A 288,358-nucleotide genomic window follows, 5' to 3' on the forward strand; every position below is an offset into this window, starting at 1 on the left:
TAAAAATATAATATATTAAAAACTACTTCTTACTCTAAACAAGAAAATAATTAATTTATTATGCCGATTTATTTGTGAAGTATTTTTCCGGCTTCCGGCTGTTCTTGCTTTTGTAAATAGCTTTACAATTCAGTGTTCATAGACTTTAAATTCAAATTCAGACAAAATTACAGAATATTATGTCGAAAATACGATGGATAATTAAAAAATATAATCTCCCAATGTTAATATCTAATAAAGTTACAAAATGAAGCTTTGGAATTTACCATTGATTCGAGTTACACGTGTATACCACACGTGTAATATATATATATATATATATAATATTACTTTGTACATTTATTTAAAGTATAGTTTGAACCAAATTTAAAATTAAGGGTATATTTCCTATTTATTATATAAAGGTAACATAATAAAACCATACAATTTTGGAATATTTTAGAACATTGTTTATGCTTAAGATTTTTCACGTTACACATTTGTATGTTATTTTGTCTCCATCTGGGTAGGTACCACAAACTCATCAGATATTCTGCTGCCAAACAGCAATACTTAGTGTTATTGTGTTCTGATTTGAAGAGTGAGCGAGCCAGCGTAACTGCAGGCACAAGGGGCACAACATCTTAATTCCCAAGGTCGCTGGCGCGGTAGCTATGTAAATAATGGTTAATATTACTTGCAGCATCAATGCCTATTGGCAAAGGTGATCACTTAACATCAGGTAGCCCATTTGTGTTTCCTCCTACGTATAACATAAAAAAGCAATATTGTAAGCGGTCTATCCGCCGGTTGGCGGTTAGGCGCTTACAATTTTATAAAAAAAAAAATACTACTTCTGTTCGAATGACGATAACGCAGTAAAAGATAGCAATTCTACTTCGGGATTAACAATTTAATCAAATGTCACCGTTTAAAAGTATGTATGTGTAGTTATTGAAATTAGTAACATATAGAAAAAAAAGTTTCTTCATTAAATATTAAACCTAAAATATTTTACTATATCGAAGATTATTTTTCGGAATTCCTTCGCAAACGACATCTCGTTTATCATCATAAACTAAAGTTTGTTACTTTTATTTTTTGTTGTTGTTTTATTTATATTACTTTGCCTTTTTGTTAACATTTTGGTTATAAATTAAATTTTATGTTATTCATAAATTTTGAATAATAATAATACAATGAATATAAATATAACAAATAAAGTGGTTTAGATACATATAAGGTAAAATTGCTTAAATAATCCTTCATAAGATAATTGTGACATCAGCCTCAGGGTCTTCTCATTTTCGTGATCAAACAAATACCATACTAAAATAAAATAAAAATCTCGCAAGGAATTTAATAAGTATTTTACAGTAATTTGTACGAGCCAACAGATACGAAGTTAGTTTTAAAATGTTGCCATCATTAATAAATTGATAATCTCTAGATCAAACGCTGAGGAAGAAATCTAATTTCAATATTTACAACTGGCAAAGTATCGAGCGAACCACCTTACTAAAACCAAGTGTAATATTTAAGCATATTTAATTGTAATATGATGATTGAGTCATTGACGTCAAATTTACTAAATGATCTTAAATAGTGATACTGATAAGATTCGATTTCAAATTATATAAAAGCACCCACGATTTAGGTGTGACAAGAAGTCTGAAACATGTTTTTCATACTATTATTGTGTTTCATAGTTTGTTTAGTGTTCGTGAGTGGTCACTCACGAAAACGTGCTCATCGCTGGGAAAAATTAAGTGAATTCCCTGGTGACACGCCTATACCGATACTAGGAAATGGTTTGCATCTAGGATTTGATGCGGACAGTGAGTTTAGAATTTAAGACAATAATATAATTAAGCGAATGTTAAGATCATTGATTATGTTAGCAAAGAATAATTATATTAAGAAAAATGCATAAGTAGTAGGTATTTAATAATTATATAATTTTTTAATTAATTAAATTTAAAATATTATTGTATTCAAAAATAACGTAATATTTAAGATTTTGTCATCTATTTAGATTCTAACAAAATAACAATATGAATAACATTTTTATTACTTTAAGACGACATTTTCTTGTAGTTTTCATCTTAAATTTCATAGAAATGTCTTATATTATTATTTAGAAAACAATATTTATTATTATTTATTATTAATTTCAATAAACAAGAGTCGCTTTAAATGTAGTAATAAATTATTAATTAAGTAAAACACGATTTAATGATCTTACAATATTAAATGAGAACTGATTTCATTAGTGTTTTAATTAACATTCATAGAATAATTAATTGAGAAAATAACTAAGCAATTATAATTCCATATAAACACGATTAAAAGTTATTTCGGTTATTTTATCTGTAGTTCCTTGTGCTTTGAGAATTATTATTTTTTTAGAGTCCGCAAATAAATTGTTGGCGATGTGGGAAAGACATGGTAAGCAGAACATTCGTTTGTCTCTTGGCTCTGAAGATTGGATCTTGCTAACAGACCCTGATGATATTGCGGTAAGATATTGATTTTGTTTTATTAAACAATAATACGTATATAGGTCTATATGCAAATGTTAGGGTATATTAGCACTGAATTAATTAGCTGAAGTGAAATGAGATAGATTAAAATTGAATTCATATAGCTTTGTATTATTTAGTATACATTTTTTATTTTGATACCATTCGTTCATAGTATTTCGGACCATTGATATTCTATGTTCATCTTAAAATGGGACATGTAAAGCGCTTTTAGATTTTATGATTATATTAATTACGCCTGTTTCAAACTAAACTATTTAAAAAAAAATCTTATTACAATTTAAATATAAAATCGAGTTTTGAAGTGAAAATATTACAATAAAAATTTAACTACTTTATTTATTTTTACAAATATAATCAACGACAGCTCATAGACAACTATATATAGCTAGATATATATATATATATATATATATATATATATATATATATATATATATACATGATGAAAAGCTGGTACATAAAACTAGATTCGATTCAGAATAAAGTGAATAAAATTCTATGTTCTTATTTTAAATTATTTTACAGACAATTCTAAATCATCCAACGGAAATTTCGAAGCCATTGGATAGAAATATGGCAATGAAACCTTTCTTTGGAAAATCCGTGTCAACCTCGGAAGGTACTTCATTCCCATATCATATACATATTTTTGTACGTACATTGTGTGTACATTTATTTGGATACCACTTTTGTATTATTATATATATAGCAACCAGTTTTGTATTGTATTAATGAATAGTATTATATAAGTAACTAGCTTAGTAACAAGTTTTAGGTACTCTTTATCGTTTTTTTACCGCTGATAATGTTTATGTAAAATTTGATGTTGATTATTTGAAACAAAATTAAGTTGAACATTTATATTTTGAACTATTTGAATCTTTATTTTTTAGGGGAGCGATGGAAATCAACCCGTAAACTGATGGCTTCAAGTTTCCACTTTAATACCTTAGAAGGAAAAGTCGACGATGTTAACAAATACTGCGACCGTCTCTTTGAAATATTTGACACTTATGATGGAAAGGGCCACGTGGAATTATATCGTTACGTTAGGCCTTTTATGTATGACATTTTATGCAGTAAGTTAAAATTAGATTGTACATTTTATTAAATATAATAATACAAACTTTGTAATTAGTCAGTACTTACGTCATTTCAGCGAGTCTTATGGGAGTCGAAACTAATTTATTGGCAGATTGTGATCATGCTTACTTAAAGGCCGGTGCAAAGTAAGTACTGCTTTAGCTTATAAAAAATACCTATTTATTTAAAGTATTTTAGAAAAACTTGGCAGCCAGTTGAACGGTAAACAAAATCAAGTGCTGCAGCGTCATTTAGCGGCATTTACAACAACGTGGATAGTATAAGACCTTCTCCTAATGAGTACGTTTCATTTGTATATTTCAGAGTTGTTAAAATAATAACCCACAATTACTTTTCTTATTGGAGGAATATTCGCTTGCTGTTTATGATGACACCACAATACAAGGAAATGATGGACACTATCAATACAATCAAACAGAATAGTACAAATGTAAGTACCAAATATCTTATGTCGATAAAATATCATTGGTTTTGAATAATAAATCATGTCTATTTATATTTGCGTAAAAAAATAATCCATATATAATTTAGCCCTCGTAAATATATTCCCAACAAAATATGCCTCTGTTAAATGAACATTTTATTTATAAAATATGGAATTAAGATTTAAAAGACATTTAACCCTTCTTAGGCTAGCTTTTTTAAGAATCGACAGCGTTTTAAAAACAATGCTACAGGAACTGCGTGTAATTTGTAGGATTTATTTTGTTATGTTTCATTTTATTAATTTATAGATAAATATATTTTACACGAGTTTATATCGCTTATAAATGTTGAATCTATCATATGTAAATACTACTGTCAACACATACGTAAGGTTAATAAAAAAAAATTGTTCGTTATAATGATTAATAGCGTTTATTTATATGTGCGTTCTACTTCCTATAGATCATTTTAGAAAGAAGAAAAATTTTAAATAACAAAATTGAAAAAGCTTTAAATAACAACAAAAATGTTGATATGGATCTGGAAAATATAATTGAAAGTAAGCTTAATAATGGTGGATGTTTGTTGGACAAATTTATATTCAGCAAATCGCCAAATGGAGAGCCAACGTCAGATGATGTCATTAATGAAGAAATTACTCTACTCTGTTTTACAGTAAGTTCATTGCACAACTATATTGTTTAACTTTAACTTACGATAACTTCTCTTAGTAAACTTTAATCATATAATAATCTGTTAAGGGTCACTACACCACAACCGCAACAATCAGTCACACACTGTATTGTCTAGCAAAATATCCGGAAATACAAAATCGAGTGCTAGAAGAGCAGAAATCTATTTTCGACAAAAAATTGCATAAAAAACCCACGACTCAGGAACTCAATCAAATGAAGTATCTAGAAGCTGTAATCAAAGAGAGCATTCGAATTTTTCCGACAGTTACAAAAATTGGAAGGCAATTACAAAACGATCTCACATTTGAAGGTCAGTTAAGTAAAGTAAAATATAATACAAAACTGTTTTTCCTCAAAAAGCCTTTATAATAACATTAAATTAATAATGATTCTTTATTTTTCTTTATTGAATTAGGACAACATTCCTTTGTTTCTAATATTTGATTTTTTAAACATCAGTTTCAAAGTTAATTCTAATTTTACGTATTATTTTAGTAATAATGAATTTAAAACTGTGTATAATTTAAGATGGCCGAGTCGCCCCCGCCGGCAGTTCTGTCCTAGTTTTCTACGATGCAGCATTTAAGAATCCAAAAGTATTTCCAGAACCAGAAAAATTCAATCCGGAACGGTTCTTGGACTCAATGCATCCATTTGCTTTTGTGCCTTTTAGTGCTGGACCTAGAAATTGCATAGGTAAAATATTATTATAAACTTACTAGTTTCCGCCCGAAGCTTTTTCTGCGTGTGAATACGAAGGACAGTTGTTAAGTACTTTATGTCCTTCTTTGTACAACGTGTATGCAAAAATAATTATGATTATTTCAATAGTTATAATATTAGTGAGGATATAATCATTACGTTTTGAATCCCAGTGGCGGAACAGTACCACTCAATAAGAGTTAAACAACAACAGCTATTCGTACTTAGTAGTAGATACCTTTTTAAAATACTTCCTTTCATCGTTATTTTTTCACAGCATATATGACATTTATTATCATTTAATTCATTTAGAAACGTTTAAGTAATACTCGTACCTATTGCTTTTATTGTTTTCATACTTTTAAACGTAGGTTGTTTTTTTAGGTTTCCGTTTTGCCTGGGTTGCAATGAAGACGACTATTTCCAATATATTAAAAAGATACGAAGTGATGCTTGGGGATGCCGGTAAAGAACCACAATTTGTCAGCCGAATATTAACAGAATCTAAAAATGGCATACGTCTTAAACTTAAAAAGAGAAATTTGTAAAGGGAGAAGTTACTTAAGATTATGAATAAGTAAAATTCTTATCGTATATATCTATTCGCTAAAAAGTGTTATGTGATAATTAAAATTGAATAAATGTATGAATGAAAAGATGATGAACATATTTATTGTAACAATTGTAATGTATTTTATTTTAGATACAATTTATTTATTTATTTTTTAATTTTGTAATTATAAAGTAATTATTAACCAAGTACAATAAAGTTAAATATAAAATTATTTCTATGTAAAATTATAATTTATAAATCATTAATGTACTTTATTGTACACCACACCACAAAGAGAAAAATACATGTGTACTGCCCAAATAAATGTACAATTATGGCGACCTTATCGCTACATAGCGATCTCTTCCAGGCAACAACAAAAAAAATGGTGTAAGTAATTACTGATACTGGTGGTGGTATGAAAAAAATAATATTAATATTTAATTAAAACAAAACCAAAAATAAATGTAAATATAAAATACACATAATATATATCAATAAATAAATTATATTATCAGTACATACAAAATTACAAGTATATGATATATATACATACTATATACAGCAACAACAAATAAAACGATAAGTCCTCAAACATAACAAAAAAGAAAAACAAATATTCATTTGTTTGTATTATTCAATACAAAAAATACTTATACAATTTTTTTTAAAATATCTATGGATTTGGCCTCCCGAATATTTAAAGGAATATTTAATGCACCTAAATATTAAATGTTTTTTCATTTCCTTTTAACCTCATATATTTTCAATCTTATTTTGTCATAGAATATTCATTACTAAAAATAAAATAAAAATTAAATTTTGTTTTTACAAAACACAATTTAAAAATTTCATTCCTTTCATTACATAATTAAACTTTGCGTTTTTTTTATAACATTCTGATAACATTTAGCAATTATAATTAAATATTTGTGTATTCGCCCGAAACTAATATTAACTGAGTGCTATTTATGAAAGAATTTTATATCATATTAAATATATTTATAGTGTGTGAATATAGGAATATAAAGTATTAATATAACCTATTATTTTAAACAAAGAGGAAAGGATGATAGTAAACCAAGCTTAATGTGATGAATTTAACCGGATTTTTGTGTTAATCAGCGCCGTGGCCAACTAAAAGTTTTGCACCTCATTATCCAAGCACGACTGTATCTCTAAGTGCTTAAGTACTAAGGTTTTGTAGTTACACAAAACCAACATCCAAAGGCGACACATAGTAAGTAAATAATCGTCTTTAAATGTTCAACTGCTGGGCTACGTCCTCCTCTTCAACAAAATGGTTCTGTAGAAGCATGGTGGTGGAAGCTCCAAGCCGTCTCCTCAAAAGTGGAGAGTGGAGAGTGGCCTTTATTGCATGTTATGTAAATCTATGTTATCATCGACTGACCACTTTTACGGAGTATTATACTGGGTTTTACCTATACGGCGCTTATATGTACATACGCATACATTTATAACAACACGCTATGAGTTAGATATGATGTACTAAATGATTATCCTCTTTCCATAAGAAAATTTAAAAATAAATTTAAGTTCAAACTACTTTTGAGATTCGCACTAAAATTAAGTATTTACAGATAGATAACTTGATTCCATTCAGCTGAAACTTTTTAGATTGATAAAGTCATCTTTAGATTCTTCTACGGACGAACACGTATTTCTGTGTTACATTGAATAAGTAAGCACACTCCGAAGATTTTCTCAGTTGAAACTAAAGCAAAACTCGCAGCTGGAGCTCAAACTGCTTACGGAGATGCATTCCCGCAAACTAGGAAGAAGTGAGTACGAAGAAATAATAATGAGATTTCCACCAACTACACATTAGCGAACGTCGTCTATATTCTTGTATGATCGAGTTAATCATTAACTAACTAGGTTAACTAAGAAACTTAGTTTTTCTACTCTTATTCTTTTAACATGTTATTTGTCGTAATGTTCACACTTTAATTATTAATTTTATATAAAGATATTACGAATAACAAAAGCATAAAATTACACAAATATACATCGGTATTTCGTAATATATTACATTATAATTATGAATTTATATGTTGATAATTAGTTTTAATTGGTTCCGCATAAGCATTCGATGCATTTACCCGATTAAAATAAATTAAATTATTCATGTTAATACTATTTTCCGAAAATGCATCACATTCAGCAATTAGCAGATAATATTTTGAAAATAATATTATACATATGTTTTTACAAAACACAGACAGTTAAAAATACTGGTGGTAGGGCTTTGTGCAAGCTCGTCTGGGTAGGTACCACCCACTCATCAGATATTCTACCGCAAAACAACAATACTTGATATTGTTGTGTTCCGGTTTGAAGGGTGAGTGAGCCAGTGTAATTACAGGCACAAGGGACATAAAATCTTAGTTCCCAAGGTTGGTGGCGCATTGGCTATGTAAACGATGGATGACATTTCTTACAACGCCAATGTCTAAGGGCGTTTGGTGACCACTTCCTATCAGGTGGCCCATATGCTCGTCCGCCTTTCTATTCTTTAAAAAAAAAAACTTCTACTAACTTATTTAATGAAACTATGTCATAAATGTGTTACTATTTTATTTCAACCATATAAACAATAATAAATAATAGAAAAAAATCGTTTTATAAGAGAGTGGCAAACTCAATGAAGGTACATTGTGAACAAAGTGACTAAAAAGCATTATTTAAAATATTTTTACTTTTTTTTCTAAACGTGAAATCTAATAATCAATTTAAATTGTTAGGTTAAAAATAACAGAAAATAGTCTTCAATGGAAATAATGGAATTGTATTAAATACTAGCCGCTTGTCTCAGCTTCGTATAATATGAGAAAGTGTGTAAACGATAAAATAGGAATTACATATATTTATTTTAAAAAATCCTGGAATCTTGGAACCTAATCGCAGCCAATCTAAGCCATCTCAAGCATACACAAAAAAATATCAAAACGGGTCACCCATTTTGGAGGAGTGACATACACACGTACAAAAGAATTGTATGTATATATATAAAGATTTGTATTATAATTTTCAATTTATTATTTATGTATAATTTCATATGAAAATGTTAAGGAAACTATTCAATTAAATGACGTCTAAATTACGAACAAGTAGCAAAATGTTTCCTGTATATTTTAGACAAAGCCGTAAACTGTATAAATATTTCACAAGGATGCATACTGCAGTCAGCTATTATAATGAATGTAAGTTAAGCTCTACAGGTTGAAATGGGGTCTCACTATTATTAAGGATATAATATTTTGGTTTTGTAGATTTTGAATAATAACTTGATTTACCAACAAAACTATGCTATAATTCGAAAAGTTTAACTTTTATTAAAAAAATATGATTAAAAAAAGACATTGTATTATAAACGCATTGCGTCGAATGTTTACAGACAAAAGCATGACCAAAAACTTAGTGAAGAACCCTCAGTGTGGAAATTTACCACATAGCAATAAGCAAGATACATCATATCTTAGATCACGTGGTCGGTGGCGCATGTGGCGCAGTGGAAATGTTTATTATTTCTTACAATGTCTATTTGCTGTGATGGTCATTTAGCAATAAATAAAAAACTTACTCGATTGCCTAGCAAGGCAGATTTTCAGCATCTACCTACTTTTATTCAGAAGATTTGTCTTTTATCTTTTATTCAATAAAATGATATGAATATGGTTAACTTTAATTTACACGCAGAACGTCTAATTGTAATTGTAATAACAATACAACATTGCTCAATCGTGTCCACCTGGCTGGAGGGCGCCCTACGCTGCGCTTGCCGATCCGCGGTCTCCACTCTAGGACTCACCTGCTCCAACGGCCATCGGTCCTACGACATACGTGACCAGCCCACTGCCAGTTCAGCCTGCTAATTTTGCAAGCTATGTCGGTGACTCCGGTTCTTTTCCGGATAATCTCATTTCTAATCTTATCCTTCAAAGATACTCCGAGCATAGCTCGCTCCATAACACGCTGAGCGACTTTGAATTTGTGGACTAGTCCCGCAGTTAGTGTCCACGTTTCGGCACCGTATGTCATGGCAGGTAAGACGCATTGGTTGAAGACTCTCGTCTTCAAACATTGCGGTATAGACGACTTGAGGACTTGACGAAGGTTACCAAATGCTGCCCATCCCAAGCGAATTCTTCGATCGGCTTCCTTCTCGAAATTGTTCCTACCGACTTGTATTATCTGTCCTAGGTAGGTATATTCACTAACAACTTCGAGAGGTTTCCCCTCGACGTATATCGGTCCCGGCACGACATGCCTATTGAACATGACCTTGGTCTTGTCCAGGTTCATACCGAGACCGACACGCCGGGAAGACTTGCTTAGGCTACGCAGCATTTCGGTAAGTTGTTCCAGTGACTCTGCTATGATGACGATATCATCGGCAAATCGAAAGTGTGAGATGTACTCGACGTTTACACACGTGGCGGATTTGTTTGGTAAAATATCATCGTGGTTAAACAACAGTAGAAATCAAGGCAACTAATTCGGTGTAGACATTACTTAAACAAAAATTAGTAACTTACTTAAGAATTGCTAATAAGAAGTAAGGTAGTGAGATAGTAGTTGTTTAAGGAAATAATTGAATACGCCAATCTTATATTTGAATCATCTTTTATTGGGTAAGTCAACCAATTATGATACGTCCTTGACATATCAATTATTGGACATGGTTTGTTTTTTTTTTATTATAAAATTCAAATTATTATGATTTTACTCAAATACTCTTTCAGGTTTCTACTTTATTATTATGAAATCTAAATTATTTTGTTTATTCAAGCAAATATTGTTATGTTATTATTCTTTAGTGTTATAAGCTTTACCTTATATTGAAACTAAATTTATAATTTAAGCCATCGGGCTAAAACAGCATAGCGTGATATTCATGACATTTTTTTTCCTAGTCGCCACTCTATTTAAGTAAAATTCCTAATTACAAATTAGACTTATCATTTTGTATAATGTTCTTTTTATAACGCAATATCTGTATGTATAAGGTTGTTGTATATCTTGTCCAAAGTTGCAAGAAGAATAAACTAAGTTTTCATTTTCAACGGAATTAAAAAACTTCTAGTCGAGCCTCTCAATCTTTTATATATGAATATTTACCTTTGCAAACTTTTTACGACCTATTTCATATTTTACTGCAGTTGTTAGAATTATTTTTTATGCATTCTTCTGAATACAAGTAATAATTAAACTAAATTAATTCTCATGACGTATATACTCGTACGTTTACTTCGTGATTGGGCTTTGTGCAAGTGCCTATCTAGGTAGGTACCACCCACTCATCATATATTCAACCGCAAAAGAGCAGTACTTATTATTGCTGTGTTCCGGTTTGAAGGGTGAGTGAGCTAGTGTAATTACACGCACAAGGGACATAACATCTTATTTCCCAAGGTTGGTGGCGCATTGGTGATGTAAGCGATGGTTAAAATTTCTTACAATGCCAATATCTATGGGAGTTGGTGACCACTTACCATCAGGTGGCCCATATGCTCGTCCGCCAACCTATACTATAAAAAAAAACATGTTCTACCACCAAACAGCAATAATTAACTGTTTTTTTTTCCTTTCTGAAGGGTAATTGAACTGGTGTAACTAAAGGCACAAGAAATACAACAGCTTAGTTCGCAAGTTTGTGGAGCATTGACCATGTAAGGAATTGTTTATATTTCATACAGCGCCAATGGTTAAGGGTGATCACAGTGAACATCCGCATCTTTAAGTTGCCACTTGTTTCTTTTTATTTCTTTTCTTGCGTGTATCTACGCTATTTGAGTGCAAAATATTCTGTCAATATCACGAAGTTTCCTCTTTAATATTAGACAAAGATAAACAAACAACACAAATCAACGACGTTAAGACACACTGTCACATTTGATACTTATGATAGGATGGGCCACGTGAATTGTATCGTTATCAAACACTTTTCATTTCCGTAACAGCCTGTGAATATCCCACTGCTGGGCTAAAGGCCTCCTCTCCTCTTTTTGAGGAGAAGGTTTGGAGCTTATTCCACCACGCCGCTCCAATGCGGGTTGGTGGAATACACATGTGGCAGAATTTCAGTGAAATTACACACATGCAGGTTTCCTCACGATGTTTTCCTTCACCGTAAAGCAAGAGATGAATTATAATCACAAATTAAGCACATGAAAATTCAGTGGTGCTTGCCCGGGCTTGAACCCACGATCATCGGTTAAGATTCACGCGTTCTTACCACTGGGCCATCTCGGCTCTTTTCATTTATGAAATGTTATTTTGTTAATTTTATATTCAACTTACGGACCCAGCAGACGTCATCCTGCCATACATTTTTTTTTCATTTGGTGACATACCGACAGCAGCGCCCGCCACTTACCAGGTCAAATTGTGTTTTCAAACTATCCAGAAACGCATTGAAATATACACTTAAAATTTCCTTAAAATCGGTTCAACCGTTAAGAAGGAAGTAGGTGATAAACACAAGTACGGAAGAATTATAAATATTAAGATATTATTAGCACATAATTTTAAAATACAGTCAGTTAATCTCTTATCCTGTATTTTATTGAGGTATAGCTTTTTATATATCACATAAGTATTAAATAAGAAAATTGTCTATCCGGGCATACTTCAAGCGAACGAACCAAAACTATAATAATTACTTACCAAAGCATTTGTTGTAAACAAAAATGCAATTTATATTAAGTAACTTAGATGAGTAGTCTTAAAATGATTTGATTTGAATCGTAATTGAGTTTTTTTATGATTGTACCTTTTATTTATCTGCCTAAATTGTTTTTTCCTTCTAGCATAAGAAGTTTTCGAAGAAATTTCTTCAAGGACGACTGCACGCATGATTTTTCTAATTAATTCTCGTAAATCATTATTTTGTGTCTGCTTTGTTTTTGTTACATATACAATTAGTTGTTAAACAAATAAACGTATCAGAAAAAAGACGTAGGTTGTGGTTAATTTGTTCATATTCATACTTTTACCTAAAATAAGATCAAAGAATTTATTTTACTCTTGCGAATTAAATAACCAAATTGAAAACACATAGCATAACAACACAATCTTTTACATCGATCTGGTAAAGATAATTGAAAGTAAACTTTACAATACCATATTGTAGAATATATCATTTAACGTATATTTATTTATACGTTAAATGGTAATATTAGAATAATAATATTTTCGGGGTCATAAACCAGGATCGTGACAGTCATCCATACGCTGAATTGTTCAGCAAGAATTACAAATCAAGTGCCAGTAGAGCAGCGATTTATTTTTAAGAAATGTGTATATACATAGTATAACCAGCGAACGAGAAAATCGATCAAGTTAATACCTGGAAACTCTGATCAAAGAGATCCGCCTTGTTTCTCACATTAATAAATGTAACACAATCAAGCTTTTTGAGAGTCGAAAAAGTAGATAACAAACTCCTTTATGAACTCTATCTACGAACTCTGTCTATGAACTATAAAAAAGTGCTACACTTTAATGACTACGTTATGTAATCTAAACATGATTTATATTTTCAAGCCAGATCAGTTTTAAAACTCAATACGTACATTTGTTATTTATAGTAATAGAGCTAACATATATGGATATTTTATAAATGTTTTTTTCTTAGTATTTAACAATAGACGCGAACAAACAATATCACCAAGCCATTGTCATATTTTGAACCAGCATTGTTTTTATTTAGGTTTTCAATTAGTCTTGGTTTCAGGTGGTTTCTGACTACAAAAATGAGTAGGTTATATTAGGTCCTTATATATGAAATTGGCGTTTTGTACGGGAGAAATATAAAGTCAATTTTTTTTAAATATATTAAATTAATCAAAGTATGCACTACATGCGTTGTTATCTATGCACTTTTACCATCTCATAGATTACAAAAAAAAATCCATGGGGACGAGAATCAAAAAACTCTTTGAAGGCGGACTGTCACATCGAAGTTGAATTTTTTTCCTTGCAAGAAGTTGTTCAAATTCCGGAAAAAATGGTAATCTGTTAGAGCAAGGTTCGGGGAGTACGGCGGATGTCGCAGTCAATCCAATTGTAGCTTATCTAACTTACTGCTTGTTTGTTGTGCAATGTGTGGTCTTGCGTTGTCGTGAAGTAGCAGTGGTCTAGAGCGATTGACCAATCTCGGTTGTTTAGCAGCTAGTTCTTCCTTCATGGTTTGCAGTTGCTTATAATAGATATCTGCCGTAATCGTTTGGCCAGATTTTAGAAAGCTGTAGTGAACGACACCGCCGCTAGTCCACCTAACACTCACAAGTAAATTTATCTGAGTCAATTTTCGTTTAGGGCAGGATTTGGCTGGATCTCCAGGATTCAGCTATTGCGACGAGCGCTTCCGATTATCGTACAAAATCCACTTTTCATCACAAGTAATGATTCGATTTAAAATCCCTTCATTATTCTGTCGGTTTAGTAAAGTAACACAGCAGTCAACGCGTGTTTGCAAGTTCGATTCACTTAATTCATGAGGGGATACCTCATGAATTGAGTGAATCGTTCAAGTTTTTTTACTTTCCCGATTTGCTTCAAGTGGAATAATACAGTTTTATCACTTACCCCGAAGCCTGCAGCTATCTCTGAAGTGCTTTGTGATAAATCCGCTTCCACAATAGCCTTTAATTCTTCATTTACCATTTTGATCTCCGGCCGTCCACGGGACTGTTTCTGAAGGTCAAAATTTCCAGAACGTAAACGTTGAAACCAAAAACGTACCGTGCTTTCTTTTGCAACACCAGCGTTGTACACATCATTAATCCTTCGAGCTGTTTATGAAGCACTGGTGCCACCGAACTCGTACTCGTAAATATACCGATATTTTATGTTTTTTTTTTTATTTATTAATGACTGTTTTCAAAACTCAAATGTATCAGCTAAATGAATTTATAAATTTGAATTTGAAATTCTTAACCAAAGAGGATTTCAAATCAAAATGGTCAGTACGACTAAACGCTAATAACATATGTAAGGACCTAATATAATAATTAATAAAACATATTCTTAATAAATATATAATAATAAATTAATTAAGCAAAATAGGTCTTAGAAATCCTAGTTTCTTTATTTCGTAGTTAAGTAACAGCCTGAGAATATCCCACTGCTGGGCTAAGGCCTCCTCTCCTTTTTTTGAGGAGAAGGTTTGGAATTTAATCCACCACGCTGCTCATTGGAGGGATGGTGGAATACATAAAAATTAAGTGTTGCTTGCCCGGGTTTGAACCCATGATCATCAGTTAAGATTCAAGCATTCTAACAAATGGACCATTTCGTAGTTAACTGTAAATAAAGTATTTTGTTTTGTTAAAATTACAATTTAAATACTGAGTTTCATTATCAAGCGGTAAAAATGCCTTCAATTCTACCGCTTATTGATTTATTGTTTTCATAATTACGTCCTGACTTTTTCTGATATTTTAAATTATATATGTACATAAAGCAAATAACGAAGATTAGAAAACAATCAAATTTTATTTTATTAATTAATTGCTAATTATTAATTATTTGCTAAGATTAATAAAATTATTTGTTTATATATATAAAAGCTATCATATTAAAAAACAAAATTTTAAAACAAAAGTAGTGTAATTAGTAAACCCCTTTAATAATTTCTTAAGCTTAAAATTTGGTAATGGCTTCAGATCTCGTAACAATAATTACTTTAAAAAATATTATAATCTTAAAAATGTCTAACTTTCTGGTTCATTACGACTAAGCCACTGAGCCGATCGTATTGAAATTAAACAATGTGCCTAGGATCTTGATAAGATTATGGGCATACAAAATACGAATTGGTAAATTACGGTAAATAAATGTTGACGTGGACGAAATCGGGAATAAGAGCCAGTATTATATTAATGTAGAACTAGGATTCGTACATCAAAAAGTCGTTACATCATTCGAATATTAAAGCCAGTTGAACAGTGGTAAATAAACCTTTGAAATATACTCGTATTAATAAATATATTGTAGTGATCGATCAACAGCAGGCGGGTCAGTCAGCCGAAATGTGCTATTGCACGATTAGATTATTAATGCACGAGAATCACTTCTAGCATATAACTTCTACCATATATCGATTAACGGATAACTGCTTACTTGATGCCAAACATCGATTTGGAAATTCAATACAATGACTATATAATGCATGATAAAGTTATATTTGAGCTAAATTACACTTAAATGCAAGTTCTTATTATGTCATAAAACAAAGAAACAAATTAAAAAAATACAGCTTAAAATATTTCACACGTTATTTAACAAATTTGCTTATTAAAACCTAAGGCCGAGCTAGCAAGAACCAAGTTCAGGAATTGCTTGTGTTTTAATATTTAAACGGAAATACGGAGGTAGATGGTTATTTTCACTAAAGATATAGCGCAGTACTACCCAGAAGACTACTAAACTTAATAACATGGCTACAAGGCACGGTTTAGTAATTTCCAGTTTATTCGGCAGGAGCTAATAGACACCGAAGGCTGTGTTTAAACGTTCAATTTCTTTTGTGTAATTAATGTAGAGGTTCATATAGGTAGGAGAACTAAAGGAGATAGCTATACGGAAGGTGAAGCTACGGGTTTGGAATTTAAGTGATCTTATTTGGTGCCAGTTACGCGATTGAGGCTCCATGTTCTCTCTGCACGTGTTGCGAATCAGCAATGTTCACCTTTGACTAATTATTACTCGGAACTTCATACGTTAGCTTTAACTTGATTATGTCTGCACTTGTTTTGTTTGTGTATTCTTAATATTAAAACATATTAAAAAATATGACTGTTCAGATTCGGAAAGGTTAAAAGTAAAATCATCGAATCGTCAATCTAGCTCCAATATGAAGATTATTTATAAAAAACTAGTTTTCGCCCGCAACTTCGTCCGCATGTTAGGTGGATGGATTTTTATATCTAACATCTGCCACCCACCTCGGGTGGCAGATGTTAGATATAAAAATAGCCTACATATGATATGAAGCAAACTTGACCCCCAAGGAAGGCCTTGGCGGTCAAGCTTGCTTCATATCAAATTTCATCTAAATCGGTTCAGTGGTCACAGACAGAGACAGAGAGTGGGACAGAGAGTCACATTCGTATTTAAAATATTACCATAGATAAATGTTAAAATGAATTTAAATTCGATTTATTTTTACTATAACAATAATACACGTTTTTAAAAATAAATTAAGTCTTCAATAATTTTAATGAGACACTTCCAATTAGCTTTTACGCAATTTACACGTTGTGCAATATTATGTTGTTATATCTTTATCGACGACGAAATGAATTTATACGTTAACATACGGAATATTTGAAAAGTTTCGCTTTTATCACATTCAAATCCAGCACATAGTTTTCAAAGTTTGGACGTTAACAGGGGTTAATGTGCGTCGACACCTCAGCATATTTTACATTACATTGCGTGACGACATGACCAGATGTATACAACGCCAAAATGCGACAACTATTATTCAACGTTTCTATGTCACCTGGTTTTAAAATTTCATAAGCTAATAAATATGAACATGAAAACTTTACTTCAAGGAAACTTTATTTCGAATGGTTTATAAATAATACAATATTTACAATTATAATGATAATACAATATTATTCGGATTCCCGTGCCTAGGGAAGCCCGTAAAGCCGTAGGTCCCGCGCCTGAAGTTTTCCCGGTCGTGTCGGATTGCTGTCCCATCGGATTATGAGAGTTAGGGAATAGAGAATGCACCTGTGTTTAAACACACACTTGGGCACTATAATATTTTGATTTTGACTTTGTCCTGCACAGTTGGCTAATAATGTCTCTTGAGATTCGCAGCCGTAGCCGAAATCGGTCTGAAGATATTCAGATTATAGTGATATGATTTCTACTGAGCAAAATAATCTATCCTAATAAGATGAAGGATTGGAAGTTGGGAGCGTATTTTGTCGCACTGTATCGATACGATTATTTAGATATAACTATTTTAGAATGTAATTTCTTATATATACTTTATTCCACATAATATGATATAAAATATATACACAGAAATACTCTTATATATAATATAAAGTCTTGACGCGATCTGAAAAGAATAACCAAATTTAATGTACAAAAGAAGAATAACAGCTCACGTATATTGATTACAGCCAAAATCGAGCACCAAAACGCCTACAGAACGCGTTAGTCGATTTTGTTTCGCCGTAGACCAAGTTTGCAAGTAAGCATCGTTATCACAGAAGTTTAGCTATCGGACTCTTTCCATTATTAAAGTTCTCTCCAACTGGGCCATGCAAGTGAACCAATTCCAATATGGGTTGTGAACTACTTTGCACTGTGTGCTAACAAGCGACTCGCTTCAGAACTGCCCGATTAACTTTTGGTAGTAACGAGCCGACATTTTTACCAGAAACTCAATCAGTAATTGAAGCTTTTATAAAATATTTTTGTGAACTTTTGCACAATAACAAATATTATCATAAGCAGTAGGTATTAATTAAATACCAGTACCTAACACTTAACGAACAACAATATACTTATTACACATACTACAAACACAAATGCATAAAATAACTTTATAATTAATATTCGTTCTATTTATACGTGTTAAATTATATTTGCTTAAACTGTCAATAAAACAGCGAATCGGCTCCACATGGCACATATTTAGGTGAGGTACATCCCGAAGTATATTATCTAAATATAGTCATTATGTACGTATGTTTATCACATAATAAATTGTGTGTACACAGCTACAGTATAATGAGTATAGCCAAGAGCCGTCTCTCTATATATCTCCAGTCATGGCGACACGTGTAATACATCTCAACCTAGCTCTACTTTTTTGTCTTTACGCATTGTTTCAAACAATATAATTCTGAAACTAAAGAATTAGACAATTAATTCCAAAATTGGAATAGATTAGTATAGTATAGCTTTCCTCATTTTCATCCACTTTAAGTTAAATTTGATGTTGCAGAGGTGTTTTACTTTATTTATTGATTACTAGCACCTTACTCACGGCTTCCCTCACGTCAGAGTTCTGAATACCTAAATAATAATTTCCATAGGTTTTCTTTAAAGATGAAGAATTTTTATACAAATTTTCGTCCCCTTTATCACTTACCGTAAAGGCCTTAATTACATATGTAAGGACCTAATATAATAATTAATAAAACTTATTCGTAATAAATATATAATAATAAATTAATTAAGCAAAATAGATCTTAGAAATCAGAAAAATAAAGAAATAAGAAATTCTTAGTAGTATATCTCCTAGTTTCTTTATTTCATAGTTAAGTAGCAGCCTGTGAATATCCCACTGCTGGGCTAAGTCCTCCTCTCCCTTTTTTGAGGAGATGGTTTGGAGCTTATTCCACCACGCTGCTTCAGTGCGGGTTGGTGGAATAAACATGTGGCAGAATTTCAGTGAAATTAGACACATGAAGGTTTCCTCACGATGTTTTTCTTCACTATAAAGCACGAGATGAATTATAATCTACTTTGTAAAAGGAACCCGTATGTAAATTTAATATATATAACAACATTAAGCAATGTGAAAAGTATTTAGGTAGGTACTGATAGTTTATACACAAAAGTACTTTATATAATAAAAGCTGGTATAAAATACTAATATATAATAGCTGGTATAAATATAAAATCAAAGATTAAAAGAGAGAGGAATCCAGACATAATCTATAAACCTAAGCGGCTATTCTGGTAGTAAGTGCCGTAGGCGTCCTAAAGTTTTGCTCATTATCAAAGCACGATTCTCCTCTCTAAGTGCTTAATTACTCGGGCTTTGTTGTGATACAACAAAACATAAAACGTAACATGAGTACACATACGGAAAATCAATATCAACTGTCGAATATTTTAAGTCAGTTATCTGGACATATTATCATTTAAACAGCTTTTTTCACCTTTTATCAATACATTATAATTAAATATTTTGCTTTACCGATAAAATAGCTTATTACTTATTAGACATATTGCTAAATTACGGTCTTACTTATAAACGTTGCTTAGCAACTTTTTTGACAAATACCGATTTCTCTATTTCTGTCATTATTGATTGACACCCAAAGAAGAAGGCACATCATTGTTTAACTAATGATAATGTCTTCCAGATAGATTTTGACCATGGCAGTCAATCTCAAGAGTAATTAGTCAACTGCACAGGACATTTTATATTGCACAAGTGTGTCCGTAAACACGGGTACACTATATTCCCTAACTCTCATAATCCGATGGGACAGCAATCTGACACGACCGGAAGGAGTTCAGGCAAAGGTCCAACGGCTTTACGTGCTTTCCGAGGCACGGGAGTGTACACACTTCCGACTTCCAGGCTATGGGTTGCGATTGAGAACTTTCGCCAGAAAAACTCAATAACTTTTTTATTGGCCCGACCTGGGACTAGAACCCAGGACCTCCGGATCTGCAGCCTTACATCTATCATTTATACTTTAATAATGTTATTAATGTTTAACATAAAAAAAATCTTCAAAACAAAGAACTTAAAAAATAACAGAAAATTCACTAAAACGTAAATAATATCTTTATTTGATGTCTGTGGAAAAAGAAATAAAATACGGCTCTACCCTTTCGTTTCGTTACGAGTTTTGTAAAAAAACACGAATACACACCCATCGAACATAATCTTCTTTAAATTTGGTTAAAAATGAATCAGATCCTACAATGTTAAATAATTTAAATAGCATATTAATTTGGTCCGAAACGTACATTTTAACATAAACATTATATAAAATTAAATTATAAACCAGTCCGGAACCAATAGCTCTTAACGGAGTTCCTCTCGAAGTTGTTCAGGAGTATGTGTACCTTGGGCAAACTTTGCAGTTGGGTCGAAACAACTTCGAGGGGGAAGCACGAAGAAGAGTACAGCTGGGCTGGGCAGCGTATAAAAAACTCGGTCAAGTCTTTTCGTCATGAATACCGCAATGCTTGAAGACAAAAGTCTTCAACGAGTGCGTCCTACCGGTTATGACCTACGGAGCTGAGACGTGGACACTGACAGGGCGTTTGGTCCACCATTTTAAGGTCGCTGAGCGAGCTATGGAGAGGGCTATGCTCGGAGTTTCTCTGAAGTATCGAATCCCAAATGTGATGATCCGACAGAGAACCAAGGTTATCGACATAGCCCAAAGGATTAGTAAGCTAAAGTGGCAGTGGGCAGGACACATATGTCGCAGAACCGAAGACCGTTGGAGTAGACGCGTTCTGGAGTGGAGACCGCGCCTTGGCAAACGTAGCGTAGGACGCCCTCCAGCTAGGTGGAGTGACGATATACGCAAGGTGGCTGGCAGCGGTTGGAGATTAAGAGCTGAAAATCGAGCTCAGTGGCGTGCCATTGGAGAGACCTATGTCCAGCAGTGGACGCGAAAAGGGTGATGATGATGATGATGATGAATCATGATTTTTAAGCCTATATGTAAATCACACATTTGTCTATTGTGTTTAGGATGTTTGTAAGAAATTTTAACCCATAATTCATTTAAGTCATTCTAACATTCATAAAAAATACTTTTGTTAAAGTTAATTTAACATAAGTATAATTCTATTCAAATCTGGCCATCACTCGATATAAATGTTTATTTCGTTTGAAAATATATTTATATCAAAGTTATTATTTTACAGAAGATCGTCATAAAACAAAACAGAAATCGATTCGAGTGTATCGTAAAATGAAACGCGGTTTGCAAATTGACGATTGCTCACTGCGCCGATTCATTGCGCCCGTTGTGTCAGGTTTCATTCGTCAGCGATCGAAAATTGAAAAAGCTTGATTGGTTGCAGTCAGTGCTGAATCAAATCGGTTGGCTAAGCTATTTTCTAGCGATTTCAAAGGAACCACCAACAAAAGGAATGCTAGCCACTCAAACGAATTTTTAGTTACTTCTCACATTTGAATTACTAAAACAAAACAAGTTTTTTAAAGCGTTATTAGTTTATATTTAAAGCTCTTAAACTTATCAATCATTATTTTTATAAATTCAAATTACATTATTTACGCATCGTTTCAGCGTAAATGCTAGCTAGCGTAGCAAATATACGAGTAAAAACAAAGTTAAAAGCTTTAAAAAGTTGTATATTGACAATAAAATCGTATTAGCCGCCGCGTGCAGGCTTCTAGGGCTGTCTGTAATCCTATTGCGGTTTCGAACCCCGCCAGTTGCTTTCAAAAGTTGAAATGCACGTAACAACAAAACGCTGCTATTGCCTCGGGACTTATTGCCGGTACGCGGAGTTTGTGTGCTGTGAAGAGGAAACCGTCTTTCTTTACCAATTCTTAACATTTAAGTCTTATTACTATGAGAAATGAGAAATAATAAATGTAATTTTTATTATTAAATCAATATAACTCCAAATCGTACTAAGTATACGTTTAGTAGCTGGAATCAGATTATTTTATATATTTGTATGTTTTTAATATATGTATATTTCTGTGTTCCTATTAGGTAGATCTTCAAGCTAACATCACCAATATTTCACAAAAGATACTTACTGACATATGTATATAGGTCGATTCATTCTTATAGTTTAATGTAGCTTAAAATGGATATTTCTGTTAGAGAAATTATTAAAAATATAAGTAGACAGACTAAATAAAATAAAGCCCAAATAAAGAATTTTAATTGAAATAAATAAACAATAAATTATTTTATGCAGTTGGAAAAATATCGCTAATTACAAATTACGTAAGATATAAGACATTATTGATTTTATGATTTATAAAATTTTCGATTTCCATTTGCCCTATAACTTCCGAACGGGAAAATAAAGTATCGATTTAAAGCCTTGCAATGTCGACGTGTGACACCTCGATGTCAGAAAATCAAATTAAAGGCCGGCAACGTATATGCAAGCTCTCGGGTGTTGCAGGTGTCCTTGGACGGTGGTATTCACTTTCTATAAGGTGAGCCTCCTGCTCGTTTACTCTCTCTTACTTGAAAAAAAGGTGTTCACCACCAACCTGTTAATATTGATAGTAGTTTGTAGTATACCATTGCTAGCACATATTACTTTTTTAACTTAAAGCATTTTTTATTCAAAAAAATCTTTACTGTTATCTGAACTGTACTTTCATGGGCTTGTTTGAATAGAGATTTGATTTTATCCTGCGCTCTTTGAGCTGTGCCCTCCAGCGATTTATTTAGGTCGTCAGCCTACCTGATCCGTTAGCGTCGTGCGTCCTTTTTTCAAGTTATGGTCTCCATCCGGTGACTTTACTTTCGCATCGGTTATCAGTCCTTCGACAAATTAACCAGCCTATTTCACTTGTGCATCCAAAAAAGTACCTACTGCGTTTCTTACCGTTTTTTCTTGGTAAAATATACATTCAGAGCCAGTGGAAATTTTACATTTTACTTGTCTTGTAAAATAGTGTTTTTAAATTTCGTAAGAGCACATGTACTTAAATATTGTATATTATTTTGATGTTGCAAATGTGTAACTGTAAAATGTCAGCCACCAAAAGAAGCTAAAAATTTTACAGGATATTGTTTTTCTTTTTATTTTAATAATATTGGGATGCTACCTGTATCAATACCTTCGCGGCCTCTCACCTGGCCCACTGGAGAGCGCAGCAGCGAGGAAGCGGGAGAAGTATGAAATTTTTAAACAAGGGGTTAAAAATTATTTATTTGTGTCGGATGCCCTTACTTTAATAAGGGAAATTGGCTGTCGCCTTAGGGAGAGGGGATTTGACAGTCGCTCCGGGTCCCACACACAAAGGTTGGCACAAAGGTTGTCCATTGCGATACAGCGCGGAAATGCGGCCTGCATTATGGGCAGCTTTGCGTCGGGTGGGAATCGGGAGGGACTATTTTAAATTTGACTAAAATAATAAAAATTAATAATGTAAATTTAAAAAATTATAATCTTTAACATTACTAATTTTACTGTATAAGCCTTTTTGCAGAAATAAAAATATTAACAAATTAATTATGAGTACACAAATTATTATTTTCTATATAATTAAATAAATATATTATTTAATGAAAAGTAAATTTATAAGAACTTTCTCTTTATATTAATATTTTTAAAAATATTTTTTTTGGTAGCTATTAATATTTTTGCTACCTAAAAATATAATTAGCTGTATGAGAGTAAAATTTGTCTAATCTACAGGCAAAGTATTCTTTTCTAAAAATAGCGAGACAAAATAACTCAAAGATGTCACTCTCACCAAAGTTCCTTTCATCTGTTCAAGGGACTACATTCATAAAACTCAAATGGTAACGTCTTTGTATAAAAATATATACCAATTATCTTTGCTATTTGCAAATGACATCGTTCTCCTCTTTGAAACAAGCAAATATTACATTTACTTGACTTTCTCCAAACTGAATTTTCATAAAAGCTTTATAATATTATCGATAAACCCGTAATATATTTCATACAAGAATACTAATTTGATAAAATATGAACGATAAAATGCAGGAAGTGTCTAGAATTTCTAAAAATTTCAGTCTCTAAGAGAAATATTTAAAGCTAATACAGATACAAATTTTAAAAGAAACATTTCAAGTGGTTTTTGCCAATCTTTATATGCAGGTTGCACACGATAAACGTTCTCTTTTAAAAATAATGATAATTGAGTACGATTTCATATTCCACTTGCTATCTGTGCTGGTCTTATGAAGAATTCAAATAAATCGAAAGAATATAATTTATATGTAAATATGATTTTTTATCATTTATTGTTTTTTCCTAAAAGATAAAATAAAACTAATACGTAAAATCAAAAGCATAATAAATTGAAATTTATAAATAATAACAAAAATAACAATAAAGATTTCAATGTATATAGTGAAGAAATTTTAAAACCGAGAAAAAACGAAAAAAGTTAAATCCTGTATGTAACAAAACGATAAATGCATTACACCAGTCAATATCAAAACTTCGATGCGCCGACACCAGTAGAATTTTTGTCACGCAAATAGTGATATAAATTCTGGTATGATTCGGCATGAGCTTAATGGTATCAAAGAGTTCTCAATTTATATTGTTGTTGTAGGTAAAAAAATAATTAATATCTTCTGTTAAATACATATATAATAAATTTTACTTAGTTAACTTAGATATATTGTAACAAAACAAGAATAGATTTTATTATGTTATCCAAATATATATACTACTAGGATAATTTTTTCAATCCTGCAATATAATATTTTTTTTATAAATACATTAGAGGTATTATACATACTTTTCAGCGGCTTTATTGAATTACAAATGACATTTTGTCACGCATCTCGCCTGAACGAAGAATACAAAAATTTAATTACGAAGATTCTAAGAATATCATATTAACAAAGAAAAAATATTACCCTTTTTTCTTCGCTGGAAAAACGCATTTACGCGTTTACTCGTCATTTACTCGCCGGAACTAAAGACGCTGGAATACCTACTAAAAAAATTAAAATAATAAATATATAAAATAAAATGTTACTCTTAAATCAACGAATAAAATACACATTAAGAAACATATACTCGTTTATGTAACATGTAATAATAACTTTAACCGAAAAATAAATGACCATAATAATTATGATTGAATAAAATATTAAAATTATACAACTCGATATTACCAAAGAGAGGTACCTTCGTGACTTTTTGACAGTTCCACACCTCTTGGCCTGAATGACGGGAAATTAAAACTTTCTACTTAAGATTACAAATCTTAACAAAACTCAGACTGACTTATTAAGCAATCATAAATTCGTCGACGCCGTAAAACAAATAGAAATTTCATAACTTAACTTAAATATAATATATTATATTGTTCAACTTGATATAATTTTAAGTTAAAAACAAGTTCTTGGTTTGAATAGGTACCACCCATTTATCACTTATTTTACCTCTAAAGCACTACTTACTCTTAGTATTGTTATATTTCGGTATGAAGGTTGAATGAGTCAGTGAATTACAGGGACTTAGTTCCCATGGTTGTCGACATATTAGAATGGTATGGTTAATATTTCTTACAGTGCCAATGTCAGTGGGTGGTAGTGACCATTCCACATCAAGCGCTTTATTTACTAACTCGCGTGGCTATTATATTATAAATTGAAAGGAAAAACAATTACAACGTTAAATTCATCAGAAATCAGACTAAATACATCATCCTATTCTTCAGACAGTCATACAAAATTTAGTCTGAAAGAAGTAAGTACTAACGCAATCAGATTCAGGTGGGACGGAACAAAGCAATTCCGGAACAAATCTATTCGCTGCCGCGAGCTCGCACGTTCTTTCAGCTTTCTTCTCTACTGACGTCCGACTAATGCACTAGGTTGTAAATTGAATGTAGTACCACCGTATATATAACGACTTACTCTTCTGCGATCAACCTAATAAAATAAAGATTAATAAAATTATTTCTAACATTTGGATTCACAAACCATTAATCAGATTGTCCATTTGGACTTAATCTATTCTAATATTATAAAGAGGTAAAATTTGTGAGTTTGTGAGGTTGTAGGGGGTAATCTCTGGATCTACTGAACCGATTTTGAAAATTCTTTTACCGATAGAAATCCATATTATTTGTAAGTGCCATAGGTTATTTATTAACTTGAAAAATGAAAAGACTTTTTCGTGGTAATCGGATTCGCAAAGTAAATAAGTAGGTAAGTCGGAGAAAAAACGGTCAAACGAAAAGGTTTCTTACGAATGCTGCCTTAACGATGAAAAATATATGATTGAGTTCTAGAAAAAAGTTGTAGAGCTTAATAATGCCTACAAAAAAGTCAACAACAGCGTATGTCCGACTTTTATATTTAAGCCAAAAAAGGAGTTTTTTATATTAAAAAATAATTTAAATCGTTAGGTCATTTTTATTGGTCATATTATCAACAATTATGAAATCTTATCAAAATAAGTAAACTTATCGTCTCAAGTGTTCAAAACAAAGGACTTTTCTCTTTTACAGCATATAATTTGAAGGAATGGTTAAAGAGATAATACGACATAGGTATGGACCGCAGGCGTGTTATAATCTATTGAATGATATTTCTATTAGACGTTTTTATATACAACATGTTATTCTACCGCAAAACAGCAATACTTGATATTGTTGTGTTCCGGTTTGAAGGGTGAGTAAGCCAGGCACAAGGGACATAAAATCTTAGTTCCCAAGGTTGGTGGCGCATTGGCTATAAGCGATGGTTGACATTTCTTACAATGCCAATGTCTAAGGGCGTTTGGTGACCACTTATCATCAGGTGGCCCATATACTCGTCCGCCTTCATATTCTATAAAAAAAAATGTCAATCTATTTAGAAAAAAATTGCTTTATCACCAAGGAAATTTTATTTAGATAACTTTCGTTATTTCATGTAAAAATACATGGTTGCATAGTTTAAGAGATAATTTAAAATATCCAATACGCAAGACAATTTTATTAATGTTCGTCCAACGCGACTTTTGGCAATCAGGAAATAAATCATAGCACTCAGTACTAACCGAACCACACTCATAATTTCATCACAAGTAAAAATATTTACCGCCCAAGAGAGTGAGATATTCTCATCAATATTCTAAAAGCTCATATCTATGTTACATGAGTATTATAACAACAACAAAATATTTCCAAAAATAAACCGGCTTGAAAAATTTAAAGGTATACTTCAAATAATTACTTGAAAATGTTTTGAACAATCCCTTGAAATTGAGATGGGACCTTGAAACTATATTGTACCCAACCATATAAAAAAAACATATACATGTTAAGAGTGAGCCTAAAACTAACAAAATTTCGGATTTCACCCGCGTGTCCTCCGTTACACACTCCTTTCAAAACGCAATGTCATTTTTATGCTTTTGCTATCAAAATCTTTGCTAAAACTTAAGAAATTGTAAAAATTAAATTAAAATGTAATTATTAAACATGTTGACATTAAGTTAGTCCTATAGTAAAAAAATATATAAATAGACATAACGCCATGTTTATTTTTACGGTGCTCAATAAACTGTGTACTTATTTGTATACTAAATCCTATATTTACTTATAAACAAATAAGTTGCTGCAATTGATTCAAAGCACATAGATTTCGACAGTAATTTCCCCCGAGACCAGACCTTCTAACACTAGGAAAGTATTTTGAATAACATGTTACAAAGAAAACACTAAGATGTATCAAAATTGATAAGCTTTTTATATTTTTTATATAAAGTCTAATTGCTTTTTTATATTATGCTTAGGTTTGATTAAAATAGCAGTAGTTATCCAAAGTAACCGCTGAGAAACCCTAGTGTTTAGTAGTCGTTGATTTTAACAGAAAATTTGATCCGTGACAACAGAGAACCGACATGGACCCCTAAATTTTGATTTTCTTAATTGGTGTTTGTACTTCATCTCGTACTAAGCGGTAAAGAAAAATAACTTATATATTAACCAATTGCAAACAAACCATTATCCAAACTGGAGGCCATTTTACCCGTACGTATAATAACTTTAGTATTTATTAATTTATTTGTATTTTTATCGAAATTTATAAATATTAAATATTCACAAATCATTACCAATAAAAGTTTCCAATAATAGACTAACACATAACGAAGTACGAGGCGTAGATGCAACGGCTATGATGATTATCAATTAATTAGAAATTAGGTTTAAAAGAGAGAGAAAGAAAATATAAATTTACACAAATACCGAAGCCGTTACTATTCTTGAAATATTATTGGAAAACCGAGAAAATACTCGATCACATATCATAGGGCAAAACATAATTTAGTCTTATCTATGAAAGTATCACACTGAAACTTAATGAATTACTTAATTTTGGTATGTTCATTAATATTGTGACAAAAATACCCAAGTTGGTAAAGTAATAAATTACTGCAATGCCGTTCAATCAGGTGACATTGATACTTCGAAAGCAGGGAGCTCGCGGCAACGTGCTCACTCAACACAAAGTTATCTTCTCAGAAACTCAAACACGACACTGTAATGAATTAAGTTAGCGACACTCAGAGCTGTTCCTCCTCATGTCACACTTACTTAAGCCTTCACTAGCTACGTATAAATTTAAGACTTCTGCAAGAGTACGAGTTTGTTATATCAGGTATTATATAATATAGTTGTATTACACGTTGTTTTTTGCTGGTTTTTTTTGGGAAACATATAATTTTTAAGTATTATATTATGTGAACTAATTTGTGTAAATAAAATGTATTTTATTGTGTTGCATTGTTAAAGTTTTTTCCTTTTTTTAATTTAAATTTCATCGATAGGACATTTAACAAAAAACAAGCTAAACGTATCTTTATATATACTGGTGGTAGAGCTTTGTGCAAGCTCGTCTGGGTATGTACCACCCACTCATCAGATATTCTACCGCAAAACAGCAGTACTTGGTATTGTTGTGTTCCGGTTTGAAGGGTGAGTGAGCCAGTGTAATTTCAGGCACAAGGGACATAACATCTTCCCAAGTTCCCAACATGTTCCCAAGGTTGGTGGCGCATTGGTGATGTAAGCGATGGTTAACATTTCTTACAATGCCAATGTCTAAGGGCGTTTGGTGACCACTTACCATCAGTGGCCCATATGCTCGTCCGCCTTCCTATTCTATAAAAATATATATATATATCTCTTCAGATATTATTTTCCAAGCGTAAACAATTTCAGTTTATTTTCTCCTATTATGTTCGTTCTATCTGAAATCTTCGTAAATATTCGTAAAATCTTCGTATATGCAATATGCATAACTAAAATAATTTAATATTATTTATGGCCTTAATTATAAACGTTGTTTAGCGACTGTTTAGTTAAACGCTGATTTGGCTGTATTTATCATTGTTGATTTGACATCAGAAAGAAAATGACACCGGGAAGGCCGTTAAAGATAAGAGAAAGAAAAACTAAGAAACTTTATTTGCAGCTTTTTTATGCTATAAGTAGGTAAACGTGCAAATGGGCCACCTGATGGTAAGTGGTCACCTATCGCTTACATCGCCAATGCGCCATCAACCTTGGGAACTAATAATGAGTTATGTCCCATTACATATCTTTACATGTTACACTGGCTCACTCACATTTCAAACAGGTTAGCAACAATACTAAGTATTGCCGTTTAGCGGTAGAATATTTTATGAGTGAGTGGTGCCTACCCAGACGTGCTTGCATAAAAGGTACGGCCACTCAGTAGCAGCTTGTATCGAATATAACTGTTGAGTTTGGTAGTAGATCTCACAAGCATCGTGTAATTACACATACTATATTTTTGTCGTAGTCGTTTATTGTCGAACATTTATAACTTTGAGTTATGATTGTGTGATGCTTTCTGGTGCAGAAGGACGAAAGGAAGTGCCATCCTATCTAAAATTGTGGATGTTTTAAAGGCTGAGGTATTTATTTTAAGCTCATCAATCAATAGAGCACGTAAACGTCTCAACTATCCGTATTGTAGTTGAGAATCAACCCCATTGCAATTATTTCCAGGGATTAGTTGACGTTAAAATGGTTTGGCGTACAACTGTGCCAAGTCTTTTTTCATGCAGCTTACACACTGCACCGACTCTAAATAAATGAGATGAGGGCACACGCATGATAAACCATTGCTAAAACTACTAACTAAAGCCACCGCTTTATCGCATGCTTAGCTTAAAGCAAAAAAATTAAAAGTTAAATTATTTAAGAAATATACGGTATCCATAAAATATCCTAATATAAGAATAATAATAAGATATTTTAATTTAATTTAACGAATATTTTAGGCAAAATTCGAAGCTTTATTTTAGGCTAACATTTCAAGAGACAATGGTACAAATCCTCTCTGAAAGGATTGCTGAGCACTAACGGAATCCAGATTCAGGTGGCGACGGAACAATACAATTCTAGAATAAATCGAGTCGTCGTCGCGCACTCGCTCGTCCCCTACACTTTCTTCACTGACGGCTGACTAATGAGGACTCGTTGAGCTGAGAATTGAATATGTGGTGCCCACATGACTACTTGGAAAATATACAATACGATCGTAAAAGTAAAATTAGAATATATACATACATTTATAGGATATTTTGTCGGTTTTTCGAATATAATATGATATTAGAGTGAAATTCTGCTAATGTTATAAACTACCCATCTCGGCTTCGTAAGCATTGAATAAGGGTCGACAAAAAACGTTTATATCGAAATATTACACACATACGAGTGACTCTCTTTGCCAATGGTTAACGTGACGCACGCCAATAAATATCCCAGTCGACGTTATTTATTCCAACATCTTCAACAATCGTCGTTTCAATTTAACAAAACATTAATGAATATACATCCACACGTTACTCATGAGTTAGTCCATTGATGAAAATCGTATAAAAATCCGTTTGATACTTTTTAAGTTTATCGCGTTTAAACAAACAAACGCGGCGGGGACACTGTTGTATAATATATAGTGATGTAAAAATGTGTATATTATTTCTATCTTTTCTTCCATAGTATAGGTAGGCGGACGAGCATATGGGCCACCTGATGGTCAGTAGTCACCAACGCCCATAGACATTGGCATTGTAAGAAATGTTAACTATCGCTTACATCACCTATTTTTCCCTTGTGCCTGTAATTTCACTGGCTTACTCAACACAACAATGCCAAGTACTGCTTGCCAACCGAGACGAGCTTGCCCAAAGCAGTGTCACCAGTAGTCGTGGGCAAAGGCTATTAATATATATGTACGAGATAACTAAATATGTCATACCTATTTTAATAATACATTATTTAAGAAAAATAAATACTTATATCGCAAAATAACCAAAATCTCTTCAATGTAACAATTTACATAAAACCAGTAAAAGTGTCTGCTAGTGCGCTGCAAACATTGTTAAATACATCGAATAATAGAAACCACATAGGTGATACACACAGACACGACCACATAAAACACTAGCCGCAACATTGACGGAATAGAACTGAATGAGAGGCAGAACAGCTGCCACACGCATATTGTAATGCTGCGAATATTTACACCAATTTTAGTTTAATTTTTACCGAGGAAATATATGTTATAATAAAACCCTGTGTGTAAATATAGTATTATATTGAATTTAACGACAAGAAATACCGACTTATTTAATTTATAAAATGATTATTTCTGTGTGTGAATAATTGTTAATAAAAATTGAATTATAATAAAAAATGCACTAAAAAGGTAAAAATAGTTCGATTGGATTTATGACATGTAATATATTTTTAATATAATAATAATATTTTAAAATAATCAGTATTGTTTGTTTATTTTTCTGAATTCACGCAAAAGTAGTAGTTTTGCGTGAATTCTGATTGATATAAACCTTTTAATTGCAAAAATGCAGTACCCGTTCGAATTAAACATGTTACGAAATATTATATAAACGCGTCAAAAATACGCGGTGCCTGTTGTATGGCGCATTAGCACAGTACGTATAAATAGATCGGTTGGCGAATATTTATTTCTCATTTGTTTATAATAGCACGGGATAAAATTATATCCGTACGAAGTCTCTCTACTTCGTACAGATAGACATTTAGGGACGATATGCGGACGAGCAGCTAATGTACTATAAAACTGTTTAAAGTCGAATTATTTTTTTGTTTTTGTATAGCAACTCGACAGTGAAATATAATAAAAAAATAAAAAAAAATAAACGAGGATTTTTTTAATCTAAAATTTAGAAATGTTCATTTTATAGTCTTTGAAAACTATCATTTCTGTCATAAATGGTTATTATTAAATAGTGTTATAATGAAACTATTTTTACAAAACGCAAACTTGATTACTCTTTTTTTTATTAAGTACTATAATTTCTTTTGAATGAAAACAATTTGTTTTTAATTTTTCGCTGCTTGAAGACAGAAATGTGCAACGCCACTATTTAAATTTTACTTGAGGGGCAATTTTGCTGCGCGTAAACAGTTCCGTTTTAATATAACTTAACAACTACACTAAAAGAATAATAATTTTTAAAATTATTCTATAAATTTTTAATTTAAATTAAATTTTTGACATACTTAATATAGATTATATTAGAACACTTCTATTAGCCTGACAAATGTTACAAAACTAAAATATTATTTATTCAAGTAGTCTCTTATATCGAGTAAGCATTTGAGTCGGTATAGGAGTAAATTGAATGTAAAGCATCGGCTCAAATGTATATTCTACAGAGAAGAACCGGTAAGAATATATTGATTCGACGTTACATTATTATTTGAAACCTTTCTTGTGGCAGTTACATTATTTATCGCGGACTGCTATATATGTCAAATCACTCCGTCTACATAATTTCGTTACGACGGCTCGATGATGATGATGCTCATCATCCCCTATAAGTAACAAAAGAGAGTATCATATAATATATACTATAGGTAACATTTACAGCGCTTTTAATAAAGCCCCCTATTTAACCAGCCAGTTCGCGCTAGTATATTTAATCAATATATATTTTTAATGGAATTAAAAGCTTATATATAAAAAATGTCCAAAACAAAGACAAAAAATATTTTGACAAACATAATCAACTATCTGCCTTAGTGAATTCTGTGCGGGCTTCTGAAATGTTCTAATCAAACACTCAATATATCGTCATCGCTAATCACAAAACCTACATTATACGTTAAACACGTCGCGAAAACGTTTTTTAATTTAACGTTTATATTTTCTGAATTTCATTTTCGAATTTTTTCATTTAATTTTCAAATTTTAACACGTTATGTTACGTCAGCATTTCTACATTTCTTATATTTAAAAGAAACTATTAAATAAAATATGTACCTTTTTGATCAAAAGCCTTTTACCATTTTCTAGTAAATCCATTTCCATATCACTGTTTTTAGCGTTTTTTGAAATCCGTATTTAAACCATTAAGAGAGTCCCGTAGAGACGAGAAAGAAATATGTATATTAGTCAAATGTGATGTGACAAGATCTGGGCTATATGGAAGATGCATTACAACTTTTCCATTAAAAATGTGTGTTTTTGGACAATGTCGTAGTAGAAATCTTTCATTTTTCATTAATTGTGCGCTTTATTTACATCACAGTTTACAGAAGGTCAACTTTCCAGGTTTAAGCAATTCCTGATACACGATTCTCTTTTAATCCTACATTGGGTAGGATAATAATCTAACGTGGCGTTAAGCTGAGCCGTGACACCGTTTGAGCAATTTCATGCGTATACTCCAGAAAAACTATTTATGTTGTTAAAAAAAAAGTAAACCATGTTAAAGTATAAGTTACCACTGGTAATCGGGTTTTATGTACGCCTGTCTGGGTACATAATAATAATAATATTCTCCAGACCGATTTCGGCCATGGTGGCCAATCTCAAGAAAGAATAGCCACCTTCGCAGGAGATATTATAGTGCACAAGTGTGTGCGCAAGCACAGGTGAGTTCTCAAATCAAATTGCTACTATTTTTGAAAGAGGTTACGGTAGTACTTACTCACCTTTACTTACCTCTTTAAAAAAATAGTAACAATTTTAAATAGTAACAATAGTAACCCATACACTTTGACAATGCGCCACCAACTTTGAGAACTAAGGTGATGTTATGTCCCTTATGCCTGTAGTAACATTGGTTCACTCACCCTTCAAACCTGAAAACATCAGTACTAAGTATCACTGTTTGGCCTTTGTCTCCAGACAAAGGCTTGCACAAAGCTCTAAAAGCTATAAAATTCTGCTTTCTATTTAAAATAATAAATAAATTAGAACGCTTTAATAATATTACAGCTAACAGCTTATATACTTCTTCCTTCAGCTCCTCTGGGACAAATGGAATGTCATCTCATTTATTAAAATAATTTATAATAATATATATCATTTAAATATATAAGTAATGAATATATTTGTTGATGACAAATCACATATCATAAACGTTAACAAGGCACATATTGATCAACCGATAATGACGTAGATATAATTCAATTAGTTAAATGCAATGCGATTGACCCATGCCGACCTTTGCACGGTTAAAATATTTTATAAAAATAATTACTGTTATATAACCGTTTAACAATGCGTTAACAATACAAATATTTTATAAATCAATTTATTCATTATTCTTTCGATTAGCACATTTATTGACATCATATAACGCAGAAGGTTTTATCTATTATTTTCAACGTCAGAAAATACTGGATCATTTAGTTCTAGATTTAAATAGTTATTGAAAGCATTCAAGACGGTATTTGTAAGACAGGAAAATAATTCTGTTCATTTTTAACATTCTAATTAGTAACTATTACATTTAAGATATTTTGTTCGTAAAAAAATGTTTGATTATGTATTGGTATGTGAAAGAATCTATAAGAAAAATATTGTGATTTGTTGTCGATTTAAGGTTTTTTCTGTAATACAAAAAAAAGCATTAAATAAGTAGTCTAAATTGCCTATATGGTCGTCAAATTGCACCTACGCTGATATTTTAAGTAAGTGAAAGTCATCAGTGCAAAAAGAACAATATTACTTGTATCGATGCAACCACCCTATTCACAAGGAAAGCAGAGCATGCTTCAAATGCGATAACGCGAATCGCTCGTGATAAGGATTTTTTACTTAAACATGGAGGTATAATATGTAAAAATAAAATGCCACGTTGTCAGAGGACCTGGAGTGAAACTGAGTCACTGTCGCAATGACGTAGATGTTAGAACACTTGAATCTTAACCAAAAATTGTGAATTCAAACCTAGGCAAAGCACTACTGAATTTCATCCACATATTTGTGTTTACACGTTTTATTTATGACTCATCTTGTTCTTAAGGTAAATAGCGTTAAGATGTGTCAGATATATGTCTGTAATGTAATAAGGTCCTCCAGACCGATTTCGGCCACGGCGGCCAATCTCAAGAGAGATTAGCCAACTGCAGCATATTATAAAACAGCAAGACATATTATAGTGTGTGCGTAAACACAAAAAAAAACCTATGTAATGTAATATGTATCCACTAATCTATGAGCTATAAAAATCAATGAATATGACCCAGTGTAATTTAGAGCACAAGGCCTGTAACCATTTTGATCCCATGGCTATGCAGTGGATTTTTAATGCAAGTAAAACCACTTACCATCACACGATTTATACTCACGTTACTTTCTAAAAAAGAGAATAAAAAAGTTTAAAAATTAAACCTAACGCTCCCCCTGGCCTTGAATAAGATTTATGACCTCCTTAACGCAATGATCCCTAATTATCCCAACAACGAAGCGAGCTACTAACTGATAATCTGTTTATTACTTTAATTATCTTAATTTACGACATTATAAACAAGCACTTTTACTAGCATTTCAACACACTTTTACACTTACTGCTACTGTGCTAACATGTATGCGACGTTATTCTTTTGTGGGTAAAACGCATAAATCTTTATCGATGATCATGGGTTCAAACCCGGGCAAGTACCGCTGAATTTTCATGTGCTTAATTTGTTTTTATAATTCATCTCGTGCTTGACGCTGAAGGAAAACATTGTGAGGAAACCTGCATGTGTCTAATTTCACTGTAACTCTGCCACATGTGTATTTCACCAATCCGCATTGGAGCGGCGTGGTGAAATAAACTCCAAACCTTCTCCTCAAAAAAGGAGAAGAGGCCTTAACCCAGCAGTGGGACATTCACAGGCTGTTACTTACGTGGGACATAGCATCTTACTTTTCATGATTTGGCAATGTTAGTAGTCTTTTAAATTGTTAATAATACCAATCGCGCTAGAGATGGCTATTTACTATCAGCTTGGATATTTGCCTTATAAATAAAAAATAGTGTATATGAAAGTCTTTAATATATAAGATGCTTGGACTGGACAAACTTCATTTTCCTAAATGTTGCGTACCAGTATTTTACGATATAATAAAACCTTATTATATATTGGATTTAAAACTACAGGAGAAATAATTATATACACATGCTAGTTGAGGAATAAATACCTTAAAATACCTCTGCATATTTACAATAAAATAAAATAAAATCAATCCCACTGAATATTTATTTCTTTAAACATGAGATGTATATAAGCACAACCCCGAAATCAATAAATAAAACATATTTTTTCAAGGAATTCAAAAAAGGATCATGAGCACAAAAAAAAATTAGAGTGAGACGTCAAAGACTAGATAGTAATATAAAGTGAATGCAAACTAATGAAACGCTGAAACGTAGCTAGGAATCTTAAAGGGCTGCGCAAAGACGATGGGTATTTCAAAATGCACTGCACGCGCCTGAACTCCAGAAAATTGAAACTTTTTATTTGAGCGCATTTTATTAGATCGAACCTGGGACCTCTAAAAGTTCTGTAGTCGAAATAAAACACAATCGAACAACTTTTAATGGATTTTTGTGTAAATCTTTTAAAAAAGGAGATACAATATGATAATATGATTTAATTTAGTTTGTATATTAGCCACAAAACAATATGAATAATATTTATGAACTGCGAATATTGTTTGTTTCCAACTTGACGACACATCAATTCAATCTTTGTGAAATCAACACAAATTTGCATACAAAAAGCGGTATCTTTTTTGCATAAATCGATTTACCTATCCTTTTTCAAAGATTTTCTCTTTCAACTTCAAAGGCAAGTAAACAAAATAAAAATTGCTCTTGGGTATTACCAAATAAAAGTTGTGTTCTCGTCTGAATATCGTTCGCTAAGAACTCGATATTGTGTAACTACATTTTGTTTGTTGATTCAAATAATATCAAATATGTGAATTTTGTCATTGAATTTTCCTTTTTTACCTAACGAAGCTTTGAACTTAAATAAAAACTAAAGAACATAATTTTAATATCTTTGCTTCATTACAAAAATGATCATAATATCGATTTATTAGCCAATAAAAGTTTTTTTACAGTAAAACTATTTGAGATAACTTTATTTAATTAATAAAATATTTTTAAGCAATAAAAGTATTCTAAGTCAGTTTAAAAATTGTTGTATGCGTGAAAATAAAAATAAAAACAATGCTTATAACAGTCGTCACACGTTAACATGTCGTCAATCAGTGTCAACGTTATATACATTGGCATCTGCGATGTTAGCAAAGCGAGCCGTTTTATTTTAATCAGATATCGTTATTTTAATCAATGTAATTGGTATAATCGATAGACATGAGAATACCAATTACAACACCAACAATTTGACACATGGAAGACTTAATAAAAAATCTTAAACATTTTTCTATCAGTTTATTCAATACTATACTAATACTACCTGCACCGCGTGGTTTCACCCGTGTTAAACTTAACTGATCTATTTCCGAGGTTCGTATCGTTGTGTTATGAATAGTCTCTAGCCTTTCTCAATAAATAAGCCATATAATACAATTTTTTTTTTTAAATCGGACTGGTAGGTCTTGATTAGAGCACACAAGCACAAGCTTATCAGCGTTATATATTAATATAGATTTATAGATAATATAATAATAATATCTTGGGACATTATTCACACACGGCCATCTGATCCCAAACTAAGCAGAGCTTGTGCTATGGAAACCAGACAACTGATATACTACATATACTATTTTTATTTTGTAAATGCATACTTATAATGATAATTACACCCCAGACTCAGGACAAACAGACATGTTCATGCACACAAATGTCTATCCTGGGCGGGAATCGAACCCACAACCTTCGGCGTGTAAAGCAAGTAACCGGCTCGTCAAAATTTAAATAATTATTATTTAATTTTTACATTACTTATCTATAATATTATATAATATTACTTATCTTTAATAGTATTTATTTAATTTGATGATATTTTTAAAATCGTAATCGATAAAAGAATGTCAATTTTATTATGATCTTATGTGTATGTAAAGATCGCATACACAAAAAATTCTCAAAAAATAAAATTTATTTTAAAAATTTATGAACGATAGATGATTTTCTCCAAAATTATTTTAATAATGAAATCTTTTTCATAATAAGATGGATGTCTCTCGTGATCATCAATTGTATGAATACCACATTTATGTTCCTTTACGCTAGCATTTCTGTTTTAATTTACTATTGCTGTTACTGTTATATAATGCTTTACAGATTTATGTTGTTATCTTACAGACGATGAAGGCATAAGGCCTCTTGTGGTTCGAAGTACAATTTCATATTACAGTAATTAATATAAGAATGAGTATATTATTATTTTTGTTTTGAGAAAATCAATTTCTGTTTATTTTATTCTTATTTTTTAATATTTCTTAAGTTTATTATTTAATTATACTGTTTATGTTTCATTTTTTACTGTAATTACTACATACTAGAATTCTTTGTCTACAATGTGTCGTTTATCAGAGGATACGTTTTTCCTTTTTTATATAAAGGAAATTTATACACGTACAAGGATTTTTTTATTTATGTGGTTGGGCAATCTAGGAAAAGTATATAGCATCTGATGATAAGTGGTCATCACCGCAAATAGTCACTGGCGCTATAACAATTATTATCAATTCCTTACACCGCCAATGTGTCACCAATCTTGAAATCTAAGACGTTATATGTCCCTTGTGTCTGCAGTTACACTGGCTCACTCATTCTTCAAACCGGATCACAATAATATTAATATTGATATTTAGCATAATCTTCAAATAGTATGGGAATAATGACTTACATCACCCACCTGGATAGATAACTATTTACAGTAACAGCCTGTTAATGTCCCACTGCTGGGCTAAGGCCTCCTCTTTCTTTTGAGAAGGGTTGGAGCTTATTCCACCACGCTGCTCCAATGCGTGTTGGTAGAATACACATGTGGCAGAATTTCAATGAAACCAGACACATGCAGGTTTCCTCACGATGTTTTCCTTCACCGTCAAGCACGAGATGAATTATAAACACAAATTAAGCACATGAAAATTCAGTGGTGCTTGCCCGGGTTTGAACCCACGATCATCGGTTAAGATGCACGCGTTCTAACCACTAGGCCATCTCGACTATTTAGAGGATTGCAATAGAATGACACTAGTAATCCAGAATAATAGTCATTATGAGGCAAAATTCACGGAGATAGACCATTTTACCAACATTTTGTATATAATTAATAAAATAACACAAAAACCTCTTTCATAACAGAAATAGGTTTAAGATTCTAAAAAAAATATATATTAAGTTCTATTAACTAACAGATTATACAACCTACCCAATATATTACAATTGCTATAATATTTGCAATTTTTAATAGAATAGCTACTGTAAAAAATATAAAGGTCACAAAAATTCGTCGACAAAAACACAAAATCAGTGCAGCGAAAATATCTCATGAGTAAATCGGACGCCATACACGATAACAGTCAACTAGGTACATATTGATCAATCGTTAATTACGCAGCAATCGTTGGAATTGGAAATCGTCAGAATGCGAAACGATTGTACTCTCCTACTCAAACGTACCGTAAATTGAATAATTGATAAAACATTTACCGAGATAAATTCATGATAACTCATAAAAAGTTTGCTTACATATAAAAGTCGAGTTAAAAAATCGGTATAATCTCTCGTAAAGCCGTTGGTCCTGCGCCTGAATTCTTTCCAGTCGTATCGGACTGCCGTCGTACGTATCGTAATCTTTAATTAAATAAAACGAATTTTATGATTTTACTACCAAATCATAGATAAAGAGTACTTATGATTACTTTTTTTTTGGCAAATTATGATTAATCATACCTTACATCACCAATACGCCATCAACGTTGGAAACAAATATCTTATATCTCTTGTGCCTGTAGTTACACTGGCAAGAAAGTTAAGTATTTTTATTTGGCGGTAGATTCTACAGTAAATAAAATAACTATATACAAAAAGAAATCATTATAAGCATATTTCAGTGGAATATTTATATAATTGCAATGAACAATAAAGTTGATGTATACACGTTTCGTTAGGAATAAAATAACATTATAATTAGAACATTTATATGCTTCGAAATGCACTTGGCTGCAGATACAGCAATTAAACACTTAAGCACTAGAGCGATGAACGAACTTAGCAAGAGTCGTACAGACACCCGTTACCCTCCCTCGTGGCACATACCATTCTGTAATCAAAACTCGCTACGAAACTAAATAGAAATGTTAACTGGAACGGTTATGGGTTCCTTATTGCTATGAAGTGTTCATATATGAGTATAATATACGAGTGAAAGGCAAGTATCTGCCTTTCACGCCGAAGGTTGTTGGTTCGATTCCCACCCAGGACAGACATTATGTGCACGAACATGTCTGTTTGTCCTGAGTCTGGATGAAATTACTATATAAGTATGTATTTACAAAAGAAAAGTAGTATGTGTAGTATGTCAGTTGTCTGGTTTCCATAGTACAAGCTCTGCTTAGTTTGGGATCAGATGGACGCGTGTGTATAATGTCCCAGGATATTACATATTACATAATATTAGGTTCATTATACATTAAGCATTAGAGTTTGTGTATTTGTAATTTTACCACTCAATTGAACGACTGGTAGGTAACATGACATGAACTTCGATATTTTCATTTATTTCATATACATATGTGCTTTATATAATGACATATCGAAACTTATATACACATATTACAAATTACAAAGCTGACCTATTAAGATAAGTAATTAATAAAATTATTAACAATAATGTATTTGTCTATGTGACTCCATGTCACATAGACAAATACATGACTTATTTATACTACAGGCGTAAAATAATGTAGTAAGTGCCTTTAGAATTTATTTATTATTATTTATCTTCTAATAACTTAGCATACTAAAACTATATTGATGCAAGCTATGTATTCTAATATTATCACAATATTTTAATATGCGTATTGTCAATTTAAAAAAAAATATAAACAAATACATTTAATTTAAAAAAACGAAGAATATTTAAATTATTCTTAATTCAAGGGGCTGTAACAGCTATTATTAAATAAATGTTATGATTTAACCTCAGTATTAATTGTACATTTTGTGTAGAAAACAAAAGTAAAATACATTTATTATTATAATCGTTAAAAAGGCAGGTTGATTAAAAACACCGGGGAACAACTGCTCTTCTGCGTCGTATTGATAAAAAACACACACATTGTTTTATAACTAAATATTTTTGAAATGCTTCAAATATTGTTTTTTGTTATACAATACCAATAAATCTGTAAACTAAGAGTTACTAGGTAGGTAAATCAAAAGTTGAAAAGAAAGGATTATCCGTACGGTGTTGTGTCATTCTGCTGATCACGACGCGTGTAGCATTACGAACATATATCCGTAGATATAATGTAATAGTTGTTTTTTAAGTAGAGAAAAAAATCGTAATAGCTTTATGAAAGTCGAAATCAACATAAAAACATATTGTTTATACCACTATAATATTATTTGTAAAAGTTAATATAATAAAATCAGAGTGCTCTTCATAAATAATATCATACTATTTTGGCATGGCATGGCAGACCAACGTTCAAATGGGCCACCTGATGGTAAGTGGTCACCACCGCCCATAGACATTGGCGAGGTCAGAAATAATAACCATTCCTTACCTCGGCAAGTCGCCACCAACCTTGGGAACTGAGATGTTATGTCCCTTGTGCCTGTAGTTACACTGGTTCACTCACCCTTCAAGCTAGACGCAACAATACTAAGTATTGTTGCTTAGCGGTAGAATATCTGATGAGTGGTTGGTACCCACTCAGGCGGGCCTGCACAAAGTCCTACCACCAGGTAAATATAAATTTAAAATAGTAATAATATTAAAAGAGAAAAATTAATTTGTTCAATGTTACAGATTAGGTCATTTAATTAGCAATTCTGTGAAAAGTCATGTCATTATTATTTTCTAAAAATTTAAAAATAAAAGCTCAAGGTCACATTCTCACTATTTGAAACGACCTTACCATGACTACTATCACCTAGCGATATATTAAGTATGAGCCTAAAGCTAGCAAAACTTCATTTTTCACCCGCGCATCTCTTACACACCTCTCGCGACGCGATCTCATTTTTAAGCTTTTCCCATCTACAACGAGCGACAGTATTGTATTTTTTTTTTTCGTGCAATTCATATTTTAAAATACTCTGTAGTTCCTCTAACTATAATATAACAATTACTTATTACAAAGTACTTTCCTTAATCATCTCAACAGCGCGGCAGCGACTGATTTAAAAAATAAATGTTTATTTGAAATAAAAGATTAACAATTTTGCTTTATTGCGTCTTAACCAAGGTAAATCTTAGAAAACATATTTTTACGAATAAGTTTACTTTGGTATGTCATACCAAAAGTAAATTGGTATGTTATAAAAGTGGCTAAAGCTTTTATTAAAGCATCTCTTTTTAAAAATATTAAAAAATAAAATGAGAAAAATGAAATCTAATTAAAGCTCCACGGTTGGGTCAAAGGACGCATAATCACCAACACGAACAGTACAAGCTAATGAGAGGCGCTATTCGATAACCATTAATTACAGTATGTTGATTGAATGATTGGTCAGAATGCTAACGTGATGTGAGACTTTAAATTAAATAACTGCTGGTAACGTTTTACGAGAACGTCCATCGTGAATTTTGATTGGAAAATTTATATATATTTTTTTCACTTTATTGATATTTCGTTGCTTAACTAATTAAAATAATACACACGAATTGATTGGACATACATAAATACCTACGATTTTACCTATAGATGTTGTTAGTTAAACAATGATGACTTACTCTTTCGAGTAGCAAATTAATGACAAAAACAGAATGAGAGAAATCTTATAAGTTAACTCGTTAATATTTGAACTAATTGCAACTAACAGATAATACTATAATAGTGTGACAGGTAGTATTTTCAATACTGATATAAATTATTTAATATGCTGTATATAATTTTTAAGCCATTGTTTATAACCATAATAAAGTCGAAGAGATAATCATCAGTAAATTATTAAGCGTAATTTAAGCTGGAAAAACTGTAACGTTTTGCATTTTTGCTATGTACATAAAATAGGACATATTATCATCAACTTTTTTTATTAAAGTCGAATGACATATGTACATACATTATAATTCTGATGTTCTAGATAAAAAATGCACACCTTCAACAGAGGGGTTGACAAACAGTAAAGGCAGTAAAGGCAGGAACAGATCTTAATAATTTGAAGTTAGAGAGGAATATTTGCGCCGTTTGTTCTCTTCATCATTATCCGATGCGGCTTCAGCCTTTATCAAAATGAGTTTAATTAATATTTCAAGGAAACGTCAATTCATACGTTACGTTAGACAAAAGCTTAAAATCGCTAGTACATTTCAAGGGTGTCTTTTATAGTTGATAGACTTTATGTGAAGTAATCCCTAACATATGTGGATATGAGTACATCGCTGTTTACTTAATAATATTTATAACTAAATTACATATCATTTTAATTTTAAGTTTTATTAATTATTCGGTATGTCAGTTTGAATTTTGAATATTAAATTAATTCAAAAATGCAATTAAATATTTACAGTAGAATGGTTTAAGCCCTGACGTACAAATTTCTTCGTTTGATTCGGTTCAAACATTTGACGTGGCTTATGTTATATAAATAAAAACTATTCCATAGATCTAAAACTTATCCAAATATAGTTTTTCATGAAATATCAATTCATTAAGAAAATTTTAAAAATGTCCTAGTCAGTGAAAATGTTCAACAAAACTGAATAATAAATTTAAAAGTTAAGTTTCAAAGTGTCACATAATATTAAATCTCTGCTCAACTTGAAATACGATATTATTGTTAAGCAAAAAAGTATTTTTATATTGTTTTAACTGAGCCTCAAAACAATTGCAAACTCTTTACGAGTCATCGCGAGGTTCCATGTTTATTTTTCAAAACATATGAACAACATGGCATTCAATTTTGATATATTTCATTTAAGAAAGTATTTTTAATATGCTACATCCTTTTTAATAACCCCCTGTTAAAAGATGAAATAACGCAACACAGCCATTGCGGTTAATTTGCAAAATGTCACAAACGACATATAGTAATTGAAAGAGCTTTGTGCATAGCTGTTTGGGAGGGTCTACCCACTCATCAATTATCTCCTGCCAAATATCAATAACCTGTACTGCTATGTTCTGGCTTAACGGGAGAATAAGACAGCGTAATTACAAACACAAAGGATGTAATTTACACCCGTTTTCACAAATACGATCAGTTTTAAAGCAATTCTAAGGCAAGGCCTATCTGCGTTGGTCTATCTGCGTTGCTATGCTCTTTTAGGTGTTAATGAGCGTATAAAATAAATATAATCGAATTTGATTAATGAATTTCTAAAATTGGAAATACTGTCTAAATAAATAATTTTTAGTGATTTCATTGTCACAGGTGAGTGAACACAGTCAATATAATTTTTCTTCGCTGCAGTAGTCCTTCTCGTTCTTACAAAAACTAAAAATACAAAGTAGAAAAAACATTTTAGCTGAACGACCCTTTAGTGATAGCATAGCATTGCTGTTGCGCAATGCTATAAGCTATGGCTGGAGTGATACTCCAATATTATTTAAGAATAAATTGCGGACCATCTGCCTTATGGCGCACTGTGTGTCCTACTATTGCTTGTAAATGTGGGCCTTATTATCCATAGCAGTTGACGGTGTAAGGAATGTTATATACAATACAATTATTTGTTTACGAACAAGACTATTTATCAGCAACTGGTCTATTTACTCGTCGAACATCTTATAATATAATCGATAAAAAAGAGATAGAAATACATTTTTTTTACAAGATTAATTGTAGATGAATGAATGACGTGAATCCTAAACGTTAATGGCAATGTAAAACTAGGCAAGTACCACTAAATGTTCATGTGCTTAATTTGTGTTTATAATTCAACTCGTGCTCGGTGGTGAAGAAAAACATTGTAAGAAAATCTGCATGTGTTGTGCAATTTCAATGAAATTCTGTATCCATAACATGTGTATCGGTCAACCCCATTGGAGCACCGTGGTCGACTACAGTGGCTTCAAGCATCAAACAGAGAGGCCTTAGCCCAGCAGTGAGACATTTAAAGGCTGTTACTTTACTTTTTAATCTTATATATTTTTCTAAATGAGAAGCCAAAAAAAATGTGTTATTTAAAATTTTAAAAATTAATGTCTTTTTAATGTTATAGTAAAATACACTCATTATTTGCAAAAAGGTCACAATAAATGGTTAATGCTGCCATTTTATTTCGTTTATACACAAAACATTGACCATGAAGTTAATATAGAGGGACACACAACTATGTTAACAATTATAGCCTTAGAGAAGTTAATCTATGTTTAAAGCTATTTACTGATATTTATAATTTAATATCAAATACCTAGTAAAGTTGTAGTTGAAAAGTGTTCACTTTTATTTTTGTTTCTTATTAAGTTTGAAAGTTACAGTAACACTGTCGAAATGAAAATGCTTTCAAAGTAAAGATAGTGTTGAAGTTCTGTTTCTAGAGACGTAGTTTCTCAAAATAAAAAACAATGTTATGTTGCCTATCTAGCGTCACGTCACTTCAATTAGATAAGCGTGATAAGGGTAACCTCATGTTACCTACGAAATAGTTAAGGTAATGAAGGGTTTTTCCACCAAGATGTTAAATTATAATAACAGTAGTAGACATAATAACTATTATACTAAGAATGTATAAATATATATAATAATATTTTTTTATTATAGATTTTTTCGCTGTATCTCTCTTTTATCAAAATCATATTGTATTGTATGTATTTAGTTCATGCGTAACATTTGTTTTGTAATTACATAAGTACTTACTACTTTATAAATAAGGGTGAAATGATAATACATAAATGTCTAATTACGTAGCTAATTTAAAACAATTTCGATACCAAATGTAATGAGAAAAGTCATATTTTATTTTATTTCGTCAGGGGATTTTCCGCTTGAAAGGTTTTAGGTTCGTCGGTAAGATAAAGTGTGCTCACATATAAAGTTTCAATTTCCCGACGTTCGAGCGACGTGCGGTTATTCGAACTGATCGCCTCATTCTGTTGTACATTTGATCATTTTATTGGCTGAAAATGTTTTAACATATTTTATTGTACGCTTTGTATTGCTTATCTTGATTCAATACTTTAATAAAAGTTTCGGCTTCATTTTTCTATCATATATGGCGTTTTTTATTTAAAAAAATAGGGTATTGTGATTTATTCAAATAGGCAGAATTATTATACACTTAAAAAATATCCCTTATTAATAAAACCCTAAAAAATAAATGTTAATATTAAATATTTAATGTCTTTACTTTTATGTAGTTATATTAAGTAACATTTTTATAACTAGAATAAGCTACTATCAAATTGATTAATGTGACTAAAAACGCGGAAATTGAGATGACAAATCGCACCGCGGCTGCACGTTCGCACGTCCCCGCTTTCTTCTTCACCGACAGCTGACTAATGCATAATCACTGAACTGTTATTTGGTGATTGATTTTATCTTGAAGATTGCATTATTTTACTTTCCTTTTTACAAAAGTAAAAAGTATCAGCCTGTCAACGTTCTACTACTGGGTTCTCCAATTGGAAATAAACTGGAAACTTATTCCGCTCATGAATATAATCTAAAATATATCTAAGTAATTAGAAGTTCATACTAACTATCTATGTCAATTTATGTATTTTGATAAAATAAATATTTTAACTGTTCATATAATTCCAAATTTCAATGATTTTTTCGGATATACGTAAATTAATTAGAGCGTGACGCAATAAATTCACTATGTTTGCTTATTATTATTTTTTGCAAATGAATACATCGTTGTCTATTGTTTTTGTTGTATGAACTAAGCACCGGGTAGTTCCGGCAAATGACAGTGAGCACCAAAACAATAAAGAGAAGACTAAATGCCGTTGAAAATAATAGAATGGTCAACTTATTATTACGGAATGCGACATTACTAATTATTGTTTTTTAGGGGCAGAATATCTAATGAGTGGGTGGTACCTACTCAGACAGGCTCGCACAAAACCCTACTACCACCAGTAAAAAATTCTCGAATATACAATTTTAAAAAATGTACCGCCTCGGTGCTTCCTTTTACGACACCACAGCATCTCTCCCTGACTTATTCAATATCAGATAAAGAAGTTCTATCATTTGTCGACGCTCTACATTTTAATGTATGAAAAAAATCGAATTTTAACATCTATTTTGACAACGCCTAGAAAAGTTTCCTGTTTACAGCTTAAAGGTTGAACGAGTCAGCCGGCAGTTAAGAAACGCAAAGAAGTGAACGCGTGGCTTCGACACGATTTATTCCAGAATAATAATGTTGACTCAACCCTTGTATCTACATTCTATCAATAGTTCTATATCCTTTTACAAGTATAATGTACCTCTATTTACATTTACAAATGCTATAAATTATGACAAAAAATCGTAGGCATAACGTTAAATTTTTTAGTTTATTTATTTCATGGCTTATAATCATTATAATATTTTGTCATTATCGAAATATTAATAACCGCAATGCTCGAACGAGTCTCATCTGACATAGTTTTTGTTTTAACATGATATGAAATGTCTGGTTTGCGTTTACGGTCATGTATGGACAAACGTCGTTGCATAAAGTTACCGCCAGAGGCACTGCTCGTTTCTTCATATTTTTCGTCTAACGTAACGTGATAGTTTCCGTTTAAATACTGCATTCACGCATTGCACAGCACAAATAAATATTAGTTATAAAATACAATTTTGGTTCTATTTAACGATAAAACTCTATTCGAGAGCAGTTAGTCTATATTGTTATCGGATATCGAATGTGCCGTTGCAGTGTGATTATTTATACCCACTAACCGACTACTGGTGAACATACATTGCGTTTATTTTCTTCAGCGAAATCAAATATATTTTAAAATAGAAAATTCAATTAAAATAATAACAAAGTAAGCCTACAAGGCTCACTTTGTCCTTCAAGATTAACATGAGACATTCTAATTCAAATTGCTTGTTCTATGACATTAGATAAGGTCTGGTAAAACAGTGTCTCATAACCTAAGATAATATAGACCAAGTCAAAGACTGATTAAGTCACACTTTAGTTGGTCTATTAATAACATCTGTACAAACCGCATAGAGTATCGTCTGCATCTCTGACGTGGTTTTGTTAACACATAGCATGTAAGTTCTACTTATTTGTGCACTCTTGCAAGTCTGTGAAGGCTAAGCCTCACTTGCACTTTGCATATTCTATTATAGAAAACCAATACGTTAATATATATATATATATATATATATATTAACATAATATATATATATAAATATATATATATATATATATATATATTAATATATATATATATATATAACGTATTGGTTATATATATATATATATATATATATATATTTACATTTTTTTAAACACTATTATTTATATATATATGCTCGGAAAAGTATATTTATAAACTGCGTCAACAGTCTAGTGATTATTTTGTACGGCTGCAGATATTAAGATACCGTGTTCAACTTGGGTTTTGCATTATAAGTTCATTTTAGTTTTTTCTCTCAAAAACACTAAAGATTCTTCAAAAATAAAGACTTCGAAAAGTTGTGCATACTAACCACGTTGTGATAACCACGCAGCTCCAGTGCGTGTTTGTGATAGAATTGCATTCGTTACATGCTAGTTTCAAATCAATGTTTTTTTCTATCACTGCCAAATACGAGATAAACAATAAACTCAAATTAAACAAATGAAAACTCTTTGGTGCCTGTCCGGATTCAAACTCGAGACTAGAGTTTAAGACGCACGTGTTCTATTCGTGGCCAGGCCCTGCAATGGTATAATATATTCAGATTATGTATTTGTTCTTAGAAAATCGGAATCGTGATACAACCGAACAAAGCCGCAAGCGTTCTTTCCACGAAGTCATGATTTGTACAGAAGCTTTTTTTAAATTATGAATTTGTAATTGAATGAATAATTTTATTTATTTTTTCTAAATGAATAAACAGATCACAGTATGTTAACCATGGATATATGTTATAGTGATGAAACATATGTTTGTTTCATCAGCCAATACCTCCTAAATTACATTAAAATTTGTTTTTTTTTTTATTTATATACAAAAAACAAACTTTCGTTTTATTTAAAATCAAATATTTATCATTCAATTTACATATTATATTCGAGATTTAGCCGCGGTCACACCTTTCTTATTATACCTACCCGAAGTTTCGACAGAGTCACTTTTTTTTCGGTTTGTGTAGTACTGTTGGCCTTACTGGCCTCTACAGCGTCACCGGGCGGGATGGGCGAGTTGAACTCAGCCGGATGTTGGGAGCCACACAGGGCTCAAGAGAGACGGACGTCCTAAGGGTGCCTCCTGTGAGGCCAGACCTTGGCTTAGGACTCCGTTGAAATCGGGAGGGAGGGACGTGTGCATTATAAGCGCCGTCATACGCCTAAGCGTTGACGGGACGTAACGTAAGAGGACAGAGTCACACATGTCTTGATCAGCTCGTGAATATAATGCATAAATAATAAATGCACATTGCAACAGTATAAAGCGTACAGCATATTTTCTATTGTATATTGTACGAAATCAATTTAAGGCGTATTACTTATTTACTGGTGGTAGGGCTTTGTTGAAGCTCGTCTGGGTAGGTACCACCCACTCATCAGATATTCTACCACACTTGGTATTGTTGTGTTCCGGTTTGAAGGGTGAGTGAGCCAGTGTAATTACAGTCCCAAGGGACATAAAATCTTAGTTCCCAAGGTTGGTGGCGCATTGGATATGTAAGCGATGGTTGACATTTCTTACAATGCCAATGTCTAAGGGCGTTGGTGACCACTTACCATCAGGTGGTCCATATGCTCGTCCACCTTTCTATTCTATAATAAAAAAATACTAACTAGTAACCGGTCGCGGCTTTGCCCGCTCGGAAGGGAGGGTGGTGTGCACGTAATAAGTAACCTTTGTCCTTTTTAGTATCCCGACAACGTCTTATTAAAATTTTATGATTATCGGTTCAGTAATTAAGATGTGAAAGCGAATAAATAAAGAAAAAAATCTCACTTTATACTTTATTTATGAACATTTTAAAACTAAACAATTCATAGTATGTTATTTGAAAGAAGAAGACAGTATAGATAGTATTTAACTATAATCATTTCCAAAGCAACATGAATACACAAAGCCGTATATTTTTGTGAACAATTATGAAAAAACTCTTTCGTTATTAACGTGATAAAAATGATCAACAGCAGTCATAATGAACGACAATAACATTCACATATCATGAATTATTCTTAAGCATGGTAATCTGAAAATTCAATCTCCGAACAATGGGATCGTATTAGCATACAAAAGGTTTCACATATTTTACGCAAATCCGTTATATTTCGAGTTATCTCCTTACAAAAAGCCAGGGTTTCTGACCTGAGAAACAAATCTCATTCGAGGCCGCAATACTCTCTTAAAATATTAAAATTTGATTGAGTGTGAAAATCAATGTTCAACAGATTCCAGAATTATTACTTGGTAACATTTTTGTAGAAGTAATTAAAGTATTATATAAAAAATACAAGATAATTATTTTTAAAATTAGAACATACGCATTGTTTATTTATATTATAAAGTTCTGTACAAAGCTTTACAGTCGATATGACAAAAATACTTAACACTTCCTGCAATTCTTCATCCATTTAATCTTAGAACAGTCGTACGTAATAGCCTGTGAATGTCCCACTGCCGGGCTAGGGCCTCCTCTCTCTTTTTTAAGGAGAAGGCTTGGAACTTCCACGTGGAGGAGAAGGTGAAATAGACATGTGGCAGAATTTCAGTGAAATTAGACACATGCAGGTTTCCTTACGATGTTTTCCTTCACCGTAATGATGCTTGCCCGGGAACCCACGATCATCGGTTAAGATTCACACGTTCTTACCACTGGGCCATTTCGCTGTCGCTGTCGTACATTACCTAAATCTGGAAGTTCATTAAAGTCAGATTTAACAAATCTGACTGAATACCAAACGCTTATTGGTTTCCTATAATGTTTTCAGCTGCCATCGACCAATGACCATTCCGAATTAAGTTATTTATTAATTAATACGAGTGAACATTAAAACATATTGCTATTAATAGTTAATATGTCAAGAAACTGTAAACATTATTGTCTACTACGTTCACTCTTTAAACTTGTCCGCTTAGCAACTCAAACAAGGCGCTGTAATGAATTAAGTTACTCAAGTCCCTGAGACGTTCAGTCGTTTATCCTTATATCTTAAAGACATAAGCAATATCACTATACCCGACCTAAAGAATTAAAGGAATATTATTATTTAATTTTATTGGATAAATAGTCAGACTGGCAAGTGCACTACCTGATGATTAGTGGGCACCACCGCTTATAGACATAGGCACTGTAAGAAATATTAACCATCTCTTACCAATTTGCCACCAACCTTGGGAAATATGACGTTATGTCCCTTGTGTCCGTGATTACACTGGCTTAGGCACCTCTCAAACCAGAACAAAACAATAGTAAGTATTACTGCCAAAGAATGTGGAAGAATATATGATGAGAGGGTGGTACCTACACAAATAGACTTGCACAAAGCACTACCATAAATAATATTAAAAGCAAATCACCTTATAAATTATAGAGATCTAAAGTTATACGTATTAGCATTATAAGAACATTTTATCGATCGATCGATACAGACTAGAGTAAAATATAATTTAAGTTGATAACTCCTTTTAAGTGCCTAAAACGGTGTCATATAATTAATGTACATATGTTTATGAGCTACCTTTACCGCCTTCAAACGGGTACGTTTAAGGATTTATGCTTATTTTACATGCAAGTAAGTAGCCTACCTAATCTTATTGAATATTATACCGCATATAACATGTTTATAATATTAGAGATATTTTCTAAATTGCTATGAAATTCATAAATATCACTTTTATTTTGGACCCACTTAAATAGTACCTGTTATAATAATGTTTTTTGTTTTTATTTTAACTCAAAGAGAAAAAACGCAATTGCGTTTGCTTTGTAATTCAGAGGTTTATTTGATGCATTATACAAAATATTTTCAGTATCGTGAGATAAAGGTGTGGCCTCGCGGGAAATTACAACCGAAATCTCGCCTTTGCCTATAGACAGTTCACTCGCCTTTGTGCTTTGAATCAATTCCCGTAACTTATCTGCATATTTTATAATGCGAGACGAAGTGACGTTGCAACGTTCGAATTCCTCTTAAGGGATTTTATTCTTGTTTGAGAACTAAGAATAGTAAATTATAAAAGCTTATTTAATTCTACCTTATCTAAATAATTTCAGTGAATAATTAATTTCAACTTAAGAAGCTAGTTTAATTGGTGTGAGCTCGTCTGGATACCCACTCGTCGAATATTTTAGCGCAAAATAGCAGTACTTAGCATTTGTTATGTTCTGGTTTGAAAGATGAGCGAGCCAGTGTGACCACAGCCGCGAGGGACACAATAATAATATAATAAAAATACATACATATATATTTATCACCTTAAGATTAGGACAAAAGTGATCTATGTATATATACATATATATATATATATATATATATATATATATATATATATATCAGATCTATGTATATATATATATATATATATATATATACATAGATCTGATAGGTGGGTTGATTTTGTGTTGCATATGACATATATGCGTTAAAAGCATATATGTCCAAGACACAAAATCAACCCACCGACAGTATATCGGTGTCCCTAGACGCAAGCAATTTGTTGTAAACGTGCATTTCAACTTTAAGAGCAACTGGCGGATCGGAAACCGCATAGAAAAGTAACCTCATTTATAACTTTTAATAGGTTTTTTGTAGGTTTTTTTACACGCATATGTCTTAAATTTCCTTTTGAAATATTTTAAAAAAAATTTACTTACTATACTTTTTTTTAAGTTATGAATTCTACTCACGACCTTATCGCAACGATCGTGGGTTTAAATCGAGCAAGCACTAGTAGCATTCATGTACTTAATTTGTGTTTATAATTTATATCGTACTCGACGCTAAAAGAAACCATCTTGAGGAAACCTAAACGTGTCCTGTGTATGAAGCAGTGAACTCCATAAACCTTTACCTTAAAAGAAGAGAAGAGTTTTGCTCACGAATGGAACATTTATGAAATTTTTTCGTTTACTGAATTTGAAAAATAAAAGTTTTTAATAGCCACCTTTTGTTTTATAAATACCTACCTATTGACTCTTTATGTAGTAACATAAGTTGTCACTATGTCAAGATACTTTACACCATTTTGTAATCTCAGTCGTAAAAATAATACAAAAATATTTTATCTCTAAGCACGACCATGTTTATTTGATTATATTATACATATATATTTAACTAATTAACGAACTAACCTTTGCAGTTTGTTAAGTCAATGTTCAACTAGGAATGTTTTTAAGCAGTTAATACAAAAAATACTTATTCATATAATAATTAATTATTATTCCCTTGTACATTCAAAGTTCTTTGTTTTTTTTTATAAATATGGGTAGCAAAATTTATAACCCATGAAACGAATAAAGGTACGAACAATAAACGTTTATGTATCAATTTAATGGTGGCCGTAAAAGGGATGGTTAGATTTACAGCGAAGTATACAACTGTTGGTATTATGTTACATTTCAACTTAATTATGGTGAAATAATTTGTATTTTGTACTATTAATAGGATATTATTATAGTATTAAATTTTTTTAAGTTTGTGTTTTGACTTTTTATTGCTTATTATTATATTGTCTTTTATCATTGTATAATTTGTGCAAGTAAATAAAAAAATCAACTCAAATTCAAATAGTTATGATATATTAGCTTATCTTTTTTTTCATTGGTATTTACTTTACATACTTACTTGTGAAACCTACACATATTAACTAACATTTAAAATAGGAACTAAGTGTATCATTCTAGAACATTAAATATTAGTAGAACCATTAATGCATACAACCATCAATTCAGACGAGATTTTACGTACTTTATCTATTCGATTAAGTGCAACAACACAACAGATATCCTCGACACCGTGCGCATGGTCTATTTCTTTTTATTTCTTTCCTAACAATTCCCCAGTTCATGGGGCTTTCATTGTTGTAAAACCATTGTTTCTCAATGTTCTTTATTTCAATTGTTTTACCTTTCAAATTTCCTTTGTTTTAAAACCCATCGATTTCCGATATTTATAGCAAGAGAACTGACACATTTGACAAATTTAAAAGACATGAAAATACACTTACGATAATAGAATTAATTCACCTATGATTTTATTTAGGAAGTGATTAAATAAACAATACTGTGTCTTGTCTTTCGAATGTCAAATCAATGATGATAGAAGAAGTTAATTTCAGTGTTTAACTAAACACCCGCTAAACAAAGTGTATAAATTAAACCGTCAGTAAAGCTAAAATTAAGCTATTCATTGTAAAAGGTACGTATAGGTATAAGGTAGGTATACATATTTTGATTATCATAAAATTTTAGATAATGCTTACTTGTAACTTACATAAATTTAGAAGTTACATTAAAACCTAAAAAAAAACAATAATTAAATATACGTAACCGCTTATAGACAAACATACAAACGTATGTTTGTTTTATTTATATCCAATTATTACAAATATATTTATAGTTCTGCTTTAATATGTCAATAGCTCGCTAATTCTATTTCTGGGTGTTATAAATATGCGAATTGAATTTTCATTACATTTTGCTACGTTAAAAAATTGCGGTGAATATTTTTAAAATAAACGTTATGACAACTCTATTCGTTTCAAAATATGATAAATTTATTTAAGTCAATTATTTTGTTTGTTTAAGACAAAGAGTGTTCAGTTGTGAAAAACTCCTTTACAGAAGTAAGGGACCTAAACTCCTTACTTCGTATTAAAGACTTTATTTTCTGTCTAATAACAATATATCAGCCTCAATCTGTTGCAATGTACTAATGTGAATTTATAAATATATATAAAATCTGAACGACTCCATACCATTTTATTTTTCAAAAACTTACACTTCACATTCAATTAAAAAGCTTTCAATGTCAAAGAGAATCTAAATGATCATCAACTGTATCTATTGATTCGACACTCAAATTATGATCTTATTGATTGTAAGTAAACACTTTTGTCATTAAGATTTCTGTCATTAGGCAATAGTCTATCCCGGCTGGATTTTTCATCAGCAACACTTAGCAATCATGTAACTTGTTCCAAATGTAATGCTTAAGATAACTACTTCAAGAAAAAAAAAATACTTCAAGAACTACGATACACTTTCCAATAGAAACTTATGTCCTTTGTTTTACTTTTTTTGTATGAATTTCTTAAATGACAGACGCACACAATTATCTTACATTTCTGTCTTACAAAATAACAACCATACAAATATTTCATTATCTATACTATACCCTCTTGTAGCTCTTTATGTGTTATATATAGTCTTATATTACTTTGTACGTATCAAAATGTTTATAAAAAATTATGTATTCTTAAGCTGTTACGTCATTTATTGTCACATTTGTTTATACAACGTTTAAGCAACAAGAAGGGCAAATGTTGATAAAATATTTCATCTAGCATGATGCAGTGACCCCATTAATTTTCAGCTCAACCTACATTTGAGAATTTAAAGCTAAATCAAAAATCTTCCCTTTGCTTTTCAAAGAAGAAAAGTATTGCGTGGTTTGCTTTGCGGTATAGTACTGAAACGCGGCCAAACTGTAATTAGTGAAGAAATTTTCTATTCAAAGTTTTTTTATCTTAAAAATATTGCATTTTTTCATATTTCGCAACAAATTCAGTAGTAAAAGTTTTTATTTGCTTTTGTTTTTAATTACGGCAAACCTCGTTATCATAAATTTAAAAAAATGTCCTAACTAGGGTGACTCTGAGATATGTTTTAAAACTGAGTTAAGACAAAATTCTCTTTGAAAACTACGTGTAATATAGTGTTTATATGTACGGATATCAGGATTATATACAATTTTAATGTAGACATGCCTTTCATATATAGCAATGGTTATACAGAAAATATAAAATTTAACAATACCAAAGTATAAAAATATATAAAATAAAAATGAATGGTTGTTTTTGCTCGTAATCGTTGCGTATGAAACTTTATACAGTTTTAGTTGAAACTAAAAAATATATTTCTTGCACAATGGTATCGATTTGGGTAAAGCGAGTTTTTTTTTAGTTAGATAAGAATCAGTCACACGTGTATCCACCCTATCTTAAAATAGAGGGAACGACTCAGCCTAGTGGTACATTTACAGATTATAACATTACTTTTTACTTTGATGCAACGCACAACGAGAATTATTGACAAGAAATTGTGAAAAAACTGCAATATGTATAATATTTAAGAATTCATTAAATCAACAAGTGTGGAGATGGACTTTTCTAATTACTGACTTTATTTATATAATTAAAGTATAAAAAAATTCAATACACAGTAGTTTACGACAAAGAGATAAATTATATTGTTTTGTTGTCAGAGCCATGTCGAATGTTGTGTTATCGTACAATTCCGTATCCCAGATGTCCGTAAATCGGGAAGTCACGTTCGTTACGGATCAGATGAATGCAGTTCTCTTTGATCCACCTCCTATAATAAACGTGAGATTACATTGTAAATAAAATACCCTGTGTCTATGTTTAATAATACCAATGATGTATGTCTCTTTATGTTCGATCTTCTCTTAAATAACATTAACAAAACATATTAAAATATAACTAAATATTAAGTAGTTATAGGTAAGTAAAGTAGGTAGGTTAAGTAGTTATATCTGCGTTCATTATGTATGTACATTAAACTTAATCATGGTGACTTGAAATTTACACACGCTCACTAAAAACGGATTTATTCAAATCCTATTCTTTTTATCCTATTGTATTTCTCATTTTTATCAACCTTAAAAAATTAAGCTTATGATATCTCAAAATCATTGTTAAACAAGTTCACTCCAATAATAAATAATCTGATGATAATAATACTTAGAACAAATTATTCCAACGTATAATGTTGCTATAATTATATATATATTGTTGTATAATGTTGCTCATAATAATACTTCTCAATTTATTTCGATAATACTCAAAGTGGAATAACAATCTCAGTAGAAGGAAGTTTACTTTTATCAATATAAAGCAATCCTTAAATTTAGACTTGGCTGTCACTACCAATCCGTAAATTTCTTTCCAAGTATTATTTTAACATAAAGTACAATTTAACCTTAAATTGCTTATTTAGGTTAATAGCGAAATATGATTTTGTGACTTATTTACATTCTTCATAGAGACAATATACTGTGTGCCTGGTATTGTGACGTAGTATTTATGCATCCACCCACAAAGCACTTAATTTCATAAGTCCAAATAAGTTGGTTCGCGTTACAGAAATTGTTACACCTAAGGCGACGCTAGTACCCAACGTTTCAGTGTACTGTTTATTGATAAAGTATTCTATACATTTATACAATTATAATCGCAATATTTATTTTTTATAGTTTTAAATTTGAATGTGCTATATATAGTAAATTCTCAGTGTAATGTTTAAATAAATTTTTAATAACCTTTCTACTGCTAAAAATCAACTTTTTTTAAATTGAATTGTAATAATCAAAACATTGCATTCAAATATTTTGATTTTGAAGTTAAAATGAGGTAATGACACGACGATAAGTTTTCTTCAAATTGTGATGTGCACACCATTAATACAAGGAACAAATGTATACTTGTTACCTCTGTTAACTAACTAAACGGGGTTACTAATTCTTTTGTCAAACAATATATACGCTTTTACAACAGTATTATACCAGAAAACTTTTAGTAGTAGCGTCCTCCAGATTATTATAGAGCTATCGAGTTTGTAGATGATACAATTACGATATCAATATACTCGATACTCGATAATTGAAAATGAAACGATGGCCTCCAGGCTAACAAATAAAATATAATTATTGTATTTTTTTTTCTTACTACTTATTAACCTAAGTAAGTGTTTTCTACATTGAATAAAGAATTTGTAATTAAAACTATATTATAATGTAACAATATTATTATCATTAGGTTTTCTAATAAAATAAAAAAGCTGTAACTTTTACATCCCTATGAACCCTAATTGTTGCCATCGTTTGCAGGTGGCGATTGTCATTAGTGATATTTCTGCGCGACCAGTCTTAAGCACGTCTTGCACGCCCTCTCGTTATAACAAATAGAGCGTTCTCAAACTAAAGCTAATAAAATCGAAATAACCTTTAAACGTACTTGGTATAAATAAAATGGATTCAAATATACGAAACGTCCTTACAATAAAATTAAAATGTATCCAGACCGTATCACATCGCTCACAAAAGACAGTAAACAAATTTTCTTTTACTTACAAAGGCATTAGGGATTTGCGTACTTCAAGTTTGAAGGTTTCATAAAAATCATAATTATTAATAAAAGCTCTGTTTAACAGTTGAATAATCCATAATATTCTACTAATCATACTGTTATAAGAAGGTTATTAAGTTGTTATGTGTGGCCGTTTTTAAACAACAAAGATCATTATTAACGACCACAATTTTTTAAATTACTTCATACACATTTATCAATTTCAAAAATGATTAGGTCTTATATCCTAATATCTTAATAAAACATTATTATATATTCGTTTCTCATTAATGTAAGTTATTACATTCATTGTTATATTTTTTATTAAGTTATTACGAGCGATGGTTGATGGTGGTTTTTCTGAATTATTTTTTCTAACATGTATAAAAATAAATTTATTAATAGCCTTAATTTTTTTTACTAACGCCCCATAATTATTATAATCGATTAATGACAAAGGAGATAAGTAGGCTTATGGTGTACAAACGCGCCGTGCTCGATCAATATGTCACTAATGAACGCGTGACGAGCCCTTCCAACACGTACGAATGTGACACTCAATTAATCAGTAAATCAGTTATATCATTTCTGTCTACACTATATTGTATTAAAAAAAGAATTTTATGCTTCAATACAAGTAATGCCATCATGAAAATAATCAACAATAATATTATATTACTAACAACATAAGGAATGAAAAAGGCCTTAAACAACTACATACTTAGCAGAAGTAAATTACAGTCTTTATTTAATAACCTCTATTCGCAATTTCATTATTTCTTTATTTTATATTGTTTATTTATGTTTTTACTATACATAAAAACTAACTTTAGTATTCTGAAATCATTATAAACATATTTCTTATTTTTCTTATTTACTCGCAAGGATTACATACATTCATTCATTTCTATATACATACATTCTTTATGCTACTTCACGTTAGTTGTTAAACAATATTTAGATCTGTTCATCCAGAAAATTTAAGCAATATACAATCGTATTTTGTCGAATAAAAATTTCGTCAAGATTTAGCGTACATTTATATGTACGCTAAATTTAAATATTTATTTAAAGACTTATTGCTTAATCTAGTAATGTAAATTACTACGAATTTTAGCAAGAACTTTAATTAGTAGATAAAATTTGTTTTCAACTTCTAACTTGTAGTTTTCGGTATGTATAGAACTTTGTTTATAGTTTCAAGGACTTAGATACGACAGTTCATATACGACGCAACGTAGAAGTTCGCGCATTTAATTAACAATCCGTTAAGTCTAACAGTAAATGACATATCCAGCCAAGAAGTCTGATAGTTCGATTCGGTGCGACGGCGACATCGCTACATTAATCAGTATCTAGCTGATGTCGCCTGCTAATTGACAAGAATACAGATAAAACGTATTCTAAATTCTCAGTAAAATTTCAACAAATTAGAATGCTGTCATTTAGTTGAGAAATACAGTATAAATGTAGGACGTTGTCTAATATTATGTTTAAATGAAACACATTTTCCAAAGGCAAATTTTAATCATGGTCCAACGTATACTGAATGAACGGACCCATTCAATGTAAAATCTTGCATTTACACTCACTTATGTTACAATATTTACAGACACATACAATACACAATAAAGATAATTGAACACTGAGGGCGGTTAGCTGTTGGCAAGAAAAGTGAATGATGCTAACGTGATGGCGAGGCGCGGGGCGAGCGCATGTCCAGCGGGACTTGCTCCGGCCGCAGCCCGAGCACGTGCGCTCCCGCCACCTTCGCCGCGGCACGCCGCACCCGCCGCACTCGCTAAGCTTCGCCCACGAACTTTAAGCGGGGATATACACAAATTTTCATTTGCAAAATCCGGTGTTAACGCTAATGGATTCGCAAGAGGATCGCGCCCACACTCACATGGCAGGTGATTACCGCGAATCACTACGTTTTCTACTTCGAGCACTATCAACTCGGGAGTCTCCAGCATGTGATTACCGGTTAATTTAAAAGTATGGACGCTATTGTTCTGTATCAGTGAAAGTTCCTCGATGCCGTCAATTTTATTATTACACATCTCCAGTGTATCGACGTGTCGCAAACCTTCAAATGCGCCCAATTTTATGATTCCTAGATCAGATTCCCTAAGCGCTAAGCGACCGACGCGAGTTAATCCGTAAAAAGTATCTGGCAAAAGTGCCGGTAGGTCCATATAAGCGAGCTCTAATATTCCGACTCCTTCTAATCCAGCAAACGCTTGTGCTTCGATGGATCTTATACCGGACGGAAACTCTATCTGTGAGACATCGTTGAGGCCAGAGAATGCGTGTGCTAAAATACGCTTAATAGGATTATTTCTTAACGAAATAAGTTTTATAAAATTAGTTCCCGCAAATGCGTAACCTTCTATCTGGGCTATCCTGTTATGCGTTAAAACAATTGAAGATATATTTTGAAGAGCGGCGAATGCAAAGGCATCGACAGTTGTTAAAGGTGTATGTTGTATATAAAGCTCGTTGAGACGAGGGAGTCCTCGGAAGGCGAAGGGCCTAATACGGGTGAGGTTACAGGCGTCGAGGGAGAGGCGACGTAGTTGCCGCAAATGAGCAAAAGCATCCGATCGTAGCACTCGCAAATCGGCGCGCGATAGTGACAACTGCATTACGCTTGAGCTCAACGCTGACGGCACTCCCCGCAACGTTGCACTGTTACACACAACCTGCAACAAATGTGTGTAATTTAATTATATGTCCACATTGTTTTATACATTACGAAATGTAAATATTACTCGTATTTCATAATTGTTTTACTAATTCCTAAACTATATAATTAACACAAATGAGTATTATTTTAATACAACTTAATTTGTACGGGTACTGTATGAGGGCCACCTGGTTATAACTTTGAGTATTGTGATTGAAATATTCTAATGTATATTTTATTTATTTATTTAACTATAGAATTTTCATTACTTAATATTTTTAAAATAGACATTAGTTTATACGGATATTACATATTCCTTTTAGTTGCTGGGTACTTTAGATAAATACATTAATTTAAATATAATAAAACCTATACAGGCAATTTATTAGATATCCATACAGCTATAGGTATGAATATAAAATTATAATACGCATAATAATATCGTAGTTAAAACATCGAATACATTATAGTAAATATGTATGTATAAAATTCACGATCAATGCCGACACAATTGAACGTTTGGTATTGTTTGCTTCGTCAATAAAATTAATCCTCTCCCGATATCCCCTTGGCGCTTATAGTCGCATGCCCATATTTTGATTGAATTGTTTCAAACTTAATCTTCACAAATAACCAATATCAATTTCATTTGCGTATTATACGATACAATTTATAATACAATCTGTACACGTTTAAAATTGAATTAATGCTGCTGATATTTTGTGGTGATCTCATAAATTGAATGTTTATTAAATTAGTTTTAAACCACATTTTACTAAAAGCTGCTATAAATTTAAAAGCTGATTAATAAATAAAAATAAATATATTACCAGCCTATAATATTGAGCAACACAAAATATTATATTTAATTAATTTAAAATTTCTTAAATGAAATCAGAAAAATCTATCAAACAGCAAGCGACATTATATATTTGCGACTTTAAAAAAGCTGTTGATTTATTTATTTCATATATATTTTATACCGAGTTTATAACTATCTATAGAAGTTAGATGGAATTGAGGATAAATAGTTCAATAAACCTAAAATTATCACATAACAAAAGCCTCAGATCTGAAGGGTCGCTTTTATTTCTATAAGCGGGCACCAGGTGCCATCGTTCATAATGCAACGAAAGTTATCCTCATAAAATATAAAAATTCCCCAAGGTAGAACGATTTTATTACCGACATGCTTATAACTTTAAATTAACATATAATAAAAGTCTATATTTATTATATTTTATTGAAACAACCTCACTTGACTGCCTCGTTGGTCTAGTGGCTATACGTAAGGCCGCAGACTCGGAGGTCCTGGATTCGATTCCCAGCTCAGGCTAATGAAAAGTTATTGGGTTTCTCTGTCAGAAAATTCTCAGTAGCAGTCTGGAAGTTGGAAGTGTGTACACTTTAGTGCCTCGGAAAGCACGTAAAGCCTAAAATTGGTCCTGCGCCTGAACTCTTTCCTATCGTGTCGTGTCGTGTGTCGGATTGCCATCCCATCGGATTATAAGAGTTAGGAAATAGAGAGTGTACCTGTGTTTGCGCACACACTTGTGCACTATAATATTTCTTGCACAGTTTGCTAATCTCTCTTGAAATTAGCCACCGCGGCAAAATCGGTCTGGAGGACATTACAAAACTACCTCAATAGCTCAAAGGGAGGCTCAGCGGCCCACTTAGCGATCTTAAAGCCACTATTCAAAGTTCAATCCTGACCACTAAGACTAAAATCGTACGCACTTCTAACATAAACTTTACGCTTATTTAGCGTATGTATGTATATACATTACATACATATGCTTCAATCAATCAATCAACAGCCAATCGTTGTCCACTGCTGAACATAGGCCTCTCCCAAGGTGCGCCAAAGCACCCTGTCCTCCGCCTTCCGCATCCAGTTGGTGCCCGCCACCTTTTTAAGGTCGTCGGTCCACCTGGCTGGAGGGTGCCCTACGCTGCGCTTGCCGATTCGCGGTCTCCACTCTAGGACTCGTCTGCTCCAACGGCCATCGGTCCTACGACATACGTGACCAGCCCTCTGCCACTTCAGCCTGCTAATTTTGCAAGCTACGTCGGTGACTCCGGTTCTTTTCCGGATAATCTCATTTCTGTTCTTATCCTTCAAAGATACTCCGAGCATAGCTCGCTCCATAGCACGCTGAGCGACTTTGAATTTGTGGACTAGTCCCGCAGTTAGTGTCCACGTTTCGGCACCGTATGTCATAGCAGGTAAGACGCATTGGAACATATATTAGTGTAATAAAAATAAGTGCTTCTTTTTAAGTTAATATGGCTATTTGCGAGTTACCAAACCCATTTGTTATTTTGACTAAGCTGCTACCGCATAATTTAAATATTTGATATCTATAATTTATGTACATTACGTGCAATTTTCGTCACAAACAGAATTCCATGCTGGCAAAGCCGGTTTTGCTAGTTTTAAAATAAAGCAATATTTTTTTAGTATGATAATAATTAATTTAGACTATTCCAGGATAGTTTATTTATATATATATATACTTTTGTTTATGTATCATCACTCACCTGTGATTGTGAGAGACAGATACACTGTGTTGGACAGGAGGGCACTAGAGTTGTACTCAAAGCCTGGACGTGTGCTTCGCAGATAACGGCCCACGCTAGGAACATAACCGCCCAGCGCACCACAAATCTGTTGATCATAAAACAATTGATCAGAATAACATAAAACTTAAGTTGATTGCCTTTCTGTCTTCTTTAATAATAACCTTTATTAATTTTATAAATAGATAGTTATTGAATGAAGAAGTGAATTATTGAATGATGAAATGAAGAAGTGAATTTACCAGATTATTGCGACCAATAAAAACGTTGAATGAATAAACCTCTGTGTAATTAATATAACTCAATTCGTAAAATTTATTCAATCAACGTTTTATATTATATTAAAATAAAAGTGCATATAAGTAATTATGTGTAAGGGATTTCTACGCGAAATTAATCAATAATCCGAAGATAACATCAGGTAAAATGAAATACATCGAAAACTCTTTTGATAATATTTAAAATGGCATACACTTTTTATAAAAAAACACGCTTTTTATCTTACAACGGTTTTACATTTTTATTATATGAAAATACTCGTATTTTTTATATAAAAAACCGTATCTGTAAGCCGAGCTAACTCGCTGGGCAGAACACTTGAATCTTAATCGAACGTCACGGGTACAAATACTAAGTTTTCGTATGCTTATAACTCTTGTCGACCAATAAGGTAAAATATCTAGAGCGAACCAGCATGAGCCAGATGAAATTCTGCCATATGTGTATTCAACAAGTCTCATTGAAGGATTGTGGTAGGTACCATCAATTTTTCTTTAAGAGAAGAGGAGTACTCTGTCCATCATTAGGACCTTTAGGGAATGTTAGTTTGATAATTTTATATATTATGATAGCTATGTGATGAATTATAAAGTTATAATTATGTTGATTTGTATAAATCTAAATAATATAAATCTATATTTACTTTCTGTAAATCTTCTAGAGCCTAATCTATATCTAATTATACAAACATTATAACTTAAAAATAAAAACAATTTTAATCAACGACGTCCGTAACCATATAATTCTTTTGTAATCTGAAACATATATGAACAAACGGAAAGGCCTCTACCACAGAACATTAACGTACATTTTTAATTCAAGCGCTTCACATTGAGTTGAGAATGAAAAAGTGGTTTATAATATAAAACTTACCTGACTTTAATGCAAAGACAAAATATATTTTTGAAATGATTTAAAGCTCTTGCTTTTAACAACTCTGAAATAGTTAACTATTATAAAAGGAACAAAAGAAAAGGAAAAAGGATTTATCAGTTTTGCATGTATTTATTTATATATTTGAATGTATTGTTCTTTTTAATATTACCTTTTTATTTCCGAAATCAAAATAACTTATCAAATGTTAGATATGAGTGGAAACTTAATCGGTACATGTGTTATTCTTAGTATTATAGATTTAAGAATAAATGTTCTGCTTGTTTCCCAAATAAAATAATACAAATAAATAAACTATTTTGAAGAAATTGCAACTTGAACCTTATTTGTAAATTCTGAATTAAATGAGTTAAAAGTAACGGGTTCGAAAATGGAAGAACAAAGAAGCGTTTATGTTAAATCATCATTGTGAAATTACTATCCAGTTGTAATAGAATTTCCTCTGACCAAATCTCGACTACGGCCGCCTTTTTTAATGATGGCTGCAGGATCATTTTGATAAAACACATTCACTGTATCTCCCGCGCTCTACTGAGCTCCACTCGTGGCTCAACAGAGCTCTTCTCAGATGGCGAAGGTGATCTCGCTCTACACAGTCATCGCTAGTGTGTATGGCAACAAGAGGCCATCCGGTTTGCCATCCTCGTCAGGGCCGTCTGAAATAGGACACGGAAGGCCCCCATTTCACGCATCTTCGCTTTTTGCAGTAATTTGCATGATTGTGTTTGGTTTCAAAATCTCGATACTTGAATATTTCGTCAATCTTGCCTATCTATAGGATTAAAATTTACAATGAAATTAACTTCTTGGATGGTCTCTAAATCGAAAACTGTCTTTTTTAACTGTAATTCCTACAGACTTGAAATATAATTGAATACCTTATATGCCTCTTAGCTTAAGCTTGCCTGACTTAAACTTTTTTTGGTAGTTGAATTTCGTGAACCCATTTTTAGCTGATGCGTCCTTAACGAAAAGACTATGCCTGGATAAATCTGTAAGTTTTGTAGATCCAGAGAACTCGTGATGAGCTGGTGCATGAAATTTCTCGTAGAATAGAATTACATACTTTGTTCAATTACAGTTACATATATTTTACAAGGACGGAACTTCAGTTATTAGTAGCTAATCCTTAAATCTTCTGTTTCTACGGTATTCGTCGGCACTATGCTATTTCAAATATCAGAAAGGTCATCTAGAAGGTTCATTATCTTCGACTGAGAGCAATAACATCTGCAATATGAATGTGTAATAACAATAACAGCTGTTTGCTACAACTCAGTTTTTTTATCGCTGTCGATATTTTCAGACAAAGTTTACATATAAAATTGCATAATGCCGAAATTCATACCACATACTAAGCTTTGTCTGTGCAAACAAATTCAAGAATCATAAGGTACATAGATATTAAATAGCTAGTTTCAATGTTGTTATACTCATAACCGTATTAACTTATTTATTCAACAAGCGAATTGCCTGAAACTTCTAATATGTTTTATCAAAAAGAGAGGAGACCTTAACCCAGTACACATTTATAAACTTCCTTCACAAATCTACACGTACTGGCTCTCGATGTCACTGCCTAACTATGACTTCAATTCCATCGCGCACGAAAAAAATTGGCAACTCTATTCTTTATCGCACCACTAAAAAATGGAATTATTTACTGATAAAGAAGTTAAATTTATAAGTTCTCTCACCTTACGCAAAATGTCGATGCCATGGGCGGGCGCAGGCTGGGCGCAACGCCCGCCTTGCGCCCTCACCTACGGACGTCCATTTGATGCTTATGCAGACCTGTCAATAATGATTAGAGAATTAATCATAAATTTTAATTAAAGAGAAATCAATTTATTTCAAAATATTCTTTATTTCATAAAATAATTTAGTACAACAGTAAAATTACTCGCAATTATGATATCTTTTTAATCTGTTATGTATTAATGTTGTAAAATGAAATGACAAATTATGGTCACATATATTAGTCACTTGGCCACGGGGTCAATCTCAATTAAGACGCGCTAACTACACCGGTAATAATATAATGCACGAGTGTGTGCCCAATAACAAATGCACTATTTAATCCCATATATATAATCCATAATTTTCATAGTCCGATATGACGCTCACCCAACAAAGTTCTGTAAATTTTTGACAGAAAAACCTACTTTTATTTACCCGATTTGATATATTAAAAGAAAAAATAAGATTAAAGAGACATTTTTGTCTGGCCTACTTTTACCGAACAAAAAATAAAGAAATCTACAAAATATGTACCTGTATTGTTCGTGCGTCATTTCGTAAATTTATTGGGTTACCCAAGTTTGGTCACGTTATTAAACTAGTAATTCATTGAATTACAATACTATATATACAACGTTAAAAAATCCTATTCAAGATTCCTTATATACGAAAAAAATATTTCATAGTGGACTTACGTACGATTACTTTATTTATTATTAGTTTTTGAATACGTGGTTGGAAAGTAGTCGATGCCTTAGTAATTATACATATACATATATATATAGGAACCATTACGCCTACATTCATAGCCCACGTTTGCATTTATAATGTATATGTACAGGCTAGCTGAATACGTTATGTTAGCGATGTTTTTGTTTAACCCTCTCTGGTGCTCATTAAACTTCCCACACAACGCTGACATTTGAACTGTCGGTAAATACCGTTTCGATTTTCTGTCATACGTATCGTTCGTTTCAATTTGAATTTACATTTTATTTTATCAAATATTCGATAATACTTTAAAACTAATATAAACGACCAATTTCTATAGTGATTGCGTTGTAGGCGCAAAGTGTAAGTTTGAACTGTTCGCCCCAAAACCATCATCTCTTCTTTAAATATAAAACAACCCTTTAACAATACCAAAGCCAAGTTAAAGTTGCAAGAGTATGTTTACGTTCGCTGTATGGAGATTCCCGGGGCTTGTTCCCCAAAGTGCCATTACATAGCTCGCCCGAGACACACGCTTTTAAACCACGCCTATATAACATAAGAAATATTACTAAATAAATAAGCACACACGAAGCTAAGTATTTACGTTATGAACAAAATGTTTGCCGTTTCTATGTTAACGCGCAATCTTATGACATCGTATATTTTTAATTGTAATAAATAATGATAGCATATAGTATCTGGGGAGCAGTTGGTACCTTACTGGACGGCCTGTATAGAGTTCTACCATGCTATCTAATTGATTTTTCCAACTATAATTTAACGTATTACTTAACACAATAATTAAAAGTACAAGTATATAATAACCGTAAACCAAATACATAGTATAGCGGTATAAAAACATTTGTTGGTCTGTGGCTAGGTATAATGCCGCAGACCCCAAGTTCCTGTGTACCCCTAATCATAAAGTTGGAAGTGTCACATTCGCGTGTATTGAAAAGCATGTATGTGTTACGCCTGAACTCCTTACGGTCATGTCATTCATCATCTCATTGTATAATGAGAGTGAGGGATTGGACAGTGCACTTGTGTTTGCGCGCACACTTGTGCACTACAGTATAATATTATAATACGTCTCGCACAGTTGGCTAGTTTCCCTTGAGACTAGCCTTCGTGGCCGAATTCGGTCAGGAGAACAGTATATAAGAAATCAAAAAAATGGGACATTCGATTGTTGGAACATTAATATTTAATGTAATATGCGGTACATTACATGAACTTCTTATTATTTACAGAAATCCAGTGAAATTGAAATAGTAGTGTGTTACAAATTCAATTATTTGTTTTTAAGACGCGCGTTTTTAAACCACGCCTCTATAACATGGTGTAGATAAGGGGTTCCCAACCGTACAATAATTATCGTACAAGTACTATAATTTTATAACTACGTCCGATGTACGATGGTACACTACTGTCGTACATAGATTCTACGATAATTTCCATTATGATGCAAAATTTGATAATTAAACAAATCAATAATAATTACAATTGTTTTTACTATCAGTGCCAGTGTTGGCAGTTACTGTCTTTCTGAATTTGATCATTACAATATTTCGCGTATATATTGCGTATTTTTTCCTCTTTTCTACTGATTTAAATAAAAATTTAAAATATTTTTTGTGTAGTGTGATCAGTTCAGAGTTCATTCCACGTGTATAACTCAATTTGTTATATCAAACTACGGTCGTCCAATTAATCTTAGAAAATTTTACGGCATCCAGTGTAGTGGACAACTTTAATTGGTTCCTGTGTGCAATCAATCATAAGAGTAGCGAGCCGTGTCAACGCGGAATGGCACCGGACTAACATTTGACCAAAACTGCGTTATCAACCGTGGTAAACTTTTACCGACCACAAACGAAAATATATTGCTCGAATTAGAGCGTCAAAGAACCCAACATTTTATGTTTAAACATTATATACGCCGTATAAAGTCTTATACTTATTCTTTGAATTTAATTTTACTCAAATAAATACTTAACACTCTCTTGGCCTCATCTTGTTTTGTGTATAGCTATGCTGAACCTTCCAACCTGTTCAATGCATAGAAAATATGCCAACAAGAATATTTATATTATTACTAATAATATTTTTGCCAATAATTCAGCTAACAAACTAAAAATAATCTCAAACTCTGGTATTTATAACAAAATTATTATAAAAGAAAATCTTGACTAATATATGTATGTAAATTTAAATATACAATTGTCTGAGAACTTCTTATAAACTTTGAAAAGTATGTGGGCGTTTCTTGTTAAATATAAGTTACATTTAGAAGTCCCTATAAAATTCCAGCTATTGGTACAGTAGCTAAATAGTACTGACACAATGTTCCCAAAACAAATAATAGCAATTACTTTACAGACAGTAAACTCCTCGTGTGCGCTTCCCTTTTGAATAAGTTAATATTAAAAGACAGATATATTTAACAAACGTATGCAATTTTCTTTATTTATGTGCCGTCTGCATGGTTGTGGCAAGTCTATAAAATAACTACTTTGCTGTCTAGCAAGACTTACTACGGGGTCTTTGCTCGAGCTAGTCTTTTTATTTTCCTCTTAGTGTAATGGAGCACCAGCAGAAATGACACGCAATTACGAGTATGAAACACATTTACATTAACTTGATTCTAACTTTCTTGTTCTTGTCAAGAAAATTGGACGAAACAAACTTGAATCGCTCTGTAGCTGTAATTAATAAAAGATTTATGTAACTGTAGATTTAACTTTATTTCTCGGGTACGATGCTGAATAATTTTCATACTAATCCGTGTAATCTTATCCGAGCTTTGTTTCAGTCAAACTACGAGTGCACTTTTATCCCGCTGAACCTTTTGTTTTCACCCCCTTCTATAATCCTTTTTGTAAATCTCCTTAAGGATCTAGGTCGCCAGCAATGTTAACATATGACTGGGATTTAATTTCAGTTTTCAAAGCTAAATCAAAATGACAAAATATATATTTGATGGAAAACATACCTTGGGAATTAAATAACATCCGCCTGGCTTTATCGGGTAAAAAATAGAATGCTATATTACTCTAAACCGAAATTGAAGTTATATCCCATCAGTGGGAATCTTTCAAATAAACTAGAGTTTTATTTCGTTGGTTCATCTCTGGTCTAATGTCCGATTCCGTGGAAGATTTTTGATATGCAAAGGGCAAGTGTAACATTTCTATGTATAATGATTTTGACATCGAGCATGACCTAAATAAAAATAAACTTTAATAAAGTAGGGTCTAACAAACAGGCTTAAATCGTTATTTTATAAGACCGCTTAATTTTTAAGTACAACGGGTAATCTCTTGCAAAAAATATTTCAGATTTTTTAAACCCAAGAACATTTTTAAGCCTTACGTAATGGTGTGAAGAAGACAGTATTCTCCTAAATTTAAATTTTCTTTAAAATAGTTGCCATTTTGAATAAAGACAAAAGTATACCTCGATTAGCAATAATGTCACAAAAATTATACTTTTTCAGAAACGGTGAAAATAGATAAGACCTTAGCGGACAAGACCTTTAATTGGAAAGCGATTGGTAAAGAAGATAAGAACATTTGGACGAAGTATTTTTTTATTTATAATTGGTAGGCGCACTAATAAATGGCCACCATCGCTAACAAACATTAGTGCTGTAAGAAATTTTAACCATCCCTTATGACAAGGAACCATCTTTAGGAACTAAGATATTAATTATGTTTTTTGTGCCTGGCATTACACTGGCTCATTAGAATTTGTATTTTTAGAAGTAAAACTGCGTTGTGATCAGGCAAGTCAATTATATACGTAATGCCTTTTAACGTGACTCAATACTTAGAAAACTAGCAATAAAATAAATTGATACTTTGAATTTGTATTTCTAAACATGGATCTCATCCGTTGTCTATAGATATTTTATTATATATATATATATATATGACTGCCTCGTTGGTCTAGTGGCTTGATGTAAGGCCTCAAGCCCGGAGGTCCTGGGTTCAATTCCTAGGTCGGGCCAATAAAAAAAGTTATTATCGTGTGTCGGATTGCCGTCCTATCGGATTACAAGAATTAGGGAATAGAGAGTGCACCTGTGTTTGCGCACACACTTGTGCACTATAATATTTCCCGCGCAGTTGGCTAATCTCTCTTTTGAGATTGGCTGCCAAAATCGGTCTGGAGGACATTATAAAATAATCTCAATAGCTAAGAGAGAGGCTCAGCGGCCCACTTAGCGATCTTAATCATTTTCATTCAATTCATTTAGTTACACACAAGAGGGCTCAGTGGCAAGAACAGCTGAATGTCTACCAAAGATTGCGTGATCAAACCCGAGCAACCACTGAGTTTTCATGTACTTAATTTGTAATTATAATTCATATAATGCTCAGGGCTGTATATCACGAGAAAACCTTTCACTTTTTGACTGTTTTCTCTACGATTATTTTAACATAAACTTAATCTAAAAAATTATATGCAACACACGTTTGAAGATAAAGACTATAGAGTCAGATTATAGTTAAAATAATTAAAAATTTACAGTTTATAACGAAGAAGCTCCAAACCTTCTCTTCAAAAAGTGAGAGGAGGCCTTAGCCCAGCAGTGGGACATTACCTATGGCACTTGGCTGCTACCAAGTAAACACCGAAAAAAATAACAATACAAACGCTTTATAATATTATTATTTAAATTATTTTCTCAATGACACCCAAAAGCTTATCGGTCCAATTTATTTCCCTAAGAGTAATCACACCACACAGTAACAGCCTATACATATCCCATGGCGTCGCAATAGCATTATCTGTTTTGAAGAAGAAGGTCTTACTATCATTCTGCTCAACTGTAGTGTGATCAATTTAAGAAAATAGTGTCTTATTTTAAAAATCAACAATACTTTACAGTCTGAAATATATATAATGTTGACTGACAATAGGACATGTTATTTGGGAGTAATTAGCTTCAAATGTCATTTGTCCAATTTTATTTTCGGCTTGGAAGTGATCTCGAGCGTCAAACAGTCCTGTGAAGTATTCGTATACATGGTCAATATATATATATATATATATAGAAATAATAATAATATTTATAGAAGTATAATATAACATATATTATACTTCTATATATAAAAATAATAATAATAATATTTAACAGATTACATTATATAAGTATCTAGACAGGGATTAGTAAACTAAACAAAGTTCGGCTGAACAAGTTAACCCGTTTTGTAATTTATGATTTTAGTTTTGCGGCCTCTTCTAGCAATAGTTTACAATCAAACATTTGCTTAGAATTATTTGATATATGTATGTCTATCCATAACGTAAGTTAACTTTAATTGTTAAATTCACGTGTCTTAAATTATTGTAAAACTAGCAGTTGCCCGCGGCTTCACTCGCACTTAAGTATAAGTAAAGGATAAATGGTTGCTTGGAATTTGAATTGGTCTGTTAGTTTGAAGTAAGAAGCATGACATGTCATTCTGGATAGAAAAAACGTATATTAAGAGTTTTTTTTTTTATTTTAGATCGATAATTATTATTTTAATAATGATCAGTTACTTACTGTGAATTCCTGTAATTTGACTGAATATATTTTATAGTGACGACTTAAGATATTTTATAGTTGACAGGCTGGTTGGCGTGGTTGGTATCTACCAACTAGCAAGTACTTGCCTTTCACCGCGAAGGTTATGGGTTTGATTCCCACCCAGGAACATGTCTGTTTGCCCTGAATCTGGATGTAAATATCTATATACGTATGTATTTACAAAAGAAAAGTAGTATATGTAGTATATCAGTTGTCTGGTTTCCATAGTAGAAACTCTGCTTAGTTTGGGATCAGATGGCCGTGTGTGAATAATATCCCAGGCATATTATTATTAGTGACAAATGGGTTGAAGAAAAATAGATTTTATACATGTCTTCCGATCTGTTGCTTAAATACCTCGATCATCCATCCACGCCGTTGGAAAAAGTTAATACTGTAAATGAGCAATTGTAAGAGTATATTTTTTTATTCTTCTTTACTCAGATTAAACAAACCTATTCAACTCAATTAAACCTTTATTAATAATGAATAATCGAAGCACCTCTTTGTAAACGGTGGTAGGACATTGTGCAAGCCCGTCTGGTAGGTACCACCAACCACTCATCAGACATTCTGCCACTAAACAGAAATACTTAGTATAGTTGCGTTCCAGTATGAAAGATGAATGAGCCAGTGTAACTATGTACACAAGCAACATTACATCGTCGTTCAGTAATTTGGTGGCGCATTGGCGATGTAAGGAATGGTTAATATTTCATACATCGCCAATGTCTATGGGCGATATTATATATATATTACTTAACATCAGGTGGTCCATTTGACCGTTTACCTACACTTAATATAAAAAACGACGTTTGCGATGTTTCCTTGTGTGGCTAAAACTACTAAGTTAATCGCAGAGCTCACTCTGAAGTAAGAGGAAACTATATACTTTGAAATTCGAATGATATATTCTAATGGATGGTATTCTTGGAATGAAAACTACCCCTTCTCGAGCACATCCTAAAATAAATCTGTAGGAATTGAGAAATGTATTTTGTATATCGTTATTGGCACCCAGAAGTATGTATATAAGGTTTTTTTTAACCAATATGTCCATACAAACGTTTTAAACCTTCAAAACAAAATTAAAAAATCTTGCCAGCTGTTTGGTTGGTATTTCTAAAAACTTTAAAATACATTGAATTAATCAAGAAACACAAATAGTAAATTTCAAGCAGATAAGACTATTTTTCTTTTCATTTTTATATTAATGTTTCCATCCCATTTCCTCCGTTAGGTTAGGTAACGACGAAATACGTATGCATTTATTTTTTCTCAGAAGCTTTAATATTAAATACCATTCTTCTTAATCACACATCACATCAAAAATGACGGAGTCCACATACTAACTTTCAACCACTATTTCAACCTCTTAGGGGGTAAGTTTTTTAAAACGCTGAAATAAATATTTATTTATTTCTAACCAGAAGCTTTTATATGAAACTTCATGCCACTAACTTTAAAAATGACGGTTTCCCATACAACCGTTCATCCCTTATTTTAACCCTTCCGGGGTGGAATTTCCAGAAATCCTTCCTTATTGATATGTTTTTAAAACTTTTGATAGACTCAACCAAATAAAGACTAAACGGAACCTTGAAATACACCTGGTAATAATTCAATTATTTAAGTTCAGTTATTTAATAAAACGCTTTAAGCGTTTTCCCCACGGGAACAGTGGCGTTCGCCGGTGTCCAAGGCGCCGAGTGCGCCCCGAATATCGGAATACCAACTAAAAAACCAGCAGTACCCTTTCCGTCTTAACGAGGAGCGCCACGGGATCGCTTTCGTATGCTGCCGTGACGCTCTGACGGCCGATTCAAAGATTAGCCTTGACAACAGACACACAAAAAAAATATTAAAATGCTTGTTTTTGTTTTGATAAATTTCAAATAGCCATATAAACTTTAAAAGACCTTGTAATTTAAAATCACAGACTAGTTTAGTTGCTCTAAAGTTAATTTAAAATGCTTAAATATGCCAGACTAAAGTATTTCTACACTGTATTACCGCAATGTATTGATCACGTCTTTGTTTTTTAATTGCATTATGTTGATGGTATGTTTGGTTTATCTAATTTTACTGGTCTGCAAAAACTATTCAGTTATTATGCAATGTCATAGTACTTACAGGGCGGACATAGGATACATAAAATAATAACTTAGGAGGCTAAGTTCTTCTTTTAACGATAAGGATTGAAGCTTATTCCAAAATGCCAGTCTAATGCGTTTAAATATTATTACGTGTTTTTATTAATTAAAATTTATTTAGCAAAAGTTCAAGACAGCGTGTCTACGATTCGTAAGAAAAAAAAACTAAACAAAAATACCTTTATAGCTTTAACTTACTTATTCCGCACAGAGTAAAAGTTCACCCGCGGCCAATCTCAACTAGGAAATATTATGGTTTACAAAATTGTGCACGAACACAGCTGCACTCTCAATTCCCTTGCTCTCATTATCCGATGGGACGGCAAACCGACATAGTCGGAGGGAGATCAGGTGCAGGACAATCGGCTTAACGTACTTTCCGTACGTGTAACACAACCAAAAAGTAATACTATAACATTTTATTGTCCCTTGACCTCGAGTTCTACAGCCTTATAATGTAGCCATTAAATCAACGAGGCCATTTGCTAGAGCTATATATATAGGACTGTATATATATAATGGAACCACTATTTACTCACACACTATCACACATACATCAGATAACTCTACGAGATGTGACTATGTCTGGAATTATAAGGCAATATATTTATCTGAAAAATTCAATGAATGATGCGATACTCATTGATATTTTACTCTAAATAAAATCCATGTATCACATCTTATCTCTATCTAAAAGGTTTATATTACTTGTCTGTCGTTTATAAATGTTACACATTTTATTACCAAACATCAGCTGTCATTTTACTTTTTTAAATAAATAAATATGATAATAATAATTTGTATGACTCTTGGAATTATGTTAATATAAAGCTAATATGAACCGCGTAAAAACAACATTGGTAAAATATACACAAATCTACTACCAACCTTACTGGTCGAACAATAAAACATTTATTCGTTTAATTTTATATTTTTTTCAAAGTCAATATGAACCAGTTAGAAATAGCAAACATAATAATGAAATTTCTTTACTTTAAAAGCTTCACTTCGCCAAATACTTTCACATGCAATCTTTTTATTAAGTTAGTTTGAAATGATATCATACTTGGATTCTCTCTACGCTGCATTTGTTTTGAAAAGTTTACCCTTCTCAGCGGATTCGACTTTATTCATATCGTGTGAGTAATATGAAAAGTAAATTATCATAAAGTATTCCATCTGAAGTCTCATAGTAACTAATGCTACCTACTTATGGCCCGATGAATTCAGAAAGTCTTTTAATGTGTATTAATTTGTTCTGTCTTTTTATATTATAGCAAAAACAGTCTTTAAATGTACCACCACTGGGCCTTTCGAGGAGAATAGGAGAGAGCTTGAAGTCTATTCCACAACGCTGCCCCAATGCATATGTACAATGCGACATAAATATTGGATTAATAAATACACTGAATATAAGGTTAGGAATTTGAAATTTTATCACATACATGGCTTATAATACTGTACATATATAATGAACTAATACGTGTTTACTGTTTATATATATTTACATATAAAAACGATGAGTGGCTTTATCTCTCTGGAAATATACGTGTATTACATCTACCGAAGTTATATTAGTACAAGTTAGTATAAACTTTGTTAGTGTTTACGCGCGCATTGGCGATGTTTGTTAGTGTACATTGGTACATTCACAAATCCTCCAAGCGAGTTAGTTACAACGTTCCGCATGAGGACCTTTACATTATAATTCATCTACGGCAAAGCTTTTAAAACATCACCCTAATTTTATTAGACCGGATATCTCGCTGAGAAATTTTAAATCTTCCAAGCGAAAATTCTACATAGAAAAGACGCGTCAAAGAGTATTTGAATGAAACTGGAATGGTACATGGAAAAGGAATTTTAATTTATTAAATGTCTGCGTAGTCGCGTGGCGTGGACAAAATTACTTAGTTGAATTGTTTTCACAGAGATTTCATTATATATTATATATTAAAGCTAACAGTCATACGATAAACATACCAAATTACTTTATTGATCTTGTTTGGCGGAAAATGCAAAATAAAAATGTCCTTGATATCGACAATAAATATAGAAAGAGAAGATTGATTGTAATTGTAATTAGATATTTTTAAATTCGCATGTCTGTTGAGCTTGTTTCCTTAATATGTTGTTTTTTCCCTTTTTCAATTTTTTTTAAAGTTTTTTGTGGAGATTAGATAGGTGTTTTTCTTATTTCTAGAATAAGAAAGACAGCTTTACTATTATTTATGTGTATTTTTTGGTAGAGAATATTTAACTGTGTGTTTTAAATTAAAGTATACAAGCAATCATCATTATTTGATCCGGCATTATATTTCCTCAATATCTTAAAAAATAAACACAAGATATAAACTTACTTTTCTCGCTATATTCTACATTTATTAATGTTCTTTCTGATATGATATGAGTATTTTAAATCAATCGAAAACTGACTGTATTATTTGCTAATTTCTTACAATACGCCTCTAGAATTTTATCATAAGACAGTTTCACATATCATTGAAACCGGTCCAGTCTTTGCTTAGATATACATAAAAAGACATGCATTTCTTGCGATATTTCACTTTTTATTTATACAACTACCATTACTTATTAAATAAAATATATTTTCGCATAATATGACCACATATGTTCAAATTATATCTTAAATATAATGTGAAATTATCAACCAGCTTATCTGTGAAAATCCACATTATAAATGAGGAAACACTGTTTATAAATTAATGCTAAATTATTATATTCATCCTGACTATAATTGTAGAATATTAAATTCTTAGAACTAAAAGCGTAAAGAAGAGAAATTGAATAGAAGCAGTCTGAACCTGTAAAGAGGCTAATAATGTTACTGGAAACGCTAAAATAATTCCAGAGAGGCATCGCAGACTCGAATTACTGATGGCCACCGTCCGGGCGACCTCTTCGCTTGATTAGCATTCAAGACTTGCGACTCTCGCTCTGTATTCTTGTAACAATACCCCGAACAAAATAAAACCTCTGCACGTACACTCGCTGAAAGACGGACTTCCTGAACTTACGTTAGCCCAGTTTTTATTTCATATCGGAGAACTGTTTTGAGATTAAGAAACACTACAGCGAAATTACATTTTAATTTTTAGCTCAGTGCCTTTCGATTAATTGTATAAATAAATAAATATTTTTACCATTGAAATTGGAAATCAAAAATCTACAGACTAATCTAAATTTAATGTTTAACGTCTGAAATGAAATTGATTGCCGAAATTTAGTTACTGATTTAAAATAAATTGCGAAAATTTTTTTTGAATAATTGCACGACGACTAATACTACTCACTTAATACTTGCACGTTTTATATCTTTTAAGTTAAAACATGGATTAGGTTTTATATAATAAATAGTGAACCGAACATGCTTGGAATGGCATGTTATTTTTACTGAAACAGCTGTGAGAAATCAATCAATACAAAAACTAGCAAATAATATAAACAAGATCACGGACGCTACGACGCACGATATTAAATAAAATATGAAAGCAAACGTATACTATAACTTTTTATGAGTGATGCTCATGGCAATATCAATAATTGTACTGTATACATTTTAGTTTACTTGACTTTCTACCGTAAAAATAACAACATTAGCTCGTGATTTCATGCAACCGATATTGAAAATTTTAAAACATAACTGCAATTTAGAAAATTCCAGTCTTTTCGTTATATTTATACGAGTAGCAAAACTCAGCTTCAACGGAATATGAACCATAACGTAATAGTGAACAGCGGAGAGCATTATTACAACTTCATTAAGAATATAAAGCGGACTTGTTGGATTTTATAATTAACAATAACTAATTGAGAGACTCTGACAGTACTCATTATTCTGTCCTGTTTATTCTTGATTAAATAACATTTGTTAGGTTCCTAAATTATAATATTTAAATAGACTATTTAAGTAAAACAATGTTTTATATAAGTATTTACGTTTTTATATTATGAAAGTTTATTATATTAGTTTAATCTACTTTTAACTTATGAACGACCATTTTAACACAAAAATGATAAATTGGACCTTATTGTTAATACATATTATAGTTCTTCTAATAGGTATTATCGACTCCGTTCAGTGCCTAGTGTCTAGAACATAGGAATCATAACCGAAAATTGAGGGTTCAAATCTAACCAATCACTACTGAATGTTTATTTATGTAAGCACATATTTGTTTTAATTAAATTGACCAATCAGCATTGAAGCAGCGTGGTATATATTAATTGCAAATCTCCGTTCAATGGGAGAAGTGTATGTGGGTCATTCAGTTTGTTTAATTACATTTTTTTACCTTTCATTAATTTCAAATATTCGAGTTATTTTTATAATATTTTTTAGCAAAGTATTCACTCTGTTTATTCTTTCGCTACTTCAGCAAAAGTTTATAAGGTTTTTTAATTGAGATTTTTTTTTTAATATACAAAATATTTTAATATTATTAACATAATTTAAAAATATCCAGTCATTTTATTTTGAAAACTTTAAAAAGGCTTGAAACAATCTTCAATAAAACGTAAAACAAAAAATTATAATCCTCCACAGCATATTAAATTTCTGAGAAAAGTTGTTTGTGAAACATGAAATATGAAAATAAAGGCAAAGCGCTCATTTTTCCTTCCTAGTATTTCAAATTTTATTGCCATCTTTGTCTTTTAAAGTCTCGACGGTAAAGCATAATTATTATTATATCTTTCCTAACATCAAGTTGGGTACAAAGCCCTAATTTGTGGTAGGGCTTCGTGCGAGCCCGTCTGTACCACCCACTCATCACTTATAGTAAAAGGGACATAACTTCTTAGTTCCCAAAGTTGGTAGCGCATTATCGAAGTAAAGAATGGTTAATATTTCATACAGCGCCTATGTCTATGGGCGGTGGTGGTCACTTATCATCAGGTGGTCATTTGCCAGTCCACTTACCTATTTTAAATTTAAAAAAACATCTCTATCGCAACAGAAATATAAGACATTTATCTTAGATACGTAATAATACATCACGCTAACTAGACTAATAAATTATGCGGTTTGTTTATTCTCATACGCTTCCTTATGAAAAAAAAAATCCATAAATAAAATTATACGAAAATTCAACAGACGTTGTATTTTCGTATTACATGTTGTTTTTTTTTCAGATCATGTTATTCTTTCTCCGCTAAAATTGCCATTAGGTTATTGTTTTACAGAGAGACAATATTAGCTCGCTTCGAAAACGCTGAAGTAGGTTCAATAAATATAAAAATAACCGAAATAGATTTATTATCCACAAAAATAACAAAAGTAAATACTGAATTTATTGCTGGTTCCCTTCGATAGATTAAGTACAAATTTCAAATCAGTGATATGTACTTCAAACTTGTAAAAAACGATAAAAAATTTTTTTTCATAATTATTACAAAAAGTATGACGAATTGAGGTATATATACCATCCATATATTTACAAAGATATTAGATTAGAGTTTTACTAAAAGGTTCAAACCTGAACATACATTGAGTTTTCGCGAATGAAATCTTCGCGAAACATATTTGTTGAATGATATTCAAGCACGTGTAAATTCCATAATCTACATCTGCCAAATCTTATTGGAAATAAAAATATAAATAAAAAAAAAAAAACAAAAACAAATCACAGGAATTTATAATGGTATATAAGAAATTGCCTTAAATAGTCAATAAATCATGAATCCTAAAACATTTCTCAATAAGAAAATAAAATTATAAATAATTCTTAATTATTAATTTCAAATATATTTAACACGTGTATAAATAATAGTAACAGCCTGTTAATATCCCACTGCTAGGCTAAGACCTCCTCTCCCATTTGAGGAGAAGGTTTTGGAGCTTATTCCACCACGCTGCTCCAATGCGGGTTGGTAGAATACACATGTGGCATAATTTCAATGAAATAAGACACATACAGGTTTCCTCATGATGTTTTCCTTCACCGTCAAGGGTAATAAATAATATAGTTTAAGTATTTTATAATATATATTAACAATTGTAAAGCTAGTACTTTTTATCAAGAGCGTATCATCAATATTATTATTGACAGTCAATTTCATATCTAGCATAAACGCATCCTTAGTCAATATACTCATATCTGATCTTGTGTTGTATAACAAGTAATTCAACTAAATTATCGTTGTATACGAAAGCATAGATCACTGGGAGCTTTATGCATATGACACGTTAAATTGGTGTAAAATTTATTGTCAGTATTTTATTACGTATATTAACGGATTAATATCGGCGACAGCTTAAATTTGTTAATTATTCAACGTCCATTATCAGAGTAATTTTCTTTTATTGATATATATATTTATATATGTATATTTCTTTAATTATACAATCGAAATTATATTACATAAATTTTTAAAATTATAATAAGACAAAATTAAATACAAATATGATTACATATCAAAATTACGTAATGAAATTTTATTATTATGTCTTATTATAATTAAGTAAGTAATTACTTGATATTTTATATGATGATAAATATACATATAATAAAAATTAATGTTTCTCCAATATAAAGGTTTTACGTAAACCCTAAACGTTTATACTAGTGCGAAGTTAGTTATAAATAATACAACAAGTCAAAGTTTGTCCCAAGACATGTTTCACAAACATATTTAATATACTCATTCCGTTATGTACTACTAAACATGATGTAGGAAATCCAAAAATAACATAATTATAATTCAAATTAGTGTAAAATTAGCCGAGATGGCCCAGTTGTTAGAACCGATTACAAGTTGCGAGTTCAAACCCGAGTACCTGAATACAAACACCTCAATATTTTCATGTGCTAATGTTTATAATTCATCTTATGCTCGGCGGTGAATTGTGAGGAAACCTGCATGCGTGGCGGAATAATCACCATCTCTTTAAAAGACATATATAATAATATTTAAATATAACATTTAAATGGTGAGTTTTTTTTTTACTTTTCTTAGTCTAAAAACGAGCATACTTAGTTTGTAATTGTTTTGCACAATATTGCACCTATAATTATAGATAAAGCATGCCGATAAAACATGACGATGGCGAGACTACACAGGGTATAAAAGAAAGGTCCGGCTATATTTTACTGTTTTCAGCAGAATTTATTTAACGCATAGTTAAAAACCTATAAAAATTCGCGTAAATCATGTCCGAGTGACCGCCCGACGGCCGTTTCTGGCGCACTCCCGTTATCCGGTATCTAAAGCCGTTTTAAATTCCATTACCGGGCTTGCACATTTGTCCCTAGGGCCAAAAGTGGACGTAATTTCCTATATGTTTTTGCTAAATGTTTTAAGCTATTTATTGAAAAGTAATACTAAATGCAAATAAAAATTCATCAGCTTTTTAATGAATAAGCTCAAATATCTGAGTCAAACATCACTACAAAAAAAATCGAATACCGACAGAGTTTAATACACTTTTTATTATATAAAGTAAAAAAAACGTATAATAAATACATTTTTTTACATTACGCATTATCATAAATTTATTTAAATAAGTTTTACAATAAAACGATTTTTAAAAGGTATATTCTATTTATTATGGATTTAAATTAGAAGTGTATATTATGCATGAGGAATAGACGGCTAGTTCTCATGTCAGATTACGCTATATGATGTAATAAAAACTTACATTTTCTTTTAAGTGTTTCCTTCCCAGCAATAAAAATGAATGCGCCATTCCTCCTTAAAGCAAATAGCTTAAATTATATTACTATAAAAGTTACTGCGAACCCTTGTAATTATAAGATACGCTCGTGGTCTCAATAAACAGAGAAAAGTTATTGTACACGTTATATTTATATAAAACTATTGGCAAATTTTACTTTTGGGATTAAGTACGCGATTAATGTGTGTCGTCCAAATGTAAATCTCTGCAAGCGCACCAAATAAATGCTTTGTAAAATGTTTTCTCTCTACGGAATACAACACCTGATAAATGATAGCTACGGGCGTTTTATGAAAATGTGATACGATAAATGTTACGTCATTACGTATACTGTACTGTATTTGCTTATGAAATACATACGAATACGAATCCGACATTGTGTAAGATTTTTTATAGCGCGAAGAAAAGAAATACACAAGTGAGGATTTTGTTTTCTTTTCGCTGACTGTTCCAGGCTGGATCACAATTTAAACTTTCTGTTTACATTTGCAAGCGAGAGAGATTTTTTGCCTAAATTTAACAAATATTTTGCGTATTTTTGCATGCGTTTATTTATTATTGTTTTCTTAGGTTCTGTTTACGGCTTTTATGTGTAAGTGGTGGCTCATCCCACATTTGCCCCAGATTATGAAAGACGTTTTGAAAAAGGGGGCTCGTTTTTAATATTAGTAAATGATCACCACCATCCATAGACTATAAAAAATATTATCCATCCATTACATCGCCAATGCGCCACCAACCTTAGGAACTAAATTGTCCCTTATGCCTGTAGTTACACAGGCCCATTCGCCCTTCAAACCGTAACACAACGATACTAATTAAATATTGCTGTTTGGCGGTAGAATATGTGATAAACATGGTATATACGAATCGAACATACGAAATCTTTACGACGGCTACTTCGCCATCGCATCGTTGGCCAGCACATTATATTTATTCTTTAAGATTTTAATTTATATTAAACATACAGTTTAATGTTCAAAGTTCGAAAGGGCACCGCGGCTGCTCAATTGTTATATGTAAAGTTTTAAATAAACAAAAAATATATATTGTGCGGTCGGGTGACCCCGTCAGGAACGAAGTTTTTTGCTATATTTATTGAAAAAATATTTTTTATAAATTTAATTTTATTTAAATTTTATAAATTTACAACAAAAAATTGCCACGCACTATATTGCCAATATAAAACACTCTATATTGCCATTAGTTGGCGATATGCGCACATATATATATATCATGTTGGTGTCTTCAAATCCAGAGTAAACAAGTTTCTTATAGGTAAGCGTGCTACATCCTAGACCGTGTCGATGCTTAACATCAGGCAAGTCAACGGTCAAACGCTGGCCTATTATTTATAAAAAAAATAATCATATATGGCATGTTTCATATTGCTGTACTTTTTCTGTTTGATTCTGCACGAATTTTCGTAGAAATTGAGTGTTTGTTTTTGGTATTTTTTTGCATTCTAAAGTTGATTTTGTTTTTTTTTTCAGAACAATGTACAGTACGTACTTTTCAAGGTTAACACTTCTCATACTCGCGTTGTTTGCAAGAATTTGAAAATAGAAAGTCACAATTACGTTTGAGAACCCCAGATTTGAACCATCGAACTCATGATCTGCAGTCGAACAGGCTAGTCACTGAATCAGAGATTATATAAGGAGGTAAGTTTATTTGTTTGATATGAAACTTTATAATAGTTTATAGTTTCAGAACGAACAGCGACGACGGACGAACGAAAGCTTATGTCTTTTATAGATATGATAAAGTAACTAAAATTTGAAAAAAAGTAAGAAAAAGTTCAGTTTATTTGCCACGCGGTATTAATTCTTATCAAATGAAATGTCATATTAACATATTGTTAATAAATATTGCTATATGAAGCAGTTTAGAGATATTTAAAAGAATGTATGAGAAAAAAAACAAGAGGAGTGTGGTTAGAGGTTTCCTCACTAGGGCCAAATAGATAGCAATAGATAGCTTAACTTTTAGTTAGGGATATTTCGGTTTAAAGACATTTATTTATTTCTCATAAAGAACACAAAAGTTCACTTATAATAAGAAATTACAATAATTTTGCCTGAGGGTACATTTAAAAGTCTGCCTTATAAATTATATACAGTGAGATAAAATGTTGCGGGTAGTTATATTACACAAACATGTTTAGGTAGGGATTACATTAACTTATAAATTATTTTGCACATATTCCATTACACGTTTTTTGAATATAGGAAAACTCTTGCTATTAATGATTAAGTCTGATAATTTATTATAAATTTGAACTCCTTCAAATAAAATGTTTTTCTTTCCATAGTTGGTTCTGGTTTTTGGAAGTTTTAGTTTATTACGTTTTCTAGTGTGGTATGTATGTGTTTTTTTATGAAAGTGTAATTGTGAATGTGTTTTATTTGTTATTATTTTTCTAATCAACATGCAGGTTTTTAAAGTGTATAATTGATTTATATTAAGAAATTTTGTTTTTTTGTATAATTCAGCGGATGGCGTCATATAATCATATTTATAAAGAACTTTAATAATTTTATTTTGTAAAGTTTGTAATGACTTTATGTTAGACTTCGCAGCAGTTCCCCATATTTCAATAAGATATTCTATATGAGGTTTTACTAAAGAATTATAAATAATAGGACGAATTTTATTAGGTATACATAAGGAAATTTTACGTAGTGCTCCTATCAAAGGGGATATTTTATTTTTAAGAATCATCTTAAAAATCAATGTGGTATTGCCAGGTTAACTTGCTATCCATTATAAGACCTAAATATTTTTCATGATCAGTTTTATTTATAGGTTCGTTAAAAATTGTTAGCTGGTCATGATTTGGTATATTTTTATTTTTAGGCGCGAAGATCATATATGATGTCTTTTTGGTATTAATAGTTAATAAATTAGACAGAAACCATTCACTTTACATTTAACATTTAAATCACGTTGAGCTACGTCAATTATATTTTTAATGTTATCACCAAAGTAAAATAAGCTTGTGTCATCCGCGTAAAGAGTTACATCTCCAGACAAATCAATTGTAGTAATGCTATTTATATAAATTAAAAATAATAGCGGTCCCAAGATAGAGCCTTGTGGTACTCCATATGTTAACGTTGCGGGCTTACTTTGAAATTTTCCGATTTTAACAATTTGCTTGCGACGATGTAAATATGATTCTAAAATTTTGATTGCCGAACCTGTTATACCTTCTTTATGTAGTTTTTGTAACAATAAATTACGGCTGACCGTGTCGAAAGCCTTTTTAAATCTATAAAGATACCTAGAACGATTTGCTTACTATCCAACGCGTTTTTAATTTTGGTGACAATATCCACAGTTGCTGAAAGTGTATTAGATTTCGGACGAAAGCCATATTGTTGACTAAAAAAGAAGTTTTGTTTATTGAGGTAATTATAAAGACGGACATATATTAATTTTTCTAAAATTTTTGACAAAACTGGTAAAACAGATATCGGCCGATAATTCCCTGGATCTGTTTTACTTCCGGATTTATAAATTGGTGTAACTTTAGCAATCTTTAGACTTTCGGGGAATTTTCCTTGTGTTATCGATGCCTTTACATGTGTTTACGTTCAATTTGTCGATTATTTCACTAACCTCTTTTTTTGTGGTGGGTGCAAATGACTGAATAGTGTTATTTTATGAACGTGAAAGACTGGAAGTAAGTTTTTGATGATATGATTGGGGTATTTTACTTGCTAAATCTGAACCAACAGTGGAAAAGAAATCATTAAAAAGTTGACAAATCTCATAAGGATCATTTACTACTATATTGGAATCTCGAACAAGATTAGGAGGTATGATATTTATCTTATTTTTGTTATTGACGAGACTGTTAATTAAATCCCACATTTTTCTTGGTTGCTTTTTACATTTTTCAAAGGCGTTGGAATAGGAGTTAATTTTAGCATTTCGTGTAGTTTTGAAAGCTTCGTACCTTTTGGTTTTTTAATTTATAGTTATAGTTATAGTTATTTAATTGATTAATTATAATTTATTTTTTAGTATGAAGTATAAAATAGGCGGTGATTAGCCTAGTTGCAATATAATTATGTAACTATAAATAGAAGGATTGCGCAAATAAAAGTTTTCGATACAACTAAACAACTTACTTACTCTTTAATTAAATATAAATACGATTCACAGACAAAAAATGTTGAGTTTGTATATATATATATACAAACTCAACATGTCTGAAATCGATACCTTTGATGAGTACACTTATTATATTTTACTGAACTAAATATTTTCTTAGTAAATTACACAACCAGACACATACAACCAGATTTTAAAAAGAATGAACTATTGTCTATTTCCTATTCAAATACAGTTATAGTGTAATCCCACCTGGTTATTAAGTTTTTTGTTAGACATATAATAACTTACTATATTCTCTTACTTAATTAAAATGCATAATTTCATAACAACAATGGTCCTTCTACCTCATAACATCCCTACTTTTTAAACTTACCTTTACTTGTACATTTATTATCATATTTATTTATACAGCGATTCAGTCATTCCGGTCTAATTTAAATAAGGTACAAGACGAGAGAAAGATCTTAAGCGTGTTTAATTTGCAACGTCCTCTAAGCAGAATAGTCAGTTAATATAAATTTCAACAACATTTTAAGAGGACAAGTATCTACCGACAAATGCAAGAAGGCAACGAAAGGGCGGATGGGGCATAAGTCACTGTCAAAACCTGCGTCCGTCGACACTTTTTTCTATTTTGAGTCTTTTGTGAGTCAAACAATGATATCAAAGTTTTTTTTTGTAAAAGAAAGATAATTTAGTGAAACATTTCGAATGAAACAAGTCAGAATTAAATTGAATTAAACTGTTCTCTTGTTGGGCTTATATAAATTGATATAAATATTTCGCCTTTACTTCAGACTATAGAAATTAACTTTATAGTATATTTTAACAAAACAGAAACTTTTTTTTGGAATTTAACTAAGTCTCGCACAAAAAGTCTTTTCTTTATTGTTAGCATTATTTCACTCGCCTCGCTATTTTTCAACATACAAAATGGTGCTCTTAAACGAATGTCTACGGTTAGTCGTAACTCAAAATGAATGTAGGGTTTATTTTTGTTGTGCCGGTAGATACATACTTACTAGGAATAAATGTTCGTTGAAATATTGTCATTAATTTACAAAATATTTCATTACACGTATAAATGACTAATACACTTATTTAGTTTAGTTTTCTATCATTATGGAAATCAGGCAAATGGAGAGCAATAACTAATCTTATTACAATATTATCGTTCTTAATATGTATTACAGACCTAGACGGAGAACGGAACGGACCTCCATTTCCCTAAAAAGCAGTTGTTTCTCCTTGCTATCTTCAGTTCTATGAAGTTCGCAGCACCAAATTAGATGCAAAAAAGTTGTCCAGGTGTTCATAGCTACTGATCAATTATCATGATAAAATGTCTCATATAATCTTTATCATTATATATCTTTATCAAAATTAGTATTACTAGTTCACAATATAGATTGTATTATACATTATAGGCGTTTCATTATTTTTAATATAAAAATATCGGTTTAGTGAATTAAGCAATAAAATACGGGTCAGTTTTTAATTTAATACTTTTCAATAGAATATGTACTGAGCAATGCACTTAATAACTAAAAAAATAATTATTTACGAACGTCCAAAACCTTTATTAAATATGAGTACTTGCTTAAAACTAAAAAAATTCCAGTCATACAACAACAATATTATTGATTTATATTTATATTCAAATTAAATAGATTTGTTAAAGTTTGCAAAAGCAATGAAGTTATAAAATAAAACCGGAAAAAATCATTAAAACATACCAAAACTTTGTATTCCTTAGGTTAATAATTTCTTTTATAGAAAGTGCAGCATTTTGTAGAACATCGTACATATTAAATTAATTTACATAACAAAGTTCACTTGAAATGTTCGAGTTAATCACTTTAGTCACAGTTTACTGGAGTTGAGCTCGCGACGCGTGTGGGAACATTACGCAGCTTACGCTCAGATTTACTGCTCACAATACCTAGTAGCGCTGGCACGAGATGTCAACTGACGAGCCTGAACCACGGCTACGCTTCATCCGATCCGCGCAGTCGCAACACTTTCAAGCTTTAATCTCCCGATGCTCCGTAAAGGACGAACACAAGCGCCATTATAAATATTTTGAACTGCATTTGTTAATAAATGAACACGTACATTATATAATATTTTGCTGTTCAGTGTTCACGTATTATATGTTCATATATTCAATGATATTCTGAACAACAATATTGTACATTCAATATGAAAATACTAGAGCAATGCCTTGTCGATACAAAAACTTATCTACACTAGTCCCTCTAAAGCAAAAAAAAGTAATAGCCGGTAAATGTCCCACTGCTGAGCTAAGATCTCCTCTCTCTTTATGGAGAAGGTTTGGAGCTTATACCCCATCGCAGCTCCAATGCGGGTTGGTGATACACATGATTAAATACATGCTGGTTTCCTCACGATGATTTCCATCGTCGCCGAGAACGAGAGAATTATAAATACAAAATAGCACAAGATAATTTAGTGGTACTTTCCTGGGTTTGAACCCGCAACCATCGCTTAAAATTCACGTGTCTTAACCACAGGGCCATCTCGCCTCAAGTTGGTCTGATCGACTAAAGAAATAGTAATTTTTGAAGTTTAGATTTGTTCTGAAAACGACAAAAATCGGAGAGGTAATTATTTTTTAGAATTTATTTATGATTTAAAAAATATATATGAAGTGCACACCTGGCAGACCTGAAATGTTCGATTAATTATTGACATTGTGAAAGACCACAGAAAAGTGGTCTGCCAGTATGTTGCCTCTGCGTTGACAATTTATGGCACTTTAAAAGTGTTTAAAAACAAGCTGTCTGTTTGCCATTTAGAGGAATATTTACATTTCTAATAAAAACGACGAGGGGAACATTCAGGCCTCTGATATTTCAAAGGCAGACGATTTGAATATTTTTTTTATAAATCATTAATGAAAATAATTGGTATAGTCAGACAGCGACCGGGGTGAGATAACAACTTGAAAAGTTGTAATGAATACTAGTTATTATAGAAGATGCCACACAGTGGCTAAAATAAAAAAAATGTCTTAAAATTATTTATTAATACGTATTAAAATTAATTGTTAATGGAACTAATTAATCTTAGGTAAAGCTTTCGTTAGGCGCGATTTCAAAAATAAATTTAAAATATTCGGGTTGTTGTCACACCATGACGAATCGAATGGACACAACTAGAACCATGAGAAAATTACTTAGTAGAGCTTATTGTTTACATTTTCTAAATTCCATTCCGCGATAATGTAGAGGCCTGGATGTCAACTTAACTGATTTTCTTTATTTCCAGGACCTTCAATTTCAGAGGCAGACATGAGAAAATACTTAAGTACCCTTTTTATTATTATAAATCTGAAGCGCTGGACTAAAACGGTTGAATTAAGCTTTAATCGTTATTGACATTATAAAACATGAGTAAATCATATACCGAAATGCTTAGCCCAGATCTCTAGGCAAATACATAAAATAGTAATACGCTGTATTTACGTGATCTTAACCGATGATTCCGACTTCAAATCCAGACGAGCAGCATTTTCATGTATGTACCTAATTTGAGTTATTATAAATCATATCGTACTCGGCGGAGAAGGAAAACATCGCGAAGAAACCTGCAAACTGCATGGAATGCCCCGTGTGGATACACGCAAACTCGAAATTCCGGTCATTTACAGTTTGTTACTTTTTTTAAGTTTATCTACTCTAAAAAAAAAAGATATAATCTTTAAAATATTAATTGTTTTGTTTTCATTGTTTTAGTGTTCATCTGTGCACACACATGTGTGTGTATAAGCTATATAAAAAGTGTAATGTAGTGTAGGCTAACGTCATTGACCAACTGAGGTGAACAGAACTCCAGACGTCTTAGACATAAGGTCATAACATAAGACGTAGTAATATGTTATATACATTTGAAAATTATTTCCGTATTGATATTTATAAATTAGTATTTTGTAGGCAAAGTGGAAAATAAATAATATTTATAGCCATTCAGTAGTTTTTGCGTTTAGAACATTTATATTAGTAGGATATGTATTGTGAAATTATGTCCTTTCGAAATAGCATTAGCAAATTATTTCATTCAGTTGAACTGAAGTAGGTTCATGACCAATTTTCATTGTAAAAACAAGGCTGACCACTAGCAGGTTTTTAGAACAACCTTCCTAGCTGCATTTGGCTTCATTCGGCGAAAAATAGCGGTTCGCTAAGAACGTAAAGTAAGTTTTTTTTTTTTATATATTCGCCGGGAGGGCAAATGACTCTACTCCACCTGATGGTAAGTGGTAGTAGAGTCCAAACGCGACGACGGCCAGTACAGACGGGAAAAGCGTTCTGCACTAGCCGCCTTCGCCTTGCCGGCCCGCAAGATGCCTCTTCACGCCTCGTTTGAAGGAACCCGGGTTGTAAGAGGAGGGGAACAAAAAAATTATAATAAATAAAAATAAAAACAAATAGATACATTTACTTAAGTGACAATTTAGATATCAGCTAAAAGGAATAGAGATAATTTTTTGCCGTATTAAATTGAAATTGCGTAAAATCTATTTTGGTATCAATTATTAATCAAAAGTAGTGTTGTGTTGTTAAATGACATTCGACTTTCAGACGGTCCACGGCACTGCCAGGTCGAGTAACGCTACACATCTTGGATTTGGTCATCTAGAGTTTAAATATCCAACTGCCTGTTGTATTGTACAATTGGACACCAAGATGACGAAATTCATCATCATCTCTCGCATATACTTAAGTAAGTTAATCTATTCTATACATATAAAAAAATGTAATGTAACTGATCGTTGTCTGTACATGGAAGGTATTTGAGTAAAACTATTACCGGGGACCTTTATCTACGCAATATAACCCAAAACAATTTTTGTAAAAAAAATTTGTCTGTCCATTTGTGCACGCTAATCTTAGAAATGGCTTAACGGATTTTGGGTGCGGTTTTCACTAATGTGTTGTGGCTTACTTCACTTAAAATTTAGTGTGTTTTATTTCAATCGGTTTATAAATAATAAAGTTATGTCAATTTAAAAAATCACGTCGAACATTTATTCGATAAAAAATGCTATAAAATAACTGTTTAGTTGAATTGGCTGGAACTTTAGCTACCTATAAATGTTAGACTGTAAAATGATCATAATTGAAAGTTTATATGAACAAAACAAAGTTACAAAATAGACAGTTTCAGAGATTTAGATACTTCCGATGTAAGTTAACCTCAGATCTATATGATCAATCATATTAAATAGGGTTCAGGTTATGCTATAGAAATATGTCTATGTCTAGATATGTCTATCTTTTAAGGTTGACTCAATATGTTGACCTATGGTAATCAATTTTGTTCTAAAATTATCCATTATTTGCAAAGTATTTTTTATAAACTTGGCATTAATTCTTATAAAAGATATCGAGATAAGACCATAGATAGTACTTAGTACTTTTTTATAATTTTGATATATTTCTAAAGGTAGTTGAGTAGTTTGCTTGAAAATACTATACTATACTATACACTATACTATACATACGTAAGTATTATTGTTTTCGATTTGAGAGTAACTTTGTATATTAAAATTTATAGGTTAGGTCGGTATTTCGTTTCGTTGCCGTATACTTTTTTTTATTCATAATATTGTTAAATGTATGCTTAGGTTAGTTTGACAAGTGAAGTAAAAGTCTTAAATATATTTTCACCTTCTTCGAGTGCCACTCAGACTAGCGAAGGTTGGTAGTCAGCTTTGAATACTCCTTCTTGTTCTTCACGAGGCGAAAGAGTTCGGCAGCACTCGCGATTCCCGAGATTCCATTATCGGATGTTGCACAATCAAGACTTTTTTCTGTGACCAACAGCTCTCTTTCTGGCAACTTTTCCCATCATAATGAGTTGCAAAAGTTCATATCTTTCATTTTCACATTTTCTTGAGTCTCCAAAAGTTGCCGTTTCTGGTTGACGCAACGCAGAACTTCCACATTCGAGACCTTTTGAGTGCAACTGTAGGTGGCAACGTACGTCTATATGCCCACATCTCGAAAGCGTCCACATCTCACGTTTCTTGAGATCTTTTTTAATTGGGCACGCCTCGCATCCGTAAAGCAGTATAGGCCAGTGGTAACAATGTAGCAGTCGTATGCACACAGGGATCTTAAGTCTGCAATTGCAGAGTACTTTTTTAAGTAACGTAAATCTTCAGTAGATGATGCTATTTGGACTTTATCGTCAGCGTATTTGATGTTGTTAATATACCGGGCATTTGTTTTGACTCCACATTCGAGGTCTGCAATTGCTTCAATTACAATACGAGTACAAATAAAATAGCGTGGTTAACAATATACAGCCCTGTCGGACTCATCTTTTTATTTTCTCATCAGTCTCCTCATCGTCAACTCGTACAGTAGCCTTCTGGTTCCAATACAGTTTCTGGATAGTCTTATTGATGTTTAATATTTTGTTCTTAATTGAATACTACTCTTCCCCCACCGTACGCATTATCACAGGTTTCTTATCTGCTGCCCACTCGTTTATTTCTTTCGCCACTTCAACTCGGATGTTAAGCTCTTTAAGTTTTCTCACATCTATTGCACGGTACTGTGTTCTCTTCTTTAGTTATTTAAATCTACATGATATTGTCGCTACAGCTGGATTATGGTCAGATCTTATATCAGCCCCAGGATACATCTTAGCACTTTTGATGCAATTACGAAAGCGATTATTGAGGATGTAATTTATCTGATTTCTAACAATTTGCCGAGGGGTATGCTTAGGTGACGTCCACATATACAACCTCCTTGGTGAAAATAATTGTTTATGATAACAAAATCACATCATCTCTCTCATTCCTTGCCCCAAGTCCGAACTTTCCGGTTACTCTTGGCACTTCTCCTTTCCCCACTTTAGCATTAAAATCGCCAATCACTAGATTTATTTCGTGATTTTTTGTCATTTAGAGCAGATCTTCTATTTTTTTATAAAAGTCTCGAACTTCGTGACCTGACCCATCTGTAGTGTGAGCATACACTTGAATAATGTTAATATTTCTTGGCTTGGCTTCTATTTGAAGTAACATGGTTCGGTTTGATTTTGGTACTAAGTTTACAGGTGTATTAACGCATTTTGTGTTTATGATTACTCCCATTAAATACTTGTTGGAGCTATCCTCAGAACCAGAGTAATATATGGTGTAGTTATTATCTATTTGGTGTTTACCTTTGCCTATCCATCTGATATCACTTAGTCTAGTTTTGCCACGCATAATCTCGGGGTAGACCGTCGTGCCGGTTGGTGACCGGTAGGTGGGGTCCCGACGGCCACTTTCGGGGGGGTTCGGGGGCCCTTCCATCCGGCGGGTCAGTGTATTTTTCCTTTTAGCAACCACTTGGGGAAACACGCCTCCACACTTTGCCCATCCCTATCGTGGCAATACATCGCTCATATACAATCAACATCAAAACATCAATACGGCAATACTATCGTGGCAGATCTCGTCAGTAGGAGTACGCGTAACCGTTGGTTCACTCGTGAATGTGCCGATGCTGTATCATCTAAGCAGGCGGCATATCGCAAGTAGATCAACGGCTGCATTAGCGGGGCATCTAACATTGACTCACTGAAAGCAAACTATAATAAAAATTCCAAGTCCTGTAGAAAGGCATACACGAGAGCGGATGCACAGCACATTGTACAGATTGGTCATGACCTTGTTTCGCATCCTAGGGGCTCCCGTAGCTTCTGGCGTCTGACCAAGTCTGTGCAAAACAATTTCTGCCAACCTTCGCTGCCACCGCTCAGAAATACGGACGGGTCGCTAGCTCACAGTCCGCAAGAGCTAGCTGATCTCCTGGCTAAACAATGGCTTTGCCGACAATTCCGTCATCGATGATTGTAGTGCGCTGCCACCTACAATACCTTCATGTGGCCATACGATGCCTGACATCAAAATCAGGCAACGTGATGTGCGTGCGGAGCTGCAATCACTTGATGTACGAAAAGCCAGCGGTCCCGATGGAGTACCAGCCATAGTGCTGAAGAAGTACGCAGCGGAGCTGTCTCCTGTGTTAACGCGCCTGTTCCAACTTTCTCTCTCTTCGGGATGTGTGCCGGAGGCTTGGAGAAGAGCTAATGTGCAAGCGGTTCCCAAAAAAGGGGATCGGTCTGACCCGGCAAATTATCGGCCAATAGCTATCACCTCAGTACTTTGTAAGGTGATGGAACGGATTTTAAACAACCAACTGATCCATTACCTAGAAGATCACTGTTTGATTAATGATCGTCAGTACGGGTTTCGACCAAAACGGTCCACAGGTGATCTTCTAGCGTACGTAACACACCTCTGGGGTGAAGCTATCGACAAGCATGGAGAATCGTTGGCTGTCAGCCTCGATATCTCCAAGGCTTTCGACAGGGTCTGGCACAGAAGTCTTCTCTCCAAGCTACCGGCATATGGTCTGCCTGCTCAGCTATGCACCTGGATTGCCAGCTTCCTACACAAGCGTAGCCTTCGTGTTTTAGTAGATGGTTGCGCTTCACAATTCTATGTAGTGAATGCTGGGGTCCCCCAGGGATCTGTGCTATCTCCTACACTCTTTCTTTTGCATATCAATGATATGCTCTCTCTTGGGCACATACATTGCTATGCAGACGATAGTACAGTGCATGGTGGATACCACGGACGCGCAGTGGCTGGGCGAGCGGAAATTGAGGAGAGGCGGAAGGATCTTGTCATTGAAATCGATAGGACGTTAGTGCTCATCGCCAAATGGGGCTCTGATAGTCTTGTTGAGTTTAATGCCAAGAAAACACAGGTATGCGCTCTCACGGCGAAAAAGTCAACATTTTCCCCTCTTCCCTCCCTCTGTGGTACTCCGCTGGTGATGCAAAGCAAAATCGCCATGCTGGGGATTGACGTTCGCTGCGACCTTAGTCCAAGGGATTACATCGAGGCTGTTATAAAAACAGCTTCACGGAAACTCGGAGTTCTGAACAAGGTGCAGCGCTTTTTCACGCCACAACAACTGTGCCTGCTGTACAAAACACAGGTACGGTCTTGCGTGGAATATTGCTCGCACCTTTGGGATGGCTCCGCTAAGTACCTACTTGAGGCCTTGGACCGGTTGCAGCGACGTGCCGTACGCATTATTGGCGACGTAAAGGTCACAAACACCCTTGAACCTTTTAAAATTGCGTCGTGAGATAGCAGCACTGAGCGCTTTCTATCGACTGTATCACGGCGAGTGCTCTGAGGAATTATTCTCTCTAATTCCTGCTTCCCCCTTCCTTCTTAAGTCCACGCGAGCTGGTTCTCGATGTCACCGCCTAACTGTGACATCAATTCCATCGCGAACAAAGAAATTTGGCAACTCCTTTCTTTGTCGCACTTCCAAAAAATAGAATTCCTTACCAGCTCACGTATTCCCCTCCTCTTACAACCCGGGTTCCTTCAAACGAGGCGTAAAGAGGCATCTTGCGGGCCGGCAAGGCGAAGGCGGCTAGTGCAGAACGTTTTTCCCGTCTGTACTGGCCGTCGTCGCCTTTGGACGACGGCCAATCACCATCAGGTGGAGTACCACTACCACATACCATCAGGTGGAGTAGAGTCATTTGCCTTCCCGGCGAATATATTTAAAAAAAAAAAAGTTTCCTAATGTTAATCTTCATTCGTTGCATTTCTTTGCAGACATTGTAGACTTTTTCAAACTTCTGACGTTCCACGTTCTATCTTCATTTGTTGTTTTTTTTTCACATGGGGATTCTTAGCACCTCTGTCCCATGTAAGGGATGACTGCAACTCAGGGCCTTTCTTGTTTAGACTTTTCCATAAAAGTAACGATAACTAGGAAAAAATATTGCAGTGGTTTCCCTTGCCTTCTGCAAAACAGTTCACGTTTTAGTTTTAAAAGGACGCAATTTACTGTGAAGGTATCGTTTGCAGTCACAAAAAATAAAGCACAGGGAAAGACATAAAAGTATGTTGGAATAGGTTTGAGGGAATGATGTTTTTCTCATGGCCAATTGTATGTTCCCCTATCTAGAGCCGAGTGTGGAAAAACCAATAAGTACGAATATCACAGGAAAATAAAACAAAGTTTTATATATACTGAAATATTATAAGTCTGCTCTAAGTGATTTCTTTAAGTTATAACTTAACCCGCGTATACGCGAGTGAAAACGCGGGCAGAGCTAGTTTAATAATATAATAATTGCAATTGAAACAACTTTTGTAACAAAAATAAAAAAATATTCGCACAATGATTCACAAGAGTCTACACAAAATAATATTAATGTCACTTCGACATTGTTGATTGTAATCAAGTGTCAAAAAACCTATAACCTACTTTTTTGACAGCCAAAGACAATGTTTTCATGTTTTTAAGTGTTTTTGTAACGATAAGTTTAGTTGATTCAAGAATCGAGTTCGCATTCGCAGTTCGCACTCGCAGTGTTCATTTAAAATCTTGGCGAACTAGTCTTCTTTGTTTGAATATTTAAATTTGTACTTAACAATATTATTTTTATAAAATGAAGGTGAAGTCAGGTCTTACAAGATTTCACGAGTGTTTTATTCTACGTAATAGTAAAATAATAAAAGAAGACTTATGGATAAGAGATGGAAAAATTGTTAACCCTGAACATGTATTTTATGTGGAACAAGTTGAAGCAGATGTAACGGTAAACTGTGAAAATTCACTTATTGTACCCGGATTTATAGACATTCAAAATAATGGTACGTTATAAACATTATTGTTTTTTTTTTCATTAGAATAATAATATCAAAGGGTCATCCTCTCTACAAAAATATAAGACTTAACTTTATTTATTTATAAGAACTTAAATAATAAACATATTTTTTTATACGAACTAATATTAGACAAAAAAATAATAATAAAACAGCTTTTTATATTCAACTTTGTTTTATCAAGGTGGTTGGGGTGTTGACTTTTCATATGATACTGAAAATGTTGAAGAAGGTGTCCAAAAAGTAGCAAAACAATTGTTAGCCCATGGTGTGACATCGTTTTGCCCAACAATGGTCACTTCAGACAAGGAAAAATATTTGAAAATTCTTCCACGAATACAAAAACAACAAGGAAGTCAACTTGGAGCAACTATTCTAGGGGTACATCTTGAAGGGCCATTCATTAGTTTAGCTAAGAAAGGTGCCCATAGGGATGAATATATTAAAAACCCTGAAAAGGTAAGATGTTTTATTTTTAAGGAACTGTTTACTAGGTCATATTATAGATTAAATAATTAATTAACTTAAATTTCATGTCACAATTTACAATACTTATATAAACAGGTCATATTGGCCATAATTTCTCATTCTGCAATATTTACTATCAGAAAACATTTATCAATAACCTACTTTTGTTTTATTGAACCAACATGTAGGATACTTAACCACTATCAAGTGACATAAATATATTTTTAATCTTCCACAACAACTTTTAAATATTGAAATTAATAACAATATAATATCATAGTATTGAGATAATTTAACATTATATGAACGAAAACAAAATTACTTTTTATTGTAGAATAGTTATAAATATTTTTACTATAATAATAGTATATATGTATATAATAATACAAATAAAAGCTAGTTAAACATTTATTTGTATGGAGGCGATCGCAAATACTAAATTGTAATCATAAAAGAAATATTCTTAATTATATATAATATTATTATTATACCATATATGAATATTATAAAAGTCAAGATGGCCCAGTGGTAAGAACGCGTCAATCTTAACCGATGAACGTGGGTTCAACCCGGGCAAGCACCTCTGAATTTTCATGTGCTTAATTTCTGTTTATAATTCGTCTCGTACTTTTCGGTGAAGGAAAACATCGTGAGGAAACCTGCATGTGTCTAATTTCATCGAAATTCTGCCACATGTGTATTCCACCAACCCGCATTAGAGCAGCATGGTGGAATAAGCTCCAAACCTTCTACTCAAAAAGGAAGAGAAGGCCTTAGCCCAGCTGTGGGACATTTACAGGCTGTGACTACTACTACTTATTATTATAAATTTATTACTACTACTAGTTACTAAACTACGCTCACACCACAATATATGTGGTGTGAGCAAGGGGGTGAAGTCCAGATAAGAAACTAACAATTTATATATTTTATCTTTTATATCAGAATAAACACTAGAATTAAAAACTGTGAACAAATTTTTACATATTTTACAATCTACTTGTAAATTTAATGTATAAGTCTTATTTAAGGGATTAGAATCAATTCAGGAGGTATATGGATCTCTTGATAATGTTATAATTGTAACAATAGCACCAGAACTACCTGGTGCTTTAGAAGCAATCAAAGGATTAACAAGTCTTGGAATCAAAGTTGCTCTTGGCCACTCGTCTGCTAGTCTCGCGCAAGGAGAAGAGGGGATTCGATGTGGTGCTAATTTAATTACTCACCTCTTTAATGCTATGTTGCCTGTAAGTATTGAATTGATATTTTTATGACTTTTAAACTATATTTTTATTTTATATTGCTGTATTAAGGGTTTTTATGTATGGGTCTTGTGTGTCGTGTGTGTATCTTCAGGAACAAGATTTTATTAAATTTTAGATTGCATTTTTTTTTATATATTAATAATTTTGTCAATCCATATGCTAATATTTGGAAAAAAGGCGTTCAACACTAATGATTCATTTGTATCGTCGGTGACTTTTGATTCTATTCATTCAGATTCTGAATTACATATTTTACTTTAATGTATGTGATGTTGTTGTGACTAGGTTTAAAAACCCGCTCTGCTTCTTCAGCCAAACTGTTGTTTTAAAAATATTTATTTTATATAATTATTAATAGCGTCTGCTTACTGCTATTCGGCAGTTGAATATCTGATGATGGATGATATCTATACCCAGACGGTCTTCCGTACGGGTACAGTTACGGTTGTTAGTTTACTGGTGGTAGAGCTTTGTGCAAGCTCGTCTGGGTAGGTACCACCCACTCATCAGATATTCTACCGCAAAACAGCAGTACTTGGTATTGTTGTGTTCCGGTTTGAAGGGTGAGTGAGCCAGTGTAATTACAGGCACAAGGGACATAACATCTTAGTTCCCAAGGTTGGTGGCGCATTGGTGATGTAATCGATGGTTAACATTTCTTACATGCCAATATCTATGGTGACCACTTACCATCAGGTGGCCCATATGCTCGTCCGCCTTCCTAATCTATAAAAAAAAAGTTGTGTGAAAAGTGTTAGCGAATGAATATATAAAGTTTCTACGCGCTTTCTCGTCCTCCTACGCTGTGCATTTCTGACTCACTGGCGCTTTCTTGACCCACCTTTATATCGATCGCCATAGTAACACTTCAGTTTACTTATCACAAGTCCAGGAAAATATTATTTCCTGTATATAGTTTTTATATCAAGATTTTGTAACAAATTACTGGTGGTAGGGCTTTGTGCAAGCTCGGCTGGGTAGGTACCACCCACTCTATAGATATTGTTGTGTTCCGGTTTGAAGGGTGAGTGAGCCAGTGTAATTACAGGCACAAGGGACATAAAATCTTAGTTCCCAAGGTTGGTGGCGCATTGGATATGTAAGCGATGGTTGACATTTCTTACAATGCCAATGTCTAAGGGCGTTGGTGACCACTTACTATCAGGTGGTCCATATGCTCGTCCGCTTTCCTATTCTATATAAAAAAAAATTGGTTTGCAAAGTTTGTATTCCCAAAATTTTACATATTTGTTTTTGATAATGATTTTTTTATTTATAGTTTCATCACCGTGATCCTGGCTTGGTAGGATTACTAGCATCAACGACTGAAAAACAAGTTTTTTATGGAATAATATCTGATGGAATACACACGCACCCTGCTGCCCTAAGAATAGCGTGTAGAACTAATCCTGACGGTAATCATTGAAAATTCTGAAGATATATTTAAACGAAGTTGTAAATTTCGAAATTTAAAAAAAGTTTAAAGTTACAACTTAATTTACAAGTTGTAAAATTTAAAGTTACAACTTGTAAATGTCCAACCACTGAGGAAAGGCCTCCTCTCTTTTTTTAAGGAGAAAGTTTTAAAGAGTTTATTCCACCACGCTGCTCCAATGCAGGTTGGTGCAATACAATTTGTGCCAGATTTGAATCCCACGCATGCAAGTGTCATCAGTATGAATTACTTTACCACCGAAGAACAAAAATTAAGCACTTAAGTACAGCAGTGCTTGCCGGAATTTGAACCCGCATTCTTCGGTTAAGATCGACATTTCACGTTTTGTAGCCAATTGGCCGTCTCGGTTGAGGAAATGTACATGAAATCTACATATAGACTAAATATATATAAATATATAGATATATAGGTGGATAACCCAAAATTATGTAATAATTATAAAAACAATTTTATAAGCGCTATCTGAATTATTGTAATGATGTTGGTTAATTAACGTAACGTATGTACAAGTAAAAAATAAAGAAGTAATATTTTCAGGATTAATACTAGTGAGTGACGCTGTCGCTGCCCAAGGCTTAGCGGACGGGAACTATCGGATTGGTCCACAATTAGTTAACGTTGAAAACGGCCATGCGTACGTCACTGGCACCAAAGTCCTCTGTGGTAGCACCACTGCGCTCGACGAATGTGTTAAAACATTGAAGGAAGCTACAGGTAAATGATCCAAGAAGATCATCCCAAATCATAAAATTTAAATTTTTTGGATGAATGAATCATATACATCTTAAAGTGTTTAAGTAATTATTAGTGGTATTATTTTAACGTACCTACATTTTTAAAATGATTAAAAACAAAGAGTTCTAGTTATTTTTTGTTATATAACTTTTTTAAATAATTTCCAATACCAATAAACAAAAAAAAAAAAATAAAGCAACTCCCAATTGTCACTCAATTTATATTAATTTCATATTTGTTTTATTTCAGATTGCTCGTTAGAATATGCTCTAGAAACTGCATCTCTCCATCCAGCTAAGGCTCTAGGTATTGATCGTACGAAAGGAAAGTTAAATTTTGGATATGATGCAGACTTTGTCATTATGCATCCTCAATCGATGAAAGTACTATCTACATGGATTGCCGGAGAATGTGTTCATAAAAGTATCTAATATGGTATAAAAAAATAGATTTAAGTTACTTGTTCATGTGATATATATACATTTTTATATACAAAATAATGTAATGCACAAAGTGCTTCTTTTTATTATACTGACACAAATTTAATGGAATAATAAAGTCTTTGTTTACATTAAGTTATTTTTTTTCTCTTATATTATAAATATAGGGGTTTTCGTTATGTTTATGGGTTAAGGTGTAAAATAAACAAAACATGTCATAGTGGCATGGAAAATCTTTATTGAAGTAAATATATTTATAAAGTCAGTACAATTTAAGTTCAATAGTTTCCAAAAATATTAAAGTGCAGGTTGCTGATCACCTGGCAATGTTAAATATGATTATTTCTTAATTAAAATACAAGCTAATATTGAGAAAACTGTAATATGTGAATAATAACATGTATATACCTAAATAAAATCATGACAAAAATATATTTTAGGCAGGCTCTGAATTACACTGCTCTGTGCTGTTGTTATCCTGGCCACAGTTCACGATACATAATAAACTTAATTCTTAAGAAACCACAAAGATCACGTGACAATTCGAACTCTAGCAATAGAACGAGTTTCGCGACCGTCCAAATTCTCACGCAAAACTCGCAGCGAATAAATTTGGTCAAAGTAAGATGATCAACTAGTCAAAAAACAAATAATACGTTTGTCCACACGAAAATATGGTGAGCCAAATAAGATGATTTCAATGTAGCGCAATCAATTCCTCCCGTACGTAGTGGACATACATAAAAACTAGTTGGGCATCTTAATTTTACAATAAAATCAAGTTACAAACTACGCAATGTATATTCATGTATACAATAATTACTAAGTGTATGAATGTATAATAATGTAAATACATTTTCATGAAAAACAAAATAATATCATGGAATATTCAAAGAGCCAAAATATTTGAGATTAACTCTACCTCGATATTATTAACTTCTAAGATCTAGGCACAATGCAGCAAAGACTCCTGTATGAATAACAATATTTTCGTTGACTGTGGGGCAAAATAATTTAGTCAACATCATCGCACAAGACGCACTGAAGACATTATCTAAGCTTCTTTATTGAAAATACGGAAAGTATGCAATCGATTAATCGATAGACGCTTTAGGAACGTTATGGACCGGTGTGAACAGAATTAATGAGGTCAGAAATGGGGTAAACCGCTTAGAAAATGATTTCAGAAACGAGTCCCATGCGTCAATGCTGCTGGCGCCCCATACAACTTGCTCTTATGGCAAGCTGCTTTCAAGGCTACTACATCTAATAAAACTTTAACTTTTACAATTTTCAAACTTTACGGAGGGTATTGTCTGTAAGATTATATACCCCATGTGGACTATTCCTAAATTTAAAATACTTTTAACAGAATAAAATTATTGAGCAATATATTCTTCTGAGAATATAATAGACATTTGCTCAGCTGCACCAACTCTACGGAAATAATCTTTAAATTCTAATATCAAATACCAATGCACACTCCACAAATGTCATTTTCATATCAAAAAAGTTAAAATAACTAATTAAATTATAAGCATTATTAGAAATCTTTGGATCAAAATAAAATATGCATTTGGAACATGCACCTTTCACACAAACACAAATTAAAATAAATTTAAATTGTAAACATAAAATGACAAGAAAATTAAAAAGTGGTAAACCTAACGTATACTTAAATCTATTAAAACACGCCATTTTAACATATTATATCTAAACCGAAATAAAAATACGGATGTTGCGTATTTTATGTGAACAAAATAAAATCATTCTCACATTACGACAAATGTAAGCAATCTAAAGTCAGCGTGCGTTGGGTGCGGTAGTTTTCTTCGAAAATGTTGCAATTTCCAGTGCATGTGCACTAAAAACCTAAAAACTTTTTTAAGCACACCATGAAAGGTAAAACAAACATTTTTGTCTACATGTGGCGTATTGTGAGAGATACAAATAGATTCATTATGATATGTTTTGTTATTTACTGAATAATTTGCGTGATGAGAATATCTAAATGGCCGTTTAAATGAAAAATTATGCTTATAGTTAATGAATCAAATGAACTAAAAAATAAGATACTACAATACGTAAATACCAAGAATTGTATATTAAAATATTTGTACTTTTACTGACTAAAGGAAAAAACATTGGCAACTGCTAATAATCCTACAATTGTAAAAAAAATAACTTGTATAATGTAGATTGAAAATGGTCTTCTCAAATTCGTTCACTCTAGATGTGGAATGCAATTAGAATTCTTTAACAATATTAAAAGGTATAATAAATTTTTATAATCAGCTCAACAATGTATATAATCTATAATAATTTAAAAGCCTAGATCCAAACTGTGATATTTATTGCACAAGCACACTGTGGCTTATAAATTCCGATCGGAATAGAGCTCACAACCTTAATTGTTGGTTTTCAAAAAAGTGGAGAGACCAAATAAGTCGGTGGTGTTAAAGGTGGGTGAAGAAATCTAAAAACATTAAACATGCTAAATATATCTTATAATATAGTGAAAATATTTTGATGACTATTACTTCGGTATATTTATATAGTAACTGTGTCGTACAGCGATAACATATTACAAACAATATTCCAACTATTCGTTCGATCACTATACTTGTTAGGCAAGCAGGTGATCAGCTTTCTGTGCCCTAACCAGACCGAAGACTATATGACGAAAAGTAAAATTGGCCAAACCCCACCCACAGTCATTTTAATACGGTCCGATAAGTGATGAGAGTACTGTTATATGCCAACTCCACCGGAACCATCGAGCTGTGCTTGGTGCCACAACATAGGCAATACGCCCACCTCCAATAGGGAGGGTAACATTAGAGCTCACCTTGTGCGCTGCGAACCCTACAAATATTACGTTCCGTAGCACTAAACTTCATAACTGTGTCATAGAGCCCACCGCATCGCATTACATCCTCCAACGATAGCGATGCGACAACTCCGACGAAGTATCCTCAATCGAGTGCCCCGTAACGCAATAACTACATCTACTGAAGTTATTTATTGCTGGATACATAGGGAATATAGATTCAAGAGAAATATATTTACCAAAAATTGCTTTAAAGTGTATATAGGTAACTTTTAAGATTCCCGAGAAAGGCTACTGTAATGTACTCTAATGATACAATTATTATCAAGTAATGTCAATGGACAATAGATACCATTTGACCTGCCATTACCCCATGACTAAGTGCTTACTTGCTACGGCAAGAATGTACAGCCAGCGGGAGAGCCAGTACAAGCCCTCGGCCGCGCCCTCTAACAAACACTAACAACACCATCCTAGGGCAAACGTCGTACTGCTCTTTGTATATCAATTGAAAAATACTAACATCTACATAAACTTCTACGCCGACGCCTACATAAGATACATGGCAAGAACAAAAGGAAACATTGTCAACGATATATCACCAAAGTAATTCAAGTTTAAGGTAAAATTAATAATTATACAAATGATAATACTTTAGAACATACGGCCAAAAATAATAAAGCCGATGTAATTATTTCAAAAATTACACATATATATTAAAACTTCAAATTTATTAATATTGAAATTCACACATAAAATAGTATAATTTGTAAAATTATCCAAAACTTATCACACCACTTTTTAATAATTTTATGCAACCCTAAGCAATATTATTAATAGCGTCAAACGCTCCCTTTGGGGCCTATAAGGTCTATTTCGGTTAATTTTACGTCACTAACACCCAATAATTTTGATTAATGGACAACAAATAAAAATTGAACATTATAATAGTATTAAAATCCTGAATATTTATAAACAAAAAAAAAAAATTGGCAACAATTAGTAACTAATTTTACAATATTATACAATAAAATAATTACTATGTGCATGCACAAATATCGTAAGAAAATAATTTGGCAGTAAAAATTCGTAACTCTAAAGGCCCATCGCACTGGCCAAAAATACTATAAATATAGGCCCGGAACATATATTAAAACGAAACAGTTATACGACGAAATCAGAGTATTAATCACACCTATCATCCACGAAGGGTAATGACTCATTTATAACCTAATTTAAAAAAAATAAAGAAAATAAAATTCCCTAATACTATCGGGACAAAAATCCTGAAACAAATAACTTAAAAACAATAAGAAAAATAAACCCAAAAGTTACTCACTAATATAATAGAGGATTCAAGACTCAACGTCAAAAATTAACTTATCACTGGTTCAGGCCAGCATTCCCTCGCACTTCCTTCGATCGGTTGAAGTCTTCTATTGTGTATTCATATGTCTCCCTATTATTGCTTATATCACATTAAATGTTGTAATGTATTTTAGAACTGTTCCAATATACAACAAATTAAACAAATATTTCTAATTAAGTACATACATTAATTTACATTTTATATTATATTACTAGTGAATTGCTATTTTTTTTTTTAATAAGTGATAATAATATGGCTCAGCAAAACACTGTATTGGTTCTGTATATAAAATTAACACAAAATAATATAATAATGATTCTTAACGTTCTAATAATATAAAAGAAAATACAGGAACTTAAATTATCCAAAAAATCATATTTCGAATTATTCAAGATGTTTTTTTAGTGTCTTTTAACTTGAATGATCCATGAAATTAGAGAGCAAATTATATAACAATTTGTAAACAAAATATCACACACAAATTTAGGTGGTCTGGTTAAGTACTTCAATTATAAACATGGATTAAGTATTGCGAATCGATAATGACATCATATATTAAGACTTTCGTTTTCTTATGTGGTGAGCTCATTACCACAAATAACGTAACATTAATTTTAAAATATATAAAAAATAATAATAATAAAACAATCACTAATCTTTGGAAGACGAAAGCCTTGACAGGTTAAATTTTATATATTTTTTGCAAATAGCGTCATTACGATTGCCATACATTTAATCACCATATTATTATCAATGTTAATATTTAATATACATCAGACATTTAAAATAGATGAACAAAGAAATATTTTACACGAATATGTTTGATGTAATTTTACACTACTAACCACAATTTTAACATTTTTTTTTTGTCTACTATCTAAAAATTTTATGAATCTCAATTTTGAATATTAAATGTGGATAGCTATAAAAATATATACTTTGGCGAACTGTATACGAATTTCAAACGCATTAATTTGTAGAAATAAAATTTGTTTATAATGGCACATTCATGTATATATTTTTTATTATTTAATAATAATATTCAACGATCAAATAAGATGAACTGGAAATCACTATACATTTGTGACATTTTTTTCACCCGTGTTATAATGTAATAAGTTATCTTAATTATTTTAAATTAAATTTTAAATTATAATTATTGCGACTTATATCCACGAAAATGCCACATAAACAGTTTGTAATATTTTTTTCATTATTATCAGTACAAAATTATTTTATGTTTAATAACAATGTCTTCCCAATATAATTAGCTTCAGATAAATTTAAATTAACCAAATCGTATATATCATTATTAATAGCCTACCCATGAAAATTTTCAAATATAGGCTCTTAAAACAAGAGTACATGAAAAAACGTTTTGTATAGACACAAGAAATCTGTAAATGGTAAATATATTTTAACGGACAATATATAATATTGTATACGCGATTAACCTAAACTAGATGGCACGTTATTTTAGTGTCGCCTCCTTTGGTCATAATAATAATAATAATAATAAAATTTTGTTAACAATAAACTCAATTGTGCGTTAGACGTATCTGTTCGAATGCAGGCTGCAGAGATCATAAAAATGCCAATACTGTAAGCTCTGAAGTCAAAATGTATTATCGAATATGTTATGGAGTAACGCAAAGATAATGAGGCGACACTCCCACGCAGACCCCTAATTGACATGTATTATTAACTTCACTCGAACTAGGAACCATACCAGCTGCTAAATTTAGAAACATAATCGTAATTCCAGTCAATGGTCAGAAGTGCAAATACGCTATGTTTTGATCATAGACCAATCATATTTGGCAGTGAAAAACAATGTTTATAACATACAATTGTGAGCCTTAAATCACGCAACAATAGTGAGCCGAGCTCTATTTCTTGATCACAACACAAAGTAATCATATAAACGATGGAACGTCTAATTTACTAATGGAACCAAAACAATCGATTCGAAATTAAATATATCGAATTCTCCTAAATATGAGAACTCTACAATCAAATTTATTATCCTTCTTTCATGCATATTGACTGGACAATAACATATGTAAAAAAAAGAGATATTAGCCTAAACTTTGGATTGTTTGTTAATAATAACAACTAAATGCAACCATAATAAAAATCGTGAGATGAATTAAACCAAAAACGAAAGAGTCTAGTACTTTGGGAATCATATATATCCATCAGCAGTGACATCTATTCAATCCTTAATTCAAATTCCACAACATAAGGGAAAAAAATACATAGAAAAAAAAGGATTACCACAGATCACCACGAATGGATAAAATTTAACTATAATGGAAAACACAAAACAACAAAGTAAGTCGAATACTGTTTTAGCAAAAATTTAAGCTTTGTAAAATCAGCAATTAAATATAATAATATAAGGAATAAATGTGAGATCTTGTAGTAAGCAGACTTACAGCCATTGAGTTATTCCTCAGACAATGTAAAGGGTGTTGAGGACTAGAACGTGGTGATTATTCTTAGCCAGAGTGACGATATAACCTTCAGATGTAATCTTAAGTCCACAGCAGCGAGAAACCTTAAACAAATGGCAAGCGTTAGATAGTAATCCTAGAACAAGACAATCAACAATCCGCATCCCATCTCAAAATAATCCCATCTCTAATTACCATAAAAATTTTATGGTGAAGACCTACAATATTTATCAAAGTCGACAATTTTATCAGATTAGTTTATGAATTTATTTTGTAAACATTGAAACAATATCCACAGACAACCCATTGTGATATAAATGATTTAATGCTATTAGATGCTAGGCTAATTAAAATCATACCTTGACGTAGGGGCATTCAAACTCGGTGACGAGAACGCCCTCCCGCGAGAATACGGCGACATGGAACTTGTTGCCGTGCGAGTCTCCAATGAGCACGTCGCCCGCGTCCGACACGTCGATGCCGTTGGGGAAGTTGGTCACGTTCTCGCAGCCGATGCGGCGCAGGAAGTGACCCTCGTCGTCGAACACTACGACGCAGTGCCCCTTGAAGTCGCAGACGTAGAATTCCTTGCCTGTAAAGGGATGTTGTTAAAACCGTATTCAACTCATTTATTACCTTTAATTTATGCATGTGCCTTTTAATTTCAAAAATAAATGAAGTTTTTTTTTACGACAATGTTTGTTTTTTTTAATATATTTTAATTATTTCACTTTATATTTTTAAAAGGAGGATATAGTGCTGTTTATCACTCGTAAAAACTACTTACTTATATTAGAAATAGGAAAGTTTGATATAACTTCGTTAATTTAATTCAAAAACTATGTTTAAAATTACCGCTAATTGCGATATCCGACGGCTCCCTCATGCATTCACTACAATCGAACCAACTCAGGAGATCGCCCTCTTCAGATAAGATAAAAACTGTAGGAGTCACACTGTCGACAGCAACAATGAGTCCTTCAGCAGTGACAGCTAAACCCGCGACAATATCGATAAAGCGCACCTAAAAACAAATATTTTTTTTATTACATACTACTTGTATGGAAACACTTGAGTATAATTATGATTACAAAATATTATATATAAATATTAATCGTAAATCTTTGATCAAAATGCTGGAGCATCTTAACAAAGCAGCAAAAAAAAAAAATTCTAATGAATCATATAATACAAAACATACAGCGATCTTCTTTAAGAAATGTCCATTTTTGGTGAAAATTTGCATTCGAGATCTTTCGTTTCCACGATCGCAGACCACAAATTTTCCTGTAGCTCGAACCACGGCAACTTTACGTGGATACCAAAGTTGACCCTCTTCTTTACCAGCGACGCCAAAATTAAACTTGTGACTGCCAGATTTGTCAAAGACCTTAGAAGAAATTCAACTTATTAGAATCGTAATGACAAAAACAAAATTAATAATTATTGCTAACTATAATATATACCGTAATGCGATGATTATTAGTATCTGCAACAATGATGTCTTCGTCATTGCCTAGGCAAAATCCATGTGGTGAATTAAATTGGCCCTTGCCTCCGCCGAGTTGCCCGAATTTGAATCTAATATGCATAGGAGTAGCTTTAGTAGCCCGGACTAGTGGTGCTGGCGGCGCAACAAGCGCAGCTTCTTCGGCAGCAGTCAGCAAAGGTCTACCAGGAGACACTCCACGAGGACCTACTCCTCCGATTCCACCAACACCGCCAACTCCTCCAAAACCGTTGACTTCTGAAAATATTCAATAATTAGCATTGCATTTTAAATTTATGCAAATCCCTCCAAATAAAATGTCTACTCAATTACCAGTATTCAATCCGAGTTTAGCAAGTGCTTGCAAGTTATTGTAAGCTTGAGGCGAGTTAAGGTCTCCAGCGAGCAGCTCAGCAAGAGTAAAAGATGGAGCCGGTGATGCATGAGGTGGCGGTGGAACTTCTTTCTCAGCGATGCTAGCCAGTTGTTGCAAGTTGTATTCTACCATTGACGGCAACGCTGAAACTCCACCAACACCCGTTACAGCGCCAACACCGCTATTAACGTTGACTACCCCGGATATAACGCTGGTATTTCCCACGGCTCCCACTCCTGGTACCGCACCCACTCCCGGTACACCAATAGCTGGAACACCTCCAACTCCTGGAACACCCACCATGTTGCTAACACCTGTAACCCGACGAACATTTCCCAGAGGAAAATCATCGAAAACAGGTGCATTTGTCACTGACACAGCCGGCGAATGAGCATTGGAAGCGACTGAAACTATAGCCGAAGATTCGCTTGCACGTTTTCTTTCCTCCGCTCTAGTTGCTTCAGTGCGGAATGTTCCAAATGTATCTTCTGCTATCGAATCGAATTTTTCCAGTTTAGTAACAAACTCCACAGAATAGTCGACGTCAAATTCAGGAGCACCTTCCAAAAGTCGCGCAAATTGAGATGCTACAATTTTCTTCAACATTACAATTTCGGTTCCATCACCTCTTCGAAGAAGTCTCGCAGCAAATTTGCAAGCGCAATCTATACGTTGTACGGTTTTATCGACGCGATCAAACAAATCCATCACTTTAAGTTCTCTTTCTTTGTGCAGTCTCTCCAGTTCTTCCAAAGCTTTCTCACGACGTCTTTCGAGAGCTGCTTTGTATGCGTGATAAGCTTCATTAATGACACTTTCAGCATCATCTCTTTGGCGTTGCAAATCGCCTAAAGCATCATCAAGTCTAGCTGATGCACTCCCAGCTGAAACTGCACGAGCATTTGCTTCGACAATAAAATTCCTAAGCTCAGCGCGGAGATTTGGTTCCGCATCAACAATGCGCTCACAACGATGTTCTCCTACTTTATGATCAACTGTTAGACATTCTGTGCAAGCACCTACCTCACACTCGCAACAGTAAAATTTAAGGCTTTCACCTACATGACGTGTGCAGAAAATTGGCTTATGTACAGCCGTCTTTTCTTTGGACGATCTTAAGGCGTCGAATGGAACAACGCGATGGTTTTCAAAGCACCTCATGAACTCATGAGCTGAGTTGCAGTTGGAACATAAGAAATGAGAGCAATCGGTGCATCTGGCAACAGCTGGCTCTTTACTCTTACAGCAAGTGCAAACAACAGACTGATCCATGGAGGAAACATCCAAGATGTTAGTAAGAACATAGTCTGAAGGGAGTGATGCAGCTCCTCCTCCTGGCATCTGTGTATAAAAAAATATTATGAATATGGTAGCAAAATCAAACATACAATAAATTTTGTTTAAAAATATAATTACCACCTTAGTTTCTTGTTTACACATGGGGCATTCAACCGCTAAATCAAATTTAAGAGAATCTCCAGCTTCGTTTACCATCAATTTGTCAATGCATACTTCACAGAATACATGAAGGCATGACAATACACGAGGACTGCATAGTTTATTGCTGCAATACAAAACGATTTTTTTTTTCAAATATTAATTTCTATGAATATTAAATAATCAAACTTCATTTTTAGCAAACCCTCAAGTAACATTAGATCAGAGGGGCATCAATTTAAGATTAATAGATGTTTATATTTAGAAGGTGGTACAATAATTTGCCTATATGTTCATCATTAATATTCCCTAAATTTTAAAACAAAAATTCAGGTTAAATCAAACAAAATTATATTTAATTTCAATTTGTAATATTATTTATTTACAAAAAAAGTCATTAAAATTAATTACTCACTCGCAAATTTTACAATTTTGTTCTTGTTTTCCATTATCAGAAGCTTCCAAAGAACCTTCATCGCCAAGACTAACAAGGCCATCCCCATAAAGCTCGCCATTAATTTCTTCCATTTTAACTTATAATTAGTGTTGTATAATGTATATTTTTTACCTCAATCAACAATAACCTGAAACCAAAAAAAAAAATCCATTCAGAATAAAAAAATTCCATAGCAAATATGCATTTTTCCAGCCAGCCAGGATAATTGATAAATTAACCCATAGATTTACTGCTTCTCTTTTAACAAGTACAAAGCTTACAAGATTTCAAAAATGTTGAGTAATAAAAGAAACACAGGTTAAAGAATAAAAAAATTAAATATAGAACAGACAGACAAACAAAGCTCACAATATTAATATGGCATCAGTCATCAGAACTAAAATGTTATGACTCTTGTACTTTTCTTGTAAACTGGCTAACTCACCCTATCCAACCTATCCCACTTTACACCAACCTGAAGGTGGAAAAATAATGTAGAATAATTTTTACATCACTCATAATAAAATCATTAGGAGTGATGAGTACCTATCAAGAGAGACTTGCACAAAGCTCTTCACTTTTAACAAGAAGTTCTGAGGTATGAACAACATATGTTTTATTAAGTCTTAATTTATATTTGCATTATATATTTAATTGTGGCCATTAAACATTAATTAAATGAAGATGATTAAAAGAATAGCATTATCAATAAACACATTTACTTTTTTTTTATCTCTTAATTACAATCATTATAAAAAATATAGTTATAGCTAGATGAAAAAAATTTAAATGTTGCACCACAAGAAAGACACTATAATAAGCATTTGGTTATTTGTACATATTAAAAATATTTCAGCTTAATTCAAAAGATATAGTAAAAAATTAAAAATAATGTCATGATAAATATTGTCAGCAGCAAATTTAGTAGTAGTAAGTAGAGAATAGCCTTCAAGTAATTAGTTTTTTTGACATATCAATATCATAAAAAAAGGAAATCTTGAAAGCAATTTTTATTGGCAATTTTAATAAGCACTGAAAATATTTTTTATTTTAGTATCATTGAAAAATAAAAAAGGTAACATTAAACAAATGAGTTAATTTTATCAGTTGCCCATTTAACAAGATGTTAATTTTTTTATTTTAGATGATCATGTTACTATAGTCATAATAAAATTAAATTTAAGAATAAACTGCTTTGCATAAATATAGTTGTGAATATTTTTATTATTTAAATTAAAATTATATGTTTTATTCGCTAACAAAACCCACAAAGATTTTTTAAATTGTAAGACAAACTGACATTGTAAATTGTAATGTATAAATACAAAATTTATACAATGCGAAAGACAAAACGACGAAGAAAATTTAATTCAATATTTATTCATATTAATTATAAGCCTAAATACTTTTTTTAATATTAGTTAAATATTTTATTTGAAATATATTTACAATTACATTCCAACATAGAACTGGATAGGATATCCAGTACATTAGTAGTAAAAAAAAATATTTATACCTTTTTTTTTACTTAGTAATCAAACTTAACTGTCTTAATACTTTTTTATCTATTATTAATTAAAATTCAAATTACAGCTTTTAAATAGCATTGCTTACATAATGTAAATTTAGGTGTATAGTAAAGTTTAATGTTATTTTATTTTAATCTAATGAAATCTAAGCAAGGGTTTCATAAATAATAACTATGAAAACAAAATTAAAGTTCATATATATTTTATTTTATTTTATCAGTACTGAAAAAAAGTTTACTTTTTTGTTAATATTCAAGTGCATTGAATTTAAATGATCCAAAATAAATAATTACGAAAATTACATGCTTTTCTTGTAGCATTAATACATGAATGAATGAATATTTTGTGAAATAACTTTAAATTATGTACAACAAAGCATATTACATGAATATGTAATATCTTGCTGGTTTACATAATCCTTTAAAATAAAAAATAAATAAAATTAAATGCTACAGTAATTGTAATGCAGTAGCTGAAAACATAATTAAATATATTTTTTATAATTTCTAGTTTGTTTTTTTAAATGAAATACAATTGTACTATTTCTATTAATGTATTTTATGACTATATAAAATAAAAGATAATAATAATAAACACCTTATTCAAATCAAGTAAGGTTCTGCTTACGCCTTCATAAGCAAAACCTAAAGGTAAGGATTTTTTTTCTTACTGTCGTACAATTATTCGATGTCTTTACAGAATAACTTAATCAATGTGTACTATATTTATTTTTAAATAATAAGAACCCAACACTGAATTTGAAATAAAAGAAATAACATCGCATCTATAGTCTGCAGGTATCTACATACCTATACTGAAGTACCTATCATAAACGCAATGCACCATGCACGCTGCAGACAATGGCGAAGGTCGATAGTCCACTTCGTAATGATTTTAAGCAATTAGAGCGAAATTAGAATTAACAAAGGTATATTTAAAAGACGTACTAACCTTTAACAGTAATATTTTGCGGAAAGGGCGATAATCAAACACGCAGAATGTTCTACCACGCCGTAACTATGAGAATCTTCATCACTATGTAAATAAATAAAAAATGAGCATCAAGCTTCAATAGATATATTTTTTAAATAAAATAGTTTCTTCGATGAGTTTTATATGCAATGTTTTGTCACGTTCTCATTTTAAAAAGACGAATGAATACATCACTGTTTAAGTATTGATTTTCTTCGTTGGTTGCGCTTTAAAATACTACTGGGATTTTTTGTAGTGGCAACAATAAAAAGTACCATTCAAAGACTTAGTATATAAATATTATTTTAGTTTAGTTTAAATATTCGATTATATTTAACATTTGATTTATTTTTTGCGAAAAATATTATTTTAAATAGAATGTTTCCTCACAATTAATATGCGACACTTACGACTTAGTTCAATAATTTCTTTTATAACCTTTATAATATTAAAAAATCTGGATTTCCACCTACGGAGTATAAAAGTAAAAAGAAACATGTTTGTGCTTAAAAAGTGTCCCTTAAACTGTAAGAATGAAAATCAGACGACGCTGCTGGAGTAAGAGGATGAAATTTGATAGAACGCGCTAATATTTGGTAAAGTTAAACGGAATTAGAAAAATAAATTCTCTAGCGAAACTAGCGCTATTCTGGAAACTTTTTGGACTCTTATTTCATACATTTCGATATTTTTTTCGGGTGTAGACATATAAGAATTATACTCTATATTTCTATTCTCCTTAAGCAGTGAATGTAAATGCTTAAACTTAAAGGAGTTAAACACAAACGACTAAAAAAAATAATTAAATACTTTTTTTTATGGAAATCCTAGTAACATATAATAAATAGTGCTATGCCAAACTCTATCAATATATATTTAAAAATATATATACCTTACCTTGGTTTTTTAAAAATATATATTGCCAGCTTACTTTTTCAGTTATTTTACTTAATTTATTTCATTAACCATGTCGTAGAAAAAGGAGTGTTGTATGCTTAACGCTTGTATCTGTAGTTTTAGTGTCTGTGGCATTGTAGCTCCTAAATGGATAAATCGGTTTTAAATTTTTTATCAAATCAACAATATTGCCAATAATAAAACTACCCATTTCCGTCAAAATTAAGCAAGTGCTCGTCTTATAAAATATTAGGAGAGACGACACATTTCTAAAATCTTAATAATCTAATCCAGTGATACATCAACATTTTCTAAATATTATTTAAGTAACGATTTCATAGGTTTCGGTATTGTTATAATTGAAACTTGTTTTTTATCATTTCATGATGTCACAAGCAGTGGCTTAGTTATAATTATTTAAGTGTTAATAAAGACCTTTGAAATTTAACATATTTGAAAATAAAGTAGCGTCATGTGGTCTAATCTTACCGTATTATTTAATCATCTTGTTAGATCTTGCGTAAGATGCGTAACTTGCAGAATTACAATTAATATACCTATTTTCATCTTAAAATTGGTTTTTGACATTTTCTACAACTAGTTCCTTTTATATTCATTATGAGGTATTTTTTACATTTTTTATTAAAATAAACATATTAAAAATAAGTGGGTAAATTTAAAATTATTACTGGCAATTGACAATGTCAATTGACAAAATCTTATTTGGCAATTGGCAAATGACAACTGTCATTTTCGTGTTAAATAGATTTGACGAGTTATCGAAGTTATAAAAAATAAAAACTTGTGATTCTAACAATCTTAATTTAAACCTTATACCATATTTATAACATTATATCGATATATTTATATCTTATTATTTTAAGATGACTTTCATACCGAACTGGGAAGAATTTGAAAAATCTGCGGAAATGTTATATTTGAGTGATCCTTTGAACACACGTTACAGTATTAAATATTCTCATTCAAAAGGAGTATTTTTAGTAAAAATCACCGATAACAAAAAGGTAAATTAGCAAAAAAAACTTATACATGTTTGAAAAATATACCTTAGACATTTCAATGAATTAAGAATTAATCTTAAAATTGAATAAGTAATGAAATTTGATTAATAAGTAATTCATTTAAGTATTTAATGAAATATTTTAAATGAATTGTAATAGTATGTAACACAAACTAAATGTTGACATGGTTTGTGATAATATGATATGCAAAATATAACAATATCCCAGTTTGAATGAAATTTGTCGTTGTTGTTCTAAATAAATTTTTTTTGTACTAATAGTGTTTTGATACATTGACAGTCTTTATCAAATTTTTGATTAATTAATTGAAATAATTCAATACAATCATAAGATCATACAGGAAATATATAATTATTACTGTGTATTATTCTTTCAATTTAGTTCAAAATATATTTAAAGTTTTACAGTGTTTATGTTTATAATTTTATAATCATTCAATAACATATATTTATCATTTACTTTTATTTTTCAGTGCCTTCAATACAAAACAGAAGTCCAACAAGATGTAAGAAAAATTGATAAGTTTATATCAAATTTAATAAGACATATGGCTTCAAATGATAACTAATAATGTTAATAAATTGTTTATATTAATCACTTGGGTCTATTCATTCCTATTTCTTTTTTTTTCCTATATAGATGTATACTGTTAAAATATATCTCATAGAAAAACATCTTCTTACTTGTTCGTAAAACTATTAAACTTAGTTTTATGATGAAAAGCATTATATATTCATAATATTTGTTACTTTTATATTTGCACAGTTAGCTATTCTCTCTTGAGATTGGTCGCCGTGGCCGAAACCGGTCTGGAGGACATTATTATTATTACTACTAATTTATTTTTTAGCCATAAAGTAGGATTTTTATATAAATGATAATTTATGTAGTGAGTGATTATTTTTATATAAGGAAATGTTTTGGGTTAAAAGTAAAATAATTGTTTTACACTAAGCTATTTTTTTAACGACCATTAAAAAGGCTTATACAGATAATTCTTTCAACGTAATTATTATTTAAATAAGTATTATTTTCTTAAATCGAATTAGTACATGATTTTAATTTCATTCCATTATTTACAGTTACTCGAAATTGCAACTCGTAAATGATTTTTAGGCGGTATGTTAGAAAACAACATTGTTACAATTTACTTATTATTGTAATTAAAGATAGTGCAATAATATAATTTTTCAATTAAATAATAAAAGTTAATTATATTTGAATTTTCACAATAATTACTCAGTATTGCAACTCGTAAATAATGGTTTTAACAATATATCTCACGAATAATTAATAAAAACGATTGGTTATTTTTTTTAAAGTGGAGCACTTTAAATAAATTTAATTATTATTATTATTATTTTACATTAAACTAATATATATATATATATATATATATATATATTATATATTAATATATATATATATATATATATATATATAATATAATATTTTTTACCAAAAGTGAAGTAAGCTTAGTTCTAATATTTTTTTTTGTATTCTTGCAAGTTATTTTTAATATTTACTATTTTGTAGACACATGAATTATAAATATATTTATATATTTTAATGAATATAACTAAGAATAAAATTAATTCATTTTATATTGTACGGAATGTTAATATCATCAAAAATTACGGTAAAAAAATCGGTAAACTACAAGCTTAAGGCTGCAATCACTATTGCTATCAATTTTCGACAGAACACAGAACTGTCAAAAATGTTGATGGACATTGGACATGTTATTTTACTGTCATGCAGTGTGAAACATAAATAAAGCGTATTAGTTTTCTATAAATCATGACTTAATACTCAAGCCTAAATTGTTAAAATGAAATAATATATTTAAAAACGTTACTGCCACTTACATATTTCTTTTTAATTAATGACATTATGGATGGTTTAATTCACGCGGCATTGGAAGCAGAGGTAAGTGTTACATTAATTCTACAAATATTTTTATAGTAAAGCAATAACTTGCTTTTAACAGTTACAAATTATAACTTTTTTTTTTTAATTTTAGGTAATACTTAACCGGGCTAAACATGTGAATACAAATCTAACACACTTTGACAGTGGTGCCTCAGATCATAAAATGACTTGGACTCTTGAAAAGATGCATCTAGCAGAATCTGTTGATGACTCTAGAATGAAGTTTCAAAGGAATTCCGTCAGTTCAGCGGGCAAAAGTGCAGAAAAGTTTGATTTATTCAAAAATCTTCATGAACTTTACAATGAGCTCAGTAGAGATGAATCTTCACAGGCTAACTATGTGAGTTTTTTACTATAAATAATATAATATCATCTATACAAGCTCAATATCAATGAGGCTATAGTTATTATTCATCCAAAAAAATACCATTATAATAAAAAATATATATTTGGAATATAAAAAGTACTATTGAGTTGCTTTTAAAATAGGTCCAAATTTATAATAATGTGTAGTCAAATAAGATACTATGAACATATTATTCCTAAAATTCTTCAAAGCTATTTCAAATATAGATATGTTAAAATGTTTAGATACATTGCTTATTATCCTATGTGTTTTTTTTCTATTTTATACTCCTTATTTGTTTAAAGATATTTGTTTTTTGTTACACTAAAATATCTAGTAAAGTAGGTATATAATAGGTACATTCTAGCTTAAAAGTATATTATATAATATTTAATTTAATTAATATCTTTTTATTAAAATTACAGCAAGGGCTTAAGACAACTTCCTATCTATTGGAAAAGTTATTAGCAACATATAATCTAAACACATTAATAATTAATTTATACCCTGGCAATAAAGGTTACTCTCTTTCGTTAAAAGTAAATGGAAACACTCAGCTCATTCAACCTCCAGATGCAAATGTAAGTATAAATTGAAAAATATTCTTTTCAAAATAGTAATTTTTCTCCAAATAGTTCAAATGATATATCTATTATGCTAATATTTTGTGATAAACATGCCAAAATGAAATTATTTAAAAAAAATAAATAAAAAAAATACATAATGAATTGGCTATCTTATAAAGATATATCTTGATTTTGAATACAATTATTATAATCACACATTATTATAATGTTAGTAAAGTATAATACAATAATATAGTAAACATAAAATGGCTTACTTCAGTAGTGCTTGCTTTGTAGGTTGCAGTAAAAAAATAATATATTCTTACTGTTTCACAAAGTGTACAATTGTTACATAAACAATATATAATATTATCTGGTAGACTGTAATACAATACTTCTTTTGTAGGCATCATCAAGTCAAGATGAAACTTTAATTGAAACTCCAAGGTGGCCATATGAAGAGGAAGAGCTATTAAGTTACATAGATAATGAAGAATTACCAGTAGTGCTCCTTGACCTTCTTGAGTCTGAACACTCATGTCTCTTTTATTCTGGTTGCATTATAGCTCAAATAAGAGACTATCGGCAGGCATATCCTAGTTTTGTATGTGATACACATCATGTGCTCTTAAGACCTACTAATCAGGTATTTTTATTGTTACATAATTAAAATAATATGACTAGTATGATATCTCAGTCAATGTTCTTTGTGGTGGTTCATTACTACTTGTTATTGGTAGTACTACTGTTGTATGAAATCTTTGAACTAATCTGAAAGGATTCCAAAACCTGCTATCCTTATTAACTCCCCATATGAAATATCAATATTTTTTTTTGCAATTTATTTTGGCTGAAGAATTGTATACTAAAGTCTACTATCTAGTAGTAGTACCAATTTTAAGGAAACATAATAAACAAACAATAAACAATAAAAACAACAAATATGCCATTAAAACATGTTTGATCTGTAACATGTTGATTGTAATCTGTCATGGTTCAGTTTACCGTTAACCATTTAACGTTGGGCTTTGAATTGAGATTCTACATATAATATTCTTATACAACTGATTTATTTATTCTGCATGAAATCAATGAATATTATGTCCGAGCTCTTTTATTACCTATATATATTTGGCTACAGTAGAAAATGCCCTATTTATTATTTTAACATAACTTTTACATTTATTAAGTATGTAAAATATTTAACATGGATGTTCATCATTATCATATATTTTTATTTATTAATAGAATGAACCCAAATGTTAAAACAGCAAAGGAATAAACATCTTAAAAGCGTGCAACGGCGGCCTTATCGCCAGCAGCCATCTCTTTCATGCAGCCATTGTGATAGAGAATAAATAAACTATAAGAGTTTAAAATTAGGAAAATTTGAATAGACATAATCAGGTCTCATCCTTTAATCGTCATATAAATTTTGGTACATTGATTACAGAGCATAATAACGGACGCAATGTGTATTGGGGGTCGATGCGGCTGGGCGGGCGAGGAACGCGGCGCGCTGGAAGCCGTGGAGGCAGCGCTGGTGCACGCCGCTGCTCCGCCGCTGTGTCTGGAGCCGAGACCCGCGGTCGGCCTCCTGGCTGCGAGGCTGCACGCTGCCCCAAGACTATTTAACACGCCGCGGATACGACGGCAAGCGAAAAGGTTTTCGCAGGTACAATATATGTCCGTAGTTATTGCTAATAGGAAATAATCTTATTTGAACACATTGATAACGAGAAAAAAGCATAAAGGCAATAGTCATTAAAACAATACAGCAACTTTTTTAAGGTTATTTTAAGGTTTTTAGCTTATCATAATTGTTTTTTTATAAAATAATCATGAAATTTTATTCTATGTTTTATCTGTACAGTGTAGTGGTGTGTCTTCACAATCAGAATTATTGCCAACTTAAAAACCGATAACGCTGTTTTTCTGACACGACTGTGTTACACGACAGTGTATGCGCTATTCACTCATTACAGGTGGCTGTTAATAGGAAAAGAAAATTGGATCAATTTACTCATTTCCATGGACTGGAGTTATTGGAATTGATACATCGTCAAAGAGCAAAAAATAGCAGGCAATCCGTGCCTCATACGCGACTCACATCCAAGTTTCCTAAGAAACCACCAGAGGTAATCAAGTTACATAAAAATATGTTTTCTTGCTTAAAACTATTTTACTATTATTGATAAATTACTGAGAAAAACCTATTTACATCGGAAAAAATGGCCCAGTGGATAGAACACGTAAATCTTAACCGATGCTTGCGAGTTCAAACCCAGATATTCATCTCGTGGTGGCGAAGGAAAAGGTCGTGCGGAAATCCGCTTGATAATATCAGATAATAATTTAGCACATGTGTATCCACAAACCCGTATTTTTTTACTTTTCTATAAAACTTTATCTTTAATTATTATATAGTTTCTAGTAGTATTATAGTACTAAATCTACTTGATTATGATTTTTCCAAATTGTTTAAAAAAAAATTATTATTATTTAAGACACTAAGTGTCTATTTTGCACGGGGTTACCTATAAGTATGGCAACTTTTATCCTTAGACCTCATTCGTATACTGTTAATTTCTAATTATTGCTGCATGTCATGTCGGTAATCCTGAACAAATAAATAAACAAGATCACAATGTTCAACTCCACGTTATAGGTGTTCAAGCCGATAGAACCACCGAAAATGGAGCCGCTACCGCTGGCGCTGCCGTCCGAGCCGAGCGGGCCGCTGCGCCTGGCGCGCGCGTACGAGCGGCCGCGCCCCACGCCCGACTGCCTGCCGCAGCTCGTCGAGGAGTACATCCTGGAGACCGAGAAGACGTCCCCGCACGCCGGCGCCGGCTTCTTCCATATCAAGCTGTCGATACTACAGCGACCGTCCGACCAAGAGTTCCTAGGAGAATTGTACGTGGACAGAGACCACGTCGAGGGGGAGAGGAATGGTGCAGCATGTAGATTTACTTTAGGTCAGTATATTTTAAGTTGAAATTTTATTAATCGTTTATGTTATAGTTAATATCGACAATTATAGTACATATTTTAATATTTATAAGGAGCTGATTAAAATTTATTTAATTCCGTTACTTAAAAAAATATCCTCTGTAGAATTAAATCAGTGCCTTAATTATGTTTGAATAGACGAATTATTTATTATTATATTATATGATAATTTGTCTAAAATATTTTTTAAATTTATTTTAAATCATTAATATGTTTTTACCATTAAAGTAATGGTAATAAAGGTAAGACTCTTATATTGATGTAACCTTTAACATAGATAGACATATTTTATTCCAGGTTCACGACTGCAAGCAAATAAGTATATACAGCAATTCACCGAGATTTTCACAGAGGAAGGAAGAAAGTCTGTTCGGATAAAACATATTGTTCCTGGACAGCTCCCAAGAGTTTCATTCACTGGAGGCATGAGAGAAATGGTAACTATTTGAATAAGTAATAATACATAACGATTGCAATCTATATTAATGGACTTACATATATATCAGCAGGGTCAACAATTACTACTACAGCAACAGAGATCTGCACAAGCGAACAATTCCACAGTACAAACACATGCAACCACAGTACCAGTCGTGTAAGTTTCGTTCATTAGCACAGATTATATTTCAAATTGTGTTTCCAGTAGCAAATATTTCGATAAAAAAAAAAAAAAAACGTTTTTACAGAACCTCAGCAATAGCCGCGACGTCCAATGCTCATACAAATGCGAGACAGCTACCCATATTGGTAAGTATTGGAACATTTGATTATGAATGAAATTATTATATTAAACAGTAAATAGATTCAATTTTAAACGAGTAAGCATAACTAATTTTCACGTGCTTATAATTTATCTTATCCTAGGTGGTGAAAGAAAATATTATGAGGAAAGATTCTCATGAATATTTACCAATACTTACTTGGGTCCTCTTAAGGGGCCGAGAGTCATAGATAGAACGTCATAATAAAAACAATAAGAAATAAATGTACACCCTCCGGTTTATTTATTGCCATCCTAAAAGACAATTTGCAACCCACTATTTCTTCGTGTGGACGTTTGATAATTGATATTTTTCAAGATTTATTACAATAATAAATTGTCAAATGTAATCGATAATGATTATCTAAAATACATACGGTGACCAATGTATTTAATTTATACAGATTCATTAAATACGTTAATAATACGTTTTTTTTTTTACTTTTAAATAGCAGGCTCAGCTGCAGCAAGTTGGAAATGTTGGAAATGTAACTGCAGTTGGTACAGTTGTCGGAACTGTGGGGACAGTGGGGTCTGTGGGTAGCGTGGGTACAGTGGGCACAGTGGGAGCAGTGAGCACAGTAGGCACATTGGGGCCAGTGGGTACAGTGGGGACTGTTGGTACCATGGGCAACGTTGTTAATGTGGCGGCCAATGTTGCCGTTGAAACGGCCTTGAAACAGCAGCCCTCACCTACTACACCGCGGTTGTCACCACAGGTAGGACGATTCATATATATAAATTAATATTTTATTAAGACACCTACCGACTTCATGAATCACTCCTTTTTATTGGTAAAAACCGTATAAAAACCGGTCGATAGTTTTTTTTTTAAATTTCATTTTTTAATTTTTTTTTTTCAAATTTCAAATTCAGTAAGAATATAATTAAAAAATATTGGATGTCTTCCCCAGGCTTCAACAAATCAATTACTAGCGCAACAGTTAACTAATCCGCCACAACCACTTAATCCTCAAAAGATGCAATCCGCCATCATACACATACAACATCCACTCATGTCTTCCGCCGGAACATCACAGGTATGTCAACTATATCTGATTTATTAAGTTCAACATATATAAGCTTGTAATATTTTTGACAAGCGTGTTCAGTATATAGAAGCAGCAGCTGCATCGCAGAAGTTGCAGCGCTTTACTTAGTGGTGTGATAACATTAGAACAGAATAAAAAATCCTATCAATACGATCGAATAATGGCAATGAATAAAACGCGGTACCATAATTTCCAAATTAAAAAATTAAGTTATTCAGAATAATTATATTTTAATATTTATATATATTTTCAGGTACAGAGTATACAATACACGAATACAACGACCACTCAGCAAAAAGCGACAATAACAAAACCAAGATCAACAAATCCGGCCATAAACGCCCTCGTCACTAGTTTAATGAATTCAGCGCAACAGTTTCAACAAGGTGACTATGGTGTTATTATAATATTTAATTGTAGTTGTGAATAATGATCGTATATACGTATAAGCCGAGATGGCCTAGTGGTTAGAACGCGTGAATCTTAACCGATGATCGTGGGTTCAAACCCGGGCAAGCACCACTGAATTTTCATGTGCTTAATTTAATTTGTGTTTATAATTCATCTCGTGCTTGACCGTGAAGGAATACATCGTGAGGAAACCTGCATGTCTCTAATTTCATTGAAATTATGCCACATGTGTATTCTACCAACCCGCATTGGAGCAGCTTGGTGGAATAAGCTCCAAACCTTCTCCTCAAAAGGGAGAGGAGGCCTTAGCCCAGCAGTGGGACATTAACAGGCTGTTACTGTTGCTCGAATACGTAGGTATTCGAGCAACTGTCGAGCTTATTACCAGTTCGTCACGGTTAGAATCCACATTCTGAACCGGTGGTAACTTTACTTGTTGTTACAAAAGTATTTGAAGAGCATACTTAAAAAAGTATACTTTGATTTCGATTTTTGTATTTTAACCCAATACTAGCGGGCTAAAAACTTATTTCTCCACAGCGGCGAGTCAGAACGCAGCGAAGGCGGTAGTGAGCACGGCGAGCAGCAACGCCACCATCCTGAACTTGTTAAACAGCGCGCCGGCCGCCATGACGCACGCGAGCGCCGACGCGCTGGACTCGCACAAGCTGCTGTCGCGCACCGTGTCCATCGCCGGCGCGCGCCTGCTCGCCTCCAGCGCCGCGCACACCGCGCCCACCTACACGCAGGTACTACGCTCCTTACCGGTGCACGAGCCCGAACCTGCCGCACAGCGCGCCGGCCCCATGACGCACGCGAGCGCCGACGCGCTGGACTCGCACAAGCTGCTGTCGCGCACCGTGTCCATCGCCGGCGCGCGCCTGCTCGCCTCCAGCGCCGCGCACACCGCGCCCACCTACACGCAGGTACTACGCTCCTTACCGGTGCACGAGCCCGAACCTGCCGCACAGCGCGCCGGCCCCATGACGCACGCGAGCGCCGACGCGCTGGACTCGCACAAGCTGCTGTCGCGCACCGTGTCCATCGCCGGCGCCGCATTTAAAGCGCGTGAAACTGTGAAGTTCTATTATATTTAATATAACCTTCTGGTATAAGTGAAGATTAAATAACAAACTTAAAAAAAAACTGAAAATGTTTTATATCTAATTTCAAGGTCATGAGCTACACTCGTGAAAATGATTCCACGAACGTTTCAAGTAGTGAGAGCGCATTGTTAGAAAGACTTATGGGTCCGGAACCCTCGGCCACACCACCTTCGCAACCGCAGCCGCAGCCACCACCGCAACCTCAGCCGCAGCCGCAACCGCAACCACAACCCGTGTGCCATTTACAGGTAATGTCTTGTAGTTCTTACGATATCAAACGTGTCAAAAGATGTACGTTTTGTGATCCTCACCAACTCACTTTATTTAGATTGTTCGATGTGTTAAAATAAAATAAAGTTACTCATTTGTGAAGGCTATCTTTATAATAATAATTAATATAATGACGAGCCGGTTGGCGTGGTTGGTAGATACTTGCCTTTTCACGCCGAAGGTTGTGGGTTCGATTCCCACCCAGGACTGACATTTGTGTGCATGAACATGTCTATTTGTCCTGAGTCTGGGTGTAATTATCTATATAAGTATGTATTTACAAAAGAAAAATAGTATATGTAGTATATCAGTTGTCTGGTTTCCATAGCACAAGCTTTGTACAAGCTTAATTTGGAATCAGATGGCCGTGTGTGAAAATTGTCCCAGGATATTATTATTAATAATTTATTTACTGTAAATAATAAAAAAACCATCGAATATTTATTACTTTAAGTATAAATGTACATGTACATATCTATATAAGAGTATGTGTGTTGGTATGGTTCGTATTTTTATTAAGTTTATAATTATTCAATAAACTTTAAGTATAATTTGTTAGCACACTACGTCCGATTACCTAAAAATCCTGTTCCTGGCTAAAAAAACCACATTTTTTTTTATAGAAGTTGGAATATATCACTTTAAGTGATAAGGCCGCCTTTGTATACTATATGTAATATGTACTGCTTGTTCTTTAGTAGGTTTGTAAATTGTGTGCAATAAATTATAAAAAATGAATATTTTGATTTCAGGGTCTCAGTTTAACATCGCTCCAAGGCTTACAAAGTATTCAGGGCTTACAGAACGTTCAAGTACAAATACCGGGACTGTCGGCACCGATATCTCTGTCTTTGAACGTCTCCGGTTCGTCGAGCGGCCTGTTGGTGTCGGTTCCCCCCACTACCTCCGTGGTACTCACTAATCAACCTTCGGTGCTATCTTTGCCTATCGGTTAGTATTTTTTATCAACAAGATCTTTAGATTATTTATATACATTTTTTATATATTGCTAGTAAAATTCAGCAGACGTCTTGGTATATGTATATGACAATTGTCAAGGCGATCGATTGAATGGTGTAGGAGTTAATATGATGCAGCGTCATCTATTGCCGAGTTACGACAAATTGTATTGTATAAAAGTCTATTAAAATCAAACAGATACACCGACATACATTTATGTAAACCCTACTGTATTATATTTGGTTAGTAGTGATTTTTAAGAAAAAAATAGGGCCTCGCATGACGTACGACCGACGTGATATATCGAAAGTTAAAATAGAATGAATAAAAATGGAGTAAAATATAAAACTTACACGTTCTCTTACAAAAAATCATCCACCAAAGGTTGTCTGTGAGAGATCGCTATAAGACTGCCTTTGCGCACCATTTGTTGTTTTTATTTACTCTTATGCCATCTGTTATTTAGAAGTTGTGCAATAGAGTATTCAATAAATAAATAATAAAAAACATAGTTTTATTAATAAAATGAATATATTTTTGCTATCGCAGCGCAACTGATGTCGGGCGGAGTGAAGAGCGGCGTACGCGGCGGCGCCGTGCAGGTGGTGCGCGCGCCGCGCCCGCCGCGCCCCGCGCGCCCCGCGCCCCGCGCGCCGCCGCCCGCCGCCGGTACGTGTGGCGCCACACTACACCGATACTTTAGCATTCTTTATTTCCTAGCTAACCAAATTTAGGGATCACTCGGATTAAACCATTTGTCTGGCTAGGTCCCACCCACTCATCGGATATTCTACCGTCAACCAGCAATACTTAATATTGTTGCGTTCTCCGGTTTGAAGGCTGAGTGAACCAGTGTAACTACAGGCTCAAGGGACATAACATTTTTATTCCTACGGTTGGGGGCGATTTGGCGATGTAAGGAATGGTTAATATTTTTTACATCGCCAATGTCTATGGGCGGTGGTGACCTCTTACCATCATGTGACCCATTTGCATGTCCGCCTTTTTTTCGCTGGCAAAACACATTTACGTGCTTCCCCCACACGAGGTGAGGGATATGTGGGACTGGCCATACATGACGTGATTTTTTTTAAATTTAAATATCTAAAGTGTCAGTGTTGTGACAGTCACGAAGGATATAACATCTTAGTTTTCATGTCTGGTAAAAGGAATAACTCATATTCATTATACCAATTAACAAGTATCGAAATGTATCACGAATTAATAAATATCAAATATATGTAATCATTTCAGGTACCACGCAATTTATAACCCAAACGCAAGCGCAGACTCTAAATACGCATCAAGTACGACGGAAATCAAATCCTGATAGTTCATAGTAGATGCTAAAACTCTATTTCACTGCCGATTTAGTAAAATGAAGTGTAAATATTTGCATATATTAGAAGAAATTTGTATATTATTTTAGTGACCAAGTGGAGTTAATCTGCGTGCAATATGCGATTCTAGCAGAGTATATAATAGAGAAAGAAATGGACTTTCAAATGATATTCGTTTACTAAAAACTCAAATACGTAACGTTACCATGAGTTTCCCACTGAGACTGAAGGGTGTGTAATGTTGGACTATCGAAAATTCAGAATGTTATTAATATAAATTCACAGAAAATTTATTGAAATGAATTCTGAAAGTTTGTAATCGTGTAGTTCATCGTTTTTTTTTGCCATATACATTATCATAATCATGTATGTATGTATAATATTATATATTTGAGTCACAAATAATTTATAAAAGTAATCGATATAATTTTAATAAAATGCGTGTTTTAATTGGATCATGACAGGTACGACTAAATTGTAAGCGTTATTTAAATGTAGAACATTCGAGAAATCCAATTATTATAATGAAAAGATTTTATATCTTGTTAGAAATGTTTGAAATGATTGTAAATTATTAGTTATTTTTATGTGAAATTGTAAAATTGTCGCTGCGTTTGTAAATACTGATAATTTAACGTAAATAAAATGCCTTCACGTTGAAATAAAATTGAAGATATTGTACTTAATGTAATGAAATATGTAATGGATGACGGTTAGTGTTGTTATGTTTATTTGTTTATGCTAAATCAGTATTATAGTTGCTGCGCGCGCAATTTTATATAAAGGTAGAAACAGTTTAATAACTCACATTTATATTCTCTACGCTAATTGTTCAATTTATTTTATATATTACTATTCACTCTGTAAAATGACATAGATATTTAATTTCATTTTTATATATGAATGGCGTCTTAATAAACTGTATTTATCTTTATATGTGAATAAAATGAAGTACAATGTAATTAATATGTAAATATGTTATATACTCAATTCATCAAAGGATGGCAGTTTGAAAGAATGAAAGTTGCTTCGGATGTTAAGTTTTGCTATGTGTTCAATTAGTACCTATTGAATGCTACAATCGTTTAAATTTAAGGCATATTTAGCTTTATAAAGGGATTGATAATATTATAAGAATTCATAATGTTATTTGCGATAAAACTGATTTTAATTGTGATTTAAACATCGAAGATTTTTGTATTTAAAACAGGTTTATTCAAATCGGGCCACAGCTATATTTAGTGTTATTCAAGTTTTTCAAAAATATGAATATCTATACATTTTTTTTTTTAGAAAACCTATCGATATTACTCAATAAACGATTCTTAATGATTTTTAAAATGAATATTATATTATATATATATATTTTATAATTCATTTATTGAATAGTAATTTTGTCCTTAGTTCACGTTTTAAATGTAATAAAAAACCGCAAATTATATAAAATTTAATTGAGTTTTTAGACGTAGCCTCTCTTTTTACGGTTTTTCGCTTTAATATTGACCTTGAAGCAAATGGACGTAAATGATGAATGTGTGATCAATTTGACTATATTGCAACTAATTCTGTATTATATCTATTAAAGTCAATTAAATAGCTTATTTTAAATTTGTAATGATGACACGGTTTAATAGACTTCAGATAAACAACATAGAATTTATGTGCAAATGTAAACTTTATTTCATATAATGGTAATGTATTATTATTTCACAGGAATTTATTTTTACTGTTTCTGGGTTATGTCCGTTTGGATATGTATTATTCTAATTGGAGCTAGACGAATATTAAAATAGATTATTTTCCTACATAATATAGACCAAGCATGTTTTATAATTTCTAGCCGATAAGGCCGTGACATAATTGACTAAAATTAATATTTTTAATTGACATTTTATATTGCATGAACTTGTCTAGATAAATCAATCGAAATAAAATTGTTGAGTTCTGGCTCACTTGAACAACGGTGCGTGCAAAACTGCAGGCAATATCCAAATATAAACACTCAATAGGTACATTTAAATGTACTGTTTATATAAAACATTATTTTTTATTGTTAATAAATAAAACGCACACAATTTCGTTACTATATTATGTCAATGATTAAAGCTTGAAATATAAGAATTTATTGAATAATTATATTTTTACACTATCATTGTATATATACAGATATCAAGTGTTAATAGTGTTGTTTCATAACAACGTGACATACAAGTATGACGTTAAAATAATTTGTTTGACAATGTTGCTGTTAATATTAAAGCAATATCTACAACGTAGCTAAATAATCGTGCGTATTGTTGATCTCATTTGTTTATGGACATATAGCTCAATATGTAGGGTTTTTTTTTTTTTTAAATAAACTCAGAACTTTATCCGAATGTAAATTGTCTATTATAAGATATTATAATAAATTGTATATATATTTTAATAAAGATTTTTTATACAAATAATCCAATTTTGTCATTCAACTGTATAGTTTTCTAGTGTCAACATAAGTACTTCGATTAATTGTAGATTGTAAATATAATTGATAGTTGTAAGCGATGTTACGCTTATGACGTTGTATAATAAAATTTATATGAATGCGTTGACTTGGATTTATGTATAAATTGATATTGTAAAAATTAACTCGAGTACGTTGTTCAAAGATTGACGTTTCGAATAAATAACTTTTACACAAGCTTTTGTTTTATTATTTATACGTGCTCTCGTGAAACACCTTAATTAATCAAATAATCTGATTAAGTTGTCAAACGATCAATTTTTTTATTTGACCTTTGACAATTTTATGGTGTGGTAAAAATATTGTTATTTTTTATAATTCGTAGAAATATCAATTGATGCTTAAATTTTGTCTTAATTACAAAAAAGAAGGGTACGTATTTCATACGAATACCGTTATTATTATTTTTTCTATTTAGTTGAAGGTGAAGGACATATTTAAAACTACACATTGATTTGGTTAAAAAAGTATGCTTTTTTATTATTCTTTCAAATAGTCTTCATCTAAATTTTATAAGAACATTGGACACAATTGAAGCTTTTTACCGATAAATAAGTATAAATAATTTCATATTCACATAGATCGTCTTATTTTTACATACATTACATTTATTTTATATCAGTCCTCTCAAAAGGTCCATTCTCTCCCTGCAAATTAAAATTTAATATTTACACAGCGATAGGGATTCGCATCTACCGTACATACATACATCAACAATTAACAATTAATAGAGACTATTTACAAAATATATTTCACTCATACACACGATCGTCCATCACCATTCACACACATCGATTTACATTCACACGATTTGGCATATGGATGGCGACACGTCACTAGCAGAGGTCGTCCCAGGCGAGCCACCACGGCGCGCGGCAGTCCTCGCGCTTCCGTCGCCGCCGCTCCGCGCGGTCCGACCGCTTCTTCACGAAGCGCACGTTGTACGGGTCCTCGGCCAGTTCCGGGTAGCGCGCCACGTCGTGCACGTACTCGCCCTCATATCCCGCAGCCGATCCCGCCTTCTGTATCTCGTCCAGCTCCGCCGCCGACCAGTCGAGCGAACCGCCTAGTCCTGCGCGTAGAGCTTCACGCTCTCTGTGCCAAGCTTTTCGTATAGCAGACGCTCGCGCGTGATGCAACAGCCGTTGCTTCTCTCTTTCGGCGCTGGTACCGTAACGTAGATTAACGATGCTCGTCTGTCCGTGTATCTTAACATCTGCGTAGGATCGACCACCTTCGGCCACTTCGTGGAAGGTGACGTTTAATTTTCCTTGCATACGTTTCAGTTGTTGTTTATCGTCAGCTGCGCGCCAAGTATCTTCTTTTACAAAGTAAAATACATCTTGCTGGTCCCCGTGAACGACGAAAGAGAAGGGTAATAAATGTGACCGATTGAATACAGAGGTGTACACGTCTCTATAAATAGCGTTAGCAGAGGGTACAGTAGTAACTACTGCGCGACCTCGTGAGTTTCGTGATATCAGTATACCACGTCCGAAAGGTGGTTCCGAGTCCGAACCGATTCTTTTAGGTGCAAGGTTAAGTGCGTCAGATTTTAGTGCAGACATAGCTGGTATAGAAAGGCTTCTAAAATCAGCAATTCTCTTGTTAGACATATGCGATAAAAATCCGGACTCGATCGTGACGCTCGGTAGTAAAGACATAGCAGAAGGAACTCCTGGTCCGCCATCAACAGGAGCAGTACCCCAAACTGGGCGACCGCGAGGTATGCTTGGCAATATTGAACCACCAGGCAATTCATCAGGATATAGTTGTGGTGCTAGGCTTTTGGTATCATAGCCTAGTAGGGCCAGCCAAGATAAATGATCTGTAGAGTAAAAAAAAGTATTCCAATTGTGAGTTTTGTCTTATGTTAAACAGATGAGTTTGCTCAAAAAGAAAATAAAATAAAAATTACCTGCTGGTTTTTTGTTTTGCGGTCTCACATTTATAGGATCATTTCCATTAAATCTATACAGATGTAGCTGAGTAGGATTGTGTATTCTTTCAATAAGATTTTCCCAAAGGGGCGACATCCATTGTCCAATAAGAGGATCATAAACTTTTCCGTTTGCCATATGGACAAGTGACGTTACTTGATCGAGTAGACCACCACAAAAGTCTACAGGTAGGTATAAGTATGGATTGGAATCATAAACAATATGGCCATAAGGTGATCTCATTATTTCGCGAATGCCTTCTCCATATTGATTGAATACCATTACCGGAGTTCCACATTGATCAGTAGCAATATAATATTTATGACGAGCGACCTAAAAGTAAAATAAAAATTAGCATTGTTTTTATATTTTGTACATGATCAAATTGTAGTGTAATATATACATGTACCTGGGTATAAATGAGATGACCTCTGTCATCATAAACAAGCGTCATAAATCGATTTTCGCGTGGTGAGTAAATATGGCTGACTTCATGAGGTTTTTCTTTATTTGTATAGAAAAATTGGGTCACATTTCCGAAATTGTCTTTTCTCGTGGAAAGTCTGTAAAACACGAATTCATTCATAATTATTTAATATTCCTTATAATTAGATCTTCTTGCTCTAATAACAAGTAAATTATTGAACTAATATGTAAAATACGCCGCAACTTATGCACAACAACACAACATTGCCACAAGTTGTTGCTTAAAATTGATTTTAATATAAAATGTCAATCAGATTGGTTTTGTGAAGTTACAAATAAGAAATAGTTATAACCAAAACTTTACCTATCAAGATGGTCGTAATAGTATCGGACATCAAATCTTCCTCGCTTTGTTGCCCGTATCAGTAAGCCCTTTGCGTTGTACTGGAATCTCTCCTCCCGTGCGTTTTGAGAAACAAGTCCTCGACTATCATAACGGTATTGTCCTTCACCGAATTTTATAATGCGATCCATGTCATTGTACTCCATTGGTATAGTATTTCCCCTATATGTTAATGACAACATGTTTCCATTATCATCGTATCTAAAGCCCCATGGTTCCTGCGCTTCTACGCCAGTCAATTGACCATCACAATCCCAAGTGTAATTCTTTACGTTTGTGTAAGTGTTAACTCCTACATTTCTTGTGTGTGTCCGCGTTTGTGATATTCTACCGTGTCTGTCATAAGCGAATTCCATTCTGAATACTTCCATTCTGTGAATGTTAACAGCAATTTCTTTTTCAAGGAATTGGTCATTTAATGTTCTTGAGAACATTGCAATGCCGTCATAGACGGAAGTTTCATTCCATTTCTGTTTAGAAACTGTGAATTGTCCTAAAATTTCAGGGGCACCTGTTTTAATATTATAAATAATATGGTGTGGAATGAGAGTTTGACCACCAATGCGGCCTTGCACGGATGTTATTCTGTAGTTATTGTCATATTCATATATTATCTTTGCGTTACTTAAACCAGTTTTAGCTCCATAATCAAGTCTTTCTTCTACAAGTAAACCACCTGCGTAGGTAGATTCCCAACGGTAGTCAACATCCCGATCCACATGTAATATTTCAGATGGTAGTCCACTGTTCTCGGAGTAGTGAATTTGAGTTTGACCGTCACCATGAACAACTTCAGATATTTTATTCGTTGTGAAATAACGATATATTATACGAGCACCATCACCTGGGAAAACTGTTTGTAAAAGTTCACCCGTGTGGGAATAGTGTTGCAAATATTTCTTTGCTGAGCCTGGGGGTGTGTATGTAACACGCAAAAATCCAATAGACGGCTGAACACTAAATGAATGGTTTGATGCCGATGGTAGAATAACATGAGTCAGTCCACCGCCTCCATCGTATGAATACTTGAAATGCCTCTGGCTTGCTAAAGTAATTTTGGAAACAAGATTTCCTTCATTATAATAAATAAATTTAGTACCATCTTGAGGGCTTGTTATTTCTGATAGCATTCCGTGTGGGTCATAACTATATGACTCTTCACTGACACCCCATTTCCAGCCATTTATTCTATAAAACCTGTCATAAGAAATGTTGAGAGGTACTCCAGCTCCATGAGGCGTGAAAGACAATGGTAAACCAGCTACATCGTAGGCAATCGTAAACAGAGGTATTCGATCTGCATTAAAGAATGTTTCCTTGCTTTTAAATTGATCAAATTCAATTATTAGAACTCTCGAATCATTTACCCATATTTCTCGATTAAGAGTTTGTTGTGGGTTTCGTACGTCACCTACTAAAGTATACAATGAGTACATATTATTTATTAATCCATCGCCAAATGTTGTTGTCTGGTGTGACCACATGTGTAACATTTCAGCTTCAATTGGTAAGGCAGCTTCGAGCAATGGGTGTTTTGCAGCAGCTACACTCTCGAATTTACCTGACCACGGAGTATCAATAACCAAAGTATTATTAGTAAAAATGCGTCCTTCTGTTATTTGTTTTCCATTGTTAATAGTTATTTGTTTAAAAGATTGTCCGTGCAGCACGTATTCACATTTCTTTGATACGCCCACTGGAATATTGCTTGTTGGATTTGATACAGTAACTGCAAGACCGTAATTTTTAGCAAGACCTGAGGTTATATGAACTTGTTCTCCTGAAGGCATAATAATTTTCGTCACTCGTCCCAGTTCGTCATAATTGTAAATAACTGTATCACCAGCCTGTAAAGCAAGAAAATAGTTTTTAAATTCAATTAAGTAAACTTGGTTTCTAAACAAATATTAAATGAAATAATATTAATACATACCCCTGAACGACTATTAAGTAAGCCAGTATTTGCGTCATAATCTAATTCTATTTCTGATGTTCCCTTTTCTGTTATTTTCGTTAAGTAGCCAATTCCGGATACTTTTAGTTCGAGCTTATGGTCTTGTGTATTTTCGATGGAACTAACAATGTTGCTGTAGTCTCTCAATAATTGAATTTTATTACCCGATGCATCAGTAACCGTTGATAATTTTCCAAAACTAGTATTTTTAGAATACAAAAATGAGTATCTAGTCTTTCCTGAAGTTAAGTCTTTCGTCGTAATATGTTGTCCATAGCGATTAAAAACGTAAATTTCTGACGTAGGAGGATAAGGTATTCGGAATTCACCATTTTCATCATGAGATGGTAAGTAATGTTTCAGTGCCAAAATATGCAGTGAACCTGTTTAAGTAAACAAATTTTTTTTTAATAAATCTTATTTACTATGAATAAAAATATTATTATTATCTTAGTAGTTAAATGAAATGATACCTTGATCGACTACGTTAAGGACGCCATCTGGTGTAACAGCTAAAGCAGATATAGTCTGGAATTTTGCATTCGATGACAGTAACGTTTCAGTATTGGTCGGTGGCTCATCTCCTACTGCAACACTCAGTCGACAAGGACATCCTGCACCTTCTTCACGAACATTTACAGGGACAACGGTCGCCGAAATAGACGTATTACATTCACAACTAAGTTCTTTAAAGTTTTCTTGTACCTTTCCAGCAAAATGCAAAATTTTTCCAGAAGGATCAATTGTCTTGATCGTATTCGTTTTTTTAGCATCAGATTCCGCTACATAAAGAATGCCGCTGGGTGCAAATGCTATGGCTAGAATAGTGCCTAAACTAGAATCTTCCCTAAACTCAGCATTTGTTCTATTTGTTGGCTTAACTATTGGTTTACCATCACTTCCTAGTCGACAATGAGATGGTTGACCAGCGACTACTTTAATTTTCATGTCAACTGTTAGTTTCAAAATAATTCTGTCGTCTATAAAATACAAAGATCCATCTAAGGGTGATAAAGCAACACCAGTGGGCCATTGTAACTGCGCTTCATATGGTGGTATAGCTCCACGGCAAGGTACGGGCGACCAATGATTGTGATGTCCATGATGTCCGACTAGAGTGTGGATAATACCACTTGGATCAACAGCACGTATGTTAGTTCCATCTGCGATGTACATTGTTCTATCTGCTGCTATAGCAAGACCTATGAAAATAATAAAGTTATAAAATCGAGCAATGAGGTAGGTGTGATAAAACATGTCAATAACTTAAGCGATGTCAAAATTTGAAATACATAAGTTTTTTACCTTTCGGGTGGGCCAACTTTGCATTAATAGCAGGTCCTTCGTCACCGCAATTAGAATCATCACCGGGCACGCAACGGTCACCATTTCCGACAATAGGCTCAGAATTCATTGCAGGATCTCGAACTTTATCAAGAACTACAACTCTTCTGACTTGATGTCTTTCTGAATCTGATATGTAGAGATATCCATCTGCTGGTGATATGCAGATGTAGTATTGATATGCAACTTGTGTTGTTCTGAAATTATAAGAAAAACTAAAATTAAAAAAGAAATTTACGTATTGTATAGTGTTTAATGCCTTAATAAAAGATTTTTGCCTATTTTACATAAAGTATATGTATAAATTACTTACTCCAATTGAAGTACAGTGGTAACCACACCTTCCGGAGTAATCCTACGCACAAGATTAAAGTCCCCGACATACAAAGATCCATCGGGCCCCGAAGTGAGTGCAGTAGGTGTTAAGAGTCGCGAATCAGCCGCTTTGCCATTACAATGATCGGGGCAATTTAAGGATCTTTGTAAACCTGTGCCCATTACAACCTACAAGTAAATTAAAGATTTTGATTACAAGATTTAAATTCTTATTCCAAATCGATATCATAATGTTTGGAATCGTAACTTCGTTTCCATATTATTTTAATTATACCTGAACAGTTCTTGGATACTGTTTCAGATGCAACAAGGCACCATCTCCTTTCTGTAGTATGCCTTCGTGAAAGTTATAATGATGATGTATATCCAGACCCCATCCACCAATATCAGAAATATCAACATCGAAGCCAGTTAAAGTTGCTGTTTGTGTTTCCCACACTACCGCCGAACATGTTGTGTATTCATATCCGATAGAGATTTTGGCTTGAGCTTGACCATATACCTGATGAAAATTATTAAAAAGAATTTTATATACATCGCTTACAGTTAATTTATTTTTCTATAGATTTTATTTCATATATTTTCATTAAGTTGGTAAATGAAAAATGTATTAGATAATTAAGCCAGAACCTGTGGATGTATAGTTTTATATAGTTGTTTATTAATTATTATTTTTGTAAATATAATGATAATTTTTGAATAAAATTATAACATACCTTTTGTTTATAAACATTTCTCTTATTCCAAGCAAATACATGAGTCAAGTCAGGATCCGCTTCGTAAGTGTGAGTGTGTAGAGAGCCCTCAATTTCGACACGTACATGAACTCGAGTGAGAGAGGCCGGTACCACTCTTCGGGTCAATTGGATGTGTACACAAGATAAGTAGCCAGCTGCTTGTGATGAGCGATAGGTTAGCTTCACAGACGATCCTGGTATTCCAATAGATTCGCTTACAATCTGTAAACATTTTTTTATTAAATATCTAACCTAAAAAAACTTGTCAAATGGAATAAAACGTAAAGTAAATAAATAATAAATGCGTCCTAATAAATAATAAGTCCTATAAATTGTTCACCTGTGCTTCAGGATATATGACGGTCGATGTCGTGGGAGATGAAACGGCTGGTGCAGCAAGCGCTGGCATTGCGACTACCTCAGGTCTTAGGCGTTCGTGATCGTGCGCACTACATGGTGGAATTTCCGATTCCCACCATTGGGGCATAGGTGACCAATCCAATCGAGGTGGTGCTCTGAAGTAGGATTCAAGAAAGAGTTAATTTTGCGTCAGATTTTTATTATTTTTTTAAGACATATAAGCAATAAATACTTGATTTTTTTTTCTATATTAATGATTAAGCTAATTGTAATGATTAACCTTATCGAAATTCTATTTGGTTTAGGAGTAGATAGAACAAATTTTTTTGAGGATATTAAACATGGAAATATAATGAGGTTAATTTTAAAAAGAAAACTAGCAATTTTTATCGTTTTTGCATACCTCGGCGTAGGTACTTTGATGCTGTCATCGCTTAGCTCCATTTGCACGGGTGGTAATACAACTATTTGGTTCCATGGTACGAAGACTGTCTTCCGAAGCGGCTTGAATGGTGATCTCTGGAACTGCAGCGTAACTGCACCTCCGCCATTCACCAACACGTCGAACCTTGAAAGTTGTGAAGTTCAAACTAATTAAGCAACTATGTCGAGGTGTCCTGTGCCAAATGCATGTATAGTATTTCAAGAAAAACAAATCTTATTTTTTGTGTGAAATGAGTATAATTATATTTAACTTATTTCGCATATATATATATATATATATATATATATATATATATATATATATATATATATATATATATATATATATATATATATTAAATATAATTTTCATTCAGTTTTATAGAAACTTACTGTGAATTGATGTGTTTTAATTTAATAGTCGTTATACTTAAATGAAAAGCCGAGATGGTCTAGTGGTTAGAACGCATAAATCTTAACCGATGATCGTGGGTTCAAACCCAGGCAAGCACCACTGAATTTTCATGTGCTTAATTTGTGATTATAATTCATCTCGTGCTTGACGGTGATGGAAAACATCGTAAGGAAACCTGCATGTCTCTAATTTCATTGAAATTATGTCACATGTGTATTCTACTAGATTGGATAGTTAAGCTTTTACATACATATTCATGTATTTATGAGGAATAAAAAAAAAGTCATTCACGTCAGACACATCATCGGACTTATAATCAGTAACAATAGATTAATATTAATTATTTGATGTTTTTGTTTCGTAAAAAATATATTTGTATAGAAACTACAGATGAAACAAACAGTATATAAACTATTTTCTTTAGAATAATCAATATTATTATTTATATACATATTAATAACCCGCATTAGAGCAGCGTGGTGGAATAAGCTATAAACCTTCTCCTGATAAAGGGAAAGGAGGCCTTAACCCAGCCGTGGGGCATTAACAGGCTGTTACTGTACTGTACTATACTTAAATGACTTAAAAACAAATATAATTATATTTAATGCGTATTTTTTTGTGTGTTCACCGATTACTTGTAAATACTGGTTTGCTAGATTGGATAGTTAAAGCTTTATTTTTAAGAGCTCGTTCCATGTTTTTCTTTGAGGTACAATATTTTCTATTTCTAAAATTGGAAACGATATTTTTTCGTTTTTCTTGAAGTACCATTTTTACAGATTTTGAGTTTGTTAATATTTTTGAAGATAAATTATTATTTTTATTACAGCAAAACATAATATCGAATATAAAGTTTATAGCCGCATATGTCTGTATGTAATACCGAATGAATGATCGAATATCACTTTAGTTATCACAAATGTGTTCAGTAGCAAAATCTCGATGAAATTGAATGAAACAAACATATATTATTTAATAACAGTAAGCCAGAATAGTTCACACTGTTGCCTAAAAAATGGACTAAATTTAACGGTCATTGTTATTAAATTAGTAGTGAAACCGAATATATTTCTTAGTATATAATAACTAAGCATATTTGAATATGCCTAATAAGCTTTTACATACATATTCATGTATTTATGAGGAATAAAAAAAAAGTCATTCACGTCAGACACATCATCGGACTTATAATCAGTAACAATAGATTAATATTAATTATTTGATGTTTTTGTTTCGTAAAAAATATATTTGTATAGAAACTACAGATGAAACAAACAGTATTTAAAATAATTATACTAATCAAATAAATTGTTATAACAAATTTAGTAATGATCTTAAAATTTTTGATTTGAAATACTAATTATGTAATGATATAATATTGAAATATACTTTATTCGTTTAATTTTTAGAGTATTTTTCGACGTTATTTCACAGGATAAACATAACATATAAACTAACGACCAGATATTTTAATTATTTTGGTATGTATATAATCTTGGATTAAACAGTTCTATTTGTTACGGAATTCTTGTTGAAATATATATTAATAATAATTAGTTAAATATTATTCCTAACTAATATTTTTAAATTTCCTTTTTTTATATATTATAAGTAGGCGGACAAGCAAATGCCACTAATCTTGAGAACTAAGATGTTATGTCCCTTGTCCCTGTAATTACATTGGCAAACTCACCCTTCAAACAGAAACACAATAATACCAAGTACTGCTGTTTTGCGGTACAATATCTGATGAGTGGTACCTACCCAGACAAGCTTGCCAAAGCCTCGCAAAGCCAGTAAATGTCACCAAAAATAAAATAAATTATAAATGAGAAAGTGAGTATGTTTGTCTGTTACCCTTTCTCGTCTTAACTACACAACCGATCATTATGAAATTTTGCGTAAAGTCCAAATGCAGGACGGTACCTAACGTGGGTACCTAATGAATGGTATGAAAAGTAGCCGTATGTATATAATATTTATTCATTTATTTATAATAGCACACTTAATAACAATAATAGTATATCTAATATGCATGTCAATTACAAGTGTACATAGCACTTCCAGATTCATCTAATCAAATTTAAATTAAAAGTAACATAGTCTTGAAATGTTGTATTAACATAACATAACATTGTATTAATGTTTATAACTATTTTCTTTAGAATAATCAATATTATTATTTATATACATATTAATAACTCGTAACGCTATAACCGTAAGTACCTATTCCTACTACAAAACATTCTGAGTGGAGTGCTGATATCTAAGGATACTTTATAACCAGACCAGGTTTTTTATAGAATAAAATGAGTTTTTACATGCCTAATGCAGAGTAAAATGCTGTAAGATGTGCACATGAAAATAACTAAGATATAGCCCATTCCAATCACAAGAGGAGTAAAGAAAAAAAACAACTGAGATTGAACTGGGAATTGAAACGATATTATTGCGAGATCTTAAATACCCTATGATATTCATTGTGGATGTGCGAAAAAATGGCGTTTTGGATGTCAGTGGAGTTGTTATCGGATCTTTGAAAGTAAAATTAGAGTAGATATAAGTATTCATGTGGAAATTGTGGAATATTGTTGTATTATAAATAAATATAATATATTAATAAGGTCCTCCAGACCAATTTCGGCCACGGCGGCTATAGAGTAATGTCAAGAGAGATTAGCCAACTGCGCAGTACGTATATAGTACACAAGTGCAATCTCTATTCCCTAACTCTCATAATCCAATGGAATGGCAATCCGACACGACCGGAAAGCGTTCAGGCGTAGACCCAATGGATTTACGTGCTTTCCGAGGCACGGGAGTGTACACCTAATAAATTCTTTTTTATTGGCCCGACGTAGGATTTGAAGCCAGGACCAGCTACTAGACCAACGAGGCAATCGAGAACTGAAGACGTAGCTTTAAAACTGATAAACAATAAGGAGAGGATAAATATATAACCGTATGAGCCCAGTGGTTAGAAGATAAAAATCTTAACCAATGGTTCAGAGTTCAAATCCGGAAAAGCACCATTAAATTTTTATGTGCTTAATTTGTGTTAAATATTACTTCATCTCATGTCCGAAAGTATGCGGTGAAGGAAAACTTCGTAGGAAATCCGCATAGTGCGGACGAATAACTGCCATGTGTATCGACAAACCTGTATTGGAGCAGCGTGGTGGAGCAAGCCCCATACCTCAAAAATGAGTGGAGCTTTTTACCCAGCAGTGGAACAATTGCAGGCTGTTAATTTTAACTCTTTATATGTCTATCACATATTTATAGCGATAGTGAATGTTTGTTGTGTTAATCAACGCACTTAAATGAATGAAAAATGTATTTTTTTTTTAAATAACGTAATTAAATTACTTATATATATATATTTAGGATAATCGCGAAGTGAATAATTTGTACTTCTATTATGACATTAATAAAATAACTTATAGTGAAATTGTTTAATGCTAAAGTCAATGTTATAAAACTTTTCAATCTATACTAATGAATGAGAAGTTGTTTTGTAATGTCTAACTGAAAAAACTACCAAACCAATATAAATAAAACTTATACCAGAAGACGTGCGCATTTCAGAGAAGTTTTAGTGTATAATATAATATGTATATTCCGCTTTAAATTTAAACTATGGACGTGACAAACGTGAATTTCATGTTCTTGTATAGTAATACTATATTACATAATCACCAATAATTGCTATACATATATATATTATTGTTAATAATATAATTGAACGAATATTTTTCTGGGTTTTATATTTAATTTGAAATAACGTTTATGCATTTCCATCTAATTAGATACACTCTCGTTGTTTGTTTTTTTATTAAGATTTAAGTAAAACCTTTGCCATGCTTTCTTTGCGAGAACGAGCGAGGGTAAATATTAGCATATTCATGAACTCCCTAACATATTCTCAGGCATAATAACTTAAATTTTAACGAAATGCCGCTATTACAGCTTAATTACTTTAAAAGGACGCCCATACATACAATGTAGTTATTACGCCTCATAAAAATTAAGATAAACAAATATTAATTTAAAAATAATTTCATATGGTGTATTATTAAAGTTATTATCCGTATAGTTTCTGTTATGTAATTCGATTAAGTGTAAGGAATTCGTAATGACCGTAACGGAAAATTAATGAATTCTAGAGTCTACACGGTTGTTTAGATCAAATATTTATAACGATTGTTATTTCTACTTTAAATACGGGAAGGCACGCGATTCGGGAAAGTCATAACGTAAATTTAATAACTTCAACATTTAAAGTTACGAATTATAAATGTCTTTTATGTTTTTTAGGCGTAATAACGTAAAATTTAATAAGTTTCCGTGGAATATTGCAGATTGTTAACACGAAATATTATAATTTCAATTTTTATCTAATTCATTAATAGTATTATTCATTTACTTCATTATACAATGGTAAGAATGAATTGCAAAAATTACTTAATTATAGATGTATTTTTATTTTTAATTTATTAGAATTGCTATTTTTTTCGTTTTAGTGATGTTTAAATAAAATTTCTACTAAATAAATTGTATTTGCGTATAAAAATAGAAGGTTAACGGGCCCAGCGCAAGCTGCACTCTTTGTTTAATGTATGTACTATGGCGTATAAGTGCTTTGTACTTTACGACGGCACGTGTACCATCACCTGGCGGCGTCAGACTTGTCTTCCTTTGAATTAAGGGTTGAACGACTTACATGCAATTAATTCTCAATGAAACCTTTAATTTTATTTTAAATTATTTTCTTTGCTTATATTATGAACACGATAATGCCACTTTTTTACTACTATGCTATAGACTATTTTCCAGAATAATATTTATTGTACTTTTTTTGGTTACATTTAGTATTTCAAAGTTTCATTGAAATACAGAAACAGATAGATAATATTTAAAATATTGCGATTTTGAGCTCTATTAGAAATAATAATATCCACGAAGATAAATTATTGTACTAAATATGTTTATTTAAAATTCAAAATTTGACACGGAGAGTATTTTGTAAATTTAAAATATGTTTTATATAATACTTACCATCCACCTTGTCTTGTAAGTGTGAACCCAAATCTCGCTTCCCGATCAACGGAGACCCTGATGCCGATGATGCCGAGCCCTTGCGGCGACACTACCTGCCCCCGCATCACCGACACTCGGCTGCACATCACACCGCTTATCAGTTCGTGTTGGCAGAGCACAGCGCAAGCGGCGATATGATTTCACAACTCACATGCTTTAATTACCATAAACCGTTCCTATGTTCCTATATTTCTAAAGAAATATGTTTCTTTATTATTTTGATAAATAAAGTACTTTTTTATATTCAATTTTAATAAATAACTATCTGAACGAACCTTCGTAATTTAAATATAAATTATGCTAATGCTTATATCCATTTTTATTTAACTTGCAGAAAAATGCTGCACCATTCAAATTACTGATATGTAATAACAAAATAATATATTTAAAATAAGTTCACTATTTAATGACTTTAAATTTTATTTCGAATAAAGATTATATTGCTGCCGACAATTTTTCTAATTAGGGAAAATGTTAGTCCTTTTATTGTGAGTGTTTCAACATGTAAGATAAATTGGTTATCTTTGATCATTGAGAAAGCAGCTCGATAGAGCTCGTCTTCGCTTAATACTGGCGAAGTTTATAAAATGTTATAAATAGCTCTTGATTAGATATCCAATCTATTTATATTTAGAAATAAATTACTTTTAATTATTTAACTAAGAAAATATTTATTTCGAAAGAAATAATAATATTTTTACTAAAAAACACTTTATTAGTTTAGTGGTCTGCTGTATTAATAAATAAATAATTTTCAGCTAAAATAACAATAACACTAATACTAATTCGTTTTATAGAAATCAATATGTCCAATTGTGCAAACGCACGTTTTTATAATAGCTTCAAATATTGATATTGAAACAGCTTTTGTGTGACTGAGTCACGATTATTACATCGTAATTCTCATATTATTAGTAATAAAACATATTTGAATTGATAAATCAGAAATCAAGATTATTTATTTACTAGACATCCAACCTATGAAAATTAGTAAATTATTAATATTGACTTCAGAATATTATGGATTGCAAAATGTGTCTTGTTGAATTATTTTTTTTTTCAATATCTATTAGAATATATAAATAAAGAAGTTTTAACGGTTTATGTGAATCATATCGCTGCATGCGCATCCCCAATAACAAAAATCGAGGTAATCGTGCTAATGCTTATAACTTGCAATCAAATCTGTGAAAGTGAAGTATGAAAATAAAAATTGAAAAATAAAATAAGAAGTATTAGCATTGCACATTCTCTTTTCAGGATTAGCTAAATATCTAATTGAAACTTCCGTTTGCATGTATATTTATAAATTTAAAGAAATAATTTTTTCTATGAAAGCGGAAATTTCACTAGACAGATATGTAGGTATTATGCATGTAACAGCTGCCACACAGACCATAGTCAATATTTTTGATATAACAGGACTTGATATCTACGTTTTTAAGTTAAGTACTATCTCTTGACACGTAAATTGGTGCAAATTAGATAAATGTTAAATTTACAGAATGTTGATAATACTTAACTTTTCCAAAGTGTAAATAGTGCAACAGTGTCCAGCTTAAAATAGTCAACGTCTTAAAAACAAGCCTAAATTTATTTTATATGCATAAATTATACAAGACTGTAGTTTTCTAGCACAAACATTTTGTGCAAAATTTGAGCTCTATTAATAGGATGATTTTAAATTCAGTTGTAATATGTAACCCACAAATCAACAAACAGGTAAATTTAAACCAAAGCTAGGTAAAAACAGTTTGTTCAATGTTAAAAGTTGTACATGTCTTTAAAATATTTTTTAGATTGCAGTAATTTTTTTACTTTAAAATATTAAAGATACATATCAGATATATTGCTTATTATAGTTTAGAAAATTATAATGATGTGTTATGATTATGAGACACAGTATAAGATCTATTTCCCACGTGCAAAGTTGATATGTTTCAATTTTATTATGATGATAAAAAATTTCAAAAAAATATAAATATTATTTAAAAAAAGATAATTTCTATATTCGTAACTTCGATATTCATATCTAAAAATAAATAAAATTATTCATTATCAATTCCATTCGTAGCTGAAATGTAACATTATATAAAATATATGTGTTATGTTATAATGTTTCTGAAATATTAATGACGAACAACGTATGTAAAACAGAACATTACAATAAAATATACTTACTCAGTAAAGATTGTTAACGAGACCGTTTTGAGGTTATAGGGTTATATGTTGCTTGTATGGTTAATATTTATAAATTTCAGATAAATTCCGTGTTATCAAGTCGTATCGTGCTGGTAAAAGTAAAATAACCTTTTATTGTAATATTATATTTGAAGTGTATAAATTGTTTGCTAAAAGTCTTCAAATTCAAACGACTTTAAGTAATGTGACAGATATCCATACAGTAAAATCAATGTTTGTTTATCTTAAATTATAGTTTACACTCTGGAAAAAACATTTATATTACACACACAAAAGATATTTATATGATATATTCATCACTTTGTTGCACCAATTTCGTTGTCTTAAATACTAAAATGTTGTTACTTTGTGACCGGTTGATGGAAGCAATGGTTGTAATGTACAGTGTTGACGAAGTTGCTATATCTCGGCTGTGAAGTACTTGAAGTATATTAACAACTCGTGTTTTTATTAGTTACAGGTTTAGGATCTAAACACATAGAGAGCTTGGGCAGAGGGTAAAGGGTTGGTTAACAGATGATAGACGCAGACAAAGGGTAAGGAACACATAAAAGGGTAAGTTTATTCGAAGCTAAATTTGCGTGTTCGCTGAAATTTGCTCGATTAATGATATATTCGCGTCTTGATTCGTATATATTACAGCCCTACACCTAACCAAAATGTGTTTTTAACGTTTTGCGTGAAAGCGTAAATGATTTTCCTAGGTTTTTATTATAGTATAACAAAAGTATATCATAAGTATATGTGAGCAATAATAAAAGCACAGTAGACGAGAACAAATATTACAAAAATACAATTGTGGTTGCGACAAATAATATTTCAAATGGTACGAGTTCTTACAATTACGTGATTTACGATAAAGCATCCGAGGACTTTGTCGCAACCACAAAGAACATTAAAGACAGACATACAGATGTTACATACACATAGAGAATGAAACGAATACAGACAAAGGAGTAAACGAAAAGTGAAAAGCGTTAGTATCGCCGTTCGCCTGCCTGTTAGAAGGCAAGCGGCGGGCGTTGGCATTACACACATATGCAGGAATCGCAACAAAAGGGAATAGGTTAACAGATACTGAACACTGAGGGGCGAGGGCGGGCTGACTGACACTTACCATGGTGTAAAGGAATTCCAGAACTCGCTAGGAGTGGCGGACACACGGCGGCACAGGGACACAGAAAGACAGGACAGATTACTACACAGATACCTACATCCCTCAGTGCAACCCCACCCCGATTTGCAATCGGTGCGGCCGATTGCGCTCGTCTACGCTGGTTACCTTGCGTTTTAACACTTGCTTTAAATTATTGTTTTAATTTTGTTCCCATATGTCAGTACTGATTAAGAAATAAAGCCCGTTTGCATTAGAACAACACCACCACTATTTAAATTTTTGTTAATGACATTAATTTATATAATGGTTAAATCGAACAAAAATTGTAGGTTGCACCAAGATATTTTACACTATAATACGAACGGTAGCACGGAATAAAAGTACATGCTAGATGGTGAGCGCGCAAAGGTTAAAGTGTTATATTTATTTAGGCCCAACGAAACAAATGCCAGAACGCAATATAACCCTTCCAGACTTTCCAACACAAATAAAATAGTTAAGCGGCTCGTGTTTTAATGCAAACAAACTTTTAAGGCGCTTTTGCATATAAAGCGAGGTGGGTTGTCTACTTTTTTTATTCAGTTTTGCTTTGTCTTATTCTGTTGTTATAAGAGATCTTATCATATTTTTAATGAAACGTGATGTATGCTGGTTTTTAGATTAAAAATTACTTTAATTATTGAATTGGTTAGACTCAGATCATGAAAGAAAATAGTAATAAAATCTACCTACAATTATCAATTTTCATGTTATTGTTATTATATTAGTTGTAGTATTTATTTTAAAATATTAACGACAATAAATCTATCATAATTTGAGCCATATATGACTACAAGTTAAATATCTACATATTTGACGAAAGACAAACAAAACTGTTCGAAAGCTTTGAGCGCTCAGGAGATTGAATTCAAATATATTTATTTTATCATATTTAATAGACGCTTTTATTTTTATTAGACAAACAGGTAGGGTAAGACACACACAAGGAATAAACATTAGACAATACACAACACATCGGATCTGGTGTGAAAAAATAAATTGTTAAAAAAATATAAATAAAAACATTATGTTATTTAAATAATTATTAACCATGCCGGGATTGCAAATAATAAATCAATAAATTTGCTTTCGCAAAAAAATAAAAAAATAGGAAAATCAAAACACTTCCACCAGATGAGAAAGTAACAATAATTTAGTAAACAATTTTGTAATAAAATAAAAAATAACCACACCAAATCCTTGGAGGGGTTAAGGAAGATGAAAAGGATTTATTTTGGTTAAGGTGCTAGTTCCTAAATACATTATGTCATCATAGTTTTTGTTCTTAACGGATTTACAGAGTATGGAGATGATAATACGGATCTACTCATATTGGTAAGTGCAAATTATCAATTTATAACTGTGCAAAACCGATAGGTCAATCCTAAGCCGTCGTCGAGTAAAAGATATCGCTTTTAAAATAAGTTTTGAATAAAATTAACTTTCGATATCTTTCACGTATGAAGTGAATTGGTGTTACCCAGTCATTTTATAAAAACTAATTACTTACCTTTCAGAATATTCGTCCATATGGGCATAGCTCTGGACAGAGTTTTCTTCAATAAGAAACTTAACACGTTGGTAGAATGATGCGGTGACAGATGGCGGCTGCTTACGAAGTAACACTTCAACGGGGTCGTTGGACGCCAAACACATTATATGTTCGGCACATTCTGGTCGACTGCAGCATTCAGAGTCCGAGCAGTCCGTCATGCCATCTTCAAAACGGTAGTGCCAATGTCAAATGACCAATCGATTTATATGCAGGTGGGTTCTTTTAGAAAAACGGTGTTAATAAGTACATATTTTTTACTTTACCTTCATCATTATCCTCGTTATCGCTGCATGATAGTTCAAGTGCAATAGAGCAATCGGTACCAGCCCAGCCATCAGCGCACGAACACCGATAGACGCCGTCTTCCAGCAAACATTGACCATGGCGAGAGCAGCCATTTGGACAACCAGCTAGATATTATAGTAAGTTGTTTATTGAATTTTGAATTTGGAAAATTTAACAGATTCATACTTTGATAATTACATTATCTATCCAATATCGTATTGTAAAAATTAAAAAAAATAATGTATTAAACTTACGTAGAGTACAGTGCCTCCCATTCCAACCTTGTGTGCAAACGCAAGTACCGTTTTTACATTGGCCATGTTCATGGCAACGCGAATCGCATGGTCGTTGATCACACAATGAACCCGTCCAGCCGTCGTCACAGCGACAAACTCCTTCCGCACAAACTCCATGAGGTCCACAATCCAGTGAACATACGACTGTAATAAGTTGTTTGATTTTAAAACAATATCTTTTAATTTTCAGGTATAACTTGTTCAGATATATTTTTTTATTTATTTACCTTGAGAACAGTCATCGCCTGTATATAATGGATCACATACACATCTTCCTGCATCTAAATCGTATACGCCTCTTTGTGAGCAAGCGGGTAAACATCGTTGAACACGTGCGTCACGTTCTGAACAAGCCGCGCCACGCCAGCCAGCGCGACAAACACACCGACCACGAACACACGAACCGTGACCGCCACAAGTGGGGTCTAGGCAATCCTCTGTGTAAAATTATCAATATTATTATTAATATTGAAATAGATGTTAGAATATATATATATATTAGGTATTCGAAAATGTATAATAACCTTCATCACACTTTCCGCCCTTCCAACCAGCTTTACAATGACATTGTCCAGCAATACATTGCCCTCGTCCAGAACAATCAGCTGGTTCACAATCATGAGCTGGGATATCACATTCAGCTCCTTTCCAACCTTCAGAACAGTGACATATACCGCCTGCATAAGCACCATGACCAGAGCAAAGAACAGGACATACACCTAAAATTTAAAACGCAATGAGTCTCCATTTTGTTTTGTTCTTAATTAAGATCATGTTAGTAGTTTAATTATGTATAAGTAAAAATATATTGACTCACTTTTTGAACAATCATGTCCTTCAAAACCATCCATACATTCGCATTTTCCAAGATAGCAAGACCCGTGTCCAGAACAGTCGTCAGGGCAAGAGTTAGTCACGCCTTCAGCTTCAGAAACAATCATTTCAACATGATGCGGTTGGAGTTCGTCATTGTATATTGAAATAAACCATCTCCCTGTGTCGAGATATTGAAGTATACTAACGTTGACTCGCATATCTGTAGATCGTTTGTTTATCGTATGGTTCCATCTTTGGAGTGGGCTAATCGTATTTATTAAAACATTAAAATCGACAAAAGTTGGTTCACGCGAGTCATGTCTATGAGGGCTTCGCCTCTTTCTGAGTCTATGATCAACCCTGCCACCACGAATAAATTCAACGAAATCGTATTGTGTGACACTTGGTGCGACATTTCTCCTTCCATAGACAGCAAAGTTAGCACCCCAGGGCACAGTAAAATTAAGGCTAACGAAAGCAGGTTGTTTGTTACGAAATTCAGAACTCCAAAATTGATAAGCTGGTATTGTGCCACTATGTAGTTCATCGAACTCTCTTACTTCTAAAGCTGGAGACCAAGGAGGTGGAGCAGCTTGTTGTGCTTGCTGAGGTATAATGGCTGATTCTAAGGCCGCTTCAGCAGTAGTCGACCAACCAAGTGACGATGTTGATATAGATTCTGGAAAATTATTTTTATAAAGTTTGTTCTACAATATAAAAAACTTAACGTAGATATTATGTGTAAGCATTAGACATACCGTCTGAAGGTGAGGAAGTTGATAAAGCGTCTCGAATCCCATGTGAGTGTGTTACAGCTTTTACATCTTGTACCAGAATACAATTTGAATTGTCTATATTAGTTTTAATTGACGATAGCGCTGAAACAAGTAAGAAATCAATTAATTATATAGAAAGAAAATTTTGAATGTCTAAAATGTATTTTATCGTTCAATCAATAACATTCAGAAGCCGTGGGATATTAGACCAATAATCTTGCTATGACTCTTATTACGTAATGCGACATAATGAATGTCACTTGAGAATGTGACATTCGAGAGATGTATCTATGAGCAGGGTAAGTGTCGTGCCGTCCCGTTGAGTATTAATTAACCGAGGCAAGTCTAAGGCGCATTTCGTGGCACTGTGACGAAGCAATTGGTTCCGTTGCAACAGGCCGGGCGGCTTGAAAGCACGTAGGTGGTTCGGTTACTCCCAAGTATTTCTTGCTGTCGGGTTTTCCGTTGTCTATTTATTATTTAACTGTTACTAACGATCGAAAATCCAGCTAAGCAATTTAATAAGATAATTTTTTACGCTTTTAAAAGAAAAAGAGCACGGGTTTCAAAGAAGTTTGGGTTTTTATGTTTGTAAATTATAGAACGACTGAGGCGTCCAATCTTATAAATATTTTGTAATAGCTACTACAAATAAATTTTTTAATCAGGCTTGTACTTCTTATCCTATACAAAATTTTTATTATTCTCTTTTTAAAACAGTAGCTTAAAAAGAACAACGTATAACTTTGTATGTATAATCGATTGGATATATTTCTCAGTTTTATATGTAGCTTACAAGCGACCGGGAATTGTTGAATCGGGATTTGCTGCCCCATTAAAGATGCAATGTTTATTTTGTTTTGGAACGTGCGCGCAAGCGGGGATCTGGTTACACCGCATTAAATAAAAGCCATGTGTCAATCCTCATACGGTTTAATTGACGCAATGCCAAGACGGAATCAGCTTAATTAATTACTATTTACATTTTATTATAGAATACATATTACCGAAAGATAAAAAATAAAAACAGAAATGCGATGATAAATATTATAAACGATTCTTTATGAGATCATATATTTTTTATGATTATCTAGTATAATATTTAATTTATTTACTAAAGTAATTACGTTATCATCATCCCCTGTCATTTGATTTATCTCATAGAATCAAAGAGATAAGCATCGCGATGCATTGACGCCATTTGGCTATTTGGGTTCTGAATTGGACAATTTACTTCAACTGGGTGAGGGTAGATAGTTAACGACAATAAGCCTTATCACCACAACAATCTTTGGATAAATTAGTACTTTATATTCATAGCCCAAATGATAAATCTTATCGATTTTTAAATCCATGCTGCTGAATTTAGGAGAGAATAATAAATATAATGTATTAACTTTACATTAAATATATTTAATACATACAAAATACTTTAGAAATTAATTTAGTTGCTATTTTCTATAACTTTGAGTAACTGAAGCCAGTAAAAACTAATAACATTGAGCTATATATAGAAGCGTAGATGACGTAATTTCCTCCCACAAAAATGATACATTGCAATGTGGTAAGTGGAGTCTTTTCGCGATGATCCCTCGTAAAATCTATAAATTTTCGTCATAGAACGGCGCTGAGGAAATAGAGGGTCGTTGAATACGTCTGAGCGATGCACGAGACGATTGTGTACAGATGGACGATGTTTGCTATCTGTACTATTTTTCGAGTTAATACAATTTATTGTAATACGATTCAGCATAGATTGCATCGTGCGATGGGGGAGCAAACTCGTTTGATAGAGTCCCGAGGGATACAGCCGCGCCGTCGCACTGACTCGGTATTAGTCACGTGATAAATCTTCCGCTCCGTGTGCGTCACCCTATCTCTTTCCATTATATAAGACACATCATAATAGCGTCCTTCTCTAGTGTAAATATGATCCACATTCACGGAGGGTCGAGGTCTTGTTTGCCCTATTTTAAGAAGTGTGGACAAGAACAAATCTATCTCTGCCAAGTGCAAATTTAATCGAAAATTTAGTTATAAAAAATTGTTTATGTACGTGCATGTATCACGAAGTTTTGTACATTTTTCAGATTTTTTTTTGTGTTCTTGATCAACAATTGGAATACATTAGTTACAAAGAGGTATACTGATGAAACATAAATACGTATTAAGTATTGTCAATAACATAAATATAGTGATTAAATGGACAAATAACTATTTTTATATATAAATTGTGGCATTTGGGTTGACTGCAAAATCAATACAGGTTTTGGCTTTCTTATAAGAAACCATTAATTTGCAGCAATTTATTGTATATATAATATTGACGTCGGCAGCTGACATTAAGCTGTACTTAAGTTCTGTTCTATTTCATTTCACATATTCAATAGTTAGAGTAGATAAAAATAGAACAATAGACAACAAAATAATAAATAGTGTAATGATATAAAAGTAGATATAAAATAGTATAGAATTTTTCAATCTAAATATTCTATTAATATACGTAAGTGATAATTAAAAAATAATAATGTCCTCCAGATCGATTTCGGCCACGGCGGCCGAAATACTACTAAACTACGCATTAGATATTATAATGCACAAGTATGTGCGCAAACACAGGTGCACTTTTTATTTCTTAACTCTCATAATTCGATGGGACGGCAATAGGACACGATAGAAAGAGTTCAGGCGCAGGACCAACGGCTTTACGTGCTTTCCGAGGCACGGGAGTGTACACACTTCGAACTTCCAGACTCCGGGCTGCTACTGAGATTTTCTGACAGAAAAACCCAATAACTTTTTATTGGCCCGACCTGGGAAATATGGGACCTTTTAATATTATTAAGATACTTTTTTTACTTGAACAATAGTTTTATGTCTACGACACATGCTTAAATATGAGTGTACATAACATAAACATTTTGGCGACAAATCTGTCATGTGGCGCATGTTGTATCGAATGTATCGAATATTACTTAAGCGTTTAGTTATAGGGAGACTTTAAATAAAAATTGCTGGGGTTCCTAAAATTTCAATTACATTAAAAAGTTGATGCAGCTATATTCGTGCCCATTCATCGTGCCTGGACGTAATGAAGGGTGCAACAGATGGTTCACATTTTTTTATTACACCAGCAAAACTACTGTACATCAAGAGATTTATGTCGGATTAAAATACAGAACACTTTTTATTCGCTATATATCCGGAACGCCGGGAGGCGTGTTCGACAAATATTTTTATTGTGTTCCTGGAACTAAATGATTATTCGGAATGAGAGGAAAGATTTATGAATAGACTTTAATGAGGTTTTACTATGCGGCTGGTTACAGAGGTTGGATAACGATATTAAACAATATACTATTATTAATAAGTTATAAACAATTGTTCCCTTAAGAAATTAAAATATAACATTTTTATATCATTTATTATTGTTACGACGTGATACGTCCTAAAGTTTAATCGTAAAATTTAATTACTTTTATGCTGGCCAAGTTTTCAACTATCGAACAGCAAAAAAACTTTTACGAGGCATGTAAAACAATCTACCTACTTTAAATTCTAAATTTTATATTATTTTAAATATTCTACATTTACACTTTTGTGATTTAGGTATTTTAATTAGTTTTTCCTAATTGATAAATACGCTTAGTTCTATGCAATTTCGTATTCCTTATAAAATTTAATAAATAATGGCGCCATGTTATAAATCCGTTATGTACAATTTAATGGAGAACAGATGGGCTAGTAAATTTGCGGGTTTGATTGCGGGTTAATTTCCGGACAAGCGCATCTTTATTCATTTCATGCTGGAGGTAAAGCAACACATCCTCAGGGAACATACATGTGTCTGCCATAAGTATATCCACCAAGATGCACTGCAGCGTGATGTAATAACTCTAAGCCAGAATTCTACATATAAAAGGAGAGAAGTCTTTGTCCAACAGTCGGACGCCAACTGACCGTTACTTTATTTACAATATTATTAGGTAAACCTTTTTTTGTATCTCTTTTATAAGCATAAAGATTTGTAGTTATTGAACGATTATTAATTTTACGGAACGAATCCATTACATATTTAGTTTTTCCATCATATGAAATATAAAATCAATTTGTTTATGAGGAAAGAATGATTAAAGCAACAAGCACCGCTACCTAATATATAAAGACGACATTTTTTCTATTCTTTCGGTATCTCGTAAGATTACAGAATATATCGAAGAAATCTAAATATGGTGATTTGAAGGTGTATAAGTTATTTAATTAAAAAAACGTGTATTTCTTTAAAGGTACCGGTACCGCATCAATATGCGACACACGGCTTATCTACTGTCCCTACAATTTAATGCATATCTAAATGAAGCGAGATCCGATACGATAAGACCCATTGACTTGAAACATATTACATTGAGGTGGTTCATTACTTTAAAGAAACGAAGAAAATGTAATTTTTATTTTTCTTCAAGTCAACTCTCGGACTTTCTCTCGACTAAGCACCTATAAACACGTCCGAATTACTGTTAAGTGGATATGGTATTTTACAAAAGAAGAATTTCTTTGAGCTTGAATGACTTGAAAAAACGTCTTTTGACGTGTCGTAAGTTTCCAACAGTAATTTTGTGGAATAAAAAAGGAATGCAAAAAATCTCTAAGCACGTTTGGTGATTCAATAAAAATATATAAAATTTTTGAGTGGAGTAAGCAGTGACTAGAGCATGTAAACTTTAAATAAAGATTGCGAGTTCAAATCCGAGTGAGTACTACTTATTTTTCATGTGCCTAATTTGTGCTTGAAACTCAATGTATCTTATATATTTATCTAAATAAGACCCAAATTATCTCTTTATCATAAGAGATCTTCATACCTTTATTCTTTTAGTATAGCACATAACCAGATAATTAGGTGCTAATATACTTTTTCTGAAATATAATAATAATATAACTGTTTTATTTCTCCTTACATTAATGTATACAATCATTTATATCAATTTTACGTCGTTAATCATCAAATGGACGTAATTATTTGATATCGACGTATTGATAATGTCGAAGCTTTTACGTGGCGTGTTTCGTGCACATAAATAACAATAGTATAGACAAAACTCAAATATTGTTGACCGAGTTTAATTGAAATTGGTTTTATACAGATTTTATTTATACCATAATTTAATATGGTGTTATTGAGTAATAATTTTGGTACTATAATATACATATATAAGTTTTATTTAAATAAATATTTGTTATATTGATAAAATACTGACACTGTTTTTTTTTTTTAAATTCATAGGAATAGTATTTGATATAAATTTAAATATCGTAATGAATAAAATCAATTTTATTATATAAAATTTTAAGTATAGCATTCTGCTCACATTGCTGTAGACAATCTCATAACTTTTTGTATACGGTCACTGTACCAAAGACGATAATAGAAAGAGAAATAAAAATGAAATATTACACGGCATTATAGGGTGATTTCAACATAAATTGCATGTTGCAGCCAGCGACATATTATTTCTTTCAATTCGTTATGAGTAGGTAAAAACTCGTAGTATATATGATAGCAGTTACAATTGGACTTAAGTGTGTTTTTATATCTTTTTCAATTTAACAGTCATAATTTGTTCGTATTATCCAAAATCAATTTTTTATTTCATATTTTATGTTTATATCTTAAGAGGTCACTCAAAATATTTCAAGTCAGCTTTATATGAGTTAGCGTCGAATTGAATGCTTGAACTGTAAGTAGGTTAAATGTAGTTATCTCTAGCGGTCGATTCGACTTTGATGCTATTTTTGCGATGTTTTTAATGCGTCTGTGGTTAGGAGTTTTATCTAAGAACTTGCGTGCGGTCGATTAATTGGTGTTACAAAATATTTTAAGGAACAAACTAGTATAAATGAACGTGTTGTGTTTTCATATATTTTTTTTAATATACGAAAAATGTTATATAATATGTATATATACATATAAAAAAAATAGTAGTTTAATGCTTAGCGTTGCTTATGCTGTTTAATTCAGGTCTCCTTAAAAATTCCTACCGAAATTTAAAAAAACAAAATTCTTTGCTAAATATCGAGTTACAAAAAACTTATTTATACCTACAGATATATTAAAAAAGGATTTCAAATATGTGAAGATATTAAGTGAAATCTTTCTGCAATAATTTTGACTTATTACGTATTTTCGCAACCTTGTTGAATAACGATTTTGGTTTTTTTTTTGTTTTAATTTTTTTTTAAATTGTTGTTTTTTGTTCGTTGTCATATGCAAAAGTACAAATCACAAAATTAAGGAATGTAAATCAAGGAGCTCGAATTATTTCGCCGATTGCAATAAATTATCACAATGTGTCATCCAGCAATTAATGTGTTTTTGCATCAGAACAACCGCACAACGCTAATTGTGGTAATAATTTATACTTTTAAAGATTCCAAATATACTTTTTACTCGATGATATAATTTGTTTGTTGACAACTAAAAAGCGATTGAATTCTAAAAAAAAGTCCCAGTTTGCGATTCACGTGGAAATATTTTAGTATAAATTTAATTATTATTCGTCGTTTCAAAGTTAAGTCAAGATTGCGATTGGGCGATATATCCGTAGTTAAATTATAAGCGACGTGAAAGTATGAGATAATTTATAACCGCGCTAACACAGGAGTGAGGGCCCGAGGCACGCACCGCGTTGCCTCAGGTTAGGCGCATCATTTATATTTTTCTGATGTTTGTTTATTTTTTATAGCGTTCTCTGTGAATGTTCGGAGATCTAAACAAAGAATGATGAAAGACTAATGGTCGACGTCTGTTGTTGTTGCAACAGCGATGTTTGATCAATTCATTTGAATACCAAATAAGATATTGAAATTAAACTTTATTATTGAAGTTTTATTGTATCGTCGATGTTTATTCAATAACTTTTAGTAAGTTATTAAATGTCAAAAGTTTCTGTTCATTATTTTCAAATGTAATTTTTATATAGGATATAATGTGTAAAAATATAAAGCAAATAAAATCTATATCCGCCCAATGCAGTATGTATGCTTACATTTGCAGTGCTCTCTGCAGATTGTAGCCGCAAGGCGACATATTATGTAATCCATCGCTCCTTTTGGATAAATTTCCAATCAGAAAAGATTAAATCTGTCCCTTACTGGAGGAAGCCCTGCAGGCTTAAAATGTAAGTACGACTAATCTTAAATGTAGTTCGACATTATATTTCTTTTATTTATTTTGATAAAAAAACAGACCTACATTTTTAAAATTACATATACTGACTTAAGAAGTTTTATCCGCTTTTCATAGTTAAGCATCAAACGTGTTTCTAATCAACATTGAAATATTGTCCCTTTTGTTTCTATTAATTATAGCTTGAATGACTACAACATATCATCGGACTTATTGCTGGACTATTAGCATTCCAATTACGTGTGAATAAAAGTTCGTTACATTAGGAATGTTGCCAACACGAGTCGCGTTAAAGTGAAGAGCCCCTTGTAGAATTTCGTTTAATTGTCACTCACAACCCTACCAAACTTCATTAATAATAGCATTGAATTTTGTAACGACATTGTATGCATACAATTAAAAAAGTTACTTCTATAAAATTCTAGTGAAGTCCTCATCGATTTTGATAAAAATAAAACTATAATTTTTTAAAGACAAAAATATCATATATGATTGATTAAAAATTAAACATGTAATTCAACATCATTAGAATAATATATCTTTAATGATTTAACGTGCATTCCGAATGAGTTCATACAATTTTCTCTAACGAATAATTTTGATGTCCCGCTGGGACTGAACGATGATATATTAGAAATATAATATTATGTCCGTTTTATTTTAACAATCGTTAACCATTTATGTTATTTCATGTAGATTACCAGTGTACTTTTCAAAAATATAATTTTACAAAAGCGGTTTAACAACTTATCGTTACATAAAAAAATCAGATGTCTCGATTATACTAAAAATGTTATTATTTTGCAGTTTGTTGTGTGTGAAGTAAATTGTATTTAAGTTTGTTTTTTTTTTCTTTAAAGATATAAAAATAAGAAAAATGTAAATTATTGTATTTAGTAATAAATCAGTAGTATATACATATACACCTTTATATATATAGATATATTACACGTATAATGCATACTGAGAAATATATGATAATATATACTATTACGTCCTATAAACTTTGTAAATTTTAATAATATATAATAACATACCTATAAAGTAGGCGAGCATAGCCGCCAGGATAACGCAGACACATATCATGGCTATGGCTAAGCATTTCCATGTGCATCGGTGCTGACATCGCTTGTCTATGTGGAAGCGAGAAGGGGAGTATACTGGTACAGGGCTTGGCTGACTGGCTCGCAGGGGAAACACTGGCATCACTAGCGGTTGGTTTGCGAGCTGGCAGTGGCCTAGGGTCCCACCACCCATACCGCTCGACATGCCAGTACCGCCCATCCTGTGGAAAGTAAATATAACATTATTATAGGTAAGAGATAGAAGTAGTTCTTAATTCTACACAAAATTAGTATTAATATAAAAAATAAGTTTTAAAAAATATGACAGGTACAATAAACCGTTCTTCCTTTTTTCTCTACCTGCCTGATTTGCTTAAACGACGAAACAACTGTTACAGCTAAAATCAACGTTCCACGCCATATGGTCAAATTTTTTGATGCAATCAAAACGTATCATTATCAGGGTTGCACCGACAAAAAACTATAATCGGGCATATGAAATGTCCGCCTCAAGAAACCATTAATCAATTAGCCGAAGCTTGCTGTCGACTGAATTTAAAGGCTGGAGTTAAAACATATGGTCACGACGCGTTCAATGCGCCCACCAACTGACGCTATTATAATGACCTATAGATAAAAGGGATAAGCAAAAAATAGAAATAATTGGTCCAAATTTAGCGAGAGCGGAGCGTGACGCTCAAAAGATTTGTTTCGAAGTGCTCTGCACCGACATTTTCTTTTGAATATACTGGGTAAAAATTACTTATTAGACTTTAAAGAACTAGAATTTTGTATAATGACATAACAATGACGTGAAAATTGAACTGTTATTGTATATAAATTTAGTTTGCACATTATACAAAATGCTGTTTAATTGGATAAGAGTTATTAATAACTGTAATATTTATTATAAAACCTATGTAATCATTTCAGAAACTATTCGTGTTGTTCGACCATTTGTAACTGTATACAAAATTGATTTTTTAACATGAATAGTTATTAGCTTTTTTATAGTTTGTAATTCCCGTAGGTGCCATTACCGTCGCAAGTCATATCCGCGCATTACCAAAAGAGATGAACTGTATTATTGTTTAAAGCAATAATGTGGTGATGTACAATCATTGTTGAGTGGGTTGCGTATTATAAAGCTAAAATTGCTATCGTCAGCAGACATTATTATAGAAAATTAAAGGAGGGGAAACTAAGGCAATTAAAGGAGCTGACGACAGTGACTATTGTAGGACATTGTCGTGATGTGTCAAGCGAACGACGGGTGTTCGTTAGGATTTTGACAGGCTCTCGTCGCGAGTGAGCTCTTAATGAAGCGGTAAATAATGAGGTGTTGTGCAGCGCAGAGGCGTGTCTAATTAAAATGAGAGTTTGCAGTTTACACACTCCTCGTATTTTTGTTTAATGATCCCGATACATCATTATTCTAAACAAAACTTCCATTGCAAAGATAACGGTAAATAACTTTTTTATAAATAGTCAAAGGAATGAAAGAAAAAATTGTCAGCGACTCGATAAATGTACGTGTTCACGACAGATACGGATAGAAACTCGTTAGACGTCCGTGTCTCGCCACAGTCGCACAGTTTTTATCATTATAATCGCGCGTGCAGCGGTCACTTCTAGTTTCAAGCAGGCTGGCCGACCTCTAACTCGGAAACCAGATAAAACAAAAAAAGAAAAATGCAGGCACGGGCCGTGAGAACGCGTCTTCTTCACCGCGGCCGCTCTCTACCGTCCATTTATCTTGCACAGTCGTGCGGGAATGAACCGGACAGCGATGTGCTTTTATTGCATCGTGCCCTTAAATATAGGTCCGCGCTGGATAGCTCCATATATAATTACACCGAATTTCTTTGCAAATGTTTTCTCAAAAACGAAACATAATGATTTGATAACTTGAGTTTTGGATGGTATTCAATGAAATATATAGTTTATTCTCTCTAATTAAATAAAAGTACAATCTACGTACTTGTTGTGTTGTAAGATATATGTTTTGATGTAAAGGCTATTACAATAAGTCGTTTATTATTCAACATATTGTTTCTATGTTTGAAATCTTAAGAGTAATTGCTATATGAATTGAATAATGAACATTAATTACAGATTCGCGAACACACAATGGCGATGGCGGTGTCGATTGTTGGAATCGATTCATTGTATTATCTATTAGGATACATCATATTAGTATAGATAGGTACCTATTTTTGTTTTAAATATTTTTTGTAGGTACTTTAATTTTACTATTTTAGTGACAAAAAGGCAAGAAGTACTATATTTTAATGATAGCCTGAAATAAAAGTTTAAAGGCGTTAAAAGTGAAAATATCTCCATAGAAAGAGAATTCATACATACTAAGCAGTATCGATCGTGAATTTGTACGATGATTTAAGACTAGTTCGTGTTACCCGATCGTCATCGCAAATCAAAAATTTAATGCAAAGCTTTATAGAACTATAGTTTCGTTTATTATAAGTATCAGAAACGAAACGAGTAATTTTACAAGTAGTTTTTAAATATATATGATCAGATTTAAACAATATTATTGTGACAAATTGTTATTGATATGAAAAGGTTATTTATGTAATTTGATGATTGATATCGTTGAGTGGTTATGATCTCCCGGCTGATTTTCACCACTGCGGCATCTGGAGCTTCGCAGTTTTATATACAAGAGGCAGTCAATCAATCAGATGTGTAATATTAAGACAGCTAATTAAATCCGAAACGTAGGAGTGTGGTTTCAGAAAAAAAGCGGTAATTCCATCATTATCCAATCTTTGTAAACATTCATTATACATGTGGTAACCAGACGGAATGTCACACTTGAAAAACGTCGCACCGGGAAACAGAAATCTGTCAATGAAACAAGATAAAAATAATCATTTTAATAAATAGAAGTATTTAAACGAGAATGTTTGGAAGGTACCGGTTGGCTGTGATCACGCCCGTTGTTTTAATTAAAAACATTCGTCAAATCGGTTCACTAATTAGAAATTTTGTTTATCAGAAAGAATATTATTAACAACCATAAAACATATCAGTCTATAACATTAGTATATTTATACAATAAAGTGAACGTATAAAATTATACCTATTTTATAAATGGAACCATAAATATCCACTTTTGTCAGCTGATATAGGTCTTGTTGAATGCGTAGGTTATACGAAGTAATAAATTCGCATTTTGAGCAATCCAACGCAAGATGTCAGGATTTAAATACAGCACTCTGGAAATCGTTGAACTCGCTTCTCTTATTAATAACCCTCATAGCACTGTGTTTGTTTTAGTCGCCTCGGGTTCTGTTAGGTAACGTTGAAGTTGATTCATGAATGGGAGAGTGCGGTTCGCGCCTAGTGAGTTCGCACACATGGATATATATAGCGGAGATCATTTTCCTAGAAATTAATCTTGCGGCGGAAGAGCTAATTAAATAAAATTGGCAGCATATACGCTTTAACGTATTTCGGTTCAAGTCATTTCTATTTTATATATTACCATGACCAGAAAAATCTTTATCCGTACCGTAATTAATATATATATATATATATATATATATATATATATATATATATATATATATATATTGTTACATACATATGTTATAATTCACATTTTTGACAGTTTATATCTGTCTAGGTAAATTTAGTGAAAAGTTTGTAATGTTCCAACAAATTTTCATGCTGCGCTATCTATTTTCATAATGCGCCTCGGTCGTATTATCCTCAGAATGAATGGAAGCGATACTGAATAAGCGGCCAATTACTGTCTATTCGCAGACTGTGGGGACCCACACGTAAATAATCGTGCTCACGCGCAGAAACTTGATAGTGATAAACAATTTCCATTATCCAAGCGACGCCCGAGCTAGGAAGGACGAACATTTCCAATTTCCATAGCTAACGGTGAGCCTGTATGCAATGGCGATAACCTTTTATTACGGAGTTGTCGTTTGAAGATATTATTATGGTAATGTCAAGAAATGCAAATTTTAAAAGCCAATAGATTTTGTAAGAATCGCGTGCACTAGGCGAAAGCGATTCGATTGAACCTGTAAGATTTTATTTAAGAGTGCTTCATATTCATGGCCTATCATTTATGAAGCTCAATAGAATTGACATCATACAAAAACCTGGAACGTATTTTAAATGATGAGCGTGGAAAGGTATTTTTTAGATAACCATCGGCGTCTCGGCTCAGTGCGAAACGCAGCTCTTAACTAAACGCTGCTATTGTTCACCGAAACGGAAAAACGGTTTCGCAAGCGAGCCCCCGGCCGGTCGTATTTTACCCCGAGTTCAATATTATTTCGGCAAAGGCACAAAGAAACGGAAGGCCCGTGCCGCCGCCGCGGGCGCCTCTCGCATCCTTCTACAATATTGTCCTCCCTACTGCCTCGGGTTATACTGTAAATATTTTTTGGCTGTTGCCTGATTGAAAAATTCTATCGCATTCCCACCCTTACTATTCACTACCTACCATATCAAATTCAATCCGCATGTGTGTGTGTATGTGTAATTATCTCGTAAGGGCATCTGCCCTTGATATATCTATATCAAAGTATATTTCAGCTTTTATCTGTAAACTTCAAGTTGAGTTTGAAACAACAAGTAATTGTTTAATTTTGATTTTATTATAAAACCAATGGCTTATTTTTTTCTTAATTTACTAATTTATTTAGAAAATAAAATTTAATTTAGAAAATAAAATGTTTTTTGAAGAAAAAATAATGTTATTTCAATCTTCTAAATATTCTTTACAAAAAAGATAATACTTTATACAATGTTAACGATGAAATTGTTTTATTCTTGACATTATTGTAAAAGCTACTCTAAAGTTAGGCAGTAAAACTTTATAACCCATATATAATTAACTTGACATTCAAAATGAAAGCTACATTACAATAAAAATGCAATAAAAGTGCAGTTGTAAGTAGCGAGAGGTAACTTAGAGATGTGACATTTTAGCTTTTATAAAAGGAGTAAGAAGAGATTTGATATAAGCGCCCACTCTTAAGCTTTTTCTTGTTAAGCCATAACATAGAAATAGAGCGAGTAACTAAGCCGAGAGAAATGGGGCGCGAATTCACGGTTGCAGTACATTAGCTCTGTCCCACAAGATAGGGCCCCTTTTTCAATTGAAATATATTGAATTTGTCCTCATCTCCATTTTTTTCTCATATTCAACTCATGGTCCGTGAAATTTATTAAAGGACAGTTCTATGCGTAATATTTTATCAATTAAGTACGGTTGAGTTCGATTTTGTTATTAATTCGCGCCATTAAAGAAACCCGCAATTCTTAACATACAGCTATTAAAATGTAAAACTATTTATTATATTGAGATCATCAATCAAGAGTTGATTTGAAAAACTTTTGACTTGAAAAACTTTTTTTTTTAAATTCTATTATTTGTAAAATTTAGCGGCATTAAACGTTTGTGGCATGGTGTATTTATTTGAAGCGACTTACTAGAAGTACTTAAGCTGCACGAGTTTTTCACGGTTGACCGGCGCAAATAAATGATAGGGTATTGGGTCATTGGTTTTTCACCACAGATCAATAGAATTGCTAAGCTGGTATTTCTTGTAGAATGAATTTACACATTGAACGACTGTTCGTTCACTAATGGGATACAATTTGAATAACAATTTGTCGTTGTGTAAAACGAAATACAATCAGTCGTATTTCCATCAAATCAATTATTTTTATAGGAATATTATACATACCTGATAAAAAAATCGTTCTTATACAATAAAAATAAAAATGAAGTCAGTAATTATTTCTATAAATATCTACTTTGGAATTTGGACTATAAAATATATAAAAGTTAATAAGGATTCCGTGGGTAGTTATAATGTGGGATTCACGTCTCGACACTTTAACCCTTCCAAATCAAAAGGGATTAATGCATATCGTGTGTTTGGTGTTATTGTTGTCTCTAATTACGTATATAACTTCGGTTAGAGTTATGGTAATGTTGGTAACCTTCGTAGATATCTGGCTCGGCGCTGTCGGCTCAGTGATACTTACGACTCTGAATTTAGGGTCTGTAGGGCGAGCCATTCGTTAGTCACGCCCGATGACGTGTACCTTGGACAAGACCAAAACTTTTATTAGAAAGATTTCGTCGGCAGCTTTTTTCTTGGGTACTTGTCTTAAAAGGTTTTTTTTGTTTTCTCAATATTATATCAAAGATCATAATGTGTTGGCTTATTGAAAGCATTCAGTTTATTACTGACCTAAAAAGTTGTGAAGTTTCTTCTTTTAGTTTTATGTTTAAAGTGGTCTTGTGTCGTAAATTAAACCGAAAAGACATTTCTCTGCTAGCGTATGTATCTTCCTTTAACTGCACATTGCGGTAAAATGCATGAGTTTCCGGACACAAACAAAAGCGCTTGACACGCAAAGTACGCGGTACCGCGAAGTCCTAAAGGGTAAAAGAAAAGGCGTTCCGTGGTAAAAAAGTGAGTTAGGGCGCTGTTTTGTTTGTGTATGGTGTGTTAAGTGTTTAGATAAGTGTGGCGTAGAACGGAGCGCGTTGCACGTTTGTTATCTCACAGGGAGTTGATCTTAGACAAATGGAGCCATCCTGTGTGGTCTGTTTAGCTAACTCTCACCAAATATGTACATTTCAAACTAAATTCGCCGTTACTTAACTACTCAACTATATTAAAACATATAACTTTAAGGCAAACTATTATGATAAGTTTTGTAAAGAAAATAATTCATAATTTTTCTTATTGTAAAATATATAAATCATGCATTGTCATAATATAACAATAACATCATTGCCTTGTAGACTTTTCAAATATAAATATTCAAATAAGGAAAGATATAAATCCAAGGAAGGAATCGTCGACATTACATATAACCGCGGCAGCACCAGCTGCCTATTCATTACAGTTATTTATAGGAGTTAGTGACAAAGTAAGTTTGTATTTATTCGGACTGTACGAGATTGACAGTTTGTTTATTTTAAAACGGGTTAGACTAAAATAAATCGTTGATAAGCGTCCGGTGATCTGACGAGCCATAATATATCCCTGCGACGTTCCTGATGTTACCGATACAGTCTATGTCACTGTCACTGATCCGGTATGCATCTGACATGACGAAATATTACACGCTAAATTTAGACATTCATTATTATCCAAGAATGCGTTCAATGAACTTTTGTATATGACACTATACACGAACGCGGTATATGTTAACATAATTTATAAGATCCATAACATAATTATTTTTCCCATTATATTTAATATCTATTATATAATATATTCATTGAGTTTTATTTTATGTACACATGTTAGAAGTTTCTAATGTGTTTTAGTTTTCTTTTATTAATCTGCCTGGGTCTATTTGTACGTATTTGATTTTTGTCTTTTTTATATTATTTTTCATTTTAGATGGACACATCTTTTTTATATGCCCCGGAATGGCAAATGACTCTACTCCACCTGATGGTAAGTGGTAGTAGAGTCCAAACGCGACGACACATTACTAATACCTGAATTTTTGATCAAATGGTCTTAGTAAGCTGGATATTAGAAATAAAGAGCCGAAATATAATTTATTTTTATTATTGCAGGATTCGACAAAGATACGCTCTTCTGAGCGAACACACCTTTATCGATCTTAACATCCGTGGGTGTTGAATTTCTAAAAATTCTTTCGTATTGAATATCTCTATTAAAATGTCAAGATTCATAACCTCATCAGGTTTGCATTGATAAATTAAGTCAGTTAAGAGTATTTGGTACCTGATGGAAATTTAAGATGATGCAGTCAAAAAACATTAGTAATTGTTGTAATTACAAGAAAAATACTATTGCTATATTTAACTATTCGACATGCAAAGTAAATCACCAACTTCTTCCACATTTCAAACTAAAAAAAAACATTTGTTATTTTAGTTACATAGTTATCTATTGTGTATATTAGTGAGTAATTATCATTTTTCTTGCCGAAGAAGCCGAGATGGCCCTGTGGTAAGAACGCGTGAATCTTAACCGATGATCGTGGGTTCAAACCTGGGCAAGCACCACTGAATTTTCATGTGCTTAATTTGTGATTATAATTCATCTCGTGCTTTACGGTGAAGGAAAACATCGTGAGGGAACCTGCATGTGTCTAATTTCACTGAAATTCTGCCACATGTGAATTCTACCAACCCGCATTGGAGCAGCGTGGTGGAATAAGCTCCAAACCTTCTCCTCAAAAAGTGGAGAGGAGGCCTTTAGCCCAGCAGTGGGACATTCACAGGCTGTTACGGATTACGGATCATTTTTCTTAAATTTCTGTTGACATGTATTATATTTTATGTTAGATAAATAGATCACTGTAACCATTGTAATTATTTTGTTAACTGTATGTTATGTTGTTAAAAGATTGTTGAATCTGCTATATGTAAATCTAAATGCCAATTAATAAGCAAACGAATAGTTACATTATTTTAAATATGGATTAACGATTTATTATATAAATCGAGAAATTTTTAAAAAAACAACTGTTCCAGGCTATTGGAATTATATAAATTAAAAAGATTTATTATATATATATATAGCTCAGAAAATTTAATTCAAATATTATGCTTATCAAAACACACTTACGATAAATACAAAAAGTTAATTTTTGTAGTGGTAAGATTTTAATTAATTAGTTAACTGACTAAAAACAATTATCCTCCCTGTTCTATCTTCAATTTTTGTACTGTATACTTAAGGAAATAGCATCTTTTAACTGCTGGAATACAATATTTATTAACAAAGCTGAGAAACAACAAAGTCAATCAATATTGTAGAGACAATAGGCATCTCTTATTCAAAACGGAAACTATTACAGCCGCGTCATTGTATTCAGAGACTCACCTCACTGAGTAAATTATTCAAACGAAAAGTGGTTTGTTCACAAAAGCTAGGAGAGATAAGTTTTAAGGATTATTCGTGACAGTATTTTTTTTATGTGAGTGTTTGTAACTCAAAACGTGGCCTATTGATCAACATTTATATGTAAGATTTATGACCAACTTCGTGACGTTGGAATTTTGTTAATCCCGCTTTAACCAAAGTTGTGGCAGTACACATAAATGCTTACATTATTTGAAAAGAATATAATAATATTTATCTAAATTCCTTATTATGAAAGTAAATTTCAAGATCTCCTCAATCTTTAAGTGGCTCGTTTTAAGATATATGTGACGTCAATGGATTCTTTAAAATAGACCAATTAAGAGGGATTGAAGTACGAATATTTGGTTTAATAAAATGATTGTGTTGATATTATACATTAACGTCGAAAGAAGATAATTGAATTTCCTGGACGAGTACTGGGTAGCTATTGCTGTATGCGGTACTCACTCAGTGCCCCTTTCATATACCGCACAATCGGGACACACGGAACGTTTTGATGAGGCGTTTCCTCTAATTATTCGACCTATTAATAAGATGTTGTTCGAGCTTTCATAACAATCAATCACTGTAGTTGTACTGTGAGGTTGCTTTTGAAGAGTTCAAGTGTAATCTCAAGAGTTGTAGTTAAAAGTATACGGGTATTAATAGGTTGGATTAGAGTACTAAAGCTATTTATTAGTTGAGTTTCCGTTGGTAAATTTAAGGTATCCAAATTGAACCTTCTTTTTCTAAGTATTTGATTTATTTTTCTGTTAAATATTGCTTTTGCACACATATAATAAGACCAGAGGAAGTGTTTTAGTACCAGGCTATTATCTAAGTTATTAACTAAGTTTGAGGTTTGTTTTGGGCTTTGATGTGTGCACGGTGTTTGCGCTGCCCTAGTTGTATGGAAATGATTTCTTGCTTGGACAAACTTCAGTTCGAATGAACAAATATTTGACGTCGAAACTCTTACAATTTTGATCGTGTCTTTGGGAAGGGTCTTAAAGGGCTTATTCGTGCATATATTTTGATGGAAATATGTTTTCGTACCTTATTTTGTTTACACAATAGGTTACTTGGTCTAAATTTATTTTTTCTATAAAAAAATACGCTTTATATTATATAGAATTATCATACTCTTATGAAATTATTTTTATATGTATATATGTGTATTTAATAAAATATATTAATGAGAAAAGTCGTACATGTAGTGAAATAATTATCGTCTCTAATATATATCGTCTGCAATTAAATTATATTCAAGATTTAAATGAATAGTTTAATCCAGCGCTTACTATTGATGATACATTTTCATTTCTAGTACGATTTTGGTTGAAAGAAGGATAAACCAACAAATAATAATTAAAATTTATAATTAGTATTTTAATATAAGCGCATTACTAAATATGTAATAGTTTTATTTTTATCCTTAGGATGAGTTTTTGCTGCGTTAGAAACGGCTCGGAGGGCACCCTCGATGTTATCAGTCCGCTATTGTTGCGTGCACTTAACCGTCACATGCTTTGAGCTTGTATTCAGACCTTGTTAACACATTGTAAAGGAAATTACGTTCTTCACACAAGGAATACGAACTCAAATATAATTTCCGTTATCGATCATCGCTCTACCATGTCAAATTGCTGTCATTACATGATTTAATAAGAAATTAACTTTTTACTTAACCCCTACTACTACTACTACTACATTCTTTCGCTTTATCAATATATATTATATGTATATTTGTTATATAAAATATACGTAAATATATTAATAAAAGTTACTTTAAAATTTAAAAATATTCGAGTTAACGTTATGTTACTAAACATTTAGTTAAATATTAAGTTCATCTTTAGTTCAATATATACATTCCGTGGTTAATACAAGATCATAAAATACGAAATCGTTTATATACAAATATACAGGAAGTAAAGTCAATGACGCGAAGATCGAGCAATAAGCAGTCGAGATTCGCCCCAGGATCTATCGAAATTAAGCTGAACGGCAATTGGGGTGTCGCAGATGGTCGTAACGGCTCCTCTGTGTTCCTCGACGTCGCCAGAACGTGCGCCAAGTATAAAAATATGATTTACGACAGAACATATAGAACCGCACATCCGCTGCGATACTATCTTGTCTACCGAAAACCATTAACACAGTTCTGAATATGCAAGGAAAATAAGCATATTGCAAAGCAATGATAAATTACTATGGAGTCAACAAAACTGTAATAATGTTGAAATAAAGTTCCTTTATTATTAAATATGATTATGATATGATCCTTTATTATTATATATAATTTCTAAGTGTTTTTAATGGAAATTTTTGTTAATTAAATACATTCCGTGTTTAATATAAGTTCAAATAATAAAGTATTTATTTTAATATAATTCAGGGAAACGAAAACCTTGAACCTTTTCCATTGTGTTTACCTCAGAACTCCCAGAGGACAAACCGAATAAGTGCCTCGGAATTAGTTTTGTGTAAAGCCTTACTTTAATAATGCTATGCGGTCTTTAGAGTATTGTGGGGTTTCCGCGTCATGTTTATTCAGTCCTACGATATGAAATAGTTGTTTTCTGGCTTCAGGCAGTTTATTATTACTTTGAAGAGCCACAAGGAGTGGGTTCAACTACAAGGGAAGGGCAGACTGTTGGGGTTCGTAAGTAAACAAGTGCCGTCAATTGATTCAACTAGTCAATAGAATTGACATTTTCCTCATTTTATGTTTTTTTTTACTTAACTTTATATTTATGGTAAAAAAATAGAATCATACTTCGTTGATTCAATAGAAATTCTACCGTACTGATGTTCATGTCTTTCGAAATTTATTGTGTCTTGCGATTTATTTTATTGAACGATTGTGAGTAACTGCCAGCGATTATTTAGTTTTATCACTTACATAGATAACTGACCTATCGATGACGGCTTTATGAAAGGATACTAATGATGTGTGGCAAGGGTCACAATATGATTATTGAAATTTCTCTCAAATTACCGCATTTAACTAGCTTTGTTTTAAATGTATTGTGTCGAGAGAGAAAGATGGAGAAATTAATTGGTTAGTGTAACCACACACAAATAGTTAAACTTTGAAATTTTTTGATAAAATAAATAAGGTGATATATCAGATAAAATAAATAATCGATATAAGATTGTTTTTTTTCTGTGCCGACGAAAGTGCCTGGTCTTATACTGTTCATACCTTTTTGATAAAATATGTTTGAGGAAAATCTCAATACAAAACTGAGATAAATCAATATTATTGCTGATACTTCTAAAAAAAATGAGAAACAAAATAAACTTGGCATGGCTAAAACTTTCTTAAAACTTACCTAGGATCTACGAAGGGTTCTGCGTAGATGTTCCTGACAGGCTGGCGTCGCGGTAACGGTGGAGGTACCGGGCTGAACCCCTCCATCATATCCTCTCGCTCACTGTATTTCAGCGATTTCATCGTCATTTTGCTGAACTAACGTTCACTGCACAACTATATTTCGGTCTTCAAACACAACATCACTACCAATCTTTATCACTTACATCGCCGCACTATCATTTGAACGTTCATTAGCATAATAAACCATGGGTTTCACTTTAACTTTGTCTACTAGTTTATTAGAGTTAACATGATTAGTTATTAGTTTTTAAAAGGAACTCTTTTCTGTAAAGAAACGTTTTTTGATATTCGTATTTCGTTTTCGGATTAACCGTCAAAAGCACGCAACCAGTCTCAGCGAGTGTATGCGACTGACTGCACGCCCCGCCGCGGAGCCGCTCGACCCTCGCCTAAGCTTTAGTTTTTGCGCTCGCGCTGAGGTGCCATAAAAGCTCGACGAATTATTAGGTGAAGAACAAAAAATGCGGCCCATACGAAAGACGGCATATTGTAAGTAATAGACTTGACGCAATCGAATGAAAAGCAGGACCCGTTCTATCCGTGTTTAACATGACGTGATGCGGTTAAATTTATTTCAAAGAATATGCTTTGTGCTTAGTGTGAACAAAACGTTTTTTTTTAACGAGAGTTCGCTTTATATTGTATTTTCCTAAAATTTTTGATATCAGCGACTTGAAATATATTTTTATAACTATAAAAGGTTTTTTTTTTTAATTTAAATAAATAAATGTCAATGAAAATTAATTCTTCTCAGATTATTAAAATTATGTTTGTACTTGTAGTGTTATGTTTCCTCCGTATTTAAAGTTTTTTAAATGAGATTGTTATATGACCTGATGTGGGATCCCTTTTATAATTTTGTTAAAAATAAGTATTATTCGTGTTCTTAGTTAAATAACAATACATTTCATCATCACTTGTAAGTTATGAACTTTAGCAAACGTAATATGTAGATACTATAAATATTCAATAGAAAAAAATGACAACATCTAAGCTGTGAGCAAAAATAGCAAATTCATATTTGATGCAAGCTTTAAGTAGGGTATTGTGGGTACGTAGATTGTATATCACTCTCCACGTTCCCTCTTGCTGGAGTGGCGGCTGTTGATCTCGGCGCTTTGCATGTCAAACAATTAGCCCCACACATTGTTCATGACAAATACGACAGGCGTGCACCCGTTACCCTTTTACTCATTGAAATGTTTGTTTTCAAAACTCGTTACCCTTTCTCAAATTTTATTTACGATCACAAAAATTGTATAACCGTCCGTGATTTATTCAATGTTTGTTAATTTAACTTGCCACTCCTCTGCGACCGATACAAATTCACACAAACTTCGCGTCTCTAATATAAGGGGTTGCGACAAAATTATGTAAAACCTGTCCTATGGGCCCGAATTATCCGGCAAGGATAAGAAGAATATAAAAAGAGATTCAGAGGTTTCCATACGGTCTTTTTAAAAAAAAACGAACACAAGATTTGCATACATACATATGTACTTACATTATGTATACCACACATACATTATACGTATATGTAAGTAAACATACATGTTTCCAAAATCGACTACCTGTATAATAAATTGATTTAAGCGCTTCTTGACAGCTTTAAGTATGTTTTGACAAACATTAGGGAATTTAAAGCCCTTGCGACTGAACTTTGTTCGGTCCCCGGAGCGCTACTTGTCGAGGTACGAAGTGAGTTTTGTTCAGGTTAGGAGGACACTTCGTTTTGGGACATCTTTTAAGGAATTCGAAATTGATTCACTTTTAGTGATACATATTTAGTTAATCGTTTATTTTTGCCGTATTTCGTTTATAAATTGGACTTGTAAAATATAAAATGGTAAAATTTTAAAATTGGAAGTCATTAAAACAATCACATAATAAGAATTGTTACACATAAAAATTGTCTAGAGATGTAAAATTATTTATAAAATTAAATTGAAAGTAGTCGGTAATTAAAAAAAATAAATTAAAAATAATATACTTTTTACCATTTGAATTTTTAAACCAATGCAAATGTCATTCATTCACTATTGAATACATAGGAATTTTTAGGCTATTCAGATTTCATTCGAATCTGTTAATAGCTGTGAGAGCTCGATGATTTACTGTATGGCATGTGAAATAGCTGTTTATTCTTACAAGGCGAGTAGGAAGCCACGGACGTTTTCCCATCGCATAGACAAACGGATCTGACCCAACTTGGCAGTTCTTCGCACTTGAACTTGCGCCCGTTACATATCACGTGCACTTTAGTACATTCATACGGGCCCCAAGTGTTTTATATATAGAAAGGGTACAAATTAGCTAGTATTATTATCGTTAGTCGAGATACAATGTTACTTTGAGTTTTGATTTTCATGGATAAGGACTTAATTTTAAAAGTACTGTGTTTGTGTAATAGTGAAAACAAAACATTCAATAATAGTTTAGTCTTTACTTAATGTCTATGAGTAACATTTAAAATTAAATTTATCATGCCAATATTATGCTTCCAATAAGAATAGAGGCTTTAACTTAGAATGTCGTCTATCTTTTGTTCCACATATCAAAATGTGCTAAGTATAGAATATTCATATTCTGTTCGGAGATGATATCCATCAATAATTATTATAAAATCTTATTATAATAAAAGATTAAAAGATTTTAGAAGCGTTAGTTAGAAAACAATTAGTATATTATGTTGTGTAGTAAAGTGCTTTAGATGGGCCAGGCATTATATTTAGGTATTAAATGTCGTAAACAATTTAAGCATGTCCGCACAACAGTTTACAATAACGCAGTTGCAATTAACGCTGCATTGTATACATTTTAAGACCTCTAGAGCCAGTGTAAGAGCTATTGTAGTGAAATAAACACATTTTACTCGGTGTATTTACACTTACATTAACAGAGCTCTTCATAGTTTGAACCTAATTAATCTTCGTTCCTGACCCAAATGTGTTTTAGCATCCGTCTCACTGCGCCACAAAAAATTACTCAACTATTTTAATTGGCGTAAAGGTTTGAAGTTTCTTCTCGTAAAAATGTCAATGAATCGCTGCTCGCTTGACATCTGTAGGCTTCGGTATATTAGGACTATTTAAGAGAGTAATATTATGCGCAGGGATGCTGCAATATAATATTAACATAACTTACAAATGTTTAATAAATTACCGATTTTTTTTATCGATCTGTCATGTTATAATTATATTTTGTTGCTATATATTACTAGTTATCTGTTAAAATACCTTAGTTAATAATTGCATTAATGAATATAAATATTCGAGTTATAAATATACTTTTTACATCAAGTAACTTCGTTAATTAACCGAATGAAAAACTAATATCACGATTGAAGGCAGACTTTAATTAAAGCTTCCAAGATGGAACAGATCGAGTGAATAAACACGCGTAACAGAGAAGAAAATCGTTTTAACTACAGGATTCTCATTATATTTGTTCACTTATTGTTATGTGGTACGGCCCTAGTCGCGGTGGCGATGGATACGATTACACGTGCGCGCGTGTGAGAGTCTGTGTGTGTATGTGGAGCACGTTTCATAAAATAAAAGACGATATTGATTCCGTGACGAGCCGAGAGCGGGCTGTGGGAAACGATTCCTGTCTGCTTAATAGATGCCCCGAGGAGGCGAACACTTCAACACTCTTTGTTCAGACAACACTGCTTTAAGAAAAAACTCGAGATAAGTGCGAGTACGTGATCGCTGAAGGAGCTGTTTTAGAAAATATTTTGAATAATCAGACACTTCATTATGATCTCTTTGATGAACTGCTTGAAAATTAATTAAGATATCATTGACATTATAAATAAAAGAATTTTTCATTAAGTTGAGCAAACCAGCTCAATGCAACCTTTTCATTCCTCACTCAAAGAATCAGTAACATGTGAATTTAGTTTCTAGGCGTAATTAACGAGTTAAGGGTACGACATGAGCACTTTATTCCTAGTTTAGACGCGGTCGGAGGCTGCCCGGCCGCAGGACTCGACCACATTCTCGACGGGTAATTACGCACGCCCGTCTTGTTCCCAAGCCTCCACTCTAACATTTTATGCCTCATTTCGGAGTATGTGATTTGCTGCACATATTTACTATAATTGTCGTGGGAGCAACAGTGCTCGCGTGCGGTAATTTTTATTTATCAAAAGACGGTACATCATACATTAGAATAAAAAATAATAAATCCGTTTCTAAGCTTAATCATTATAATTTGATTTTCCTTTTTTCATTACATTGAGTACATAATTAATAATTAATTAAGCACAGTATGTAAAGTGTATATAAAAAATATTAGATAAAATTTAACAGCCAACATGCCTGACCTTAACCTCCCTTTTGCTAGTGGGTTGGTTCTCCAATACCATTCTTGAGGATACCTATGGGTTGGGATGGGATTGTTTCATTCTACTCACACACATACAAAATAAAAATATCAGGCATGTTGTTAAGGTTTCAATTCTTCTTGTTCTAATCATTATACGTTCACTCCATTAACTCACGTACTTAAACCAGTTTAATGAAGATATTAAAGCCATTAGATAATAAAACTTTTTATCAACTGAACTGTACTTTAAATTACTTTAGTCAAAATCAAAAATTTTGAATAAAAGCTCTAAAAAGCACGTTTTTATGCATCATTTTATCTGGTCAGTTAAACGTGAAGCTACCGTTTATTTAGTATGTGGATTCTGCGGGTATGAATTAGCAAAAAGTGAAACAGTTACTTTTTATAGTAGACTACGTTAAAATATCAAAAACCACCACTTCATTTGTTTTATTTACGTATATGAAAACAAGCAAACTTCCAAGAAGACTGATGTCTTCATTTGAAAGTGTTCGAATTGCGAGTTAAGGCCGCCCGTTTCTCCATGGAAAAATATTTTTTACCATATTTTATGTAATATATTTTTAAACATATTAACATTTCATTACATAAAATATTGTTATAATAGTGGCTCAGTGGCTTGAACATATGAATCTTAATCGACAATTTTGGGTTCAAACCCGGACAAGCATTTTATGAAATATATTTTTAAACATATTAACATTTCTTTACATAAAATATTGTTATAATAGTGGCTCAGTGGATTGAACATATGAATCTTAATCGACAATTTTGGGTTCAAACCCGGACAAGCATTAAGTAAGTTTTCATTAGCTTAATATGTTTTTATTATTAATTTCGTAATCGGTGGTGCAGGACAACCCCGTGATGATACTTGGATAAATCGGAATCACGATACAAATCTGCCACATGTGTATCTACCATATACCATAATGCAGGTTGCATTGGAGCAACGTGGTGGTATTCTACTCCAAACCTCCTCAAAACGGAGAAGATTAGCCACGCTGTGGGCTTTACAGGCTGTTTTATGACTACTACTACATTTTAGTGCTGGTAAAAATACAACATAGTACAGATCAAATAAAATAATGTTAGCATAAATAATTTTTAACTTGATGACTTATTATAATGTTAACTTTCAAGTAATAGCTAATCACTTTAAATATATCTGTTATTTATATTTTCTTTAACACTTCATACTATATACATGAACATAAAATCTATTTTTGAATAAGATGTATCTATTAGAGTTTAAATTTGCTGCTCTCGCTACTTGAAGAAAATAAATTCGCCTCTAATTTGACGTATGAAGAGTTTTATAAAGAGAGATCAAACGCTCTCCGAGCAATATTACATCCGACAGAAGCGGACGCGCTTGTTTTGAAAGGGGCCGTGTCGCGACGTTGGATTCACTTCAGCATCCAAAACAAATGTACTTCTTGCAAAATATAACCACAAATAAAGTGTACTTTTTATTTTTAAATTTTTTGCTCAGGTTGCCTTTCGCCATGTTTTAACGATGAATTTGTCATTAGGCCCGAATCTGTCAGCAAGTAGTTTTTGGTTCACGTCTACGCATCAAGATTTTTTTTTCCAGATCTATGCGTGTTCTATGATAAAATTCCGCAGATATTTTTCATACTTTTTTCAAATTAGTTTTTTATGTATCTTTGGACATATAATGCAAAATGTTTGCGTACATTAAAATAAAGTGCTTGAGTGCGTTTTCACGTTTTAAGATTATTATTAATAATTTTATCAAACTAGCATCGAAAGCATACGCATAGATATTTATTGTAACATTAGATCTATAATGTTTGTCAGCGCTTTCTATTTATTGAAGTTTTATCATACATATATTTGGAATCAACCAACAGCAAATGGTAACGTTCTGTTATTAATGATTATAATGTTTGGAGAATTGTTTCTAGAGCGTAATGGGTAGGCAGGGGCGAGTCCGGAAATTGTCCTCTTGTCGGACCGCTGGCGCATTAGCCGAGGACATTAGACCAGCTATAGCAAACAATGTGTGCGTGTTGTTTCATTTGAAACACGTGACGGAGTAGAAAAACAAAGGGAAAAGACATTATCCGTTGGCATTTGCGATTTTCAGTTTTATGGATTAAAATGTACTAGACGACTAATTAAACGGTAAAAAATATTAACAATAAATAAGTTTTTTTATAATGTTATTTTTAAATTGTATTATATCTTCTCTATACGTAATTAATAAAATTATTGCTGGTAGATAAGTATCGGCGTCAGTCGCAATTTTTTTTAAAATTAAAATGTTATTTCATATCATGAGTCGGTTACAATTGGATATTAGCGTGTGAACGTAAGCAATCTTCGTCATGTGTCACGGTTAAAACTAAGCCATTAACTATCGACGAATTTTCCAGCAATTTAGTCTTGAGTACATAATTGCGTTCAAGTCAAACCTAATTGATGTCGGGGTCCGAGTTCAAGTTGCCGTTAATGTGCCACGAACAGGTTCTTACTATCCAATACCAATGACAATCACATGAAAAAAAAAAACATCGAACATATTGTGAAACATTTTTATCTTAAGTGATAAATAGAAAAAAATAAAATGTTATCATTTCTCTTGAGTATAGAAAACTTATTTCGCTCAGATATTTTTTTATTACCATAACAATACAATACATATAGTATTGTATTTATTACCTTATTCATAAAAAAAACAGTTATTAAAAAAACCAAACATTATACATTAAAATGTTGATAACACAAAATTGTGAATAATATAAATGTCAATGCGTAATTGACAAAATAAATTACATTGTAATTTATACTTTCCCCTATCACCATTTAAAAACATGCTCACACAACGGTTTATGAACTGCCTCACAATGATTGCAACACACGGTGCTCCCTATCCTATCATCGTATTGCATTAAAGCGGTTGTTTTGCCTGCAAAAACTTTGCAATTAAGTCAGGGGAAAGCTTTTATAAATTCTATAGTGCTATCATTCGGTTGACTGTCGATACTATCGGAAAATTTATGTTTCCGTAATTGCATATTCGAAAACTGATACTACAATCTTTGGTCTTAATTAATTTTGATGTATACCGGTACAATTTCAACAAAGGGGGGTATTAATAGCTTGTAAGTTAAAGAATTACGTTAAAGAAAGACGCCTTATAGCAAAATTCAATTCTAATTGCTGAGTAATACCGGTGGTTCTTTAGCAGAATTCACATTTAGCTAAACGTTAATTACTTGTATAGAATGAATAATACAAAATATTGTTTATTCATATCTAATAAATAGAACATTAAACTCTGAATATCCCTAAATATTTAAAGTATTTTTGTGTTGAATTATTATTTGTAAAATGAGCAATTCAAAGTTATTACTCTTTTATAATGTTATTAATGGTTAAAAAATAATAATCAATTAAAAAGAAAAAAGACTTACAAAGAACAGTGATTTTTAAATTATTTAACCTAAATCAACATTAGTGCGATTTGTATGTTCACTTAATAAATAAACTGAATGTATGTATGTATATGATATATTTATGTAGTAATTTTCAAAACCTAAAATTTAAAAAAGATAGTATAAAGAAATATTTTTTGTTACCACAATTTGTAACAATTTCAATATAAAAGTATTGAAATTCTAGGTACCTACTTGAAATACAAGAGATTCTATTCGACGTCAAACAGAAACTGTATTTATTCAAATAACTTGGTTGTGTGTCCGATTGTATGGAATGTATTCACAGTTTAAAGTTTGTTCAATAGCGAAACACATATTCAAGAAACTTAGCAGTAACTTGAAATAGATTACGTTCATGTGCATATAAAGCACACGGCATGCGGTCTACAAGTCAAACAATATAAATCGGAAACGAAATCGTGGTTCTTTTCAATTTCCGTTGCAGTTCAATAAATAAAATTGGAATTCAATATTGTGTTCCGTGTACATAACTTTTGCAAATTCAATTTTAGAAGACTTTCTGAAGCATTTTTTATATTGAAGCTTGAATTTAAAATATATCCGTCGGCTATGTTTCTGAACGCACATTTTATATCAGTCTGATTAAAAAACAACGAGTTTTATAAGGCGCTGTTTGAGATTACGATTAGGATATCTTAATTTCTGATCAGGAATATTACAACGCGCCTTAATGTTCGTATAGTTTGTTAGTTCCTTTTTTATGCTATAAGTATTTATGTAATTATTTTAACAATATTTTAGCAAACTAATAGCAAATATAAAATTATAGTTACCCTGTGTTGCTAATAAATAAATCACAGTGTTAGTTATTAAACAATTGTAAATTATAATTATTTATCGATCTATGCTGTTTACTAATTTATTTTATTACTAAAATACGGTAAATAATTACTTATAATCAAAATCGTAAACAAAATCATTAAATGTAAATGTAGTAATATGTAGCAATAGAGTATCTTTATGCCATTATTTATATTAGTTTAACCTTTATCTATCATAATGATGTCATTCGAAAACGATGAAAACACATTATTCAAAGAGATGGATTATATACTACTATAGATGCTGCTTTTTATAAATGCAATAATAAATATAGCTTAGCCTAATAATGGAACTTCGTGTACTAAAATTAGATTAAGAAAAAAGATTTAAGAAAATATTTTATGTTTTGAAAGCTGTATAGCTTGTTATATAATTACAATTTACAACGCTGAAATATGCGTAAAGCTTTAATATATTATGTCGTTGTACTACAGTTATTTTAACGCAAACGAGTCGTAAGCTTTCATTTGAATAGGCTCGCATATTCATTCATAAAAAAATTGGAGCAGTTCATAAAAAACTCACGCTATACGTCGTTATGCCTGTGGGCTAGTAACTCACATACATGAGAGCTATCGTGCGCCGTGTTACTCGGAGCATACCATTACGAAACACAGTTTAGGAGAATAATAAACACTTAGAAACAATAAAAAATAAATTAAAGTCGGACACACGATCAAGGGATATTGCGGCGCGACGTAGAAATTGTTGAGTATCACGCCATCGGTGGCGCTACCTGCCATTGCAAGTAAAGTGCCCGAAAACGATAGGGGCTCACGGCGTCCTCAGGTCGCGGCGAATACCGGTAAGGGCGGAGGTCGAGAGACGATGCGACCGCTCGCACGGTATCGGTCAGTGACCGTGGAACAGGTCGTGCATCGGGCACGAAGTATACCTCTCGCCGTCCGAGGTGTTGAGTCGAGTGACCGCGCGATAGAAAGCGGGAACGCGCGGACCGGCCGCCCTCCGCAGGCGATTTGATGCCCTCTTCGCGACGCCACTGCGCGCGCATTCTACACGATCGGATAATGCAGCCCTATGCCATGTCGAGATATCGAGTTATCCACCGCGGGTGGTTATCTTATTTAACACTGTCAGTTTCTTAGTTAGATGTCACAAATATTTTGTTTTATTTTACCTGAAGCCTTTCATGGTATTGACGATAATTTCAAATAAAATATGATATAATTATAAAACTCATTATAGTTATTCTAATAGGAAGTTTTAAGGTAACTATTTCCCTTAACTGAATCGGGAAATGTTTCTTATTTAAAAAAAAAAACCGCACAAATCGACATTGTACATCCCTAAACAGATTATAATTGGAGCATGCGTGGTGCGAGGGTTGGGAGTAGCGAGAAAGTTGCGGGGCAGGGGACGGGGCGCGTGTCACCCGCGGGCCGCGGCTGTGCCAGTGGTTCGACGCGCGACAGTACACTAATGTGATCTTGACACCGCGTATGCAAAGCCTATGCTGTTCCATTAAACTGTTTAAATACACTGTAAACAGAACTTTCATTTTCAACTAGGAAAAATAAATGTTTTTTAGCGAAATATTTTTATTTTTTTCAAGTTCACTTGGAACTTAAACCTTCAAAAATTTTAAGGAAATAAACATAGCTATTTCCAATCGAATCAAGTATTCTGTATACTATATAAGATAAATACGATATGAAATGAATTTTATTAATAAGAAAGTGCTTAGGCTTAAAAATTCTAGACATTAATGAATACACGAAATTGATACAGACCTCTTCGATTCTTTCGCACGAACGAAAATAAACGGGAAAAACCCGTCCCGCTTAGCTTTAAAATAATCAACCTGTTAATATAGAAGACGAAATAATATTTTTCAGTGGCAATGATATACTTTTATATAAATCTGATGATAATAATTCAACATAAATAATATGAGTCACAGCGTCTCTGTTCACTAATACTGATGTATTTGACAGTTATTCTACGAGATCGTTGATGAAGAAAAAAAATCTATATTATATATTTATGATTAGCATATTCTATTAGCCTAGTCTTTGTAGCGTGGGAGTCATCATAAACGTGTATATATTGTAATTTAATAAAATTTGTAGAACGGGAATGTTTGTCATTATACGATTAAGATTGATTAATTGTTTTTATGCACGTTAGTTCAACGACTTGTCATTTGTACTTTTTGGACTAATAAAACGTAGACTTAAAATTATTAAGGTAAAGAAAATCCTTGACTTTAATTAACTATTTTGTGTTTCATCTTTATTATTTTATTCGTGAAAGTAACATAATTGAAAACGACTATAAATCTTGGAGATTTTTACATTTTATAGGACAATATTGTATTGCTAACGAAATTATTTTCTTCATGTAACGTATCGCAGTAAGCGCTATCCCTAGTCCAATTTTCAATGTGCATATTATTCAAATTACGAGTCCAATCTCATAATGAAACTCTCAATCAATAATGATCACCGTTTCTGCTTCGATAATGTGGTATATAATGTGCATACAAAGCTGTTACATAGAAGAGTGGGTGGAGTAAGGTGAGTAAACATCATTGTCAAAATTGGGCTATACGATATCATTAACACGTTTGCATTCTCAACGATAACAGTACAATGGCACAAACGGTGATAACGTTGAGGGTAATTTACATTATTAAGAGAAACGTATTAATATTAATTAGACATAAATATTAACTGATATAAGAACTTTTTCGTACTTCATTATATTCTGATAATAGTTTTATGATTTTGTGAATACAGTTGTAATAATTCTAACTATAATAGGAGAAGGAAGGAGTAATAGCAAAATGAGAGGTTGCCAGGAGTGGGTTATTATTTATTAAGTTACTTGTGACTGTTATACCACAATAATAATAATTATAATATTTATTTTTTTACATTTATTTATAAAAATGATAGTACCAATAATAGACTAAAAAACTTACCTTCAGGAATAGTACGAAGTTAAATTTTGCTATTATCGATCAATTTCAGCAGCTAGAACAAACGAAGACAAATGCCTGAAAAGCTATTAGCAGTTCGATTTTCTGACTTTAATAAAACATAGTTTGTACGTAAAAGCTGCTGTAGAATGATCAGGCAAAACGAGCATACGGACAGCCCGGACGTGTGGGTACGAAATCCTTGGCGCGTGACTTTCGTTCACGCGCCATCGACTTTTTGGTATGTACACGGGTATACCGTGTTCCAAGACTTACGGACATCATAAAGTTCCATACGCGGATACTTTGAACGTATCTAGGGCTACCTACAATATGTCATAATTTCAATCGAAGTCAGGTATTTCAGAGTTAAAACGCTGAGAGCCTATAGTGTTATTTGTAGTTCATACTTTAAAGTATTTTTTTATATTTTTTAACATTAATAAATTATAGCATGACTATAAAAGCCCTTTCTTACGTTGCGAATATTTTATATTTATTATTTGAAGTAATTAGTTCTTTTGGTAGTTTTTACTCAATCTTAATAGCAAATAATTAAACAAAACAGTGGTTTTGTTTAAATTTCGTTAGTTTTATTTTTCTTATTATTAATAAAACTGTTAATGGTAAGCTGTTGCGTGACCTAGAAATGGAAATTGTAACCGGGTTGTTCCATTTAGCAAAATTTCTGTTTAGTTTGTTAAATATAACAACCATTTTATTCAATTAAAATAGCTTTTTTAAGCAGGCCAGTTGACAATTGAAGAGAAATTAAGAACTAGAACTACGCAGAAAACGAAAGTAAGTGACATCATCGTGAATTGCTTCTCAAAAAAAACTTTTAAATATTAGATTCGGTTTATAAGGCTTCTTTTTTTAAATTAAATTAATTGCCCCTGACGATCTGTTTTGAGAAGAGAGATATTGCGGAGTTTATTCAAGTGGATAATTAGAAAATAGGACTGTCATACTCAAAACAGGACGTATGGTCACGTTAGGTTTACAGACAACATAACATTATTTATTTATGGGTAATAAATATTTTTTGTGCATTTTATTCCATGAAAAATATAACGTAACCCACAGCAAAAATATTACCAAAACATACAATTATTGGCACATTTATTGAGAACAACAACCATTATTTTCCAACATGTACAAGGTTAATCATATACCGTAACAATGCTGATATTAAATTTATTTTGATATTTATGGTGGATTTAGTGAGTTCGTTAGGGTCGGGTTTCCCGCCCGCAGCCTACACCCCGTCGTAGGCTAAAGGGTTTTGTTTTCTTTATAAACAACCGTGAAGGTGCTGTTAACGACTCCACGAACAAATACGAAATTCGATCTACCATTACGCATACCAATAGCTCCCCTACCCGCCACCTCGCCGTAAAAGTATTGTCTTCGTTCCAATCTGATCGCCTCCGTATTTACACCCGATCCACACTCCACTCACTATTATGTTTACTAATCCACCTTCACAACATTCACTTACGATAGAAAATTATTATTTAAGTTTTCATCGATTACCTGTTTAAAATTTACCGGTTGAGCTTTATCAAATAATCGTGAAAGGAAATGAAGGAAAGTAGATACTGATTTACAAAAAAATTTGAAGTGTCGTTATCATGCGGATCAAGGCGTTCATTGCCGTACCTTGAAATTTTCGACAAGGTATTTAAATATTAATATTTACTTATGGACTCAAACGTTGTGAGAATCAGATATAAGATGAAATTACAATCTAAGATCTGTTTGATTTCATATTTTATGTATTTTTAAAAGGCATAACAATATTGGTGATTAATATGTGTATGAATCGGCAAGATGATGATAAAATAGTATCGCGGGTTTAAATCCTGAAAAGCATCACTTTTTTTTTTTTATTCCACTGTGTTAGAAAACCTGCATGTTTCGGATGTAAACCTGTCACCTGTTTATCTACCAACAGCACCTTGAAGCACCATACTCTAATAAGCTCTAAACAATCTCCTTTAGAGAAGATGAGATCTTTACCTAGCAGTGATATATTAACGGTTTGCTTTTTTTACTTAAATAATTAATAATAATATGTATTTTAAAATTCAAATAGGCACGTATTTACACCGTAGACTTAAATTATATTGTAAGCATAATATATTGTTTTATAGTTGAATCATTGGATTAGATTGTCGTTAAAGGCTCCATGGATGTTCAACATTAACTGGACATGTTAAAAATAAAAAAGTAGCTTGATAAAAAATAAGTTATCGAAGTATTTCTATTGAAAGCCAATGACACTGCATAAATGTCGAACAAGAATTCTGTTTGTCACCCGTCGGTCCCTCCAGTGATCATGCGATAACAGAAACGCAAGGATAGCCCATATTGAAATATTATATATTAAAAATAAACTTAATTCTATATAGAAGCATTACACTTACTTATTGATAGTCAAAAAACATGTACCGCCGCTTCGAAAAGAAAAACTTCAGACCTGAGAAGAATCGGCGAACGTACATACGTACGTACATAATTCTATTAGGTATGTATGTTATAAAATATAAACTGTATCTTTAAAATCAGGCAACTAATTTTGTTGTTAATTCTACAATTAATAAATAATACGAACGGGTCCAAAAATATTTATTATAAAAAAAAAAAATTATATATTACATACAGAATTCTTTTTCTATTAATAAGCTGTAGTAAGTTTGAATTAAGGCCGACATTCAATAGCTTGTAGTTCTAAGTTTCAACAGACTTTGGCATGTACCACGTCTTACTTTTAATAGAAAGAGAATACGCAACAATTAACTTTATGGTTCAAAGATATGATTTAAAATTCACTGATTAGAATTGACATACAACCTTTAAAATTTGATTAAATCGTAGCTTATTTATATTCGGTTTCTCCTGAATAAAGCACAATTGCAGGATGTTTTTTTTTTGTATTCATAGCTGCTACTTGCGTAGACAAAAAGTAATCTTAATTCTAAAAAACGTAACAAAATTTAGAATTTCAATAGGCCTTTGATAACGGCGTTTTTAATGTGAGGATGAAAAGGAGACAGGCTTTTGTAAGATGATATTTTTGACAGATAATAAAGTATTAAGATGTTTCAAGCTATTGCCGACTTGCCGACATATCTACTTACGTTTGTAGCATTATTTTATTTTGGTTGTTGGATTAGCTCTTGTAGAGGTACATCAAAGAGAAAATTTTAGGAACGTGCATGTATTCAATGTTTATATTGCATTTATATATTTGTAATGATATAAAAATAATGAATATTTTCGTTATGGTAAAGTAAAGGAAGACATTTGCGTTGGCGTACAATTTATGCGACAAGGAACTATTGTAAAGGCACTGATTGCCTTTTATGGAGATTTGGTATCCTAGCACGACGCGCCCTACATGCTCCGTTTACTTACTCCAACGGGTTGTATGGACGTAAAAGTTTTATGCCTCCGCCGCGTTTTACAGCAGGCCTTTTATTATTTAGTGAAAGGAGCGACGGTGATGTCATAAATCTCCGCTCCTGCGTGAACTTTCGCCTCTTATCTTGGCAAAGAAATTATGGAACTTTGTGCCTTCTTCTAGACAAAGTGTTTGGCTTTTCCGAACCGCGGGTCAGAATAAGTTTCAAAAATTAATGAAAGGATTTAAAATTGTACATATATAATGTAATATTTATAGCTAAATCTTCAAATAATATAAATCGAGATAATTTTTTTGTAAAGTAACAGCCTGTGAATGTCCCACAGCTGGGTCTCCCTTTCCTTAAAGGAGACGGTTTGGAGCATTACACTTATGTCTTAATTAGCTTTTTCCAACATTTAAATAATTGATTTATTAGAACACATTGTTTAATTGTTTTTAGGTCACATTAGGTCTTAAAAGGAAGAAAAATAATAGTAACCATTTTGATTGTTTAAAAAATTGCAAAATAATTACGATAACTAGTTAGTTAGTAGTTTAATTTATACTTTGGGACACAATCAATCCTTATCAATATAAATAACACATTGATGTTAAGCGTTCTCTGATAAAATATAATTAATAATAAAATTATCATTTACACTTCCCTGTTTACAATTTGGTGCTGAGTTTTTAGACATATAGAGAGATATTTTAATAAAGTATAAACGCATGTTATAAAAGCCGAGATGACCCAGTGGCTAGAAGATGTAAATCTAACCCATCCTGTGCTCAGCGGTGAAGGAAAAAGTCACGTGGAAACTTGTATGTGTCGAATAAAAATTTGCCCTTACTATCCACCAAGCCGCATCAAAGCAACTTGGAATAAGTTCCAAACTTCCTCCCCAAAAGGAGAAAAGACCAAAGCCCAGTAGTGGGACATTTACAGACTGCTACTTTACTTTTATTGTTCCGTTATATAAGACGTGGGATGTGCGGTTAGATGGATTAGTTCATTACAAACCGATAGACCGCTTGGATCGATCGTGATTGTGTATTATATTTTTTCATATAAAATATAAAAGATATCTCATAAAATATAAAAGACTAGATGAACCGCCAGCTTCATCCGCGTAAAATTCAGTTTTGCACGAAAATCGTCGTGCCATATTGTTATTTTCTATTAAAAGTGTTTATTTAAAAGTTCGTTTATGTGTGATTGAGTTAGAAACATCCCAACATACAAACTTTCACATTTATATTATTATTAGGATAATACAAAAAATTAAAATTAATTTCTAAAAGTCGTCAAGCCATGTTATTTCCGGGAAAAAATGTATGTGTTATGTGTATCTATATCCGTTCGCCTGTTATGCATAAATGAGTAACAAACATCCAATCCAAATTCAAACTTTCACGTTAATTTCCAGTATATTATTAGTATATATCATGACGTAAAACCTAACCTAACTTAGTTCACACACACATTTGCACGGTTTGGATTTTTTTGGAAAAAATTTTAAAGCTTTACCAAATTCGATCAGAAAAGTTTATTTCAGTTTCAATATTTTATATAACCACGTCCAATAAGGCAACGATGTAATAAATCCATATAATTTGATAAGAAATCATAATACTAATTGTACACTAATAAAATACATATCATTATAAAATAGTTCATAGAGTAATGTTCATTAATCTTGTATTAAAATGGTTCTGTGTGGGCACGGTGACAGGGTATACTACATGTTAGTAATTAAATTACGGGTAGCGTGCCCGAGCCAGATACACCTCTTTAAATCATATCCTTGATTAAAGTTACCAAAGATTGGATTTATTAATAGAGCAAATCGAGTATGTCAAATGATAATTTAAATTGAAAAATGGATAATCTTACTTACGAATGAATAAATTGAGATTGATATAGAATACTAGTTTACACCTGTGGCTTCATTCGCGTGACATTAGTTGTTGTACCCTATTTCCTTTTTGTACCCCGGAAAACGTGTATGAAAAAAATTATGATGATAGCTTGAGTAGTTAAAACGTGAAGGCGTCACAAACAAACAATATTCACCTTCGCATTCATAACATTAGCTAGGATGTTGTTCCAGTCATTACTAATAACCTAGGGACAGTTATATTTTGACTTTTATTTGCCAAAGTTAATTAATAAAAAAAGAGTTATCCGACTTTTATTTGTTATGGAATATAATAAAATCTATAGAAAGTATTTATGTTGATAACGTAAAAGCTGTTTTAAATACGCCCTCATAATATACTCGATAATCGGCAACATAATGCTGGCAGCGGCGCCGTCGTCGCCAGAGGCACACGTAATTAAACTGATAACATTGAATTAACGAAATAAACCGTTAAATATGTTTATTTTATTATCTATAAAAGTCATTAACTAATTAATTGATCATTGATTAAGTGCTTTCTTATTTGATGTGGAGCGACCGCAGCCCACATAATTTGGGAATTATATTGTCGCGTAACTAAGTTGTCATCGAGACCCATAAAAATTGGACGTTATGACCATGCAATGAACTCTATTAAGTATTCCTTTATGACATATTAACCAGCATTAATACGCGGGGCTTAAGTGATTAAAAGAAAGTACCTTTTCGTTGTTACCGTATTACAGTGCTCTCATTATTTATGCTGGCATATTTGTATTGCACTAAATCTCGGCTTGTGGCTGTGACGGTAGTTAATGCACTCCTAGACTTCTGCAGATAAGCTAACAAGCCTCTTTAGCTTAACAAGAGGCGGCCAAACAATAAAGGCGACTTAAGCATCGTGAAATATGGCGGAGACGAGGTGCGATAACTCAGCTCACTGGGGCCGCTTCTTTTCCCCTAATTAGCCATTCAATTCCCGTAATCTTGTTTACTCGTCGGGCGGCTCGCGCTGCCCAGGTGCGATAATGGCCGAGCTATTTGCATGCCGCCATATTGTTTCCCCATGTTCGGTACTCGGTAGTCGGCTCCGAGCCCGTCCGCTGCGACCCCCGTTGTTTTGGTTGAGCTTATTGGATCCGCTCGCGATTACTTTGTATTGATCCTGCCGTCCATTATCTACATTCGTTTATTTTGATATCAGGTAACATTACTGCCCGTTGATGTTCTCAAATCGAATTTGCCTTTGAATGTTTCTTTTAATTTACATCTGTCATTTGACGAAAATGCAATTAAAGGTAATCGTTTTCATTTTTGTTTTATTGACAATTTATAGATGTTAAAAAAAAAAAATTACGAATTACATTAAAACTTGCTTTTTTTGCCAAGTAATTTATAATTGAAGTAAAATATGAATACGTGCTTTAAAAGTAAAGTGGCTTAGTAATATATATTTATTTTAATTAAATCGGTTATTGTTTTCGGTTACGTCATTTCTTTTAATAAGAGTTCGTATTAGAATAAGGTTATCGTAATGTCTAAAGGCCGTTATGATAATTAGCTCAGTTTAAATTAATGGTATAAACAATGTCTTCGAACAGTCTTATGCTAGTTAGGTTTTAGTATTATAATTTTCTTATAATGCACACTCCTTTTTATTATTATTTTAATTAAGGAACTTTTTTATCTTGACAATTTAATATGTTAGATAAAAGACATTTCATTATTATTAGAATACAGGAGTTTTCTGCTTTGCGGTCTGCATCAGTCAGAGATATTAGCAACTTTGTAGATAAATAAAGTTATATGTAGAAGCTTAAATTAATTTAAACATAATAAAACAGAGAAAATCAACTACAGACAAATCTTCAAAGCGAGGAAAAATATACTTCGTTAATCATAAGTATCGATCAAGATGTTATTATAATTACGAAAGATAGACATAAGGCAATCTGCGCGGCAGTGTCGGCATCTTCTATAAATACATTATAGAACACGCTTTATTACTTCGCCATCTCCATCCAATCCTATTACGTGTCTGTTCGCGAAGAGGTTTCTATGAAACCGTTCAGTTTAAGATGGCCATTTTTTAAAATAGTATTAGGGTTCGATAATGGCTTTTACATAGGGAGTTAGGGGCGAACGTCTGTATTATGTCGTGGGATTTAGCAAGCTCAAGCGATATGCTAAACTCCTGGCGTGCTGCGCTGACGTGGCGTCTAGCCCTGCCTTCGTTGCAAGGCGATAATTTTATGACAACGTTCAAAGATTTTTACCATATTGCTTTAACGGGCACTACTTTATATGAAATATTGTAATTAAATACATGTTTTAAATCTAATACTTTTCAGAATGAAGAATATAGTTATGTTCCTTGACCTTATATTTCTAACTTCCAGTAAGCTTTGGATTAATACGTCTTGAGAGATTTTTCAAATCTTAAAATACATTAAATGATATTTATAAATAAAGTTATTTTATAAGCTTTATTTGTTATAAATACTAATAAGGACATATGTTTCTTTAAAACTACTATTAGGTAAGAATTCTAAGATAAAAATAGTTTGACAACCATGATAGTACAAAGGAGGATGATATAAACGCTGTTGTCATTTTCCCATAAACCGTATAAATATAAAATGGGCCTGATTTATGTAATTGGATACAGGGTAATTTAAATCCGTGGCGCACATTACGTTAATCCCTTCGTCTAATCTCATACGATCAGCGGACCTGTATAATTAGGGGTGACAACAATGCTGCGCTACAAACACAATACGTCTGCACAAACCGCATGTCAATTTAATTTGACCCCCTGATACAAGATGGCCGCCGACCCTCATTCTCTGTACAGTGCATTCTCTCATAACTATTTACCTGTAGCTCGGAATAATATAACACTTGCTTTCAATTAAATATCATGATAGTTTTGATTATATTGTTCGACATAATGCATGTGATTTTTTATAGCTAATATTTTATTTCGATTGGTGTGAATCAAAGGGTAAGTATATTCAACACACACATTGCATACACATACAAAACAGATATGTTTTTCCTAAAGCATATATGCTTTATTTGTAGATATGTAATTTAATTGTTTTTACTTTATTATTCCGTTGATTGTTATATGGTAATACTTTATAGATATGTTTTAAGAATAATGTTATTATAACCTGATAGAAGCGCGCACTTAAAAATTCTTAACTTTTTTATGTACAATTTGTGAGAGATTATAAGATATTATTATTACTAAAAATGCATCTTACTTATTAGTTTAATTGAGGTATTTGAGCGAAACATGTGCCAGTAATTTAATCGTATTTCAGGAAGAGAGACTCTGAGATAAACATTTTCACTCTTTCGCCCACATCTCATTGTATGTAAATATATAATCATGCTACCTTTCTCCACAAATCTCTTGAAACTATTAAAGCAAAAGGATTACAGCATTATTTATTTCTTTTAAGTAAGCCGCTATTGTTCTATTAAAATAACTTACATACTTTTTAAGAAGTATTTGTACTTATTAGTAAAAAAATAAATAATACCTATATAAATGTATATAATACCGTGAAAATGATGAACATTAAAATAAGTTAAATTTATACTTATAAACATTTTATGATAATATTTTATATCTCTAATATTCTGCAAAAATGGTTACTTAAAAAGAATCAAATCATATTCAAATACGATTATTTATGACTTAAAAAGATATTACTCTTGACTATTTGCGCACATGCTTCAATAGCAATATGTTCTCTAGCGGTCAAAAGTTTATTCCCTTCTTATAAATGTATATACATATTAGTATCAAAGGTCTCTCGAATGAAAGATGAATATATTATTCAAGTCAGGAGAAATGATTCAAACTACAATACAGCCATCAAAATATCCACTCAGAAATTTATGGCTGTAGGTAAACAGTCGTAAATATTTTAACGAGCAAGATAAATGTAAGTAACATTTCATTTACCACCGCAGCCCCGCTATATTACCACAGACATTATTTAGCACATAAGTGTGACGCACTTACCACTATAAAGCAGTAGGGTGTTTAGATAGAACTAGCGACCTCCCGCATGTCTGCCGTGTCTGACTTTTCAGTCTGAGTCTCATTATATCTTGTAATCTTGTGCCAAAGTTAATGAGAAAAGCTAATTTATCTACCATATTATACATTTTGGTAAAAATATCTACCGGGCTTATAATAGGTTCATTGAACCGCTAATAAAATAACGATTTGAAGCTATAAATAATAAAAACAGTTACTGTCTATTTTAGGTGGTAGTTTTTATTTATTAGTAATAAGTGTGCTATCAATACGTCGTCGGTTGTAACTATTTAAAAACGTTTTAAATAATATTCTGAGAAGTGCGACGACGGATGAGAATGTAAAGCTGGAAATTATTGAGTAATCATGTTTTTGCAAGCGCTATACAATGGCGTCTATTTTCAAATTAAGAGCGCGGGAGCCAGGCAATGGGCGCAGACGACATTAAATTGGTTAAATTGCTTCGTCCAGCTTAGTATTGCAAGTCCTCTGAGAGAGGTCCACTCGTCAATCATGTAGCGAATGGTTACATAGAAACAAGTGGTGTAGTAACACCTAGTATATGCATTCGTGCGTTTTTATCTCATTTATTAAACTATATTCTTCTATTTTTTATAATACAAATGTAAATCCTACACGTAGATTAAAAAAAAATATAATTATTTAGAAATTGCATTTAAGATATACAAATTTTGTCTGTTGCCCTTACAATACGAAGTTGGGGTTGTCAATACACTATTATGCAAAACTTGTTTAGTAATTCACCGTAGAATGCGATGGCGTCGTATGTCTATCATGTTGATGGATACAAACAGGGTCGAAACCAATCAATCAATCCGATGGAGCGTCGCGCGATAATTGAACTCTTCTCTTGGAACAGCATTTCTATAGATAATTACAATCGCAAACCAAAAATTACACGCGGCATTTAACAGTACGACCCTATTACTTTTTGCTAGATATGCGCGTATTTGAAGGGCAATCTTTGCCGGATGGAGGATTAAGTGAACACAATGAGGGTCCAGCGAGGTACAGGGAGTTGTATTAATAGTGGTAGTGAATGCAGCACTTACACGGCCCGTCGGGAGCTGAATGTGTGACTATCGCGACGGAGCAAATCGAATCGGCGCGGCTCGCCGGTCCGCACGTGCTGAATTTACCGTTTGATCGGTCATCCTACCTGCTCACCAGGTAGGTAGACACAAATGAAATTGTTCCGACGAAACTTCACATTCGGTTTATAATTGATGTCATTCAAAACCCTAAAATGATAAATCGATAGATGCGTTAGTTATTTTCGTAAATTGTACTACCGGTACCAAATACCTAACACTTATATAAAATTCACAGAAAGTATGATCGATAATTTAATAATACCGTAAGTACAATGAAGGAAGAAATAATGGAAAGATTACCGGTAATAATGGGTATTATCGAGGTACTAGAAAGACGAGCCTCGTTGTCGCATGCAAATCGATGCACTTTGTCGAATGCCATGGATAATGATATCTATTACTGCAGCGATTTATTTATTTGTCAGTTAAAAGAAACATAGTTTAAGTTATTATATTTTTATCTAATCTGGCAATGATTCTTAAAACTATTAAATGCATAAATTGATGATTAAATAAAATAATTACAAGACGTTTTAAAACAACAAACATTCACTGGCAAAAGTATTGTAATTTATAATGTTTAGAGATCTGATTTAGTTATCCATTTATACAAAAAATTATAAAAATACGGACAAGTTTAATGGAAAGTAGGAGAAAACAAAACAATATTATGATATTATAATAGATTTTATTAAAGTTGAAATATCTTATATTTTGTTCATATTGTTTGGAGTAAAAGTGGAAAGTTGACGTGGAAACGAGAAGTTCCATTGAAAGTCAATTTTCGAAGTTGGTAAAGGAACGCGGGGCGCATTGCGAGCGCCCTTTGCATACTAGAGTCGGGTCGTACGTGATGCTGAATAACATACAGCCACTGAAATAGCCTTGTCGCTTGGAACTGATAAAAGTATTGATGATCTTTTTACTTTTGACGTAACGTTACATGGTACGGGTTTTGTATTTTAACTGTTTTTCAATAACATTTTAACCAATTACTTTTGGGAATAATATTAAAAGGCTATTAGGTAATATAATTCTATCGTTATATAGATTACATTAAAGTATATAGTACTATTATACAAATGTTAATAATTTTCAACATTATAATATATTTACCATGCGTCATACATACTACATGCTACATTGGTCATATTATTGTTATGAAGAAAATATAAAAAAAACGCAAATTTAAAGTTTTTAGTATTTTTGTCTTTTAAATTGACATTAATTATAAATATATTAATATTATTGCTTTATATATTTTCACGAATACCAATAGTAATTATGTCAAAAAAGTGGAAAGTAAATATTGTTTAATGTGTTTTTTTTCTTTATTTAATTTAGTGACTTTTGTTTTATGTTTTTGATGACGACAAAAATTAGAAGTTTTCCGATATTGTTAGAAATGTCCGTAGTTTTTGTTAAAAATACTTCTTATATATCTTCTCCTTCTCATTATTACTTTTTATATAAACTTAGCTTTACTTATACCCATTAATTTTAAAATATGGATAACCATTACACATTAATTTATCCAAATAATAGCTAAGCTTATTTATAATAAATTTAAGATATACGTGTATGTTTTTTTTTGTTAGAGCTATGGTATAATGTATAACGTAGCAAAAACGTAACGTGAAGTTATTTTAGTGTGTTATTATAATGAATGAATTTTGACTTTTCTACGTAAATGACCTAGAATGGCATTATAATTATTAAAAGAAAACAGGTTTTCGTCGTAAAAAATCTATACTTACACAGAATATAATGTATAGTTTATCAAAAAAGAAAAATTGAGATAATGTATTAACAATATGATTTCAAAAATTTAATTATTTCAATTAATAAATATTATTATATTATAATAAATTTCTTTATTATATTATGAGTTTAATAAAGAAATATTTATTATATGTTTCGAAGTTAATTGACCTAAGTCAATAAGACAAACATATACCATAAATACTTTCTTAATACAGATTATGATTATAGAATAAGAAACCGTATTGATTGTTTCCATGAGTTACTGTGATTGTATTCTCCATCCAACCGAAACCCTCTAGGTGTTTCCTAAAGTCTTAACACTACTAAGGTTTATTGAGGATGTTTCGGTCATAGAGGGCAGATGGTAGACGCGTGCGCTTCCGTTTCCGACTAAGCCATGCTTCTCCGAATAATACACAGGTGGTCGATCAATACCGATATAAAATAGGAATTTCAATTATCTTCAAATATTAATATCCCTTTGTTTCCTATAAAAGGAAGAGAAACATTTTGTATCAGGCAGTTCTACATGAATATGTATGTAGCATTAAGAATAAAAGTGTAGTTGTTTGTAAAACATTTTACTGCATTTACGCCGTGTTCCATGGATCGAATTCGCTTCTGTTTACAATTAAAAACGGATACAATAAAGAAGAACATAATATGAGATATGCATTTCAGACAGTTTTTCAACAACACGTATATCCTTTAGATGTTTTGAGTTTTAATTATAGCTTCAGTTTTATTACTTTAAATTTAAATTCATTATCATTGTTAAATAGAATTAATGATGTAACCTAAGACATACCAACATTGCTCAGAGATTTATAAAAAGAACAAATTTTTAGCCGCCTTTGCATTGAATAAAGTGTGCTCGTGTTGGTGCAATTTCAAAAATTCCCATTATCGTGGAGCGTGAACAGTGCAGTTAGAGAAATAAGAAGCGGCGGACAAAAGTATCCGAATGTGTGTGGCGAACGTGGCTGCCACTTCACAAAACCTCCAACAAATTTATAACTGCAATGCAAATATATAAAAAAATTATAATATGTTTATTATAAAAAATAAACTACACTAATTCCAAATACCTGTCCAGAATTTCTTAACAGAAAAACTCAATATCTTTGATTCGACATAGGATTAGAAACCAGGATCTCTTTTTCTATATTCTTATAAGTTAGACCAACGAGGTATCTTTAAACATTATACCCTTGGAAAAATAATAGAAGTACAATAATTAAAATTTGGTTTTAAAAACGCGTTTACTATCTGGGAGTTCGGAATCCTAACAAAGACACGGCAGCGTTACTAAGGAAAGTTTTCTTCTATCTTATAAAAAATATTATTTGTAAAATATTTATCGCGTCTACATTAAAGTTTTGAAAGTTATATTGCTTAGGCTAATATTTTAAATTATATTTGATGCTTTAATGCTATTTATCTCCTATCCAAGCTTGCAATGAATGGAACTTACTTATCAAATTATTTACATTCAATCAAAAGCAGATTCTGAAATAAACTTAGCAGATTCAGTCTTTTACGAATTATAATTTATGATTAGTTTACAAATATTTGAATAACAATTCTGCATTACAACCAAAGGACGCGAAGTCCTTCTTGCTTCATGCTTCTTTAGAAAAAATAACTATTAATAAATGATTGTGTAATTTGATTTTTATTAGTATTATAAAATATAAATTGTATTTATTGTCGATTCGATAAGGTTATTAATGCGAGACACCTAATTAATGTCTTGAGGACAATATAATAGGCTACTCTGGGCAGTCGAGCACGTAATAGGCGCGTGGCGTATCCGAGAAACGTTGCGCGTCAATGCGCTGGTTTTTGGTGAATCAGTTCCACAGGATGAAGTAATATTTACTTTGTTATATAAGTTATATAGTATATGTTCCGATTATTATGGTCTTGACTTGTAATGCAAAGGGTATGTATGATTGTGGATGATGAGTGATTATCTACTTTTAGAGATAAAGACGAAAAAAAAATCTTGCCGTGGCGATCCCAAATAAATAGGATAAGAGCAAACGAACAATGAGTTACATAAGTAGGTACATACATATATAAATTAATAGGATATATTTTAGAAAAAATAATCTTAGTACGTATTATTCAAATGTTAAATATACTCATATTTCATTTTGTATAAATACATATCTGGTAAAATAACTGGTTAGTAATTACGTGGGTAACTTTAGGGAATGTTGTGGCTTACCTAAAACTGCGACAAAGCGGACTCTTCTTTTACTGAACTTAGATACCGGCTGGCAAAAGCGCCGCCTGTGCCGAGAATGCCGATCGATTGGGTATTCCGCGCTCTAATAACATTCCGGGGCGATATTTCACGCACCTCGATACCGGAGTACATCACTTAACCCGACACAATGCTACATGCACGATTTATTGTGTACAGCTTGCTGAGATAAAGCGTAGACAATGGCTTATCAGATCGCGGTCTGTGGCAACACGTGTATGCTTTTAGCTCAAGACTTCGACACCCAATTACGTTGTCGATGTCACTCCTATCATTCATCACTAACGAACGAGCGGTTTTTATTACGCCCTGCGTAAAAACAACATCGTATAGAGGATCCATTAAGTGAACGAAAGTTAATACTATTACTGTAAGAATTATAAAAAAAGCTGGTGGGTTATATATATAATATGTATTTTTATAAAATAAAAGGAATTAATTGTGATGAAAACAGTTCCAAATTAATATCTGAATCATTGAAACTCTGTATGCACCACGCTAACGCCTAGGCATAGTTTATAAGTGACACTTGAATAGCGTTAATTTAGTAGACTACGCATGCGTCTCACATCAATTTGGTCTTCGTATACAGGACTATGAAGCCAAACAATTTATAGCATATGAAACTTATAGCTTTAGTTAGTTCGCTGCGTGTTACTAATTACATCATTTACGGTTACAAAAAACTTAACAGGCGGTTGTCAAGTATTCATTTACGCGAGGGTGAGAGTTAATTGTACGAAAAAATTCATAAGAGCTATAAAAGTCGCATTGTGACATAAAAGGTGAAGTTGAAATAATAAAAAGTGGGGTGTAAAGTCACCCCCGCAGTGAGAGATATCGACGATGTCATTAAAAGACACGCGCATCTCCGTCGCTCGCGTTTCCTCCATTTTTCACGCATCACTAGTTACGTTTCATACGAAACGTGCAAAATATATGACGGAGATATGTACCGGGTCTACTGATTAAGGACCGTAAACATCAGCGGGGCAAAAAGCTTTTGCTTTGTATGAAATGTAATAAGAGTTCTCTATATGGTGCGCTAAGACTTTTAAATTATTTACGCTTGTTGTAATTATATAGCTTCGTAGGTTGAATGATTTTAGAGGGTTCACTATTTATATATTTTTTACTCCTTATGATATAATAAAAATAGTTTTATTTGTAATTTTTATTCTATATGTAATCACTATACGAATTTATATTAAGATATATACAGCTTTATATATAGCTTGGTTTATAATATGGAAACATATTGAGACCATTTTTTTAAAATACACTATTTTCTTTCTTGGGGTGCTTAATACCAAATTTCAATAAAATTCGGTTTAGTGGTATAAGCGTAACAGACGAACAGAGTTACTTTCGAATTTTTAATTTTAGTATAGATTTATAGCTGAGATAACATTAACAAACTATAATATTTTATTGGACTTTTTGGTTGTATATTGGACGATGACGCCACCAACCGATAAAAATGTTATATACCTATCGTTTTTTTAAAATACAAAACAAATATAAAAAATCTCTTAGGATGAATCCAATACCATTATTTTAAATAAGTAAAATAGGGTATTCAAATTACACTACTACCTATATTGTGACTCATAGATATGGTAGGGAACAATCAATTTTGTTTCGTCGTATAAAAATAATAGCCGGTTCGATGCCACAAGCTTCTCCCTCGTGACATATATCGGAGCCGCATCGTGTTTCACAATGCCGATAGACATCAGTTCCCGTCGCAACGTAATGTTAAAGTGATTTTTATTAAATTCGATTCGATTGCTTTTTTCATATCGTAAGCAGTTTTAATAAGTCCTGCAAATTACATACGTGTCGTATATATAATTGTAATTTCTCCCTAAAGAAAAGGTTTAGTATAATTGAAGATGAATAAAATTTATTTGATTTAAAATTTTGTTAGGTTTTGCGATTATGTGAAAGAATATGTGGAGTACAGAACTAAGTTAAGTAACTAAATATTACGTACATATGTCATAAATCCGTCTACTTAAGGCTAATTTCATGTTACATACCCTTTTCGAATGCGAGTAAGTGCAATAATTTACACATGATTACGTCGCAGATGTGCATGTAACTTTAGCTCCAGTGCTTTTTGATAAGGTTTCAGCGAGTGATAAAGTCGCGCAGCCTTATGTTGCATTGGCACGCGACCGCATGACCACGCCTCGACAACCCGATATAGGCATGGCTTCAGCCACATTGCGGTTATATTAACATCATAAAACACTTAAATAATGCACCAAAAAGGTGTTAAGATAATTTATAAAATATGGCTAAAATTGTTTTTCTCTGCTAGCATAACGTGAAATCGGAGTCATAGTGGTAATACATTGTTGTTATTTATTTGAGGATCGCTACTATATGTAAAAGCAATATATTTAATGAGACATGCTAGAATGTTGTAATCATTTCTTGTTTAAAAAAATGTATATTTAAATAGTATGTAACAACAAATGTGTAACGTCTGAAAAACATAGATATTCGTGTTATGTGATAGATTTACTGTATTGTATTTATTGTAGTTTCAAACAAAGCGATTAACTCTAGAATCTACGTAATTATTATTACAAATTTATAGCCAGTCATTATACGTGTATAGTATAGTTTAAATGGAGCCGTGTCTGAAACTGGCAGTTGAACATAAAGGAATGGAGAGCGCACCTCGAGATAGGCACTCTACAGGCTTGTAATTTTAGATATCGAGCCTCCCTCCCCAAATCCCCCGACTCATCCCGACTCGACTACGGATTAGAATGAAAATACAACGCTTTATTATCTCCCTTTTGACCGTATGTCTTACCTTTACCTACCCGTTCTTATTCGTTTTTTACCAGCTGAAATATGATTACTCTGATATTTAATGAACATTGATTTTTCTTAACTTGGTCTTAATAAAATAATTTCAGAATTTCAGCCTAATAAAAAAATGAATAAAAAAGTTGTTTTTAAATATAATTAGTAATATTGATAAAGAAAACTTAAAACGTGTAAAATTTAGGTAAACTATAAAAATAATTAGTTTAACGTATTATATACATATATATATCTGATATAGTGAATGTTTATAAGTAAACACTATATATAATATAAATGTGATTTACATAAGAGTTTCTATCTTTGTTCGCCTTCTTATGGTCCAAAACGTAGTGTGTTCTTAATTACTCAAAATAACATTTTATAAATAATTTAATGTGTGTCGCATTATTTCAACAATAGTTTTTTAAAATGCTTCCTTAAAAAAATTGTTGTATTTTAATGTCTGCATTACATAAAATTTAGAAGAATTCTCGTTGAAGGCACGTTTCGACGACAGTAGATCGCTCTATAAGCGACATTTATCTGCGTTGGCACAAGGGTGTCTCTTTGTAAACCGTTTGCGGATGAAAGATTTTCCTCCTTTTATTATTTCACACGTAATTTATGACACTTCTTAGGTTCAACATTTCCTCTTAGAAAAAAAAACTTTACGGTCATAAGCGAATAATTTTATTTTTTGAGCCATTTCTCACTGACTTCTATTACTGAAAATTTTGTACTTAATTTTTAAGTAAAATGTATATTTAGGGTTTTGAAGGTTACGAAACTAATGTTTCCTAGCAATGAATGTGCAGGAATCATGTTTTTACACATATCGTGCATAATGCTATTTCTGTGATTTAATGGATGTGGAATGTGGAGATCAAAGGGCTCTATGTATTATATTAAAGTTTCATTCGACGCCGCGCGTGGCCGCGTAGACCGGCAATTTCCTTTTCAATTACGCCTACTTGAAATAAAAAAAACACAATTTTTATTTATGCAGTGGTAATTAAAAAGGGATTCTGTAATGAAAAGGTATACCGCCAGTTCCGGGCGCTCCTCTCAATTTCGCTTCCGTTTGTTTGTTCCACGAGAGCCACGCCTTCGGGGACTAAAGTAAAGGGTTGCCGACATCAACTCTGTTATATGCGATGTATGTCAACAAAATTAAACCGTTGATGAAAATTCAGTTTTCGTTTTTTGCATGTATATTGCTTTTTCCAATATTTTTACATCTACATAATGTTACTGGGGCTAATAAATGTGATCTAATCGTAAATATCTAGTCCAAGCTTATATTTAATCAACTTAAATTATTTTTAATTAAATGTGTCTTTCGAGATTTGTACATATAATATTGAAATTTGAAATAATATTTCTTTCCGAAGCATATAACCATATGATTATTTCATTTGAGGTGGTAGTAATATAATATGCATGGAGTTACACAGACCCAATTTCAGCCAAGGTTTCAAATCTCAAAATTGTCTCGCAACTACCTAGTAGGTTTTACAGTGCACAAGCGTGGTCCCAAATATGAGTACACTCTTGGTCCCTTATTGTCTAAGTTCGACGAGACGTTATTTCGTCGATGAAAAAAAAAAGTTTCAACAGACGGACAACGGACCAACTGTAATTCGAACATCGTATACGGTAGTCCCTTAAATCAATGCACACACTTTCAAATACATTAAAAAATATCATCAATCATTTAATCAAAATGCTTTATCAAAATTTGCACAACTATATGTTGGAATAAAATTACCAATAACGTATATCAAATGGGAAAATCAACAATGAATAACCTAACAGAACTTACAGCAGTAGATTAAAGTGGCAAATACGGATCGACAAAGTGACGTCACGGATGTGCGTCCGATTGCCGCCGACTTGATGCTTCCTGCGCCCCGGGAAACTTAGTCTTTCCACTTTGACTACAACGGAATAGATAACTAACGCTGCAGGCTCTGATGACTTTACAATTCGATAATCTTTATTTTCATATATATAAGTATTTAGCAGTCGAAACGTTTACAAAAAATAGCGTTACTTAGGATGTTAAAAAATAAATGAAAGAAAAAGATAATAACCGAGATTTATCTTGATATATTGTATGTTGTCTTTATATTGTAACTAATAATTAAGTATATTGTTAAAATATTTTTATTCAAGTAGAAGTTAGCTTCCATTTTCGGGCGACGTCAGTACTTAGTTGAATATTTATAGTATTTATGGAGTTCCAACGAAGATATTCTCTTTGATTTTTCATAAAGTAAGTGCGGTTTTATTAAATTTTTATTAGCAGAGAGTGTTCTCTCACCGTTATTTGTAATGTTCATTATATCACATACATTTATTTTTGAAGAAAAGTCTTTTATTATTGCCACGTGCTAAATTAATACACAAAAAATCATACATTTAAAATTCGCCTATTTTTATATGGCAACAAAAACTGCATAGCTAAGTCAAACAGGCCCTCGATGTGGAAAGTACAATAAATAATTTACTATGCAAACAATAAAAGATAATAAATGAGTAACTTTATTAAATATCTACTAAAATTATCCATTATAGTAAGAGGAAGTTTTCTGGTGGAAGGGTTTCGTGTAGGCTATTCTGGGTAGGTATCACCCACTCATCAGATATTCTACCGCAAAACAGCAGTACTTCGTATTGTTGTGTTCCGGTTTGAAGGGTGAGTGAACTAGTGTAATTACAGGCACAAGGGACATAACATTATAGTTCCCAAGGTTAGTGGAGCATTGACGATGTAAGCGATGATTAACATTTCTTACAAAGCCAATGTCCATGGGCGTTGTTGACCACTTACCATCAGGTGGCCCATATGTTCCTCCGCCTACCTATACTTTATAAAAGAGAGAACTAGGTTGACTTTTCATTAAATAGCTATATATAATCACATTCTGAAAGAGTTTAATGTTAATTGTGTTTTAATTGTAATTTAAATTAAATAACTTTAAAATACAAAAACTGTATTTTTTTCAATAGACTACTAGCCGATTTTAGTCGAGTAATTTTAATCGGAGACTAGTCTTTGCACAAACGTATACGCAAGCATATGTGCACTCGCTCTTTACTCACTCTTATAATCTGGTTAAACGGCATTCGAACATGACCGAAGAGACTTAAGACGCAGGGCCAACAGATTCATGTTCTTTTAGCAGTTTCAATATCGCTGATTTCTAAACTCTGGACAGCTACTAAGAATTTATTGAAACAAAAAACTCAATACCTTTTTACTATCCCGATAAGAACCTAGGACTATAGGATCTGCAGCATTGTAAGGTAACCTCCAAAATAACGAGACACTTGTCAAGGATAATACATAGTAATGATTAAAAAAAAATTAGCGATGAATTACTGCTAAATTAAATTAATTTAAGTCTGACAAGTACTAATGTTCATAAAAAACAATGATATTGTGATATTAAACCTTTTTTGGGAAAAAAAAAATAAAATTGTTTATTGTTTTTGTAGATTATCCTACAAATTGACTTGAACAAAATGTTCACGGGAATCAAACCTACGAACTTCCTTTAAACGCGGATTGTTTAAAAGAATTTCAAGTTAAATAAGGTATATAAATAATTTGGTTATAATATATAAATATTTTAGGAATAATAAAGTTTATTTTATTTTATACGTAGTGACCGTGATTTATTTTGTGTAACGATATATTTTTTTTGTTTAATATTGCTTAGTTTACTAACAATTTTGAAGGAAATACAATATTTAATTGTACCGTGTTAACCCTTAATTTAAAATATTGCGCTATATTGCTACGGGGATCCTGAATTTTATGAAGAGATAATGCCCTCAAAACGCTAGCGACCCTCTTGAAATATTCTAAGAAATTTGCGATTCAAATGCGTAAAGCCGTTTAAAACGCCTAACAAATTAAAGGCGGACTCGTTAAAGCAATTACTGATTACATTATGAAATAATACTTTAGTAAACTTATATTTTATGTATATATGATAAATTGTTAATTTCTTCAGCTTAATTAAATTCAACAGTAAAACAGCGAACTAAGCTTATTGCTATAACTATTAAAAATAAATGTATTTATTAATGCTATACTTTTATTAAGGGTCATTAAATCTGTTATAGAGGGTCAAGCAGCAAAATTCGAATTGAAAAACAATAAAACATATTTATTAAATAATTTCTAGATTGCTCGAATCCCAATATGCATAAAGTCTTGGATATTATATGAACAAGTGTGAGCTCAAAGGATTAAAACAAGTGTAGAGATAGCACGCGAAACCTAACAGAAACTAGTTCCATAGTCCTCGACGAGTTGAGCACAACTCTCATATTTTAATATTTAACTGGAACCGCGTTCTGAATCGTCGAATACACAAACAAAACAGCCACCTTAATAACCGTGTCGTGGGGGCTCCGACAACCATTCGTGAAGCTGAAAGCTTCCATAATCCGGTCCGCACTCACTAGCTAGAGTACAAGTCGAGTGAGGCTTTTAAAAATCCGTTTCCGTTAAAATTAGTGATGACAAGTCTACTCGTCATCTAAGTTTCAGATGTTTTAAGTCCGTCTTTAAAGAAAAATAAACAAAGTAAAAGATTTAATCTGTGAGCGTTTCTCTGTCTGTTTAAATAAAAGTCACAGGAGACGCCGTCTTATCGGCGCGGCCGGTACCTATTTGCCGAGCCGCACCCGGCGCCCGCACCACCACCGTAACTTCCCTTGTTTGCAAACTCGGATTGGATCGCGCGTTCTACTTTCCTCAGGACGTCCGCAATTTAGTTTTATGACTTTAAAATGTTGTCGCCGCTGACCTAAACACTGCTTACGACTTTATTACGCTGTTTAAGTATCATTACATTAAACAATAACGTTTTAGGTAATTTTAAGTTAATGGTTCGATGTTCAAAGTTGATGCATAATTTATTTTAATAAAAAATTCAATCGAATTAGTGGACAGAGCGATGCGACAAACGCACAGTGGGGATCTGACACGACAATGGTATTTCAAAATGTGTGCGGCAGCGTATGAATAAGTTAAGTGACTTTGACCAATTGATTTTGTAACCGTTGAAAAAATAATTGACGTTGTAAAAGTAAAAGAATTTACCTTTACTATACTATTATATTTATTTTTTCGAATATTTAATAATCTATATATATTAAACCACTGCTATTATTTACTAGTTAGAAGAAAGATTACGATTTTAAAATTTAGTCAATCGTCCGTGATACGATTTTAAAATTTGGAGTTGTTTCAGTTGTGTATATAGTAATCGATTCCAAAGATTTATTTAACACTGAAAGGCCTATAGCAAACAGTGGGAACATAAACAAACGCACGTGTAGACATATGCTGGTAACAAGTGCATCACAGCGGGTGTATCGAGGGCGATGTAGGGAGGAGGGCAGGGGGAGGTGGATGTTTGACGAGCCTTTGTTTAGAACATAAAATTATACGACATCAATAAATTCTTTGTTTACTCGATTATTGAATGCGTCCGTCTGCCCGAAGGAACTACTGACAACGTGTTACTTCAAGTGTGTCGAGTTTGATATTCATAGAATATGCATGAAAACTTTTCCTTTTCGCATGTAATAATAGGCAGCCGCCTATTGTAACTTTCATGTTAATAGAAATCACTCTTAAAAAATGAGAAGATTCCCTTTCAGATTTAATACAAAAGATTTGTTGATGCGAAATTTTTCGAGATGTTTACTTATCATAGGAAATGTTTAAACACAAATCCTCTAAGCAAACAAGTTTTATCAAAATACTCGACTCCATAGAAGGTCACAAAGAGAAACGTCGACCCCGGAGATAATTCCTATTATCAGTTTTACCTGAGGACAGAATTCAACAATGGCGCGGCAGATGTCTCCGCAAAATAAACTCCAGAACAAAACTAAATCATTGTAGAGATAAAAAATGAGGGATTAATTATACCGTACACAGTCGGTTGTACCGTATAATAATAAATTGTCATCAATGACATGAATCGCGGTATAAAATGTTAATGCCTGGTATTATGTTTGACAACAATGACGTATTGTGCGAAGAATCCGGGGACCGCAGCATGTTCCCGACTCTCGACGAAACTTTGATGTGGTGTTGTTTATTTTTTCCCAACAGTTTAGACGCATACTAAAATCTGTGACGCAAATTTCACATGCTTTGTGAACGCTTTCAAAACAAACATGATTAGAATTCTTGATGCACATTTTAGCCGAAATTTAGTTTAACATTTTATTAAATATGAACATATTTTATATAACATTTATATAAGCTTTATATTAAAGGTTTTTGTATTCGTAAATATTTCTCTTAATTTTATCATATATTATTATTATTACTTTCAACAATGCCTGGAATGCGTTGCAAATTTATTTCTAAGCAATAATTCCGATACGATTCTTAATAAAATACTTTAACAAAGGCACCTTTAAAGGCGCCATTTCTAGCGAAGTTTCCTCTTCTCATAAAGGGAAGCTCTAGAGATTTTTTGATCAAGCTGCTCTATTGCAGGTTGGTGATACACGTGACAAAATATCATTTGGTATATGCAGGTTTCTTCATGATATTCTCTTTCGCCGCTGAGAAAAAGATGAATTATAAACATAAATTGAGCAATCGAAGATTCAGTAAGCACCACTGAGTGTCGATTTGAACCAGCGATCTTTAGTTAAGGTCTACTTGTTTAATTAAAAAGGTACATCTCCAACTGCAATTTACAGATAATACAACAAAATTATAAGAAACGCATCTAATTATACAAGAGGTAACAAGATAATACTTTTCCGTCTGTTAGTTTAATCTTCTAGTTCAACAAATTCACAACAATTGCATAGGATACTTATATCCGAACGTTTGAACAAACAAGACCTCTCGATCACGACAACAATTGATTTAATCTATCGAGACAGTTTCCGATCATCATATACCTGCTTGAATAAGAAGCGGCCTGTTAGAAGAGGATTACAGTTTGTCCTTTACTTTTCTCATAAAGTCTATTGTTATTTATTTATGCATGACCACACGTTAAGAAATTATAGGAAAATAATATCTTCGGCTGTGAATCGAATTACTTTAGTACAACACTATAAACACACACATACACACACATTGTACACATAAAGTCGCGTGGAATGGTGTTATTGCTCTTAATAATAATATAATTATTAAAAAAAAGTTTAAAATATTTAAATATTTTGATAAATTTATTTGCAACATACCCATATACGAAAAATAATAACTATGTTAACAAAGTAATATTTTTACTGGTGGTAGGGCTTTGTGCAAGCTCGTCTGGGTAGGTACCACTCACTCATCAGATATTCTACCGCAAAACAGCAATACTTGATATTGCTGTGTTCCGGTTTGAAGGGTGAGTGAGCCAGTGTAATTACAGGCACAAGGGACATAAAATCTTAGTTCCCAAGGTTGGTGGCGCATTGGCTATAAGCGATGGTTGACATTTCTTACAATGCCAATGTCTAAGGGCGTTTGGTGACCACTTACCATCAGGTGGCCCATATGCTCGTCCACCTTCCTATTCTATAAAAAAATAAATAAGCTTTATTTCATACTGATATGTGTCGATATGAAGGATGAGTATTGAGTAAGCCATTGATATTATAGGTCAGCGACATAACATCGTATATTCCATAGTTGGCGGTACATTTGAGTCTAAAGGTGATGGTCTCACTTACCATCAGGTGGCTCATTTCCTTTACTAATTAAATTTAATAATAAGAAAAAAAATATCGGACAGTGTTTGATAAATAAATAAATGTTCAGAACGAATGAACTTTGATCAACAGCTTGCTGTTACCAAAAGTTGTTGATCAAAGTTCTGTATGAACAAGCGTGAGTTGTTTTAGATTGTGAAAAGGTAGTTGCGTCCGGCTCCACGATCCGCGCAGTTTCATTACACGTTACCGGAAGTTATGTCCTTTATTATTCTGATATGTGTTTGTACACTGATGAGAGGCTCTAGTTATTTGTTGAAACATTTATATTAGATATACGTTACAAAGGATTGTTATTCTAAAGTAGTATTTACATATTATGACTTTTGTGCTCTGTATTATTTTAAGGTACGCTATTTTTCTTAAAACAACTTTAGCTATATTGGACCGATATTGCGTACCACCAGTACAAGTATATATGATGAGGCAGTATTAATTTGAGATACATTTAACATGAAATGAATTATGAGCACAAAATAGAATAGGCACGTGAAAGGTGGTAGTGGTGTTTGCCTAAATTAAAAGCTGCTGCCTTCGTGATTTATCCACTGGGTTATTCTTAACATTATGACCTCTAAAACTTACGTGACGTTTTGTAACATTATCAAAAAAGCTAATAAGTCGTACACCGATACTTCCAATGCTTTATCATATTATAACAATTGTTATGATACTAATACTTTAAATTATTTCTGTTTTTTGTTCAGATTCAAACGAAAGTATCTATAGAAAATTGAAAATAATTAGTTTGTACTTGAAATAAATGCAGAAGAGCTTAATACTTCATATTCATGGTTGGATGAGATTGTTTTGTATATAATGTTTACTGTATCGGTAATGAGTTTTAATATGGTTCAATGCTTTATTCAAAATCCATTAAAACCATATATACTGACCACGATCTCGTTATCCTTTTGTTTATATTTGTTTCACAAAGGTAGTATATTGATAAGCCTTTATTTAACTTCACCAGTACACTAAATGTATGTTCAAATCTTGGAAACGAATTTTTAGGCAGTTCAAGTGAAAGTTGTTGACAAATTTTGAATACTTTATTTTACTAGTTAGTTTATTTTACTAATACATGTATTAAACAAATAAATATTCAAATATTTTTTTATTTGATCTTGGACAATACAAATCTTAAGATCAGGGCTCTCGATACTGGACAGCGCCCCAATCTCAAGTTCGAAGTCTACGTTGAAGTAAAAGGACGAAGTGTGCATGTTTTATAATATGAACAGCTGCCAAAGATGTCACGAATGTAAAAGCAAACCCATAACCTATCCACTCCTGGAGTAAATGCACATCGTGATAGTGTAAGTCGGTACGAGTCCAATATAATTTTCAATTGTCTTCGAGATAATTCACGAGATAATAAAAACCTACGGTATCATAACATAGGCCTCAAATCAAGATCTATTTATGGTAATAACATGCATGAAAGATTGTTAGTGTCCTCCTATTTATATAAATGCTTGCAAAGAAAAAAAAATATAATATTTTTTTAATAGTATTGGTTGCCGTACGAGCATATGGGCTACCTGATGGTAAGTGGTCACCAACGCCCATAGACATTGGCATTGTAAGAAATGTTCACCATCGCTTACATCGCCATTGCGCCACCAACCTTGGGAACTAAGATGTTATTTCCCTTGTGCTTGCAACTACACTGGCTCGCTCACCCTTCAAACCGGAACACAACAATAACAAGTACTACTGTTTTGCGGAAGAATATCTGATGAGTGGGTGGTACCCACCCAGACGAGTAAGCTTTTATATACAAAATATTGTGTCTATGTAGATCTAACTATGGTAATCAGGGTATCCTTACAATACATGCATCGTCGTCGAAACTGAAACATGTAAAAAAAGACGGGCTTGCACGAAGCCCTACCACCAGACTATCATATATAATATCAATACTTATGAAGAAGATTCTATGAAATAACTATCACAAACAAATACGTTTTATGTATTAATCGTAGTAATCCCATGATTATACATTTACACAAACGGAATTTAATAAAACAGTGTTAGCGAAGGAAATTGTCTCTAACTATTCTCTTAAAGGCCCCTTAATCACTCAGACCATGGATACAATTCAAACACAAATATTAATTAATGCTATTCCGGTTCACCTAATTCGAGAAGTTACCCGTATCTGAGTAAACAACCTAATTGCAATCCCGTTCTCTTCCCTTAGTGACATCTACTTCGGAGACAGATAATACTTGCGTCTTTTTAAGAGCTCTGTGTATATAATACATATTTTTTATAGATAATATAACAAGTGAATTTATTATCGTAATAATATGTATTAGTTAGTATAAAATATATTTTTTGTATATTACCAAGTAATAAGGTACAATGGTAAAACTCACGACAAATTTCGATTTCTTGAAAAATATTAAACAAGTAATTCAATTGTCATGATTAATTTTTTTTATGGACGATTGTCAAACAAGTTTGCGGTATGCATAAAATAACTGCAAATTTGAGTATAAAACAATATGAATTCAAAAATAAAACGTAAATTTGATAATTATTTTTGTCAATGCGTCATAGGTCAAGCGGTTTAGACGTTTAAATTTGCTATTAATCAGACCACGGTTAAGCTCCACAATTATAATAGGCGAGTTCGGACATGACCATCAAACAGGGCCAAGCGTGTGGTTGACGAACCGTGCAAAATGATAATTAAGAGAAACCGCTCAGTCATCGTTAATGCGATAGCTGCCATGTAAATTACAGCAGCGGTGTTTATAACAATGCCCGCAGTCGATGGTATTCATTAAAATTGAATACCCTGAAAATTTAAACCAACGTTGAAACTCGCATCTAGTTTTTGTTAAAACGTTCTATGTAATAAATTAACTACATACACATATGTTCATATCGGGTATCGGTTTATTTTATGTGCCATTCATGTTCTTAAGAATATTTAACATAAACCATAAAAGTTTTACAAAGAAGTCATACAGAAAAGAAAAGTAACAGACTGTAATGTCCCACAGTTGAGCTAAGGCCTCCTGTCTTGGGCTAACATCACGCTCTCCCGTGGTAGATGCTATGTGCAATTATGTGGAGTTTATATGCAAACTCACAATATAGAAACATTGTAGTACATAAGTTTCTTTCACCGGTTCTTTTTTTTATATAGAATAGGAAGGCGGACGAGCATATGGGCCACCTGATGGGAAGTGGTCACCAAACGCCCTTAGACATTGGCATTGTAAGAAATGTCAACCATCGCTTATACAGCCAATGCGCCACCAACCTTGGGAACTAAGATTTTATGTCCCTTGTGCCTGTAATTACACTGGCTCACTCACCCGTCAAACCGGAACACAACAATAACAAGTACTGCTGTTTTGCGGTAGAATATCTGATGAGTGGGTGGTACCTACCCAGACGAGCTTGCATAAAGCTCTACCACCAGTAGATCTTATCTTCTTCTCAGATCAGAGTGTTTTATTATCTGAACCGTTTGTAATTTGTTATTTGATAATTCGCAAGTAAGACTAATAATTTTAAATTGAATAAAATTTATTTAGCGACATTACGGCAAAATTACTGAAGTAAATGTACAGCTGTTTTATTTATGTAAAAGTAAAATAATTTTGTTTATATGGTTAAAGTATAGGTGAGCTTCGCCATCTTTTTAAAACTAACCAAATGACAGAAGCCAAAAAACAAGAAGAAATTTTAGATTTTCAAAAGCACAGAGAGGGTGCTTTATATATTGTTGCATAAGGACTCGAACTATGAACAAGTGTAGCTCTTCTAAGGTTCAACAACCATTCAAAGTAAATTGTTCAAGATAAAACGCACAGATGCTTTGTCGGCTGTCTTTTTTTTTAAATAAAAATTAAAGTGCGTTAGTTTGCTGATAATAACCCCTCCATACCTTGTATAATAATCTCGTATGACCTTATCATCTTTTATTATATTGTTTCTTGGTGATAGGGCTTTATGCAAGACCGTCTGGGTAAGTACATAACATCTACAAGGTACATAAAATCTTAATTCGCAAGATTTGTGATGCAAATGCCGTCGGTGACCATTTACTGATGTATATATATAAGTGTAATGATTTCAAGATTAGAAATAATACAAGTTGACTCTGACAGATTGACTCAAATTATGTTAGTAAATTAATTTTAAGTGTATTTATGCTCTGAAGTTTATAATATTAAATAATTAATTTATATTATAATTCATTACTAACGTATTTTTCATAAAGATCGTCTAAGCGTCTTTTAGTTTGAGTGAGATGACGCTAAGGTTGCTGGGGCACCTCGTAGCTATAGAGTGTCATCCCGCTAACACATTGTCTGGCGTCATTGTCTGCGTTGTCGTTACACCGACGTTCAACTTTTTATTTACGCCCAAGTGCACTCTGGTTCTGTCGCGACGAGAGCTGAATTAAGCTTCTCCGTTGATATGGGATCATTCAACCCGTGGATATCAAATTACACAGCGAAATGGGCGCTTTGTTAGATACTTGCACGTGATATTCCTTTTGTTATTGTGCTTGCGTGACCGTTGCTCCAATATATGAGTAATCCTAAAGAGTCAATGACAATCAAAAAAAACACGAGAACTTTTTGCGACGCTTTTGTATTAAGAAAATATCCAAAATGAATCAATACTGTTTATGCTTTATTGATATTTTTTTTACATATTTTTGCTTTGGCAAGTAAATATTATATATTTCAAGTTTTTTTTAAATTTCAATAATCTCCTTCAATTTCGGATTTATTAGGTAGCATTGAGTGAAAATTGAATCTGTAACTATGCAATTTCCGGCCGGCATCGCGCTTCCGATTCACTTACCATCTCATCTTTTATGACAATATTTAGTTTTACACATTTCTTTCAATTATTATTATTTCTTGAAAATAAACAAGGAATAATTACGTATGTTTCATGATATCTTCAATGGTGAAAATCGTACTAAACAATTTCAAGTATTTTTTTAAATTGTGTACCAATTGCTAACTTGCTAAATTACTCTTTATTACATTTTATGACAATAGTAAAAATCTGTTTTTAACTAAAAATAGATGAACTATTTACGGTTGGTATAATAATGCAGAATGAAATATAAGTTGCAGAAATTAAAAGCAATGCCCTCTTGACCTAATTTCGTATCTTAAATCTCGCTGTGATATTTATTAAGCTGTGAAAGAATTACTCAATTGTTTTCGTTTCTGTAGTGACTAAACAGTGAAATGGTTTTGATAGAAAAACAATGTTGAGTTTTACTCTTAGCTCTCGCTGGCATGCTTACATTGTAACATCTGTTATAAACATTGTTTGACAGTCGTTGGAGTGTGTAATTTAACCTTATTTTTAACTTGTTCTTAGCTTCAGCTTTTTTTGAGCAGCTTTTCCTATTTTCTATATAAAGGTATTTAGTATAAAAAATACTATCTTGAAGAAGTTGCACGAAAACTCAAGAGCATTGGGTCTGATGATATGTTATGTTTTCTACTTTATTTTTATTTACATAATACGGGAAGTTTTTATCCCCATAAGAAAATTGTTTTTGTTGAGACATCGTTTTAAATAATAGTATTAGGCTCAGTCACCCTTCAGACCGGAATGCAACAATACCAGGTACTGCTATTTTGCTGTAGAATACCTGGTAAACTTCTGATTGTATTGCAATAAATAACGTGACCGATCGTTAAATAAACTGTATTGATCATAAACGTCACGATGTGCGGTGACTTTATTAACATTGATTAAATCATGAAAATTTTAATACGAAATTCAAAATGATTGAACGCAAACGGTCAATACTGTTCCATATTATGTAATAACAGCTGGTGAAACAAAACAATCGTGTAATTGCGCATTTCACGTATTGAGATCGTCCATCATTCAGCAAATGTGTCATTTAATTATTCATTTAAAATTTATGCCGCTGTGATTTAATAGCGTTCATTCTTTATGACTTATGTTTTAGTTAGTAATGGAATATATTATAATATGTATTAAAATTTTATTTTTAATACATATTTATTATTGCATATCAGTTATTATATATTTAGTATTAGTTAGTTTCATGCTATAAAAATAACATTAAATTGCAATATATTAGCAAAAGTTCGCTTTATTTAATACAACGTAAAAACTAGAAAGCTTTAAAAATATTGATTCGTCGAAAAACAAATAATAAATTGATATAGTTTATAACTACTTTTTTAGAATTTTTGTACAGTAAAATTTGAATAACTAATTAACTATTAGCAAATGGTTTTGGTTAATTATGTTTGCAAATGTTGACTGTGTAGACAATATTTATAAGCTTTATAAAATTTGAGCGTAGTACTCGTAGGTATAAAATATTCTGACCGTGATTGTCTCAAAACTTGAATATCATTATTCAACAAAAATTAAACATTTCGCCAGTTTCTCCTACAATTCAGTACGCATTGCTTCTTATAATAGTAAGTGAGTTCGAGTTCAAATGACGATAAGATAGGATTAAACGCTCTTTGTTATAATAAATTACATAAGAATGCGTTGTCATCGTTCAAAGGAATTGGCAATCTTTTCGTAAATATTTGATGTTTAATGTCAAATTATTTAAAGACAAAATACGATATTGGCGTGTTTTGTGCGTAAAGTATGAAGACTTTTATTAATATATTGATTTGATATCGCATTAATTGTATATATATAAGAAATCTATATTTGTTGGCTGCAGTCGATCATATCTTATTAATTAGTTGTCGATTGTAGAAGCTTGCTTGTAACCCTTGTTTTAGCTTTGTTCCGTATCTTAATATATTACTAATATATATATATATAGTCTTAATAATTTGTTGTACTAACAAATAAAACATGTTTTAGTAATGTTATATGTACTAGTAACAGGGTACTTTAAGTATTGAGCAGTAAATGCCACAATTTCCATCTTATCAATTTTATTGCAACTTTCGTCATAAAATGTTTCCGATCTTCACGTCGTGTATATTACTGAAAATTTACAATTTCTCGGAAACTGAAGCAATATTTTGTTAAGTTCTGAAAAAGGAAATTCTAGCTAAGAGTGAAAGAGAAGCCGCGAACAGATGAGAAAGTAGTGGATTTTGGCTCGAAGCCAAGCTGCGCACCGCCCGTCAAAACGCTTCTCAATTTATTAATACCTTCTAATTTGTGAAGGGAAATAAAGGTGATAATTAACGTTTTTGTCACCGAATGGATTACTAGATAACCATTTAACTTTATTGGTATATTCAGAAAAAATAATAATTATTAAAGTTTTTCGGAAATGGAAATATTATTTGTCATGTTTTCGAAAATAAAGTTATTAAGAATTGTGACAAATTAAACGTTCCTATGAAAGATATATACGTTTATAACAGATTTTATGCGTTAAGGACGCAATGTTAGAACGCACAATAAGAAGAACACATCCGTATTAAAAAAAACTAACGACTTCCTTAGATTTCCGATAAAAAACCAATATCGGTCGCCCTTATTTTAGTCTTACAGTTTACAAAGAAGTACATTAAAAATAGATCACTCATTCAAAAGAAAAATAAACAGACGGTTTCTAGTTTAAAAGTTATTCTCGCCCGTTTTAAAAGTCCATCGCGTATAAAACTGACATTGAATTACTTACTCGGGTGAAATTAATGAAAAGCAATCTGGACAGCGTAATTTTTGTAATAAATTACAGGGTTCAAATTGACAATGGGGATTAAAATTTGAATTTCCATTATTGTTTTAATTTAAATTCGAAGCACACGCGTTGATGTGTCGCAGTTTAAACAAAATTTGTTTGTTTGTCGAAGTTCGGCAGTCGCCGGCAGCTCGCGTTTGTCAACACGTCAACTCAATGGTCTACCAAACTCGATTATTACGAGGTCATTTTAAAAATGTTAAACACAATTGTATGGTTGACGTGGTTGATAGATACCTGCCTTTCACGCCGAAGATTGTGGATTCGATTCCCACCCAGCACAGATATTTGTGTAATTATGTATTTACAAAAGAAAAGTAGTATATGTAGTATATCAGTTGTCTGGTTTCCATAGTACAAGCTCTGCTTAGTTTGGGATCATCCCAGGATATAAAATAAAATAAAATAAAATAAAAACAAAGAGAATAAGCAATTTGTTATTGCTTATAAAAGCTTAACGAAATGTTTACCAGTAAACATATGATTTTGATAATAATAGGGAGTGTATTAAGGAAATATTAACAATAAACAAACATTATTATTATTGGAGCAAATAAATTGTTGCACTATCAATTATAACTACGTTTGACAGTTAGATAACTATGTTCGATGTCTTCCTGAACAATTTTGGTCACTATGGCCAACGACGACTGGCTGATTACGTAAGATATATTATTGTGCACAAGTTTGTGAACAAACATAGGTGTATTCTTGATTCCTCACTCTCATAATCCACATGAATGGCAATCGGACACTGGAGAGAGAGGAGCAAAAAGACAAACAGTTTTACGTGGATTCCTTGAGAATAACACACACATACGAGTGTATCAGACGGAAATATATAATGTAAATTATATATAATGTAAATGTTATCCAGCCAATATAATGTCCGTTTTGAATTTGTTAAATGAAGCTTGCTATATATTTGATTGCAGTATTTATCTCGTCAGCACGAGAGACAGCACGGTGTATTATAAGGGATTTCCAATCAGAGGCGACGGCGCGAAAGAGATTCTAATAACATTCAAAACTCGTCCCGGGGGACGGTGTCAGTTTAATTACGAGCACGGGACACGCCGCGCCGTCTCTCGCATCACAACGGATTTATTTTTTTTCACTGGCACAAAGGACGATTAAAAAAGTTCGTAATGAGAATCCTCCGCTAAAAGTAAAGGGTAAAAGTGCTATCGTTTCAGATGTATCTACGTCTGTTGTAGTGGGGCCTTTAAAAATTACAGAAGTATTGCTGTTAATTAAAATGATGAATATTTTCTCTCATCTCGTTGACTGGACGAGATTGAATTTTTATCCATAGACTTAAAGATAATATATATATATATATAGTAACTGAAATGAATTTTCTTTTCGAAACGGTATGTTTGAGTGTGACGAATTAATTTTCATAATTTTATGTCAATTAACATGCAAGTTCATTAGGACAGTATGTTAACTAGTTTCTCGTGTGTGAATTTGCTAGTAAATTACATATTTTAATTGAAATCTTTAGAAAAGTGACATAAAATATCCTTACCGTAATTGATGTAATTTGCTGAAATTTTACCAGGATTGAAGTAAACTTTATTCAAACATACCTGAAACAAAATACAAGTTTCATATGCATTAAAAAGTAGATATTATTTATCTGGATATATGTTGTTGAAAAACTGCTTTTGAATTGCTTAAACGGAATCATAAATATACATTAAAATAATATATATAGAAGTGTATACAATAACATGTAAACTAGTTGAAGAAATCAAAGTAAGTGGAACGACATTAAAACGTGTAAGGCATGCGCCGACGCAATTTTGCTCCTTGCTGGATAAAGAGTATGCGTAGGCTCAGGTCAACGTAGATCTATTTTTGTTTTTATGATTGGATATGGTAACCTTTGTTTTTATAATTAAATTATAACATTTAGGTATATTTGTCTCTTCTTGCAAAGTTCATTTATTATATGTTTTTTACTAAACAACTGATAGTATTAAAAACCAGCGAAGAGCAAAAACTATAAAAATGTAAGAGTTACAAAAATATAAAGTGCAAATATAATTTGACCTTAACACGATTCTATACAACTCTATCGATATATCTACATCGATGTATGATCTGCGCCGAATCGTGCGATAGAGAATATATTATCCATTGGTTTCTGTGATGAATGTGCCTGCGCCCACGCGGTCACGACATTCTCTTTCGACCTGTACGTAAACAACAAATGATTCAGGGATTCTCAGACAAACTACCGGGCTTATCTGATACAGGCACTTCGTGACGCGCCTCCGACGATTCACTTTGGCTCTTATTGCCGTTTGTGTGAGCCACGATTCTGTATATGGCGAGGTAGCGCCGGGTTGACTTTATTTTACTTGGATAATAAAAGGAACATGATTCTTTACAATTGAATTCCTTTACATTTTTGAGTGAAATTGTAAGGAATCCAAAATGTAAGGTAATATTTTTTATCTCTGTTGGTTTGTTGGATGGATGACATAATCAATTTGTATGAACCTTAATTTAAGGTTTTTAATTGTTGTAGGTTAATAGGCTTAGATATATCATTCGATAGAACTACTTGATCTTAACCGGATGTAACAAGTTCAAACCCGGGAAAGAACCACATATTTATAATATAAGTACATCATTCGTAAGAAGACTATGAAGCATCGCATATTATTCTGATACATATACTACATAATTACCAAAGCGCAGTCTCGCATGCTTAGTGGGATAAGCATGTGATAGATTATTTTCAAATTTTTTTTTTAAAGTTTATAGTATATTTCAGTTTAATAGAACTCTCAAATAAAACTTTGTTTTATATTTTTTGTTTTGTAATGCAATGTATAAAAAACCTATTAGAATAATTAAAGCACTGCTTGTTTTCGTAATGTAATATTATTTGTGTATTGTTAAACATGTAAATATACTAGTTTTTTTAAATATCATTTTAGCGTTATTGAATAACAGCTTAATAGATTATATTGAAATTGTTATTAATATAACAGTCTAAAATGGTATAATTTACATGGTCAAGTTTTTGCATTATTATTCGAAGGTACAAGCGTTTCAACTGCGAGCGGAACAAAAATATAATTTGGAATAAGAGACGAATATTTGTAACGTTTGTACCTTATAATCATGCATAAGATTGATAAAAAAGAGCAAATAAAATATTTATTCCAAACAGTGTGTAGCTTCACATATAATATATAATATAATATAATATATCTCGATTTATATAAATAGACATTTGTACTTATTACAAGTGAGTAAGTAAGTAAGAAGTAAACTTTACCTAACATAATTAATAATTAAATACAAAATTAATAAACTAAGTATTACTAAAACTCTTTTATTTGTTAAACTAGTTAGGTTCAAATGGTTATCTATTGTTAGTAAGCATTATAATCTAATACATGCAAGCTTTCTTTTCCAGTCTTTTCTCAGTAGTAAAGTTTTTTTACGGAATGTTATTACTATTTATTTAAATAGGAATAATATGGAATAATAGTTACATTAAATTACAAAGCAAAGTAAAAAAAAAATGTTAATTTCCTTGTTCTAAATTTATATACTTATTATGTTAAGGGTAAGCAAATGGGTCACCTGATGGTAAGTGAACCGCCCATAGACTTTGGCGATGAGAGAAAAATTAACCATACCTTACGTCACCAATGCGTCACCGATCTTGGGAACTAAGCTGTTATGTTCCTTGTATCTGTAGTTATACCGGCTCATTCACCCTTTAAATCGGAACGCAACAATACTAAGTATTGCTGTTTAGCGGTAGAATAATTGGTAAGTGGGTGGTACTTACCCAGACGGGTTGGCACAATGCACGTTCAATTCCAGATAATATTTGTAAACAAAATAAAATTTTCATTTTAACCATAATTTAGTTGATTAAAACAACCAAGACGATTTTAGTTGCTTAAAGTAATTTAAGAAAGTAAATAGGCCGCGATTTGAAATACAATAACTTGCAGATTATGCAGCTGTGGCAACTTCGAGCTCTTATATCTTGGATCGAGACACAGCTTGCAGGTAAATAGAATGCAATCGCGGATTTCAGGTCAAGAACTCTTCGTAATTGGCAGGGGAAAATAATCAATAGAATACCGGAAGTTTGTTACACAACACTTTTTCACCTTTAATGCCCACAATAGCAACGAACAAGATGTGTTGTATACGAATAAGATGTTTGTATGTCGCGAATCGCGATGCAAGATTATGTTCGATTGGTAATATTAATTCTAATCTATTTTTGTTCCTTAAAAAACCTGAAATGATTATTTTCTTTAAATAAATACCGATATTTTCGGTCTTCAAGGCTTATTAATTTATATTATTTTAAGGTGAATGTGTGTTCGTTCGTTTGTGCTTCTTCCATGCCCTTGAGCTATTGTAAAACTTCTGCTATTGTATTTTTTTAAATACATTTGTTTAATAGTAAATTTATTTAAATCTTACTCTTACAATATCAAATGAATGAACTTTCGAATTTCTTAAATTAGCCTCAATATTAAAAGCAAATTACGTAATAAGCAATTTTAAATATATAAATATATAAGACTTTATATACATACAAAAATTATTAAAACAACAGCGATTGTATAAATTTTAATAAAAAATATTTTAAATCGGAATTTAATAGGTCTTTTCAGAATTTCGATCTAATGATTTCATTTATCCACAAATATTATTTGTAGTATTTCATTACATCACAATTTTATCTTTTGTAGCTTGTAGCAAAGTGTAAAGAGAGTTTGAAATACAGTAATAAAATAAAAAATGATAGCCAAACGAAGCTTCAGAGTGGCATCGTGGCATAAACAGGATTGGAAGGGCGGCAATTTGGTGGCATTCAGCCTTGCGACTCTGTAAAAGCGCGCCGTATCTAATTATCTTCGGGCTACGATGGCTGTACTGGGGTTGTACATATAAAATATTATTCACGTTTAAAGTTTATATTTTATGATGAAAATCAAGCTTGTTTATTATACTTAGTTAAGTTACAGAGGTTAATAATTCTTAAAATATATTTTATTTCATCTTTGCCTTTATACATCTTCATTTTATTGTCAGGTGTTGTATGGAAATATAGAGTATGAAATAGAGGCTATTGTTATATCACATTTCACTTGAAAATAATTGTAAAACGAAGTTCGAAAAATTAAAGTGCTACACTTCAGCAAGAATGCCGAGTGGTGTTCGGGTCGTAGTGTACACTGCACTAGCTAACTGAATTACTGGCTACGTTTTAAAGCTTTTTGCAGAGGCGTGCCGCCTCGCAGCTAATCAGGCTAATACTATATGTCAGGTCACCAGTACCACCTATCTGCTACTAGACCGGTCATCAGTTAATGGAGTTATTAAATTAAAAATCCATCAAAACGTGGACTGTGATAAACAAAGAACACATTTTGACGTTTGCTTTGTTGTTTTAAGGTTACAAAAAACCAGTAAGCATTTTGTTTATAATGAATTTAGAGGTTGTCGTTAATTCAGTTGCAATAATCGATAAATCGAGATCAAACATCAAACAAAAATGCACCTGTATTATTGACACGCTCTAAATATTCAGATTAAATTATTGTCCATGTGAAATGATTTAGCTGCGGAGTGTTTCAATCAATCACTCTTCACCAATTTAGTGTGAGCGTCATTTGGCAAATTCGATTGCGTCTCCCACTGACGGTATTAGTGCGAGAATAAAACAGTGCGACGCCTGCCATTGACGTTTGTGACAGAGCGCGGTGTACGCCGTCCGTTCACTTGGTTTCGGCTTAATTAATTTCCTAAACTAAATTTAAATAGTAGATAGGTTTATTACTCGTATAGTGAGGGTAGTAGACACTCACCGCTCGCCAAACTAATTTAATTCGAACATTAGTCAAGAATGCTAGAGTATGAATTCGAGTGGTGTCGTTATATGAATAATAATTCGAGTTGGGGGATAAAATTTTGTCTGGTTTAAATCTGAATTTGATTTTTGCGTGTTAGTACACGAAATGCATATTTTTAGGTTGGTATATTGGTGCGCACGTTTAGACTGACGAAATTGTCACGGCTCGCTTGGTGCTACGCGCGAACGCTTCTACAGCCGTTCTCATTACGCCCAACCCCTCATTTCTGCCGTATGTGGTTTAGTATTGATCATCAATATTGAATATATGCTGTAAATGTTTCTAAGTCCATAAATTTAATTCCGATATGCCAATTTACTGTATGTGTAAAAAAACATTTCGAATTTTATTTATATGAATAACTAATTTGTAATTAAACTTTTTTAGACATATTTTCGAAATGCTCTTTTCTTTATATAAAGATATATATGGGTTTATATCCTGACTAATATTAAAAATGCGATATTGAGTTTGTTTATTTTTTTTGTAACGTGTTCACAAATTCACTTCTCAACTATCACTATGAAATTTTGCAATAGACGTTGTTACGAACCCACATATTATAATAATAATCAAAGAAAAAATATTTTGTAGTATTAATTAAGCATAAAGAAAAATTGATAAAATCTCACATAGAAATTGCCAATACATTTGGAAATCTATTTATGAACACAATAGGCTGAATTAACAAACATAGCATTGCTAGCCATGGGCATTGTGATTGGTGGATGTGCCACTTGATTAAGCCGATACAACGCAAGACTGAAGCAATATCTAGCGCAAGTTATAGTTTGCTTTTGCTTGTGCATCAGGCGTCTTCGTTATGTTGAGCTTGAGATAGTAATAGTGTGTTTTGAGCTAGAAACGTTGGAATGATATTTCTTATTGATTTAACACGTTAAAGCTGACAATGCGGCGCTACACTACTATACTAATATGAATAAATTCATAAATGTAAAGCAGTAGAGAAATAATCACTTAACATAATTTTTATTGAGAAGTCTTTTTACTTCTTTTATAAAAGTAACTAGTGTTTTTTTCTGTAACAACCTAATAATTATATTGAAAGTATTAAACGTCGTCAATTGCTCATTAGAAAAATAAACCAATAAACAATAATAAAAACGATTTAATTAGCCTTTGTCCATCTTCAAAGTATAAACTAATAAATATAGTATGAAATATGATTAGATTTAAAGAAAAAATTCTTATATAACCTAACCCTGAACTGACTGCATGTATTAGTATTTCATGCTTAGTACAGGTATAAAAATAGGGGCTCATTTAGTTATAGGATAGTTTGATGAGCTTCCTCCAAAGAGAGTTGTACGAAGAGAGGTGGCAGGAATCTCAATAGCGTATACAAAGAATCCACTTTACTTGAAATTTTATTACAATATAAAAATAACATAATGAAAAATGTTTTTTGATTATGTTATTTATTTTTAATGATACGAGATGAATCCCTTTGTTCCATCCATTTTACGAATAAAAAAAACATGTAACGTTGCATAATGTCATCATATAAAGAAAAGGAAATTGAATTTCGTAAAATTCAGTTTTCAGCTGATATTCTTAGTGTATGTTCATTTTATAAGAGATACAACTACGAGTATAATATATATAACTGATGCTGAGATAATGCTAGAAGAGTAACTTACTACTCTGAATAATATAAATAAATGCATTAAATTCTATGTGTAATATGTATTTACATGAAAATCTTTTCATTTCGTCTTATAAAAAAGAAAAATAAGTCATATTATAATTTAATATCTATAGCCCTTTCCAATCGAATAAGGAGTAAAGATAAACAAATCTCAGATTTACGTATTTCATGCGATTTGCTAATAGCTCTGCTTATATTATGCACTACAAACAATTTTGAATAAGTTTCGATAACAACTCTGCCGACATTCAATAGGCTATTTTTTGGCGAATCCATAATGAAATCCATAGATTATTCAAGATCTCAAACAGTTATATCAAGTCAATTAAATGTCAAAGTTGTTTATTTGTCTTTACTCCTCTTGTGGTTGGAGTAGGATATATATAATAACACTAGATGTTTCGCGCGGACGCGAGGCGTGTGGGAAGATATATTACAGTCTATTATAATATTTGTTTATACACTTTTATATAAAACAATATAATGGGGCTTAACACAAATTTAATTTGTTTGATGTCAGGACAGGTATTAGTATTTCATCAAAAAGCTTTTCAATTCAATTGTGATAATTGAATATGTAATAAATTTGTAGGGTTACGAATTTCGATATCAGTAAAGAAAACAAAAGGGGAGAATAGAAATTTGAACGAAGGCAATTTCCGAATTGGTTCAGTAGTCACTTAAATTGGGTCGAAAGTAATTTAAAGTTTTTGTCCAATAAATACATGTCAAAAATAATTGCTCCTGTGACCGACAAACGTACCAGTACGTACAACGAGTAGATTGAAACCGAAGATCGGCGGTTTAAACCGAGCAAGTACAACTACATTTTCAAGAGCTTAATTTGTGGTTCTAATTCATAACATTCTCTGCAATGAAAAATATCGTAAGGCAACCTGCATTGTTGAATAAAATTCTGTTTCATATATCTACGTTAACGCAGTAGAGCAGCGTGGTGGAATAATCTCTAAGACTTAACAATCTTGGCCAAAGGTCTTTGCGACAGGACATTACTGGTGTGTTCTTTTCGACAAATAATACTGTATCAGACAATGAAAGTATTTCTATTTGTTAAGTCTATGGTGATGTTAATTTCATTTTTGCAGCTATTAAATAGAATGTTGTTAAAATTAGTTAATTATTTAATTTATTAGTTATAAAAGCTCGTTTTCCATGTTACAATTAGATTCAATGATAGGAGTGTATTTGAGACGTCAAATAATGAAGGATATTTTTATAAAGGTTAATGGAAATAAATTTTCGCGGAGGAAAGATACTTCGTTAAAATTATTTCAACAAAGGCAATGGCCGTTGAAATATTTTTTGTTTTAAATACTTTTTTAAAAGTCAACAAAGAGGAAAAAGGCGTTGTTAAAATGCCCTTTGAAGTCAGCAAATTTTCCAACGGGCACCTAACGAAATTGTTCCTTTAGTCTTCGTAAATGTGATCGCTCTTAGCGCAATTTTTTCGTAGAAATGATTCCAAATGTACAAATAGAAGTGACTTTACCTGGTTTTCGATCTTTATAATTTTGATTTAATTTAATGGAACAAATGTACCATTGAAGTTTTAACTGAAAAGAAGGCATTATATTATACGCTTCATATAAAGTTAAATGTTATTTAATCTTGTTAAAAAAATGGATATTTGTATCAATTCTTGCTATTTGAATGTTGTTAAGATTTCAATACATTTATACAGCTGGATTGCTAAAGGTAGATTACAATACATTTAACCAAAATAATCGACACTAAAAATTATGTGATATAATATTTTCATAGCGATATACAGTTTTGCTTAAAATTAGGTCACTTACGTTAAATATCATTAAAATTCTTCCGCGAAGTTACATCATTATCTACGCTAATTAGCATGATAGGTATGCGAGTATGAAATAGGATCCACGGTGTATTTTCATGAAAATGGCGTTGAAAATCTAAAGATTATACAGCGACCTAATTACCCCATCTTATAATTGCCTTGTTTTGACGTCTACCCTTTGAGAGGCGTTCGTTATTTCCGGGTTTAAAGATATTAATAACCGTCTTACTTGGTCTGTCTTCTGTCCCACAAGTCAGTTTGGGGATGTAACTACCCTTATATACCCTTCAAGTCGTGTTTTTCTCTAATACCTTTTTGGCGATGATAAGATGATGACTTTACAAGCAAACAGTAATTACGTCCGTCCAATTACCGCTTCAAGTCAGGATAACGAGTCATTGCAGCAAAGTTTTGTTTAAGAAATTAGAGCTCTCTCGTTTTAATGAGCATCCTTGTGTAACTTGTTTGTTTAAATTTTATAAGCAATGCTTTTATATTCGTCGCGGGTTATAGCATTTGCGTTATTTTAACTATAAATAACGTTATGATGGTGTAATTAAAGTTGTGTTTATTACTTTACGTGCATCAGAAGTAATTCGGTATTACAAAATGTCCCAAATAATATATATTATATATGATATGATTTTTATAATTGCTATTCGACGGGGAAATGTTGTCAGAATTCTTGCCAATCTATACACGCGGCCATATATCGTAACTATGTTATTTTTATACATTTAATTAAGTCTCATCTTAATTAAGGCTTTGCCTAGTAATGGGGAATTAACGGCATTTTAAGCTCGTAACACACATATTTTTAAAAAATAGTTAATTACTAACTGTCTTCTAAAACATCGTTGATTCTCTGTTTCGCCCCTTATATGTTCGAAATAGATATGAAATAGATTTTTTTAAATTCCCTATAATCATTTTTGTTATATTAGTTTCATCCTTATTTTAGAAAATAGGAGCTTTGTGGTACTTTATGTAATCAGTAGTTTGTTTGTTTTATAGTCGTTATTTTAAGTGCTTCTTCGATGTCTGCAAAGTTTTGTTAACTTATTTTATTTCAGGGATAGCCTCTTACATGTTTGTAGAGAAATACATATTATGTTTTATTAAGGGCCTCGTATTGGCAAAACTTTGAAATAAATATGTTAAAATTACGATTGAGAAATATTTTAATGACGTCATCGGGCTATATTAAAAGCAAAGTAAATTCGATTGTTCAACGTAATATGACTGTTGACTGTTAATAGTATATAAAAGTTAAATATTAACTAAGTAATTTTTAAGAATTTATTAATTAAGTATTTGTAACAATAAAAAAACAGCTTCATATTATAGTTTTATAATTTTAAGCTTTTGTTAAAAAGTCAAGCCATATTATTATATATAACAACAATCTTGTATTATAACTATTCAAATGTATTTGTTAGACATATATATACATGTGTGTGACGAGTTAAAGTCAGATGAGTTAATAAGTGTCTTGAATAATAATGGCATAAACTTTCTTATTCTAAGCAATGAAATCATTTTTAGAGCTATAGATTAACTATATATGTATTCATAAAAATAATACACTCATATAATGACACTTAGTCTTTATATATTACTTTATTTATATAAATATTTACTAGAACACGCTATATTTGATTTTTTACAGTAAATTTTGCAATGTACAATAAAATATGTAAATTTTACATATATTACGAGGCGTTACAGGTAAGTTTTGATTTCCCGTTACTCTAATACTTGTAATCTGTGGTCGTAATTCGGCGCTTTAATCAATCTCACATCAAAATTGTTTTCTAAAATTATTTATTTCAAATATCTATGTACTAGATATAATTTTTGTAATACATAGTTCATTGTCTAACTTTACTTTAATATAGATAACGAGAAGGTAGCTCCGTCATCCGACGCGACGTAGCGGTACGGTCGGAGCAGCGTCCTATAATTTCAGGCGCACTCTCGGTGTTCGCCGACTAATTTGTCATCCGAATATCAAATTACGCATGAAATGGCGCGTAACAGGAGAGTCTGCTCTGGTATCACGGGTTTTAAAATAAAATTCAATTCGCCGCGTGCTCGCAATACGTAATTGCAGCCACGATTTGCTGACAACTATGTTCGTAATTGGCAAGTAAATTTAGCGGAATCGTGTAATTAGTTTTGTGTACGATTGTTGACGTGTGGGCGATTTTCAGAGAATACAAACATTATTAAAAAGTCATTGCTAATGATGCAACATGAATGAGTTCGTAAATGTTTTCAAGCACGGAAGCCCGTAGCCGTGTTGTTTACTATTCATAATGTATACTTATGATACCACTCATTTAAAGTTATTTCAAACAATGTATGAATATTAAACGTTGTTTATTTAAAAATATAATGTTAATTTCAGAACAACAATATTATATTTTTATATCTAACTTTATCGTTCAATAAATTGCATCAACAATATGAACATGTTTACGCTTCATTATCATATTTTTATATGAAGTGCCCGGAAATTAAAGCCTATGAGTCTTGTATGGATGAACATAGAGATGATTGTAGATTAAAATAAACAACAATATTTACTTAACGTTTAACGCATATTGTGTCCTGTTACAAAGATACGTTTATAATGGTTTCTAGTTAAAATATAATGCAGACTAAATGCACTGAAAAATATTCATGATATGTTTTTCTTTTAACAAAATGACGAATTAAATTTAAATATAATTGATCGATGACAGCCAATGACGTAATACCAATGAGCATTCTGTTTTTGATCGGATTTTCATCTGCAATTTAGAAAATTGTGGTTAGTATACCACAAATACCAAAAGCTCAAGCAAAATTACAGCTTCATGGTGTAGGTACTGTTAGATTTAAAAAAAACAATTCCAAAGTTTGATCTACACACGTAACAAAAAAAATTAAATCAAGTCTTGTATAAAAATATTTCTGTATAATATTGAACATAATGGGGAAAGTATTATACAGCATTGTTTGTACATAGAGTTAATGATTATAATCGATTTGCGAAAGACCCATGGTTCGAGGGGTTCGATGAATCTTCAGGGGAAGTTTACTTAGGGCAATAGTTTTTCCGCTTTCACACAATGAAATGGCATAAGACGTAACGACATCTAATTAATAACGTCTATCATATCTCTATTGCTCGGCTTATGTGCTGGGGCGAAGGGGCTTAACATACTCGTAAGAGGATTGCTTATGGACGCATGATTTGCCCCGGAGGTCGTTAGCGAGCGATTTTTATTTGATATTACTCCGATAATTACATCCCACGCTAGTTTCGTCAATTAAGTCGAATAAATAAAGACGTTTGCCTGTGTTTATTTATATTAGTATATTTAATAATGATATTTAATTTTATTGTATGTTCGTAGTTAATATATCAGTAATACCTATATATTGCAGCAGTTTTGCCTAGATCCATTGGGTGTTGTACAGCCTACATAATATTATTAATCTTTAAACAGGCTCTTAGTATATATTGGAGTACTAATGTAGTATTACAGGCACAAGAGACATAACGTCTCTTGTGCCTGTAATTACACTGGCTCACTCACCCTTCAAACTGGAACACAACAATACCAAATACTGCTGTTTTGCAGTAGAATATCTGATAAGTGGGTGGTACCTGCCCAGACGAGTAAGCTTTTATGTACAAAATATTGTGTCTATGTCCATCTAACTACGGTAATCAGGGTATCCTTACAATACATGCATTGTCGACGAAACTGACACATGTAAATTTCAACTCTGTAGGCTTGCAAGATTTGAACTAATTGTAAAAGCAAACATTGTAAGTTAAATAAAACCTTGTAAGAATATTTATTCACGCCGTTTATTGCGAATCATGACCAATACTCACGTCAGTACTGTAAATCGTAATGAATTAATTATGAACCTTTAAGAATAGTGATTCGTTTTTACTTTATTAAGCAGCTTAAATGGCTAATATCATATACGGCCTTACTTACAAACGTTGCTTAGTGACATTAGTTAAACACTGATTTTGCTTTTTCTGTCATAATTGTATTGACATTTGAGAGAAGAAGACACAGTATTATTTAACTAATCATCTGCTAAACATGTTTTTAAGTAATGCTGATATATGTGTGTTTTATCCTGTCAGATATCTTAAATCTAGCGGAATAGTTTGATTTTTTTACTCATCTTTTTATAGAATATCTGCTTACAATCGTTCAAACATATAATGTATTGTAAGGATACCCTGATATCTATGTAACGGCTAGCGATGTGAAAATCGTAGGTTCAATTTTTGGGCCATTGTCGTACCTACTCTAAAAATAGCTGGGAAAAATGAGTAGATAGGTGGATATTCTTTTATAGTACACCACTCATAGAAAATAAGTATAAAAATAGTATCATATCGCTCTATAGCGATTTCTAGAAATAAATCCTAGATAGTCATAGTTTTAAATGGAGACATGTTGACAAGAAGTAAAATCTATATGTGAATACATATAGATATACATAAATACTATAATAATAATATTTTTATAAATATATAAAGAAATAATTGTATTTATATTTCTTTAATGTTTGATAAGTTTTCATTGATACTGGCGTTTATGTTTTGTTTAATAGTTTATATATGATAATAAAATAAAGTTGGAAATGACATTTAAAAAAGATTTGAGGTTTTAAAAAATAATTATTGAGTTTAATGTAAGTGAAGTGTTATAAAATCATAACAGTGATACGCCTCACACCTTTTTTTAAATCATCAATCGTTTTTGATTGGTGAACATGCTATGGCAGTACATTTCACAGAATAAATGCCTGAAATTTTTATTATATTTTATATATTTTATTTTATTTAACATAGACTGGCAAATGAGTCACCTAATATTAAATAGTCACTACCATTCAAACAGACATTGCCATTTTGAGAAATATTATCCCATTCATTACAGCGCCAAACGATTGTTAAAACTATTTAGACTTGTGGACAGGCAACCTATGTCCTCTCAAATATTAGTAACTCCTTGATAAAAGATATAACTACTTTTTTCTATAAAAATACTATTATAAAGTCCACGGAGTAAAATAATGACTAATTTATGTGAATTTCATCTATAAAACTTAGCAAATCACGCGAAGATTGCTATTGATTAAACTACTAACCTATCATGGCTGTTTCCCAGAACACGGTGGATGCTTTAAATACGGATGCTATCGATTCGATTGGACGCCATACATTTTTAATTTAAATTTGCCAGGCAGATTGCCAAATGGGCCACCTGATAAGTGGTCACGACCATCCATAGGCATTGGCTCTGTGAGAAATATTACCCATCACTTAGATCGCCAATGTCAAATCAAACTTGGGAACTTCTTGGGAAAGGTGTTATGTCCCTTGTGCCTGTCTCACTGGTTCAATCACCTTTAAAACCGAAATATAAGAATACTAAGTATTACTGTTTAGCGGTAGAATATGAATATGTATGCGATGAGTGGGTGGTACCTAACTAGACGGGTTAGCACAAAGCTCAAGCTTTACCACCAAGTAAATATTAAATTATATTGAAGTTACGTCTGAAACAGTATAGCTGTAAACAAACAGACATTTATGGTCATGTACAATATTTGCGTAACAAAAGGCTGATAATTAGTGACACAGCGAAACATCACTCCATATCAATGTGCTTGACATGTTTCATGTTAATTGGATAGCATGGGACAATAGCAGGACAACTGGATGCAACCCGAGCATAGGGCGTCGTTATTATGACATATTGTTCACGATTGAAACAAACGATTTTAACTATATCTGCCTGGACGGGATATTCGCTGAATAAATCTACAAACGACTAATGGTCACTTTGTCAGCGGCCGCTGTCATTTTGTTTTCGCTGTGACTTGTTAACAGATTTTCCTACGAGAATATATATTGTTGTAGTCTACATATATCGGTAAAGTTTGAAAATGAAGGGTAGCGACAACGCGAGGACAGTCGAAACTAGTGCAAAGTAGTAAAGTACAATCAATCATTTAAAAATGTAAATAGATAGATAGAATATATTTTATTGTATACCACGAAGATTAAAAAAATACATAACACATGGCTAGAACCTAATTAGCATACTACTTACGCGGCTTTATAGCTACACAGCGATCTTTTCCAGGCAACCAACATTTGTTTAAATCTATGTTGTTACTCAACATTTTATAAAAATAAAATAAACACTTTAAATTAAGTATTATACTCGTTTATGTATATTTTTTTGTATTAAAAAGGCTTACTAACTTAATTTATATTTTACTTTGTATAGGAAATGACAACATTTATTATAACTTATTATGGTTCAATCGATAACGACAGTAATTTGTCATAATAAATTACTTTTTATTTTATATATGAAACAGAGACGGTTCACACGACTTAAAATATTTTATACCGTTTTACGCTTAGCAACCTTTGTTATGTACCTGTACTATCGGCCATTTAGAAATTTACATTTATTTGGTTAATATTATGTTTAACGAAAAGTAGCTATCGAGCATATAACTCTTATAAGTACTCGCAGGAATACTGGTGCCATTGTCAATTAATTTAAAAAAAAAAAAAATTTAAAAATCATGTCTGGTTTTTTTTTTATATACTTGTTAAATACTTGACTCTATGTACATGTGGATGTAGATAGTACGGTAAAGGTATAAGGTAGGTAAGGTAAGCTAGCCCTATAAAATTGAATGTCGACCTAGTTTGTCATATTATATTTTAAAGTATTCGACTTTTATTCGATTTTTTGTCCAATTAAAAATATCAAATTATGACATATTACAGTATGCTCACAACGGAACCTTTATACCAAGTTAAACATACCCCATCCAATTTAGTAAGTAAGCATACACACGAGCCACTAGCTAACAGTTAATGTTAACAACAGAAATTCGTAAAATTTGCACAAAATAGCTTATCCTTATTTATTGTTAATATTTAACGTTCTTAATGATAGAATATTCAACCCATATTAGTAAAAGTAATTCACATTTATTAAACGTTTATTATGTGTATAATATAATTTACACTAAAAGGGCATGTGACCAATTCGACCGCGAGACTTAATGGAGTGTCGCCATTAAACCGCACTCCGTTAAAAGATTTAATTCGATAACTGTACATAGTCACACGCATTTTCAGGCTTTTAAAGCTAAAGCCTGCGATAAAAGCAATTAAAACTTTAACAACATCAGCCCCCGCTCTTTCCAATGTCCTACCTCAATTTTGGCGTTCAGTTTGTGCGGGAAAATGTTAATATACTTCCCTGACCCCGCGAGCATAAAATCTTTTCAAACTTCAATTATTCATACGCGTTTCGTAAGTTTTTCTGTTCTAAACAAATTTGTTTTTAGCTTTTATGACAGATAATTTGTCAAAAGTGGTTGTACGCAAGTCAAAGATAATTTATCTGTCTCAAAAGCTTTATTTATTACGCGTTCGCATCTTCGTTGAGCCCCTTAAAGTTGTTGGTTAATGGAGCTTCTTTGCGGCTGAGACGTCACTCACTTTCGAGGGAGCGGGTACGAGTAGGATGGCTCGACATGTGGTCAGCCGGTCTTATTTTTTTCCCCTTTTAGCAGCCGACGAGTTGATGGAAAACGAATGAACAGTTCGGATAAGTATTATCGATACTTATGGCTGTTTTTCTTGTTTATTTGAGGAAAATCTGTTTAATGGTAGGCTGTAGGAATCATTTCGGTGTCGGTGTTCGCACATTATATATTTTATGGAAATATATTATTTTCTGTAAATACAAATATGACATTTCTTTGCTTTCTCGTCTTTATGATTAACAAATACCTTTAGAAATATATTTATTGTTTCAAATAAATTAAGCAATCGCTGTCGTAATTTGTATGTTTTTGATTATTTAGTCGTTAAGTGTGTATATATTATTTTTAAGCGTTTACTAATTTAAAGTAGCTGCTGATACACTTCAATCAAATGTTGTAATTTATTTGCTTCTTTGTGTTGTTTATTTTGTGTAATATTGCGTTTTTTCTTGTAACACATCTATAAAAATAAACTTAAAAAGTAAAATCTTATCTAAATACACGATTTGAGCCCAACTGTTTCCGAGAAACACAAAATATATATACAAGAAATGTTCATTTATTATTATGAAATATAAGAGTGGTAATAAATATAAGGTACTTCCTCTGTTTAGGCACACACTTGTATACTATAACGTTTACCGCTAGACTTTGCGAATCCTTGATAGAAATTCAGCATTGTAACCTTTCGAATGATGTAAGATTAATTTTTTTGTATAGAATAATGCTCAACTTTATACGAGCTACCTAGTAACATGAGTCACTGTTTCGATCCGCACTCTTTACTATTCGTTTTTACTTAAGAAGATTTTGGCTTTTTGTAAAAAATAGAAATAGAGAAGTAAAAAAAAATATAGAAATATTATAGTATTGTTTTTTAAATAACTAAGTAATTTAATATAAATAAAGAATTATATTGTCACAGTGACAAACTAAACCTTTAAAAGTGGTTTTTGAACTTTTAACATTGATTTCGTTTGATTGAATTTTGTAAATAAAATACCGTGCTTTAATTGTATTCTAGAAACTTTAATATTTTCCAAAATAGTTTCCAATTGCCAAGATTTGAGCCATTATTCAATAGTTGATAACTCGAAAAAAAATACATTTAATGATTTCATTTATTTCTCTTTTTATTAATGATAATGTCCTAAATATTTGGTTTTTTTTAAACGAGTAATTCATGCGTGATCACGTTCTAGTAACAGATTCATTACTTATAACGGCATCACTCGGAAATCCATTTATGTTTATTATCAAATACTTCAATATAATTGTATACTTGAATTTTATTTAGAAATAAAAAATGTGACTTAAGAATAATTGCAGAAATAAAATGTAGTAACAGTGAGATTTACCTGGCGCGACGTGCTCTTGATATAATTGTGTAATTACGCTGTAAGCATCCTAACAGTAATTGTGCTTTAAACATTGTAGGTCAATTAAAAATAAATTTATTAAATCACTATGAATTTTAATTCAAAATAACGAACGCTTAAACTAAATGAATACACTCTATCCTTCGAAAAGACTTCCTTTTAATCTTTGTATTTAATTAGTTCAAGGATTTGATGAACAAACAAAATATAAGTGGTATTTCATGTGGGGATTAGGTGAGTCGAAAGAGGGTAATTATGATTAATGATAGCATATGATTCGATTCCACTTACGTATTATAAAGGGGTAATTTTATTGCCTCCTCTTGTTTTTGAAGTTAGACTAATGAACACGGTGACTCGTCTAATTTATCATAGTTGTTTATTGTATTCAGATATAGTCCTAGTTTATTATGCTTACGAGTTTTCGTAAGGAAAGAATTATTTAGCCAATTTAGTCGCGCATAAGTATTATTCATATTTTGTATGTATATATGCTAACTTAAGATACTTTATATTGAAGTCGAAAACACGCCGTTATTACTAATAATAATCATTGTTCTCAGTTGGCTACAAAACTATAAGTTATAGAAATTTTGGTAATAATAATAAACATATGCAGCTAATAACGATGTTTAACAATATAATGCAACGTATAATAATTTTAATTTAATAACGTAATAAGCAAATATATTTAAAAGGATATATATATTTTCAAAGTGTTGTAATAGCTTATAAAACTGAAAGTAGTATTAAAATAAGAAAGAATCCTAATTAAAGTTACTAGTGTGTGTGTCATTTGTATTTTATTTTATACATATATAAATTAAATGTTAGATTATTACAATTTTATAATACTCAGAAGTGAAGTAAAATATATAAAGTAAAATGTAATAAGATAATTGATAACATACATAAAATAAATGCATTTGAGTATTTAGTATAGTATAACAACTATGGATAGTCATCATACGTTTAAAATATTACTTTAAAGTACGGTTAACGGGTCGGTTGGCGTGGTTGGTAGATACTTGCTTTTCACGCCGAAGGTTGAGGGTTCGATTCCCACCCAGGACAGATTTTTGTGTGCATGAATAAGTCTGTTTGTCCTGAATCTCGGTGTAAGTATCTATATAAGTATGTATTTACAAAATAAAAGTAACATTTATAGTATATCAGTTGTCAGATTTCTATAGTACAAGCTCTGCTTAGTTTGGGATCAGATGGCCATGTGTGAATAATATTATTATCCCAGGATATTATTACTTTAAAGTTATAAAACATTAATTTATTAAAATCAAGTAACATAATACAAAACTTTATACGCCTTTAAAGACAACTTATCAAAAGTCAATCGAAAGCTCTTGTCACACTATTGAGACGGTCAAAAGCGGTATTTGCATTTAGATAGCAAACCAATACCGTTCAAATAACTTCAGCTAGTAAAAGTAATAACATAAAATGAGATTTTAAGGTTAGATCATGCATTATTTAGGTTCAATTTGAAAGCTAACGCAATGGGTGAGGGTCGTCTCGAATCGTGAACAAGCAAAATTGTGACCGCACAGGGATCTACCCTATAAGGTATTAATGACCTTTGCTATTTCAGTCATAGCGACCTATGTACGATATGAAAACGTCATTAATATTTTGCATGTATCACGTTACGTGTTTGTTTGTAAGTAAATATGTCTCTTTAAGGTAAAATAGGTGTGTGTAGAAAGTTCATTACGAATAGGCAATGTTAAAAATAAATGATTTTTCCAAACATCGTTACAAATTGTGTGCATTTTAACGTGCTGGACAACAAAAACTCAATCTGACTTAAACATTGTTTTCATAAGGTCTGCCATATTCATACATAAAGTATTTATCTTTTCAAAATTATAATTAAAATGTAACTGATCGCTTTCTGTACATGGAAGATATTTGAGTAAAACTATTACCAGGGGTCAACACAATATAACCCAAAACAATTATTGTTAGAATTTTTGTCTGTTTGTCTGTGCGTTTGTGCGCGCTAATCTGAGAAATGGCTTAACGGATTTGAGCGCGGCTTATATTAATATATTGTGGCAAGCTTCACTTAAAATTTAGTGTTTGTTTTATTTCAATCGGTTTATAAATAATAAAGTTATGACAATTTAAAGAATCACGTCGAACATTTATTCGATATGAAAATGCTATAAAATAACTGTTCAATTGAATTGGCTGAAACTTTAGCTACCTATAAATTATTGTTAAATGATGATGATTGAAAGTTTTTAGGAACAAAACAACATTAAAAAGTGGACAGTTTCAGAGATTTAGATACCACCAATGTGTGAACTCTGATATGTTTATGATCAATCATATTAAATATGCTGATAGCGGTTAACGCGCCCGCGCAGATATTTGTCTATCTTTTAAGGTTGACTCACTATAACCTTTTGTATGGTAATCAGATTTGTTCTAAAATAAATCTAATGCTTTGTTTTTGGGATTTGCAAAGTCGTTTTTATAAAAATGGGATTAATTTTTATGAAAGTTGTCGAGATGAGAATATAGACAGTTTTTAGTAGGTAGTTGAGTAGATTGTAGAAAAAACTCATACATACATTAGTATTTGTTTTCGGTTTATGAATAACTTTATAAACTAATTAAAGTTAAAGTTTATAATAGGTTAAGTAGGTATTTCGTTTCGTCGCTGCATATATACCTTTTCATGGTTTTGTTAATTTTATACTTAGTCGGTTAGTTGATAATAAGTTATTAATTTAAAAGAAACAGATTTACGTTTTAGTTTTAAAAGGACACAATTGCCTGTGAAGATAACGTTAGCAGTCACAATAAATAATAAACAGGGAAAGATATTCAAGTATGCCGGAATAGATTTAAGGGAATAATATATTTCTCATATCCATTTAGATCCAGGTATGTTGCCCTATCTAGATCCGGGTGTAGCAAAAACCAATAAATGATAATATCCCACGAAAATAAATTTAAAAATGTTGGATAAACTGAAATATTATAAGTCTACTTTTAGTGTTTTTTTAAGTGAAACACGGATGACTTTTTTTTATTATACTTATTCTTTTATAATCTATAAAAGAATAAGTATAATAATAAAAAAAAAAACACTTTTTCATTAAATAAGGAAAGATGGAAGCGCACATTTGATTTTTGGGTACGTATTTAACAAAAGCGAGTGCATTCTCTAAAATTTTCAGCATAGCTAATTTTAAAATTGCATTTCAGTTTTTCGCTCAGCAAAAAGTAGATAAGGGGTTTTGGTGGTAAATAGATTCAGTAGAGCATTTCCATGTCTCGGTGGAGCGCGGCGAGCGGCGTAGGAGTACGTCCGGTGAGCGTACACTGCGCACTATCACACTCGTTTGTAGTACCTACTGTATATATATATTTTTTATTTATATGTTATGAGAAAATAAGTGACCTCGCGGTAGATTACTTTTGCTTAAAGAAACTGTAACACTAAAAAAATACATCTATTTCTTGCAGTGTCAATGCTTCTAAATCAATACACTACATAAAAGTAAAAGAATAGCCTCTAAATATTCCACTGGTAGGCCTCCTTTCCCCGTGAATAAAATAATTGGAGCTTCCACTACGCTACGCGTGCACTAGGGGGGTTGGTGCAGATTTTCAGTGAAATTTGACACATTTAGATTTCCCCACTTTATTTTTTTTATAGAAGAGCTCAAAAGGAATTATAAATACAAATTAAGCTCATGAAAAACTCAGTAGGTGCTTGGGTTTCAACCCGCAATCATTGATTAACCACTGGGTCATCTCGGCTCATCTACAAATATAAATTAAAATATATAAATTATTAGAATTATATAAATTAAAATATTTCAATAACTGTCGTAATAAAATTTCGTCTTGATATTATTTTTACAAAGCAAAATACTTTTTAGATTTACGAAATGAAAGAGTCATGTTAATGAGTTTAACCTGTCTTGCTTGGTAACTTTTGAATATTTTTCAATTTATTTGTACAATTGATTATTTTTATAACGGTAACACTTGTGTTAGTTTTTTGCATTCAGCTCCAACTGCACAGTTACCAACTTACTGATATTTTTAATTAGTATTGTTTCTTAAGTTTATAGTGTATTAAAACAATGCGTTTCTATAATTATGGAATAATACACTCGTCGTACAATATTTTTATATGAGATATATTGTATTCTATGCATTGTTAACATTCTAATAAAAATATTGAACATTGTTTCTATAAAGGATTTTTATTTCATTCGAGTGTAGTGGAAAATGGGAATCGAAATATAATTTCAAAATGGTTTTTTTTTAATGTATGCACGCTAAATGCAATGAACCGGTTTGTTAATGATTAGCAGTTCTCGTAAATATCTAGCTATTATTGCTCCGCAGAATATGCAGGTCAACCTTTGTATGAATAAAACACAATTTTTTTCTTAATTAAAATATTATATTTTTATAAAACGTTAATACAATACTTTGCTCATTTTAAGTTGTCAGCCAACGTAGACCTCTCAACACTACATAATACTTAATACTAGCTAGAAAGACGAGATTTATAAGGACAAAATATCCGAGGATTTCTCGTAAGTAAAGTTATCTGCAGTGTAACAAGACCTGACACGAACGGCTACGTACGTTAATTACATAAAATTGTGACGTCACTGGGGAGGATCGCTGCCTTAGGTGAAGTTGCACGGATGAGTTTCTAAATTCACTGCCGTTTAGCACACAATAACTAGCTTTTAACTAATTCATTTGAACTTAAAATAGTTTTATGAGATTATTATTACATATATAATATATAATGTTAAAGTATTATGGATTCTAATAAAATTACGTACACTTTTTTTTTTGTGAAAAATTGCATTTTCAGGACCAACATCTAAGTAGATAAACTTAAAACAAAACCTTATGTTTCTGAAAATATTGAGCCAAAATGTTAAGCAGCTCGGAGATACACTATATGAGTACACAAGAATTGCTCATTTAATATTATAAGAATAAGATAAATAAGTTGAAGACGAATATGATATAATGATAATAAAAATTTTAAAGCAATTATGATAATACTTCATTCTAAGCTTAACGTTTTGACTGACATGTATATATCTTATCTACTGTCAACTAAAAGACATAAACCAAATTTTTGCTAACATGAGGATACGAGAAACAGCAAAATAAATTTAAAATATCCGTTGAACGATTTGAAAAGGGAATACACGTTATCGTTCATTCAACATTTAGGATTACGCCGGCATATCGACAAAAGAGTGAATTTTTAAATATCTGTTTGTAAAGTGAGAATAAGTAACTGGAATTAGGTTATTGTTGAGATATATTTATATATTTTGATATAAGAATTTGGTAAAATTTAATAATGTTCCCAAGATTTAATATCGAAATATGTTATTATTTTGTTTAACTATTAATAGCATTAACTCTCTTAAGCAATATACAGCATAAAATACATAAAATAATGATTTAAATTCATTCGCAATAGGAAATAGTACAGCAGCGCTATTTAATATAGACTCTTCATTAAATAACTAGGCTACTAATTTCTCCTGCGTCCGGAAACAGAGCTAGAATTAAAACGTAAGTTAGAAAACCGTCGCGTTTGAAAAGTTTAAAGTATTTTCTCACGGATAAGTTTAAATTAATGTAGAGCCTGTGACGCTCTCTGCTGTCTCGTGGAGGCTGGAGGGTCTGTCAATTTTTTATTAGCTTTGGAATACAATTTCAATTAGAATTATTCGTGAAATTCACACGAGTTCAAATTAGAGTTCAAAGATCTGGAAGTTTTTAATATATGTATCATAGTAATTTGCCCATAGATAATGGTACTGTAAGCAATGTATAAACCACCATGTACACCTTATATTTTTAAAACGTAACGTCTGGTGGGCAAATAGACCACCCAATGGTAAGTCGTAAGGTCATTTTATATGGTTTGATTATATAATTATATAAAGTTTATTTTAAAAGATTATTTCTGAATTTTCTTTATTAATAATAATAATAAATATATCTTTATTACATAATTCAAAGATTGGTTTTTGCTTATACGTAATCATAGATACTGCGTTCATATATATTATTGTTTAAATATGTCAAATTTTGTCTCCAAAATGTCTTTGTCGCTTTCAATTTAATGTAAGGCCGGAATGCGCAAATTCACGATCCTTTGGACTAAGATTAGTTCGGAAGGGCTCGAGAGCTCAAAGGAAATTTTGGAAAGTAAGTGCATTAATAAAGGTTTTTTAGTCTCCCGATAGGCACTCTTTTATCGTTAGAAATGTCTTTATTAAATTTATGGGCTTTCACGTGCACATTTAGTGACTTTATTGCTCAAGTTACAACTAAAATTTAACCTTTTACATAGATTTGAACTTTGCTAAAAGGTTTTAAAATTGTATTGAAATGTTCTGTTGAAATTAAGCGTCAATAGCACAATGGTTTACAGACCGCCTAGCACTTAAAACTAATATGATTCGATCCTAACCCCTTAGAACTTTTGTTATTCATCGGTATCTCACTTCTTCTGAGCTTTCCTAAAGAATATTTATCAGATAACATTAAATAATTATAACAAACCTGTGATGACTTGAGCTGGAGTGCCCTGTCGTTGAGCTGGACATAGGAGAACGAGCCGGATATGTACCGGAACCGCCGTGGCCGCCTTCAGACATCACGAATTCTGAAACAATATAATTTTTTTAACATAGTTTATGATTCTATCTTCTGATTAAAAGAAAAAAAAATGTCTATTATATACGACTTGTTCGCAAAGTGGTTACTAAAATTGAAAGTTGCATCATTAGTTACGAGTTTGATGACCACCTATTGGTAAATTCTTATATTATATGACGTATTATTTCGTTGTTTTCTAAATAATCTTGTGATTATGGTGCCTTGTTGGTCTAAGCTTTTTTTTTCATTTTACTAACGTTTTTTATTTTAAGCTTTTTAATGGTATATATAGAATATATTTTTCTTTATAAATTATGATTGAACATGACATAATCTAGGAAAAATATTATAAATTAGAAAATGCGCAAATATATCTCAGGCTAAGAAATCACATGTAAATTTCTTCACTCTCACAATCCGATGGAACGGAAATCCAATATGTACGGAGAGAAATCAGGTCTTCCGCTCCGAGGAACGGAAGAGAAACACAGCCAGCTTCCTAACTACAGGCTTCATGACTGTAAAACACAAAAGCTGTTATTGTTTGGACCAGAGATTAAAATCCGAGACCTCAAGATCAACAGCTGTACAGGCAAGCTACTAGACCAACGAGATTTTTTAAAAATATAAATATAATACAAAACAACACTTAACAAATCAAAAAACTGTATCATTGTTGAATGTGATAATTAATAATATTTAAATATGTTTGTTATTTATAATTTACATATAATGTTATCGGGAAGTTATATAATAAAAGGTTATATTATTAGCTTATTTAATATATTTAATATATAGAGAAATAAGAAGATTATACATAAAAAAGTTGTGTTATTAAATCTATATCTATAGTGCCCCGTCTTCAACGATTGATCTCCTGAAAGGTATATCTGACACTGACATGGGTACATTAGGTGTATAATATATGATAGAATATTTTATCAATTGCTTGCGAAGGTATATCACCTACTGTTATTAAAAGAAGGGTCTATCAACATTCTGCTTTTATAACGTTTTGACTAACCACTTTATAGTAGTTTTATATAATAGTTTTGTACAAATTTAACTTAAAATATTAGTTATTAACGCGCGAATTAGCTATTTAGTTGCATACTTGGCGCCGCTAAAATGGTGTAATAAATAATTTCTAACAGTGATAGTGTCTATGGGCGATGGTTACCATTTTAATACTATTCCTTGCTGATCTGAGTGCCTAAATAAAAATATTTTATAAAAACAGGAAAAGCCTATGTTATTATGTATGTGATTTTAAACAAAAAAAAACATGTAACAATACTACCATAAACCGGTAAAGTACCACATTGTTAAGAAAAGCTCGTATAAATCATACATAGACATGAAATCCGATTACATCTGTTCTCGACGGAGCGAAGCCGATCTCGTTTTCATCTCCGCGTGTTGTCTTCGTGTTCTGCTTTCTCATCTATCTTTGTTTGAAAATTCCCTTGTGCGTTGTAAACTAACGACTTAATACGCGAGATCGACATGATCCTGTCCTTTTCAAATACGACGACAGCTCGACTGACAGATAAATTTAACAAGAATCTATAATTAACATGTATTTTATTATATTGGCTCTTTGTCATTATGTATCAAAATGTACTCCGGTATAATATAATAAAATCTAAAAAAAGAACTAAAAAAGTAACCTGTAAATGTCCCACTGCTGGGTTAAGGCCTACTCTCCCTTTTGAGGAGAAGGTTTGGAGTTAATCTACAACGCTGTTGGTAGAATACACATGTGGCAGAATTTCGCCGTCGCCATCTAAAAGATTGTCCTGTGACATTGTAGCCAAGACGCTGGCAATATTGCTTTTCTGCATCACTATCACTATCAGCCTTTGGGCTAAATAAGCGCCAGCTCTTAGGTCACCGGAAGTGTGGCCCAGTTTCTTAGACATAATTAATTAATATGAATTATTTTTTAACATTAAAATTTAATCACTGTATGAAATGTTATTTGATTATAGTATAAATTGAAAGCCTAAGACAAATAATCACTACCAAATACAAAGCGTTTAATCGTAACAAAAACATTAGCTTTATTAGTGAGTCGACTGATACAATAAAATCACGAAGCGTATTTTTGCAGACAGAGGTGGAATGAGATCGGTCTCGCGACGAGCGCTAACTATCAATCCTTCTGTCACGCTATCGACAGGGCATTTGTTTGCTCTCACCATTTTTGTCTTAGTGTTTTCTCGCTCCTTTGGTATATTTGCGTCGCATGTCCGGCGCCGCCGATCAATCTATCGAGTGTGGCCTTTGAGCATGATGGATGTAGACGTGTCTACGATCTTCACTAACTACATATGTATTACGTATTGTACATATGTATTGTATATTTTATGCGGGATTTTACTTGTGTGGAAGAATTTATGAAATATTAATTTGTGCTAACTACAAACTAAGTAAAAATTAATAAATACGACATATAATAAGCATTAATCTGTAAATACTAACCGCCTAACGTATAAACTTTTTATAGCGGTTGTATATAATGCATTGTCTCCTTCTTTCGAATGTGTTTACCTGTATTACCGTAACAGCCTGTGAATGTCCCACTGCTGGGCTAAAGGCCTCCTCTCCTCTTTTTGAGGAGAAGGTTTTGGAGCTTATTCCACCACGCTGCTCCAATGCGGGTTGGTAGAATTCACATGTGGCAGAACTTCAGTGAAATTAGACACATGCAGGTTTCCTCACGATGTTTTCCTTCACCGTAAAGCACGAGATGAATTATAATCACAAATTAAGCACATGAAAATTCAGTGGTGCTTGCCCGGGTTTGAACCCACGATCATCGGTTAAGATTCACGCGTTCTTACCACAGGGCCATCTCGGCTTTTTCCTGTATTAGTTTGTAGTATTTACCAGCTGTAAAATGTTTCTTAATTAGGCTGTGAGACATTTATTAACTAGCACAATGCAGTATGATTCTTACTTTAAACAATGCAATGTTTTACTAAAATCTGTGCTAAACTTTCCATTCTATATCTACATTTTTCCACAAAACAAAAGTTACTTAAAATAAAATCTGGTTAGAAAACGTATTCATTCTAATTAATATATTTAAAAATAGATGACTATGACAATGTATAAAATGTATTGATGTTGACGTGGCAGTTTGACTACATTACTGTAGTTAATTAGAAATAATAATATATTTTATAATTACTATTTATCACTAGGAAGTTATGATATTTAATATATACGATAATGTATATGTTATTTAAACTTTTCACTTATTACAAATCAGTTGGAAGCTTCTTATAAATTAACTAAAACAAACGTAAATGTAAAGACAAACACAATAGATTAATCTCTATCGAGACGAAATAAAGGTGATATTGCATTGTAAATGCTCTGATCCTCGATCACAGTAAAGCGGAGGTATTTTAATTTTTGACGAATGCTCTAGCCGAAATGATAGGACGTGATGAGATGATTCGGAATCGCGTTCCCCTTGATAAACTGCCGCCTGTCGAAATTCAGTAATACATAGCTTCCCGTATTCCGTTTTGTTTATCATCTTGCAAATGTATTACATAGGTCTTCCGGTTTGTATAATATGTAAATATACGGCTGAAGCGGAAGAAATGAAAACAAATCTGTCGGCTCCTCGTTATTCATTGCAGACTTAATGTTTATTTATAGCTTTATCTGTATCTAAATCGATTGTAAAGGTATTCGCTGTATGTGACTGTTTTAATTTGGATAATGTTTAGCGTAATTTCATTTGAAATATTATCGGTTTATTTCTTAACACACAACCAAATCGAAACAATTACTTAGGTATACTTTAAATTCACCTTATGGAACTATGTATAGTATACTCAGACCATTAAATAACAAGTAACATTATGGTACGTAATAATTATGCTAATATACATTTTTTTAAAATATAGGAAGGCGGACGAGCATATGGGCCACCTGATGGTCACCAACGCCCATATACATTGGCATTGTAAGAAATGTTAACCATCGCTTACATCTCCAATGCGCCACCAACCTTGGGAACTAAGATGTTATGTCCCTTGTGCCTGTAATTACACTGGCTCACTCACCCTTCAAACCGGAACACAACACTACCAAGTACTGCTGTTTTGCGGTAGAATATTTGATGAGTGGGTGGTACCTACCCAGACGAGCTTGCACAAAGCTCTACCACCAGTATATCACACCACCATATTCTATACACCAATATAATATTAATTTATATAGTTTTAGTTAGTCATTACACGACCATGATTACTTAATTTTTTTGAACAGAAAATTAGTTGATTATTAATCATTATTAGTTATTTCATTATAAACTATGTGAAACAATGTCATTAGTAAAATAGCAATTTAACAGTACTTTAATTTCATCTCTTAGAGGAGTGTAATCGAGAGAAAATGAAAATTGATCGTTCCTAACTAAGATAAGTTTGGAAAGTTATGATGGAATGGAAGTGCTTCCGCGACGAGCGCGACGAGCAAAAATGTTCGTCACTGATTTACTTTCAACGTAAGTAATTATTGTTCAAACAAGAGAAGGTAAAATCCATTTATCAAGCCTTTGTTGTGCTATCAGCACAGGTAGAACTCTGAACTATCTTAAACGATTACTACAAGATACCCTCTAATTATATCCGTGGTCATTTGATATTACAATTTATTTTTGTTTGGTACTGGTATAAAATATTGGGTTTTGCAATATCGGGTACGTAATGCCGAAAGCAAATTAAAATCGGTCAGATGTGTAATCGGCTATGAGGTTAAAATATAATACTCGGGTGTATATTCCGTATTTAACATTTTAAGATAAATGTTTCGTATGCGATTTATGAAGATGAAAGGCGGATGAAAATATGACAGCTTACATAAAAATTCATGTATTGCTTTTATGAATACCATATGAGGTGGTAGCTATTTTTTATATAAAATCGGCATGGAATCAAAGTCCACATGTCCGCGCCGGCCTACCTTAATTTTCCTCCATACCGCACGTACTGAATACCAAAGAAAGGACGGACATCAGCAAACCCGAGCACTACGAGATTCCCATACAAATTTTCCATACCATTGCATTAAAATATGAAATGATTTTATTAAATTATATAAAATCTTTATAAAGAAAAATATATTATATAACAAATACTCTATGCGATTCTCTGTAATGTGGGGAAACATCTGACAATGCCAGAGTAATTTTGCTTATTTCGCCCTAAATTACTTAATCTCGTTTACGGCCTTTTGAAGATCGTTCCAAGTTTTCGCAAAGTTTGTGTGTAATTTATTGTTTACCGTCACTCTTTCGTTTATTTAGCTAAAGTTAACAATGCAAAACATTTTAGATTATATTTAAATTATAAAAATAAATTTTAATTGGCTTATTGGATACTAAAACGAGTACAAAATATTTGCATAAAACCAGAAAATGAAAATAATAAATAGTATTGCATTACGTAAAGAGCGCAGTACAAGTGTGAAGGTGAGAGATTATATAGTGATACTTAATTATCATTACATTACATAAAAAAACCAGGATGCGAAACACTAGTTTATAAATGATCATTATCAATTTTAAATATTATTACGCATTATTATATTAACACAAAACATGTATAGACTATGTAAAAATTAAAAAAAATAATAGATACCTTTGTAATTATTATTCTACCATCTCGAATTAGACGTTATTCTTTAATATCAAAGACACGACATATTTGACAGGGATATTTTAACTAAGAATTTAATATTAACTAAAATGAAGGTTATTCCGCCAAAAGTTCTGAACACAGTCGCTAATAACGAAACTTGTGGTTAATAGGGTGGGGTAGAGCACCGAGCTTGGGTAAATTTTCGAGACAATTCAATAGGAAAATCGGCCTTTGTGAAAGTTCTATTGTGTGATACATTTTCTGAGCATCATGTCATGAAGCTTTGTATAATCCCCGCCGGAATGTAATTAGGTCTCTTGCATAATCCTCACGTCATATTCACTGAACGAATGCGGCAATAATATTTTAAGGGAAATTGTAAGCGTTGTTTATCCGATGTGTAACACAATCACAGTAACATTTTTCCTTTGCAAAAACAATTTTATAATAAATTTCCATTCTCATTTAAGGTAAATCAAAATAAAATATCTTTTATAACTGATTATCGAAAAAACTTAAATTGTTGCTGTTTTAACTTAAACATTCTAATAATTGCAAGTAATAAGCAATATTAATATTTAATGCTATGATAACGTTTGTATATATAGAGGTATGGTAATAAAATGAAACTCTCACGGATTTATAGATACATATAAGCACACTTTTATCGAGAGTACATTTTCAGCGAAACGCCGCGCGGGCATATCGAATCTTTATGACGTCATTAAACATATTTTTATGAGGACACCGTGGTGTAGTATATTATTAGTTAGAGGGAGTTAGCGATACAATCCCGTTTCATTGGTCAGTTATTCGCAAAGTAAACCTTCATCAAAATTGACAATGTGCGTGGCTCATAAAACATTTACGGTGCGATATAGTGACACGCCCGCATCGAATGAAATCACGATGATACTCGTATTACACAAAATGAAAAGTGCTTTTACGTTTAAATTTTACCGTTCGATTTTTAAAAACGCGTATTTTCGAAGCATTTTGCATCCCTTTAGTTTTTCATGAGTTGACTACGGCCACGACTGAAAACACTTCAAATGGATATGTAATTTTGATTTTTTTAGTATTCCTTGGAACCTTTTCTTTCACTGCATAGGTCACCTGAGGTCTATTAACATATTGGTATATATAGGTATATATTATATATAATAATAGCAATAAAATAAACAAAAAATAAGAAATAGTGAAAATAATGAAAAGCTCCAGTATGACCAAATATCCACCTACAACATCTGTTGTAAATGTTTAATGTAAATATTTTTTGTTAAAATAAATGTTGATACTGAACACGAATCCAATACAAAACTCAAAAATGCTTAATTACCTTTCTAATTTGTCAATTTATAATATTAATCAGCTTCGTGTCAAGAAACATCACTGTCAGCACTGCTGTCAGTGACCAAATTCGATCTACTCAATGCTAAAACGTATAATACGTTTAACGTATAATACAGACTTATTACATTATTAAAATTTCTTAAGACTTTTCCTTAAAACAAAACAAAGCTAAAATAGTACCATGTACTATAAATATGCTACAAATTATTACAAATAGTTTTTAATAGTAACGCAATATGTATATCATTTCCGCAAGCTACATCGCGTAGTATCAACGCCTTTCATGCTTTCTGAGGTAAAGAAGTGTTACACAATTAACCTCCTAATTGTGAGCTGCTTCCATGATTTTTTAAAAGTAAAGCCTATCAAATATTATTAGTTCGACCCGTTACTTAATTTAAAATAACGAGACTTTCTTCACAATCACAATGTATTGTGCGATAGTGCTATTGATAAATGTTAACTCTGAAAGATATCAAATGGGAAATTGATCCTGAGCTGACAAAATTGTTTGTGTACTTTCACTTTATTTTCATTTAAAACCGTTTATTAACTATATGGCACTTAATGATAAAGTTAGATATAGTTTTACATTTGGAATGTAAATTTGATTAGATATGAATTTGTGTTGTATAAATACAATTACAAGCAGTGATTTATATTTCAACAATAAATCATATATTTCAGGAAAATATTAGTTTTTATTATATTAAAACTCTTTTAATATTATTTTCTAAACATACGATGTTAAGTTATATTATAATTTTCAAGATTAAATTGAAAAAGTATTATGAAATTGCTCCCCCAAAACAAAATATTGTAAGAAGCTGATAGAATGCCGCATTGATTCTCTAAATTACTGCGTAATTGAACCAAATATCTGAGTGAAGCTCATGTAATGAAAGCAAATAAAGGCAAGCGTAGAGAGAACGAGGGGTTTATTCAATTCGACCGCGAGCTCACCCTGACACTGACTTAAGTAGATAGTTAAGATTTAGCCAAGAAAGCACCTACCGGCGCCCACTAATGTGTACTCAGAAAGTAGTCTCGCCTCAAGAATTGGCCGCTTAAGTACCTACAGCTGAAACTTGCCACCCATTAGTTACTTCCCAGAACACATTATAGTTTAACTTTTGTTCTTTACTCACGGAAAACAAATAGTAGCCTGAGCAGGTGCTATCAAAATAGTTTTATTTGTTACGTATTGAATGTGTACCTTTGGAAAAACAACACGTTCACTAGAAAGTTTAAGGAACTTTGTTAACTTATCTATTTGTTGTAAGTGTATATGTTGTAAGGTTCATTTCTATATATTAGAGATACAGTTTAACTTTTCAGAGTGATTCAAAAAAGTCGTTAAAATGACTCTCTCTATTTGCTTATTATGCATAAAAAGCCTCCGAGTTTTCAATAGTAAAATAAGTTGGTAGGAAGTGTTGACGTTGCACAAGAGATCAACATACTCACTGATAACACTCGTGTTTCAATACCTGAGCTATGTCAACTATCGAAACGTTTCACTGAAATAACTTAGAAGGTAAGACCGTGCACTTTACTCGATTGGATTCGAGGTGTACTGCCAATAAGACCACACTTGGACTCGATCAAAAGTGCGAAGCAGGTAAGAGAAGCTATACATATGTATATAGATTAGGATATATTAGGAAGTTAAAAAAAGGAACAACTACATGTAATATGAAAGTTGTAGTTACTTAGACCATTCTTATACATATTTACTTGATAAAACTCTAACATTCCAACACCAATTGATTGACGGACAACGCACAGCTAACAGGTGCAGCAGAAGACTTTCATAAGGTATAACCCTTATAAAAATAAGTCCTGAGCAAAAATAAAGATTGTTCTAGTCAGAACTTACATTTTGAACGCGGAATTCAATTTATCCTTGTAAAATATAAAAAATACTTAAAAACCACTAAAGTATATAAATAACTTTTGATTATAACTATGTCATCATATTTATATGTAGTCACTTAATAAGTGCTCTAACTAATTTATTCTACAATTATTTAGTTATTTATATTAATATAATATAATTAAAAGTTACTACGTATTAAGCGTTGAAAGGGACTTTTCTCATACAGAGTTAATTTACGAAGACTCTGGGCTGCTAAAGGTTCAAAGAGAAATGCACATAAATTATACGCGAAAATAGTAAAGTTAATTACGGTTCGAGATATATACTTACAACACATGACTCCGATATACTCTATACACATGTCGGTGAAGATAAAAACTGATTCTATGCATATCTGATTTGATCTTATTCGTATGTTTACGTAAAATCTACTTCGCAAGGGAATCTTTATCTACATAATCAGAGTCAGCGAGACGTTGTCAAAATATGAAACGAACTGTTCCAGAGAGGTAGACAAGTATTTAAAGAATCTATGAATATGAAGCTCTTATTGCTGATAAAGAAAATATGAAATAATAGTAAATCGTAAAAATGTTTGGGCATAATGTAATAAAAATCTCATAATATGAAAGTAGTCAAGAAACACTTTTACGTAAAGATATAAAGCAATTTCATTATTAAGAATGCAATATTACAATTGAAAAGATATTAAATTTGAAATATCTCAGACGATATCACATGAGTTCAGCACAATAGATGGGTTCGAAGGCAATATAATGTATAAAACGAGTATTATTCGCTTGATCAAATCTCCTAATAAGTTGGATCCCACAGCGTTCAATGTGGCGAGAGCTAATACCCCGCCTCTCTCAGCCCGTCACTCCTGGCTCCACACGACTAAACAATTATAGCGTTATATATTATATTGCTTAGCTTCTTTTAATTAAGTGTTATATTACATAAACTATAAAACGTTTTGTTAGCACTATCGTATACACATGAAGTGCAAATGCGATATGTACTAACGCTTCATTTTTTTAAATAGCTGAAAGTTATACGAACAAAAATTCATTTCCTTTAACTCACGGCGAGGAAATTTACTTATAACAATATTTATATAATTTCAAGCAACTGTATAATTATTATGTGGTATGTTTGCGCTAGCAAAAAGGCAATTATTTTGTTAATTCTCTGAAAGGCCTATATTTCGCGAAACAAAATAGCTAACGCCTGTTTATACGTTGTTTAATAAAGACATAACAGAGATACATTTATTTATTTTTTGCCTCCATTTTAATAAAAATGACACACACGAATAGACATTAATAAAAATATAGTCACGTTACATAGATATATCATATACATATATATCTATTATAGATATTAACATATTATACCAAATCGGAAAGTGTGATTTCATGGTCACATTATACCCATAACACGTGTACGAGGCACATGCCATTCGTCACAGATTTCTGAGCGTGAAATGACGCCACGTTACTTGACGGCTTGCGGTGGTGTGGCGAGGCGTGGTGCAGACGGACGCGGTCGCGAATACTAGCTAACTGAAATCAATTACCGCGCGATATTGCAAATTAATTATGTTACTAATACGATATTAAATTAAATCAAATGAGCATAATTGACTACGTTTGTAATTATATCCTTAACATCATAAAATAAATAAATATTAAAAAAATGAATAGGTGTTAACGTTAAATTTTATTCGCATATTTTTTGACTTAACAAAATATTACTGACTTAATTTACTGAGTTAGTTAAAAGATTAAAAGGATTACTTAAATACTTGGAATATGTCACAAATGATAAATTTAAGCCTACAAATCAAATTCTATTTTCATTTAATCGTTGACTATTGATTTTATTTAATATTTGATTTAAATTTCCAAGCTAAATTCAAGTGACTTCCGAAGTCCTTAACTACTTGAATTAAAACAAAGTAATGGATCTTTGAATTTCGACGCGAGTATCTTGACAAATTTCACGTTATTTATAAGGCAAGGGTGGATAGAAAATCTTAATAATTCATTTGTTATTGTTTTAATGATGGCTTCTGGACACTTAAAGTGTATCTACTGCTGTTGTTTCCCGGCGTGAATACAAAATGTCCGATTCCGTCCACGCAATCCTCACATTAAGGCTGTCAGTCAGTAAGGCAGCGTTTATTGGCAGCTTTACTCTATGTCCAATAGCAAATAAAAACGGAAACGATAATTTAAATGACCTATAAATATTAAATGTAAGAGTAAAGTTGTAAAGCTACATGTTATTAATATATTTACAAAAAAAAACATCTGAATGCGGAGAAATTATCAGAAAGAAACATAAAAGATGATAGCCATGTTATTTTATTATTAGTTTTTTTTTTTGTTGACCATCAACGTATTTACTAAACTACAAATAGACATGTGCAATACAAGAAACTATGTTTTTTATTTTGGCTTAAAGCCAAAAGCTTTAAATTGTAACTTTTACATCGGATGCGATGCGAATTAGAATTATATCTTTATGTATATATACACCTCTTTGAGTTGAGGGTTTAAATTGGGGCAGACACAACTTAGTTTTTTCTGTACTAAATAAAGTCAAAGATAAAAAATTCTGACAAATACAGCGAATAAACCACAAATATTTTTAAATAAAAAAATACATTTGCCAATATTTTTGATAAAAGATAAGTATTTTTTATATTTTGTTGATGAACAACTTTTAATTGCGCTTCCATGATATGGTAAAGATCAAGTTATTATACTCGCCTTTGTGGATCCAGGGCTTATTACATACATATGTAGTAAATAGCTACCTAACAAGGCATAAGCGTGTAGTATTAATTAGGTATTAATTAACGCAACATGGAGCACATATTAAAATCGGTAACTCTTATTATAAATTAGAAATCTTATCTTCTTTTGAAGTATCGATTTGTGCGAATGCTTATTTTTGAATTTTAATGAAATTGTATATAAAAATTATTTTGATATATATGAGATTCGCCAACGTTTGAGTGATTTCCATGAAAGTTAGCTAATACGTATAAATAAAATATGTATAAAAGAAAACTATTAATATGGACTTTTTTCTAAACTATCCAATTTGTTATAACTCGTTGGCGCTGTATCACGTCCACTTCTATACCATTGTACGGATCGTCGGGATAATTGGTAGGTATATACATAGATGTAACACAGGCAGGACGTCTATCAGCTTTTGTTATTTAATAATAAAATATTAACTAATATAATAACAATTTATAATTACATAATGATGCTCTTTAATAATTAAAACTTACATGGAAGAGCAAATGTTGAACAAGTGTTAAATACCTCGGTTGTCTAGTATTAAGCTCATAAGGCTGCAGATTTCGCGATCCTAGATTCAAGCGGGGTTCAGGCCAGTAATAAGTTGTTTATTTTCTCTATCAAAAACCTATATTTACGCACGCACTTAAGAATTATACTAATATCAATAATAGTTGACTTGGTCAAAGTGAAATCATCTCATGTCGTATATACGTTTTGACACGTATATACGACTTACCGAGGAGACCAGGACCCCCAGTTATAGCCGAGATGGCCTAGTGGTAAGAACGCGTGAATCTTAACCGATGATCGTGGGTTCAAACCCGGGCAAGCACCACTGAATTTTCATGTGCTTAATTTGTGTTTATAATTCATCTCGTGCTTAACGGTAAAGGAAAACATCGTGAGGAAACCTGCATGTGTCTAATTTCGTTGAAATTCTGCCACATGTGTATTCTACCAACCCGCATTGGAGCAGCGTGGTGGAATAAGCTCCAAACCTTCTCCTCAAAAGGGACAGGAGGCCTTAGCCCAGCAGTGGGACATTAACAGGCTGTTACTGTACTCTACAATAATAGTTGTGAATTACATCAAAGTTATGTAATGTATTCGTTCGATTGTCTTACGATGTCAAGCAATTACAATATATCCATTAGATTTACACTGTATGTCATTAGGTGAAAACTGACAAGTTTATGAAGCACATTTCAAGCTAATAACAGTTTTTGTGACACTAAACAAGAAAAAAGCTTTCCCCATTTAACGGAGCGTAAATGTGTACTCCATGTTACCGCCGCCCTTAAGCAGACATTATTAGAGGGGTGTCGCACGGTGGACATAAAATTTTGTTGCGATTTTTCCCTAATACCCCTAAGCTGTGCGTTGTAGGTCACGCTGGTAAAAGTTATCCGGAGTCAAATAAGGGTAATGCAATCTTTAATATTTGAATACACGTTCAAATACGACGCAATATTCGGCTTGTAAGATATTTCGGTAAGTTTTCTTTCTTCTTTATTCTTTACTAATATCTAATTTTGATTAATTGTTTATTTGTTTGTTAGTTATGCTTTCACGCCTAAACTACTAACCTGATCATCATTAAACTTTGCATCCACGTTGTGTCGGGTACTGAAACACATCTCCACGCGGGCAAAGTCGCGGGCGAACTATACAAATATTTAGTAAAGATATCACGCAAAAGTACGAAATCGTATACCGTTGTTATTTCAAAGCGTCAAAATGTAGATCTTAATCTTTGTACAAGCGATGACGAAAGCTAATAACAATATAAGAAGTACGAGTTTTATTTATAATTTAAAAACATTAATTTTAATAATAATTTTGTTAAAAAATGGAAGTTTTCAGACAATGTCGAAAGTAAGTAAATCAATTTAAGTATATTTAACTTAATAATAAACTGTCACTTGTGTATCTACCATTTTACCGGTGGATCATCATGGCATAATAACCTCCAAGTCTCCTCAAAAGGAGAGGAGAGGCTTGACTCAGCAGTGGGCCATTGAAATGCTGTTACTTTATTGCTTTTATTTTCCACACCGGAATACATGGACACTCAACACATTGTTGTTTATTCAGATTATATTCGTATCTACCGTCCTAATTAGTATTCGATAGTAAATCGTTAAGCTGACAAGTATTCTTGGTCATTTATTTAACGAGTTCAAAAACGGACAATAATCACTTTTAATGTGCTTAATTTTTTTTAAATCATCTAGGTTTTGAAGGAAAACATCATGTAGAAATTTGCATGTGTTGAATGAAAGACTGCCTCACGTGTATCCACCAGCTCGAATTGGCTGGAGGAGTAAGCTTCAAAGCTTCTAAAAATCCTCTCAAGAAGCCTTGCGAGCAGTGCGATATTTACTGCCCTTTGTTTTCTTTATATTTTTCTCGAGCATTTTAATAAAGCCAAAATCGAAAATGTTTGACAATTGTCAAAATTCAAATGTTTGACAATTGTCAAAACAAAAAAAAAATTCATGCAAGACATCCAAAAAAAAAACTATAATGAAAAAACCTGTAGCAGCATGGTATCTCTAAGCTTTCTCTTTAACAGTAATAAAAGGAGTCTAATAAAATTATCTCGTGTCTTCATTAATATAAGTAGCGTTTAATGATTTGTTACCTACGTAACTATATTACTAAAAATAAAAAATATTTATAAACTTTTATTACTACTTTGTGAAAAAACAACGCTTTTTCAGTCTTCTGTTTGACATGGTCAACATTTACACCCGTACTGATTATGCAATTTTACAGTCTATATGTGATGTGTGATTGTGCAGAAAAATAGGCGTGAGTACAAGCATAAAAAAATCATATACAATAGCGATTATTCTTAATTTATAGAAACCTTTCTTTTACGCGTGTTTGTTAAAATCAAATAGTGATACATTAATTTACCAATAAAATTTAACTCTATAAACGTGAAGGGAGTGAAACGGTTTTGTGTTATAAGCGCCTCACCCAAATGTACCAAAGAAACGTCATATAGATACACTAAAATTAGTTGCATTTAAATTCGATTAATTAATGGGAACCTATGATATGATTAAACCCATGGGAAAAAATAATAATAATTTTAACAAAATTAAAAAAAGAAGTAGGTTTTGTAAATTAATTTTTAAGTAAATTATTTAGTAACAATATTCTAATTTAAAACGAAAATATTTAGAAAGATACAAACACGAACATAACCCAATTTTCAGTTTTTTCCAAATGTTAATAATCATATTAGTTGGTTATAATTTTTAACTTTTTCAGTAATAATGTTGTTATACAAAATAGTTTCAGGCGAAATAGAATTAAAAAACCCGCGTTAACGTAACAATAGGGCTAAGGGGGTTCTTTTAATCGTAATTAGCAATATTTGTTAGCGGCACAAAGAAACGCCGCGGGTCAACCGGCTTTTGGGACCGAGAACACACTACAAAGGGCTTAAGGTTTTAGATGTTGCCGTTCAGAAAATTTGTTTCATTAAGCGGGCCGGCCGAAATTTTCTTTTCCTTTTACTAGCAACGAAATTCCCATAACGTTTACGTTTTATCGGTATCAGTTTAACAAAGCTTTATGATAAAGGGATACTTTAAAAGAAGCTTAGGCTGTATAAACATCTTAAAAATTAACGCTTATCTTGAAATTATTGGAAAATTATGAAACTCTACAAACACAAAGGTAAACCCCTCGACAATATACACGTATAAAAGTTTATTTTTAAACATTAGAACTTTATAAATAAATAACAAATATCGCTTGAAATAATAAAATATTATTTTTGTCGCATTGGCTTATTTTTTATCTCACAAACTATAAAGAAATCACATAGAGGATTTGTTGTTTATAAATGAAATTGTTTAATACATAGAGCCTGAAATTTCTCGAGGCCTCCTGTCATTTTAAGGAGAATGTTTGGAGCTTATTAAAACACGGTGTGGTGGATACACATGAAGCTTTTTTTATCCAACACAAGCAATTTTCCTCAGGGTATTTTTCTCCACCAGCGAGCACGAAATTAATTTTAAGCCCCAATTGAGCACATGAAAATTCGTAGGAGCTTACCCGGATTTTATATGAAATAATACAGCGCCAGCTTATGGTATATGGTCACCATAGCCCATGAACATGGCCTGTAAGAAATATTATACATTTCTTAAAGTCGTGCCAGTAATTACACTGACTTACTCACCCTTCAAACTGGAACACAACAAAACTAAGTATTGCTGTTTGGCGGTATAATATATATTGAGTTTTTCTTCAAGAAAAGAGCGTACGCATTCCTAAAACGTCGGCAACGCACCTGTAAGCCCTCGGGTGTTGCAGATGTCCATGGGCGGTGGTAGTCATTATCCACCAGCTGAGCCTCCTGCTCGCTAATTATATTACATTTACATTACCTTACATAAAAAAGAGTGGGTGGTAGTATCCGCAATCTTTGGTTAATACTCAAGTGTTCTAACTACTGGGACATGTCGATTCAGAGGTTTACCCATATTTCATATAAAAACTATAACAATTATTTACTACAACAAGTTGAAATAACAACCTCAAGCCGACTATGAGAGTCATAGTCGGCTTGAGGTTGTTATTTACTCGCGGTTACATTTTAACTAAAAATTAATATTTTTGATAAAAAAAATTAACACTTATGTATTTACAAAACATGCTCACAATTTCAAGGCTTTATTCATATATCACTATTAATAAATAAGAAGGCTAGGCAGTCGTTTCAAAACTAATCAAAAAATTACTTGCTTAATAAAGAAATATTCTGTTATACGGTCTCATATGTGTTTTATTTTAAAATAGCACTAACATTGAAGTTTGAAGTCCACATAAATTTGTTTTCATATAGTGAAACTTGGTTTATGAAATTGTTATTTATATTGATTAATTTATAGGGCTTGACTCTCCTTTATTGATATAGAATATCATAGGATGGTGGTCTTTTACAGATTTTGTGAATTTTCATTGTAATCATAAGTAATTAATAATAACATTTTAAATAATAAGCGAAATTCCCTAGAGGATCAAATTCACTCGTTTCAATCCTTCTGACAAAGATCGTCTAGACCTAGTCTAGACTTTCTCAAACGTGTATATTATCTTAGAAATATATTTTATATAAAATATCATTCATCAATTGATTATAATTAAAGTTCTTTGGTTAGTGGGAAGAATAAGAAAAAGGGACGTATGGTTTTTATTTTAATAATAAAATATAAACGTATCATATAAAAAGCGAGATTTCTCTAAACATAATAATTGATTTAAAATAATTTTATATCGTTTTATATCGTACTTGATTTTTCGTGATTACTGCTTATCTTTTTTGAGATGTTGTATTCGGTTTTTTGTAGGAACATTCTGACTGTAGACAAACAAGGGCCTTGTCAATAAAGACATTTAATGTATTGCTTTTATTTTTCTGATAGTTATTTTCTTTTTATATAAATCTGTACAAATATTTAGAGCGTATTAATTATGTTTAAGAAATTAGCTTAAGCTTATATTTATTTTATTAGTCATTTATTAGTCAATATTTTAAAATGCTTGCTACATTTCAAAATAGTTGAATAAGCTTCTACGAATATGGGATATACATAAAATCAGAATGTGACGGAGTAATGTACTAGTAATAAATTAAATGGAATAAGCCTAGATTGGCTTCAAAAGATTTTATGTATTTTTATCCGATTTGCATGTTTCAATGTACTGATAGTATGAGTTCGCTGGTCAACTCGTCGTCAACTGTCTAGATATAAGGCCGCTAAACTCGTTGGTCAAGTGGCTAGATATAAGACCGCTTCGCTTTTTAAGGTTATGGGTTCAATTCCCAGGTCGGGCCAGCCAGCCCGGAATCTGGCAGTCGGAAGTGTATGCACTCCCGTGCCACGGAAATCATTTAAAGTCGTTGTTCATGCGCCTGAACTCTTTCCGGTCGTGTCGGATTGCCATCCCATCGGATTATGAGAGCTAGGAAATAGAGAGTGCACCTGTGTTTGCGCACAGAGATATTATAGTGCACAAGGCACTATAAATTCTCCTGCGCAGTTGGTTAATCTTTCTTGGCCGCCGTGGCCGAAATCGGTCTAGAGGACATATTATTAGTATGAGTTTATGTGGTAGATAAACATGAAGCTTTTTTTATCCAACACAAGCAATTTATTGAGTTAGGTGCATAAAAAATTACAGGCACAAGGGACATAAAATCTTAGTTCCCAAGATTAGTGGCGCATTGGCTATGGTTGACATTTCTTACAATGCCAATGTCTAAAGGCGTTGGTGACCACTTACTATCAGGTGACCCATATGCTCGTCCGCCTTCCTATTCGATAAAAAAATAATTAAAAATAAAACATTACAAATATTCATGTAAAAATAATGTTATTCCGATATATTGTGCACGTTTTATTTTTGTCTTTATGTATGTAGGCAGTAAGGCTTTGTGCAAGCTCGTCTGGGTAGGTACCACCCACTAATCCTATATTCTACCGCAAAATAGCAGAACTCGGTATTTTTGTGTTCCGGTTTAAAGGGTGAGCGAGCCAGTGTTATTACAGGCACAAGGGACATAACATCTTAGTTCCCAAGGTTGGTGGCGCATTGGCTATGTAAGTGATGGTTAACATTTCTTACAATGCCAATGTCTATGCGCGTTGGTGACAACTTACCATCAGGTCGCCCATATGCTCGTCCTTCTTATTCTATAAAAAAAGATCAAATAGAACACAAAGTTATAGTACAAATTGCGACCCGATTCATTATTTAAAAAATATATATTTAATTTAAAAATAACTTATCGAGGTCTATTCCGATTATATATCATACACTTTTAATATAAAGTATAGAAAAGCATAATATGGTATTGGGATTGCTAGAAATATACAAATAATGAATGTTACCATATTAATATTTAAATAACAAAGGTTAATAAGTAACAAATAATTCGGACGTTGTACACCTGTGTTAGCAAATATAAAAGAATAGCCGCGATCAAAAGCACACGAAGTGTTGTTCTTGATATAAGAGCGTTAAATAAAAACCTGTTCTCGTGAACAAAGCGGTACGTGAGGCAAATTATTTATGTATTGCCGCGGTCGGTCTAATTACGTAAGGCTTTTGTTCTTGGCCTCCGCTTGTTACTTTTACTTATATATAGATAACCATAACTACACCGTAGCAGGGTAAAGATTTAAGCACTTTGTTAAGCTTTGAACTGGAAGTATTTAACTTAATTGAATAGTAAGAAATTGAAATAATGTTACTCGCGATGAAAATGAGATTGAAGTTGAACAATTCTTTTGTCAGCAGAATTAATTTATATTAAAATAAACGGAATTAAACATTACCGGGCTATTAGTTATTATCATAATATTAAAGTAAATAGTATTTTTACTGGTGGTAGGGCTTTGTGAAAGCTCATCTAGGTAGATACCACCCACTCATCAGATATTCTACCGCAAAACAGCAGTACTTGATATTGTCGTGTTCCGGTTTGAAGGGCGAGTGAGCCAGTGTAATTACAGGCACAAGGGACATAAAATCTTAGTTCCCAAGGTTGGTGGCGCATTGGATATGTAAGCTATGGTTGACATTTCTTACAATGCCAATGTCTAAGGGCGTTGGTGACCACTTACCATCAGGTGACCTATATGCTCGTCCGCCTTCCTATTCGATAAAAAAATAATTAAAAATAAAACATTACAAATATTCATGTAAAAATAATGTTATTCCGATATATTGTGCACGTTTTATTTTATGATGTCGTTTTATGAAATCGTAACTTGCTGCGCTGTTTTGCGTAAAAACGCTTCCTTCTTCCCTGGGGGCGGGCGTATAGAGTTCTAAAATAAGGCGGGAAAGAAGAGGCATACGATATTCACGTGTAATAAATATTAGAATAGATGCAGTGATTGCGCCCAGGTGTCGACGCGGCAATAAGCGTTACTTGCCGTCTTTTTATTTCCAACGCCGTATCATTTGTCATATTCAGACGAATTTTAATGCAATGGGCGCGATAATAGATATTTTATGATATCATTTAATATGAAGTTGTTTTATACTATATACATCTTTTATTAATGGTAAAGATGATAATGTAAAGAAATTTACTTTCACTTGGAAATGATACTAGAAACTTAGTAGCAGTTATATTTAATAGCTAGCTTAAACCTAAAACTTAGTATGTTGGTTTTCTGCACTATAGTGCTCATACTATATTGCCTACATTGTACGATATATATGTTATTCTTCCATTGTAATGACCATGACCTCTTGTTATTAAACTGTCATTAGATATAGCTTTAAGTAATCACTGAATTCGTATAGCATTTAATTTTTCTAATATAAGTATAATTTGAAGCAAGACAATTCTGTGTTTAAAAGATGACTGAAATTACGACAGTTATAGTTCGTTGAATTTGGGTGCAGGTATCCCTACCAATAGATTCTGGAACTAAGCGCTATCTTTAAGTTGAAAATCCCAATGCATGGGAGTGAGGAGCGATGACGAGCGAAGCGTGAGCGATTGTCACACGAATGATGCGCGCGAAGCTCTGCGGGCCCTGCGGGGGACGTCCCCCTTACGCCGCCATTATCGATTGCCCCAGTTGAGAGCGAGGCGGAAGTAATGATAGAACGAGATGCAACCACTGCCCGCCGATCCAATGGCCAACTCCAATGGTAACTGTATAGTGCACTACACAAATATTGTTCGAGATAATATTTAATCTTCCCTTTCTTTCCTCTAATATAATTCTGGATAACGCTCCTTGAACGAGTTCGAGATGGCGTTATTGCAAGAATTGTCTGGGATTTTTATTAAATTAAAATAATTGCTTGTTTAAACCGAGATTATATAGATTTTTTTCTTTTATTTTCGAAATTAAATAATTAATTTGGTAAGCAATTAGTAATGATTTTAAGTTTTACAAATAAATTATACGAAACTTCAGACCATCAAAGTAAACAACTTCACAAAGTCAAGCGTGGAAGTGACATCCTGCTTATATCTATCTGAACGGATCTCGTAATAGCTTCCTCAATCTTGTCGTCAAAGTTCTCATAAGGCGCTGCTTAACTAAGGCGTTAAGGAAGATAGTTAGTAAGAGGCCTTCGGCAGGGTCTTAAAACTTGGTTGAAACTTGCGTAATTCGATCGCAACGATCCAACGGATGATGAGCATCAATGCGCTGATAACCGTCAATACGTTGTTAAGCATTGAGATTTTGTCTGAGTTTAATCCAACACGGACGGAATATCACAATTTTAACAATCAAACTGCAGAAATGGATAAAAACGATTATATTCTAATTTCAGGAATATTTGCAGTCTTTTAAGTAAATATTCACTTACTCAACCTTACTATTTTTTTTATCAGTATAATCAAAATATATTCCTTAGTGAAGTGAAATGGCCTTTCGATGTTCATCATAAACCAGAGTTCATAAGCCATGACGTTTCGGACCCCAAGCCCAGCATCAGTTATATCGATTTTCCTATAAAACGTCCGACAGGCGAGTGTCTCCTCGGCGCGGTAAATTGTGATAGAATCTGAGCCGACGTTCACATCCAATGATAATAAAGAGTAAAAAGAGTCGTCGTTTTAATGTTCACTTTATGGGTGCTTCCGGCTCCGTAAGGTTCAGGATGCGGCCAGATATATGGCAGTTGTAAAAAGTGACTCGCCAATCGCAGCCGTTCTTTGTCGACTTTTACATCACTGTCATATTTGAGTGATCCATAAAATTTAAAATAATATTCTAAATATTACCCTTAAAAATACAAATTGACATCGTACAAAATTTTAAGTATTCTCAAATAACAGGCCTAGCGAGCGTGTTCTAAATAAAACCCTTTTCAATATTGTCAGTTTACATTGGTCGTTTGACTCTATAAATTGTAATGGCGTTTCTTGTAAACAGAGTTAATGTCGTAAAGTGGAGTCTTCTACTAAGGGAAGATAAGTCAGTAAATAAACTTGGGAATCCAATTAAGAAATGAGCGCTGAATGGATTTATTTGAGATATACTTTATTGACGTACATAGAACTAGGTAGATTTTTTATTTAAGTTAATAAGAATAATAATATTTATAGCTGCCATTGTTAATTTACTAAATATGTTATATATAACAAATATTGTTAATATTGTCTTATCTCAAATCTAGAATTAGTAACAGTTGTTCATTAAGAAACATTGAATAATTAAATGCTAATTCCTTACACCCATTCCTATATAAAGTAGAAGTACACATTTTATGTTTACGATATTTTTAACATTTATTTTGTTGTATAAGACTTGTTTTAAAGTTTCTAAGTTTCAAAAAATATCAACCTACATAATGAGAACTTTCTTTCGCAGTTAATTTGAAAACTTCTACAAATAAGTTTTAATTATAAGTACCACGTTATCATCAGTACTAGTAACCGAAAGTGGGTGGTAGCGAATAAAACTTTGTTAAAATGAATTGTCCTCAAAACAAAACAACTTCTACTTTCTGCGTGATCTACCAAACACTTGGCTTAATTATACAATGGCAAATATGCTAACATCATAGCACATTATCAAGTTTAGTTTATTATGGTTTATAATAAACCCTAATTGCATAAAACTTTTTAATTATTATTTTATAATGAATAGGTTTTATTTAATTTGATTTGCTATTAAGCGCAGTAGTTTGTTTGAATAAATTTGGTAGGTTTTCGAGAGTATTATTTTATAATACAAATAAAGCTTAAAGGGCTTTTTTTTCAATTATAGAAAATATAGTGAAAATATATCATTGGTGCAATCAATAAGAAATTTAATATTTACATTATTGGTAGTGTAAATTAAGTGTTAGTAGTAGCACAAATCATTGCAGCTTCGCCAGTATAATATTTAAACACGTTTGTCTAATTCCTTCACTTTTTTGAGAGTGTTACAGGAATGACACTCTGAGTTGAGGTAAATAATGTCAAAGATAGTGGTGGTGAAGTAATTTTAATTAAAAAAAAATAATTAAAAAAACTACTTCTACTTAGAAATCTTTAAGCCTAATAATTATATACAGCATCAGTTATTACAGCTATTAGTTTTCTGCTACGAAAGTAGTGGAAAACGGAACAAGCGCCTTTTCTTGTAATGATAAAAATTGGAGCGTCGACGATACTTCAGTATGAGTTGCCAGCTAAAAATATGTAGGTCTCATCGCAATATATCCGAACAATGCGCGATAGGGTCATTATCAGTATTAAAAATCCTTACAAAAATTTCCTTGACGTGCCAACTATGTAAATATTAAGATACTTGTCTAGATTAGTCTCAACAAAATATTTATACAAAATATAAGTAAACATACCTGACGTTACGTTTGATAAGTAATATCAAGAAAGTAATGCATCTTTATCTGCCATGAGTGGACGACTGGTATATTTGAAAGTTTATATAAGGTATATTTTAATTGAAATAATAATTTCACGTAATTGCATAAACAATAATTGAGCCATTTATAACGTTATCATTATAAATATGTAGACAACCTAGGAGGCTGAAGCCATGCTGAAGCACGGCAATTCTAATATTTGCATATAAACGGCCAATTCAAAAGTAACCGATATGAGTTATTAATAAATAATATTTAATAATATATTTATAATAGAATATTAAAAATAATAATATTCTTAAATTTTGATTATATAAACTTTTCTTTTTTCAAGTAAATATAAAAGTTTTATTAAAAACATTTGTCTAACAAATGCAAATAACAAAAGTAAGTTAATGTCAATATATTATTTTTAGGACTTGTTTATATATTCAGAATGCATTTTCCATATAAATAAATTCATGAAATATTTCGTTATCAAGTTTTTGCCATGTCCCTTTCCGCCACGGAACATGATTAATTAGCCTCCGTAGCAAGCGAAGAAGCAAGTCACTTTGTTAGGTGATCCCTGGTTTCCGAGGCGCGTATTTCCTCGAGCCATTAAAATTTTACGAGTGAATTGGCGAAATGAATACGAGAATTAGGTTAAGGAGTATATATAGGCTCGGCTCGCGTGACATTCGCCTTTGTAATAGAATTAATATTGAAAAATAATTCTTTTAACGTATATCCATTTTTAGAGATTGATGCTTAAAGTAAAGAGAAAGGGCAATTTATTTCTTGTTATTTTTATTTTTAAATAGTATTAATTGTTTTTTTTTTTTCAAATAAAATTCACAGACACTATAAACGCTGTAAATTATTTTAATTATTCGCTTAGATAGAGATGTTCAATAAAAAATAACAATAATATCCGTCAGGCCGATTTCGACAACGGCGGCCAATCTCAAGAGAGTTTAGCTAACTGCGCAGGACATATTATAGTGCACTAGTAAGTGCGCAAATACAGGTGCACTTTTTATTCCCTAATTCTCATAATCCGATGGGACGGTAATCTGACACGACCGGAAAGAGTTCAGGCGCAAAACCAACGACTTTACGTGCTTTTCGAGGCAAGGAAGTGTACACTTCCAACTGCCAGACTCTGGGCTGCAAGTGAGAATTTTCAACAGAAAAACTCAATAACTTTTTATTGACCTGATCTAGAATTTGAATTTCGAGGCGGTCAAGATCAGCAAGATGCTCAATATAGGTATAGAAAGCGATCTCTATTATCTTAGTCATTATATGGAAAACTCAATTTTTGTAACTGCTTGCTGCAGAATAATTTTAAAGGTCTAAGCCTATTCAGTGCGGTGACAAATACATACACTATAATAAATATTTAATTTTTCACGGCCAAACGTATAAACGATGCTTAGCGAGGAACTAGTTGTCTTCTTATTTCAAATATTAAATAAACAAAAGAGGGGAATCGACGTAAAGTTTATATGTAAGGCCTTTATTGAATTACTATAACGTGTAACTATTATTTCTATTTCAGAATTGTACCAAGGAAGGACTGCTTGGAATAATATACTCTATGGCTGACTGACTGATAACTTAAGTACGTTTATAGGTTTATATGCTTAGTGTAGGTAATATTGTTTCTATAGCTGACGTTGTTAAGATTTATATAGCCTTGACAACGGTAGCTATAGAAATATAAGTAGATCCATTTTTTTTAAATACAAAAATTAAAATCAATTTCTTATACTAGGTTTTTCAAACACCTTTAAATAGTAATTTTACGGTAATAATATGATTTATTTCACCATTCTTTAGGACGAATTAACCAAGGTATAGATAAATCTGAGCGAACCGCCATCATCAACAACAAGTAAGAATTATGTAACAAACAGCATGCACCAAGGTGGCTCCTCTTGTAAACAAAATTAATTTTATTTTAAATCACTCTAATTCGTTTTATTACATATACAAAAATGAAATACTACTTTACGCTCGCGGCTTCGCCCGCGTGAAAGGGGTACCCTTTATATGTTCTTTTCCCTGACAAATTTCATAAATATTGGTTTAGTAGTTAAGTTGTAAAAGCGTTACAAACATATAAGCAATGAACTGCTGATCTATTACTCATATATGTGTACACACACAACAAACACACATAATCTAATAACTTTAACTCGAATAAACTCTTTATTTTGTGTTATATGCTAATGTAGTGAAATATGCTAATAGGTTTTCACTGCCTAGCCTTCTGTTAATATTCGAAGCACGCACGCATTTCTTTGTTTCTCTTTCATATAACGAGATATTGTGATTCCTCCATTACGACGCCAAGTATACGCGAATATCCAACACCGTGAGATACACGTTTTCTTATTAAGAGGAGGCAACCTCTGAATAATAATTTATGCCTTATTGATATTGATTCTCTCATCCTTGACTTGTTATGGAATTTAAATATCTCAGACGGCAAAGTTTTATTAATCCGTAGAGACTTTATTTATGTTTATTTCGATTAAATATGTAAACTTAGGGCTTCATAAAATATTGACTTATACAAGGTCACCTTACAAAGTTTAAATAATGAGTGTCATTACCTATAAACATAATTTTTTATTTAAATGATATATCGTTTTAAGAAAATTATTATTAAATTTAACAATGTATTTTATTCAGAAAACTTCAAAAGAATGGAACAAAACGCTTACAAGACATTATGCGATTGGTTAGCGGTAATATGAGTGAAATACATCATCAAGTTATGTAAGGTGTGTTTCGTAACCGAAGATAAGCAAGGGTGAAATCCTATCTTATTTGCGCCCCCGGATTAAAATTAATTTTCCAACGGAAGCTCGAAATCACATGATGCTACGAGACTCCCTTTCATCGTTCACAATTTTAATTTTGGCTGACATGAATATTTTAATATGTAATTACATTACGCTTTTGTTCTTTGATTGTTGAAGGGTTGGTTTACAATCATATATATATAATAAGAAAATCATTTTTTGGATTAAAATGTAATATTTTATTCATATTCTTATAATTTTAATAATAAACATTGTAAACATCAAAAACGTAAAAAACTGAAAAGACGGTTTTTCAATACTCGATAAAGCTGATTAAGTCCATATATAGATATTATAACAAATCAAAACATCCGCCTACAACATCCGAGCTACGTTAGAAAAGACGAAAGTAATATCCTCACGATTTGGGTTTCAATACGATAATAACATGTAAAGACCAAAATAGGGGGGAAGATAAGCCAATCACACTGTATCATATCCGGTATACGCGTCGGATAATTTTCTTCAGAAGATATTTCATAAATCATGTATCAATATGGGAAAATGTAATATCAACGCATGTTCATGTTGCTTGCAACGCTTATTCTTGTATTATTGTAATGTAATTGTTAATTTACATTGTAATACATTTTTATTATTTTATATATTTTACAATATATTTAAAATATTTCAAGTTGTAAAATAAAAAAGAATAAGATAAGATTTTCTAATAAAAATATATTATAGTACGACTATAAGGAGTTTTCTTTGCATTCCAGGTGAACACTGAGAGCCTGTTTCCGGCGGGAATGGTACACGGAAATGTACTACGAGCGGTAACAAAAACGCGAAGCTCAACGCAAACCAGTTTAAGGAAGCTGTGCCGAGATGTGACAAGTCTTTCTTCTGATATCTTACTACAAATACATTCAAATGCTTCGCCATTGAATAACGTTCCATTTATATAATTTTAAAACACCTATACCTTTAGTTATCAAAGGAAATTTGCAACAAAGAAATTCCTATTCCCGCGAAATGTTACTGCGTCCATTATATTCCTGGTTGGCAGTTATTACTGGTAGTTACTAGGATAAAAGATAAAGGCGGAGATCACGCGATTCATTTCTCTAATTGCATCCAGGGGCGGTTTCGTCTGGTCGCCGATGAAACGAGACAATTTAAAAACACAGACAACCATAAAACGGATATCATATTTCAAAAGAAGTTTTTTCAGTAAATTGTTTGGACTGATTGTAATTATTTTTTTCCTGCGTTGCTATCTGAATCTATTGTTTAAGACATCAACTTAAAATTATATACGAGTATGTATCTGACGAGTACATACAAACATTAACAACATAAAGGGTTTCACTCGCATACCTATTAAGAAAAATGTTTATAGGATTATATCTGAGCGAATCTATCCAAACACGTGTGTTTAGATGAACTTCTTTGGTAATTATGATACAAACAAATCGATTCCAAAAAAATATTTTTGATTGTTTGTTTGCATGTCGTTTTATTGTGAAACAGCTATTCGATAAAAAAAATCTATTGTCTATAGCCTTACGCTTAACCAGTCTGAGATGGAATGTGACAGACACAAAGACACCACATATTGGATAAACTGAACAAAATTCACAGTATTTTAAAGATTTCCAGAAATATTTATAAAACTGCAATTCCATACTAAATATGAAGATATCACAGTCGTTTATGCCCATAAACCCTTACATTGACAAATTAATATCATTATATATTTTTAAAGAGTAGAGCAGCATGAAAACCATTAATATATTTACATTTAATTTTAATTTAACAAAACTTTGATGGTTATCCAGATACATCATTTGATAATACACGTATTAGCACTATTGGGGTTGTAGGTGACTTGTCTCGTATAACAAAGTGACAATAAGTAAACAAGGACAGGATAAAGTTACGCATCAATAAGGAACACGATTTTCTGATATCGTATCGAAGGATTGTGCTGTCATTTGTAGTATAGAGTGACAGGAGATAACTAAAAAGACTCACTTTGCCTTAGAAGTGTCCATTAAGGAGACTGAATGTCGTGTAACAGTATATGTTTAACGTGCGGCTAGGGCTTTCAGAAAATGGGTTTGATAACGACCCTTCTTTCAAAAGTAGGCGCGAGTATTCGGGTTACTCTTTACCTAAATAGGTAAGTATCATCCAATTACTTTATAGATATGATTTAATGTCTTGGGAAACAATTAAATAAATATCTAAGGTATTATTCATCTGTGATGCTAATGGCACTTTAGTGTACAAATGTATGTACATATATTACTTTATGCCTATTTGGGTATTAAAGTGTAAAAGATAACATATTAATTTTGAAAAAAATCATTGGTTCTGGCGATAGTTAATATTTCTTATAATGCAAGTCCATGGGCGGTGGTGACTACTTACCTTCAGGCGGCCATGTGGGCCGATCTAGTAGTAGTACAGTAAAGTAACAGCTTGTTAATGCGATCCCACTGCTGGGCTAAGACCTCCTCTTCCTTTTTGAGGAGAAGGTTTGGAGCTTATTCCACCACGCTGCTCCAATGCGGGTTGGTAGAATACACATGTGGCATAATTTCAATGAAATTAGACACAAGCAGGTTTCCTCACGATGTTTTTCTTCACCGTCAAGCACGAGATGAATTATAAACACAAATTAAACACATGAAGATTCAGTGGTGCTTGCCCGGGCTTGAACCCACGATCATCGGTTAAGATTCAGGCGTTCTAACCACTAGGCCATCTCGGCTTTTTAGTTGTAGTAATTCAATCTAACCTAATTCAACCTAACCAATCTGGTAGTAGTTCAACCTAATACAATATAAAAAAGAGCAGGAGATGAATGATAAACGCACATTAAGTATGCAAACTTAAGTCGATTTGATATATACACGATCTACTGTTATCATTTATTTATTTAGTTAGTTGGTTTTATCTTCCATCTTTTGGCCCATGTCGGTTCAGTATCACCTGGAATGAGCGCTGAACTACCTTCTTATTTTTCATTAAATTTTTAGTAACAACTTTTTGTAGGAAAATTATTCTTAAGCACTGTTCATCAAATTATTCCTTTTAAATAAATATTTATGATAAAGTGTATAGTGATACGTAAGTTAAATTTAGATGCGTTTTTTTTTAGTTTTCAGGCGTTCTATCAATGCTAACTTCTAAATGGGATGATAAAAAATATTTTAATAATTCTTGCTGAAAAATATACAAGAGGTAGTTGATAAAATGTAAGCTAGTAGAAATTAAATTGTTGTTCTTTTAATTTAATTTTTTATTTTTTATTTTTATGTGCGCCGGGATGGCAAATGACTCTACTCCACCTGATGATAAGTGGTAGTAGAGTCCAAAGAGTCGGGAAGAATGTTCTGTACTAGCCGTCCCCGCCTTGCCGGCCCGCAAGATGCCTCTTCACGCCTCGTTTGAAGGAACCCGGGTTGTAAGAGGAGGGGAACACGTGAGCTGGTAAGGAATTCCATTTTTTGGTAGTGCGACAAAGAAAAGAGTTGCCAAATTTCTTTGTGCGCGATGAAATTGATGTCACAGTTAGGCGGTGACATCGAGAACCAGCTCGCGTGGACTTAAGAAGGAAGGGGGAAGCAGGAATTAGAGAGAATAATTCCTCAGAGCACTCGCCGTGATACAGTCGATAGAAAGCGCTCAGTGCTGCTATCTCGCGACGCAATTGTAAAGGTTCAAGGGTGTTTGTGACCTTTACGTCGCCAATAATGCGTACTGCACGTCGCTGCAACCAGTCCAAGGCCTCCAGTAGGTACTTAGCGGAGCCATCCCAAAGGTGCGAGCAATATTCAACGCAAGACCGTACCTGTGTTTTGTATAACAGGCACAGTTGTTGTGGCGTGAAAAAACGCCGCACCTTGTTCAGAACTCCGTGTTTCCGTGAATCTGTTTTTATAATAGCCTCGATGTAATCCCTTGGACTAAGGTCGCAGCGAACGTCAATCCCCAGCATGGTGATTTTGCTTTGTATCATCAGCGGTGTGCCACAGAGGGAGGGAAAAGGGGAAAATGATGACTTTTTCGCTGTGAGAGCGCAAGATTATCAGAACCCCATTTGACGATGAGCTCTAACGTCCTATCGAGTTCAGTGACAAGATTCTCTCGCCTCTCCTCAGTTTCCGCCCGCCCAGTTACTGCGCGTCCGTGGTATCCACCATGCACAGTACTATCATCTGCATAGCAATGTATGTTCCCAAGAGAGAGCATATCATTGATATGCAAAAGAAAGAGTGTGGGAGATAGCACAGATCCCTGGGGGACCCCAGCATTCACTACATAGAATCGTGAAGCGCAACCATCTACTAAAACACGAAGGCTACGCTTGTGTAGGAAGCTGGCAATCCAGGTGCATAGCTGAGCAGACAGACCATATGCCGGTAGCTTGGAGAGAAGACTTCTGTGCCAGACCCTGTCGAAAGCCTTGGAGATATCGAGGCTGACAGCCAACGATTCTCCATGCTTGTCGATAGCTTCACCCCAGAGGTGTGTTACGTACGCTACGAGATCACCTGTGGACCGTTTTGGTCGAAACCCGTACTGACGATCATTAATTAGACAGTGATTTTCTAGGTAATGGATCAGTTGGTTGTTTAGAATCCGTTCCATCACCTTACAAAGTACTGAGGTGATAGCTATTGGTCGATAATTTGCCGGGTCAGACCGATCCCCTTTTTTGGGAACCGCTTGCACATTAGCTCTTCTCCAAACCTCCGGCACACATCCCGAAGAGAGAGAAAGTTGGAACAGGCGCGTTAACACAGGAGACAGCTCCGCTGCGCACTTCTTCAGCACTATGGCTGGTATTCCATCGGGACCGCTAGCTTTCCGTATATCAAGTGATTGCAGCTCCGCACGCACATCACGTTGCCTGATTTTGATGTCAGGCATCGTGTGGCCACATGAAGGTATTGTTGGTGGCAGCGCACTACAATCATCGATCACGGAGTTGTTGGCAAAGAGTTTAGCCAGGAGATCGGCTTTCTCCTACGGACTGTGAGTTAGCGATCCGTCCGGATTTCATGAATACTTTTTATAGAATATATAAATTTTGACCTGATTTTAGTTTTGATTTTTTAAGCATCATTAATTAAAATAAAAAAACTCTCAATAATATTACAATAATACGTCGAAGCTCTCTGTCAAAGTGTTAATATTCTCATTACTATTACAATTACGATCTAACGATTCATGACGTCAACTTAAGAGCCGAGATGTCTCAGCGGCAAGAAAGTCACCACTGAGGTTTCATGTGCTTCATTTATGTTTATAATTCATCTAGTGCTCGGTGATGATGAAATACATCATTAGTAAGCCAACAATTGTCGGGTTAAATTCTGGCACAAGTGTATTCACCGACCCGTATTAGAGCAACGTGGTGGAATTAGCTCCTAAACTTCTCCTCAAACGAGCTTTAGCACATCAGTAAATCATTTATAGACTCTTAATTTTACTACATTAATTTGTTAATTAACAAATATATGATAACGAAGTTTTCGTGATACGCTAAAAATTCTAAATGTTATTTCAATTTATATAAAACCTTCAACAAAACGCAAACTATAATAAAGTGGAGTAAAACAATAGCGTTGTTAGTAAATGGCGCAGTCACAAGCGACATGTTCATGCCGACAGATAGCGGCTCCATTCAGAAAACCCGCTGGATTCATCCTTTCAGTGCGCTTTACTCTCAGATATGACAGTTTCACTCATAACAGACTGTTAAGTAGATCCCGTGTAGCTTCCCAATTGAATGGATTGCGCAGTATACGAGCTTTCGGTATCGTAGTCATGCAGAAATAAATTAAAAAACTTGACGAGATAAATTGAGTGTTAATGTTGTTGCTTAAACAAGTTTTATATCATTAATAAATTACTGATTTTAATCGAGCATGTTGACGACGACGACGGCATACAATTTCTATAATGGTCTTTTTTATTTCATTTAATTATTTTATTTAATTCGAACTAACGATATTTAAAAAAAATACAATTAGAAAAAATGTCTCGCAAAGAATAATAATCCTCAGCGTGGAACTGACTTTTGCTAAGAAATGTAAGGAAGAAAACCTGTCATCATTCAAGTGCTACGTAACAAAGGATAATGAAATTCTTAGATACAAATTAAGCTGCAAGCTACAGTACAAAAATGTCATATAGCATAAATTACAGTAGCAGTGTAAATGTTTTTAATTAATACATGATATTTAAGAAAAATACCGCGATTTAGGCCTAGGGAATGGGCTATTATGGCCTAGAAAGTTATATGTATATATAATATTGTAAAAGATCACATGGTATTTATTGATATGGTGATTTATTACTGACCGGTTTCGTCTTCTAGTTCCACAAAGAGACTAGCTAATTGCACAGGAGATATTACTGTGTACAAGTGTGTGCACAAACACAAGTGCATTTACTCATCCATACATTCAACATGATGGATAAGTTGGAGGTGTAGAACTTCAACAAGATAGTGCTTACCAAGGCACGGGAGTGTAAACAACAACAGACTGTCAAGTTTCGGAATCCGGACTGCTACTTAAAATTTATTGAAAGCAAAACTAAAATCTTATTATTAATTGCACCGAATCAGAATTTGAATCAAGGACCTCGGAACCTTTATACGCTAACCACTGAACTAGTATACTGATATACATAAATAATATTTGGATATATATCCAGTATTTTTTTTAATTGGCGTTAAAGCCGGATAAAATCGTTTATTGTGAGTTAATTTGTCATCTTAAAAAAGATTATCATTTAAATTGTATGCCGTCGTCAACTTTGTTTACATAATTTCAAAAAGATGTATAGATTTAGAAAAGCAATTACTTTTTCTTTTATTAAGGTATCATTTAATTCAAAGAAAATAATGGATAAATTTACGTTATTTCAGTTATATTCGACAGACTAGCAGTCATTTACAGTGGTTAAACTGGAGCGCAAAACATTTAAGGCGGAATCTGTGGTGCCTTGATAAGCTCTATTACGATCGTAAAGCTACCTCCGGTTTCCTTCAGGTATTCTATTCAGTGGACACGTTACTTGAAAATGTATTTTTGTTCTTTTATCTTAAACTAATTTGTATAAAATGAAGGTAATATAATTATAGTTCTAGGCGAGGATATTTTATCTATACATTGGGTTCTATAAAACGGTTGTAGCCTTTGGGGATACACTACTAAGAATAATAAAAAAAAAATAAACTAGTTGTAATTTAATTTAGCAGAACCCACTTAGATTTTTTAATTATTATAAAAATGCTTTTGCAAAATACCACTCTTGGGTGTTATTAAAAAATGGAAAACTTTTCATAACTTAAGTAAATATATTATTTATTATTTATTAATAACAATCTAGCAGCTAGCTAGTATGGCTGTAGTTCGCGAGGTCTCACACTTACATACGGGCTCAGATCAATTTAAGTATTTGCGTTTTTCAGTCAAGAAATACTCGTTAACTGTACGGAGTTAGTAAGTTAACAGTTCTATACTCCCGTGCCTCGGAAAACACATAAGTCTTTGGCCCTGCACCTGATTTACTGTTGTATCCGATTGCTATTCCATAACACAGTACAGCAGTACAGTAAATTATATGCATGCTTTTATGTACTATTATATGTATATCCTGAAAAGAAGAATAGTCTCCATTGAAAATCACCGCCGCAGTAAAAATTAGTTAGAAGAAAATTATTTAATTAAATATTAAATAATAATAATTAAAGTTGGGGAACTTAAATCGTTTAAATAATTTCTATTAAAATGTAAAAATTTTAATCGTTTTTAAATACGGAAATACAAAAGACGTCATACCAATTGTTAAAATAAAAAATATACGAGACCTATCTATATAGATATATAATATGATTTTACTTACATGTCATTCTTATACTGCATATGAATAAAATTGGCATGGTTACGTTGAATAAACTCGGAAAGTTCAAATAAAAGCAAAAAATATTGTAGAACAGATTATATTGTGTGAGAAAAAAAGCTATAATAATAAAAAGGTGGATTGGCGTCATGTCTTCGACGGTATAACTCGGTACTCCGACACCCACCATTAGTTTACATACAAATGGGCGTCGTTTTACATAATCCATCCTATACGATGGCGGTAATTTGTTGCAAACCGTCTGGATAAGCAAATTGATCGTACCTCCCAATGAATATTCAATAATGGCTCCCTTTATTGAGTTTTAAATATTGTTTTCCTTGGGATATTCTAATTTCTATTTTGATATATCTATGCTGTGTATAGGTACTTAAACCGTGAACGGGATATTGAAACAATGAAATTGATAGAAACAGTTGCTTGCATAATTAAATGAATTCATTCATTATGTCTATTGCACAAAAGCATTAATTCAAATTCATGCTATCAACTTTACCCGTTTTTCTAAAAAAATTACTGTATTTTTATTTGTGTGTTACGCAAAACCTTGGCTCGTGAAGCAATTTTAATGATGGTTTTAATTTATATTATATTTTAATTCAATACTTCAAGTATGGTACTTTTTATATGAAGAGCACAATGTATCCACAGTAGTAAAGTATGTTATATGTTATTTATTTGAAAAAGAAGTAATGTTTATTTTTCAAGTAAATAAAAATATTATTTTGTGATATAGTAACTTTAAGGAATGAATGTTACAATCAAACCTATTAGTATTAAATCTTTAAAAACAGAATACACCGTAAGCTAATAAAATAAATTGTTTTCATTATTTTCACTATTTTATTTTTAAGAGAATATCATATAAAATTATATTAATGTTTAAGCGTTTGAAATAATTTTTCACAATGTACTTATTATGTTTAAGATTGTACTGGCTATCCAATACTTCAATTAGGTCGCACTATAGTATCAATAATATAGTAGCAACAAATATTTCATCTAATTTACTCTATGAAACAAGTTAAAATAATAACTAAAGTCGAAAAAAAACCTCCTACCACCACTAGACACGAAGCGAGTTACAATTTTATTTGTATGGATGTAGTGAATGCAACTTTTTTAAAATATGCGTGTCCAAACGAATGCGGCCTGATCTTTCAATTGTTCTTCATCACGGAACCGACAGCATTCAAGCCAATATGTGGCTAAATTCGGGCGGGCGCATTGAAATGTAAATATGGACGTGTGAGCAGAAACAAGCGGCTAACGAACGAAGCAAGAGGTAAAGTGATTTGAGATACGACAGTATGCGTTATATAAAACCTGGAATTTTAAGAAAAACATCACTTCATTAACTACCTCTAAAATTATCCGTGAATAACAAAATGGTTGTAAGTAATTTGTATAAAGAAAACTTCACGCGACATGTGAACATGTAATTTATATGTTGAGTAGCATTCAATTTAAAGGCAAATTTCAAATCTAAAAAAGGCCTTTATTAGAATGTAGTAGGGTCCAAAGTTAATCTTTTTATAAAAACTACAACGCCATTCTTAAAATTTTATGTATTAAAAAAACACTCATTGTGTTTATCAACATTTGTATTTATTTAAGTCAAGCTTCTATTATAGGGTCTATTTTGAAAATACTAGTATTTTCGTCAGCCACAATTTAAAACGCTTATAGAAATCTCCCAAACTCTGTAACTGTAAAATGTGAATATTCAAAGTTTTTGCTTTAAGTAGCATATTCAACTCAATTGTACTTTCACAAAGGCCTCATCATTTGAATGTTCGCGAATGTATTCTCATAGCTTTGCCAGTCGACCGAGTACGGTAGGCCGCATGAAACGCAATGATTCGTTACAGTAATATGATCTCTATGATTTACACAGTAAAGGTCAATGCGAGTGAAAGACTTACACCCGAGAGTTGTGAATGTCTGTTAAACACTATGCTCGAGATGCCTGCAAGTGGCGATAGTTCAACGGTTCTAGACCATGTTTGTAACTTTCTTTGGTTAAGAGCAATTCAACCGTCAGCATCACGGATTTATATATTAAAAAATCGTGTTGTGTATATACAGATTTCAATTATCATCATTACAGTTTTAAATTGTGATTAAAGTTATTTATTATATATGAGACGAGAATGAATCTCGTCTCATATAATGTACCACAGATACATTAAAATGTCACATTAACTTTAATCCTGAATATTGTAATACTAAATTTATTTTTATTGATAATAACACCAGGGACTTGCCAAATTATCAGTGAGGACATCCAAGCGACGTGGCTGGCACGTGCACGGCTGACTTGCTCCGATCGTACGCGTCACTATTTTACATATAAATGGACCTCGCTACATAATCCGTCTAACACAATGGCTTTAATTTGTTCGCCTCTGTGTGCGTAACCAAATGAAACCTGAAATTGGTGTGAAGGTACAACGTGCCAACTTGATTTCCATTTTCACATTTGGCGATAACGAGGCGATCTTATTTCGTTATAATAACGTGATAGATCTACATAATATATTAATGTTAGTTCGACTCCCATGAGCCAGAACCGGTGTTGTTTAGTTTACTAAGCAAACAGAGAAGTTAAATTAGTAGGAGTATTTCCAAATGCAAATCCTGAGCGGAGAAGTAGGAACGTGGCACCTGCGCTGACAGTTTGTGTAATAGCTCGGAACCACCGTATTAATTTACAAAACTCTAAGCTGTCTCACACAAAACAGTTTTTGATGTTGGCAGTTTGTTCGCGTTCAAAACTAACTGAAATTGGTCGAATTGTTGGACATTTTAATACATTTTATTTCAAATTTTATACATACGATTAAAGATGCACTTTTGAGTATATTCGAAGGAGTATAACTGTTAATGAGGAAATAACCTGTACATATAATTAGATATAAATAAAAAGTGTAATGTTTCTACAAATACAAAAAAATGTGAAAGTGTAAAATGATCATGATAAATAACTCAATGGAACAAACGAAATTTAAAGACAGAGGTGTCCCTAAAAAATAAATATGTAAAAGTAAAGCAAAACGGTGAGTAACGAAATCTGCAGTAAGTTACAAAAACCTATTTCGTGCCTCCCGTTGTTGCCCTTTGAGCTTAAATTTTTGAGAAGTCCTGCGTCTGACACCCGACCGCGCTATGACGAATATAACATACACACTCCCCTTTTATCAATTTAACGAGTTCTTTATTTACCGAAGCTATTTAGATTTTTGTTAGTTTGTCATTCAGTAAAATCTAAGTATTTTTCTATTATGACTGAAAATAAACAGAAAAGTTTTTTTTTTACTTTGATAATTTTTGACTTAACAATTACCATAATCATTGGCTTGCTCATCAGGCAAGTCTGCGAATATTAATATACCGAGCCATTCCTCATCAAATTTTAATGAAATATTTCTTAATTTATGTGCCGATGCTAAAATGTTATTAACATAGTCTTCAATACTTGCACTGGTCTTATTATTCCGGTGTATTTATTAAATCTTTTAATAAACCTACTTTGCGAAGTAAACCTGATTCTCGAAATGTCTATTGTAAATTGAACCACACTTCCTTTGCTGACTTAGCATCTTGGATGTGTGTGTAATTTATTGGGTCAACTAACAATATAAACGTCGATTAGTTTTTAAATTTAAATCATAACATTGTTAGTTGCCATTTTCTTTCTCTTTTTTCACCGCCGACCGTGTGAACTAGTTTTGAAATTATAATTTTTCAATAATTTCAATAATTGTATATTTCGAAAAAAAATATTAATAGGTCTTACTGGGTCCATAATCTGATGAAATAAAAGCAAGTAAACTTTTTAAACTCCTTAATGACAATATATTATAATAAACAGTAATGACAGATACTTTGACATATTTGACTTATCAAACACTATTTTGTTAATTAATAATGTCTTCCAGACCGATTTCGGCCACGGCGGCCAATCTCAAGAGAGATTAGCCAACTAAGCAAAAGATATTATAGTGCACGAGTGTGTATGCAAATACAGGTATACTCTCTCTTCCCTCACTCTCATAATCTGATGGGACGGCAATCCGACACGACCGGAAAGAGTTCAGGCGCAGAACCAGTGGCTTTACGTGCTTTCCGAGGCACGGGAATGTACACACTTCCAACTTCCAAACTCCGGGATGCTACTGAGAATTTTCTGACAGAAAAATCTAATAACTTTTTACTGGCTCGACCTGGGCATTGAACCCAGGACCTCCGGGTCTTCATCCTTACATCAAGCCACTAGACCAACACTACAACAACTAGACAACACACAACAACTAGAGGCAGTCAATTTTAATAATTACTAAGTATGTGCATAACGATCATGTGTGTAGATTACAATGAAGTTCTTATCCATATCTCTTTTTCAACATTTTTTGTAAGTTATTTACTTAATAACTAGCTTTTGAAATGTGCTAAAGTGATACATATTTATTTATTTGTAACCAATATTCTAAGTACCAATTTTTATGTTCGTAGCTTGAAAATTTACAAAAGTTCCATAAAAACTTTCATTGCTCTATTTTAAGGGATGGAGGACAAAATGTACAGAAGTTTCTTAACTTTCATATTGTCTATTTGCTCATCCTAGCTTTCACACCAAATTTCAGCTTTCTATGACTTCAGGAATTACCCTAACAAATTTTATGATCATCATTCAGTGAGTGACGAAATCTGCGTATTTTAGATATTAATAATTTATAAGTATAATAGCTACACATTTGAAACTTGACATATTTAATGAGTACTCTATTGAAAATTTAGACTATCTAGCACAGATGAGTAATTGATCACATTTTTCAGTCATAAATACCATGTGTCCCAACAATCTTCGACCGAATGTGTCAATACCTTGTGCCTCGTGTAAGAATGATATATTGTTATTCAATGCTTTGAAAAATTTAAATTAATATCGTTAATATTTAACTAATTTTATTTAATACTAATGTTTGTATATATTAATTTTAAAGCACGTAATATTTTTATAAAGTGCCTTAACAATTTCATATAAATAAATAGTTAAACAATTATTACAATAATTATTTATCTGTGTAAAAAACAAAACGAACTTCTAATAAAATTCGAGTCCTCACAATATTTCATCCCTTTTTTCTCCCTAAGTGTTTTTTCTTTAAATTTCAATGGGACGGTCCATAAATGACGGTACTCTGAGGTAAGAAACATAAAAAATACAACCGAATTGCGAACCTCCTCCTTTTTGGTCAGTCAAAAAAATAAGCAACAGCAAGAACAACTCAAACGGGCTTGCACAAAGCCCTTCCACCAAGTGATGTGAAATTACAACAATACAGCATACTTTGCATATATCGTCTTAAAAATACTCGTTCAAAATTACCATGGATGATACTTTTAAGAGTTATGTAAAACTTATAAATATGTTATTTTGTGGCCAGAGTGAGATAATAAGCTCGAGTGGATGTCTCATCTGTCATCCCTTACAGGTAGACTCGCTCCACAATGTACGCAACTGGGAAGATTTGTAACAGACATTGATACGGTTGATTAGTATATATTTGTGTTTCTTACTTTGATAGTAGCTCAGTATATTATTTTGTGATAACGTTTCGTACCTATGTATGAAACTGTATTCCTTCTTTAAAAATGAGCTGCTTAGAGTAATTGCATACTTGCATTTGAAATACCTTTACAGAATATTTACAACATTCCTTATATAAATTAACCATTTATTTGTAATTTACAAAAAATCGTAGCTTATCTGACCTTCGAGTATCCTGGGATGTCGTTTAATATTTAATGTCTCTAGAATTCTATATCTCACCAAAATTTTTTGACTCAAAAAATTGTTTTTCATTTAACTTACATTATATTTAAGATAACATGGAGCCAAAATTTTAATGAAATAATTAATTTATCTGATTTTTCTTTATATGGAACCATAATTTCTGTGACATTTCCTTACCTCGAATTAAAATCATAATTCTCATCATATTACTATGAAAGCGCTGAATCAGGATAAACATCAGCATATTTAATAAGAACGATCTCCAGCGGTGCCGCAAACAACTTTGAAACTGGCCGAACCCCGCAGTTGGTGATGACATCTCTTTGAAGATAAAGACGCGGTGTAATTCCACATTTTCCTACTGAAACGTTCGATATGTACCTACCTGTCATGACTACATTTAACTTTTAATGGTATCGAATATAACTTTTGCAATAAATAAATGTTGAAGTATTACGAAAACACAGATAATTTTGACCAAAATAATAAATACGTGTTTATCTGATATAATACTTCTTATATATTATATGTAAGAGATTATCTTGTGATTGTGAGGAATAATTATAAAAATAGACATTAAGACTTAACAATTATTTAGCATTCAATATAAATGAATAAATTATATAAATCACGAGCAAGAATTGTAGACCACAGTAAATAGTACTATATCTTTAATTTTTAGAACATTATCCGTTTCCTTCTTTATTTTTATAACAATATAACAAACATTTTATGCACAAACTGTCCCAGGTGCTTAATATTTTTCGTTCACAGTTCAACAATGACCCATCTACAAATAAGTACATAGTTCTGTTATAATCCCTCAGCTCCGTTAGGGTGCGGTCACACGTACGAGCTCAGCATTCACTCAAAACACAATAAGCTTAGACCTTACCGAAAATCATCCCACTTTTGATATTATTTTATGACGCAATATGGCAACAATAGCAACAACATCTGTTATTTCCTCTGCAGTTTATCTATTATAATCAAAATGTGAGGTCTATTTTTTTAAATAAAATATATTTACATAAAAAAAACGCAAATTCACGAGCTTCGCTTTAGAAATGATTTATTATTAAAAGTTACATATTTTATCTTTACATTCCAATTTGAAATGTTACTCTTTTCGAATATAACATATACTAAAAATAAGAATGTCGCAATGTAAGTGTTATATAGGGAACGAAACTTCTCCGAATTAATAATTCAATTCCGCATTTTCCGAACTCTCTACCTAAGCAAAAACTAACTCTATCGAATAATAACTGAAAGCGACAACATATTTTAACAATTTATTTATACAGTAATCTTTGGAACGTCAAATGTGTCAAATGTAAAGAGAAATTTGTCACTATGATTATGTCAAACACAAAAATAATCCCGTCATCTATTTGAACATGACGCACCCCTGCAGTTCGCGACTTGCAAATTTGGGGAAGCAAACTCAAAAGTTATGAGTTTATATTGAAGCCACAGAATTGGCGGGCAAACGTGAAACATAAAAAAAATATATATATTAACATATAACGTTCTCGAAAATTTTAAATTGTGTAGATTGTTTCAAAAATTAAGAGACAAAAAGTTGAAAATAATATAATTGTTCATTAAGGTGTTTGTTGAGTTTATATTTTTACATTTAACCAACTTTTGTTATTATTATTTAAAAATATATCGAATTAAAATTTAATAATAATAAATTTATTCAAGTAGCGTTTTCAAACACTTTTAAATCGTTATTTTACTATTTTAAATCAAAGTTGCCACCAGCTCGTCATAGATTCTACCGCTGAGACCCGCCGAAACACTAAGTAGTTATTAAGTATTATTATTTACCGAAAATCAAATTACATGAGCATTTTAATGAAGTACGATTAAACTTTTATTTATACTACATGAAAAGAAAGAAAATACTTTTCAAACACTAAAATTATTACTTTTTTTACTACTGAAAAACTATTATTATCTGTACATAAATAAACCCCAATCCTATTTATATATGTCTTAATTAACATTCTAATAATAATTAATTGATGTTTATTGTCTAGAGACTAGTCGATAAATATCGACCGCTCAACTCAAGGCCCAGACGTACAGATACTGGAATGAAAGATTATAGACTGCTGTGTATAGGTGATCAGACGTCATTACCCGGTCGGTGTTTTGCAAAAGTGGAAAGGGAGGGACGTCGGTTGTCATGGTTAATAACACCCTCTCATATAATACTGCAGTCGCTATAGCTCATGGGTTTTTGAGTCGCCATCTCAGACGTCGTTGCGATAGCAACAGGTCCTCTTCGTTGTAAAGAGTTCTTTATACGATTTTTTTATCATCAAATGTATTTCTAAATTTAAAATGAGCTATGAAAACGTAAAACCGCATAAAATATTAATATGTCTATAAAAAAATTAGTTTCTGTTCAAATTTTAAAAGACTGCTTGAACTGTAATGAACAAAATTGCTTTCAAATAAAAATATACAACAGTACAGTAACAGCCCGTTAATGTCCCACTGCTGGGCTAAGGCCTCCTCTCCATTTTGAGGAGAAGTTTTGGAGCTTAATCCACCACGCTGCTCCAATGCGCGTTGGTACTTGTGGCAGAATTTCAATGAAATTAGACACATGCAGGTTTCCTCACGATGTTTTCCTTCACCGTCAAGCACGAGATGAATTATAAGCACAAATAAAAATATGTTTTCTAAAAAATCATACAATTGGTATCATATATAAATATTTTTCTATAAGAAAAAAACAACTCGAATAAACTCATTTCTATGATTTAAAGTTATTATTTTGTACAATTTAATATTAATACGATAATTTCATCAACAAATGTTTCTAGATCAAAATAACGATAAAGATTTAAGTTTAAATAGTCCCCTTATAAACGTTGTATTTTGAAAATGAGATTCTGTAAACCTTTCAAATAGTAAATGGCGAAATTAAACAAGACCCGTCAAAGAACGTTATTAATTTATCTCAGGAACTAAAAGCATGAGTTCTCTTTACAATTCACTATTAATATTTCCAAAACTTCTACGAGAGTACTTCAAACTTATGACTACTTAAGCGGTAATTCAACAGTAGGCCGAATCAAATTCAAATATAACTTTAGAAAGGATCAGACTTTCAAGTTATCAAGTTTTTATATCGACGTATTTTTTTATAAACAGGTCATATTACTGCTATTAAGACTGAACGTAAATAAAAATATTTATTTAAAACTACGTTTTTAATTTAATTACCTTATACAATATAGTTTATGAATATTTATTGAAAAATAGAATGGTTATAGGTTTACGTTTTTCAAATATCTTATCCATTAATATATTTAACTTATATTTATAAAATGATAAATAATATCATTCATACAGCTCATAATTTTCGAACGCATCGAGACCGAATTATCACCCAAACATCAATGACGTAAACAGTAGTACTTTATATAACTCCGGTTTGAAGGCTGAGTGAACCCGTGTAATTATAGGTGCAATGTACATAATTATATACAGTACAGTAACAGTAACAGCCTGTTAATGTCCCACTGCTGGGCTAAGGCCTCCTCTCCCTTTTGAGGAGAAGGTTTTGGAGCTTATTCTACCACGCTGCTCCAATGCGGGTTGGTAGAATACACATGTGGCCGGATTTCAATGAAATTAGACACATGCAGGTTTCCTCACGATGTTTTCCTTCACCGTCAAGCACGAGATGAATTATAAACACAAATTAAGCACATGAAAATTCAGTGGTGCTTGCCCGGGTTTGAACCCACGATCATCGGTTAAGATTCACGCGTTCGAACCACTGGGCCATCTCGGCTTACATAATTATATTCCTTTTTATATTATCATAATTTTAGTTCCCGTAGTCAGTTGCATGTATGTATAGGTTTAGGTTTGGTACTAATACCAATTGTTGATTTTAACCACTTTCTATGAAGTATCTTATTTGTCAGTTCGCCTATTTATTTTGAATTAAATATTAATATACTTTTATTATTATTTATGAACTTTAATATTTATTTTAATTGATAATCAACAGACAGTGTCATTATATTTCGATAAAAAACTAACTTCTAAGTAATTACGGTTTCTGGTGATGTTCTATTAGTAATAAAGGTCCACCCCGGGTTCGCATTACCCACACATACATGTATGTTAATACCATGTGTGCTATGACATGTGTCAGCCTCGAAAATTAAGTCCCATTGCGTAGGGTGATGTTTGCTCACCCGAACATCAATAAAGTGCTTGTACGAGCGTGACCTAGACTACATTATAACGTTAAGCCGTAAATGAACATTTCATACCTTTACGACCGCACGGATATTCATATAACATTTCGAACTATTCAATTATAATGATTACGTCAGTTATCGGATATATGTTATTTGTTTATTTGTTCGCTTTTATTTAGTGACAATATTAATAGACGACAAAATCAATTTAGTTCAATAAATAAGTAAATTTGTTTTATATATATACTAACGACCCGTTTGAGGGGTCCCTTTGCACGGTTAATAATTAAACTTACACATGATAAACTATAATATATACAGTACTGTGCTAATATAATAATTTTTTCTCATGCGTAGCTTATGTTTAAGCATTCTAACCACTCCGCCATCTATATATATGTATCCATCATCAAGAAATGCGTAACTTATAAACATGACACATTGTATATAATTGATTGTATTTATTGTATATAATTGATTAATTGTATATAATCGATTAAGTATTTTTTTCTTTAATCAGAAAAAAACAAACAAACGACCGAACTTACCTCTACATATTATATTAATAATATTACTAAGTGTTCAGCATCTTGATTACTAGAAATTATATTTCCCATGATATAATAATCATAATTTTAGCTTTCATGTTTGTGTATTTTAGGATTAACTGCCTCGTTGGTCCAGAGGCTTGATGTAAGGCCGCAGACCCGGAGGTCCTGGGCTCAATTCTCAGGTCGGGCTAATAAAAAGTTATTGGGTTTTTCTGTCAGAAAATTCTCAGTAGCAGCCCGGAGTCTTGAAGTTTGAAGTGTGTACACTCCCGTGCTTCGGAAAGCACGTAAAGCCGTTGGTCCTGCCCCTGAACTCTTTCCGGTCATGTCGGACTGCCGTCCCATCGGATTATGAAAGTTAGGGAATAGAGAGTGCACCTGTGTTTGCGCACACACTTGTGCACTATAATATCTCCTGCGTTGTTGGCTAATCTCTCTTGAGATTGTCCGCCGTGGCCGAAATCGGTCTGGTGGACATTATCATTTAAGATGTTTGTATGAAGATGAAGATGAAAAGTGATTGCCTTGCAGTGTTATGTTACCCGAAAACAGGTCTGGTCAGGTGAAGGCAAACTACATTTGGATTGTATATATTTGACAATGTTGTCGTTGTTTTTAACATATATACGGAAAGGATAATATAAGCCATTATTGACTATTTAAATTTATTAATTAAAATTTATCGGATTGTACTTTTATGTATTTCTCTTCATACATTATGTGTTTTACATTTGCTTCATCAATCTGAAAGCAATTTTAGGAATATTTTTGAGGTCATTGGACCATAGCTCTAATTGGATCAATTAGAAATATCAAGTTACTTATATTAAAAATCAAGCATTATCTTGAAATATTAGTATTATTTGGTCGGTTAACATTACCGGACATATTTGTATAACATTTACTTTTTCAGTTCATTACAAATTTATCGATAATATAGAATGTTTCATTTTTAAATTACATTCGTAATTGAGTTAAGCTAATGCAAAAGAACGTTCTACAGAGAGCGTTTAGACTTTTTGCGATTTTTGGAATCAATAATTAAGAGATGCATTATTTATGATGATAACAATAAAAAAAAAGTATAAATGTTTATGTATAAGAAACATTCCAGGAGAAATTCACTTCTTAATTTGAAAATAGTACGGTAATGAAAAATCACAATACAGGACAGGTGTCCATGAACGAACCTGCGACTTTGGTGTTGGTAGGTACCAACACCAAAGTCGCAGGTTCGTTCCAACCTTCTCAGGCTATTTTCTTATTTACTCATAAAAACAAACAATACCAAAATACTTAACACTTCCATGGAGG

The 288,358-nt window shown here is 32.3% G+C and overlaps 7 protein-coding genes across 14 annotated transcripts; 4 read left to right on the forward strand and 3 right to left on the reverse strand.

Annotated features, from left to right (window-relative positions):
• Positions 1-1,657: 1,657 nt before the first annotated feature.
• Positions 1,658-6,000, forward strand: LOC126768257 (cytochrome P450 4c3-like). Its single transcript, XM_050486269.1, has 10 exons — positions 1,658-1,817; positions 2,389-2,498; positions 3,051-3,144; positions 3,419-3,604; positions 3,685-3,754; positions 3,933-4,059; positions 4,518-4,730; positions 4,817-5,060; positions 5,279-5,446; positions 5,837-6,000. The coding sequence occupies exons 1-10, from the start codon at positions 1,658-1,660 to the stop codon at positions 5,998-6,000; spliced, it is 1,536 nt and encodes a 511-aa protein (XP_050342226.1).
• Positions 6,001-60,978: 54,978 nt separating this feature from the next.
• Positions 60,979-89,813, reverse strand: LOC126768261 (leucine-rich repeat-containing protein 4B-like). The gene is made up of 4 exons (XM_050486274.1): positions 89,601-89,813; positions 67,553-67,649; positions 64,644-64,770; positions 60,979-62,115 (listed from the first exon to the last, which is right to left on the reverse strand). The coding sequence occupies exons 2-4, from the start codon at positions 67,573-67,575 to the stop codon at positions 61,066-61,068; spliced, it is 1,200 nt and encodes a 399-aa protein (XP_050342231.1). The 5' UTR covers positions 67,576-67,649; positions 89,601-89,813; the 3' UTR covers positions 60,979-61,065.
• Positions 89,814-98,199: 8,386 nt separating this feature from the next.
• LOC126768262 (N-acetylglucosamine-6-phosphate deacetylase) lies at positions 98,200-103,095 on the forward strand. The gene is made up of 6 exons (XM_050486275.1): positions 98,200-98,581; positions 98,778-99,052; positions 100,093-100,311; positions 101,609-101,744; positions 102,323-102,499; positions 102,770-103,095. Exons 1-6 carry the CDS (start codon positions 98,377-98,379, stop codon positions 102,949-102,951), a joined length of 1,194 nt encoding a protein of 397 aa, XP_050342232.1. The 5' UTR covers positions 98,200-98,376; the 3' UTR covers positions 102,952-103,095.
• Positions 103,096-103,175: 80 nt separating this feature from the next.
• LOC126768246 (brain tumor protein-like) lies at positions 103,176-116,076 on the reverse strand. Of its 3 annotated transcripts, none has more exons than XM_050486253.1 (9): positions 115,834-116,076; positions 113,333-113,501; positions 112,900-113,044; positions 111,438-112,821; positions 111,082-111,362; positions 110,817-111,005; positions 110,471-110,639; positions 109,975-110,207; positions 103,176-109,719 (listed from the first exon to the last, which is right to left on the reverse strand). In XM_050486253.1, the coding sequence occupies exons 2-9, from the start codon at positions 113,443-113,445 to the stop codon at positions 109,615-109,617; spliced, it is 2,619 nt and encodes an 872-aa protein (XP_050342210.1). In that variant the 5' UTR covers positions 113,446-113,501; positions 115,834-116,076; the 3' UTR covers positions 103,176-109,614. The 3 variants fall into 3 exon arrangements, with proteins under 3 accessions (XP_050342210.1, XP_050342211.1, XP_050342209.1); XM_050486254.1 differs by having other exon boundaries at positions 111,082-111,359; positions 112,897-113,044; XM_050486252.1 differs by having other exon boundaries at positions 112,897-113,044.
• A 1,421-nt stretch (positions 116,077-117,497) lies between these two features.
• LOC126768272 (signal recognition particle 9 kDa protein) lies at positions 117,498-118,391 on the forward strand. The gene is made up of 2 exons (XM_050486288.1): positions 117,498-117,776; positions 118,267-118,391. Exons 1-2 carry the CDS (start codon positions 117,636-117,638, stop codon positions 118,360-118,362), a joined length of 237 nt encoding a protein of 78 aa, XP_050342245.1. The 5' UTR covers positions 117,498-117,635; the 3' UTR covers positions 118,363-118,391.
• A 1,154-nt stretch (positions 118,392-119,545) lies between these two features.
• Positions 119,546-132,230, forward strand: LOC126768245 (transcription factor SPT20 homolog-like 1). Its single transcript, XM_050486251.1, has 18 exons — positions 119,546-119,723; positions 119,818-120,066; positions 120,498-120,653; positions 121,045-121,284; positions 122,092-122,313; positions 122,624-122,776; positions 123,307-123,616; positions 123,948-124,087; positions 124,160-124,245; positions 124,337-124,397; positions 124,863-125,129; positions 125,325-125,450; positions 125,716-125,848; positions 126,414-126,622; positions 127,048-127,227; positions 128,002-128,200; positions 128,759-128,878; positions 129,464-132,230. Exons 1-18 carry the CDS (start codon positions 119,688-119,690, stop codon positions 129,547-129,549), a joined length of 2,973 nt encoding a protein of 990 aa, XP_050342208.1. The 5' UTR covers positions 119,546-119,687; the 3' UTR covers positions 129,550-132,230.
• A 278-nt stretch (positions 132,231-132,508) lies between these two features.
• LOC126768237 (teneurin-a) lies at positions 132,509-242,614 on the reverse strand. 6 transcript variants are annotated; one of them, XM_050486216.1, is made up of 24 exons: positions 182,688-182,757; positions 173,068-173,393; positions 166,872-166,931; positions 160,803-161,050; positions 152,562-152,681; positions 151,805-152,482; positions 151,512-151,706; positions 151,215-151,424; positions 150,946-151,131; positions 150,670-150,816; positions 150,362-150,569; positions 145,452-145,571; positions 139,956-140,120; positions 139,533-139,707; positions 139,172-139,414; positions 138,730-138,957; positions 138,433-138,623; positions 138,081-138,316; positions 137,249-137,977; positions 136,755-137,158; positions 134,783-136,668; positions 134,402-134,555; positions 133,971-134,325; positions 132,509-133,880 (listed from the first exon to the last, which is right to left on the reverse strand). In XM_050486216.1, the coding sequence occupies exons 2-24, from the start codon at positions 173,193-173,195 to the stop codon at positions 132,889-132,891; spliced, it is 8,058 nt and encodes a 2,685-aa protein (XP_050342173.1). In that variant the 5' UTR covers positions 173,196-173,393; positions 182,688-182,757; the 3' UTR covers positions 132,509-132,888. The 6 variants fall into 6 exon arrangements, with proteins under 6 accessions (XP_050342173.1, XP_050342174.1, XP_050342175.1 ...); XM_050486217.1 differs by lacking the exon at positions 182,688-182,757 and adding an exon at positions 182,467-182,667; XM_050486218.1 differs by lacking the exon at positions 182,688-182,757 and adding an exon at positions 182,318-182,334.
• Positions 242,615-288,358: the final 45,744 nt, after the last annotated feature.

Source organism: Nymphalis io, chromosome 4 (genome assembly GCF_905147045.1).
Source record: "Nymphalis io chromosome 4, ilAglIoxx1.1, whole genome shotgun sequence".
NCBI classification, from domain to species: Eukaryota; Metazoa; Arthropoda; class Insecta; order Lepidoptera; family Nymphalidae; genus Nymphalis; species Nymphalis io.

What these genes read in the sequence shown, in the direction of transcription:
- LOC126768262 (XM_050486275.1), top strand. Translation starts at nt 98,377, where the DNA reads ATGAAGGTGAAGTCAGGTCTTACAAGATTTCACGAGTGTTTTATTCTA. An exon ending in TATAGACATTCAAAATAATG is followed by an intron (nt 98,582 to 98,777) that starts GTACGTTATAAA and finishes TGTTTTATCAAG; the next exon opens with GTGGTTGGGGTGTTGACTTT. An exon ending in GTGTAGAACTAATCCTGACG is followed by an intron (nt 101,745 to 102,322) that starts GTAATCATTGAA and finishes TAATATTTTCAG; the next exon opens with GATTAATACTAGTGAGTGAC.
- LOC126768246 (XM_050486252.1), bottom strand. Translation starts at nt 113,445, where the DNA reads ATGGAAGAAATTAATGGCGAGCTTTATGGGGATGGCCTTGTTAGTCTT. An exon ending in TAAACTCGGATTGAATACTG is followed by an intron (nt 111,363 to 111,437) that starts GTAATTGAGTAG and finishes GAATATTTTCAG; the next exon opens with AAGTCAACGGTTTTGGAGGA. An exon ending in TTGAATGCCCCTACGTCAAG is followed by an intron (nt 109,720 to 109,974) that starts GTATGATTTTAA and finishes CATTTGTTTAAG; the next exon opens with GTTTCTCGCTGCTGTGGACT.
- LOC126768272 (XM_050486288.1), top strand. Translation starts at nt 117,636, where the DNA reads ATGACTTTCATACCGAACTGGGAAGAATTTGAAAAATCTGCGGAAATG. An exon ending in AAATCACCGATAACAAAAAG is followed by an intron (nt 117,777 to 118,266) that starts GTAAATTAGCAA and finishes TTTATTTTTCAG; the next exon opens with TGCCTTCAATACAAAACAGA.
- LOC126768261 (XM_050486274.1), bottom strand. Translation starts at nt 67,575, where the DNA reads ATGGCATCGACATTTTGCGTAAG. An exon ending in GCATCGACATTTTGCGTAAG is followed by an intron (nt 64,771 to 67,552) that starts GTGAGAGAACTT and finishes TATGATCAACAG; the next exon opens with ATTTGTGGTGCGCTGGGCGG. An exon ending in TCTGTCTCTCACAATCACAG is followed by an intron (nt 62,116 to 64,643) that starts GTGAGTGATGAT and finishes CATTTGTTGCAG; the next exon opens with GTTGTGTGTAACAGTGCAAC.
- LOC126768245 (XM_050486251.1), top strand. Translation starts at nt 119,688, where the DNA reads ATGGATGGTTTAATTCACGCGGCATTGGAAGCAGAG. An exon ending in AAGCGAAAAGGTTTTCGCAG is followed by an intron (nt 122,314 to 122,623) that starts GTACAATATATG and finishes CACTCATTACAG; the next exon opens with GTGGCTGTTAATAGGAAAAG. An exon ending in AGCATGTAGATTTACTTTAG is followed by an intron (nt 123,617 to 123,947) that starts GTCAGTATATTT and finishes ATTTTATTCCAG; the next exon opens with GTTCACGACTGCAAGCAAAT.
- LOC126768257 (XM_050486269.1), top strand. Translation starts at nt 1,658, where the DNA reads ATGTTTTTCATACTATTATTGTGTTTCATAGTTTGTTTAGTGTTCGTG. An exon ending in CAGACCCTGATGATATTGCG is followed by an intron (nt 2,499 to 3,050) that starts GTAAGATATTGA and finishes ATTATTTTACAG; the next exon opens with ACAATTCTAAATCATCCAAC. An exon ending in ATCCGTGTCAACCTCGGAAG is followed by an intron (nt 3,145 to 3,418) that starts GTACTTCATTCC and finishes TTTATTTTTTAG; the next exon opens with GGGAGCGATGGAAATCAACC.
- LOC126768237 (XM_050486216.1), bottom strand. Translation starts at nt 173,195, where the DNA reads ATGACGATGAAATCGCTGAAATACAGTGAGCGAGAGGATATGATGGAG. An exon ending in CCTTAACGTAGTCGATCAAG is followed by an intron (nt 137,159 to 137,248) that starts GTATCATTTCAT and finishes TTACTTAAACAG; the next exon opens with GTTCACTGCATATTTTGGCA. An exon ending in GCAAAACAAAAAACCAGCAG is followed by an intron (nt 133,881 to 133,970) that starts GTAATTTTTATT and finishes TTTACTCTACAG; the next exon opens with ATCATTTATCTTGGCTGGCC.